The sequence below is a fragment of the Anas platyrhynchos genome, chromosome 8 (assembly GCF_047663525.1).
Source record: "Anas platyrhynchos isolate ZD024472 breed Pekin duck chromosome 8, IASCAAS_PekinDuck_T2T, whole genome shotgun sequence".
NCBI lineage: Eukaryota > Metazoa > Chordata > Aves > Anseriformes > Anatidae > Anas > Anas platyrhynchos.
In genome coordinates this window covers 29,507,208-29,722,494 of record NC_092594.1, presented here as the reverse complement: position 1 = coordinate 29,722,494, position 215,287 = coordinate 29,507,208, and the positions used below count along the sequence as shown (strand labels likewise).

Here is a 215,287-nt window from a genome sequence, read left to right as displayed (position 1 = left end):
GGTGCCGCTGCCTCGGCCCTGTGTGCTGCTCCTGCCTGGGATGGGCAGATCCTCTCGGGAGAAGGGGGGAACAGCCAGTCCTAATGTCAACAGAGGCCTCTTGTGCAGCGATGCCGTGTCAAGAAGAGGAATGGGTCCCTCCTCCTCCGCCCATTCATCTGGCAGCCGGGGCTGGCGCGCCGCCGAGCCGGGCTGCTTTGGAAACATTTCATTGAGGAGGCAGCTGAGCCTAGGAAAACAGAGCAAAAATACACAGAGAGATCGCTGTTGTTAGGGAAAATAAATGCAGGCCGACGCGTTTCTGACCCCCAAAGTCCAGCCCGGCCAGGCCCTGCTTGCCTCTATGTGCTGGGGCTGCTGCTGCTGTGTAGGGATGGCATCTGCGTGCCTCCACCGTGGGTTGGGAGCTGGGGAATGAGGGATGGAGCTTGCCCCGGCTTTGGGCAACTTGCTGACATCCCTGGTGAGTGTGTCCAGGCCTGTCTCATTGTGGTGTTGCCCAAGGATTTGGGACAGAGCAGAGAAACAGCCGCAAAAAGGAGCCAGCCCTGGTGACCCGTGTCCCCTGCATGGCCAGTGGTGCTGGGGAATAAGATGGAGCTGAGGATGGGTCAGATACAGCCCCCTATGTCTGCCCCTAGCAGCATGGCACAGGTCCTAACTGGGCATGAACTACCAGCAGGATGGAGCCCAGTGCTGGGGTTTCACAGCCTGGTAGCTCAGCGTGCCCTGTCCCTTGTCTGCTGGCAGAGGGACAGCAGAGTCACCCCAAAATGTGCAGGCACCGCTCTGGCTTTTGGACAAAGGTGCATCCAGCAGACCTGCTGTTTCCCCCGTAGCCTCTCTCCACCCTCCAAAGGCCTCCAAGCCTCTCCCCCCACCACTTGGTGCCATTTTTCCCTTCTCTGCCCACCCAGAGAGTTATCTGCATTTTAATTACCATTTGCAAAGTGTATTAAAATGCAGAGGTTAAAAGGCTGGAGCAAAGCAAATGGGTTCTCGTGTAACCCGTCTCCTGCTTTCTGCATGGGGAGAGGTGGGGGACCCTGGAAAAATGTCTGTGACCAGGATGGGGTGCTGGCCCCTGCCTGCTGCATCGCTGCATCATGTTCATTTATTAATACTCATGTAGACATCAGATAATTTCTTGGTTATTTTTGCATTTCTAATTAATGGGAGGGAACTTCAGTGATGGAAGGGGGGTCAGTGTGTTGGGGCTGCTTTGTGCTGAGCTCGGCGGGGTTGGGGACGGTGGTTGCATGGGGCTGAGTAACTTTCTGGAGCGCTCAGTGCTTTTAGAACCTGCTGCGGGAGGCGAGCATCTCCCCTGGAAGCAGAGGGTCTTCGCCCAGTGCCTCTCACGCACTTAATTGCTGGCCAACGCAGTAAATGCATTAGTTGGAAAGGTACAGAATCCTCCATGGTAAGGCAGAGGCTCAGCACTTTGCTGATCTTATGGGAACTGTGTAATGTTGGGGCGTGGAGAGGGAACTACAGCTCCCCAAGAGCCAGAGCTCCCTGCTGGGGTGTGGGGGGAGCCCGGGTCTGCAGGAACAGAGCCACCCAGGTGAGCAGAGACATTTCTGTGCCTAAACAAGTGTGAGAGCAGCCATCCCGCATCTGATCTGTCTGGGGAGAGGAGAGGGAACTTGCAGTCCTTGCACTTCTCTTTCCACTACGGGGACAACTGCACTCACATCTGAAGGGGGTCCCTGAGGTTGTCGGTGCTAGAAAGTTTCATAAAATAGCTGGCTGGGTTGTGAAAACCAACTTTATTAGAGTCCCTGCTGAAAGAGGAGCATAGCAATAACCCAGCGCTAATGAGTCTGCGGAGAAGCCACGGGGGATTCAAACAGTTTGATGGCAAAAAGGCTCCAGCTCCAGCTTATACCTCGTTGGAGACCTTGCTAGGCAATGGAGAATCTAAAAATAGGGCTCAACCCCATGGGCAGCCACACCAGGGTATTGCTCCCCTCGCTTGTAAGGCCAATTATTTTGTGAAGCGAAGGTCTCTGCCCCTCCCTGGGCAGCGGATCCGCAGGGATGTAAAGGGATAAATAGCTGGGGTAATAGATCCCCCTGCTCCTGAGTGTACTGCCCTCATTGCCTCTGCTCCAAACACCACGGCATGGGAAGGGCAGAGGCTGCTCCCTTCCAGCGACTGCTGGAGGCTGCAGCAGGGAGCTTGGCTGCCAATAAACCCGGCCTTGTCTGCTTCGGAGCAGCAAATCCTCTGGGTGGCCTGAGCTGGAGCTTGGTAGCCGCCCGCACTCTGCTATCTAGCTCCTTTCCAGTCATTAATTGGCCATAAAGCTTCTGCTGCGCTTGCATATCTTCATCTGTCGGCAGAGGACTTGCCTGGTGCTTGCCGGGCCCTGCGAAGTGCCGCTCTTATCTCTGCAAGGCTCAGCCGGCGTTATCCACGTTATCGAGGGCACCACGTTAACTGCTCAGAGTCAAAGCAATGCCAAAGAGGCTCGGGAGCATCACACGGAGGGAAAAACACCCAGGGAGGGGTTGGGATGTGGTGGGGAGGGAGGAGAGCAGCCACCCCAGGGGGTGCGTGTGCTGATGTGGAACCTCCCGGCGCTCATCCTTGCCTGCCACAAAGCAGGCAGAGGTGTCAAAGGCCTGCAGGGAGCAATGGGCATCTCGGCAGGATGCTGTGGTGAGGTTCAAATTCGTTTTGTGGCAGATTTCTTGCCCTGAAGTGCCGGCAGCTTAACCTGGCCTGAGCTGATACCTAAAGAAATCGCTGTGATACCCAGCAGGGCTCCAGCCCCTGTGGATGCACATTTCTAGCCAGGGACTCGAGCTAAAATGCTCTGTATAGGGCCAGCAGGAGCAATCAGCATGTTGTTAATGACCCCAATGCCCAGCCCAGAGCAGCTGAAGGCAGTCAGTGCATCGTGGCATGGGGCACCCCTCCCAAATAACCCCAAACCTGTGAGGGAAACCAGGGCTGCTGCTGGCAGGGGCTCAGCAAACGGCTGGGCTCAGGAAAGTGTGGGGTAAATCCTTGATGTTGCTGGCTCCAGGCCCTGTGAGCAGCATCAGGGACCGGGCAGGAGGCTGACGTTTAGCCACGAGAAGACATCTGTCTGTGTTCTCCAGGGCAGGAGAAATCCCCTCTTGGACGTTTGAGGCAGTAATGACAGGGATAGGGAGAGATGGGGAGGAGTGGGGAGAGCAACTAACGTTAGGTCAAAGAGGGAAAGGACAAATAGGCTGATTTATCTTCAAAATAACACGGTAGCCCCCCAGAGACTGACTGGCCAGCCGCTGCCCTGCCCTTGCTTTGATTTGAGCCTGGATGATACATGTATGCGGTGAGGAGTCAGCTCATTGGGAATGAATTACATCCATGCTCGGGCTGAAGTCAAAAATCCTCTTGATTGGCACCGTCTGGGACGAGGCGAGTGAGGGCTGAGCTCTGTAAGGACCGGGCAGGCCGGGGACTGCATTCCAGCATCAGGCAGGCTCACCGGGAGGGCTTGCTCTGCCTTGGGGCAGGGTCCTGGGGAAAAGGTAAACGAGGCTGCCTGTTAGCCCTGCTTATCTTGAACGGCAGCAAGGAGCACCTCAGCCTTCAAGGAAAACCTCTTCCTGCCCTTTATTGATTACCATTACTGCTCCCATTACCTGCTGGGGACCTGACCCCGTCCTTCCGAGTCCTGCGAAGAAGACCTTGGGCTCGGAGGTGTCTTGTGGCATAGCAAAGGTGCAGAATTATTTCCTGTTCCCCACTTGCATTGTCCGGTTATTCCAGGAAATGTGCTCTTGCTCTTTCGGTAAGGGTGAATAGGAATAGGAGATGGAATAGGAATAGGAATAGGAATAGGAATAGGAATAGGAATAGGAATAGGAATAGGAATAGGAATACGAATGGGTGGGACAAAGGAGTTTTGGGGGATGTATTTCTGGGGGATGTATTTTTGGGGGATGTATTTCTGGGGGAAGTCCCAGGATAGCATCCACGCCGTACAAGGTATCAAAGCGCCCAGCCCTGGAAGGAAGGGCAGCACCACCGACCCTGCTCTGTGCTGGTCTGGGGGTGCTGCCCCCACGCTCTGCCGAAGCAGGGGCATCTCGCAGCCACCTCGCTGCCTTTATGGGGCCGATGTAGGACGGCAGCAGCGCTGCGGTACCCGAGGCCGAGCTGTGCAGCCCCCAGCCACCCGGGGCACCTTTAGGAGCACCGCACCACCCTCCCGCAGCATCACCCCCTCTGGGGGGGGGGGGCTCCAACCCCTCTCCCCCGACCCCCCCGAGGGCAGGGGCCGCAGGGGGGTCTGCAGCAGGGCCCGCCCCGACCGAGGGCGGCTCGGGGCCGGCGGGACCACCCCCTCCAGTCTCCACCCCCGGTCCCCCGTGCTCCCCCCCCCCACCCCGGTGCCTCCTCCCCGTCTCTCCTCCCCTCGCCCGGCTCAGTCGGTCGCAGCCATGGCGGAGGGAGGAGAGGGAGAGGAGCTGCTCCGGCCGCCTCTGCCCGCCGGTGCCCCGGGCCCTAAGCGCTTGTGCTCCCGGGCGTGCCCGGCGGGGGGCACCGGGGCCGCTCACCCCCGGCCGGGGGCTGCGGGGACCGGAGCGGGGCCGGGGGCGGCGGGGGCCAGCGGGGTCCCGGCGGCTCTGGCCGGCTGCTGCCCGGCTGCGGCGGGGGCTGCGGCGGGGGCAGCGGGCCCGGGGCCGGCTGCGGGAGGCTCGGGGCCGTCGGGGGGAGGCGGCGGGGCGGGCAGCCTGCTGCAACCGGAGTCGCTGCTGGACGCGGCGGCCAAGAGGGTGGCGGGGAGCTGGGCCTTCGAGCGGGTGGAGGGCCGCTTCCAGCGCATCCCGGAGCCCGTCCAGCGCCGCATCGTCTACTGGAGCTTCCCCCGCAGCGAGCGCCAGATCTGCATGTACTCCAGCTTCCAGCCCGGCCGTGCCACCGCCGCCACCGCCGCCGCCACCGCCGGCAGCGCCGCCTCCCCCCCCGCCACCACCACCGCCGCCGCCGCCGGCAGCGCTGCCAGCGCCGGGGGAGGGGGGGGCCCCGCCGCCGCCGCCGCCGCCCCCGCTGCCGGCGTTACGGCCGGCGAGGAGAGCCCAGCCACCGGGCCCCCGGCGCCCCCCCCAGCCGCCCCCAGCGCCCCGCACGGCGAGGGGCTCCCGTTCCGCCGGGGCATCCGCCTGCTGGAGACCGGCGCGGTGGATAACGTGCTGCAAGTCGGTGAGTGCCCCCCCACCACCCCACACCCCCCCGGTGTCCGTCCGTCCTTCTTCTTTTCCCCCCCCCCCCCGATCAGCTTCAGCCTTTTGTCTGCCGCGTTTTGTTCTCTGCCGGCCCCCTCCCGGCGCTGCGCATCCCCCCGGGGGCAGGACCGCATTGTGCCGGGGGTGTCCCCCGGGGGGGTCTTTCCCCGAGGGGGCTGCGGGGACAACGCTGTCGCTTGTATGTGTCCCCCCCCCCTCCTCTTCTTCTTTCCGAGCCTGGCCCCGCCGCGGGGAGTGGCGGAGCGCTGATTTGGGGCGGGCGGGATGCGGGAATAACGCCCGTGTGCTGCTGCCGTGCCTTTTGTGAGCCCCCCCGGGGGGCAACAGCAGGGGAGGAGGAACGGGGGTGCCCCCCCCCGGCCCCATCGGAACCCCTCTTTCTGGGTGTATGCGTCGGGAGGGCAGCGGCTCGGGGCGTTTTGCATAAACCATCCCGCTCCTGGTTGTCCCCGCGAGTGATTGCAGAGCCGTGCGCCCATTAAAATGACATTAGGCTGGGATTTGTTTTGCAAATGTGGAATGTAAATTCCTCCTGCGCCGGCTATGGCGTGAATGGGTGAGGAGAGGGTGGGTTTTGTTGGAGGGAGCCGGGTAGTTGGGCTGTGTTTATTTAAAGAGCCCTCCTTCCATTCGGGGGGAAAAAAAAAAAACTGCTAAAAGAAGAAGAAGAAGAAAAAAATCACATTGGGTACAGTTTGCATTCAAAAGAGCATTATCAAAACATTTTCCAGTTGAGACATGAAAATAGAAAACAGCAGAAGAATTTTCCTTCCACCTCTGAGGAGACGCAGAGAAGATTCATGTAACACAAAAGGTTTTTCTCTGAGGATATGATTATAGCCTTTTTTTGGGTGAATTAATATTTTCTAAGGGCTGCGTTAAGACGATTAATTATTCCAAGTCTGCTTAAAATACTTGAAATGCGAAAAAACGAATTTTTTATTTTTTTTCTTAGGAGAGAAGTAGCTCCACGGGAACTTCCAAATTATAAGGGGGGGGGGTTGAATATCTTACGGTGGGCGATGTTTTATTAAACCACCGACCAAAGTGTCACTGACACAGGCAGCCGCCCTGGGAGCGGGTGATGGAGGTCACCTAAAACCAGGGCTGGTTTCGCACAAAGGGTTTATTTATTTATTTATTTTGCAGCGGGGTTTCTTATTTCTTTTTTTTTGGGGGGTGTTTTTTTGGGGAGAGGCGCTGGGCCGATGGTGTGCGTGACGTGGGTGAGCGCTGGGGTCAGGCGTTTTGGGGGGGGGGACACACACATGCGGGGCCGCCCCGTCCCCAAGCGGCGGCGCTGGCATCCGTCATTCACACCGCCATTTCGGAGCGCCCTGTCCCCCCCGTGCTCCTCTGGGAGAGCCAGAGGACGGGGATGGTCCCAGCCCTGGCGTTTCGCATCCCCAGGCACGTCTGAACCCAGCTCTGAAATGAGAGCTGGCACCCATTGTCCTCCGAGATGCAGGCTTGGGGATGAAGCAGCGCGTCCTGGAGGTGATCGCTGCTGGCCTTGCAGCACCAAGGGGGCACAGGGGGTGTTTGCCCATGGGGTTTCCTTCCAAGCAGTGGGTTTGGGGTGTCAGCAGCAGCACAGCTTGTCTTGGGACAGAAGCGGGCAGGCGATGCGCGCGGGGACGTGCGGTTTCCTTTCAGAGTGGGCAAACCCGGGGGGCTGATCACAGCCCCTGCAGCGTGGAGCCGGAGGGAGGTTTTTATAAAGCAAACCCCTCCGAAGGGCCGCCTGTTTACCTCGGGCGCAGCACAAAGGTCTTCTGCCAACTTTCCACATCCATCCCGAGGATGCTGCTGGAAGGTGAGGTGGAAGAGCTCCAGCCGCCGGAGACGCAAACACTTTGTGGCTGTGCGTGTGTTTGCAATTAAGATAGGAACTCAGCGGTCGGCTTATATGGGAACCATTATGACTTGGAAAAAAAAAAAAACAAACCCTGGCTTACTCGATGCTCACCAGCGCTAAATCAAAACTACTGTTCCCCTCAAACGATCTCTGTCGTGAGCATCGCAACCTGAGGCTGGCGCGGCCGAGAGGTGCTGCTAATAAAGATCAGATGTTTGCGCAGTTGCGTTTCTGACTCAGACCTGCGAAAAAATGAGGATTGTGCGGATGTGAAATTCCTTCGCTCTGTGGTTGGAAAGTCTCTTTGAAAAATGTTCAAGTAAGATCCAAGTGGAATGGCCTTCCTGGGCTCGGAGGTGGCGGGGTGAGGGCTCTGATCCTGTGTCCGCCCCCAGCTCCCCCACTTACAGAGCTGAGAAAAACATGTATGCCACGTTATCAACCAATAATTCCTCCATGCTTAGTAAAACTTAAACGAGGCTTAAACCCTGATCTCACTGGAGTCATTAAATTGATTTTTTTTTTCTCAAAGAAAGATCTTGGATGTTGAACACAGGCATCTTTGTCTTCTTAAAAACTGCTTTATTATTATGTGTACAGATCCCGTCTTTGTGTGTGTGTGGTGTGTGGGTTTTTTTTTTTTTTCCTCTTTTAATTTTTAGACAAATGACAAAAGCATGCAGGAAAGGAATGCAGAAATGCCAGGCTTAATATAAAGCATGCGACTGCGCTGCATGCCGGGAATCCTAAAGGATACAAAACCTTTAACGGTGGCGGTTAATTTTTAACAAGTTCCCTCGCATAAATATTTATGAACAAAAGTTTTACACCATTATCTCTTGGGTTCTTGGAGACAGAAAAGACCTTTGGTGGATTTTGACAGCAGGCTGTTATCCAGCATAACAAATTCACGTTTCTAGCTTGCGCTTCCTAATATAGTATAATGCAGTGTGCCCTTGAGTTGTCATGGCTGCGTATGGGTGGGCAAGTGTCTGTGGGGGCTTTAGGGGGAGTTTTCCTTGTTCATGGCTTTTATGATTACTGTCGGGAAGGACACTTGTTCCTGCAGCAGAAGCGTCGAGCTTGGTGTTGATCTGCGCTGAGTGGGAGCTCTTCGATGAGCCCTTGTGCCCTGGTGTGCCAGCCGGAGCAGAATATACATGTGCTGTTAGAGAAACAATGAGGCAGGGCTTTAAAATGCACTGCCTTTGTAAACACTGGTCTTCAAACCCACAAATAATCCTGAATCCTGTCTTGCTGGGTGCTGCTCCGGCAGCCTGCTGGGCGTGCTGAGAGGTGCGATGCCCGGAGCGTGGGGAGCGCTGGTTTGGGAGCTTGCTATTTTACCCGCTTTTACAACACCTATCAGTCATCATTTGCACAGATACCTGCAGAAATGCAGCCTCAGAGGTAAAAACAATCATGATGTTTTTAGTACTTTTAGTTTTTTTCCCCCAAACAAAAATAAGGCGAGTGTTTGGTTTCCCTCACCTGCGATGTCCTAGAGGGCTGAAGCTAAACCTGCATACAGTTGTTTTTAAAACTGTAGATGGTTTCCCTTTTTATAGAGCTGTTTATTTTGGGGAAAACACTTTTGTGGGGCTCTCTAGGCCTGGTTATGGCTCTTTTTGTTTTATGTAAAGAGCTGGGTCTGCATGTGAGATCGCATCTGGCAGGAGCGGGTTTGGAAGCACGCCGTGCTCCGTGAAACATGGCTTGGGTTCCCCGCTGAAACCCAACGTCCCACGTCACAGCTCCGTTTGTCTCTGTGCCCTCGGTTCTTGGGTGGGGTAGCTGTCATACAGCATGTCTCCAATTTGCTAATTAATTTTTAATTTATTGTTTTTTACAGGTGGATTATCCTCCCATGTATATTAAAATACTCTAGACCACATAAAAGGGGTTGGCAGAGGTTCATTAGTCCTATCATGATGAACGCTTTAAATACATATTATGCCCTTTCCATTTCTAATTATTTTTTCTTAAAATAGATAATTAAAACAAAGGATTGTTAGACATTAATTCTTATGATCTGTTTATTGCTGCTCCCTCATAGGTGAGATATTTCTTGAGTGTGGTCTGGACTATGTTACCAAAACTGGGATCAGGGCTGATGAAAAACACCAGAGGTTCTTGCTGGCCATGCAGGGAGAGCTGGAATTTTAACTTGGGGTGTGGGTTTTTTTTTTTGTTTGTTTGCTTGAGCAGATTTATTTATTGACTTCTGAGGTTTTTTTTGTTTGTTTGTTTTTTTAATATAGGACCCTCTGAAGCAGGGACTCTTTTTTATCTTTATCTCAAGGCAAAATGATGCTAGCTTAAAGGGGCTAAGGAAAACATGGAAAAAGGAAAACAGGAGAAATGAAACGTTTAATTTTGGCTTTAAGAATAAATAGGTTTGACGAGTTTTTTTAGAGGAAACATGTTTGAAGTCCTGGTTTCTGGCTTGAGCAGGCAGCAGCAGGAGCTTGCCTACTATGCTCTTAGAAATGCATGCTTAGCCCAGGTGAGGAACTGGCCTTCTCTGCTTCCAGCATGTGAGTTGTTTACAGCGGATTTTAATTTTGGTCACATATAGAAGGAATCTCTTAGGAAATATTTAACTGTGCTAAAATTGCAGTAACATGAAACACATGTGCCTGCGTGCTTTGTTTCTGAAGCTTTGTGTGAGGGAATGTGCTTCGCTGTTATTTGATGCTTGCTTTGATGTCGGATGCTTTATGGTTATTCCCTCAAACCTAAGATAGAACTTTTGGAAAACTTCAACGAGCTCGTCTAGCATTTCCCTCATCTGATATCACTGCAAAGTCACATCCAGCTGCGAATTGTCTCTTGTGGTGTGGCAGCTTTTAATTTTCTTTGGAAATATGTCTTAAAAAAAAATCCTGTTAGCCTTAGGGTGGAAGAGTTAATTCATGGGCTTACGTGTTTAATTTCAGGGAGTTTGCGTTTAGGGCGTGCAGAGCTTGGTGTTTAGCTGTGATACCGTTTTTTCCCCTCCTGCCCACTGTACTCAAGGCTGGAATTGCTCACGTTGGAAAGATGCCGAGGCGGGATTTCGGGAGGAGCAGCAGCGTTTCCCCTCTCTGCTTGACTCGCCCTCCCACAAGGCAGCCGAGCACAGGGGTGTTCAGCAAGAGGCCAGCCAGGACATCACTTCACCCAGCTCTGAAGAGCTGGAAGTGTGGGATGCCTGTTGAGAGGCTGTTAAATAAACTCCTGGTGTGTCCTACCCCCACCTCGATGCTGTCCTGAAGAGGTTAGGCCATGGGATTGTCGTACCCCGGTCTTGTAGGGGTGAGAGGAGGGGAGGGAGGTGACTTCTCCGCATCCATACAGATCAGACTGTTTCCCAATGAAAACAAAAACTGGAAGACACTGAGCCTTGACTACATTAATACTTGCTGCTAATACTACATTAACAAGCATGAAGGACGTTAATGCGTGACTCCTGACTTCTGCCTTTGCAGCAGGAGCTGCGAATGGGCCTGATAATGTCTCGCAGAGAAGCGCAGATCCTGCAGGAACAGCTTGTAGTGCTTCACTTGGGGATGCAAAGGGGGAAAGCATCTTCATGTTTTTACAATGAAATGTCCCAGGAGCAAAAATTCAATTTTTCAAAGACTCTTTTTTAATCATGATGTTTAAATATTAATAGATTCCATTTGGTTGGTGCTGTGTCTGTGCTTTATTAAATGCTGAGGATTCACCTGTGCATGACACCACCACATTTCTCTCCAAAAGGATTTTCCGGTGCTGCGTTTTAAGAGCATTTGCTTTTTGTCTCAAGCTTACGGCTTAGGATTTTGTGCAGGATTGGGGTTAGCCCTTGTAAAACAGTGCAGTTAAAGTAGTGCACAAATTAATAAAATCCTGTGCTTTTACTTGTGTTCTATGTTTCTCATTTTTATTTTTATTTTTTTAATTTATTTTCGCTGGCTTTCCCCACATCATTCAAAACAAAGCCACAAATGTGCTTAGGAGGCAGACCTGCTGGGATGACAGCTCGGAGAGGCTGTGTATATGGTTGGTTGTGGGTCAGCCTGGCTTTTGAAGCCTGGGGGAAGGTGATCCTGGAAAAATGGGCAGCATCGCCTCACTGGAGGGGAATGTGGTTCCCCCTGCCTCAGGGACCTCAGTGAGTGCAGGATGGACACTGCCTCTGTTCCAGGAGCCCTGGCCACCCTTGTGCAGGGTGTGGGTGACTGCTGGGGACACCAGTAACAGCCTTTATGGGGCACCAGTGCTGTGTGTCTTCTGGGGCAGCGATGGCAGGCGACAACATGCACTGCGCCCTGGCTGCTTGGATCCCTTGATGAAGACAAGTGCCCTGTCAGAGGAGTGGCAGAGCAACAAATGGATCCCTGAGATAAATAAAATTTGCATTAATGAATTACAATGGTTTTGGATGCCAAATTAAAAGGAGCGTATCCGGAGAATGAAAAACAAATGTATTTTCTGTCTTTCACTTGCTGGTTCTCATCTTTTTTGATTTTCTTTATGATGATAAATAATTTTTTAATTCTTCTTTTTTAAGACAGTTGTGTTTATTTTGGTAATGGTTCATTGGCTGTTCTTTGTACAGAAGCTTTCTCTTGAAAATACTGAAACCATATTAAAAGTATTTCTGGCTGTCATCTTTTATTTTGCTTTTCCTTCATTCTTTTCCCAAAGCTGGGCTGTTGCTGTATCAAATACTCTGAAACTCCCTGGTAGTGTTTTCCCTGTGGTGCTCCTTATAAACTGGGAACATAAAAGGAAAGAAATGGCAGGATTTGGGTATCTGTAGCTTTGTGTGTGTGTGTGTGCATGTCCCACTGAAGCTCAAGCAGCTGTCTCGATCGGCACGGCATTGCTTTATATGTCTTAGGAGGGAGCGTCCTGTGCTGTTTGCAGGAAGCTGCCCTGGGCTCCTCCAGGCCCCACCAGCGACCTACAAAGGCCACGGGATTTTATTATAATCTAATGATGCTGAAATATTTCGGTGGCGCTGGGACCGCACGCTGCCAGCGCACTTTGAGAAATACACAGTGAGTGTCGAGCATCTGTCTGCGAAGGGGGAGGAATTCCCCCCCCTTTATTATTTTCTTCCAATTGTCCTTGCTTGGTGTGGCTTTGGCTATTATGGGTTTGTAAAATAGAACTATATATGACCTTTTATCTTACAAGAAATAGGTTAAGCCATTTTTAAAGAAAGTGGTGGAGTCAGCAGTGCTGCTGGAGGAGCTGCTTTCGCATGGTTGATGGGCTGTGAAGCCGTTCAATGGACTTTGGTTTCAGAGACAATATCTGTTTAAATTAATCTTTGTCAGATACATGCCACTGCAGACAATTCAAATTCCATTTGCTTTCTGATCTCATAACAAAAAAGCACCTTACACTGGTTCTTTTATCGTAAAATTAACTTTTGTCTGTGTGTCCTGGAAACAGGGGTGGCATAAAATCTAGTTAAAAGGCTCTGTTATAGGAGGATTCTGTTTCTTTGTACAAGGCAGACTTTTTTTTTTTTTTCCTTTTCCCTGCGTGCATTTAAAAAGAAGAAGAGTGTTTGAGATGGATTAGAGAGAATGCCAGCAGATGGACCGATTCTGTTGTTGCTGCTGGCAACCATCTAAGCAGCCATTTTGAACAATGCTGATACCGGGGTACTGATAACACAAAGATGAGGATGGGATAAATATCCAGCGAGTCCCTCTCTCCCCGCCTGCTCCTCCTCCCTCCCTTTCAGACGGAGGCTGCAGCCCTGTTATTAGGGAGCCTGATTGTTTCCAGAGGAATACTTCATCCTCGCAGCTCGGCTGGTGGATGCCTGGTGTGCCCTAGCGCCTTGGTTTTCCTCCTGCTTGGGGGCAGGTCTGCCTCTCCCAGGAGGGCCCGTTGTGTGGATCCTGATGGATCCTCAGTGGTTGTGATGTTGGGGTACTTGTGTTGCTCCTTCCTGTACCCTAGTAAAACACGGGGTTCTTGGTCCATCCCGTAGAAGTGGATGCAGTTTCCTTCCCTCCTTGTGCACATTTCCAGTGCTTAACCATGAGGTGTGACGGCATTTGGTGGCTGCTCTTGGAGGACCTTGGGGCCTATAGTGATACCTAGTTACATCGCTAGATTTTTTGCACTGGAATCAGCAGCCTTATTTCTTTTGGTTTTGTTTCCCATCTCTGGGTAAATAACCCTCTCATGGATCAAGAAACCCCCAGCGGCCTCCATATTTTTATAGCAAATTGAAAACAGGCTGGTTTCTGTTTTGCAGGAGTCAGGCCGGGATGGGAAGGCCCATAGGAAGGCCTGTCCCCAAGCCCTCTGGAGAGGGCCACGTTGCCTCCAGCAACCCCTCTGCAGTGTTTTTGTCATCCAGGAGCATGGAGTGGCCTAGGTTGGGGCTGAGCCAGGCAGCAGAGCAGGCATGGTTATGGGATACAGCATATACGCTGCTGCCCCTGGCTCCTGGGGATTTACTCTGTGTCAGGGATTTGCAACCCATTTCCAGATCTCAGCTCTTCACCATGTTCCCAGAGCTGAGCAACCATCGGGTGATGTTTTCTTGCTGCCGTCCTTGTGCTGCTCTGTAGAGCACAGGCTGAAGCCTCTTTGCAATGCAGCATCCCTCAGACCTTCATGTGTGTCATTGATATTCCTTTCTTCCACAGTAGCTCTTATTGCAGCTTTTTTCTTTTTTTCCTTTTATTTTTTTCCTTTTTCCAGAGAGCATCGTTAAGAATTTCTTTGGGGTTAAAAACTGTACACATATCTCAAAGAAATCTGTATGTACATACACACATACATCTAATTATACACAGTAGATGAAACTTTACAGTAAAGTAACAGATGTAAGAATTAAAAAAGGAGTTGGGCGAGCATTTTATGGTTTCCTTTTTTAATTTGTCCCATGGGTCTGTTGCATTTTGAGGCAAATCTTATATTTCATTTCGTTTTTCCTGTTGAAAAGTATCTTCTGCCTCTTGAGTCTCTCCTCTTTAAGCTTCTCTTATTTGATCCATAAATTGTGGACTAGCTGTATTTGACATACTTGCTAAAATAAGAGGCATCTGGCCTGAAAGTTGAAAAATCAGACTGTAAATTCTACTTCTGAAATACTATTATATTTTTATGTATTTTTTTTTTTTTGGGGGGGGGGGGGGGTTGCTGAGTTAGGCTGTGTTCTCTGAAGACTTGAACAGCGAAAGAGATGGTTTCTCAGGAGGTCTCAGCAGGTTGGCTGGGTCTGAGGTCAGCCAGCATCGTTAGCAGATGCTTTTAGTAGTCTGAAGACACCGTGGGGTTGCCAAGTGCTGATTGTGAGGAGCTGATTTGGTTGAAGCTGCAGTGCAGCGCTGTGCCTCCTCCCTGCAACTCCGCACTCAAAGGTCTCCAGCGCCTGGCATGGTCCCCAGCCATCACTCACGTGGTGGCTCCTCCTGTGTCCCTCGACCTGTTGGGTTGGGAGATAACTCCTAAAGACTGGAGGATGGCAGAGGAGAGTGCCTTTTATAAGGAGAAACATGCTGTGGAAGGTGGTGAGTGGCATGGCAACGTGTTTTTCTGCCCCTTTGGCTTCGTGATGATGCTGGACCGTAAAGGTTCCTCTTTTTTTTTTTTTTTTTTGAAGGTTATGGAGAAAAGCAGACTGATGTATGACCAAACGTGATGGGGAGCTTGGTGGTTTCTGGTGTGCTGCTCCTCTTTGTTTGCTCCCCACTGTGGAAAATATATTACTTGTCCATGACAGGTGTGAAGCAGATGCTTGTGAGGATGCCCAAGAAGAAGCAGTGGGATTTGGCGTGCTGTTTAAGCTATGCCCTCTGAAATGGTGTGGAGTGTAGCTTAGTCCCATGGCTCTTTTTCAGAACCCACTAGATGGCATGGAAATGTGCATTGCCTCCCCTTCCTCAAGCTCTCCCTATCTTCTAAGTTTCATTTGGTGTGCATGGACTCTGTCCCACTGGATAAAAGTCACGTTCTTCAACTAACCCCCTTCAGGTGTCCTTGCTGGCAGACGATGTTTTGAGATCTAGGAGCAAATTCAGATGCTGGTTTATGAGGTTGCTAATTTCAGAGCACTGTTCTCAGTTTTTTTTTCACTGTTAAAAACCCCAAAGCCCTCTGCGGCACGAGGACAGTGGGTTCCTAAACCATCACAGCAAACGGATGGCAAACAGCAGCCCGTGCCCTTGCTTCTGTTGCTTTAGAGCGATTGGCAAGGCCAGGCTGTTCCCATGCAGGTGAGGTGTATTGGGAACAGAAGTTTGCTTTGCAGTTTGGGAGTTACTGGTTATATGGGAAAAACATGGAAAGCTGGTTTCTGGTCACCACTTGACCATTGTTGCTGGGATGACGTGGAAGGAGTGGGAATAACTTACAAGTAAAGTGAGCTGGATTTGGAGGGCTTTTCCTGAAATGAGCAATGCTTTTGCACTTGAATAATGCACTTTAAAATAAAGCTTAGGAAAGAAGGACCTGGGCAAATGGAGAGGTCAAATGTCGAGTGTTCCCTCTGAAGGCATCACTGTCTTCTCCCATCGCTGCTGGTCCAGCTTGGCAGCAAACCCATGAGGATTTGCAGAAGGGCTTAGCAGGCACGGCTGCTTCTCGCATGGAAATGCTGCCTTTTGGAGAACATCCTGAAAATGAGACCGATGCTTTTGCTGAGTGATCGTTTGCTGTTTGTGCTCACCGTATCTGGAAGAGACACAAAGCAGTAGTGAGGTTTTCCCTCTCGGTGCTGCCCGTCTGCCTGGTTTTTGGCTCGTTTCTGGTGGCTCCTGGCTTAGCACAGAGCCTGTGGTTCAAGTCCTGTGGGAAGCGCCGATGTCTGAGGTTGTTTTTTTTTTCTCCCCACCCGTCCCCACACCCACACACTGGTCAGCCACTCTGAGGCTTCCTGGACTGTGAGGTTTGATGAACCATTAACCTAAAAATGCCCTGAGTAGGAAGAAATGTTTCCAAGGTCTAAAAACCCTGCAGGGCTTCTGAAGTGGGAACGGGAACTGTGGTTTGCCTGGGTGGCTTGCCTTGCTGCTGGCCCTGCTGAGAGCTGGCTGAGCTTTGTGGGTGCAAGGGCATGTTTGGGCTCTTGCAGGGACGGGAATGCAGCCCTCCTGGCCGGAGGCTGCCTTCCAAGCAGATGTCCTCTTGGCATGAGCCTCGGCAGGTTTAAGACAGGATGTCCCTGTACTCCAGAGGGCTGAAAGCATTAGAATAAGTAACAGGCTGGGAATGTCTGAATCCAGCTACGAATTCCTGGGGAAGAGGATTTGGCAGCTGCAGGCTGTGTCAGTGGGCAGGCTCAGCGTTACCGGTGGAGGACAGCACCTTCGGATGGGACACTCGCTGTGGGCCAGCTTTTTTGGGACAGCATGGCTTGCCCGTTACTTCTGGGAAAGGGTTGTCACAGTGGGGGGAAAGCAACCCGATTTAAAGGATGGTGACTCCTCGTTGAGTCAGCCAGAAGCAGCTGTGCAGGGCTGCAGTTGTTAGGCCACGGCTGCAATGCGGTGGTGGAGCAGAGCGGGGCTCTGGTGGCCTCAGGCTTTTGAGGAAACCAGTACTTCTCCACCCATAATCGATGCTGTTCTGGGCGAGGGGGTGGAGAGCTGTGTAATAATAATAATAATAATAAAAAAAAAAGTGTTGCAACATCAGATTTTTTTTTCTTTTCCTTTCCTCATCGTGATGTTCTCAGCAGTTTGACTTTGCTAAATATTTTAACGCTTTTCTAATTGCAGTCAGAGTTAAATTCCTCGTGCTAATATTTGAACAGGGTTAATGTTCTGGAGGAGGAGGCATCTCTTTGGTGCCTTCTGTCTGTCTCTGCAATGACCGAGGCCATCGGTCAAGTAACAACCCCACAAGGGCCAGCGTCCCTATTGTAGGGCCTTGGGATGGTTGCTGGCAAGATGAAGGGCTTGGTCCTCCTGGAGCTCCTCCTGTGACATTTTACTGTAGAATTCTTTTGCTATGGGCTGTGATGGATGAGTTTGCAGCCTGCGGTGAAAGGTGTGTGCTGAGGATGTCCTGTAGACCATGCTGGATAAATGCGTTCTTGCTTTTGGGGCATGCAGTTGTTATCAGGACATTGGGTGAAAGGTTTTCCTCGGAGCTCAGGAAAATGTATTTATCATTTAAAAGGGTAACTTGGGGTGAGAGAAAAAGAAAGAAAAGCAAGCTAATCTTGCAATTTAAATATATTTAAAGATTCCCTCTGTTCGAGTTTTGCTTCCTACCCTTGATCAGAAGGAAATGCTGTTAGCTACAGAGTGGAATAAATCGAGGGCACCCTTATCTGTGCAAGATAAATTACTATTGTTTAGGAAAGACACTCCAGGGATTGAAGAATTTAATTAAATACACAGGGATTATGAATATGCATGTAAATTAGACAATCTAGATATGACATGGCTACAACTGCAGGGAATTGTTCGAACTTAAAAGTGTAATCATTCTTTTTATCAGGATGTGGGGATGGGTAACAAATGAGAAGATTCCCTTTCCCATTTGCTGCCGACTCGGATGGTCTCAGGTCATTAAGCAGTGGGAATTGCCCGCTGAGGATCAGCCCTCAACGAGCCCGCAGAGACGCTGCCTCTCCTACCTGGGCCCTAATGAGCTGCTGTGGCAGCTGATGGAGAAATGGGGGCTGTGGCAGGGGGCTGCCATCACGGGACCTCAAATGAGGGGTTTGGGAGACCGGGGTGCAACCTGCCTTTGGGTGGGGCCCTTGTGACAACCTGGTGTTAGTATTCAGTGAAGGCAAGTTCTTAAAAGGATGCTGACTGCAACATCCCCGGGGTGCCAGTGCATCCCCCCCTCCCATATTAAGGGCTTATGGTGATCAGGAGCCTGGTCCCATCCTGTTCAAGCCACGTGGGAACAATTCCTATTTATCACGTTGAAAAGCAGATGATTTTTTCAACCCCTGGTTCATAGGTTTTGATTTAAAAACATAAAAGACGACAAAGCACCGATATCTGAACATATGAAATATCTAAAACCTCAATACTGCATACAGTTTTTTTCAAAAACTGTGAAAGAATATTGTATTTTGTTAAGGAAAATTAGAATAGTGGGAGTGTATTTGTATGGGTGTGAAAGTGCACGGAGACGGGTTTGAACATTTGTAATAAAGTATTTCTAATAAAAATTTAATGTCCTCAAGACAGTGTTATGGTAGCTCATTACTATTAAAGGTCATTTGAAGAGTATTGATCCTAAATGTTACAGCTGAATGTAAACTTTGAGTGTTACAGTTATTAATGTATATTTATGATCTATGGGATACGTGTAAAACGAAAATGGGAATATAAATGGTATGGTGAGCTCATTTGTTTCAGAATTGCCAAAGGCTGAGTTCATGCAATTCACCTCAGTTTTAAGCGTGTCTTCTTTGTGTTACATACATTGAACTGTTTTTTTTTTTCCTTTTCCTTTTAACTGGCAAATTTTTCTAGTCCTACCCTAGAAAGGGAATGCGTATTTGAATGCCTGGTCAGTGCCTGGGCTCTGTGTCGGTCACTAAATGTGTATGGGGGAGCAGTGCTCTGCTTCGATGCTGACACAGAAGAGCCAAGGCCTGAACTTTGTGGGTGAATACATTGCTACCAGGAGCTCCGAGGAGCACACATCGACTCTGAGTATAATTAGAGGGCCGTGCCAGTGAAAAGCAATTACGTTTTTTTATTAAATTAATTAAAAATGTTAAGGGTGGGTACTGAGAGAGCAAGCGCTACTATATTTGTAGTTCTGCCCTACTGTAAGGCACCTATGTTTGCACATCTGAGGCAGACGGGCTGTGTTCACAGTGAATTTTAAGGCTCTCTTTGTATTTTAAAAAAAACACCACACAACAAGAACAAAAACCTGTGGTGGCAGGAGGAAGATAAACGGTGCTTGTGATATTTCAAAGTCACATTAATCTTTTTTTTTTCCCCTTTCCTTTCCTTTCTTTTTTTTTTTTTTTTTCTTTTTCCTTTTAATGTATGACTTTCTCCAGGGAAATTGTCTCCTCATTGACTGCAGCGGATTAATGTGCACAGATCAGCTCCCGCATTATTTCCCTGTTTTGACAGAGCGCTGATTTTTATACGCGCGTCCCTTTCTGCCAAGATTACGGCTGGTGCTCTCGGGGTTTTGGAAGAGCTCCATGCCGAGAAGTGGCGAGAAACGAGAAGCTGCGTTTCTGATGCACGGTGCTGGGAAGCAGCTCTCCGGGGGTGCCCAGATTTTGGGTTTTGTGGTGGTGGTGGCGATGGGAGCCCAGCAGAGGCTATGAGGAAGAGTGCCTGGGGCAGCCCAGGCCTGGAGCTAGAGCTGGGACTCGTGGCATAGTGGGCATGGTGATGTGACACAGTCGCTTGCTCTCCCGTCGAAGATCTGGTGCTGGTAGCAAGGTGTGGATATCTGGCAGCATGGAGAGCAGGCTCACGACTTCTGGACAAACCCTTCAAAAGATCCTGCTGTTCTCTGGGCTTGTTGATGTCAGCATGTTTTTTTTTTTTTTTTAAATTGCAGTTAAATATATGTTTTTCTGCTGAGCTTCGGTAAAGTCCTCTTGAACAAAAAAGTGGCAGCCGAGCCAGCGCTGGCCAAACAGCGTGAATGGGCCGTGTAATGACGGATTTGGCCTTTTTCTTTTTTCCCCCGTGGAGAATATCTCTGGGCATGAACTTGACGTTGCGTTTCAGATGATTGTTGCATCCTGTTTTTAATGGTTTGTCTAGACAGTGCTGACACAACTATGAAAATACTTTGGTGACCCAGTCTAGAATTAGTGTGCATAAAGAAATCAAACATAGCTTCTGATGTTTGCAATCAGTTTGAATGACTATATTGTAGCAAAACTTAAGAGGGAGGCAGATTTGGAGTTGCTCCAAGGAGCAAGTCGTGAGCAGAACACATCCAAACAAACCCATGCAGTAAATACGCAATGGGGAAAGAAAATGCCTGAAGGCAGGTTGGCTGACGCTCTGTTTGGGAACCGCACGTAAGGCTGGAGTTCCCCCTCGTTTGGCCCAGAGTTTTTCTGGGAAGTTTGTAACCCAGGCTCTAAACTCCGTGTGATGTTGTGCCCTGTGTTTGGAGAAGCCTCGCCAATATGAAAGTGATGTGCTCCTTGCAAACATCGGCTGTGTCAACGACAGCGCCTCAGTAATTTGTAGGATTTGGAAACCGTGGTGTGTCCCGTCAGCGAGCCCAGAAATACCTGGCACGTCGGGGCTGGTGACTCTCAGCAGAGTCATTGTGCTGGGCTTTTACTCAGGTCCTGGATCTTAAACCAGTTCCTACAGCACTCGACTGCCGCCCTAGCGAGCGTGAGACCTGCCTGTTCAGGTGCCTAATCCTGGATATTTTGGGTTAACGTTAAGTCCCTGAGCTATAGGGACTGTGGGGATGCCTCTGTGGTGATGATTTGGGAGCCCTGGGAGCAGCTTGGGACCAGGCACCTGCTTCTGTCATAGCCACGGCACAGCTCTGGGGGCTCCCATTCCTGAGTGTGTGCCCCCATTCCTGTAGTGTATGGGGGGAGAGGGGCAAAAAGCTAGGAGACTTTGAGCTCGTGCGCGAGGAAATAAATGAAGCGTGAAAGGGAGCTGTCTGAAAGACTGTGGTGAAATTGTTTTGTGCTTCATGTGTAGCTAGGTGGGATGTGATGGCACTTCCAGGTGTGTGACAACGGGTCTGTGCCCTGGAGACCTTCCATTCCTACAGGCAAGGGGCATTTCCAGGCACTGTGAGCAGGGGAGGATAAAGGGTGGGACGGGCAGGGTGTGAGAGAAGGTTTTGCTTCCCCTGGGGCAGGAGGGTGTCTCCTCATGGGTGTGCTGTAAGATTTATTAGTGCCAATACCTTAAAATTTTCCTCTTCCTCCTCTTTCTTCTGGAGAGCAAGCAAGATGGAGGAAAGCCAGGCAATGAAACCTGCAGATGCGAGCATTGAGAGGGGCTGGGAAGGTCTCCCAGGCTTGTATCAGCAGGACAGAGCCAATCATTAGACTCATAGAATCGCTTATTTTGGAAAAGACCTTCAAAATCAAGTACAGCCATCAGCCTGATCTACTGCCGGGGCCACTAAGCCAGGCAGGGGCTTTTCTGGGAAGGGCAATTAGGGATTTTAGCAGGTTTCTGAAAGCACCAGGCATCTCTGCTGTGGGTGCTGGAGTGACATGGGGACACTGCTGGTCCTGAGGCATGCCAAGGGGTGGGGAGGCTTGGGCCAGCAGCCCCAGCTTTGGTTGTCTGATGGTGGCAAGGTGACTTTGTTTGCCCTCCAGCCTTTGCAGAAACACCACTGTGATCACCAAAGGGAACCGGTCGTGGCATTTCCAGCCTGGCGGGGAGCCTGGCCTGCCAGCATGCTGCTGGTGGAGGAGGTGTTTCATGACTACCATTAGTTCTGTGCTTGAAGAGGGAGGAAACAAATCTTGACTGAATTGGAAACCTTGTGAAAAGGTCACGCTTCGGAAAAGCTGTGCATTTTAAGACTGCTCAGCTCTGCAAAGCTGCCTTTGAACTGAAAGTGTAGGAGTTTAACACCCTTGCTACAGCTCTGGGCGTATTAAGCCCGGGAACCAGGAGCTGGATCCGGCATCAGTTTAACTCTTGCAGGGTGCCTGGCCTTGGAAGTGGACCTGTGGGGCTGCCTGGTGCCCGTGATGGATGGATTTGGGAAGGGTGCTTCCCTTGCTTGCATCTCTTGTGTCAGATGCTCCTCTGGGTAAGGCAGAGCAGGCTGCCCATGTTAGAGTCACTGCTTTCGTACGATAAATCTTTCCTGGCCTCCTCTTATTTCTTTCACTTGGGTTTTTCAGGAACCTGCTCCTTCACCATCCCTCTAAATCTCCCGTGTCCCAATGTGCCAGTATTGTCTTTGCCTTGTCATCTCTGCCACGACAGGATTAAGGTCTGCTCACCCCAATGAACGTTGATAACGAAATTGCTGTTTATCATCCAGCCTGCTATTAACATAGGTAAAATCCCATCATTACAGGCTATTAGTTTGAGATTGTAGGTGCTAATGGCCTCATTCAGGAGCGTGCTAGGCACTTGCAAAATCTGCTGATGTGCAAGAATTGATTGCTATTGATCAGTCCCTGAGCACAGGCTGGATGTTTTGAAGAGGCTTTAATACTAATTACAGGGCAGCCGGTCCTGTATTATCCTTTAGACCTTATTGAAGCTCACAGGTGAGGAGCCCAGACCCTGCCCATGCGCAAAGGCAGGACCTGAGGGCACAGGTGCCCTCCTGCTCTCAGCTGGAAGTTGTCCCCCACTCAGAGATGTGTTTTTTGGAGGGTTGTGTTAATGTCCTGCATCTTTGAGGCTGCTGCGTTTTGCACCTTTTCACTAGCACTGAACTCCTGAATACATCCAGCAGCTTCACGTGGCATCTGCACTTACATTCCTGCAGGTTAGAAACATTTTATTGCACCTGTCTGGCTGGGAAACTAGTGAGAAGGTCATGAGGTACGAGAGACTGCAGAGAAAGCCTTTTCTTGACTCAAGCCACGTCATCCTTCGAGAAATGCCTGTGAGCGAGCAGTTTGCTGTGTCTTAGGTATTGCTTCTTCTGGCTTAGGACTTGGTACCCTTGAACACGCTCTGGCTCCTGCAAACATGAAGTAATAAGGCTGCCATGAAGCTGCTTTTAAGGTTTTTATCTCTGTTTTGCTGTGATTCCCAGCGTGTGTAAAACATTCTGGTCATGCAGAGAGCAGTGCCGTACCGCTCCCTGTAGGTGCTGTGCCCTCGCTGTTCCTTCTCAGCTGCGACGTGCAAGGAGGTCCTGCAGGAGTGGGGCAGGACCAGAGGGACAGGACGTGCTGCTCCCTATGTATCCCGATGGCTTGGGGTGTTAGCAGGAGCTCAGGGCACTGGGAAGAGCACACGTGAGAGTGTCTGAAGCGAGCACCTGCTTAAACCCAAGAGGAGAGAGAAGCAGGAGTATGGATGGAGTCCAAGCAAGTTTGACCTTTCCCAGTCTCTGCTCACATCTGAGCCACTGGGCACCGCGTCCAGAGGGACCTCCGACTCCTGCATAACGAGCTGACGTCATTTTAATTAAATTGTATCTACCTGGCTGGGTTCCTGCTGGCTAAGGGATTATTCTGAAGAGTCAGCTGGGCTGCCTAAGCGCTCATCTCACTGCTTTTCGTATCTAGGGTAGGTTTTCCCGTTACATGCATTCACTCACCCATCCGTGGCAGTAGCCCTGTCTCTTCCCTGCATCCCCCTGGGGGATCCCAAAGGTGGGAGAAGCAAGGAGCTCTGAACACCATGAGGAACACCAAAGCTATGCATGCAGTGGTCACAACACATTTATTTCTCCACTTGGGACCAGGACCAAGGTGCGAGGGGCCAGCCCATGATGTGCAAAACCACCCAGTAAGTTAATAAACCGATCAGGTGCCTCTCCGGGCCACATGGCAAGAGCTGGGCAAGGCTTCTCTGTGCCAGCGAGTCACCTGTTGGTGGCCCGCTGGCAGCCGGCCGGCCGCGCGGCCTCCCATCTGCAGTCCCCCCGCGCTCAGACACCACGGGCTGGGGAAACTGCTGATGCAGCCCGCCGCGCGTCTCAACCGCGCCGCTGCCATCTGCCTCCCTGACGGAGCCGAGGCAGCTTCTTTTTTTAACCTGAGTTTGCTGAGTCTTGGCTAATTAGCTGCCTTTGGAATTCGTAGCGTAGAAAAAAAAAATAAAAATAAAGCCTGCTAAGTTTGGGATGGAGTGGGGGTGCTAGGACACTGTACAGTCACTGTTTTTTTTTTTTTTATATTCTAATTTGAGCTAAAACACAGATAGGCAGTAGTCCGATTTGCTTGATTTCTAAATTTGAACTCTGATGCCTTTGCTCTTTCCAAATGCGGTGGAAGCAGAAGCTTCTCTTGGTTGCAACCTTACCCCGTGCAACAGCTCAGCGTGTTTTTGTGGGGTGAGGAGCTGCGAGCCGTGCCCTTTTGCTGGTCTCTGGGGTGGTGATGAGGTGGGGGACCCCCAAAATGTCCCGGTCTGGGGAAGCTTGGCAGCGGGGTGGGAATGGGTAGGGGTGTAAGGGGATGATTGTGTCCATGGTGGGTCCCAGGTGTGGAGGCCTGGAGGCCTGTCCCTGTCTGGGTTCCCTGTGCTGAGGAAGGAGGTGGGCACATTGGGGTGCTGTGACTGGAAAGGGAGGGCAGGGAGCAGCTAGGGCACTGCTGTTTCTTGTTTGAGCCTGAGTAGGGTGAGATGAATCCCGGCTGAGGTGGCTCAAGGTGGTTGGTCCTGGAAGGCCTTCCCCACCTGAACAAACCATGAGGGACCTGCTGCAGCTCCATTTTGTTATCTTTCCCTATAGTCTGCAGCTGGAGTCAGGGGCTTGGGGTGTGGTAAGGATGTTTCTAGGCTGGGTAAGAAGTCTCCTTCCTGTAGGAAGAGGGCACTATTCACTGTTGTGTTGGCCCCAGGGTGAGTCAAACAATGTGCTCAAGTAGCTTTTATTCCTTTGGAAGGGGATTGGCATGTGAGGTCTGTCTGGCACTTTAAACAAATGCATTTTTTTCAAAGTGGGCAGGCTTTTGATCTTTGGGGTTTGGACCTGTAACAGCCCTTGCTGCTCTGTCCCATTGCTCTGGACCCACAGCTGCCAGTGGGCAGGAGGGCACTTCAGACAGGGGCGGTGACTTGAATTGGTTTTCTTTTAGGTCTGGGCCGCCTCCTGCTCTGAACTCGCTGCCAAAAATTCATCTGCTGTTATCTTAACACAAATCTTCAGCTCATAAACTGGAGTGACAATTAGACGATGCCTGGGCAGCAAACTATTACAAGGCCAAGCAGAGCTGATGTTTCACCCTTGCTAACTGAGTAACAGACTAGCTAGCTGAGACGCAGCCTTTCTCCAAACAGCTTTGGCGTCCAGACGTTTCACAGCAGCTGAAATAAAGAAGCTCTCCATTTTGTCTGCTCGGAGAGGTCCTCCCTGTGCTCAGGGAGGTAACCTGGAGCTTGCTTCCCTGGGACAGCTCGGGAAGGGGAGAGGAACACTCAGTCTGCAGAGAAGTGTCCTCTGCTTTTCTGGATTGTGTTTCTTAAGGGTTCTTTCTCTCTCTCTTTCCTTCTGTATGTCTTTGAATAGCTCGATCTGTTTGGGAATGCTCTATGAGTGTTTGTCCTTCTGACTCCCTGCCTTTTGGCATTAGTCTTTGGGTTCCCTGCTGTGCCTCTCTCTTGAAGTCATGACCTCGTGTTGCAAGAGGATCTGTTTTGATGCTTTCCCTGCTTGCCTGGCATATCAGGAGATTTAGGGAACAGGAGAACCCAGCCACTTGCTTTCCTTAGTGTTTGTCTGTGAAGGATGAATTGCTGGGCATGGTGGAGCTCTGTCCCCTGCTGCTCTGGGAGGGTGCTGTGCTGAAATTAATGGGGGTTATCAGGGCTTGGAGTGTTGTAGAAACCAGTCTCCTTTCTGATTTAATACTCATTTGAAGTTCAGATGTGTATTATTAATTGCAGCAACCAAAGAGTGTGTATGTGTGTGGGGGTGGACTCTGCCCTCTGGCATTTGGATGTTTGTGCTGTTGGGATTAATTTATTCGCACAGACGGAGCATTGCCTCTGTGTCTGTGTCCGAGCTGCTTTCTTCCCCATCCGGTGAGTAGATGGGATGAGGAGGCAGCCCACTCCCTGCAATCCGTAATTAATGGGTTTCACTGTGGAATTAGGTTCTGTGCCACTGGATAAAGAAAGAGAGCATATACAATTGCTAAATGAAGTATTAGTCTCCTGCTATTTTTGAGATCTCGCCTATAATTGTGCATCCCTGCTGTGGCACGTTAACTTAAACAAAACCTGTACCCAGCAGGAATGTTACAAGGCAAGAAGTTGCAAATGCCTCCAACATCAGCCTTCTGCTGTACCTTTTACTTGGCCTCTCAGCCATTGAGTGGCAGGAGGTATCAGGGGAATCCAAATGCATTTTGCATTCATGTGTCAGAGAACTAGTATGCTTTCTTCATGTGTATTTTTGTAGTTACGTTTTGTCTTCTGCCAAATTAATATTTCTCCTCCCTCCTTCCTTTTCTACCTTCTATATCCTTGTGTCTCTTCTCCTGGGTTTCTGGCTGTGGTCTGAGGGCCTAGAGATGATTAGAGGATTACCCAAAAGCATAGTCAAAAGTAGTCATGCTAAGAGAACTCTTCCCATTGTCAGGAAGATGATGTTCGTGGTGTGGGGTTGCATTTCTACTGAGAAAACATATAGAGATCTGTGAATAGACAAGAGTTGGTGTTGTGCTGTCATCTCTTGAGCTTCCCATGGTGTTGGCTCAAGCTGGTTAGTAGAGGGAATGTCTGTGTTTTGTTGCTTACTGCCTTATAGGATTTGCAGAATAGGAAGGACGTGGGCAGTGTAGCCAGAAGATGCACAGAGGACGAAGGTATTCAGCACATGTGAAGTGCAAGCAAGGCTTTTTGTCTGAAATTGTTGTGCTTTAGCTGAATTCTGGCTCTCTAGGCCACTACACTCTTCAAGATGGATAAGCACACAAGATGTACTTATTATCTTACTGGGTATAAGATCTCAGAGCTACTGGGGAACCTCAACCTCCTTGTAGCAGGACTCTGCACCCGATATCACCCGATGACTAGCAGAAGGGATCTGTCAGTGGCACGTTGCCTCCCCAGGTCTCTAGCAGGGATGAAGGGCTGCATGTTTTGGGGAGCTGAGTTCTCTGGGGTGGATCACAGAGAGCCTCAGTGGGTCCGGCTGGGGCGAGCAGTGGCCACTTGCTGGAGGCAAAGCCTGTAGTGGGGATGAAGTGGGAGATATCAGCTCCTTGTTTCCAAGCATGCCAATACCAGGATGTTCCATTTCTCGTCGAGATGCCAGGAGCTTGGCTTTTTGCTTGTAATGGTAACTTCTGCTGTAGAAATCACGTTCTTGGTTGCTTGGGAATTGTGCTGCAGAAGTGTCTCCAAAATAATAAATGACTTTCAAACTCAGAAAGAACAAGTGTTATAGATTACACTTCTCCCCCACTTTTTTCTTTGTCTAAACCAAATTCATATTGGAGAACTTAAAAAAATATAAAGTCTAATCTCCCTGAAACCTAAAACCATTGATCTTTCCTGTGGGGCTTCGTGAATGTGTTTCATTTTTGCAGTGTAGCTGTCATCTTGAAGATCTGTGATTAAAGTAAGGCTTTTTCCCCTCAAAACCCATTTTCATCTGCTAGTGAAGCTGCGGCGAAGCATTGAATTGGTATAAAATTCACAGCAGCTTTTTTATTAGGAAGCAGAAATTACTAGTGCTTGTTTGCCACTGACTACTTACCTTACAATCAGTGCTCTTCATAACGTTTAGATTATGTGACCATAATGTTCTGAGGGGAAAGAAACACTTTTTTGGGATGAAATGTGCCAGTCTTGGACGCAGATAAATCATCTTTTTTTCCTAAAGCCCATCCATACAAAATCAATTTCTGAGCTATTTCAGGCTATGAGAAAGCATGCTGTTCTGCAGAGATGTAGATCGTGTGTCGTAACACTCAGCTAATGTCTTCTTTCCCAGTGACTTGGTCCCCGTGAGGACAAGTCCTCAAGCCAATTTAGATGCTGGAATGAAACACTAGCGGAGGGAGAGGCTTTTCCTGTGTGTGTGATGCTAAATTTCCTGCAGAATATGTTGGTGTTTACTGGCAAACGGGGAAGAATCCCACTTGACGGCTCCACGCCGTTCCGCGCGTCAGGATGTCGTCAAACGTGCACAAGTCTGCTCTCAAGTCAGAAGCTGGCCTGTTTAATCCCTTTTCTGTCCAGGAAACTAAAGGAAAGCACATATCTTAACGGCAAACGAGGGAAATGTTTTCAGAGTAACCAAGGGAAAGGCTCTTCTTCCACTTGTCTGAATGTGACCTTAAGATGCCTTCTGGTGAGGTGCTGGTCTCAGGCCGCCCCACCACTCCTGATGCAACTTAAACCATGCGGGAGTTTATTTTGGGATAGGACACCTAGATTGCTGTGCCAGCGGGGCTCTGCAGCATGCAGCACAAGAAGGTGCACAGTGCAGCATCCTCATAGCACCAGCAGTAGAAGAAACATCTCCCAAATGAAATGCCTTGAAGTCAATTTCATACCTTGGAGGCCTTTTGCTTCTGCAGAAAGGAGGTGGTACCAGTCTGAGCGTTTCATACATCTGGATGACTTGGTCTTAAATTTACAGGTTTGATGCTTAGCATCTGTCTAGAAACCCATGTATTGTGTAAGGCTTCCTGGTTAACGACTAGTGTGGGAAGTAGTGCTAAACTCATCCTTTCTTCTCTGCTGGGGGAGGAGATGGGATGTTCAATCCCGATGACAGGCATGCTCGTGTTGGGCAGACTTTCTGACCTTCAGAGCTTGTACTTTTCACCTTGAGGTGGAATTTTGTGAAACTACAGATTTACTGAAGAAATATTTTGTGCCCTCTGGTTGATCTTCAACTAGGTAACTGAATTTTATGTGTGCATGAGGATTTACGTTGCAGAACTAGAGAAGTGCTAGGCAGGGCAGATCGGATCACTACGATCAATTTAACCAGTGTCCTGAAACATCACCTTGCCTTCTGGGCATTTACATACGTAGAAATCGGAGTAAATATTTGTATTAGGATAGAGCCTACAATTATGCCAATGATGTACAGACTTGGGAAGAGCTGATGTTGCCTTCCAGTGTCATCTTTGCAGTGTAAGTGGAGCTGAATATTTCTATTTACACGCTAGGTCTTGGGATAGATTCTTATTATTTTTTAATCGTTGACTCAGATGGATGTGTGTTTTTTTTTTCTTTCAACTTTGAGATAGGACTTATTTGCCCTCCAGATTAAAAGTCAGCTTTCAAAACCAGAGTGAATTTATGGAGTGTGATGCATTTTAATTAGAATGTTTAATTAGGAGAGAATTCATGAGAGTGGGTCTTGTTTTAAAACGATCAAAGATGCTAAATGAAAACAAAAGGGAAAGAAATTATGGAGAGGCATATAAGAAAATTTATTTTGGGTATCTTCTGTACCCATCAAAGGAGATCGCTTTCTGTTCTGTGCTTTTTGTTCCAAAAATAGCTAAGGTGCTGCCTGATTTCTGCAGGTCGATATCAGTCTGTCTTTGTAATTAACTATGAAAATAAATTGCACGGTTGGGAGAGGAGGGAAGTGAGTGTCAGCAGGCTGCTGAAGATAGCTCAGGTGTGTAAAATGGCTACTCCATCTCATCGCCGCTTGCCCTGGAATTAATGCTGTGGATTTCTGGGTTGTGTTTAACGCCTGTCATCTCTCTGCCTCTTGCTGATGGGCATTGTGTGTGTATGGCAGGTTTCTCTTCGGAGACTTCTGCCCATCTCCTCCCTGAGCTGCATTAGCATTTCCTTGCTTTCATTATGAAAGCAGCTGATATGGGCATCATATTTTTTCTGAAGAGCATTGAGGGGAGCAAGGAGGTGATTTTCCTGACAAGCTACTTCTGTCTTGCAGTCTCCCACAGCAAATCACACTAGGTTCTGATGTTGGGGTGAAAGACTAAGCTGCAGATCCAGAAAGGGTCTGGTTTTCTGATTCCCAATCAGGTATGTGCCTTCCCAGAGACTGCCACAGGAGCTTAAGACTCAGCATCCCTTTGTGGACTGTAAAATAAACAAAAAAAAATACTTTTGATGTGGAGCAAGATCTGATGTCCTCAGGAAATGAAGTCACTGACTTCACTGCATCACCAGTTTCTGCCATGGAAACAGTTGGTGAATTAATGCAAGTTTTGCACAGGTTTAGCAGCCGTCCTCCTCTTCAGAGCGAGAGGTGGGAGGAACATTTTCTATTAAATTCAGAATTGTTGTCTTAAGTTATTAATTCCTTGCATCATAATGCATTTATCTCTGGCTGCAGTGAGGAGTGGAGAGCTTTGAAATCTAGCTAGCTCAAAGGATGCTTTCTGCACCAGGGAACAAAGGAAAAGCATCACTTCAGTAGGGCACACAGAGTATGTGGATTGGAAGGCTGCTTTACATACAGCATGGCAGAGCCTCACTGCTGGTAGTGTGTGCAGATGCCTGTGTCCTCCAGGAGATGCAGTTTTTTTCTGCATAAATCACATCTGTGCTTGAGTGTGCAGCTCATTGAGCTTCATCCAGATGAGGCCAGCACCAGCACTGACCAGGCCATCCTGGCTGCTTGGGGTTGGCAGGAGATGAAGAGGCACTAGGATGGTGGCAGCAGAGGTTGTAGGCCCTCCACGCTAACCTGCTATTTGTTTTCCCCAGGTGTTAAAACAGGAAGGAGAGCATTTCACCTTAAAAATACGGACCTCAAGATCTGGTCTGACCAGGAGGAGAACTGGATTTAGGATATTTGTGGCACTTAAGTGGTTTTTGTGTGTGTTGGAGCTGCAGTGAAGGGGTACTTGTTTTGCTGCGTGGTCATGTAGCTGAGAGCCTCGCCCTTTTGGGACCTTTTCAGACTGTATTGTGGGGCTGGCCAGGCTTTCTAAAGCTGTTTCCATCTCCAGTTCCTTTGACTTGCTCTTGGCCAAAAAAACATCAAGCTGCTGAAATTATAAACCAGGATTGTACTATTTATGTTGGAGAAAAGGTGCAGTTTACATATACAGGCTCCTTGCAAATCAGCTTACGCTGGCTTTTAGCAGTTCAAGTGAGCAGCTGTAGCAAGTTAGAGATGTTGAAAGAGAGTCCAGCTTCAGAGTTTCAGGCTCTTCCGTCATGACAGCCGGCTCTTGGCGAGCAGCAGATGTCTCCAACTGGGGTTTGAAGGGAGAGCTCACTGCCTTACTAGGGAGAGGTCATCAGGGCGGTTTGGTGCAGGGTGCTACCTGTGATGCTCCTCAGGAGATGGCTTTTGAGGGTCCTGGGGTTGCTTACAACTGTCCCACCTGCAGACCTGGCAGTCTGCAAGGACTGGACAGGAAGGGTCCCACTGCCTCCAGCCCACTCGTGTTGAGCAACACCATGGTGTGTTTGCTGGAGAGCAGGTCCCCTTGGCATGGGTTTCCAAGCTCTGCTTTTCTTCTGTCCTCTGGATGTAATGAGGTGCAATGAGCTGTGGGGCTGTGCTGGCCAGCAGGCTTGTTCACTTAAGGACTCTTTTCTGATGTCTGCTCTTGTTTGAACAGGTTTTGATGCATGCCGGCCAGCCCAGCATCACTTCATCTGCAGGTGGGGTCTGGACAGTGTTTGGAGCATCCCTGTCTAGGCACGTGGCATTGTCTGGGAAGTTGATGGATTCTTTGGACCATGAGGCAGCTGAAAAAGAGACAGCTATTAGGCAGATGTGTCCTGTTTGATGTGGCTCAAAGTGGCTTCAAGTTCCTCATACCTGTTGGCATGTTCTTTATGTAGAAAGTTTCCCTGATGGGCACTGTACCTCTGTTTGTAGGCAGCAGGCTGGCCGCAGTCTGTAAATAAGCATTTTTAAGGCATCAAGGAAGGATGTCGCAAATATGATTAATGGCAGTGAGTGTGCAACTTAAAACTTCTTTTTGTAGTTATTTGATCTTTCTCCTGCAAACTCAGCAGCTGACTTGTGCAGAAGATAAAACACATGGGAGGAGAATGGTGAGGGGCTCTCTGGTCTTCAAAGGCAATTTAATGTTGAGTGTCTGCCTTGCGACATCTTGAAGGGGCCCAGACCTCAGCAGGGGGGCATGCAGCCTTTTCTCAAAAGCAGGCCCCATCTGAGGGCTCTCAGATGGACAGCAGCAGTTGCGAAGCACTTGGGCAAAGTATAATTTCTTATGGAGGGGACTGCATGGGGCTGTGCTGGCCAAAGGCAGTGATAGTTATTGGGAGGTTTGGGTCTTGGTGACCATGAGGAGATGTTCTCGGTGCCAGGAGGTTTCCGAGGAGGTGGAAGTGCTGGGATGAGTCAATGGGTTGTGTTTTTTGGCACATAGAAAGGCAGACGAGTCTGGCCACAAGCATTTCTGTAGCACTCAACTGGCAATTGTTGGCGCCCCGAGGGCAGGCCCAGCTGCCGGCGAGCTGGTGCTTGAGGTGCTCCCAGAGCTGGCCTAGGATGAAATTTGGTGTCCCTTTGAAATGTGAGGTGGCCGCCATGTGCTGAAGTAGCTGGCAGGAGGTAAGGGCAGCAAACAGCAAACAAGACATAGATTTTGTTTGTTTGCTTCTGTGCATGAGGACTGCAGAAGAAATGGGCCTCCCATGGAATGAAAGTTTGAGAGAGCTGAGGGGGGCTTGATTCCTCAGCCCCAGATGCTATGAGACAGAAGGTGCACCCTATTAGCAAGCCAGGCAAATTGCTCTAATTGCAAATGGTTTTATGATCCCTGCATTTAGGGGGCTGCCAAAGCTTTTCCCTCGGTGAACAGAGGCCAGGTGGTGGCAGGCCCACTGCCCTTCTGGGCTGTGTACAGGCATCCGAATGGTCCTGAATTTAATCAGAGCTGAGGAACTGGGCAAAGTTTAGAAAGGGCTCAGTGCAGGCTCTTGTTCCTAGTCCAAGGAGCGTGGTATCTGCTTCTGAAAACAGCCAGGGGCGAATTGTCTGGGATCCAAGGCGGAGGCAGAGCAGCAGGGCTTCTAACTGGTGCCAGTGAACTTTTGATACGCTTACTGGCTGAATCCCACATTCTGAAGGCAAATCCTAGGGGGAAATTGCATCTATTACACAAGCAAATGCTCTTTCAGAGGGATTCCACTTGCCTGCTGTCTGCCATCTAAAAGTTAGGTGTTTTTTTCAGCGTAGCCCTCTGAAGATCTCTGTTAGTCACTGGAGAGCAAGCGGTGCTGCCTGCAGGCGATGTTAACCCAGTCCTCTGGGGTATGTAGTTTGTGTTATTTTCCTGCAGTTGAGGGTAGGGGAGCCTTGTCCACCAGCTTAGACACTCAGCAATTCGGAGGTGAATCCCACCATCAGCTGAGTGAATGGGTTGCTTGAAACTGGCCTGGGTCCATCTAGGCATTGCTTGTATGCTCTGTAACACAAGTGAGCATTAGCCTGAGTGAACCTTGAGAGCGTACAGTTTTACAGAGGCAGGGGAATATGGTGAGAAATCTGGAGGAAGAAATGGATGACTTACTCTCTGAGAACATTTTTCATCTCCTAACATCTGTTACGCTGCCTTCTCTCGCTGTTTCTCCCCCAAATTTGCACTTTGTCATTAAAACCAGGAAAGAAAAATCCCAATATGCATATGACATTTTACAAAAGTGCTCTCTGTGCTCTTAAAAATCCAACAATTTTGCTGCGTGGCATTCATCTGTAATCAATTAGAAGGTTTCTGATCAGCAGAAGCTGGAGGTTCTGCTCCCTGGAGCTTAGCACTCTGCACAAGGAGGTGGGATTGCCTGGCACTTCCCTCACCTGAAGGAGGAAATGGGAGCAACAATGAATGGAAGTCAGTGGGGCAGAATGAGATCAAAAAGCTCCAAACTTGCTTATCAACCCTGTTCCAGCCTGATCTCAGTGTCAGATGGTGGTATTAAACCAGATGGCCCAGATGCAACTTTCAGCTCAGGAAGTCCTGAAGCTGCTGCTTCTTGCCAGGAGCAGGGGGAGAAGCTCTCGCTGCTTCCTCCTAGGGGCTGTAAGCCTCTGCTAAAGACATGATAGGGGGGAGAGTTGGGTCCAGTGCAGCTGGTTTGTCATTTTGGGATCCTTCTAGATGAGTTGTCAGTGGTAGTACTGGGACTGTATGTATCTAAATGGACCTAGCTTGGTTTTCTCCCCCAGACCCATTAGCTGCTCATCTCTCCCTCCCAAAACCAGGCACCTGTGGGCTGGTTATAAACCAGGGGGCTCAGTTTCTGGGAACAAAACTTTGCTTTCATGCTGCCTGCAACCTGCTCCACATTCTCTACAGAGGCCTTCATTTCCAGTTGTCCCTTGGGCTTTGGAGAAGACAGTGCCTTGATGGGGGGAAGAACGAAAAGAAAACCTAAGCTAAATACTAAGAGGAAATTAAATCTCTTTAAGTTACAGGACGATGGTCAGAGTATTTGACGTTAAAAGAGGGAACATAAACGTGCTGTCTGAGACATCAAAAACTATGTAGGACCAAAATTGGGAATAATCCTGCAAGGAGGGGTTGACTGTGATTCTTCTGAGCTACTAAAGCGTGTCCCTTCCCTCCGTGCTCTTAGAAGAGCTGGCTCCGTAGGAAGCCTGCCCAAGGCTGGCCGCTGGGGCAGCTTTGGTTTTGCAGCAATTGAGAAAAGCAGCAGAAGCATTATTCTGTCCAGTGGCCTGAACGTTGCAATGTTTCCCTCCTTGGAGGGAGCAGGGGCATAAAAATTATGAATAAAAGGCAGAAGGGCTTTCGAGAGGGTAATAGAGTGTAAGATTGAGTATTAAGCCCATCTCCAGCCATAATTAAACCTGCAGTTGGAGGGTCTGTCACATTGCTTCAGACCCTTGGAAAAAAAAAATACTCAGTTGCTAGCTTCATTAGTAATTAAATGTCCAATTACTGTATGTAATGTTTCTGCTTTGCTGAACTCCACAACTGCATTCATAAACAGCCCTAAGGAAGGCCTCTAATCTGTGCCATTGTTCTTCAAGTGGTTTGCACATGCAGAAAAAGAAAAGAAAAATCAGGCAGACATTTATAATATGGAAAGGAAAGGGGGAAGGGGTGGGAAGAGGAGGAAATCAAATCAGCATCTTCCACCTCCCTCCCCCCTCCGAGGTAGGATCTTTGCCAAGCCCACAGAGAAGCCCTCAGGCCCCTCGAGCATGCAAATGTAATTTTCTATCCAGACAACACACTTTTTTTTTTTTTTTTTAAATGAAGTCCACCCCCACCCCCAGAAAACCTCCTCAAATCCCTGAATGCACAACAGAAGCAAGAAGAAAATTACAATGAAAAGAGGAGAGATGGGAGGGGGGGAAAAAAGCAGCAACCCACAAACAGAAGGAGAGATGGAGGGAGGATTGAGATGAATATGCAGTGTCCAGAGTTTAAATAGACATAAAAGATAATGAAGGTGGGGGGGAGGAGGGAGGGGAGATTGTAATCAAACAAAATGATTTTGGTCCTCTTCAATCATCCCTGGTTTGCAGGCTGTCATTTTATACAAATTAGAGCCGGGGTAATTTTATGAATATTCACTCGGATTGAAATCACGTTCATTAAAGGGAAGGCACCCTTCTCGGGGCCCACTGTGCCGCTCATCTTTTGTTCACGCAGAACAACAGGAAAGCCACTTGTGCAGCGGATGAGTGCTGGATCCGAGCCCCCTCCCCTCCGTGCCCCCGGGGGGGGCAGGGGCTGGGGTCCTGCCCGCTTGGATGGCCGTGCTCTTATGTGGGATGCTCGAGGCAACCGCATCCCAAGGGACGGGCTGCCCTTTGGGGTGAGAAGCGGAGGCTGTTGTGGGGAGGAAGGGCTGTAAATGCCCTCCTGGGTGAAGGAGCTGTAGCCTGGGAATTGGCTCGTAGCCTGGGCTGTGGGGCAGGAGGGGGGGGACAGACTGCAAGTGCTCTAGCCTTTAATTTCCAGGCAAGCCCTTATTGAACCAGTAATAGCTTGAAACCATTTGGGATGAAATAATTGCCACATTTTTACGTTATTATTATTATTATTATTTTTTCTTCGAGCCTGGCTGCTGAATTGAGTTCTTCTTCCTGCTCAAGAGTCCAACCCAGGCCTGCGCCGCACATGTCTGGCACCACGCTGGGGACAGTTCCTCTAGTACATAACCAATCAAAGATGTATTCAGGCCCGTTGTGAGGAAACCGTAGATGATTATAAGTAGAGAGATCCAAGTCTTTTGCTGACTGCTCACCCTCGCATATTATGAAATTTCTCTTAGAAGGGTAGACAAAGCCTTTTTGAGCCTGTGTGTGGTGATGGCCTCGCATGGATGTCTGGCTTTAAATGCCTCACAATGTCGGCCTCTCATTTCTGAGAAAAGGCAAACGTATCCTATTGTAGCGTGTCAAGTACCGAAACTCCGCCATTCAGCAGCTTCGCTGCTGCTGTAACGCATCCTTGGGTTGTCACGGTAATGCGAGGAGATCACTTTGCCACTCGGTAGCCGCCGGCAGGAGGAGGGCAAAGCTGACCTGGAGGAGAAACGTTCATTTAAATATTTTATTGTATTTCACCCAGGCAGTGGAATGACTGTCCCTTCTTCAGGGCAACTGAGCTGCCCGTGAAATCGGGGTGACTCGGTGTCATGTTTGGTTATCACTGATGACACCATTTGTAATAAATGGTGGTGCTGCACCACCCAGGGAAGGAGATGCATGGGCTGGGGGGCCGGGACTGCCCTGGTTGTTTTTCTGCCACTGGTGCGAGCAGGTTCTCTGTCAGCATGGGTGCTAGCAGTGCTGTGTGTCTGCATGTCAAACCCAGGTGACAGCAAGAAATCACCAGGAGGGGACAAAAGGCATTTTCTTCTTAGAGTTCCTCCTTTTTTTTTTTTTTTCTTCCCCCTTTAGATCTTAAGACAAATTCAGATCAAGAAGCCAGCTTTTATAGTTTCTAAGGTAGTCACAGAGTCTAGCTTGACTCTTAGAGTAAAAATGACTAACTTAATCTAATCAAAGGGAATGCTTTTTTTTTTTTTCTTGAATGTGGGAACAGCACTAGAGCAGAGTGCACAAAAGTGGTTGCACATGTAGTGGCAGAAGTTTCCTTCTGGAATTGGAGTGACTGTAGCATGTGCCTGCACTGTGGAGGGTCCCTCCTTCTCCGGATGATAAACCAAGCACAAAAGGCTGACAGATACTCCCCTGGGTTAGCCAGCATTTTCCATGAGCTCAGCTGAGGCAGAGGTTTGGCCCAGTAGCATTGACTGTGCCAGACCGGCCCCTGGTAGAGCAAAGCGTTGGGTTCTGCTCCCAGCACTGGTTGGTTGTTGGACCCAGGATAAGACTTTGCTTTCCATTCTTCTGCTTATCCTGCCCAAACCACATTGAAGGTGCTGCCCCAACAGTGCAGTGGCCTCCAGCACTAGCAGCAGCCTGGTGTGTTAACATCCAGGCTAGGCAGGCCCATGAGGGGAGGCCATGTATACACTCCTAATGGGAGCCATGACAGTATCTCTGCCCTAATTCAATGCAGCCTCGTGTACAAATAGTCCTTCAAGGCTCGGGGGAGGCTCCTCTCTGATGTGGGAGGCAGCGTGTGCTCATTGGGGTTGTCAGGCCATGTGGTTCCCGGCTTAGCGCCCTTGCTGGGGGGCCCTGTCAGTTGTGTGTTTGGAGGAGTCCTCGGCTTCCTGCAGGCCTGATGGAGACAGTAGAGCTGCTCCTTTGTTTTTTTATCCAAGGTTTTCCTGTTCTGGCAATGCTTTGTCTTTGAAATGCAGCCCAAGCCCCTGTGGAGAGCCCCCCATTGAACTGTTAGGCACTAGGGGTGGTGCTCAGGGAGCTGGTTTGGATCAGAGGCAGCCTGGGGGGCGAAGAGGATGAGTGGGTTGCAGGCTGGTGGCCTTAAGAAAGGTTCCCTGCCCGGTAGCTCTGAAGCCAACGTCAAATTTCAGTGAGATTTGGCAGAGGAGTCCAAGTTTCAAGTGGTCAGGTTCTCTAAAAAAGCAATGGTGAGGCACAAAAATAGGGGTTGGCATGTTAGGGCGGCCTGATGGAAAGACAGGGCGAGGCTTCCTTTGTCCTTGATGTTTGGGTTGGTGCACGTGTGCCAGGCAGACCCTGAAGACCCCAAAGCCTTGGTGAATCCAAGCAAATGCTCTCCCATGTGTGATGGGGTCTCCAGGAACCCACGGGTGGGTCTGATACTGAGGGTCTTGCAAGAGGGAGAAGGTTATAAAGGTCTACCCCATCTGAAGCCAGCTGGCAGCATCATCTCTGCTCTTAGATCTTGTTCTGTGTGGGATGTGTGTTGACTGGCTTCCAGAGAGTCTGGCTCTTCTTGGGCTTTTGCACCAAAAATAGTTGCCAGGATGGACTGTTTTTCTTCTCATTTGGATCCAGAAACTTTAAAACTTCTGAAGTTTGAGCTTCTAGACTCTACGATAAACCTTTTTTGACTGCTGGCAGTGAGGACTTCAGGCTGGGCCTGTAGGATCTATGTTGCTCTAGGGTTGTCTGAGTTGGAGATGGACAGAGACTTCCTGAGCTGGGGTAGAGGAGAAGGGGCCGTCTGTTAGGTATGTGCTGGAAGGTCTTTTTCTGCTCTCCGGGTAGGAGAACAGAAATGTTTTTTTTTCCCTCTCAGAGCTCTGCACTAGTTCGTCATCTTCATGGCTTTCAGGAAAATGAAGGAAATTTCTCAAATGGTTCAATATTTTGTTATGATACCAGAAACTAAGGAGTCTTTCCAGCAGCACAGATAATCCCTTGTCTCATCAAGTTTATGACTTTAAAACAATCCTGCTGTCCGTATTCTGTGGGGACCGTTTTCTGAGGCAGCTTCTTGGGTTTTGAATGGTTTCATCCCTCAGCGCTTCTTTTGAGTGGAAAGTTTGAAGATGCGTCATCCTGCCTGAGCAGGGTGATAAACTGTAACTCAAATCTGAAGAGCCTCAGAAAAGGGCTGTACGAAATGCAGATGTAGGGGATTAGAAAACAGAACTGCACTACATCCAGCGATAAGTAAGGTCGAACTCAGCAATTTCTGAGCCATTGCACCAGGGAGCAGCAGGAAATGATTGCTTTTTGGCTCCCAGCGGCAGGAGCAGAGGCAGAAGAGGTATTTGTAGTGTTGGCTTGCAAGGCCTTGGGTGCTTTGTGTGGCCACATTGGTCTGCAGCTTTATCCTCTAAGAATTTGGGGCAGCTGGGAAGCGAATTACATAGCAGTGTGCTGTTGGGGGCTCATCAGCTTTTAACCAGCTAGTGTGGAGCAATTAAAAATTCCAACTGTTTTACATGTTAATCAGTGCTTTTCGGTGGTGATTCTGTGGATGAAATAAGGCTGCTGATAGCTATCTATTAGTGCTGTTTGGGAGATGCAGAGGGAGAGTTGGGTTTCCCTTACCTGAAAGGATTATTATTGCTCCAACACCCCAGCATGTAGCTATGAGGCATACCCAAACTATTGGTCTGGAGGTCAGAGATGCCAAACCAAACCTCAGAATTAGGGATGGCTCTGGTGGCTGTAAGAAAATCAAGTCCTGCCTTGACACGCAGCCTCCTGGAGCAGGGGTAAAAGCCCTGGTGTGACTCTGTTGTGTTAGTTCTCTGATTTATTCTCTCTCATCTCTCTTGGCCTAATCAAGGCTCAAAGTTTTGCAGGTTCCCCGGGGCTCAAGTTGCTCTCCTGTGGCTGAAGGCACCACACAACTCGACTTTGTTCCTGGAGGGCCTGTGTTGCTTTTGCAATACTGATCATGACCTGTCTGAGCAGCTTTGCAAGGTGGTTTTGTTCAGAAAGTAATCATGCAAAGGTTCCCATTGCATATTCAGCCTCTGCATCAGTAGCTTAGGGGTTCACACACAGCCCTTTTCTGGTGAGGTGACTTCTGTGCCTTTTCCATTGCCTTGCTCATCTTACTGGAGAAGTAAAGCTGCCGTCAGTCCCTCGTGTGCTGGTGTAAGATCTGTTGATGTATCCTGAGGCTAGAGTTGCTTTCTGTTGCCGAGTAGTTCCCAGGGCACAGATTACAAGCGCTATGATAAAAAACATTAAGTTAGATATCTTTATTTTTGCCTTCTGCGATCGGATCTTTCATCATTTGCCTCACAGTAACCGGGGAGCACTGAGAGTTGGGCAGATTTCAGGATTTTCATTTTCATCTACCTGAGAAGCTGCACAAGTTTAGTCCAAGGCAGCATTAGCTGCTGGCCCAGCCTCGTGAGGCTTAAAGCTCTCCAACTCCCTTAGACACGGAGGGTAGATGTGCAGGCTCACTGTCCAGCTGGAGCTTGTTGGTGGACCAGAGCAGCTTCCAGATCTGCTTTTTGCTTGTGATGAGCCCACATTTACACTGATTTCAAGCAAAGTTGCAGCACTCTGGCCCACTTGGTGCTTTTCTCCTCCTAGCACCCACTCATTGCTGCCATAACATGTGATGAGAGCATGCTTTGAGTGTACAAAAGACAGTGTGAACAATCCTCAGGGGCAACTCGGGTCTGTGGAATAGATTCATTGTAGGTGTACAGCTGACAGAAGGGGCGGTTATGCTCTCTCAAGAAGCTGCTGTGTTTTCTTTTATCGACAAAAGTGTCTTCAGTGAGATCTGGGGGAGCAGAGACCAGTCCCCTGAGCGTACACAGGATCTCATTGCTTGGGATGCCTAATGTGGGAGCAGATAAAGCGGCACTTGCTGAGTTCAGTCAGTAGAAGCAGGAGATGGTTGGATCAGAGAAGTGGAGCACTGGCTTGACTGGGGTTTGACAAAGGTTCAAAGGCTCGGGGCTGTGCTTTGTGCTGGCCCTCCTGCATCCTGCTTGGTGACATGTCACTGGCAGACAGCAGCACTTAGGCCTGAGTTGGGGTGTGCCAGAGGACACGTTGGAGCCCTGTCAGAGTGCAAAGATCCCTGCACACCCTGTCCCATTCCTGCCTGGTGCATCACACCAAAATGGGAAGCCATGGATGTAGGTCTCTTTACCATTTGCCATGGCTGGCTCTCTTTTGCTATTTCCTTTTCTTAGCTTCCTTTCAAAAATCTATCCAGAGACATGTTTTTTTTTTTTTTTTTGTGATGGACTGTGAAGGACTTGAGATTGAAAGCTGTGAAACGCACATCAGCCACTCCATAAACGTCAGAGATGCTGAGCAGAAGCACGACTACTTGAGTTTAGCCAGTTCTGTATATCAAGTGATCCCTGCAGATTTATTAGATGTTTCAAAATGGATTTGAAATAACTGGATTTAGTGTTTCTGGCGATTCCTTGAACCGTATTGTTTTTCAGCCAACTTGCATAAATGTGCCAGTCATGGGCTGCAGTGTATCAGCCAACTTAGCAAATGGTTTTATTTATAGCTGAAATAGTGAAGCCAAGGAGTATAAATCCTAAAAAAAAAAAAATAATAAAATATAAACTGTATCGTGGAAATAATAAACTTCAAATTCATGGAATTTCTAATGTTCCACTGATGGCTAAAAAATCTGTTTAATGGCCGCTGAGTGATATTTGGCTGCAAAGCAGAAACCCCAAAGTTGTCTTAACTCAACAGTGATATTTTTTAGTGTTTCTTTATATGCTGGCGCTGAGTCTCTTTGCTGAATGATGGAAAGTTGACCTTCTCCGCTGCGTTTCTGCAGCAACCAGATAAGATTTCAAATCACAGCTTTGCTTTTTTCTGTTGGTGATCTATGGCCGTAGCCCGAGTCTTGCTGTTAGATGTCAGGCTGTTTATCTCGAGGATCAGTTGCGTGCCCGGCTGACACCAGGGGTGTGAAAGATGTTCGATGCTGAAAGCAAGTCCATGGGAAGGAGCTGGTCAGTGGGTTGAAGAGCTTGCTGTCCTTTCATGGCATGCCTGACCGGCTGAAGAAGGTCCAGACACGTCTTCAGAGATACCAGTGCGTGTTGGACCCTGAGAGGTAAGAAAATCTGGACTGTTCAAGAGGCATCCTCATCTCCCCTCTTCATTGATCTTGCTAATAATGCTAGTAAATTTTTCAGCTGGTGACTGTTGCATTCTTCCCAGAGGTGACTCGTTAGGGTCTAGGGACCTGATTGCACATCCTTTCGTCCTAGGTCAGCGTCTGCAAGTGGTGGTCACTTGCAGGATCCCTCCTGGCAGCTCTCGGCTGGGTGCCCCGTGTCCCTGATGAGAGCTCTGACCACCACGTGCTCTCCCAGTGCGCCGGGGTCGTTCCTCTTGGTTGCTCAGCTGTGCTTGTGCTTTGTCAGCCCGGACCAGCTTGGCATTTCGTGCATGCAGCTGCTACTTCCCAGTGGAGAGATGGTCTCTAAAGACCTAGTTCTGTTATTTCTTTTAATTATTTATTTTAGGGCCGAGTTCCACTAAGCAAGTTTGCAGTTTCTCTGGGTTCTGGTGATTGACGTTGTGTTTGAACACCGCATTCAAAGCTAATACTTCTTGCAGATGCTGAGATAAGTATCTGTAAATCTTTGCATTTACCATTATCCCCAATTTTCTTGTGCAGTGCCTGCTGTCACTGTATAAGGGTATTTATCCTGCACGTAATCTGATTGGAAAATAAGGCTTTGAAACAGAAAGGAAAATTCGCGTTTCAGGTGGTGTTAGAAATGTCAGTTGCAGATGCTTAAACAGTGCTGATTGCCTCCAGGCTTTGGGGCATTTGGGTTTTCAGCCCCCTATTGTTAGAGCTAAAGCTGCTTATTGGAGTCCGAACAGGTTAGAAAGACATCTTGTTCTTCAGATCTTCAGAAGTCTGCCTCTCCCCCGCCGCAGGGGATGGCCTTCTTACATCCAAGCGAGTTAAGTTTTAACCCTTGGCTTAGACAGTGCAGGGCTGAACAAAGAACCGCTGCTTTCAGACGGAGCAGCATAAAAAGCTATTATTTCATAATAATACTCTGTTCTTCCCCTCCAAGGATTTCCTAAGGACTTTACAAATATTAAGGCCTGGGCATTCACCCCGGTGGCAGAGCCAGGGAAGTGGCTGCGTGTGGGCATTTGTAGGGCTGAACACGGGGCATGACCTCTGTGCTGGGGTGGTTTCAAGCCTCGAGGCCCCCCTGTGCACTTCGTACCTGCGGGAGGCCAGGGCACAATGGGAGGATGTGGGGACAGGAGATCCTTGTTCCAGCTCCTTCGCCCTTGTAGTCCCAGCCAAGCTTTACCTTGTGCTGGTGGCCGCGGGATGGAGGACATGCTCCGCGTAGTCCAGATGAACATCCCTCAAGCAGGGGAGGGGGAAAGCTTTGAGCATTCATTCAGACACTGCTATGGGGGTGGTGGAAATGCAGCTGTTGTTTCCTGGGCTGCTTATATCCAGCTCGCTGCCTTTGCTACCGTGGAGCAGCTGTCACAGCATCAGGTGGACGATGGGGTAGGTTTGAGGCCTCCTTGTGGGGTTCTCGCAAGCCTGCGGCCCTGCAGTGGGAGCAGAGATGGGGAACGGGAGGTCTGTCCCTACTAACTGAGTAGGTTACACCCCAGATGGGAATTTCTCTTATCAATGAGCCCTTGCTTTCTTATCCATCCTTTCCTGCCTTGGTGTTCCTCAAGGGCACAAATAGGAGCTGGTTTACGTTGTGGGTTTTTTCTTTTCCCCCTTTTCCTTTTACATTGTTCCTTCAAACCAGCACCTCCAGTGATGCTGAGGACTCTGCTCGGCTCCTGGCACATTCTGCCCAGCTCAGGGCCAGCTGAGGCTGGTGGCGAGCATCAGCAGCGGAGTGGTGCTGAGGACCTGCTGTTCCCGTGGACGTGGGTGCCACCACAAACAGGGCACACGGCACTGCCCTGCTTTGACCACGCGCCGCCTCTCTGAATCAGTGGATGGATCAGATGCCGTTTTTCTCCTTCAAACGGTGACAGTGAGTCTCTTTCCCTTGCGGGGACAATTAGTTTCTTTCCTTTGTGAGAAGTTTGGTTGGAATTGGCTGACCTTTCTTGGTAGAAGGATGGCCCGTGTCTCTTGTGTCCCCGGGAGAAGCCGCAGCATGGACCGTTTATGGCTTTTCCTTTTAACAGAGCAATGTCGGCTTTGTTTTCTGCATTTAGTTTGCATTTAAGACCAGGACACGGCTCATGCTGTGTCCCTGATCCAGTGTTTAAAGCTTTGCTGTGACTTAAGTTTGGCCTGGGCCCTGCAGGGTTTAGCTTAATTTTTAAAGCTCTCAATGTGAATAATTCCTCGCTGAATGCAGATCGCAAGAGGGGATATTGATTTAAAGCTTTAAAGCTGGTGGTTATGGATTAAAAAAAAAAAAAAAAAGAAAGGGAAGAAGGAGATTTTCTGTAGTCAGAGCCGGTTGCCTAAATGTTAGTCTCTTACAGACAGGCTTTTCCTGAGCTAGGTGTGGTAGCAGCAAGGGAGCCCAGTGAATTTTGGCTTTAAATAGTTGGCTGCTGAGAATCAGCCCTGAGGCAGGCTCGGTGGCAATTCCCTGTGCCAGGGAGCTTTGCTGTGACTCCTTGGCTCGGGCATTGTGTGGGGAAGTCCATTGCCACGCGGGGTCTGTGGAGGGAAGGGGAGATCTGCTAGGTTGGGGTGCTGCTGCCATACGGGGGCTTTTTGGGGATGGGTAGGGGCAGGCAGCAGGGGAAGCAAGCTTTGGTATGGAAGATGCTACAGGAGACAAAGAGAATTAAAAGCAGGCAGTGCGTCCAGCTAGCAGGCAGGGCTCTGAGGTCACTAATGCTAGTTATTTGGATTTCAAAGAGGATCCTATTAACCACTGTCACAGAGAGCCATTAATCAGTGGGGTGGGAGGCGGGAACAGGCAGTGTCTGGGGAGCTCAGGCTGGCCAGAGAAATCAGTTTCCAATGTCCTTGATGTCCTGCCGGGCTGGCCCGCTGCAAGGCTTCCTGCACAATGATGCATTTGTCTCGTACGAGAAGCTTCCAGCCAGAGGCACCAGGCGGGATGGGGAGCGCTGAGCCCCTCTGCCTGCCCTCACGCAGGAGCACGAGGAGCTCGTGTCCACGCAGAGCCCTCGGCTTGGCTTTGTGGGCCCCTGCCTTGCTGCTGCTGGCCCGGGAGGTGTTCGTCATCTGCCCTTCCTCGGGTGTGCAGAAAAGTACATTGCTTACCTTTGGCAAGCACCTTGCGAAGTGTTTATTGCTGCTGTTAGCCCACAAGCACCAAGTGGGATTTGGAACAGGGTTTGGGGAAAAAAAACAAAAACGTTTCCAGGTATGACTCCGCCTGGTCCTTTGGCAATAATCTCTGGCCAGCCTTTTTGCTCCGATCAGGAGTTTTCACATGTGCCCAGGAGCAATTTCCAAATGACTTTTAAGCACAGGACCTGAAGTCATACTGAAGTTTTGTAGGAGCGGGACTTGTACAGCAGCCTTGTTTTCTAAGCCTGGTACTAGGAACGCATTAAAAACCCTGAAAGAAGCCTCTGACTGTCTGGAAGAGCCAGTTGCTGTAGAAAGATGCCATAAATAATGAGAAAGAGACTTGTGAGTTGTCAGTGTTGGGGTCAGAGAAGGGTTGCTTAGATAAAATTAAGATGTGGACACGATAGTGGAATCTGGAACAAAATTGGTTTGGCAATTTTTCCCCAAGAAAAGTGGCCGAAATCTCCTTGCTTGCAATATTTATTTTTTTATTTTTTTTGCCAAAAGCTGTTTATCTGGGATTTGATCTAGCACTTTTTTTATTTAAATACTGCAAATGCCATCAGGATGAAGAGATTCACCAACAATTGTTGTACCCAAACTCCAGAAACCCCAGTAATTTCTTCTTCTGTGTTGAGGTTTAACCCCCTTGTTTGACCCGTTTGGGTTTCAGAAGGGACTGATAAGCAGAGCCTTATAAAAAGAATGATAAAAATGGTCTTGTGTACAAATACTGGTCATCGCTGTGAGAAACTTGATTAGATCAGCAAGATCAAGTCTCCAGCTGGACTGAGAATGCTTAAAATCCCTAATTGTCTGGCTTTTTGTCTGCAGGATGAATTTATAAGAACAAGGGAAAAAAAGGAGAACCCAAGTCTACTATTTCAACACCCCTGGAATTCATGAATAGTGCTGGGTTTCAGAGACTCCCCTGTCTTGTTTTGGCAGAGCCCTTAAAATGGAAAGCTGGAGATTAGCGTGGTAGGCCCGGGGTCATCGTGCTGCAGGATATATGGTCTCAGACACACAAGACCTTTTTCTTCAGCCGTCCCTTCTGGTTGTGATGTTTGAGCCTTTGCTTTGCTCCCTGGCTAAGAGCAGCGTTAATCATAGGACTGGAATTTGTGACTTAACTGAGCAGGCGTTTTAATGCTTTTCCTGTAATCGATCAGCGGGCTGGAAGCCACTGTCTCGGTAGCGTTGTCACATTGACCTCTGCGATGCTGCTTGACGGATTCCCGTGCTCCTTGGTGCCTTCCAGCCCAGGACCGCCTTCCAGCGTGCCTTTCTGCCTTCCTTTCTGAAGGGATGGTCTGAACTCAGGCCCCGCGAAGACAGAAAGGAGCTTTTTGTGCACCCTGCAAAGGGCTCCTCTGTCCGCAGCCAGGGCTGGGGCTGCGCGGAGGAGACCTTTCTTCCCAATCTGCCCTGACAGAACAAAAAAAGCCCTTGCATCAGAACTTGCTATTTATATTTCTAGCTCTGAGACTCCTCAGCTGCATTATTAATGAAGCGTTTACCAATTAAGATAGATGAGTCTGCTCTTGAGGGTGTTTGTTAAGGTAAGGCACCTCATTAGCATATCTGATAGATATGGTTCCAGGTGCTGATTAAAACCTCGCGCCCTCCCCAGGGACAGAAGTCTGAGGAAGCAAGGTAGGGAAAGTTGTTGTGTTTCCTGGCTTTGGCCATGCTGGGATCAGGAAAAGGAGCTCAGCATCCCTCCCTGGAGGCATGTCCCGGACCTCGTGAGCAGCTGAAACGGGCACAGGGAGGAAATTAATCAGCTCGGATCAGAAATTCCAATAGCTGGAACGATGCAAGTGTGATTAATGCCTCCTGAACGCCAGAGGTGGAGGGACGCTGGTTCTGCTCTTCTTGCAAAGCTAGCAGTCTGTCAGGCGGGGAATTCATTGCTGGTATTGACCCTATGGATTTCGGAGGTCTGGAACTGATGCTTGCTTACATTACAGCGTTTCGGCAGCTCGCTAAATTAGGTTTGCAGGCAAAACGATGCTGCGAGGTGCAGTCAGCCCACATATGAAACCAATTTCCCTGTGAAACAACACTAAGGAGGGCAACCAGAAGTGAACGAGATCATCTCTAGGTCTCTCGTGACCTACAAGAGTTGGGAAGTGATTATTCGTTTTCCATATTTATTATAAAATGGTGAAGGAGCTATATTGTAGGCTTTAATGGTCCACATCTGAAGAGCATCTTAAAATAGACTTAAGATCTCTGCGGTACATACATATGTGTTTATAATTTTATGGATATAGAAATATATATTTACTGAATACATATACTTTGTTTCTCCATCTGCTAAATATAGCCACGTACGAAAGTTATATAGAAAATGTAATTTTCCCCTAAATTATCCTGCTGTCAGTCTGTTTCAATTTCAGCGTCTGCACAGGCGAGGAGCGAGTTGAAATGGGTGCTGTCGTGCTGCCGAGCGGGTGTCTGGAAGCAGTTTGCCTGGGGATGAGATTACTGGAGGCGGGGCTGGTGGCACCATCTATTATTAAGATTTGCCCAGCAGTTCTCAAGATAAGACCCTGTTTTCAGTTTTGCTTGTAATTTTGTCAGGGTTTTAACCATCCGTGCTCTCAATTTCCATGCTGGATGTCTGCCTCAAACTGTTTTTATTTGAGGGGAAAAAAATGAGTCTAAAATGGTCCTGCCATTTTGGAGAGCGAGCCCAGAGAAAAATGTTGGTTTCGCCCTGCTGAAGAAGTCTGAGGAGCTTTTCTTGGAGCTCACTGCGAAGCTTAGTGCGAGAGCAAGGGGAGGAGATGCCCGCTTTGTGAGACGCCTTTGCCATCCCTCTGAAAATGTGGCCAAACCGATGAAGAGTTGGAATTTGCATTCGCTCAGCAGAGACTGGTTTGATTCCAGCAGCTGGTAATTACCAGAGTGCCTTCACAATGGACAAGGCTCCTTCCCACACGGCTCCCCGGGGAGGCAGGACTGGACGTTGGCCATCCCCAGCCTGCAACTCCCTCGTGCTAGCCTGGGGCTAGCAGCACCAGGGCAGCTCCTGTGCTGGCTGGGAGCAGGGCTAGCAGGGAACACGGGCAAAACTGGAGGTGGCAGAAAATGAGAAGGGGTTGGGACAGCCACCAGAAAAGGAAGAGGAGGAGAGAGCTTGCAGGGCAGGGGAAAGGCACGCTATGGCGTTGTGTAATGCCGGCGCACCAGGTCAGTTTGTCTCGCTCTGGTGTTTCCTAACCGTGGGCGACTTGAGTAACGAAAGGCTCTTTGCTGGGTGCTGTTCCTGTCATTGCAGCGTGGGTCTGCAGAGATGCTGGCACCACGCGTCCGAGATCAGCAGAAGGTTTCTCTAAAGAGGGCCCGAAATGTAGCTGTTGCTAAAATCGTTTCTTAAAACAACCGCAAGCACTTAGGAAAAGGATTGTTCTGCTTTCAAACTCCAGCTCAAATAGTTACTTTAAAATAAATATACTTCTGTAGCGTCTGCAGTTGGGCCTGGCTGGAGAGCCAGGAGTCTGCCTTGTGAAAAGTGTCATGACGTTAGTTTGTTTTTCTTCATTTTTGGAGTGTTTTGTTGAGAAGGAAGGAGCCAGACAGGCAGCAGAGCAGTCCCTGGGTAGGATCTGGTATGGGGGAGCCCATGGTTCCTGTTTCCGCTCTGCCTGGCTTGAAGCAGGAATTTGAAGAGCCCTGAGAAAGCAGTCACCAGCGACGTGTCTCCGGACAAGAGGCTGTTTAAGACGCTGCTGTCTCGTAGCTGTTTATTCCTGTCTGCTCAGCTGGGACCTGATCGCTGATGGATGCGGGGGCTCCTCGTTCACTTCTTCAGCAGAGCAAAAAGGGTCAGGCGAGCTCTCCCAAGCCTCGTGCTTATGGTCTTGCTGATGTCCTACGACAGTAGCACGGCAGGATGAGCTGTCTGTCTGCAGCAGATGTGCCAAAGGTCCAGAAACGACCACAGTCACTGCAGTGGGCAAAGGGAGGTCTCACGTTTGCCCCCAGACATATCAAGTAGGAAACCGCTTTTGGGATTTGCGCTGCTGTTGCATTCAGCTGCCAGGGCAGACAGGATTAGCTGACATTTATTGTAGCAGAAGGCTGTGCAACTGTAGCAATGGATCACGTTTAAATGGCGTTAATGGGTTTTCCTTCCAGAGCTATGGTTTCGTATCAAAGGAGCACGACGATAGAAGGCTGCATCTGCGCTGCCTTTGGCTGTCATCTCCTGCCACGTTCACACCACGGTGGGTTTGGATGCTTGTGGGAGTGGAAGCGGGTGGGCCCTGCGTTTGGGACAAGCCTATTTGCTCGAGGATGTGATTTACTGAGAGGCAGCGGGAAAGGAGGATTTGTGGGGTAAAAGCCTGCACGAAATGGGACCGCACAGCGGTCTCCCAGTTCTCCCCGGGGAGCTGGGTGGCTGGCGTGCTCGCCGATGTTTTCAGGAAGGATTCCTTGTAAGCGTTTGAGGAACGTTTGCTCTAAATCCAGAACTGAATTCTTTCTTCTGTTGTGCAAAAAATGCTACCAATGAAAATAGACAAGCTCTCTGGGTCAATTCCAGATGCCCTTAGTGAGGCAGAAGTGTTTATTTTTTATGGGCCAATTTTTGTAGTCTACCAGAACGTCTTGTACTGTCTAATGCTGCATGGAGGAATAGCTCTGCGGAGTGTGTTTAATAAGAGCAGTGTGCTCTGAGGGATATTCAAATCTGAGTTAGTTTCCTTGCATGTACGCGCTCGGTGGCGTTTGTTATAAAACATCTGGGTCCAAAACAGCATTAAGGAAATCAAACAGCCAAGTCAACCTGAAAATCTCCCCTGGTGTTGCACCAGGGCTTTGCCAAGGGGATCGCTGTGTGCAGCCCTCTCCTCCACTGCAGGGACCTGAGCAGATGGCCTGGCTTTTTCTTTCCCTCCTCCTCAGGATCTGCAAGTCAGGAGTAAAATCAGCTCTGAGTTTCTGCAGCACGAGGAAACGCAAGTCAAAAAGGAGCTCCCTGGATGTGGTTCCTTGGCTGTGTGGTTAGTGAAGAGCCCTTGGCTCTCCTGGCTTTGTGTCCACCCTTCTCCTACTGCAGTTCCTGGCTTTCCCCTCAGCCCTGGGGTGCTAGGTGGCTGTATGAGGGCACGGGAGGCAGCCACCCCATCCCTGTGCCCTGAACACAGCTCAAAGCTCAGCCAGACCCGGCGTTGTGCTGCCTACTTGCTCCTGCTCTGGGGCTCTTTGCGCCTGGCCTGTGATCCAAGCGCTGTATCTCCAGAGGTGAGCAATGGTACATGTCTGAGCCACGTCTGTGCAAGGAAGAACCCTATGTGGATCCTTCCCCAGAGCCCTCGCTGTGAGCTCTTGCCATTGGAAATACTCCTGGCAGGGTTTTTCCATCAGCCACATGAGGTGTGGAGCTGTTCCCCTTGGAAGGCCGCTTGTCTTCTCTCTGCCTCACCTGGGTTCTCCACGCCTCTGCCATGGGGAAGGAGAGTGATCCAACAGGCAATAGCTGGAGGACTGCTCCGCTTTGGTACGTTTTGTGGTCCTGGTGACAGGCAGTTTGGGTGAATTCGCTTCTTTTGTTTGTCCTCTGGAAAGGATGGACTGGCCAGAGAAAACATTACCCCCATCCCTCTGCTGATGCATTACAAAGCAAGAGCCTGTCTCTGTGCTTGTACATCCCCGTTGTGTTCTCCCCATTAAGCAGGAGGAGATAAATCAGGGTTCTGCTGGGGGAAGCAGGGAAGCTTGCAGCTGAAACAGGCCCCTGTACCAGCAAGGTACAGCTCCAGACTCCACCGCTGTGCTCTGATGAACCGAATACAGGCGGTGTGACGGGCTCAACAGCAGCAGCTGGATCTGCAGTGCTGGGGATGGGCCTCTTCTTCCCAGCACAGCTGATGGAAAGAGTCCCGTGACTTCCTAGAAGGTGTGGGGCTTTGTGTGAGCGCCCTGCTCGGATGATGAGCCCACTCCCAGCCTGATCCACTCGCAGATGCATCCGCACAGGCTGTCAGCAGGAGCAGAGGGGCTCCAGCAAGCATCCCGGAGGACTTGGTGCCACCTCCAGAAGGGTTTCATGTTCACTGTAGCACAAGACCGGGCCATGCATCCCACACTTGACCTCAGGTCGTGTTTTGTACGGCTCAGATGCTGCGTGCTGAAGCTCAATTCATCAGCATGGACAGAAGTGGTGCGGGCTGTGCTGAGTCTGCGCTTTACCTGGCGGCGCAGGCACAGCCCAGGGCTTTCTCCAGGAGCTGCGCGGTTGAATAACACTTGAAGGAGAAAACACTTGTGCTGAGCCCTGGTGCTGGATCCCCTGTTCCAAACAAGCCTTGCGATTGTATTTTTTGTCTGTCTGTCTGCAGCGTGAGAGTGATAATTAATGCAGAATTGCTCTCCTGGGTTCTGGCAAAGCCAATACTAATTTTCCAAAGTCAGCTCAGAAGTATTGAAAGCACGGTTTTAGGCAGAGCTATGGGTCGAACGTTTCTCCATTTGGCTCCTGCTACTTTGATTGTCAAAAATCACTTTAAGCTTTTCAGTCAGCATTAAAGTGATCGCATCAATCTAAACCAGCAAAGTCCTGGACAGTAGATGATTACATATTCCAAAAAATCGCCTCAGTTTGTTTGACCTTGGAGGAAGGGGACAGCCAGCATCAGATTGATATATTTTTAATGCAGCTTTTAATTTTTAACTTCTATCAAATAGGCTTTTTTTTTCTTTGTAGATCTTTATTTCCATAGTGTTTAGCAAAGGCGCTGGTCATTTCCTAACATGCCCATTTCAGCCTGCTTCTTAAGAGACCCATGTGAAGCCTAGAAGGGGAGTTATGCCAGCTTTGTACTCAGGGGAAACTGAAGCCCAAGGAAGGCAAGAGCTTAATTTCAGAGGTGCCACGCAGCCACGATCCTTGTTAAAAGCAATGGAAACTGCAGCTGGCTTTGGTGGCATGGAGCATCCAGCCCCTGCGAGCTGGATGTGAGACCACAGGCGCTTGGAGAGCCGCGTTCCTGTCTCACCCAAGCACCATTCACCAGGAAAATGCTCATCGTGGAGACTTGGTGGCACTGTGAGTCGAGGACCATGCTCACAGTGGGTGGAAGCTGGGTGAGGTCGCTCCACGTGGCTGGGGTAGATGGGGGCGAGCGGGAGGCTCTGTCCCCGAGCATCCCATGTGGAAACAGGGATGGGGAGGAGGGGTTTCTTTTGGAGGGGGTCCGGGCGGTTTGACAGAGCTCAGACCACACAATGGCTGGTGGTTTCACATGTGTCTTTGGAGCAGGGGGTGTGCGATGAGATATATAAGGTTCGCATGCCTGTGCTCTGGCTTGATGTGGTCTCGCTGAGTGAATCAAAGCTTTTGCTTTGAAGCCCGTGGAGGGGGAAGGGAAAGCCTTTGTTCTGGTGTTTGGAGAGCGCTGGAAATCCTTGAGCCCAGAAGACTACACCCTTCATTACCCTCTGGGTTATTGGCCCCAGATTGGAAGTATGGCTCTGTCATGTGAAGTATTTGATTATTTATACAGTTAATGTTTAACAGAGTCAGAGTATTAGAATTAAACAGGGGATGAGCTTCCAACTTTGCATGGTTAAGGGCTAATAAAACTTCTCTGATCCACTGTTGTCCTTTCACCAGAGGGGATTTTTTTCATTAGCTTTTGAGTGTTAAAAAGAGATCTCCTGTATTTGAGGCAGATGGATCTGTTGGCACCAGACGAAGTGAACGTGCAGAAGTGTTACTGGCTGGCTTCAATAGCCAGGCAGCACAGATGCGGGCTGCTGAAAATTTAAAGGTGAGTTTAATTGATGTCTGAAGTGGAAGTGATGGGTTCAGCAGCCTCTGCCTTCAAGATCATGTAAAGCTTGCAGCTCGCAGTGCTTTTGGCTTGAATTTCTTTTCAGTTTAGTTTGCTCAGACTCATGGTGTCACCTCCAACACGCTTCATACCAATTGCCTAAATCCAGTGAAATCTCTCGGTGGTCCAGAGCCTTCAAAGTTGAACTTCTTACTGGTGATGCGATTGGAAATGGTGAGGGTGCCGCAGTGAGTTCCCATACCTCCATTGAGGAGAAGGCAGGAGGATGAGGGCTTTATTGCATCCTTGAGGTCTCTGCAGCGTAGAAGGATTATGATTGTCCAGAGGTTTTTTCAGTACTGTCACTCATTTAAAAGGCAGGTTGATCTATAGGAAACCACCAGGACCGCAGGTAGCCGTGACTGTGAACTCACCGCTTGTATTTTAGGTGTCCTGATTATCTGCTGCATGTTTTCTTCTCTTATCTCCCAAACACTCCTACCCGCACAAATGCTGAGTATACGGTGAGTGTAATTTGCTTCTGCTTTGGCTCGACGTACTGATAAGACTGATAACTTGCATTGTGCTAGCAGCATCCATTTTTAATCCTTTCTTTACGGTTGGAGTAACACGGGGGATATATGAAAGCAAGGCTGCTGGAGCAGCTGTTACATGACTGTAAGATCCTTTGCAAACCTATCTTGTGAGTGTGGTGGGAACTGCTCGTCCTGCTTCAAACCATCTCTCCTCACCACAGATGATGTAGGAAGCTGTGCTGAAGCTTCATGCCACCAGCTGGGTGGTTCCACCTGCTACAAGGATTGCCTTGTTGGCTGGATGGGGTGAGAGGATCTGCTTGCTGCTCTCCACAAGTGTGGGTCTCTTTGTCCATGATGAGTTCGTCTCTAGGTTTAATGGAGTGGCTTCCTGAAACAAGGAACTGAATTGATTTAAGTAAACAAATACACCTCCTCTGTAAGATGTCAAGATCATGATCTGTGACAGCAACCTGTAGGACTGCATTTTCAGATGTGTTCAGTGACGTGTTCATCGCTGAGATGTACTTAATTTTTATTACTAAATTTCTATTTCTATATACATTTCGCCTGTTAGGTCCCAAATTTGATACGTCCTCCTCTCGAAGATGGATGAGCCCTCGAGCTGCCTCTGGAGCTTGTGACGTTTCCATCTCCTGCAGAGGAAACGCACGATGCGGAAATTGGCTCCTGGGGAGCCAGCAAGTGGAAAGTGTAATCCAGCGTAGAAGTATTTATTTTTTTAAAGACAAGTGGCAACCTCCTGTCCCTCTGCTGCCCCATGCGCTCCTAGTCTATTTCAGATTTTAATAAATTTCTTGTTTATCTGGAGGAAGCAAATTAATAATAGCAATTGCTCTTTAGAGAGAGAGAAAGAGGCTGCTGAGGGCTGGAATCGTTTTAATTTGGCGTCTGCTGGTTGTCTTGGGCATGCTCTGGGATTGAAGCTTTGCTCAGATTGAAGCTTTGCACTGTTTTGCAGCAGCTCTGTGCTATTGATACTGGGTGTAATGTCCCGAGGGAAGTGGGGAGAAACAAACAGCTCAGCAAGGATGGGCAGCTGCGAGCAGATGTGTCCTCTTGGTCCTGTCCTCCCCTGTGCAGGGGGAACTCGAGAGACACCTGAGAACTGGATGAAGGCAGGTGAGGAGGCACTGATCCCTGCAGCCCCTGGTTTCTTTTGCTTGCATTGAGATCCAAAAGGAGGCGAATAACCCCGTGTGCTCCAGAGACTTTGTCGCAGGGACTGTTTGCCGTTTAGGCAGGCGCGTAGATGTCAGCCGGTAAAATGTGACAGTTCCCTGTGCGCACAAGCATGCGGTGTGAAGTCTTGCAAGTAGGTCTCCGAGCAAGGACACTCGCAGCTGTTTGCACGGGGGAAGGATTTAGCTGGTGTGGCTCAGGGCTTTTGGGCTCTTGGCTGGGTGCTGCGCTCCTTTAGCTTGTGGTAAGTCTGAAACCTGGCATGACCGGATAGACACATCCTCCCTGAGCAATGCAAGGTGACCCCAGCTGAGCATCTTCCAGATGAGCAGCATCATCATCAGATGCATGGTGCTGGCATGTCTCAGCCTTCTTTTTATGCCAGAAACCCACTCAGGACTTCCTTCAGGAGCCTGCTGGAGCTGTGCTAGCCCAGGAGGAGGGTAGGGATTCATCCACTGCAGCTGCCTGGAGCCACAGCTTGCCTGCAGCATCCTCACTGCTCCTGGCTGTCGAGGAGCACACATTGGGCCTTTTTCACCCCAAATCCTTCAGTCGTCGTTGCTCCATGGCACGCACTGGGGCTGGCATCCTGAGGGGTGCTGGCATCCTGCCGCAGCTGCCGAGATGGCACCTCGCGGAGGAGAAAATGGCCTCTTTGTTTTATCTCCTGCCTGCTCCTTGCCTGCGAAAACAAAAGTGCGAGGGCATTTAGCACGCCTGGCGCCTCTGTGCAGCGAGCTGGCCTCGTCGCTAAGCAACAGCAGCAAAAATGGCGAGCGCCATCGGGCCGAGACCGGCCCGGCCTACGGGGATCTGCTCTCCGGTGGGATCCCACCGCGTGTGGTGGCTTTCCCAGCGCCGTGTCCTCCTGTCACAGCTGTGGAGCTTGCAGTCAGGCACCGTGTTCGGCCTGGAAAAGTGATCTAGGGACCCAAAAACCTCACCAATGTGCCTGGTTGTCTTTCCTGAACCCCAGCACCTCGCCCTCTCCCTGAGGCTCAGCACCCGTGTGCCTCCCTCCCTGTGGTGCACGGTGGGAGGTGTCCTTTGAGGAGATTGTGGGCAAAACTCCCCTAAACGGCGCTGTCTCAAATTACCGCCTTCCCTTTTCAAAGGGAAGAGAGAAGCCGGGCTCCCGAGCCGCTCATCTGGTTTTGCTTTTTACTTCGTTTCTGTCCTGTGATGCTGAGCTCACTGCCTTTGGTCGCTTCCAATTCCAAATCGAGATAAATCCACTGATAATCATGGGGTGTGCACGGCGGGGCCGGGGCCAAGCGGCCCTCGAAGGGAGCTGGGGCAGGGGCTCAGTGCTGGGGGACTTCGACGCTGGGGTGTTGCAGGATTTCTGCCCCTTTCCCCTTTCTTCTTTCCCCCTTCCCTTCAGAAAGGGCCTTAATTACTAAAACACATCTGTGGTTAGGGGAGTCTGAGGCTCTGCCTCTCACACCAAAAGGACTTCATGCCACATCAGGGCAGAAAACCACCGTGAAATGTCTCGCTTCACAATTTTCCCTTTGGTTCCGTGGATTTAGTGCTAACTGCGCAGCGTAGGTTTCCTTTTGTTTTAATTTTGACAAATTCCAGAGAGGGCAAAGGGATCTTTCCTTCGTTATGCGTCTGCGCCTCCTTTCTCTATATTGTGGCACCAGGCGTCCCGATGACAGATCTTGTCATTATGCGGTGTCATTTTAGATGTTTGCACTGCACCAAAAGCAAACGAAGGAGCCTGCAGTCTAGCCTGTGTATTGAATAACAATGTCTTTCCAGCAAAAAATCTGTTAAGTTTTAAATCAGAACCACGAGTTGTAGAGAGGCAGCCTCTGAACCGCTTCCAACCCGAGGCGGCGATGGCTCGCGTTTCGCTTGTTATCACTTTTTGTGGCCGTTTGGCTTTCCGAAGGCTGCTGAGCCGTGGAGGCATCCTGAACCTGAAAAATAGGCAAGCTGATGCTTTGCCATGGGTCCTTTGGGGAAGCTTTTCCATTTTGAGCTCCTATCTAAAGCGCAGGGCTCCTGGCACGGGGCTGGGAGGTGCTGGGGACAACGTGGGCGACCAGGACGGGTGGTTTGTGGGGATCCGCCAGGAGCAAGCGTGGCGTCGAGGGGCTTAAAATCACCCCACAGGAATCTGCCTCTCGTGAGAGGGCTTGGGGAGAGGATGTGCATCCTAAAGACGCTGCAAACTGCTGATGTAGAGGAGCTGAGCATCTTTGGCAGGCATCTGTCTCCCAACCGCCTTCCTTTCAAGCGAGGGTGACTGCAGGGAAGCCTTAACTCTGCAGCCCTCCCGCTGCCTTCCTGACTTTCCAGAAGGGTCATGCGAAAACAATGCGATCAAAGGGGTTTGTTTTCTTAAAGTGCTGTTTCATTTAAAGCGTGATGACTGCTCGACAGAGGGTGTTCGTTGTGTAGCATTAGGGGATCCGACTGCTCGTCAGGCACGACCCCAGACTCGGCTGCGTGGGCTCACCAGAGAGATGTGGTGACTGGAAATGTGTCACGTCCTCGTGTGTAGTGGTCCTGTCCCTATTAGATGCTCACCTAGTCCCACGAGCAAGAGTGCCTGGACACTCTGCTGTTACCCTTAGAAATGCGTTGAGCCCTATGGAGAGCAGCGGACAGGGACCCATTTTGTTGCATATTCCCTATCCCCAGGGCATTCCTGCTGGATGTCCCCATGCAGCTCACTGCCGGCCCTTCTAGCTGGGCTCTGCCCAGAGATCCCAAGCAGAAAAGCCATTTCCTACATTTCCCTGCACCACGTGGTGAATACTTCACCTCATGATGCAATGTCCCACAGCCTTTTCACTAGCCTGTTGCTCTCACCTTGTAGCTCATGGGTTGAAAGAAAGCTTGAAAAAACCTTTCCCCACCCCCAACCAAAGCGTGTGCTTTTCCCTCAACTCAATTTTTTGCTGCAGGTTGAAATTCAGCATGAACTTTCCCATGCTTTCCACCACCTCCCGCCTCCTTTTCTGAGATTGCTCTGCTCAGGGTTGTGCCCATCTTCCTGCTGGAGAGGCAGCAGAGAAGCTCCCAGCACCAGCTAAGGGGATAGATAGCCAGAAAAACTTCTTCATTTTTATGCTATGGTATAAAGGGAGTAGTGACCAGCACGGCTACTGCAGGGTACCATCAGGCAGTGCTTATTTGAATGACTCCCGGTGCCAGAATTCAAGTCCTATCCTTACGGAATAATTAATACACTTTCAAAGTATTCCAAAATTATTCTGGAATAAAACGTCTGTGGAGGAAGCTGATCTGGAACAGCGGTTGCTGAATAATTTATTCTGCAATGACTAGTTAATTTCCCTATATGGAGCAGCCCTAATAGGCTCAAAAATGTAAGCTTTATTGGTTTAGGGAGGGAAAAAAAAAATGGAAACCACTAACTTTTGGTGAAACTACTGAAGTGAGCTAAGCCATTTAAGAATAATAATATTTCTACAATGTAAAGATGTTTGGCTGTGGTCTCCTTAGAGAAACTCAATAGCAAAAAAAGAAAGAGATGGGTTTACAGTGAATTGGGGCTGTAAGACTTGGCAGGAGAGCGTGCCCTTATCTGCCGCAGGCGTGTGGGGGGAGCAGGATGGCCAAACCCAATCTGGCTGCGAGGGTCCATCCAGGAGCAATCCTGGTGCTGGAGGGAAGGTGAAATTCTTCCTCGTTTGCCTCCAGAAGCTGATGCAGAAGGTCGGCAGATGCAGATGTGGGTTCTGTCCCCTCTGTCCCCTCCTGTGGTTGTCCATAAATTCCTCATTTTCTACAAAGTTTCCCCCTCGGGATGACTCCTTCCCAGGGGGGTGGTGTGTCTGGGTGCCCAGAAGGCAGGCACCTTCCCAAAAGGTTTGTGCAGCCTCGTCCCCCTCCAGCAGGGACAAGTGATGGGGGAAGAGCGGGAGCAGTGGGGACAGAGCCACCAGGCTGGGTGGTGGAGAGCAGGAATGGAGAAGGGGTGAAGTTGTGAAGAGTTTTCCCCTCTGGGGGAGCAGTTTCAGCACAGAGCCCTCCTCTCTGCTTAAAACCCAGGTTTTCTGCAGGAAGTTAATTGACCTTTTCAGCAAATTGATACCGAGGCCGTTAACCCAAAGGCTATTGAAATGCTTCATAAATAAAATGTTCATCTAACAACATTGCCAATAACTTAGAAAGTCAGACTTTATAATCCTTTTTCTCTCTTTTTTTTTAAAAAAGAGCTATTTTTAATGGAAAAAGTATCTTTTTTGGGGGAAGAATTTGGAGCAGGCTTTTGTACTGAATCTAGGCTGCCTCATTCCCTCAGAAGGCTTCTGAGGGCCAGGAAAATTATAACTAATAACTTCCCTAGAAATTGTAGAGCTGCTATTTTAAGGTCTGGTGTCTCAGGGAGGATCAGGGTTGTGTGCCATTTCCCTCCATTGCTCCGCGATGCCCTGGTTTGATGCTGGTGCTTCACGGGGGGTGGCTGTGAGCCTGGCTGCTGGTCCTGTGGAACAAAAATGTGTGAGCAAAGCACGTCACAGGGCTCTCAGGCTTGGGTTTGCTTTGTTTTTTTGATATTGGTGAGTTGAGTTTGGGTTTTGTTTTAGTCACAGCCTGCTCTGGAGGAAGATTTAGTTGCAAAATATGCAGGGAATGGGATTTATCCGTGCATCACGTTGGTGCTGGGTCTGGCAGGTCCCACCACTGGGAGCTGGTGGTCTCCAGCCCCTTGTGCGCGGCACCGGGTGCCAAGTTGGCTCCCCCCCTTCAAGCCCTGGCAGCTGTCATGCCCTGGAGCGTTGGCAGCAGCGAGAGGAGCATCACCTTGTTTGAGAGCGGGTTTTAGTGCTAACGGGTCTCCACTTAGCACATTGCCATCTGTGGGGCTGGGCAGACCTGCCTTTCTCCTCCTCCCTCCTATCTCAGAGCTGCTTTTGGTCGGAGGCAAAAGCCAAGGCTGCTGCTGCCCAGCCCAAGGCAAGGATGGGCTTGAGGGGAGCAAAAAGCCTGGAGAAGTTGCCGATGTGGGAGGGCAGCTGCCTCTCGGAAAAGCAGGTCAGCAACGGGAGCAAATAGAGAGAGAAGAAAGGATGCCCCTGGCTCTGGAGTAACTTCATTCCCTACCAGCGGGTACCCAGGGATGAGTCCTTAAACCAGGAGCCAGAACAATGGGTACAAGGAGACTCTGACCGATTTAACAGGATTAGGTAGACGTAACTCAATTTTTATTCAGGCCGAGTCGCCGACCCCAAGGCTTTTCCCCTGCAGCTCAGGCTCCCTGAGCAGCAGCAGGCTGCCTTTTGGGGCACCTCAAGCAAAACTGCGCCCGAGCTGCTGGGCTTGCTACCGTGGCGCCCCACGCAGCCGGTTCGGATTCAGTTGTTGGATAATGTATGTAATAAAGTGAAAGCGCTGCGCTAATTGGATCTGGATTGGAAATTCCTGCCAGCCCAGGTTCGCAGGGTAGAACAAAGGAGCGGAGCCGCTGCTCGGGGCGGGCGCGTCAATGCAAACAGCAGCAGCCTTTTCAAAAGGGGTTCTGGCGTGGCAGGCGCCTCGCTGAAGTGGCGGGGATTATTTTCGTTTTGTGGGGGTGAGGGGTGGTGGGAATCGCCACATAAAAAAGGCCACGGAAGCAACAGCGCTGCTCCGCTTTCAGCTGCAGCGAAGATCAGCAATTCCAGCGCGGCGACACTTCCATGGGTGGATAAGAGGCATTTCCTCATTAAAACCCCTTTTATGTCCTAGGAGGCAGCTTCTCAGCTGTTGGAAATCTGGGTGGCTCCACTGAAGTTGGAGCCCGGTTGGAGGACCCAGCCTCGCGTGCGAGTTTTGGCATCTCGCTGGGGTTTCCTTGAGGCACGCGGGGTGGTGACAGCTCGGGGCTGGGCTGGCTCCAGGTGGCAGCCTGGATTGATGGGACGCTCGGGCCCGGAAACTCCAGGAAAAAGGGATTTGCTCCCCATGGATCTTCCCTTTCATGCTTTGAAATAACCTTCCTTTTTCCCTTGAGAAAGCAGCTGGGCTGGGACAAGGAACCGCACCACTCCACGTTCAGACGCGGCCCTTGGTGAACGCAGGAAGATGGATGCTTGGGGGATCGTGGCAGAGATGTGGTTTTCTTTCTCTCTTGATGTAGGGATGTTGCAGTCACCAGCTCTGCCCATAAATTTCGTGCGCACGCTTATCTTTCTAATTTTCTCTTGGTTTTAAGCAAGCTCTTTTTATTCAGGCTTGCCACAAAATGCGCTGTAACAGCAGCGAGCAGAGACCTGACAGCATCTCGCCACCAGTTATTAGGCAGGCGGAACGCGTTAGCAAAGATGTGGTGAACTCTTCCTCTCTTCAAGCCTTCTCTATTGTTTATGCTGCTGCACAAATGCCATTCGGCTCGCTTTGCATTAGATCTGAGCTGCTAGCACAAGCGCTCGGCTTTTCAGGGCTGCGAATCAGCAGAGGAAATCGGTCAGAGCTATGAAACGGGAGGTATTTTTTTTTTTTCCTTCTTCCCCAAAACCATGCGCCGTCAGAGTGAGGGTTGTGTGGCTGGGTAGGTTAAAAACCCATTTGCTCGTAGGCAGCGGAAGGATGTGGAAGGTGATGCAGGGAGGGACGTCCTCAGCTTTGGGGCTGGGAGCGGTGTTTTGGGGTTAGAATAAGCAACAAAGAGTGCTCGGGGGCAAGAGAGAAAATGAGAGGAGTCTTGAATTTTTGGGGACAGAGTGTCACGGGGCAGGACCAGGCTGCTGGGGACCCACCTTGGTCACACCACCCCCGGAGCTGGGCAGGGGGGAGAGAAAACTCGGTGTCAGGCTTCTGGATAAACAAACAGCAGAAATCTTGTCAGGGTAATAATGGAAATCACTGGGAAATTGAGTTAATACAAGGGCATCTGTGTAAGTGAATGCTTGGGACAGGGAAACGGCATTGTCCTTTAACTCTACTAATGCTGGAACAGATGGGAAGCGCAGCGCACTTCACGCATTAGCTGGCTCAGATAAAGAGCAGAGCAGGGGCCGGTCCTTGTGGCTGATTAGAGGTTAACAGGAATAGAAACCAGCGGATTGACTCTTCATTTGCAGGAGGTGTTCTGGGATCAGAGCAGATGGCAGAGAGAGCGTCCCTCCAGCTTACTCAGCTGCTCAGAGGAGCTTACGGCTACCTCCGACACAAACAACTGCGCTCGCATCTTCTCGCTTTAAAGCTGCAGCCTGTGCTTCCTCCCCAGCCATAAACATTTCTGGTAAACCTTTGCTGGTGTCCGAGGTCTGTGGGTGCCCGGGGAGGCACAGCGCATCCTCTGACCGTGGATTCCTGTTTGCTCCTGATGGATGCACCGTCCCATCTCGGCCGCATCCCTTTGTTACCACTCTGCTGGGCTCCTTGGGGGGCTTTTGTTAATTGTGGAGGGTTTTGTTAATTCTCCTCGCTAGCTCCACCAAGCCAGAGTTGCTTTTCTTGGGTGGTAGTGCCCAGGAAAGGTGTGGTGGGGCCAGGGAGGAGGGCCCCGACCCATCCAATCTGTGTCCTGCCCCGTTCCCCCACCGCCAGCCCCGCGGAGGTCTGGCTGGATGGCAGCACCTTTGCGTGTGGCATCCATTTGTCACAAAAAGAAATTGCTTTGGGGGGGGGGGGGGCATGCAAATCCATACGAGCCCTTTCCTCATTGAATCGCTTGAAGCATGGATTCCCTCTTTTGCAAGAGAGAAATTGCAATTGATTCAGCCTTTACCTCTTTCTTTTTGTCTGCCAGCGCTCTGAAAAGGCACATTTTATCTGTGTGTGACAACACCTGCCTGGGGTGCCTCTCATTGAGCTCTGCTGAATCAAAAGAGCAACAAGAAAAGTGGGTTTAATTGCACACATCTTCAGCGGAGTCTTTCTTGCACTTACAGCACAAAAGGCCAGCCCTGCGGTGTTTGAATGGAGCCTGGGAGGGCTGGAGTGAGCAGTACTCTCCATTACTATCAGAGGCAGATGATTCACTTTGCCGGAGCATTGTCATGTGCAAATGAGTTCATGAGCCCATCTCCTTTCCAACTGCAAGGTCAGAGACTGAGCAATTGTCGGGATCAGCCGGCTGGAGGAATTGATCTATTAGCTGGAAAGCTTTCGGAGATTTTACTAACCTCCGCTTCCTAGCGCGTAAGCACACAGACACCTTCCTCCCATGGGTGTTGTCTACATTACAAATATTGACTGATTTTAAGTTCACATTTGGAAAGCTGCTGTTTCAAGGCTCGGAAATGTGACCAAGAATGGCTTATAAATAACACTCGGTGCAGCAATTATTATTCATTGCTAGTTATGGCTTTCACACAGTGGAAAAACAAATGGTTTTTCCACTACAAGCTGGAGCTGCTGTCCGTTTAATCACCGAGGAGCTTGGAATCGCTTTAGTTTAAAATACCTTTCCGCTGTGGTTTGGAAATTTTAAAAATATTTGGGTCATGGTAACCTAGTGTGTATGACTCGCGTTGAAGATCTTGGTTTACCTTGTCTGCATCTGCCGAGCCCCATAAATATCTGTGTAGCCTTTCCCATTTGTTTTTTTTTTCAGGGCTCTTTGTGTCTGGCAGTCCTGCAGGCTGGAGAACAGCAGATTCTTGGTGGGGAAGCTGCGGTGCAGAGCTGATTATCCTCCTGTTCCCAGTGCTGTCCCTGCTGGGCATCCCCGGTGGGCAGAGGGGAGGAAGGCAGGGAGAGGTGCTTGGAGCCTCCTGGTTTATTGAGGTGGATGAAACCAGGGCTCGGGTGAGCCCAGCTGATGCCATCCAGGCCACGCTGTAAGATGTGTGCATTTATTACCCTTATGTGAAGGCTTTCTGGGCAGGTTTGGAAGAGAGCAGCAGCCTGCCGTGCTGCTAACACAGCGCTGAGGTGGGTCAGCCTGGGGAGAGGCGGGTTCCTGGGCAAGGAGAGCGGTGAGGAGGGGAGATCACGTTGCTCTTTCTGGTCCTAATGCAGCCCAAAGTGTCTGGCTGGAGCCAGCTTGCTCGGGGGACTGGATGTGGTTGCCTTTTTCACTAGGCACAGCCATTCCTTGACCTGCTCCAAGGTGTCTACAAAGACCTCCAAGACCAAGAAAAGCCTGCAGGAGCCCCCGTGCCATGAAGGAACTCTCCCCGCATTATCCATACATTCATGATCCCACTTCTCTTGTGCAGCAATGCCCATGGAGATGCTCAGGTGGTTTCTGGCTTCTGCTGGTCCTGGGTTGCACCCCAGGGATGGCAGATCTCACGTGAAGGCTGCCTCGCTGGCAGGACCGTGCCAACGCACGTGCCGTGCCTGGGAAGAAGGAGCTCATTTTTTCCAAGAGGCACAACTCTGCGAATGACAACTGTGACTTCTGCCGGAGCCGCGGTGTGAAATCTGGGGGCTGGCTGCGAGCAGCAACTGCTGGGAGGGAGCAGAGCCGAGCTCTCGGGTTCCCGTCTGGTGCTGTAGCTGCTCCTCGTCATCCTCCTCGGGGTGCTGGAGTGCTCTAGAGGATGCGGTTACAGGAACCCAGGTCACACCAGGGTTTTGCTTGTTTCTGGGGTTTCAATTTCCGCCCGTGGTCTGTGACTAGGCTCATAGGTGACTTTGTTTTGGAAAGGCTGAGCAAAATCAGTCGATCTGTGACGGCGGTGACTCCAGCCTGCCCGTCGCTGAACCTCAGGTGTTTTGGTGCAACCAGCTCGCGTGCTGGCTTTGCCAACCCCTGCCCTTTGCTGGAGGACCCAGGTGTGTTTGGAGGAGGTTTTGGCTGCTGCGGTCTTGCCCTCTGAAACCAGAACCATCTTCTCCATCCTACTTCTGGGGATTATTGCTGCTCTAGGAGGGCCAGAAGGTCTGGTGGTCTCCTGACAGGTGGCTCGTGGACACCTGGCTTCCAAATAGCTGAAGGACTCTGGCTGCTCTTGTAGAGCTGGAAGAGTTTGCAAAGCTCCTTTTGCTTGAGTAGATTTAGAGATCAAAGATTTTTCCATCTTGGTTCAAGATACTTTTGTTGAGGCCTTGTCTCAAGAGCAGAGGCTCCTGTGCTGGAGCTCCTGCTAAAGGCTCGGTGCTCCGCAGGGGGTTGGGAGCCCAGGGGTGTTTTGAGGATCCGTGCTCCTCCCAGCCCGCGGGGTTTATAAGCCCTGAAGGGGAAAATGCTGCCCAGCTAATGAGTTTAGAAGTGCCACCGGTGTGGAGCTCGCAAGCTCCCAGCAGCCATCTCCAGGGCCTGTTTTAATTTAAATCAGAGGCACAACATCCTGCAACACTACCGCAACACCAGAGCAGAGGCTCTGGGGGCAGATCCGCCGCAGCAGGAAAAGGTCCCTGCTCCGGCGTTCGGCCCGGGTTTGATGGATAAGGGCAATTAGGAGGGAGACGGGCGAGTGGTGCGGTGTGTGACTGTGTTTAGAGCAGTGCTTGTGCTGATTTATCAGCACCCAGCTCCTCGTGCACCCTGGCTCAAAGGGGCATCCACCGGGAGGCATCCGTGATGGACGTAGGGCAGGCTGTTCTGGGGCAGGGAGGAGCCCAATTATTTTTTTTCTTGGGACAAAGCTGGGCTCAGATGCAGTGTAATGAGGCTGTAGCTACAAAGATGATACTTAATTATTTCTTTTTTCATGGCATTCGAGCCCTGGCACTGTCACTTTGCTGGCAGCAAATCAAACGCCAAGTTAGCTTATGCTGGATGCGTGCTAGGAACAGAAGATGAAGTCCTAGATAAGCACTCGGCTGTAGGAACTTCTTAAATGGAAACGTGCAGGGGGGACGCGGGGAGAGGTGTTTGGGTTTGCTCTCAGCATCTGGGTTTGTGTGGACCACGAGTGCGTGCTTCGATGGGTGGTGGAGTAACCACCCTGAGCCCTACCCTATAACCACCACCTCTGGGATAGCGACACCGTTAAATCCCCTGAAAGGGAAGGAAAGGATTTTGGAGCCCCAAAAAGCCATTTTTCTTTAAAGGAACGGTCCTGCCCCAGTCGTACGGGGGTGAGCAGTCCCCTTCTGCCCATGGAGATGAGATCAGGGCTGAGCGTGGCGGCTGCGAGCCGACCTCGCGCTCATGTAAATATTCCCAAATAACGCTGTTGTTCCCGCGGGCTCCCCTCTCTCCCCCCCTCACCGTGTTTAATTTCTGACTAAGCTTTTGATAAATGTTTTGTGTAGAGTTTCTAGTTTATCTTAAATAGACCTGCTGCCACGACAACTGAAATCTAAACTGACCCCGGGCTCGTGGCTTGGGTGCCAGATAAACTTGGCTGCTGCAGGCTCGCCGAGCAGTCCTGGACGAGGCGAAAACCCACGCTAGGAATGGTGAGGACCAGTTGTTGGGGAGCTCATTTTTTGGGGGAGCTCATTTTTTGGGATATCCCATGCCTCCACAGCTGGGCAAGGCTGTGTCCGAGCCGCAGAGCAGCATGAGTTGATGTTTTTGGGCAAATTCCCTCTTGTGGAAGGCCAGATTCAGACCGCGGTTGAAAGGTTTTCAGGCTGCCACCTGTCTGAAGCAGGTTGTTGGGTGAAATGAGCCGAGCTCCTCCAGCCTTACACTGCCTGGCCTCAAGTGGGGTCTGGCCTGCGATCCTGGCAGAGTAATTCTTTAAGGCAGTGTTTATGGCCAGCAATTTGTCTTAAAGGCCTTCATCCACACGTGATTATGCTCGCATGGGTGTCCGTACACGTACGTACATACATCACTGCTCGGGAACGTCATTTCCAATCCTTTTCAACTTGCTCAGAAAGTAAACTCGGGAGAAGCTGGCAGGGAGTCGGCGCAGCCTGCCAAGCGCCGCGGACCAGAGAAGTGGTAAAACATAAACACTTCGGGGTTTATCCTCGAGATCTACGCGGCGTGGCTGCCGAGGGCTGCACCTCCGCCGTGGCGCTTCCACTGCCGCCGGCTGCGCGAGCGAGAGGGCAGCGCGGGGCTGTCCGTCTGTCCGTGGCTGTCTGTCTGTCTGTCCATCCGTCTGTCCGTCCCTGCCCTCCCGAGGTTAAGCACCGCCGTGTTGGGTGCTCTGCGGCCACGCGACGTGGGGGTTTTTGGTCGGTGGTTGAGGAGCAGGTCTGCTTCCCCCCCCCTCCCGTGCGCTAAAGTGAAAGCAGACCTCCTTGACACTTAATCAGATTTGAATGTGGTTTTTGGCGTGGCTTTAAAGAGACTGGCAGTGAATAGCTGGTTTTGATGCCATTTATTAAAAACCTCTGGTAGAATTTGTCTCGGAAAGCCTTTGTGCGAGCTGGCAAACACACAAGGGTTTGATGCAGTTAATGTATTTTAATCTCCCCCCCGCCCCCTCTCCTCGTCTGTCGTTAATTGTGGGCCTCTCAGCTGTCTGCCGCCTTCTCCAGGGGGATGGCAGGCTCTGCAGAGCCCTCTATTCAAACCTGGGCTTAACGAGGGTCCAGGGGCATGGAGGCAAGTGAGCATCCTCTGCAGGGAGCAGGGCCGGGCCATGCAGGGACAGGCACCACGCTGCGCTCAGCATGGGGGTGCCAAAGGGGCACCCTCATTGACCCTCTTGTCCTTATCCTCTTCCGAGGAAAGGGAAAGGGGAGGAGGAGGCAGATGGGTGCAAAGTGCTGGTCTTTGACCTCCTCGGTAGCTTGCTTGTGTGATGGGCTCCCTGGGAGCATCTGGAATGTCTTCTCCCAGCCGTGGTTCCAACGTGAGGTTGGTGCATGTCCAGCCTCTTCTCTCTTCTTTGGGCAGAAGAGCTCAGAGCTGTGGTCGTGCCCTGGAGTGCTCTGCCCGGTTGAGGGAATGAAGCTGGAGTTGCATTGTGCTCAATTTTATGTTGTCTGCCTCACCAAAGAGAAGAAAACCTGGCCTTTCCCTGCCTCTTGCTCACGTGCATTATGGTGCGAATTCAGCGAGAGGGAGGTGCGGATGAGGATTGCTCCCAGGAGGGAAAGAGGCTGAGAGACTCTTAAACAAATGAGAACCGAGCGGCTTTGCTCTTCCCCTGTGGTTTGGCAGTTAAATAAACTCACCGAAGAGGCTGGCTGCATGCACGTGCTGGTGCCGAGCCACGTTTGCTCGCGGGCTGGGTTCTGGGTGACGCTGGATGGGTGCCAGGATGGTGCGGCGCGGCTCTCGAGTGCATTGCGCACACACACACGTGTTCCTCTGGCAGTGGGTGTTGCTTCTTGAGTGTCTGTCTGGGTCATTTGGGCTGAAGTCAGCAAATTCAAGGTGAACCGACTTGTTGGCTGTACGTGGGAAGGGGGGAGACTGAGAAAATCCCTTCCCCAGTGCAGGGATTTTGTCCTTGGGTGATGCACTACTCAAAACGGAGATGCAGCAGTGGCCTTTGCTCGCCATGTCCACCTTCCAGAGCTTGCATGGGTGGTCGTGGAGAGAACAAAACTGATGTCATCTTTCCCTCTTCTCCTTTCTCCTCTCCAGGGTTCCACCTCAGTGGGACGGTGACCGAGCCAGCAACCGCGACAGAACCAGAGATGACCTACAAGGTGGCCATCAGCTTCGACCGCTGCAAAATCACCTCCGTGACGTGTGGCTGTGGGAACAAGGACATTTTTTACTGCGCCCATGTTGTGGCGCTTTCGCTGTATAGGATCCGCAAACCGGACCAGGTCAAACTCCGTCTTCCCATTTCAGAGACCCTTTTCCAGATGAACAGGGACCAGCTCCAGAAGTTTGTTCAGTATTTGATCACAGCACACCACACTGAGGTGTTGCCCACTGCCCAGAAGCTGGCTGATGAGATTCTGTCCTCCAACTCAGAAATCAACCAAGTGCATGGTAATTTCTTGTTCCTACCTTGCTGGCTCAGCGCTAATCCATTTTTAGGGGGGCTGGGTTTCACAGGGATGGTGCTGGCCTTGGTTTTGCCATATTCATTGCTGCAGTGTCAATATTGGTACCACTTTGGTGTTGGCCATGTGTCCGCATTCTGCCCTCTGTTTTTCCTTGTATGTTTATCCATTAAACACCGACTTCAACAGGCAAGAAAGAACAGAGCAGGCAGGCAAGTGGTACATGAGGAACAGCTGAGATGAGCATGGAAAAGCCAGGCATGGAGGAAGGAAGCAGGTTTGCTCCCCAGCACAGAGGGCTGTTTTGGGGACACGATGCTGGGACACTGGGGACTGGGAGGCGCAGTGGGGATGCGGCTCCTCTAGCCCGCAGTGATGTGGTGCCAGCCCAGCCCTGCATCGTGCTAAGTCAGATGTGACTGAGCCAGCAGGAGATAAAGCTTTAATCTCTGTGGGTGCTAATTTGCCCATAATAAATGAGCGTTGCTGTCCTGACCTACTCCACAAAGGTGGCAGAGGGGATGTGTCATGGGGCTTTGTGTTTAGAAGATGCTTTTGACTTCCTCCCCCAGAAGGCACCAGCTGGGGGTTGGTGCCTGTCCCAGCCCTGCTGACCGGGACGTGGTCAGGCCCCTGGAGCTCCCTTTGCAGCAGCAGCCGGTGCTCCTGCTGCATCCTGCCCAGGAGCTGAGGTTGCCCAGGGCCTCCAGTAATGAACCGCTCCGCACCGCGCCTGGCCCTGCAGCTGGAAAGCTGAGATAATAAACACTTATCTGCCACGGAAGGGCGTTGCGGGGATTAACACATGCCTCTTAGCTGCTCTGAAGATGAAAAGCCCCATATGCAGCCTAAAATAGGATCTGAACTGGTTGCATCCACATGTAGCAGCGGGGCCAGGGGTCCACCTCCATCCTAGTGGTGATGGCAGCTCTGATCTCAGATGTTTTCCCCTCTCCTCCCTCTTGCTTCTACCTTGGGAGAGGCTTTTGTCTCTTCCACATCTGCTGTGTGAGTGGTTGTGCTCGGAAATTCCTGGTTTGGGGGCATTTCCTCAGTTTTGGGTGTTGGAAAGGAATGAAGAGCAAGAATCTGACGAGGTCCTCTCACCACCTGAACTGATTCACTGAAGCAGAGATTGGGCAAGATCTCGTTTGTGCCGTTCTTTGAGGCTGTGTTCTCCCGAGCAGACTGAAGAAAAGCTTTCAAGGCCCTGAGTATTTATTGCTCTAGAGTCAGCAAAAGGCTTGGTGATTGAGACTCTTACAAAGATACAGCTGTTGGCTCCGGTTCGGTATCTGCCTCTTGTTTTTACAAGTGGCTTTAAAAAACAAAGCCAAAATTCGCTGCCCATTCAGAGTCATGCAACTTCGTGCCCTCCGGTGTGAGGTTTTGAGCACGTTGTTGCCCTGTCCCACTGGAGGAGCTGCCCATCCCATCTGACACCCGTCTGGCAGCCCCAGCAGTGAGTGAGCTCCTCTGCGAGCAGTCCTATAGCCCGATCCCATCCCGGGGAAGGATGTGGAAGATGGGCATTGAGATGATGTGAAGCTAAAAGATGCTGCGGGGCTCTGGGTGTCACAGCAATCCGGCAGCTCTGCTGGGGCTCCGGCTGTCATGGATCCAAACTTCCCCCGTGCTTTGCTCTTCCCAGCTGCAGTTCAGGCATTTATGGAAGGTCCCCGATGCTGGGTTTTGAAATCCTTTAAGGTAAGCTTTAAATAGCACTTTGTGTGCTTACGTGCATGTTTCTTGGCCTCTGCAGCCCAAACAGTAACCCAGTGTGTGCCCGGCAGCACACAGAGGTTATTACACCATGAAGCGAGAACAGCCTCTCCAGAAATTATTGTTTTTAATGTTTTTTTTTTTCATTTCTTCCAAGGAGAGGTCTGTTTAGCTTCAGGTTAGCATTGAATCCGGTCACCAAGGGGCTGCTCCTTCTGTGCCGGTGGTGGAGGAGCCAGTGCTGCAGCTTGGGAGCATCTCCGAGAATGTCCCTTGTGCAGTGGGAACATTTGCTTTGGAAATTAGGGCTGCTCTTCCCCCCTCTGCAGAGCCTGAACAGCAGAGATTGCAGGCAGTCCTCAGGAGGGCTCGCGTTAGGGCTTCAGACCTCTGCTCCTCGCTGCGTGCTGCGCTCCCCGCCCGCCTTCCTAGAAAGAAATGCAAACTCTCCAGTAACGCCGCGGCCTCGGAGCGCAGCCAAGGCACTCGCTCGCTCTCTGAGGGCTCAATCAGCGCGGAGAGCCTAGGTGTGCCGGGCTGCCTGCTTCCCACTTGACCTCTGTGTGCTGAAGTAGGTCACGTTTCTGCTCGGGCAGATCGCTGCAAAGGGCAGCGCGCTCGTAGCCAGCGTCTCGTGTGTCTCGCTCCTCGCTGCTCGGCGTCTGAAGTGGCAGCTCGAACGGGGAGACCGCAGAGGCTTTCGGTTTCCCCTCGCTGAGCGCGTTCCTGCTGCTGGTGGAAACATTCAGCCTGACTGTCCGGCACAGAGCGAAGCTGAAGGTGGTTGTTACGCCAGGCAACGTGACTTGCTGCTGCTTGGGGACAGCCAGGACCTGCAGCTGGACAGCTTGGGTCCAGCGGAGCGTCTGGGGGTGGCCACCAGACGCAGGGTCCTTTACCTGCTGTCCAGCCTCGCTTCTTGTACCCAGCACGCTGGCTGGGTAGGAGATACCTGCCCACCCGTCCCGTCACACTGAGCCACAGCTGGTGCCTGACGAGCCCTCGGGTGGTCTTTAACTTCCAGGTCATCCCACAACAGTGCCTGGAGGGCTGAATAAGGCACTGGGAAATCCATTCGAAATTCTGCCTTCCTGCTGGGGAGGAGGAGAAGGTCAGGTCTCCGGAGGATTTGCCTTCCTGGTTGCTGAGCTGATAGAAATTCGAGGGAAAATAATCCACCGGAGTGCTCAAGAGAAGGGCTCTGCCCAGCGACTCTTCCCCCAGGCCTTGCAGAGCCTCTGGGGTTGCCGAATCCCCTCCAGAGCGGTGCCTGGCAAAGGGCTTCCCAGAAATGGGTGGCCCTGATCCCGGTAGGGGGGTCCACATGCCATCGTGTGGCCGTGCCATCTTTGTCCCTGTCACCACAGCCAGCCCTGGTTCTCGAGGTGCCCGTGGCGGGCACGGGACTGCTGCCAGCAACTCCTTTGGTCACGCACAGGAGCCGAAGGGTTTCACTCCCTCGATTGCTGTCAGATGTCTCTGACTCTTCAGGCTGCCTCCAGAGGCTCCCTCCAATCTGCCTCCACTTAAAAATGCGATGGGAGGCTTGGGAGGCTCGGCGGAGGTTGGTGCCTCACTCCCTCGCGTTGCCGCTATTTTTATCCCTTGCTAGAGTTCATTTCCTTTCTGGTGCGTGGTTATTTTCTCTTTGAGGTTTTCTGTTGTTTGTTTATTTGTCCGTATCCTGCCCCCGCTCCCTCTCCGATCTGGGTGGCTCTTCCTTCGCTCCTGGTTTCTTTCCAACCGCTGGAGATGCAGCCCGGAGGCTTTTGGCAGCGCTGCGTGCAGTCATGAGATGGCCTTTGTGAACCGTTCTGTGGTTCAGGAGCTTGCCCAGGGCCACTTACCAGCACGTTTTGCTCTTTTTCTCCAGACCTGCAGCGGGCACTGGGATGCTCCAGTGCCTCGGTGTGAGCCACAAGGGTCCCAGCGCCTCCCCAGCCCCCCAAACCTGCTGCTTTCCGCTCCAGGAGAGGCTTTGCTTCTCCTCACCTTCAGCAGCTACTGGCTGAGCGAGCTGTTAGGTTTTCCGTGCCTGGCTTTGTTCTGTTTTCTCACCCAGGATTTTTTTTTCCAGTCCTTACTTCTCAGCCTTCACATCCTCTCCATCGAGGTCTCTCCTGGGTGCCAAATAGTTAAGCGCCGAGCCCGCGGCGAGGGAGGGGTCCCCGCTGGAGTGATTGATGGCGTTTTTATCTCTGTTTCTACAGCCAGTGTAAATGGGCTTGTGAAACACTCTTTCCACTCGAGACGCACGGTGGTGTTTCCTTAAATCTGGATCCCGCAGGACAAAGATCAAGCGCATCTGAAACAGGCTCTTTGGATCAGGAATGCTGCTATATGAGAGACGTGTTACGCAGGCTTGGGGCTGTTTTACATGCCGTTCCCTGCTAGTTTGGAGCAGAGACATGGAATCACTCGTCAGCTACGTCACGGCATGCCACTGGCGATGCCACCACTGGCGTGAGCGTTGGCAATGGGAAGTGGACGACTCCTGCCATGAATATTTAAACACCGCGCAAATCCTCTTTGTTTGCTCTTAAATGTTTATCCAGCTCCCCGGTGTAATTGGGCAGCCCATTATCCGCCCGTCTGCGTGGCGTGTGTGGGAATCTGATATTACAACCCCCCCCTGTATGAAGCTGTGATACGAGAGCAAAATAAATGTAGGAGTCAACGCAGGTTTTGTTTGGAGCGGCGGGCGCTGCCTCGCTAATTCGGCTGCGGTCAGAGCCCAAACGTGAGAAGTGCTCCGTGTGGTGTGTGGGAGGAGGAGGTTTTATTTAGCTGCACGCCGCTTTCCCCGCTGCCTGCTGGTGCTTACGTGCGAGCAGCCCATGTTGGGGCAGCCCTGGGAACCCCGCAAAAACTCATCCGCTTCCTGCACCTCGCCTCGTCCTCTCCTTTGAGCCATCCCGGGGGCCTTGGTGAGGGACCGAGGATGGGCTGAGCTTTGGGATGGATCACCAGGCATCAGTGCCCTCCCGGTCCCTACAGAGGCAGCCAGATGACCCTACAGAGGCGACCTGGCTGATCTGGAAAGCTGCAGCTGGGAGGAGAGGGCACCGTGCTCGGAGGGGGATGTGAGGAGTGCAAGCGTCTGGGAAGCCTCGGTGATGGGTGCGGGATAAGCGCTCGTGGCAGACAGATTAGTCATCGGTTCCTGATACGGGATAATCGCTGGCTTGTCTGCTCTTTATCTGCGAGGGGGAGCGGAGATAAGGACGGGCTTGGGGGAGGGAAGGAAAAGGCACGGAAAACTGAAACACGCTGCAGGCGGGGTGAGCGGTCCTCAGCGTGCCAGTGTGTGATGGCAGGGAGCACGACGGGGTTGTGTGCGGTGCTGGTTGCCTTCCTCCCAACACGGGGCCCTGGGTGAGAGCCCCTGCGCTCAGCCAGGGGCTGTGTTCTCCTTTCTGCTGCTTCAGATCCTGTCCTAATTACGTTGTTCTGTCAACTATAAATTATTTGCAGAGGGAGCAGCAGCATCCTCTCCCGTCAGCGTGGTGCGGGCAGTGCCCGGGGCTTGCTCCTGGGCAACAATTATTAGCGGAAATTAAAGGAATTTTGTAAAGGATGTTAAATACAAATAGCTGGATCTTATCAGGTCAGGAGGCATCCTCAGCCTTTGCCGGAGGAGCAAAACCCCTCGGGTTGTTGTCCTTCTGTTTATAAGCTAAGGAGAGAGAGTCGCCTTGCTGAGCAGACAGCCCGGAGCTGCCTTTCCATGAATCAGTTCCTGGTCAGTGCTGGGGCGTGCTTGGCACCCCACGTGGGAGCAGGGAGCGGTGGAAGAGGAGATGTCCATTCCCTGGCTGGAGCCCAGTCAAGTAGGGAAGACATTGTTAAGAATTAATTGGAAATACGGCTACAGCTTCCCCTGGCTGTCCATGCAGCCCTCTGCTCTTCCCACGCTGGCTCCCTTCCTCGCTCAGGAAGGAGACGGTGGGAGAAGATGGCTAAAGGTGAGCCGAGCATCTTCTAGCCACCGTGCTCCTACAGAGTCCCCACTGAGAAATCTGAGAAGGTTTTTTTAGGGATAAAATAGCTGTGTTTTTTATTTTATCTTGATTGTTGCAAACTGGCTCTGGTGCTACAAACCCCACTGACTCTTTTTCCTCCCTCTTTGTCCCCCAGGTGCTCCTGACCCCACTGCTGGAGCCAGCATCGATGACGAGAACTGCTGGCACCTGGACGAAGAGCAGGTCCGAGAGCAGGTGAAGCTGTTCCTATCTCAGGGAGGGTACTACGGCTCGGGGAAGCAGCTCAACTCCATGTTTGCCAAGGTGAGGAGGAGCTGGCTGCTCTCTTTTTCGCCGCGCTCCGCTCGACGTGTCACGTAGCCGGCGGCTCGCTGCCCGCCCTGGCACGGCGCCCGTCACAGCTGGGAATCTCTGCTCCAGTGCCTTCTCGCCTGGTCGCTGAGCTGACGGTTGTAATCCAGGCTTTGGGTCAGCCTTGGGTTGTCCCAGCCTCTCTCCAGGCAGGTCTCTGCCTCCCACGCAGTGGATCCTGCGGGAATTGGGGCTTTTCCCCCGTCTCCCCATTGGCTCTGCAGAGGGAAATCCAACCTGGCCACCTGCAGACCCTACCAAGACCATGGAGAGGTGGCACTAGTCTATGGGTTCTACTGTTTCTTTGCGTTAGGACTTTGTTTTTGGGTTCCTTATTGGTCCTCTTTGCTCAGTTGGACTCAAACCAGCCAGGTCGCAGCATCACAACGCGTAGTCTGGACACCCAGACTCTGAGGGAGGCAGGGGTTGGCATCTAGGTCTTAAACACATCTGGGGGACCATGGTTTGTCTCACAAAAACCTCCTCTCTGTCCTTCCCAGGTCCGGGAGATGCTGCGCATGAGGGACTCCAACGGGGCCAGGATGCTGACGCTGATCACGGAGCAGTTCATGGCCGACCCTCGGCTCTCCCTCTGGAGGCAGCAGGGAACGGGCATAACGGAGAAGTGCCGGCAGCTCTGGGACGAGCTTGGTAAGGGTCACCATGAGCAGCAGCGGGGTGGCCTGGGCTGCTGGGACATCAGACCTCGTCCCGTGGGCTTTTGGGGCTCTACCAGAGCTCACCCCGCATCCTCAGCCAGGCTGTGGGCAGAAACTGACAGGTGCCAGAACTTTGCTCTGTGCCCTGCTATGCCTCGGAGGGAGGAAGGGATGAGGCCTTTGTCTGGTCTGTCTGCCTGCTGCTCAGGTTTTTTGGGGACTGTATTTTGGGGGAATGAGGCTTCTGTCTGTCCAGCGCCTGTGTTTGGTGTGCTGCCCCAAAGCCTTGGTGAGGCCATCCTGGGGGCTGGATTAGCCCAGCTGTGGAAGTGCCATTCCTGCAGAAACCACAATCGCAAGGGAGAGAGGCAGCTGCTTAAGTCTTGTCCCATCTAACAAGTTTCTGCCGGCGCTGGTGCAGGTTTCCAGGGTGAGAGGTGAAGGATGGGCACTGCAGAGCCTGGCTTTAATAGAAATACAACTCTGGGTAATTCTAGGTAAGCACCTTAGGCACCAGCTCAGCTGGCTGACACCGTAATATCATTAGAATAAAGCATTTAGATGACGTGAGCCCAGCGGGGCTGGTTGTGTGGTAGAGTTTACCCAGCCCTCCTGGGCTCTCCTGGACATCTGGGATCATGGGTGAGTAGTTTGGCTTGTGCCATGGTTTCACCATGAGTCTGAGCTGTTCTGCAGCCTGGTAGCAGGAGATGCTGTGGAAAGGCAGGGGCTCGTGGCCTGCGGCCAAAGGGACGTTGTAGAGCTAGAAGAAGGATGAGGTTGGATGGTCCAAGATCTGGAGCGCCGTCTGTATGGGGAAGAGCTATGGGTGCACGGGCTTTGGTGTGGAGGAGAGACTTGGGGAAGGTGTAACACACTGGTAAAATCGGGAATGGCTCGTGAAGTTGCCAGGAGGTGAGCAGAGGGCGAACTAAAGGTGTTCCTACCAAACTGCACTGTGAACTCCCTGCCTTGGGACCCTCTGAGGCTGAAAGCGTGGAGGAGGATGAAAATCACTTAGAAAGAGGGGGAGAAATGGGCTGCTGAGCACAGGTGCCACTTCTCTCTCAAGAAGTCCTTGAATCACAGATTGTGGGAGGGTGGACGGCTTTCCCGGTGAAGTATCTCTCCACATTTGCCCTGCTCTTACAGCTTCCCTTAAGTGCCTGTCCCTGCCATGGGAGATGGGATACCAGGTAGCAGGATCTGTGGTCCGAGCCCCTGGAGCAGGTCTCGGGGCAGGAATTTGTGAAGTTGGCCAATTTAATTCCCCAAGCCATCAGCATCTGGAGCGGCAGCGCGGTGAATGGCTGGTTTCTGGACACCTCGAGGACCCCCTCCACGAAATCACACCGCCCTAAGTGGTCTTGTCTGCAAAATGCTCGATAACCAGCAGTCGGCTGCCAGGCTGCTTGCAAAACATCCTCGACACGGTCTGTCTGTGCAGTGGGCTGGGGGCAGAAGCCCCCCAGGGAGCTGTCTCAGGGCAGCATGGCAGGAACTTAGCCAGGAGCGCAGCCCAGGTGCCAAACGAATGCAGCCACAGCCGTGAGCACGGCCAGGTGGGACGGGATGCCTCGCTCCTGCCTGCGGTTCCCTGGATGGAAATAAGCACGCGGGCTCTGCGGAGCCGATCCCTGCTCGCCTGCCAAAAAGATATTTCCAGGATTTGGAAGGGTTTGATGTGCAAGAATCCCGGAGAGGTGGCCAAATCCACCACGCCAGAATTTCCACATGGAAGAAAGCAAACACATCTGCGAAATGTGGCTGGATGGGTGTCTAGGCAGGCCTGGAGAGCAGCAGTTTGCCCAGAGCTACAGATGATATGGTCTGCCTTCAAACCAGACAGCGAAGCCCAGAGCCCTCCCTCTCTTCCCAGCACACCCGAAGGGTAAATGGTCAGGTTTGGGTCCTGGCCTGACCTTGCAAGGACCGGGTCAGTGCACTTCTTTGTTTTGGTCAGCAAAGCAGGAGGAAGCAACAGCACGTCCCCATCAGCAGATGGCACGGTGGCCAGGGAACATCAGGGCCATGATGAGGCAGGGTTGGTGTGACAGCAGGTGAGACGTGGTGCTGGCCAGCACACGTCAGAGGGAGCAGCTCGCCCGGCATCACGCTTGGGGAGAAGTGGGCAGCTCTGTTTTGGGGGTGCCAAAGCTGCCCTGCACCAGCACTGCTGAGCGTTGCCAAATGGAGAGGGGCAGGAGGGGAAAGAGCCCCCCTGCCAGCTGCTGTAGCCAGCCCCGGACGTTATTTTGGGCAAGTGTTTAATAATTAATTGTCGATTTTAACAAAGACTGCATCACCGACTTGCGTGGGATTGGAAGAAGATCAGCCTTAAAGAAGATTGCGGATTTATACTGGGTAAAATGTAAAGGATTTTGCAGGATTTCGGAGTTAAAAAAAAAAAAAAAAAAAAAAAAAAAAAAAGAGGCATCATTTGCATGTGTGTGTCTGCTGCCAACTGAACATCTATTGCCCCGTCTGCTGGGGAGCCAAGGAAAAGACCTGCTGGGCAGGGAGCTGCGTGGCGTGGGAGTATTTGCCCCGGCGCATTAGTACTTACGATTAAAGCCTAATTACAAAAAATAGAGGAAAAAAAAACCAGCTGAAGTGCAGCCTGACCTTAATCTGCCTGGAGACGGGTTTATTTATCTCGGCCACTTGTTTACAGTGGGGAATTTCAGCAGATTAAGCTGGGGAGCGACCCTGTGGGAAACGGGAGAATTTCTTTGATGGTTTGGAAACTTCAGCTCAGGATCTGAGTGCCTGCCCTCCCTGGGGCCGGAGCTGGGGACGCCGGGGTGGGAAGGCTCTTGTGACCCCCCCCCTCCTCCACCCGGCCCTGTAATCAAAAAGCATTTTTGTTCAGAGGCTTAGCTTAATCGTGATCTGCCGTTTTGTTCCCCACTTAACCTTCTGCTGTCGGAAAGTTCAGATGAAGGTTTCTGCAGCGTGTGAGCAGACACAAAGTCTGACCCAGCGCGGCGTATCAGCTCGGGACAGGAGTCAGCCGTGCTGTCAGCTGATGTCACTTGGCCAAAGGGCTCAGAAAACCCAACTTTTCCCTTCCCCAGACAACTCTTCGCATCTAGGCAGACGCGAATCCCCCTCCCCTCCCTGTCCTCACCTCCCCACCCCATCTTCCCTGTTACAGGGGAACCCAGGGGCAAGGTATTTTGGCAGTCAAAGGGCGCCTCTGAGGGTTTCCCAAAAATAGCCCGCGAAGTCATGAGGATCCCTAGGATCACATCTTCGTGGAGCTGCAGGAGCCAACAATCCAGCGGGCTCATCACGTTCTTGGCCACGGCGGAGCGGGGGCACGGAGCCTCGTCACCGCCACGTGTGCCCGTGGCCGCCCCGGGCTGAAAACTGAGCCCGAGGAATCCCCGGCGGCGATTTAAGGCTGCAGCCTGCGGCACGGGCAGGGGGAGGCAGGCGGTGCTGTGCTCTCTGCTCTTGGAGGTGAAAGCCAAAATTGGTGGAGATTTTTGTGGGGTGAAATTCATTCATGAGCTTGGGGTGTTTGGGGGCCCAAGGGTGATGGGGAGGAAGGGGATGGAGTTGTTGTCATCTCTCGTTGTGTTCCCTGCTCTTGCTGCCCAGGGTGCTGGCGTTAGCCAAAAGATAATGTCTTTTATTCCATGTACAACCAACAGCTGCCCTTCAGCCCCCACGTGCAGCTTAATGTACAGCCTTCAGCTGCTGCCGGCTCCTTCCGTGCATCCCAGCTTGTGGCTCTGCTGGCAGGAGGCCTCCGAGATGCTGCTCATTTTCCAACACACCCCCAAAAACACCACCAAAGCTCTGCTTTGAGGAGAGGGAAGGGCAGGGCAGCGTCTGGGAGTCACGGCTGAGCTCAGTGGTGCCGTGGTGGTCCTGGAGCTGAGGGGCACCCCTGCCTGCGGGATGCGCAGGGCGTGCGCCTGGGAGGGCTCTCGCTGCGAGACATCAAGCCGAGCTCCGGGTTCCTCTGCTGCAGTCTGGGGGCTACTGGGGATTAAAAAAAAAGAAGAGGAGGAAAAAAAGAAGAAAGGAAGAAAATACACTAAATCTCCTTTTTAAATAGTTGAATGCAAATGGCCTGAAGAACAATGGCAGATGAAATAGCATTCTGAGCGGGCTTTAAAGCGCTGGGAACGTGGGTAGGATCAAAATCAGGTTAGTCTTTAGAGATACAGACTCTGCAGCTTGCCAGGATGTTTTTAAGCATGCTTTGATGTGTAGTTCAAACACTAGATTTGTCCTGGCAGACAGAAGCACTCACAAATTCATATACAGCCGGTCTCTTCTTCCCTCCTCCCCACTGTCCCCCATCTCATGAGATTATAATTTAGCTTCATTACAGAGGAGTTTTACTTTTATTTAAAAGCTGGCTAAATCCCCCTCCTGGGTCTGTGCATTATGCTGAAATGAGTTTACGGACGCCGATGGAAATGTTGCAGGCTTTCATGACGAGCGTGGCGGCGGAAAGGCAGAGGCCGGGTGGTGCCGGAGAGCTCTGCCGCACGGGTCCGGCTTGGCACATCCTTTATCTCTCGGCTTTGTTTAGGGGCGCTGTGGGTGTGTGTCGTGCTGAACCCACACTGCAAGCTGGAGGAGAAATCCTGCTGGCTCCGGCAGCTGCGGAAGTGGGGCGAGATGGACGTGTGTCCCCTGGAAGATGGCAATTACGGCAACGAGCTTCCCAACATCACCAACGCGCTCACGCAGAGCTCCAGCCACAACCAAGGTGAGGTCAAGGTTGGGGGAAAGGGAATCGCGCCCGTGGCCGCGGGCTGCTGTGAAAATTCACCAAAAAAAAGCACGTTTCCATAAATGACATGTTCTTTGGGTCGAGGGGAAAGGAAGGCAGCTCGTGCTCAGCACCTCGGTCAGGCAGACGAAAATCAGCCCCTCGCTGGGTCCTGGCACGGGGCTGCAGTGGACGCTGAGCCCTGGCTCCGAGCTGCTCCCGCTGACGTCAATGGGAAGCTTACCCGGGGCTGTGTGGGGAGCTGAGCCACACCGTGCCGAGCGCTTTTAAAGATCCCCCTCAAACCAAACCCTGCAGTGAGCCCCGAGCACAGCGTGGAGCTTTGGGGACCCCCAGGGCTGCCAGGTGGGACCCCCATTCTGATGCAGAGCTTGGGGAAACACAGGGGGCCCCCGGCGCTGCTGGCTGTGAGGGTGTCAGCACCCAGTGAGTTGGTTTCCCGTGTTTTTCTGCTCTTATCCCAAGGGTGATGTCTCTGGGAGATGGAGAAAACCAAAAGGGTTCTGTTTACGGACACTGATTTTAGATGCCTGAAAATGTTTGGTTATGGGCTGCAGCTGTGGTGAAGTTAGGTGCCTTTTGAGCACAAAATCACTTCCAAAGGCCCCTTTTAAGCCAGTTGACCGTGGGGAAATTTGGACCTATATGAACAGGCATGCAGAAGTTTTATAGAAAACCGATGCTGCCTGAATTGGTGCGGAGCTGAGCCCTGAAGCCTTTGCTGAGATGTGAAGGTGGGGAGCTGGAGGTGTGGAGCAGAGCCCCTTCCCTGGCTCCTGAGTCTCACCTGCAGGCTTTGGGTGCAGACTGCAGCAGAGAAGCCACAAGCCAGGGCTGTTAAATGCCGTTCAGGTGCAGAGCATATGCAGCACAGCTTAGTTAGGAGGTTATTCTTTAGTGCTAAAATGAAAAAAAAAAGACGAAGCAATTTTTGTTTTGCAAAAGACTTCACGTTTAAGCACTTTCCTGAGATAGCCATTGATTGAAACCCACTGCTCTTGCAGTGCCTCCATCTGCTGCACCCTAACTGGCCCTTGGTGCATTCTGTGGAGCCAGCTGCCCCGGTGCCACCAGCAGCTCGCTGCGCCGCCCCGTCCCATCCCACGTGCACATCGCCCGTCGGGAGCAGCTTGGTTTACACCTGGCCCCGCTCCAGGTCCCTCGTGGCCGGGACTCCCTGGTGCTCCCGGCCCCGCTGCTGGGGACTCGCTCGGTATTTGGGGCAGGTCACGCTGTCAGACACACGCGGGCTGCTCCCAAAGCGCCTCGCTCCGCCTGTGCCGAGGGCATCGCAGCTCGCCGAGCACCCCGAGCAGGCAGAAAGCAGAGCCCGGAGGTGTCCTAGGGCTGCTGGTGGTGGATATGCAAACGCCACTGCCTCCTTTGTTAGGGAGGGATAAGGGCTGGCTCCCCAAATCCTTCCCCTTGAAGTAAACCTGCCGGCGGGCGAGGGCTGGGTTCCGTACGCACCAACACCTGTTTAATTTCTAGCCACCTCGGGGTGCCTGCAGTGCTCGGGCTAATTGCTTGTTGCCATCGTTTCCAGAGCGTGTTTACCCAGCCTGGCGGCTCAGCCCTGAGCACAGCCCTTTGTTTTCCCCTCCCGAAGGCGTTGAGCTCAGCCGGTTTGCAGATCGCAGGACCAGCGCTGCGCCGTGCTGGGGGCTCCCTGTTTTGCAACCTGCTTTTTGCCCTCCTGCTTCCAGCGTGGCCGGGCCGATAGCAGGGGGGCTGCAGGCTGCCCTCCTCCTCCTCCCGACGCTGCCTGCCTGTTGTGGCCGGGCTGAAATTCTCCTCCTTGCCCCGCAGGTCCCAGACGGGAGGCGAGCAGTTACCTGCTGCCCAGCAGCGCTGTCTGCACAAAACAAAAGCCTCTCGGAAATTTCAGCCTGGATGAGCCAGAGCAGGCAGTTCTAGATTCATCGCAGAGCAATAAGCAGCAGTCGGATTTGTTGCAAGCATCGGCCCCGTTTTGTGGGCAAACACCCCGTGTAGGGAGGGAAGGACCACGCGGATGGGCATGAGCCTAGCAAGCAGGCTGCTCTGTTTTTCTCTGCCGTTAATACACCGCGAGCCTCATTAATGCATTAATACATAACGAGCCCTGTTGTTTTGGGTTGCACGCTAGCATTCGATACCTTTGAAAATGTCATTGCAGTTGCAGAGCAGCTGTGAGCAGGAGCACAGGCAGTTGCTGCAGCCAAGCAGTGGGGTTTAAGATGACGCCCCCCCTCTCCCCAGCCCTCCTGCTCATGTTTTTTTTCCTCTTTGCAGACTCGCTGGCCAGGCCCCGCCGAACCGTGTTCACCCGGGCCATCGAGGGCTGTGACCTGCACTGGCAGGACAGCCACCTGCAGCGCATCATTAGCAGCGACTTCTACGTGTCCCCGTCCTACCAGCGGGAGGGCGAGAGCCTCCTCTTCAACTCCCAGGGGCAGCCCCTGTGGCTCGGTAAGCATCCAAAACCGCAGCCCTCGGCTGGCCGGGGCAGGTAGGGCTGCTCACAGAGACCCACCTGAGGCATCGAAGCTTTGCTACCCCGCATCTGTTCAAGCTTCAACATCCTAACGTGAAAAAAACTCCACGTCCTAAACTGCAAACCCTCAACAGCCACGTGTCCCAGGAGGAGAGGGGGTGAGACAGGGCTTGGGGGGTTCCTGGTGGCTCAGACTGACCCCAAAATGGGTTTGTCAGGCTGGCACCGAGCAAGCCCCCTGCTGCTGGGAGCGTGGCTGCCTCATCCCCACAGCAAGGGAGGTGGATATACAGATACTGAAGGTCAGACCCTGACCTGTGCTGTCTTAGGTGAAGCAGGAGAGGGCATTTCTCCTCTGGGAAGGATTTTCCACAGCAGCAGGTCTTCTCCCCAAGCAGCTGTAGCTGGTGGTGTGGGGCTGGTGCCTCCTGGGACTCGGTAAATCTAGCAGGGACACGATGGCCACAGCTCCCCTTCCCCGGGTACAGCCTGGGCTTTGGTGAGCCCTTGGGCCAAGCTGGTTTGTGCGCCTGGTTTTTCTGGTGCAGTTGCCTTGGTTTTGGTTTTTGCGCTTTGGCTTTCTTGGCACCCCTTCAGGGACCCTGTGCTGGGAGAGGAGCGTGATTTGTCAGCAGCTCGCAGCAGCTCGCAGCTGAATATTTCATCCACTTAGCAAATGAATAGAGGGAGCAACAAGAAGCTCTTTTGTAGCCGTGTTTGTTCTTAAACCTTCCTCCTGTTCCTTTCTGGTGACCTCTGGGACACGGAAACCCCATTTGTGGAGGTGGCTGTCTGCGTTTCCAGAGCTCTCTGATCTCTTCCAGGAATAGAACGATCCCTCTGCTAGAACTTCAGATCTTCTGTGTTTGCCTATTTTTTTTTCCCCCTTGGTAGGACATTTTGCAAGAAAATGGGATTTTCGCTGCTTGTTATGCAGCATGGCATGTCATCTGCTCCCGCTAATTTCTCACTCAGTCATAATCCTCTCCACAGTTGCTTGTGATTTCAGGTGAGCAGCGAGCAGCAGGAGCAGATGAATTTCTAAGCAACTGTGAGTCTTGCGGGGGGTTCATGCAACTGTTCCTAATAATAAAACACCAGGCAGGAGAGCTGCAGAAGAGACAGGGTCTCTGCAGAGAGCACTCCATGCACTCATCAAGGAGGCAGTTCAAATGTCAGCCAAAATCTGCCAGTGCCCCCAGCGCAGGGCTGAGTGCTCACTGCCTCCTCCCATGTGTCTCCTGTGTAGTGAGAACAGAGAGAATTGTTTCAGGAGACAGTAAGAAGCGTTTGGGTGAGCAGCAGTGAAAGAAATCACCCTAAACCATGCAGGCTTTAGGAGAAAGGAGAGGCAGGGTTGTGTTTGGAGCCGTCATACTGCAGCAGTGGCGCGTTGGAAATGCTTCCACTAGGTAAGGTTGGTGGAAGTCAGGATTTAGGAACCGAAATGGCTGCTGCCAGCTGGCCGTGGTGACAGTGCCATGAGCATTCCCCGTGGGCAGCCCTGCCAGGAGCAAGGAGAAAGGCAGGACTTCAACGCAGCGAGCAGGTGTTGAGCTGGGGAGTGGGGAAGGTGAGAAGAGGATGCCCTGAAGCCTGCTGCTACCAGATTCTCTCCCCACCTCTGTAACACCCCCGAACGGCTGTGCTCAGCCACCCGACGTGTATGGCCTTGCCTTGCAGAGCACGTCCCGACTGCCTGCGCTCGGGTGGATGCCCTGCGCTCCCACGGCTACCCCCGGGAAGCTCTCCGGCTGACTGTTGCCATCATCAACACCCTGCGACTGCAGCAGCAGAGGCAGCTGGAAATATATAAGCATCAGAAGAAAGGTAAGGAGCTGAGGTGCTGGAGAAGGGTCCCACCGAGTCTGGTTGGGGTGTCCCAGTGGTGGAGGAGACTTTCTCACAGAGCACTGCTGCCCCATCCAGGGCAAATGAGCCTTCCCATTATGGACTCATCCTAAATGAGTCTGTAAGCTGCAGGTCTGGCTTTGTGGCCACTCCTGTGTCCTCCTGGAGCTGAGGGTGAGCTGCTGCACCTCATGCAGCCTTAAGGACACCTTTTTGTTGGGTGCCTGCTCCCCCTGTTGTCTGTGGCAGCCTGTGTGGTGCCTGCTCTGAGCTTTGTGGCCCTTGCAAACTTCCCACAGCCCCTGCTCCCTGGAGGTCCCTGTGTCCCAAGCCCATGGGATAAGAAGAGGCCTCTGGTCTTGGAGTCCTCTCTGGGTGCAGAACTCATCTTTAAATTCCTCACTTTGAATGTGTTTTTTTTTTCCCCTCCTTATTTTGCAGAGCTGCTGCAGCGAGGAGCAACAACCATCACCAACCTGGAGGGCTGGGTCGGCCACCCTCTGAACCCCATCGGCTGCCTCTTTCTCACCCTGACCGAAGCTTGTAGATTAGAAGAGGAAAATTGCCTTGAAATCTCAGGTATCGGGTGCTCCCCTTGCTCTCTGCCAGCCAACTCCAGCTGAGCCAAGCCCAAGCAGCAGCTCCTGGGTGGTTTGAAGCCGAGTCTCAGCACTCCTGGGCTTCAAACCTCCCCTGTCTCCAGCCCTGGGGTTTGCAGCAGAGCAGGAAAGCTGCAAACAGAGCCGGGCCAGGGAGTGCCAGCCCGTGGGAAGGCTCTGGTGGCAGCTGTGGTTCTGTTGCACATGTCTCAGGTCTCCTGTGGCTCCTAGCTGAGAACAAGAAGGGGGGTGAAGCCCCATATCTCCCACAGGGAGCTTTTATCCATCATCCCTGGGTTACCAAAGGGAAGCATTGGGTCTTGCTTCTGAATCGGAGGGTTTTTCTCTCTGCTGCTGTTCTCCCACCTAGGGAGACTCCCCTAACCCTGCTGCATCTCTCCCCCTTCTCCCAGACACCGGGGACTCCAAACCCCCAGTCTACCAACACGTGCCCGTCGCAACCGGCAGCCAGGACAGCGGCGAGTCCTACCTGTCCCTGGCCTTAGAGGTGGCCCTGATGGGCATGGGCCAGCAGAGGGTGATGCCCGAAGGCCTCTACGCCCAGGACAAGGTGTGCCGCAACGAGGAGCAGATCATCGCCCGGCTGCAGGACCTGGAGCTGGACCCGGTGCTGGTGCAGACCCTTCGGAAGCAGTGCATCCTGCTGCTGGAAGGTGGGGGCTTGGCGCACGGCTCAGGTTCAGATTTGCTGACGTCTCCCAAGGGCGCCCCTTCCAAGGTTTATTCCTCTCTGACCCACTCCTGGCTTCTTCCTGGTGTGTGGAGCTGAGTCTGCAGGCTGGCTGCTCCAACACAGAGCCCTGATCAGGCAAAGCAAGGGTTTGCTGAGCTCCCAAGGGCGAGGCCACCTCAAAGGCTTTATAGAGAACCATAGCACCTCCGTTTATGAGGCATTCTGTAATTGAAATGGTTTTTAAGAAAGGTTTGAGCAGCTGTTTGCCCCGACTAATGCACCAGGGAGCTGTTGAGCAGATGCTTAAAGCATTGGGGTGGCACAAACCCCAGCCACAGATAGCACAGCGATGGCTGATGGGTTCTGCTTGCACCTAGGTGGTCCCTTCAGTGGCCTGGGAGAAGTGATCCACCGCGAGAGCGTCCCCATGCACACCTTTGCCAAATACCTGTTCTCCGCCCTGCTGCCCCACGATGCGGACCTGGCGTACAAGCTGGCTTTGCGGGCCATGAGGTTGGTGCACGTTTTGTTCTGTTCCTGCCCCCCCAGTTCCCCTGTCATTTGGGTGATTCCTGGTGTTCAGGTCCTAGCTGCAGGGATTTGTGTGGGCCTGGTGATGTCTGTGGGTCACCATCCAGCCTCGCACTGCTGTTGCCCAGCCCCTGGTAGCAGCTTGCTCCTGCACAGCCTCGGGCACCCTGCAGCACTCCCTGCAGCCCTCCGTGCCCTCAGGGAAAGCTGTTACCCGCTGGCAGGCTCCAGCACAGACAGGGGGATGATTTGCTCCAGGATGTGCCAGGGTAAATTATGAAATCCTGGCAGGAGCTGCTCAGGAGGACAGCCAGACCTCTCCCAGGGGTGCCCCAAGCCCGTGATCAGGGAGAGCAGAGAAGTCTGATGCTCTCCATGTCCAGGGGGACAATTTCCTTCCTGCAAGCCCTGGCTGGGCATTGACTCAGCAACACCAGCACTGATTCACATCAGGAAGTGGAGGTGTGGAAGGGCTGATGCAGTTTTGTCACCGTGTTGGGTGAAGCGAGGCTCCTGCTCCCCTTCCCAGGGTTTGCTGAGCGTTTCAAGTTTTGCAGTATCACCACGCGGGCAGGTAACCAAAACCCGCTGCAGAGGCCCTGGGGAAATGTGCTGCTGCTTCTGATCACAGCCGGGCATTTTAAGAAGAACCAGATGATAAAGCCAGGAGTTCTGCCGGGCGCTTTGACATGAAAGGCGCGGAGAGGAGGGCGGGCTTCCTCTTTATTTATTTAATTTTATTATTTTTTTTTCCCGAGGCTCGTGTTTTTCCTTACAAGTTTATAAATCACTTCACGGATCATTCCCCTTCCTTTCAAGTAGGGCTGAGAGATTGATCCCCGTGCCCATGTGCTGCACACACAGCCCGCGAGCCCCCGCACGTGTGCAGCAGCAGGAGGCTTTCAAAGGCAGCGTGGGGGGGAGGCCGCCTGGATGCAGTCCCCTCCTCGCCCCACCACCGCCTCGGGAGCGGGACGGGAGCCAGGGCGGCTCTGACGTTGCCTCCTCCCGTTTGCCCTTCAGGTTGCCCGTGCTGGAGACCACGGCACCGTCCGGCGACGTGAGCCACCCGCACCACCTGGTGTCGGTGGTCCCCAGCAGGTACCCGCGCTGGTTCACCCTGGGGCACCTGGAGTCGCAGCAGTGCGAGCTGGCCTCCACCATGCTCACGGCGGCCAAAGGTTGGTGCTGGCCACGCTGTGCCTCTGGACACGGGGGAGATGGGGGAGCTTGAGGGGAGCCGGAGAATCCCAAGGGCTGGGGAGCTCAAGGAACAGGGAGTGATGTTGTGGGGGTGATGGGAAGGGGACCTGGGAGAGCTGGGGTGGGGAGCACTCATCAGCCCCTCCAGAAATGCTCAGTCCTCTAGGGTGTGGGTGATGAGATGTAGCTGCACTGAAAGTATTTAACTGGAGAAAATTGGGAGCTTCTGTTTCCCTTCCCTCAAGCATGGGGCGTCTTCAGCCTCAGCTGGACAGGAGGTCCCCAGGAGGTGTGGGCATACCTCTGGGGATATCGACCAGAGCTCTGGGAACCCCAGGACGTCACCCCAACCCCCTGGGTGACACTGGACCATGCCTGCCCTGCAGCAGGGAGCATCCCCTGACCCACAGCAATGAGGCGAGCACAAGATTTTCACCAAACTTCTATTTGTCCAGATGCTAACCCCACCACTTTAGGACAGCAAACCCCTGGCCAGGAAGGTCGTGGTGGCTGTGCCATCAGAGAGCTCCAGCCTCGCTGTCCCTGCAGCCTCCTCTACCTCTCTGCTTGTCCAGGGCTACTGGTGCCATGCTCCCCCCTGGCAGGGACCTGATGGAGATTTGTTTCCTGGATGGAAGTGGCTGAGTTTTGTAGCCCCTCGTGAGGTTGAGGGTTTTATGCTGGGGTTGTAGGGCTGGTGGATTGCATCTGGTGCTCCCCCCGTGCCTTTCCCTGGGTGTTCCCCGGCTGCAGCATGTCCCGATGCGATCCTGTGTCCTCGCAGCATTTCTCACCCACGCCCCCGCTAGCTGTTTTAGGGACGTTTGGATTTTGGTGGCGGTGCAAGCGGCTGCTGTGGGTGGCAGGCGATATATTTAGCTATTAGTCATCTGAGATGTCTGTGTGTGCCCAGGTGCAGCTCCAGGGTTTTCACATTGCTGTGTGTTTTTTTTATTTTCTTTGCTCGAGGCTCATCTGCTCAGCTGGTGACTATGGGAGTAGAAACCCGAGCCTGGAGCAAGGCAGAGGGGCTGATGTGACGTGGCAGCATCTGCTCTGTGCCCACACCAAAGGTCCCTCTCCCCACCCTGTGCCCCACAGGGGCTAGTAGGAGGTGCTGATGTCCCCTCAAAGGGTCTGAGATATGGGGACAGGTTTGGGGGTGAGTGAGTGTGGCTGCCCAGGGAGCAGGAAGGTGGTTTGCAGTGCAGTGTTGCGGTGGGGAAGACACCCCATTTTGCTGTTGTACCTCAGGGCCTGATCAGCATCCCTTCGTGTGCATGTCTAGAGGGGCTGGCCGTGCTGAAGGGGCTGGTTCACCACCCGGTGCAGGCAGGAGATGGGGCTGGGGGAAGCTTGGGGGGAGGCTCAGCTGCCTGACCATCCTTTACCTGCACCTAGGGGACATGCTGCGCCTGCGCACGGTGCTGGAGGCCATTCAGAAGAACATCCACTCCTCCTCCTTGATCTTCAAGCTGGCCCAGGACGCGTTCAAGATTGCCACACCAGCTGACAGCAACTCGGACACGACACTCCTCAACGTGGCGCTGGAGCTGGGGCTCCAGGTACGGGATAACGCGGGGGTGGCGGTGGCAATTCTGTCCCTCTAATGGTGGGACCGGCCCTGGTCTTCTGCCAAGTAGATGGTCCCCCATGGCACATAGGACTCATGTGGAAGGGGTAAATTCATCATCGTGTGGCCTGGAGTGGGTAAGCTCAGCCCCACCAGGCCCCTGCAGTGGTTTAGAGGAGATTTTGGGTGAGGCAGCCCCTGAGAACTTCATTGGGGAGCTGATAAGTGAGCGTGGGTGGGGAATTTGGGGAGCACTGTGGTGTTGGTGGTCTCGGTGGAGCCCCATAAAATAGCTGATTGCCCCACATTTGCCTTGCAGGTGATGCGCATGACCCTGTCCACCCTCAACTGGCGGCGGCGGGAGATGGTGAGGTGGCTGGTGACGTGCGCGACGGAAGTGGGTGAGTGCCCAGAGCGAAACCCTAGGCTTGGGTTTCGAGCTCTCACGGCTCTTCCCTGACCTTCACGTCTCTTGCAGGGGTGCGGGCCCTGGTGAGCATCCTGCAGAGCTGGTACTCGCTGTTCACCCCCACGGAAGCCACCAGCATCGTGGCAGCCACCGTGATGTCCCACAACACCATCCTGCGCCTCAGCCTGGACTACCCGCAGCGGGAGGAGCTGGCCAGCTGCGCCCGCACCCTGGCCCTGCAGTGCGCCATGAAGGACCCGCAGAACTGCGCCCTGTCCGCCCTCACCCTCTGCGAGAAGGACCACATCGCCTTCGAGACTGCCTACCAGATCGTCATCGACGCCGCCTCCACCGGCATGACCTACACCCAGCTCTTCACCATCGCCCGCTACATGGAGCACCGGGGCTACCCGCTGCGGGCCTTCAAGCTGGCCTCGCTGGCCATGACGCATCTCAACCTGGCCTACAACCAGGACACTCACCCGGCCATCAACGACGTGCTCTGGGCCTGCGCCTTGAGCCACTCCCTGGGCAAAAACGAGCTGGCGGCCATCATCCCGCTGGTGGTGAAGAGCGTGCACTGCGCCACGGTGCTGTCGGACATCCTCCGCCGCTGCACCATGACGGCCCCAGGCCTGGCCGGCATCCCCGGCCGCAGGAACTCGGGGAAGCTGATGTCCACCGACAAAGCCCCCCTGCGGCAGCTGCTGGACGCCACGATAAGCGCCTACATCAACACCACCCACTCCCGGCTCACCCACATCAGCCCGCGGCACTACGGGGAGTTCATCGAGTTCCTCAGCAAGGCCAGGGAGACCTTCCTCCTGGCGCAGGACGGGCACATACAGTTCGCCCAGTTCATTGACAATCTCAAACAAATCTACAAAGGCAAGAAAAAACTGATGCTGCTGGTGCGGGAACGGTTTGGGTGAGCCCCGGCTGCCGCCACTCTCACGGCAGGGTCCGGCCGTGGCACGGGGACTCGGGAGAGAAGAAGGAAGGAGAGCGGAGAAGACCTTCCCCCCATCGGCAGAGGCTGCTCTGTTCTGTTCTTCTGATTCTTTTTTTTTTTTAAATTTTCTTTCTTCTTCTTTTTTTTTAATTTTATTTTCTTTCCTGGATTTAACCATTTCACACGCTGAGAGGATCCACAGATTCCTTGGGCACAAACCAAAAGGCGACCACGGGAAAAAGGATGGTTTGCTCAGCCCTTGCCCTCCCTTGCCAATACCAAAAGCTCACCTGGAAATCCAATACCTCTTTCCTGAAGGAAGTGGTCGCTGGAGGGATCCGAAGGTTGCAAAGTGCGAAAATCTTTAAAAATTCTGTTGGGGGAATAAAAAAAAAAAAAAAGAAAAGAAAAAGAGCAAGCAAAGAAACCCGCAACACTAGAACCTCATGCGTCACCAAAAGCGATGGCTTTGCAGAGCGCTTCTCCCGCCCGCCCGAGACATGCAAACTCCTCTATTTGTGAAGATACTTCAATAAAACAAGTTAAAGTAACTGTTCTCAGGGATTGCTTACTAAAAGTAACACAAAAAAAAAAAAAGCATTTATGATACTGTAAATACTATAGTATATGTGTCAATTATTAAATTGTAAAGTTATAATTATTTATAATTCTGTCTTTTATTTGGGGGATACTTGAAATTGTCGTGGGCTGGGGCGATTATTTTTATTATTGCTATTATTATTATTATTATTATAACTATTATTTAAAGACAAAAAAAACAAACACAACCACAGACAAAAAGAGGAGGAGGCACACGAACATTCTCAGGTTTCCACGGCATTGTCGGCAGCGAGGAAAAGGGTACGGGGGGAGGCAAACGTCTGCTCAACTCGGAGCCCCGGGACGGATGGATGGATGGACGGATGGAAGGATGGACAGAGGGAGGAGCAGCAGCCCAGCGCTTGAGGACGGCGAAGGAAGGGACTCGGCAGCGCTTTCTGGGACGCACACGGACGTGGGCAGAGGACGGCGCAGGAGCGGCGCGAGCCCCCTCGGATGGCGCCCGGTTTTTCGCCTTCTCCCCGCGGGTGCCCGTGTGAGTGTGCGAGGTGCGTGGGTGCGTGCGCGCCGAGGGGTGCCTTTCTGCTGGGAGGGAGCGGGGACGGGGGCAGCCACACGCTGCCGAGGGGCGGCTGGATTCCCTCTGCCATCCTACCCCGCGGGGATGCTCAGCCCCGTCCCGGCTGCGCCAAGCCCGCAGCAGAGCCTTCGGCCCCTGGCCAGCGGCTCTTGGGTTTTGCTTCATTTATTTCCGACGGGTCGGGAGGGCTGGGGGGGCCGGGGCCAGTCTGGACGGTGACTTGTAGTTAGAGAATGTGGGCTAGTTATCTGCTGTCTGGTTTGACTTTGATTTTTGGAAAGTGACTTTTGTCCGCACTCCGGCCAGGAAACCAATTGTACTCGGTATCTGTCGCCACCGAAATAGCATTCTTCAACCAGTCTGTTTCTTTTTTCCTTTTTTTCCTTTTTTTTTTTTTTTGTGTGCGTGCGTGTATGTGTGTGTGCGACCTCTTCATCTGATGTTTAATAATAAAAGGGATGAACGTTACTGTGTGTACCCACTTTGTTCTTCTGAAGCTGGAGGGGGCTCTGGGCAGCCTGGCCAATGCAAGGAGGGCACATCCCCGGGGTACGAGGCATCTCAGCTCCCCGTGGCACCTGGCTCCTGCACCCCAATTTGGGGCACACAGCGGTGGTGAGGCACTGAACCAGCTGGAGCAAGCAGCAGCTGGGCCTTGCTTCACCCTGCAGTGCCCTGAGCGTGCTGTGGTGGGGGAGGTGGTGGCGCAGTGCGGTGTCCCCAGCACCCCGGGCTGCTTTCTGCAGGATTTGCTGAGCCCCCGGGGGCAGAATTGGCCCCCAGGGATCAGAGGAGATGGGGAAATGTGGGTCTGGGCAGAATGAAGGGTCGGTGGGACAGTCCCAGAGAGGCTGTAGGAGGGTGGTGGCCGTGCTAGGGCTGTGCTGTGTCTGCTGCTGTCCCAGCCAGTGCAGCAGCGTGCTGGTGGTGCTGGTGCCTGGAGGGTGCTGTTCTCCGGGTGAATCCTGCTGGGTCTCCCACCCACTCTGGGACACCCTGGATCAGTGTCATGCTGCCCATTTTCACCTGAGCAGGGCTTTAGGCTGAGCTTGGGACAGTGGTGGCATGTGTGAGCCCCAAGCTCCTCGTCTGTGATGCTGCCAGCCTCGGGGACCCCTTCCCTGGCAGGCCTGAACGCATCCTTAGTACCAGGAGGTGCCCTCCGTACTCCTGCAGATCCCTGTCCCCACAGCCAGAGCCACGCAGCTGCCACAGAAAGGTGCTGGTTTAATGCTGCATCCCAGCCCGGAGCGAGCCCCGTGACAACACCGTGCTCAGGGTGGCTGTGCCCGCAGTGCAGTCCTGTCCCTAAAGCCCCGGGGCTCAGCTGTGCTTGTTGATGTGGCGGGAATGAGCGTGCACGGCCTCCACAAAGGCACCCACGTGCTCGGGGTTCATGTCGGGGTAGAGGCCGTGGCCCAGGTTGGCAATGTAGCGTTGGGTCCCGAAACCTTCCAGCATCTTCTTCACCAGCTCCCCAATTTTCTCCTGCAGACACGATGGGAAACCACGTGTCAGCCCAGGGCACCCCATCCCCATCAGTCCCACATCCAGCCTGGGATGTGAGACGGGGAAACTGAGGCTGGAGGCCTGCAGCTCACCTTGGGTGCGTACAGAGCACAGGGGTCCAGGTTCCCTTGCAGGGTGATGTTTTTCCCTGTCTGGGCACTGCAGTAAGAAGGAAGCAGGTGAGGTGCTGCGTGTGGTGCAGCGACCAGGGGGCACACAGGACCCCTCAGTGCAGCTCCTGGCTGCTGTGAGCTCCATGGAGCACCAGGTCCTGGCTATCCCCACCTCTGGTTTCTCTGAACCAAAAATTTCCAGTCCTGGGATTCAGCAGGGCACCAGGACAGGCGAAGTGGTGAGGGTAACCGCTCTGGGGTGCAGCGTGGGCACCCGGGTGCTGTGCTGGACTCTTACCGAGCTTCCTGGGGCCGGATGGTCCAGTCGAGACCCACCACCTCGTAGCCAGCTTGAGCCAGGTCGCTCAGGGCGTAGTGTGCGTCCTTCGCAAAGACGATCTGGGGAAGGAGATGGCAGTAAAAGGGTCAGCCCCCAACAGCTGGAGTGCAGGATGCCAGGCACAGATGCACTGCTATATGGCTGACAGGTTCCTAGAGCAGAGTCCCTGCTCTGGGACTGGTGTGGGGGTTGTCACGGGATGGGTGCAGCCCTTTGTGCTGGTTCCTCTCCCTTCCCCGGCTGTGCTCTCACACCAGGGACACCTCAGGCCGTTCTGACTCACCATGGGCACCAGCGGCAGCGCCTCTGCTTTCAGCTTGCTCTTCACCCCCCGGGCGATGTCTCGGATGTACGGCAAGGCGAACTCCTGGAACTGCTCTGGGCCCAGGTGGCCTGCGTGTGACTCGAACAGTTGGAGCGCCTGGCAAATACATTGAGCTGGGAGAGCTGCGGGCACCGTGCAGTGCCTTGGTCCCCAAACCCTTTCTGCAGTCCCTGTCCCGACCTGTCCCTGTGCCCCAGGCCGTACCTGCGCTCCAGCAGCCACCTGCCCCACCAGGTAGTCGGTGACAACGTCAGCCAGCAGCCGCAGCAGTTGGTGGCTGGCTTCGGGGTGACGGTAGAGCCAGCTCTTGGCCTTGGACATCGTAGTGGAGCCGCCCCCTTCGATCATGTAGGACATCAGCGTCCACTGCAGGAAGGAGAGGACGGAGTGAGGAGGTGACTAAGATAGAAAACGTGCGAGGGGCTGGTAAAGCAGCTAAGCAGCAGCAGCAGCGCTGCATTTAATGTCCCCTACACATGTAGGAGGGCTCCCTGCAGCTCTGGGGGTGCCAGGACCAGAGTCACCCCAGAGGGAAGAGCAGGGAACCCCACCCTGCAGAGCCTCCTCACTTACAGGCGCCCCGGAGAAGCCAATGAGGGGCACTTTGCCCTCCAGGCTGTGCCGCGTCAGCGTGATGGCCTGGAAGACGTAACCCAGCTCCGCGGTCACATCCACCTTCTGCCGCAGTTTGAGCAGGTCCTCCACCTCCTTCAGGGGCTCTGGGAACGTGGGTCCTTTGCCAGGGACCATGACAACCTCCATGCCCAGCGCCTGGGAACGGGGGAGAATGGAATAACAGTCCCAAACCCAGCCCTGTTCCCAGCCACCAGCCACGGCTCTCACCTGGGGCACCACCAAGATGTCAGAGAAAATGATAGCAGCATCCAGGGGGAATCGTCTGAGGGGCTGCAGACAGCAGAGGGGAAGAGGCAGCATGAGCGAGGGGCTGGCACAAGATCTGGGACACACACGTAGGGCAGTGGGGTCCCTGTCTGATAACCAAGGACCCCTGAGCTAAGATTTGGGCTGCGAAACCTACTGGGGCCACCTGGAGGTAAGGGCCTGACCTAAGGTTTCTCCCCATCCCCGTTCCAGAGGGGATGGGGGACACACACAGCCTTCCCGGGGGACGCTCACCTGTAGCGTCAGCTCGCAGCACAGCTTGGGGCTCCGGCAAGTGGCAAAGAAATCCTGAGCAGCCCGGGTCTCCCGAAACTCTGCAAGAAACCCGCAGCTGTGACGAGGTGCACGCTGTACCCATCACCGCCCCCAACCCCTCACGCCGCACCCGGCTCTCACCGGGCAGGTAGCGCCCTGCCTGCCGCATGCACCACACCGGGGTGTGCTCCGTCTCCTCGCCGCGCGCCGCACGCAGGAACGTGTCGTTCTTCAGCTTGGGGAAGCCTTTGGGGCTGCAGAAGGAAAATCAGAGGGGTGTTAGCACCAAAACGGGGACCGGATGCCCCGCCAGCCCCCTAGGGCTGCAGGTGCAGGGCTGGCGGCTCGTCCCTGCTCCCCGGCCGGTGACCGCAGGGTAGGGGTTTGCACCCAGCTGGGTCCATGGTGACAAATGCTCCCTCCTTGTCACCTCCCAGGGCCTCTTTGAGGGGGACAGCGGGGCCCTCCCTGGGGACAGGCGATGCCCACCCCCGGGTCCGTGAGATTACGTTATCAGGGGCAGCAGTTGCTCCCGCCTGGGGAGATTTGGGACCAGCAGGGCCCGGGGGACAGGCAGCCCTGCTGCTGGCTGTCCCCAGCCCCTATCAGCACCGTGCAGCACGGGGATGGTGGCGTGGGGCAGGGTCCCTGGGGCTCCAGGTGCCCACAGAGCTGGTCACCACATGTCCCCAGTACCCTCCCAGTGGTGTCACCACTCCGGAGCTGCAACCCGGTGTGCACACACATGGGGTGGGATGGGGACCCCGCAGGACCTCACTGCTGTGAGGGGTGGGGGACACAGGGACAGATCCCCAAAACCTCCATGCAGATCCAGGGCCACTCCAGTGTCCCCAGTGAGCCACCCGAGGGCGGGATCAGCCTCCCCAGTGCCACACGGATGTCCTCAGGGTCACAGCACCCCAGTGCCATACTGATGTCCCCAGTGCCACAGTATTTGTCCCCAGTGCCACAGCACTGTCCCCAGGGTCAACCAACACCTCACCAGTGTCCCCAGTACCACACCAGTGTCCCCAGGGTCGTATCACCCCAGCGCCACAGCACTGTCCAACGTGCCACACCAGTGTCTCCAGTGCCACACCAGTGTCCCCAGTGCCACAGCAGTATCCGCATGGCTACCCAACACCTTATCAGTGTCCCCAGTGTCCCCAGCGCCACCCCAGTGCCACCCCAGTGCGGGATCCCAGCACCACACACCAGTGTCCCCAGTTCCCCACTGGGCTCGCACCAGTGTCCCCCACAAGGGACCCCCGGGCCATACCGGTGACCCCCTCCCGCGCCCCATCGCGGTGTCAGGGTCAGCCCGGCGGGTCCCCACTACTCACACGAGCCTCTCACCGCCCTCCATCCTGCTCCGCTTCCCGGCCCGCCCCGCTCGGCGCTGTCCCACCCCCGCCCCGCCTCAGGGCCGCCGCCATCTTAGCACCACCCCCTCCCCTGTGGCACGAGCGCCGCCATCTTGCCCCGCCCTATCCCCATCCGTACGCCGCCATCTTGCCCCGCTCCCCGCCTCCTCCGTACACCGCACGGGCGCCGCCATCTTGCCTCCGTCCTCCCCTCGGGGGCCGCCATCTTGCCCCGGCGGCGGGCGGGGTTTGCCCCCCTCCCCCCCCCCCACATCCCCGTCCCCCTCCCCGGTTTCTCCGGTGTCCGCAGCGCGATGCGTGCGGGCGGGGAGGCTCCGCACCAGGTGCTGGGCCGGCTGCGGTTCCTGCTGCAGTGCAGCGAGTGCTTCCGCCGCGCCCGGGCGCTGCCCGCCGCGCTGTGCTACGTGCCCCGGGAGGTGCAGTACAAGATCTGCAAGGACCCCGCCGCCGCCACCGCCGCCGCCGCCGCCCGCAGCCTGCTCAGCGTCTGGGACAGCCCGGGGCCGGCGCGGGGCGGCAAGCGGGCGGCGCGGGCCACCATCGAGGTGCGCAAGGGCGGCTGCCTCCGAGCCACCGGCGAGGAGTACTGCAACGGCGCCGGGCTCTGGGTGAAGCTCAGCAAGGTAACGGGGAGCGCAGCGGGGCCCCTCTGTGTCCCCCCCCCCTCCCTGCCTGGCCCATCACAGGCAGCGTTTCGCAGCAGGGCAGGCTCAGGAGTGTTATTTAACCCCCAACGCATTCCCCATCCCTTGGGGTTCGCGGTATCTTGGCGTGCAGATCCCCACAATATGTATTTTTCCATGCAGGAGCAGCTGGAAGAGTACAAGAGTGGCTGTGAGCTGGAGGAAGGCTGGGTGCTGGTGTGCAAGCACGCAGAAGGAGGGGACAGGCTGGTCCCGGTCGAGTCCACGGAGAGGATCCAGAGGCAGCAGCAGCTGTTCGGGGTTGATTACAAACCTGTGATCAGGTACGGAGCTGTGGCTCACATCCTCTCTTCTCTGCATGTCACGATAGCTGACATGGCTCCCCGGGCTGCTTCAGAGGCACACGTGCAGCATCTTGCTTTCCTGGCGTCTTGGAAGGGTGCAGCATGCAGGAAATGTCAAAATCCCCCTGCAGACCCTGACTTAGAAAAGAAATCAAGATTTTGCTGCCCACAGTGAGGAGCTGGAGAGGCGTCAAACCTTAGGTCTCTATATTTTAGCGTCTTTAGCTTGTTAATAATCTGAACCTGCTGTCTTCATTTGATGTCTCCTTTTCCTTGCATGGAAGAGAGCAGTGCGGTTTTCGTCCACCTATGTCCTGCTGCTTGAGATTTTGTTGTTTTGTCCCTCAGCCCTTTCTGCTCTGGATTATAAAGCCCCAGCCCACTTGGCCACTTCTTGCATTAAAATGAGGTAATAGGGAATCCAGTTACGGAGTTACCCAATTTTGCTTGGTCAGAATGCTTGTTACCCACACAGCTGGGTGTGGACTGGAAGAAGGAAAGATGCTCTGAACAGAAATGGCATCTGATGAGACCTGATATGGTGTAGGAAGGGGTGTGGTGGGGCTTTAAATCCATGTCTTCCCCTTCCAGCTACTTCTCAACCACCTGCTCCTTTCCCTTGGGATTCTCTCACTCGTTTTCCATCTCCTTTCAGATGGGAGCAAGTGGTGGATCTGACATACTCCCTGCGCCTGGGAGCGAAACCCAAGCCCATGGAGCAGGATGAGGCTGCAGTAGAGAGACTTCGGTATGAGATGTTTCACTGTGGGTGGGTGCAAGCCACTGTCTGTCCCTGGCTGCTCAGCCCTTGACAGCTGGGGAGTGGGGGGAAAACAGGCAGTGGGAAAACAATGGGGAGCAGGGCTCAGCACAGTTCCTACCACTGAGCCAGAAAGCAGGGTGAGACCACAGCAAGCAGGACGTGGACCTGCGTTCCCTGACCTATTCACCTGGCAGGAGGCAGTGCAGCCCTGCTGTCCCTGTGTCTCCAGACTGCTGACCCCTCTGCCCTGGTAGGTTTGTGCCCCCGACATGGACTTACGAGTGCGATGAAGACCTGGTGCATTTCTTGTACGATCACATTGGGAAAGAGGACGAGAACTTGGGCAGTGTCAAGCAGTACGTGGACAGCATCGATGTCTCATCCTACACGGTGAGTAGTGTGAGGGGTACAGGAGCAAAGCTGCATCAGCCCTGCTGTATTATGGGGGTAGGGAGCGTGCACGGTGTTCTGCAACAGAGTTGGTCTGGTCTGTGTTTGAGGACATGGGAGGGACGGCGGAGTCCCAGAGGGGAGTGTCACGCAGTGTGTTGTGTAATGCGGCCTCTGGAGGAACTGTACAAGCTGTGATCCCAGAAGCAAATGCTAATACTAGCTGCTAAGCTGGTTTTAGGGAGAGTTTCATACTCTGCACTCTGCATGTGATTCCAGAGCACGTTGGCGAGGCAGCCCCAGCTTCCCGTGCTGTACTGCTTGTGTCTGCCCACAGCCCAGCAAATGGGAACGAGCCCTCTGGCTCTACGATTCATGACAAAAGTAGCCACTCAGGGGAAGTTAATCCTACCCCTGTCTGATCCTCCCTTCTGTTCGCTACCTTTTTTCAGGAAGACTTCAACGTGTCGTGTTTGACCGACAGCCATGCCGACACGTACTGGGAGAGTGACGGGTCCCAGGGCCAGCACTGGGTGCGGCTCAACATGAAGAAAGGCACCATCGTCAAGTGAGGCATTTCTCCTCTCTGTGCTGGCTCGGGGCTGGGGCAGGCACTGCAGCCCCTGCTCTGTGCATGAGTCCATCACTTTCTTAGGTGGTTGCCCTGCTCTCCCTGCCCCTCGTCCCCTGCTCTGGCTCTGGGCTTGAAAGGCACTAAGCCAGCATTGTCACCGGTATGCAGGTTCCCAGCCTGTGCGTGGTACCAGCGTGACCAGGCCATGAGGGGGGAGCAGTGGTGGGTGTTGAGATGCGGAGCTGTCTTCTCACTTTGTGCTTCCTTTTGCAGGAAGCTCCTGCTGACCGTTGACACCACGGATGAGAACTTCATGCCCAAGCGGGTCGCTGTGTACGGGGGCGAGGGGGACAATCTGAAGAAACTGAATGATGTCGGCATTGATGAGTGAGTGGATGGAGGTGGGGAACGTAGCGTGGCCCCTCCAGGGGCCTGAGGCACTGGGCACCCAAGCCATAAGCAGTCATGCGAACACCAGCCTTGCTTTAGAGGCCCAGGGCCTTGGGAGAGGCATTCTGCATCTCCGCAGTCCAGCAGGCACCGTGAAACCCCGTTCCCAGCTCCTGCAAGCCTGGCCTTGATGGTTAGCACAGAAGTGCCAATGCAACCCTATAGCTGCTGGGTTAATTCAGGCAGCTGTGCTGTCTTGTGGGGCCAGACAGGAGCGCGTTGCCTAGGCCTGGGGCACCAGGAGGTTCAGACATTTGTGTGGACCATGTTGTGGCAGTGATGGAGCCAGGTGACTGGGTTGGGGTTTCTCCTTCAGCCTCCAATTTCAAGGATGCGAGCCCTCTTTCTGTACAAGCAGCCAAGCGGATTTTGGCAGGATGAACAAGGGAACAGCTCTGCAGCCTCCGTCTGTCCTGTGCTTGCAGGAGTTACATTGGGGATGTGTGCGTCCTTGAGGACATGACAACGCACCTGCCTGTCATCGAGATCCGGATTGTGGAGTGCAGAGGTAGGGCTGGGTGTTATGGCCACACGCATAAAGAGTGTGTTTATCAGCCTGTTTTTCCCTACCTCTGATTCTTGTGGTGGTGGTGGTGGTTTTATTCTTCTAAACAAATAATATTTCTGAACAAAGGTATTTCAGGCTCTCAGTGCTTAGCCCCAGAGCTGATGAAGATGGTCATGTTCCTGGTGCTTTTGTTTACCTCTCTCACACAATGGGCTTGCTGTGGCTGGAGGGCTTTCTCACGGGCTTCGCGTATCATCTGGTGGTCTTCCTTTGGCAGATGATGGGATTGATGTTCGCCTCCGGGGCATCAAAATCAAGTCCTCCCGACAGAGGGACCTGGGGCTCAGTGCCGACATGTTCCAGCTGGCCAATTTAGTGCGCTACCCACGCCTGGAGGGGACAGACCCTGACCTGCTGTACCGGAGGGCTGTGCTCATTCAGAGGTACTGCACGGAGGGGGCACGCTGTGGGGTGCTGTCTGCAGGGATTGGTGCCCTCTCTAGCCCAGGTAGGGCTAGAAGCTGTAAAGTTGTCTGTCTGCCCTTGAAACAGGCATCCTGAACCCTGGAGGAAATAGCAGAGGCTTTTGGGAACAGAGTGGGTTTTCTGGGGTAGCTTCCCTACATTTGAAGAGGAATCCTGCAGCTCAAATTCAGCGTCTTGCATGTTGCAGGTGCAGCATATCCGTGCTGAGGGGGGAAAGGGAGAGGGAGCAGGTGAATGCAGAGTCCCTTGCGAGAAGTGCACGGTCCCTGCGGTGCTGAGGGAGTGGGTATTTGTTACCAAAGGCTCTGTGATTTAAAAGGCCAAGCTGGGCTACGTGTGGATCTGTTGCTGCTTTTCTGCTTGTGCCTGGAGTGCCCGGCCTGGAATAGGCTTACGCAGACGCCTGTCCCTCCGGGGTGTCGCAGTTCTGTCTTTGGGATTTAGGTTCATCAAGCTCCTGGATAGCGTCCTGCATCACTTGGTGCCAGCCTGGGATCACACTATTGGCACGTTCAGCAAACTCAAGGTGAGCGATTCCCTCTGTGCCTTATGGGGCCTCAGCCTGGCAGGGTGACTGAACTTGGGCTGCGGCAAGGGAGACAGTCAGTCCTTGTTGCCTTTAGAGCAGCTCGAGGGAAATACCTGGCTGAGATCCATTCATTAAAGCTCTGAAAGGCGATATTGTTTTAGAGACTCGCTTCCTGCTAGAACATTGGTGTGGAAACGTGTAGCTATGCAGTAACAAGTAGAATGAAAACAGGACTCTGGGGTGAGAGCACTGCATCCACAAAAGGACCCAGACCATAGCAGAACCGGGTGTGTGAGCTGGGCACACATCCCCTCTGCGATTGCAGCCCAGGACACTCTGTACTGCATTTGCTGCCAGCAGTATTGAGCTGGCTGTGTCCAAATGGCAAGGCTTCTTACCAGGGACTATTTTCTGGCCTTTGATTTGTGTCTTTCTCATAAGACTCAGCTTGTCCCTCCAGTTGTCTGTTTTCCTCACATCCTTTCCCAGAGTGCATATGCCTGGCAGTGCTAGGGTAGGCCAATTCTGTGCGTTTCCAGACAGCTCTCTCTAGTGCTAGAGAGCACTGCAGTTCCTGTGCCAGCTTAGCTTAAGGCCCAAAGCATTTGAGGATTCTTGTTTGTCTAGCAAAGCTTGGTTTGATTACAAATAGGAGGAATGGTAAGACTTATGTTCTGGGGAGGGAGAGTCCAAGCAGCGCTGGAGCGAGAGTATCAGATGACTGCTGATGGCAGAGAGGATTGAGCTTGGTATCTCCATTAAGCCAGAAAGCAAATTCTTTCAGAGACAGTAGATCAGATGGAACAAATGCTGTCGAGGAGAACCTGGCTGTGTGTGGAAGGCAGAGCTGCTGGGGAGGGAGAAGACCTGGCAGTGCAGCGGCTTCAGTAGGAAGTAGGTGATGTTTTGGGCACTGGGCACCTCTGACATTTTGAACTTCCCCATTGGCAGCATATCAAGCAGTTCCTGTTGCTGTCCAAGAGGCGCACGGCTCTCATTACCCAGTGTCTGAAGGATTCAGAGACGAGCAAGCCCAACTTCATGCCACGCCTCTACATTAACCGACGCCTGGCTATGGAGCACCGAGACAACCCTGCCCTGGACCCCAGCTGCAAGAACGCTGTCTTCACCCAGGTACTGCTCCTCCTGGAGAAGTCCCTGCTGCTCTGAGCAGAGCACCCTAAAACCAAAATGAACCACGTGGAGGTGGGTGGAGGGGGCAGCTTGGGAGCTGGAGTAGCCTGGTGACTTCAAGGCTTCTTCATGTGACTCCTAGACTCTGCGGTTACGTATTGCTGAGGGTCCAGGAATATCTTCTGGGAGGGATCTGGGAGGTGTGAGCTGAAGTCTTTGCTCTGTACTAGACTTTGTGTTTGATGTACCTCTGAGACTAGAAAGCTCCAAGCAGTGGTTGTGCTCCCAGACCAGTTAGGGATCAGCTTCAGTCAGTATTTAGGGTCTTGACACAAACCAGATTCCTTCCAATTTCCAGCCTTCACTTGACACCGGTTCTCCTGGAAAGGGGATACCAGCCTCGATCTTCTCTCTTGCAGGTATATGAAGGCCTGAAGCCCTCTGACAAGTTTGAAAAGCCTCTAGATTACAGGTGAGCAGCGTCTGGGTCCTCTGTCACAGCAGGGTGTTTGGGAAGCACCTTTGTGTCCTGCGCTCTGGAGAGGGTTTGCTAGGGCGGGAGCCAGCTCAGCCATGGGGTCAGGGCCTGTTCCCCAAGATGTTTCCTCCCTGCTGAGGATGCAGCTGACTCTGGAGATCGAGGTTTTGTCCTGTTAAGCCCAGGCAGGTCTGCCACAGCTCCCTGGTGTCCCTGCTGCCTCTCCAGCCTCTCCTGGGGTCTGGGTGCACTGAGCACCCAGGGGCTGAGCTCAGGCAGTGCCTGGTTCTCCACAGGTGGCCGCTGCGTTACGACCAGTGGTGGGAGTGCAAATTCATCGCAGAGGGCATCATTGACCAAGGTAGGGGCTGCAGGGGGAAGGGGCTCCTCTGGGGCAGCACTGGGGGTTTGTGGGGTGCCTGTTGCTGTGAGGATTCTCATTAACTTCCAGCATTACTGCTGCTGGAGGAGAGAAGGCAGGCAGGCCACCTTGTCCTGCTGTTCCCTGCAATGTGCTGGGTAAGGAGTGCTGTGCTGGCACAGGTATCAGGCCTCTGTTAGTCGTTAGCAGCAACTTTGACAGTGCCAGTGTCGGTAGCCAGACACTCTGGCTATCCTTCTTAGGCCAGACCGGAGATGTTAATTCTATTATCTTATTTCCTCTGGTGCTGCAAGGCTGTGGCAGGAGCCTCCTGCTCAGCTGTGGGCCAGGTTGAACCAGAATTCCTCATCTTTGCTTCATAGATCTGAGAATCAGCACGCGAGGAGTTGCCATCACTAAAAATGCCATTCTTTTGGGATTGCAGGTGGCGGTTTTCGGGACAGCTTGGCGGACATGTCAGAGGAGCTGTGCCCCAGCTCAGCAGACACTCCTGTGCCCCTGCCCTTCTTCGTGCGCACGTCCAACCAGGTGCTGTGGGTTGGGGTACTTGAGGCAGTGCCTAGTGCAGTGCTGGCCCCTCACGTGCCTGGGATGCACCTGTCTTCGCTAGGCAAAAGCCTTTCATCCTGAACCTTGAAGGGCTAGACAGTTGCTTTGTGACGTTTAGTTTTAGGATAAGTTGATAAGTGCCTGGATGCTTCTCTAGCTAGGAATATTGCCGAGGATGTTGGGAGGGGTTTAGCCCTCTTCCACTGTGAGAAATCCCCAGGGTCACTACAAAAACTTTGTGTTGCTTCGTGCTGGGCTGAGATTGTGACTCGGAGTTTTGACTCTTGCTCCTGCAGGGCAACAGCACTGGAGAAGCTAGGGACATGTATGTCCCCAACCCCTCCTGTAAAGACTTCGCGAAGTATGAATGGATTGGGCAGATCATGGGAGCAGCTCTGAGGGGCAAGGAGTTTCTGGTGAGTCTTCAACCCTGTCTGTGCATGGAGGTTTGCCACAAAGGGGATTGTTAGTCATCTTCTGCAGCCTGTTCAACAGGAGCGCAGGCAGGCCCTGTCACACACTGGGGAAAAAGGTGTTTGTCAGGATTTGGGTTTGAAGTATTAGGGGAGCTCACAGTCTGAGGTTTGGGGGATGCTGCTGGGAGCCTGGGGGAGGGTGTCTGGTCTCTGCTAACTTCTGAGTAGGCCGAGGTACCTGATGAGCCTTGCATGAGGACAGAGGGAGTGAGGAACCTCCTTTGTGGTTGAGCCCCATCTCCATCTCTGGGGACACCTCCTTTCTCACAGACTCAGCAAAATTATTGTTCTCCTTCAGGTCCTGGCTCTTCCCGGCTTTGTATGGAAACAATTAACAGGGGAGGAGGTCAGCTGGAGCAAAGACTTCCCTGCTGTCGACTCTGTGCTGGTGAGAGGGGCTGGGGGGCTGTGCCTGTGCTATTCCTTGTAATGCTCAGCAAGGCAGATTTGCTTCCCTGCCCCCATGTTGTACTTGCCTCTTCCAAAGATGTGTTAAAAAAAAAAAAATGTGCAAAAAGAGCACCATTAGCATTTAATACATCCCTCAGCTAATACAAAGATGTAGTTGTGCTGACTATTGCTTCCAGCACGCAGTGCCCCAGGGGCTGCTAAACAGCAAGTGCAGCTGCAGGTCAGCATATCCCGTGCTGTGCTGCTCTCAGTCACTGCAGCCCTTGTCTGGGAAGGGAGGAGATGGGGGCTCAGACACACCCCTGCCCGCTGGGCATCTCTCTAACAAGCACTCACCTGGGCAGGTGAAGCTCCTGGAGGTGATGGAAGTGATGGACAAAGACACCTTTGAGTTCAAATTTGGGAATGAGCTGACCTACACGACGGTGCTGAGTGACCAGCGCATGGTGGAGCTGATCCCCAACGGCAGCAGCACTGTGGTGCGCTACGAGGACCGCAAGGAGTTCATCCGCCTGGTGCAGAAGGCTCGGCTGGAGGAGAGCAAGGAGCAGGTAATGCTGCCCCATAGCTTAAATTGCCATTGATTCCCAGAGACATCCTTTCCAGTCTGCGTCTGATGGAGTGCGTCATGGTTAATGTCTCCGTGTTCATTAGTGTAATAGCAGGAAGTCCTTGGTGGTGACTTGTGGCAGCGTGAGAGACGTGGGATTTTATTCCCAGCTATGATTCAGGCTTCCTGATTGAACTGGAGTGCATCTCCGTGGGATCCTGTTCCCCTTTCTAGGTGCCTTGGAGCATTTGCTGAGCAGTCACATGGCTTCAGTGCAGCGGTCTCGGGGTTCAACCCGGAGGCAGAACAGCAGGCACGACGTGCTGCTCACCTGCCTTGTCTCCTTTCCAGATCATGGCCATGCAGGCTGGGCTGCTGAAGGTGGTGCCCCAAGCTGTTCTTGACCTCCTCACCTGGCAGGAGCTGGAAAAGAAAATCTGTGGAGACCCTGAAGTCACAGTTGATGCCCTGAAGAAGCTCAGTAAGCAAAGGGCTCTGCTGAAAATTCTTTCCCTGAAAACATTTTATCCATGCTGGGACAGGGAGAGGTGCGGGAGGCAGATATTAGCTTTTATTACGGTAAGAATGTGGGCCACTTTTTGCCCCTAGCTGGATGCTGACAGGGGCAGGGATTCCCCAGTCCCCATGCTGGGCTTCAGAGGAGAGGTGGGACATCTATGGGATGCCAGTATCTGAGCTTCTGGGGATCTGAGACGTGGATCTGGATGTGTTTTGTGGGGGAAGCCTGAGTACGTGTGCTCCTTGCACCCTGGATCTTTGTGCTCACACCCTGCAAGTACCTCAGAGTTTTTCCTGTGCTTGTAGAGGACCCGTGGCTGAGCAAGGGAGGCCCTGCTCTTATTTATCCAAGAGGAGCTGGAATCTCTAATAAAATCCTTTTCTGTATCCTTTTTGCCAGCCCGGTTTGAGGACTTTGAGCCACTGGACACCCGTGTTCAGTACTTCTGGGAAGCGCTCAACAACTTCACCAATGGTGAGTGACTTGTTCTGCCCCTGCACATCTACCCCTGCATGCTGGTGGGAACTGGGAGAGTGAAACCACCCTCACTGCTGCCTGGGGAGCAGGTGGGAACCAAATAGAGCAAGCTGTTGGGCCAAGGGAACAGCTCAGTAGCACTGGGGATACCTGGAAGTGGCTGTACTTGATCTCACACCTCCCTGGAACCTGCTGATGCCTTTGCTCTCCCTTCACAGAGGATCGTAGCCGCTTCCTCAGATTTGTCACTGGCAGAAGCCGCCTTCCAGCACGGATCTACATCTATCCAGACAAACTGGGGTAAGTATTTTTTTATTTTTTTTTTGTAGACTGTGAGACTAACAGATCAAAGGGATCTGTGGTCTGCTCTTTCCTGCTTCGTTGGTTTGTTGGTTCTGACCAGTTTGTCACCTTCCCCAAGCTCTGAAACGACAGACGCGTTGCCAGAGTCATCCACCTGCTCCAGTACCCTCTTCTTGCCCAACTATGCCACGTAAGTTTTGTTGCTTCCCTGCTTCTGGGATATTCTGTCTGGGCTCTTAGTCTTGATGCTGACCTACAGCACTCCTATTGCTTTGCCACACGAATGTTCCCCAAACTGCATCTTGTGGCTGCTGTGATTTAATCTGTGAGCAGGTCTTCAAGCATAGCCCCCATCTTTCAGCTCAGCTGGCAGATGTAGCAGTGGCAATTACTTGTCTTTTTTTTTTTTTCCCCTCCTACCATCCCTAGAGCCAAGGTATGCGAAGAGAAGTTACGCTACGCGGCCTATAACTGCGTGGCCATTGACACGGATATGAGTCCGTGGGAAGAGTGATGTTGCAGCCTGACCAAGAAGCACGGACAATCCCTTGACAAAACCATGCGGTGGGAAGAGCCGCCTTGTCCCCGCAGGATGTGTATATAATAAACGTGTAGGTGTGAAGCCCGGCTCCCTGCAGTGGGAACCAGCACTGCTTTGGACACAGAGGTTTGGAACTTCAGCAGGGTGGGAGCTAGCTGGGAGTGTAAGTGTGGCTGTAGTCATGAAACCTTGTTCCCAGCCCTCACACATCAAAAAAGGTCTGGTAGACTTCTGCAATGAGTTTCTTCTCCTAGCGTCCCCGTTGCAGCCCCATAATTTACTCTCACTCTTTCCAGGCTGTGCTCTGCTCCAAAGAGAAGTGGGTAGGGCCCCGAAGCTGCACAGCAGCTTACAGTGCAGGACAAAGAACTGGGAGCTGCTGCTGAGACCACGGGGGGTGTGCAGAGAAGCTCGCTGCCCTAGTCTGAGTGTCCTGACCACATTCCTTTGCCTTGTTCCTGCTTTGTGTGAGGTCATGGAAACGTGATGATTCATCTAAGCTTAGGGAGAAATGGAGCAGGCTGGTGACAGGTGCTGCAGGGGTGCCTCTGACCACCAGGTGTCACGACAGACCTTCACAGCACGACTGGGTGCTGTCGGGAAAGGACTCCCGTGCTGTTACATCCCACAGAATCCCCGTTCCTGTGGCCACCCGTGGTTCCTTGCACAGCAGCAACTGCTGGGGAAGCTGCTCCCCTTCGGGAGGTGGGAATTATCTGCTCCCTCCTGCTCTGTAAGCTTCTGGTTCTGCATTCTGCCCAGGGCATGCTGGTAGCCTAGCAGCTGTTCTCCCAGGCTCTTTGAGCTGCGGTTTTCCCCTAAAAGCCTGTGTTACAATTAATCTGTTACGGTTCTCATGGAGATGTGCAGGCAGGGCCAAGCTCTCCGCCCAGACAGCGAGGGTAGGAGCAGGCAAGGCAGCAGCGGGCTCCTCTCTGCCCCGGGGAGGGAGGTGGAGGTGGGCAGGGAAAGGTTTGCCCCAGGGGAGAGGAGAGGCTGTGGGTGTCAGAGGTTGGAGCTCCTTGATGTGCTAGCACATCAGTGTATGACCCAGGAGCGGGCAACAAAAGCTTTACAGCTTCAAGACTATTGGGAATGTTTCTGGAACTTTCCAGCCCTGAGCAGGATTAGTCACTGCCTGGCACTGTGAGCTCCCAATGTCAGTCTGCTTTTATACCCCAGCTGCATCTCCAGCCCACGTGGTCTGTTGGACCATCGCTGGTAGCAGCCACTGAGTCACTGTCTCCGGCTTCACTGGCTCATGCTGTGAATTAAGGTTTATCTCGTTTTAACACTTCCTGCCTTTCCTTGCTCTCTTGAAGGCTTCCGTCATCCAGAACTTGCCTCCAGTTGTAAATGAAGTCCTTCCCTTCACCGCTTTCCTTGGAAACTGCCGTATTCCCAGACCTGTTGAGGGGCCGTACCGAAAGGAGTGTAGGATCAGCAGAGAGCACAGGCTGAGGTCTCCTGCCCTGCAGTAAGTGGAAGGAGTAGGAAGTGGAGTGAGCAGGGAAGTTGTTGGGTTTTGTTTTTTTTGGCAGCCATTTCCTGCAGCAGGGCCTTCCATATGACATGGTGGGTGTTAAGCCCAGTCTGCTGGAGGAGGTTTTCTGCAAATACTGCTTATCTCAGAATTGAGCCTGTGACGTTGTGGCTGATTTCAGCAAGCGGTGCGTACAGGAGCAGGGCCTGGGTGTGAGACCTCTCTGCTCTTGTGCCTGTAGGGTGTTTGTTTTAAAAGGTCGGGAGTGAGCTGGTGAAAGGGCTCTGACCTGCTGGCTTGGCCTTGGGTCAGGAGTGCCACTTCAGCATCAAGCAGCAGGGTAAGATGGGATTTAAATGGGCATCGTTTCTGGCCACCAACAGGTTGGAATCGATCCTGCTTTCTCCAGCTTTGCTCATTTGACTTTAAGGAAGAAGAGCAGAAGCTCAGGTCACTTATTGAGGCAACTACAGAAATAGGAGGACGAATGGGCTCCTTTCGGGTGCTTTACTGCAGGGCAGGGGACAGACAGACAGGTGGTTGATGGGCAGCACAGAGAAGATGGATAAAATAGCTCTGGTCACCTCCTCCAGAGGCAGAGGGTGAGCTGACATCATCTGTGAGGACGGACAGGCTGTGTGTTATGGCAACGTGTCGGGGAATGACAACAGCAGTTGTTGCCATGTTATGCTGTGCTGTAGAGACCTGTGAAAGTCCTTCCGCTTGTAGGAAGAGCCAATCCCTGCAGTGAGGTCAGAGGACAAACGTGGCTGCTGAGTAAGGATTCCCCAAAAAAAAAAAAAAATGTGCAAAGGTTAGCAAGGAACAGGGAGCTGGTGACTCACCTGGCTGTCCTCCCCAGCCTTGTAGGTGGTGTTTTAAAGCCAATCACAAATAAAATTTCCGCTGTGACAGCCCAGCAAATTGCAGAAAAGGTCAGCCTGGCCCTCTTCTGGCCAATGTCAGGAGGCAAATTTAGGTGTTATTTCAGTCCTGGCTTACCCTCCTCCTTCTTTGATCTCTTAAGCTGTGGGTAATAGCTGTCTGCTACCGTGTTTGACACCAGGGACTCCTGCTGTGTGTGGCCAGGACGAGGGAGCCCTCCTGGGTAGCGCTGGGAGCAGGACTCAGAGGCTGCATGTCCTCACTCCGTTGCCGAGTTTCAAGTAGGTCGAGATGGATTTTCAAGCCAGTGCTGCCCTGAGAAGGGTGCTGACACCTCAGAGCTGGGGTTGAGGCAGAGCTGAGAAGAGGTGACAGCAGCTGGTGCCAGGGCTGCTGGTTTTAGGGGTGTGCAGGGAAGGGCTGGGGGAAGGATTTGTGCTGTGGCGGCTCGGAGTAACCGTTCTTTCTCTCTCTCCCCCCCCTGCTTTCAGCTTGTTGTTGTCATAGACTAGCTTCAGGTGATGAATACGCACGTGTAGACTAGCTCTTCTTGTTATTCCACTAATACCCTGGAGTATGACAAGTTATAAATAGTTTGGCAGGATCTGTCTGCCCCTACCTCACGTAGGCTCTAAAATAAAGCGAACTAACTATTAACTCCTGCTGTTTCTGACAATTTTTCTGCTGGGGCTGGGGCTTCTGCATGTTTCTGCCACGTTAAGCAGCGCTGGAGACGGATGTCAGGGGAGGCAGCTGGAAGTGAAGCAGAAATTGGCCCTGGGGGGAGAAGAGCCTGGCCCTAAGGGAAGCTCCTGTTCGGTATCAGTGCCTGGGTGCCAGCTGGTCTCTGGGGCTGCATTGTGCCTCTGCAGGCAGGGATGGAGCTGGACTATGCCCCGCTGCCAGAGCTCGCAAGCACAGGAGAGGCGTGAGGACCTTTGAGCTGTGCCAGCCTCCCTTTTTGCTGCTCCTGCTCCCGCAATGCCTATCTCTGGGCCCAACCCAGGGCAAGCCAGGTAGCGTGGGGTGGAGCTGAGTTGCTCTCACCGCGTTATGTGACAGATGTGACGCACTGTCATTGCGAGGGGCTGCGTGGGTGCTGCTGCTTGTCCAGGTGCTCCGTGGGCACCTGGCTTAAAGCTGCTCCGGGGCAGGGGGCATCTCCCCATCCCCAGCGGGTGCCGGGTGCTCGGAGCCTCCCCATCTTCTGCGAGCCTCCCGGGGCAGCAGCACATCCCCAGCTCCTGCTTTTCCCTGGCCGTAGCCACCACCGTGTGCTCGCGGGGACCTGAAAAGGGACAGGACCCCGGGGACCCTCCGGGAGCGCAGCGCGGAGCCGGGGCGGAGGCGGCAGCCCCGGGGCGGCCCCGCGGAGCCGGGCGCGGCCGGAGGCGGAGCCGGGGGGGAAGCGGCACCGGGAAGGGGAACCGGGGAACGGGCTTGGAAAGGGAGGGGGCTCCTCGGCACCGGCAGCAGCACCGCGGGGGCATCCCGGTGTCCGCAGCGCGATGCGTGCGGGCGGGGAGGCTCCGCACCAGGTGCTGGGCCGGCTGCGGTTCCTGCTGCAGTGCAGCGAGTGCTTCCGCCGCGCCCGGGCGCTGCCCGCCGCGCTGTGCTACGTGCCCCGGGAGGTGCAGTACAAGATCTGCAAGGACCCCGCCGCCGCCACCGCCGCCGCCGCCGCCCGCAGCCTGCTCAGCGTCTGGGACAGCCCGGGGCCGGCGCGGGGCGGCAAGCGGGCGGCGCGGGCCACCATCGAGGTGCGCAAGGGCGGCTGCCTCCGAGCCACCGGCGAGGAGTACTGCAACGGCGCCGGGCTCTGGGTGAAGCTCAGCAAGGTAACGGGGAGCGCAGCGGGGCCCCTCTGCGGTGTTCTCTTGCCGGTGGTCGCCGGTTTGGGTTCGGGGAAGGGGCGCGCTCCGTGCGCCCCCGGTGAGCGGAGCCGTGCTCGCAGGAGCACCTGGAGGAGTGCCGCTGCAGCCAGGAGCTGGATGAGGGCTGGCTGCTGGCGCGGAGGTTTGGGGAAGGAGGAGATAAGTTGGTGCCGGTGGAGGCCGCCGAGAAGATCCAGTGGCAGCACCAGACGTTCGGCGTGGATTACAAACCCGCAGCCAGGTACCCATCGAAGCGCGACCCGACCGTCCCAAACCCCTTGGGCACGTCCAGCACAGCTCCTCCAGACACATCCCTGCCATCCCGTTACCCTCCCAGGCCACTTGCCTGCGGGACGTTGCCACCTCATAGGCCAGCTATGCGTGCTTGTGGCCACGCTCATGGAGGACAAACATAATGCCAGGGTGTTTCTGAGGCACCCGGGGTTGGGCTGAGCGATGCTGTAGATGCGTTGCTGTGATGAGAGGCTCGTGTTTGACTTGCACCTGGGATTCTCCTGTCCCCCCCAATGCTCCAAGGCAGGAGTCCCTCGGGCACAGCAAGCACTGACCCTTCCTTTCCTTCATGCCACCCCTCCATCAACACCTCTCCAGCTGGGAACAAGTGGTGGACCTGACGTACTCCATGCGGCTTGGCGAGAAGCCCAGACCCCCCGAGCAGGACGAGGCTGCGGTGCGGAAATTTCGGTAGGAGCACGTCTCCTGGAGCAGTACCGCAGCGCCCGGAGGGGTGGGTGATCCACCAGCAGCGGGGAGGATGGCTGCAGCCTGGTGCCTTCTGCATCGCTGCCTCTCGATGCCATTCAGGCAGAGACGGCCTTTGCTCCGGGGACTGTCGGAGCGTGGCACCGTTCCTAACGGGCTGGGGTGGCCATAAATGCCTGGTGGTGGTAGAGATAAAACCTGCGAGCGGCCATCTCACGTGCTGGCAGCGGGATGCTGGGGCTGCCCTGAGCTGCACGTGGTAAATGGGTGGGTTTGGGGTGCAGGCGGGTCCCCCCGTCCCATTAACACGCAGCCCCCCTTAGGTCGGTGCCCCCCTCCTGGAGCTATGAGCACGACATGGAGCTGGGCCGCTTCCTGTACGACCACAGCGAGAGGAGCCTGCAGAGCAGGGACTGCATCAAGGAGCACATCTACAGCGTGGAGGTCTCCTCGCAGGCGGTGCGTAGCTCCTCCCTGCCCCCAAATCTGCGGCACAAGGTGCGCGGGCACCCCACAGCTGCAGGTGGCGGTGGCGGTGGAGGTGGCTGTCACCTCCACAGGGGACAAGGGTAGGGGTCGGCTTTGCTGCTTTAGTGAAGCCTTCAAGAGTCGGATCTACGCAGGCAAACCCCGTTGTGTTTTTGGGGTACCACCAGCCCTCAAGGGGACAGTGGCTGTGTCCAGCTTGCTCTGGGCAGGAGCCGCCTGCAGCCCAGCAAAGCGTGGGGCTGACCCAGTTCTGGCCCCAGGGGATCCATCCTGGGGGGGCCGTGGCATGCCCAAGGATGCTCAGCTTCCCCTCTCTGCCCACCACACTTTTCCAGGAGGGCTACAAAGCTTGCCACCTGACAGACAACCAGGCAGAGACCTTCTGGGAGAGCAACGGCACTGTCGGGGAGCACTGGGTGCGGCTCAACATGAAGAAAGGCGCCATCGTCAAGTGAGACCGCGGGGCGTCCCCTCCCTGGTGGTGGCTGTGTGGGGCAAAGCGCTGTCTTCCTCTTAAATGCAGCGTTCCCTCAGCTGTGGCCTAGAGCTCTGGGTTGAGGTCTGAGCCCCGGGAGGACACAGCCCTGTCCCCAGCCCGGGGACATCTCTGGGGCATTGCCGTGCCCGGGCAGCTGGTGAGGGGAGGGCATCGCTGCCCTGTACTCTTCTCGTCCCCAGGAAGCTGTGGCTGACGCTGGCTGTGCAGATCCACTCCTACATCCCCAGGAAGGTGGCCGTATATGGTGGGACACCAAACAACCTGCAGCATTTGAGAACCGTCTTAATTAACGAGTGAGTAACGAGAGAGGAGCAGCCTGGGTCAGGCTTGGGCCAAACTCCGTGTGCCAGCCAAGCGCCTTCGTCTCTGCTTCTGATCCTCGCCTGGGCTGCAGCAGCTAACCTGTGGCGTGCTTCCTCCCGGCTGGTGACTTTGGGGTCTCTCCTCCTCTTCCTCATCCTCACTTCTGGGGCACGGCACCACCGCTGGCTTCTTTCTGAGCATCTCTGCTGAGCTGTCCTGCGGTGCATCGCCCCTCCGTCTTCCCTGCACCCTTCCTGGCTCTGGAGCACCCTTCTTGAGGCTGCCAGCCTGCATGCAGCACCGGGTGCTGGGGATTTATGCAGAAGCACAAAGATCTACCTCCACCTTCCCCAAACTTGCCTTTTTTGGCTGAATTGTCTTTGAAGAACAACTTGTGAGACCACCGAGGTCCCTCTCCTGATGGCAGGAGACGTCTCCACGCTGTGTCTGTGCAGCCGCAGTTGTTTCCCTGCGCGCCCATCGGTCTTTGAGGCAAAGGCTGTGGAAGCACAAGTGAATCCTGTGCCAAACCACTCATCTCCCCAAATCTCTGCCTCCCTGAAAACACACCGCCCTCGCGCAGGAGAGCTCCCGTTGGTGTGGCCAGCTCTGCCTGAACATTTGTGCCAGGGCAGCTTCTTGCAGGGGCTCCTGCAGGACCCCCGGGAGCAGCGATGTGCTCGCAGCCATCTCACCTTTCTGCTTCGCTTTGTCCTCGCTGACTTTGGGCTCTTTCCTGGCTCTTCTCTGGACGCAGCTTCCACCTCCTTCAGGACGTCTCTGTGCTGTGGGCGGCCGCTCTTCTTCGCTTGATCCCCTCCTGCCTCAGCCCCGGTGAGGCGCGGGGGCTTTGCGCTTGGGTGGGGGCATGTCCTGGGCAGGGACCCAGCCTGGCTCTTGCTGGTGCCGTGCCCCACGGCCCTGCCAACAGCCCCTGCTTGTGCTGCCTGCAGGAACAGCTTCCAGGACGTCTGCATCCTCCGCGACATGAAGACCCACCTGCCGGTGCTGGAGATCCGCATCCTGGAGTGCCGGGGTGAGCCTGTGCTGCGGGATCGGGGCCGCCAGCCCTGCCTGACCCTAATTCTGCAGCCCCTACAGGAGCCACCCCGGCTTTCCCTGCCGCACCGGCTGCTTTCGGGGGCCTGTCGGAGGAGAAGCTGAGCAAGGAGCTCAGTGGGGCTGCTGCAGTTGCTGGGGGCTCCTCGCCGAGCCGCACCGGCAGCGTCTCGGTGTTTTCTTGGCAGACCAAGGGTGCGACGTCCGCCTGCGAGGGATTAAGATCAAGTCCTTCTGGGAGTGGGAGCTGAACCTCAACGCGGACATGTTCCAGCCGGAGCGGCTGGTGCGCTACCCCCTCCTGGAGGGGATGGACGCAGACGTGCTGTACCGGCGGGCTGTGCTCATCCAGAGGTACGGCACGGGGACAGGGACAGGGAAGGACGGTGTCCTGGCCTCCAGCAGGGGTGACACCCCTCTTAACATCCTCCAGCTCCTTTCCCGTGTGTGGCATCAACTGGAGATTGGGGCTCCCTGTCTAAGCACGGCTTCTGTCAGTGCCAGGGGGGCGCAGTGCCAGCAGCAGGCTTTGTTTTGGGAGGGGGAACCCCACGTGGCATCCTCACCCTGCTCCTAACGCTCCCCAGGTTCGTCCAGCTCCTGGACAGCGTCCTGTGGTACCTGATCCCCATCTCCGAGGAGAGCATCGGCACCTTCAATGTGCTCAGGGTGAGCGTTCGCTGGTTGTTGCGGGCTGGGCTGGGTGCCCAGGGGCTGCAGCACGTCCCCGTTGTCCCCGCGTTCCCCCTGGAGCTGGGGTGGACAGCCCTGTGGTGCAAGGGACGGAGGAGCTGAGCATCCCCTGCCACAATGGGGAAAGAGAGGGAGATGAAAAAGGGAAATTGGAGCAGGATCAGGCCTCTAACTGCACATCCCCTGCCAGAGCATGAAGCCGTTCCTGCTGCTGTCCGAGCAGGGCTCTGCCCTCATCGCGCAGTGCCTGCAGAGCTCGGAGAGCAGCCCGCCTGCCTCCATGCCCAAGCTCTACATCAACCGGCAGCTGGCCCGCGCCCACCGTGCCCACCCGCAGCTGGACCCCAGCGGCAAGAACACCGTCTTCACCCAGGTACGGTGGCACCCGGCCGGGCGTTTGCCACGTCGGCACCGCTCGGCCTCGCTGCATCTCAGTCCCCTTCCCTCCTGGTGCTCTCCCGCAGGTGTACGAAAGCCTGGCGCACTCCGAGAAGATCAAGGAGCCCTTGGACTACAGGTGGGTTTTCAGCTTTGCCTTTTGGGGCATCACCTCCCCGAAAGGGAGTGCAAGTGCTGCAAGAGGGGCTTTGCCACGGGGTTGTCGTGTCCCCACAGATGGCCCCGAAACTACATCCAGTGGTGGGAGTGCGACTTCACCATGGAGGGCATCGTCGACAACGGTGAGAGCTCTCCCAGCCCTCTCCAGGGCAGCTTGGGGGTCCCTGCACCCCCCTGAGGTCGGGTGGGGGGATCCTGCAGCCCCGTTGTCCCACACCAAGCAGCCTCTGCCCCCCTTGCATGCAGGCGGTGGTTTTCGGGACAGCCTGTCGGATATCTCGGAGGAGCTGTGTCCCAGCTCGGGTGACGTCCCCGTGCCCCTGCCCTTCTTCGTGCGCACACCCAACCAGGTCTGGCACCCTGGGGACACCCCATACCCAGCGGGCTCTGGGCAGGGGTTGGTGCAGTTGAATTTGGGCTTGGTGGGGTCCTGCAGGCTGAGAGACCCCCTCTGCAGAAGGCTGTGTGGGGGGATAACAGAGACCAGTACTGCCTGAGGGCTCATCCCTTGGCCACAATATTTTAGGGTGTCCTGTTTTAATGCTTGTAGGGCCATTTAATGGGGTCTGTGCTTGGGTCCAGGTGATGGAGCACTCCTGGGAGGGTTGTGCAGGGCAGGAAAGGCTGTGGAGGATGGAGAGGGGAGGCTGGCAGGAGAGGCTGGGCTGAGCCGGTCCCAGCGGCCGCCTCACTTCTCTTTCTCCTTTCTGCAGGGTAACAGCAGCAGTGACGCCAGGGACATGTACGTCCCCAACCCCTCCTGCAAGGACTTCGCCAAGTACGAGTGGATCGGGCAGCTGATGGGAGCAGCCCTGAGGAGCAAGGAGATTCTAGTGAGCATGGTCAAACCCATGCCACCAGTCCCTGTCTGGCAACGGGTGCAGGAGGGCTGTGGGGAGGACACATCTCCTCTGCCTCTGCAGGCCCTGTCTCTGCCCGGCCTGGTGTGGAAGCAGCTGGCAGGGGAGGAGGTCATCTGGAGCAAGGACTTTGCTGCTGTGGATGCAGAGCTGGTGAGCGCTGCCGGGGCCGTGCCGTGGGCTCCCACAGCTGCTCCGGCTCTGCCGTGACCGCGTTGTCCCTTTGGGTGGCAGGTGAAGCTGCTGGAAGTGCTGGAGGGGGTGGACAGGGAGGCCTTCGACTTCATGTTTGGCAGAGAGCTGACCTACACCACGGTGCGGAGCGACCAGCGCCTGGTGGAGCTGATCCCCAACGGCAGCAGCACCGTGGTGCGCTACGAGGACCGCAAGGACTTCATCCGCCTGGTGCAGAGGGCTCGGCTGGAGGAGAGCAAGGAGCAGGTAACGCCGTGTCCCCAGCCCGTGAGGCTGCAAGGAGACCCTGGGCCGGGCCCTCTGGCTGTCCCGTGGCTGGTGTGGGTCTGTGATGGTGGGTGAGGGGCTGCACGGTAACGTGGTGCCCCTCAGGTGGCAGCTCTGCGGGCTGGGCTGCTCCGCGTGGTGCCGCAGGCCGTGCTGGACCTGCTCACCTGGCAGCAGCTGGAGAGGAAGGTTTGTGGGAACCCCGAGCTGACAGTGGACAACGTGAAGGCGTTCAGTAAGTGCCAGGGATGGTGTGAGGCTGCACGCACCCTGCCCCATGCTGAGCAGCGGGGGCGAGCGGCCGCCCTTTGCACGGGGCACCCCGCGTGAATTCCCTTTGCTGGGAGCCCCTAACGAGGCGTTTGCTCCTCGCTGCAGTCACGTTTGAGGACTTGAACTCCGACGACCCCCGCATCCGGATCTTCTTGGAGGCGCTCAGCAACTTCACCAGCGGTGAGCGGCCCCGTGCCTTCCCCGCTCCTCACCGCCAGGCCGGGATGTCCCTTCCCCTCGCAGCATCCCGCCTGGGGGTGACCCCAAACCTGTCCCCTGTCCTTCCCCAGAGGACCTCAGCCGCTTCCTCAAGTTCGTGACGGGCCGCAGCCGCCTCCCGGTGCAGATCCTCGTTTACCCAGACAGGTCGGGGTGAGTCTCGGCATCCTGCCCGGCCGTGTCCCCGTGGCGCAGGGCCTGACCCTTTTCTCCTTTCTTCCTCCAAGAACGGAGCAGCTGGACGTGATGCCCCAAGCCTCCACGTGCTCCTGCACCTTGTACCTGCCCAACTACTCCTCGTGAGTGCAGCCGGGGACTGGGACGCTCGTCCTGCCTTCTGTGGGGACGTTTGGGGGGGGTCTGGTGCCTGTCCCCGATATAACCCCATAACCTGGTGTCTTGCCTGCAGGGCCCAGGCCTGCGAGGAGCTGCTGCGCTACGCCGTGTACAACTGCATGTCCATTGATACCGACACCGACGAGCCCGCGGGCCTGGAGGTGGCCGTCGACTCCCCCGAGCTGTGGAGATATTTTGTGTAATAAAAACACGGGGTTGTGCTCGTGGCTGTGGTGTGGAGAGTATGGGGGGTGTGGGGGCTGCGTGTCCCATCCCCCCCCTTGAATATGGGCGCAGGGGTTGGGGGCCACCAACTGCCACCTCCAGCCTGGGTGTCCCCATGAAGTGATGGGGATGTGGACGTGCTGCATGTCCTTTGTTGGGGGGGTGCGCCCTGCCCCGCTGCCCCCATCCCAAAGGCCGTGCCCTGCCTCTCCTCGGGGCATGGGACGGCAATGGGGAGGGTGGGGTGCTCAGCGCCACCCCCTCTCTGCCCTGCACCCCCATCCCCTTATCCCAGGAGCCTGGTGCCTTCTGTGGTCTCAAAGCACTTGAGTGATGGGCTGAGCTTCCTGGGACGCGCCTGGTGGGGGACGCACCCCAAAAAGTGCCCCCATACAAGACACCCTATAAAATACCCCCATAAATGACCCCATAAAATGCCCCCACACAATGCACCCCATAAAATACCCCCCTGCGAGGCGCCCTGCGAGCTGCTGCCCTCAGTGCACCCCATAACCCCCCCCATTATGCAGCTCACCCTATAACCCCCCCATGTCCCCTACCCCCCCCATGCCCCCCCCCAGGGGGCGCTGTCCCCTCGCCCCCCCCCCCAGCCGATCGATGACTCGGCGCTCCTCTCTCCTCCCTGCCGGTGGGAGGGGGTGCATCGATGCTCTCGGCGCTCCTCGAGCCGCTCGGCAGTCCCCGCGCATGCGCGCTGCGCGCCGGCGCCGCCATTGCGGTGCTGTCAGGGAGGCGCTGGGAGCCGGCGGGGAGCGGCGCGCAGGTAACGGGCCGGTAACGGCATTTAACACAATTTAACGCAATTTAATACAATTTAACGTGATTTAAGGTAACTTAACGTGATGTGGCGTGGCTTAACGCAACGCACCGGTGCTGCCGGTGCCTCACGGCGGGTGCTGGGGGGCCGGGGGCCGGGTTGGGCCCGGTGGGGCCCGGCTGGGCCCGTGCCGGCCGTGACGCGCCCCGCGGGTGCCGTTGCAGGATGGAGTTCCAGGCCGTGCTGATGGCGGCGGGCGGCGGCTCCCGCATGACGGACCTGACGGCCAGCATCCCCAAGCCGCTGCTGCCCGTGGGCAACCGGCCCCTGCTGTGGTACCCGCTCAACCTGCTGGAGCGTGCCGGCTTCGAAGGTGAGGAAGGGCACTGCCCGGTGTCCTGCAGCCACCTCTGCCGCTGTCAGCCTTTCCTCCTTGTCACGCATTGTCTTGTCGCTGCTCGTCTCCACACCTCCACACACAGGCCTCCTCCCCACACCAGACCAGATGCTGACTGCTCCTCACCAACACAGCATCCTTTACTTTTAACTCTACGCCGCATCTGTGCGTGCTGCCTTCCTGCTGCCCCCCTCACCAAGGGTTTTCTCACCAACGTGCTCTGCTTAAGTGTGGGGTCTTTCTCGGCATCGTTAACCTGGAGCCTCTCCCTTGTTTCTTTCCCTGAATTGCTAATGAGAATGGCGTGAGAAGCGTGTTGGCTCTCTTGGGGCGTCTCTCAGTTTGTTGTTCCAGTCTGGCCTGAAGTTCAGGGTTACGTGCTTTGCTTGAGGCGTTTAGTCCTTGTTGCAGCACGGAGCTGAGCGCTGGCCTTTAGACAGAGCGGGGGCAGGGGGAGCTGGCAGCCTGGTAGCAGTTTTCTGGGCCTTGTTTCACGTGAGGGCTCAAGTGATAAACGTTTGGTGAGGTTCTTTAGCATTCTCTGTCATTAAATTTCTGTTTAGCTTTTCAGCGATGCCCCAAGCATTCCCCATAACTCATAAAACTTCCTGGTACCATTTACATCTCTGATTTTCATGCCTATATTTGTCTTTGCCTTTCTGCTTCTTTTTCTGTTTCTTCTGGGTGACTGCGCTGTTCTTCTGCGCTCCCTCTTGAGAAAGTGACTTCTTTTTCTAGCTGCTGCTCTTCTCTTTGAAGTTGTAGGGATCAGCTCATGATTAACACGTGTTGTCCTTCCCATATGTTATACCATTTAGGGATGTGTAGTTTGAGGTCACTTGTTAGTGATGTAAGATGTTTCTCTTTCATCTTGCTGATTCATGCCACTCACATAGTCAGCATTAAGAAACAAAGGGAAAAATAAATGTAAATCTGTGCCGTTGTTTTGTTTCATTAAGAAATTCTTAAGAACTCTTCTACAACCTGTAAAAATTTGGACATGCAAGGTTGGATATGCAGCTATAGGCTGTCAGACACCTTCTTGCTTTTCTCTTGCTTCTGCCTTCCAACCAAGCTGACACTTGTGTGCTAATACTCTGATGGCGTGAATTCTCTCTGAATCACAGTTTTTATTATCGTGTGATGTTTGGGTTCTTCCTGCTTGTTTACATGAATTAGTAGGTGTTCCACAGGCTGATTCGCTGCTTCCCTTTTGTCCCAACTGCAAGTACTTCATCTCGGAATGATGAAGTCTTCATTTGTGTCTTCATTTTGGAAAATATGCTTTCATGCCACCATCGATGTGCTTCAAATACGCTTTTCCCTTTTTTTCTTTTGTAGGTAGAATGAGTTTGTTGTTTACAAACAACTCCACTCCCCTGCCAAGCTGGTGCTCGGCAATAGCTTAACTATTGTGCTGTGATACTGTGCTTGGTGGTGTTGCCCACAGGGTGTTATACAGATACATTCAATTGTTGTAATAAGCATATATATTTTTTGCTTGATTTCATCCCACTTTCCTCTGTCCTAGAGGTCATTGTGATTACAAGGAAGGAAATCCAAAAAATGTTAAACTTGGACACAAAAATGAAGCTGGACTTTGTGTGCATCAGTGACAACGCAGACATGGGTACGGCAGATTCACTGAGGCATATTCACCAGAAAATTAAGGTATTATTATTGTCTTTTATTGAACTTGACTGGAAGATGTTTGTTTAAAATAATCTTTTTTTTTTTTCATTGTGTTTTAATAGTTTAAGAGCTGTACCATGCAATACTATTGCAGGTAACTGGATTTCCTGCTCTGCAGAAGACCTGACTTTTGTATAGGTCATCTTGTGGGGGAACTCAGGCAAGGACTCGGAATGACCACAGATGACAGCTAGGAAGGCTGGAGCAAATCCAGGCTGGGCACTAGCTGCTTTTTAGCCAGAGTTACCTTTCTGGCAGGTAAATTAAAAGGCTGTATTTGTTCAGGCAGCGTTCATACAATATCATAATGTGTGACAGCTGATGTGCAGTTGGTGCTTGGGGAAGCATTTCCGTAGAAATGTTCTTTCTTTGTCATCGTATCTTAGGCAATACACTGATAGATGAGTGAGCTTGCGTTTGCCTCTTGCCATTAGGCATCAGTTTTCTGCTTTTGCTGGCTTAGTCCCATGACAAGCTCTCAGATAAACAGTGCCCAAATACGATAAAGGGCTGCTCATTGCAGTCAGATGCTGCTTTAATAAAAATAATAGTTTCTTGAGTTTTAATTTCTAGCTGGACAAACAAAAGCATTCTAGTGTAAGGTAGAAATGCTTCTTGGAGCTCTTACCAAGATCTAGGATGGAATTTTGTTTTTGTGGTTGCCGTATACTTAATCTTTCTGATTTGTTCCCTGTCTGTTTAGGCCTTCTTAGCCAAATTGGCTGTTTAAATAAAGGTTGCAACAGAACATCAATGGACCATTTAAAGTCCTGAGGTGTCTTTTGTCTTCAGGCTCTTATTGAAGGTAATAAACTGCAGTCTAAGAGGCTGTGTACTTCCAAGATAAAGACGACAATCAAGACATGATGAAAATTTCCAGGCAAATGTGGGTGTCCAGGTGGTACAATGAGAAAGATTTGGCAAGGGATTAATGCACAGGCTAGAATAAATCAGAGAGCAAAGAGAAGATACAAAGTCAAAAAGCAAAATCAACAAAATCATAGCTAAATTAACTGAATATTTTTGTTGTGTGCAAAACTGCCCTCTGTAATACATGTTTGCTAGTATTTTTTAAATGTGTGTGCAGTAAGGAAATCTCTCTGTACTGCAAATTTTGACCCAGGCCTTACAGTTTTATTGTCTGTCCAGAGTGATCAGTCCAGCTGTCTAGTTATCCAACTTTTATGGCAATCCAGGCTAGTTTGCTTAGGGGAGGTCTGAGAGACCACAGCAAAGCGTGTGAGGGTAAGAAAATAGACTGTGTCTTTGGAGGAGGCAGTGTTGTGGTTTTTTGTTTAATTCCCCTCAGAAGAGGACTTAAAGATGATATGAGGCAACGTTCAAAACCACACAACTTTTCTTCAGTAAACTTGTGTGTGTGCCTGAGTGGCAGTAATTGCTTCTCTCTTTTATTCCACGCCTTGCTCCTCTGGCCAGAGAGGGACATAGCAGTCTCTTATTTGAAATAAGCCTATATTAAGTTCTTGAACAGATTGCTGCATTGCGTGTTTTGGAGTCATTTCTCAAGTAAATGCATACCACTCGCATGCCTCTTACGGGATATGCCCTCTCCTGTGCGATAGAGGTGAGAGAACTAAGCAGCACGAGTAGCTGAAAAGCTGCAGAATGAGTTTCCCCGGTGAAAACAACTGCTGCTTGTGGCCATAGTTTGCTGGCAGGCTTTTTGCAGCCCATGCCAAAGGCCTGATGAGGAGTTTTAAACCGGTTGCTGAAACTTTTATTTGTCACAAATTGAGTTAATTGCCCACAGACAGAAGAGCGAGTATGCTCAATAAAAATGAGGTACCACGGCACAACCTGGACAACTCGCCAGTGTGCAGTGCAAGCGACATGGAGTAATGCCAAGGTTATAAATGTGCTGTATGAAGTGTGTGTAAGGCTAGCAGAACTGCTGATCGCAAATCCTGAAACGTGGAGAAACGTGGGACCACTCTGAAGGCTGAAATCTCATGAGTTGCTGCCTTGTCTGGCCTTCGAGTTCTGCCATGGTAGCACTGCTGCTTGCTGGGCCTGCAGTAGCAGATCTTTTTGCAGTGTTGCACCTTCATTAATAAAGTTTGATGCTGTAAAGATAAGATGGTGAGATTAGATTTAGAGACTTGCATTCAGTACCTCTGTAAGAACACATGTGTGCGAAGTCTGTACAGGCTGAGAGAAGGTGGATTTCGTTGTTTTACCCTTTTTGGTGCTGGCATTTTTGGGGGCAGGTAAAACCGTCTTGGTGTGTGGTAACAAGCAGTTGACTCCAGCAGTCTCACTCTTTCCTGTTGCTCAGGAATTGCATGAGAGCACAGGAAACCTGATCAAGTTTTTTGGTTGCAGTTCACCCACTCTACACACAGAGGCTTTTTTGGACATCTTAACTTCCAGAGCTGATACAGTAGATGTGTGCTCTTTGCTCTACTGGAACTCTTCCTGTTATCTTTGGCTGTCTCAGCCTACACCGGATTGATGAGGTACCAGCTTCATTAGGTGTTTGATATTGATTACATTTCTGAATGTACCTTTTTCTTGGATCCTTCCCACAATAAAGATAATGTGCTGAACTTGATTCCTAAAGCCACTTTTTTTTTTGAAAAGTAATAAACAACAGAGAACCTGGTTCAGTAAGTTCCGCTCATTGGGTTATTAGGCCTAAGTGTCAGACTGGCCTGTTCTTTACCAGGAGTTCTTTAACTGACTTGTGTGGTGGTGTTTTTTTGTTGGTGTTATTTTGAATTACTCAATTCTGGTGTCTGAATAATGAACACCACTGATAAGTTTGTCTGCACAACTCTAGGACTGAGAAATGAGGATTAAAGAGATGAAGTAACTTACCTAGGATAAGTAAAGAAATTCATAACAGCGCTGTAAGCTGGACATCTTTCTCAAATCTCTCATGGCTTTGTGTGCAAGGTCATCTTTCCTTCCCGTGTGCATATTGCGTGCTCAGTTTCCCCACCTTGAAGAGGCCAGCAGGACAGGAGGTTAAATACAAATTGAAACTGTGTGGAGGGGAGTTTCTCAAGTATATATAATGCGTTTCCTTTTATGTAAGGATATGACAACAGTTTGTTTACAATTGTATCTTTTCATTGCTTTTCCTGTGGACAATCCTAATGTTTCCTTAGGATGCCCTTGGCTTCAGGATCCTGCTACAGTAACTGTACCTGCTGGCAGCTTCCAGAGCTACTGTTTCAATTTCCTCTCTTTTTTTTTTGATACGTTTGATTTCACTGTCACTTTTATTTCCTTTACCCTTTAAGCTCCTAGTTTACTGCTAATCTTTTTCAGGACTGACAGTGGGTAGCCGTTTGAAATATGAAACTGATGGTAAAACTGTAAAGGCTTAATTATTTTCTTGTTCACATACTGGGTTGGAAATAGTGGTACACAGTCTGTAGACAGACAGTTGATGGTACTATAATAATGCTTTTGTCGAAACTGCAGTTTTACCACCATAGGAGTGTTTACAGGTCTCTGTCACCTCATGATCTATGCCAGTGGGAGAGCTTAAATGGGTTAAACAGAGAAACAAACCAGCTTTCCATGCCTCCGGGTTGGGATGAAAGATGAATGACCTTCCCTGGTCAGGAACAGTGAAGGGAGCTCCCCTGTCCCGGGTGGAGCCTTGGCAAAAGGGTGGTACCCAGGGAGATTTCATCTTCTGGAAGATGAGTCTGTGTAGCTCAGGAACTTCACTACAGGAACATTGATTTCCATGTCTTCTCTAACTTCCATTTTTCTCTCGGTTGTTCACACATGCAGTTACACCAGAGTAATTCTGAGGTCATTTATATAGTGAAAACTTCAGTACCCTGAGTTATTGCCTCATCCCCAACATAGAAGTGAGACAAATCCAGCAAGACTTACAGGACACAGAAAGAGACAATACCATGGATGTCTTCTGCTGTGTGCCCATCAGGTTTTGTAAAGCTGTGTTAAGTAGTGGAAAACACCCTTGATTTGATCATTTTGAGGGTAATGGAGAGCTATGTTGAACCAAGCAACTCTGGTAGATTGATTGTACAAGCAACAAATAAAGCAGTTGTATCCTTAGGTTCCAAATCTGTGCTTTCCTCTGTCTCTGAAAGGCAAATGTTGTAGTCTCCTGCTTTGGTTGGAGCCTTGTCTTAATCTGTTACTTGCATTCAAGAATATTCTTGACCTGTTAGTGAGTGCTTGAAATCAAAACTTGAGTTAACATAGGTGTAAAAGAAGCTATGTTTGTCTGAAATGGAAATCAACCTCCCTCCTTCAGGAAGTAGGGTTTTCCACCTCTCTTACTCTTTTGTCAACACGCTGCTGTAAACTAAGAATGATGTTACAGGTGTGACAGAGCAGGTGCTCAGGTGTAATTTGATAACTTTCATCTTCCTGTTGTTATTTGTTTTTATTTAGCATCCAAAGCTTGCTAACTGTCAGGAGCAGTGTGCTTGTGGGGGGGCAGGGATGTCTCTGTAAAGAAGCGTGGGTTTTGTGTGTGTTTTTTAATCATGTATAATTGCTTTCTCTTCAGTAATTATCTCCAGTCCTCATTTATGATTTTCATTGGTAGGCAACGCTGGCTGGAGCATTCAGATGAGTTCAATCTGAGTAACAGGGAAATTAGTAAAAGTCCTTATGGTTCCAGTGGTGTTACCTGATAGGCTTTCTACCAAGAGAAGAGATGCAAGTGCTGTCTGCTGCACGCAGTAGATGATGATGCAGTTTTATTTTGTAGGCAGCTCATCTTTCAGTTGTGATTTTTTTTGTAATTGGGGGCAGTAGACTGCCTTCTAAAAAGTTAACTTCTTTTGATGTCTCTTGACATTTTATGTAACGTAATCCCCTAGCTCTTTCAGGAAGGCTTCTCCTCTGTAGCTGGTGTTGGTGAATACACTTCTTTTTTTCCAAGTCCTAATGTTAAGGGCTTCTTGTGTGTCCATCAAGGCTTTTTTTTTTTTTTTTGTGGAGCCATTCTCTCTAGAACATTGCTCTGTGAATTCTTCAGTCCAGTTTTAAGTCTCCATCTGTTTGGCTTCTTGAAAGGCTTCTCTCACAGTTCAGTAGACCTCCTTTGGATGATACGCAGGATGAGTATGAAAAATACATGTCTCATGGCCTGCAGCACACTAATAGTGTGAAGACTCTGGTTGGTGACACACAACTCAGGATTTTGGGGATTACTAATGAGAAACTGAACTAGGAGCCCAAAAGTAAGTCATGACATCTCAGAATGAGCTAGTTGAAATAAGATGATGGTGAGCAGCCACTGTGGCGGAGGAGGGAAGAGTAAATGCAAGAATAGAATGTATCAGGTAAGGTATTTTGTGATAACAAATTATTGCTTAAGGCGTGGGGAAGATTTTTGCCTGGAATACTGTGGAAGTGTGGAACTCAAAAGCATCAAACGTGGAACAAACTAGAGAAGGAGATAAGGTATTCAAAGTGGAATATAATTGAGTTTAAAATGGCTGTGTGAGAAGGCTGAACATTGAGGGAAGGTTTTCGTCAATCAGAGCAGAATGGGATTATGGAACAGTCTGCCAGGGCGGGTAATCAAGACAAAAAAATCCCCCTGCTTTTATACTGGAATGAGAAGCTTTTTTTTTCTTTTTGTTAAATAAACAAAGTAATGTGATACCTGGAATGGCAGGAGGCTAAACTCTGACTCAGAAAACCTTTTTGAGAACTGTATTTCTGTGACCTTCTGCTCGTAACATTCTTCAAACTGCTGCAGACCTTTCTGTGGCTTGCAGGTTACTGTTGACCAAAAAAAAAAAAAGCGTGGGTTGTTGCTGTAGTTCACAGGTCAGTTCCTCTAAAACTTCGGCCTCTTTAATATTTGGCCTTTTTACTGGTCTGCCAAATTTTACCAGACCCACGCAGCAGCTGTCTGGTACTGCTGTTCAGGCTGGGGCCTCTTCAGGCAGCAGGTTGGGAAACCTGGTTAAATCCTGAATGTTTCAAACTGTGGATTGGGTGTGCCTGGATCGAGCATTTGTCTGCAGCGAGTCTATATTATTTTCATCTTCTGTTAAGCATTTTTCTCCCTCCTGTCACTCAGCTATGCTCCAGCCAATGATTAAAATGCGGTGTTTCAGCAGAGTAGCAGCAATGGAACAAGTTCACATTTTCCTTCCTTGATGAGTCCTTAGTTGTGTTAATGGAAGCCCTGACTAATATGCTGGGAACTAATCAGCGTGGCTTCTGCTACTGTCGCTGGTGAGTGCTTGCATGTGAAATGTTTCATCTCAGGTGGTCCACCTGGTTTTCCCAGCTTCAAAAAGGAAGATTTGAAAGTAATACAGCTCTTAAAAAGCAAAGCAAAACAAACCCGAAAAAGCTACCAAAAAGAAGACGAAAAACCAACTTTCTTTGAACAAATAAACAAAGGCTGAAACTCCAGATTCTCCTGGTATGCGCATCTTTGGGAGCCATGTTGTGGAAAGTGTGATGTCACGGTGGTGGTCTGTATGCTGCTGAGGGTCACTGATCCGTGTAGTCTTGGACGGCATGGCTAAGCGCTTCACTTCCTCTGTTGAAAAATCTCCTTTCCAAACACATGATGTAAGTAAGCTCGCTGTAACGGCTGGAAGGTGGAATCTGAATCCTTTTGGTACGGCCAAGCAGAGCTTGGTGAGCGTGGAAAGAAAAACCTCAGTCCCCATAATATATAGTTATGCATTTTTTTGTGCTGTCAGTGGAAATTAAAAAAGAAAAAAAAAAGGAATTAATCTCTCTCCCCGTGACTTAACTAACTATTCTGTTCATCTATTTCAAAATAGTAAAAAGAATTTCATCATTTTTTTTCAGCAGGCTGGACAGAAAATGCTGTTTACTTGAGTGTCTCAAACACAAATAAAAGTTGCTCTCTTGATGCTTTTTTGATTCTCCCTTTCACAATGGCCTTAGCGCTGGGTGGGAAAAGCAGCCGAATCAGATGGCAGCTCGCTGGGTATGCAGCATCTTGTTCCCATTTCTACCTCTCTTTCAGTCAATGAGCGTGATTGAAAGCTACCACCACTGAAGTGCTAGGCAAAATTAATTATGGATTGCACGCCCAAGTCCCATTCCCAAAGCACAGCTGATTGTTTTAGCGGGGGAAAAAAAAATACAGCTATACTGGCAGGTGCTCACGCTGGCAGTGTTGCTGGGGGGAATGATATAGCACAGCCTGACTGCGTGCTTGATGAATGGGTTCGGGCCTTTGCTCTGATCTTTATTTTTCCTGGCAGGATGAGAGTTAAAGGGTTCAACAGTTGTTGGGTTTTTGGGTGTTTTTTTTTAAAAGTTACTCAGCTTTAGAAGTATGTAGCTAATTAAATTAATTATTTTGCTGCCAGGGTTTACAATGGATTGGGGTTAAAACACCAGAAGTTTGAATGAGGCAATTAGCTCTGAAGGTTAGCATCAAGAGTGGTTATTAGGGCGTTTTCTGTTCTGCGCATTGTCAGCTAAGGAGGATGCCTGCCATTGTACACGCAGGCAGAAGAAAAAAGGCGAAGACCTTAGATGTTTTGCAAGAAGAGCTGCTGACAGGCCTGAGATGCCTCTCAGCTTTATTTGCTGCATCTCTCACTGCATGTCCTGTCCTCTAGGCCTGTGCTCCTTCTTTCGACCGATGCCTCCTGTTTCCCTGTGGAAGTTTGTCGGAATTTCTCCCGTATTGCAGTGTACGTCTTCAGTTAGACCCTACGTGGTTTCTGATGAATCACACAAACTCAGTGTGTTTTAGTTACAGGCACAGTAAGCTCTTTGCACGTGTGTATAACTGAAATAATTTCTTTAAAAGCATTCTGCTAAATATCTTTCCCTGTTCTGTATGAGCTGCTACCACTAGTTCTTGTTTTGTGGCAGTAAATAGAAGTCAGTGTTCTTTTTTCGTAAATCATCCTTCATTTTCCACTATTTAAAGTATATACAGTCTTGTGTAAATAATTCACTGTGCTATGTGTTGAAGGAAAATTATAGCTAGAGTATACATAGTGCCAAACACCAGCGTGCACTTTTTAATGCTTTTCTTTGTCTTCATGTGCCCATTAGAGATGGACACACGAAGGCAAATGGTTCTTCATTATCAACTCATCAGGCATAGGAAGCCTTTTATATTGGTAAGTCATACTCAGGTTTATAGTTTTCAGGAGTTGTTCTGTGATGAATAATCAAAGAAATGATGAGTCCCTGTGAAATGGATTCGTGCATCTTATGTCCAAAGAGAGAATAAGGTGTTATTATACAGTGGGGAGTCTGTATCCTTCAGCTGCTGTCTTTCCTTGGTGCTGTCAGAGGAAAAGCCAAATCCCCTCCATGTCCGAGCCCTGAAGACACAAACTGTGCCCCGTGCCTGGATGGGGGCATGAAGACATCGCCTTGGACTCCAAAGAGAGAGTGAGATGTGTCGGGCTCTGGTTGGTGTTCCTCGGTGCTGGTCTTGTGTTGAATGTTAGTCACCATCTGGTCTGGTGCTCTTATTAATTTTTGGCTTATTTCCACTCTCCTTGGCCCATCCCCATGAGAAGGCAGCTCCAGCTTCAGGTAGGGTGATACCTCCAAGGAGACATTCACTTACCATTTACACACTTCTCTGGAATGTCATTCCTTCCTTACTGTCTGCAGCCTTTTTCCTTTGTTTTGAGCCTGGATGATTTTGAGTTGTGTGGAATCCTCCTGGAGAGGTTTGGGATCTTACCAGCCCTTCCCTCATAAAAGCATGGAGCCTTTCATGGCAGCTGTGGGCTCTACAGCTGTCGCAGTTACTCTGTTGAAGGTGACATTCATTAGTGAGTACTCATCCCTGGGAAGACAAAATGGAATTGTTTAGATCAAACACAATTTCACGTGTTAACCCAAGTGTGTAGTTCCAGTTATTGGCAAGTGTGGGAGGGAAGAGATGCCAAATGTCAACCCATTGAGTCACAGTCAGAGGGCTTTTTCCTGTGTCTGTTTTTGTAGCCTGGTACAGTAGTGTAATCTTGGTAACATGAGCAGTACCTCCTTCCCCAGAGGCTGTCGCTTTGGCAGAAAAAAAAAATGCTCAGCACTGTTTATGTTGTTGAAAGCCATGGTGAAGATCGGTGGACTTGTAGGATGCCTAGAACTTGATTCTGCATTTTTGTCATGTCATGTTAACTGGGAAACCCATGTAAGTTAAGTAGGTTTTCTTCTTCTTTTTTTTTTTTTTTTTTTCTGAAAAGGGAATAACAATCATGTATTCAGACTTTCTTGAAGCAGGTTTAGGCATTCTTCTGTAATAGAACTTCTGTTAGCTCCTTTGGGAAGGTGGTTAAAATTCTGGATGCTAGAAGTGGAGATTTTCAAGTTTTCATAATGTGTTTCTCACACCAGGTGCTGCAGACCCATAATTGCAGAGGTGCTAGAGGAGAAAATGATATTGGATAGGAGGTTATATAGAAATCTAGGATTCAAAGCATAGCATTTTTACATAACATTCCGTGACTAGTTTTTATGGGAAAAAAAGAAAGCGTTTCAACAAAGCTAAAAAGGTTTCACTGCATGTGGACATTCAGCTCCGTGCAGGCTGGAAAGAGTGACAGTGCCATTGAGCTGGGTTTCAAAGGGGCTGGTTCTGCTGAGCCTGTGTTTTGCGAAGCAGATTAGCATTTGGGTTTTCTCTTAGAGCAGACTGGATGCTGAGTGTTGTGTACTGAGTTGGCTTGGCCATGGAAAGAGCGTTTTGTACCATTTTTAAGCTCATGCTGATACTAGCCATGGGATGGCAGAATGATTCCTGAGGACGTGTGCTGTATGTTTCTTGGTTTTCATTTGTAATCTGGTTTTGAGACTGCAAGGATCTGTTTTGATCCCCTAGTCTATAAAGGACTTTGCACACCATAAGTAGGGCTGTTAGCCCCAAAATCTATGGATGACTTAGTGCGTTTCTGAAAGATAGCAAGCCTTCATTCACAGCTTCTTGTTGCTGAAGAGTCTATTACACTCCTTGGTAACCTATTCCAGATGGCATTTATTGTCACTCTTAAAACACCCTTCCTTTTAGTTCCAAGCTGGACGCAGCTTTCAAGCCCTTAAACCAGTCGTGCCTGCTTCTTGTTGTGCTGCTGGGATCTTCTGCTGCTTAGGTAACTGCGGGCTGTGCGCAAGGGCTGTCTTTCTCCTCAATAAGTTGAGCCAGTTGAGCTCCATTAGGACTACTTTTTATTATTATTGTTTGGATGACTACAGCACCTGACTGCCTAAGGCTCTGCTTGCATTAAGTGTTAAGCCTGGGCTTGAGCTCTGGGCTTTGGCAGCAAGCCTGCTGCGCCGCTGCTGTGGAGCTTGGAGCCCGGCTGCGGCGTTCTCCTTGCTGTTCGTGGGAGGCAGAGTCCAAGAGCAGCCGTGCAGCGGGTCTGACATTGCCGCCGTCCAGGTAGTGCTGGAAACCTTCCTTCCAGGAACAGGAGTGACGAGGAGAGCACCATTAGTTTTGGAAGTTCTGCCTGTGAAGAAGGGATCTGTTGGTGCAGCAGTTTGAGGAGAGAATCCGGCTTGCCAGGCTCACCCTTCATGAACTGGAAGGCCTGAGTTATGGGATGCTTCCCTGAGCTTTAGCACACGTGGTTCTCATGAGTGGCAGAGCACATATTCTGGATGCCTTGCTTTTGGTGGCAGAAAGCAGTTTCTTCTGTGCCATGCTTAGAATTTGGACATAAACACAGGAGGTGATGGTTGGCTTCAGACAAATGAGGGATTATAAAGAGCAGTTTGTGTGCCAGTGTCTGAAGTCTGGTGTCCCAGCACACTGATTGCCTGGCGGCTGTCAATTTTCTGTAGGTGTAGCAGTAGCAGGCTTCTCACAAAAGATCTTAATGCCAAATGCTCTGGTAGCTTGCAGGTGAATGCAGAACATGTCTTGGGTTAGAGGTTAGCCTGGCAGAGCATAAACCTACCTCTCCTGGAAAACACAAGTAGGTGATGGAGCTGGCATCCTCTGTTGTTCTAAGGCAGAAGATTTGGGAAATGAACAGGGATGAAAGAGGCAGGCTGTTAAAAAGCAGGTAAACAAATCCTGCTTTGTGTGACAGAAAAAGGGCGACTGGTGGAAAGGATGGTGTGGTTGCAGGTGGGAGCTGGAAAAATGATTTTGAGAGTTCCGTGTGAGTAGCAAAAAATTGTAACGGTTGGAACCAGAAGGGAAGATGGATTGCAAAGTTTGTGTCTAGAACAGAAGGTTTACTGTTCCCTAAGTGTCCCTGCTTTGAAAACTTTCTTAATTAGAGATGAACACAAGTTCATGAGCTTAACTTGTGCTTTTAGTTGCTGATAACTGTAAATTACCCTCTTCCACCCCACGTGTCAGTTTCAGCAATAGGTAAGGAGACTTCCTCCTGGGAGGAGACAGGATGCCTTCAGGGCTTGAATATCTTTCCTGTTCCTAGCTTATATATATGTAAATTAAAAAAATATTGATTTTGGATGGCAGCTCTTGAGATAGAGAGATAACGTAAAATGGTGTTTTTGTTGTAGGATCCCATCAGATACAGTGCGCTGGATGAGCCGTGTGATAGGACTGGGGTGAAGGCTCCTCCCCAGCTCCTGGCATCTTTCTTCCAGCTTTCCTTGGGAAGATAAACAGTGATGCTGACAGGTTGTGTGTGTGAAGGCATTCACATTGCCTTTAGGTATCCTCACCTGATGAATTTGGGGCCATCCAAGAAATGAGAAGAGACTCCCTTGGCTCCTGCATTAGACTTATCTGTTGGTTTTTTGGTTGGTTGGTTTATGTTGTGTGTTGTTTTTTTTGGTTTTGATTTTTTTGGTGTGTGTGTGTTTTAGGTTTCTTCCACTTTACTACTTTCTTTAAAAAAATAATTAAAAAATCCTTCCTTTTGCTGCTGGGTTTCAGACTGAAGGACACTGTGCTTCCCCTGCCCTAGATCCTTAGGGTTATGAAGGTGCAAGCCTACAGCAAGCTTGCTGGGTAAACACACAGCAGGTAAATGCTTCGTGTGTGCTAACAAAGCACTAAATCATGCTTTTCTTCTGAATCTTGCTATCAAGGACATTACAAAAGCAGAGTGGGAATTCCCAGCCAAAGGCGGTCATTTCAGTTGGTGGTTAACAAGATCCTCCAGACATCAAAAAAAAAAAGAACAACAAAAAAAAAAGAGGTTCCCTGCTCCAGTTACATCAACAGCCATAGAGCTTCAAAGAGGTCACAGGTGTGGAAATTGGAGGACTCTTCATGGAAGCTGAGATAAAAAGGGGTTCTCTAAAGGCTTGGATGTAAGTTTTTTTCTGATCTGAAGAGTGGTGAGTAATGCGATTGCTGGGAGGTACCTCTGGCTTGGCCTGGAGCATGCGAGCAAGCAAGCAGAATGTTTGCCCACAGCCAAACTGTTCTTCCCCTTTCCACTCTTTAGAATAATAAAAGTATTACGCACAAACCCCGCTGTTAATGCAACATATGGGTGAAGTTCCAGGCTATTGTGTTTAAAACTCTCAGTCCTAATTCCAGCAGTAATTATAACTTGTTCCTCTCCCCCTTGTTGTATGGTGAGCGCCACAGGAAGTGATGCAAAGTTCTCTGTTTGTGCATGTGTTAACGTCGGCTGAGCAGAGGGACAAAGTCTATCTGATCTCTTGATTTTTCTCCTTTTCCTGTCCAAGCCTCAGCTGTAATGCTGTGCTGTTGGAAACTTTGAGCATTTCACCTCAATGTTGTGCCTGTCTTGGGGTCTGTTAGAAGCTGGTTCTGCTCGTGGATACGTTGCCTCTCTTCTGTTTATAATGCAATCTGACATTTGTTTTCCTCTAACTCTTGAGGCTGATTTTGTTCAAATTAGAGATTTCCTTGCAACACATGTTTTCTCATTTTTCTAGTCTGCAGTTTTTGAGGCCCTCAGCAGTTTAGGCTACAAGGTCCTGCCCTTGTCTATACTTGACAGAAAAGGCATAGTGAATACCATTAAAAAGTCAGCGTTTGCTGCCAGCTATCTGTGGTAACCTTGATATCTCCTGTTTGAACAGAAGGGATCTAGCAGTCGTTGCTGAATATAAAAGAGTTTTTAGCGTTGTCTTTGTACGCAGGGTGTGAGAAAGTCCAAGGCTTTTTATTTATGCTGGTATATTACACCATATAATTGCCTCCATCTTTTGATCTATGGTATGAATTAGTTCCATTGAAAACATGTTTTCTATTTTTAAATCGGCTGTCTTGAACTGAGCTCTTGAAACATTCTGCTTTTTGGTTTTGTTTTTGTTTTTAGATGTTCCATATTGTGCTGGGCTTAGCGTAATTGTTGACATGTTGGGTTTGAGTTCTTTCTCTCTGCAGCTTTTCTGTTTTATATACGAGTCCCTTGATGTTTTCTGTTAGCGTTGCATGTAGCCAGGCTGAGCATGCAAGTTATCTCACCTCGCAGCTCTGGAGCACGTGTCTGACGGTGCAGCGCTGTTACCCAGGGAGGCAGAGCTGAGACCTGGAGCTTGGAGCGATTCCGTCCTTGGCCGAGCAGTGGGTGTTCAGCAGAGGCTCAGCTGGAAGCCCAGGGCTCCCACGGCGGTCAGCAGGGGCGGTGAAACGCCTCCGCAGAGCTCACAGCGTGGGTGGGATGAACTCACCTCCGCAGTAGCTCCTTTCTCTCCGTCGATGAGAAGCTGAGTCTGAATTCCAAACTGAATGCGTAAATCCCAAATCTGAGGTTCAGTGGGGTTACTGAGGCCAGGGTGACTTCCCAGGACAGTGGCACATTCTCCTCCTATTTCCTGTGGCTGTTCTGATGCCCACAAAAAGCGTGATGCCAGCGTGCTGGAGCTGCTATCCCTAGACCTGAGCAGTATTGCAGCATTTCCTTGCATTCCCCATCCCACAGATTCCTTGCTGTTCCCTCCTATTCCACTTGCCTGGTATTTCCACGTGCTCTGCATGGCAGCTACTGCAGAAGAGCCCTGCTCTGTGACGAGGGCTCCTCTCTGCCATGGAAGCAGCAAACAAAATAGCACACATGGACCTCAACAGAGCTGGAAAATGACAGAAATTTCAAGCATTTGTTTCGTGCCCTATCCGTTAGATGGTCCTCCTTGATTTAGGACCCCCGCCTTGCCCTCCCCGCAGCTGGAAGGAGCGCTGAGCGTGCTGTTTGTAAAGACGTGTGCGTGCGTTTTGCTTCCTTTGCAGTGGTTCTGCTCGGGGTGTGGACTCGCTGGGTTTTTTAATCACTTCATGTTGATTCTTATCGTGTGTTTGTATAATAGTTTGGGGTTGATGTAATCATTGTTACATGTATTTCATTAAGAGGTGTGCGTGTGTGTGTGTGTACTTAGGTGTTTGCATAATTCATGAAGTCAAGTATGTTCACATATCCCTTGTTAGCACAGGAGTGCATGCAGTGAGCGCCTACCTCTTTGTATCGGTGGCTCCTTGGGAAGGTGCCCTGTATTTATATGGTATGTATAGAAGTATATACTTTAAAAAACCCACAAGTCCTACCATTTATTTTCTTTCTTCTACACCCACCCTAAAAAAGTAAAGAAAAACACACACTCCTGCGTGGGTTCTAGGATGGTTTATTTTTTCATTCAGCCATTAGTTTATTCGTTCAGGAGTTGTACACTGGAAAAAAAAGTGCATCCATTAGACAGTGAGGGCTTTATTTATGAGGGTGGTGGTGTTTCAAAGGGGAGGCTGTCAAGTCCCAAAAGAGCCTTTCATGGTGTATTCTCAGCGTGCTTCTGAGGCCACTGCTCTGCTCATCAGGAGGAGAGGCAGAAATGTGGGCTTTACAGAGCAACTGTGTGTTTCACTGGTCCCTGCGCTCACTGACGTTTATTTACATATTGGGAGAGTAAATGGGTAGAACAGATGGCAACCAGACATTTGGTGGTTCTGTTCCCGTATGCTCCTCAGGGGTCTTGCATTCAGTTTTTGCAAAAAGCTTGTCCTATAGCGAGGAGAAAAAAAACAGGAGCCTGTTCACGGCTAGGAAAGGCTGGTTGGGATTTTGCTGTAGTGACAGATTCAAGCATTTAGCAACACGTGAAATAATTACCAGGTTTATTTTACAAGTCCAGCTCCTTAAGATAAGGCCATCGGTATGTCTGTCTCTTTTGTTGTTGTTGCTGTTTTCACCATTAGAGTGAATGCATTTAGATGCCAAGTCAGAGATCTATTCCTTCTACAAACTGGGTTTGCAAAGTACAGGTCTCTTTATGTGGGTCCTGGATACATCTTGGCTTTTTCTGCAAGTACTTTAACTCATTGGTGCTCGTATAAAAATGGAATTCCTGAAAAATTTGCAGGCTTTTTCAGGGCATTTAATATGTATTTCTTCACTCTGCACAGTTTTGAAATGGAAGACTTACTTCCATACCAAGTTGATTTTTTTCTTCCTTTCTTTGTACACGCTGGAATGTCGGTGCAGATCTGTTCCAGAGTGCGAGGCAGCTTGCGTTAGTGGTTTGTTGTTTTTTTTCCCAACGTGCACATGTTGTTTGTTTTAGAGAAGTGTTAATTAAAGCACTTCTCCTGGGCAAAACCGTAATATAAAATACACATTCTGAAAATACGTTAAAAGGGGAGATGCAACGTAGGTTTTGGACGTGTAAAATATCTTAACCTGCACATTGTTCCCTCCAGTAAAGCAACCAGGTGTTTCTCTGTAAAGTGGGGAGAAATCAGATGAGGACTGAAGAGCTTGACCTTTTGTGCAGCGTGCCAGGTCAGCAGTGCTAATAGTTGGTGACATGGTGAATTCCACTGACTTATTGGTAAACACGTGGAAGGGCCTAGCATTTGTAGCAGACCCTGACAAATACAGTAAATACCAGGCCTTGGTTATTTTTACCTGCATTGTGGAATCTCCTGATATTTGATTAAAATCTGTAAAGCGAACCTTTTTTTGTAATGAGAGGTCAATGCTGAGCTATTGCTTTTTGAACCAAGACACTTTCAAAGTAAAAGTAGAATTCTTGATCCTCCATGAGAAAAGCAACTCAGATTTTACCAAGTCTTTTCTAACATCCTTCTTATTAAATAATGTCTTTAAAAAAAAAAAGACAAAACTAGAAGCCATGTTCCTCTTTGCAAGGAGGTTTACCATAGGAAATGGTAGCACAGGATGTGGAAATGTTAAATGTCAAGAAAGAAACAGTCTCCTTGAGACATATCTAGAAGGCTGATTATTAACAAAAATACAGCTGAAACTTGCTAGTTATTTGTAGGCCACACAGCTGAGATATTATGTTAGGATTAATTTCAATGAAGCTAATTACCAAACTAGTAGATTCTTGGCAGTACACTCTACAACCCACAGGAAATGCAGAAAATTGTTTCAAAGTGAGCGTTTTTAGCCAGACTGTATTGGAAGTGTGCACGGTTAATGAAGCTGATGTGTCTCACTCGCTATGTGACCACATTTCTGTGATACGTGCAGCAGTTCCCTTATTTACTTTGTAAGGCACTTTGGAATCCTGCGAGATCAAAATTAAATAAAAGCCTGTTATTAAATAGAACCTAACTTCCTTTTTTTTTTTTTAATATGGGGTATTGCTGGTTTTAGGAAATGTATTTCTAAACTTAGCCCACCATCGTTGCGCAATTACTGAGTAAATCACATCCTAGATACTCTTTGATTTTTTTTTCCTGATAAAATAACATAGTTTAAATATCTTTTCCAGTGATTTGTAGTCAGATGCTAAGTCAGCTAAAAAGACTTCTTCAGAAGGATTTCTTTTCTACTTCATTATATAACTGAAAGTAGCTATCGTAAATACTGCAGAATTTCATGGCAGTCTTGAAAGCCATGGCTTCTGTGTCCCAGTTCCTTCCATTAAGAGCAGCTGATGGCAATTTAGATGATCACATATTCTTTATGACCCAGAGCTAAATAAGCATTAATCAAATAACTAATTCAGTAACAGCAGGACTCAAGCAATGTGAACTGGTAAAAGCCAGTAACTATTTCTGGCAGAGTATGGCAGACCCCAAGTTTTTTTTTTAAAAATAAAAAAGTTATGGGTATATTTATTGCTAAGTCATCAAATGTTAATCCGTATGTGGTCATTTGTATTTCTGAAGGGTTTATTTTTTTTCTTTGACAGACTGATGTTTTAGTATTGAGCTGCGATCTGATCACAGATGTCGATTTATATAAAGTTGTGGATCTCTTCCGGACACACGATGCTACTCTGTCCATGTTGATGAAGAAAACTCATGAGCCTGCAGAAGTGGTACCAGGACAGAAAGGGAAAAAAAAGCCAGGTGTGTAGATGGGAATACTTATTTATTTATAAACATTAGTGAAACCACCATCATATGAAATGTGTGTATATATATCATATATGTATATTTATCAATCAGAAAGTGAAAGAAATAAAAAGGTACAGATGCTCTGTTTTTCCTCACATTCCCTGGTGGGGGTGTGACTTGCTTTTTTCCAGCTCAGAATTAAATATTAGCCTCGTGTAATCGTGCAGGCTCCGATCCAAAGCTCACAAGAGTTAAGGGAAAAGCTCCAGGTGACTGCAGTGAGTTTTGGATCAATCCCTAAATTTTTGTTACATATGAACATTAAAACCGCTACTTTTTTTCAAGGGCACTCAGCATCAGTCAGATTGTAGCTGGGAATTTCACAATTGGCTGTCGGACCTGATTTAGATGGATAACAAATACTTCTAGAAATTCTTCCCTCTTGTGCTATGTACTGAATTAGCCTTCTGAGATCACATCCAGAAGCCTTTCAGTAGGCAAAACTCCCACTGATTTCAAGGATTTGGTTAGATGCTTATCTTGTCCTTCTTACTATAATATCTTAGTGCTTTGTGATCTTTAATGTATCTATTCTCACAACACTGCTGTAAGGCAGGGCAGAGCTATTATCCCCATTTTACTTCTTTGCTAAGTACTAAATGCCATACAGTTGCTCCCATACCATGCCTCTCATTTTATTTTAATGGTATCTGTTAAATTGCTGAAGCTTGATTATTGCCAGCTTAGTGGGTCCTGGTCTCTGATTAAAGCTCAGAGGCATTACAGCAATACGAATAAGAAAGCATAGCTTCAAACTGTTTGAGAGGAGTGAAACTCAAGCCAACGGTTGGACTACGTGTGTGTCTGAAAGTGGAGGAAATGTGTTTTTAAAAGAAAGCTGCTTAGACAAAGATTTTCTGGAGCAAAGAATAAGGATAACAGGACCGAAAGCATTTTATACTTAAACTTTTGTACAGCTCTAAACCTCCCTGTGTTTGAAAAGACAATCCAAGCAGTAATGGCACATAAAGCATTGTCAAGTGCTTTACTATAACCTCGAAGATGAGCATTCAGAAGTTAGAGATGGATGGATCTATGGTTAAACATCATATTGCAGAGTCCTCAATTTTATGCTTTTCTTGAGAGCTGTGCACCCTTGAGAGCTCTTACTCGTAACTATTTAAAAAAAAAAAAAAAAAAAGGTTGCAAAACCACAACAGATCAAGCTCTTCTGGGATCAGTCGTGACAGCATGGCTGTGGAGCATCATGGCTGGTGTGTCTTGCTTGTACCTCTTGATGATATAGAAGACCTTAGATGTCACCTGCTATTTGATCAGTTCTAGGAGCTGAGCCATCAAAACAACCTTTCCTTAAGAATAAAACCTGCCAAACTTTTTGCAGCAAAAATAGAAGTCTTGAACAATTACGTGAAGCTGCAGTTCTTCAAAGATTTGTAGTGGAGCGAGATAGTAAAAAGTACACTCTTGAGACACAACTTAGCAGCCCTTACTGAATGCCTTGTTTCTTCTCCAAAGAACTGGAACACCAGAGCTTTTCAAGGGAAGGGCCACCCAACTGTTTAAGCTCAGGCTAGCCACTTTTTCTTCTTTAGCCTTAGAAGCAGCTGAGCTGTTTTCTCTGAAGTTTTCCCAGTGTTGCTCTTAAAGCAGGCACCTAGCATTAGAAATTTTCTACCAGTTAAAATTTGAGAAAGCTTGCAAGCGACTGAAGACAAGACGTTAACAAGGAGTGTGTCAGGCAGCTTTTCATAGTAGGTGGCTCTGTTGGCTCCTTCTCTAATTCATGGCACGTACATGGTTCTGTACACACTTGCACTGTGCTGTTGGAAGCGTTATTACTAGGACATGGAACCCTAGTCCTGACAAGCCACTAAATATATCTGGGGCTTTATTTATTATCTGTCTTTTCTTACAAATTCATTAATTTTTGAGAAGGAACAGCAAGACTTACCTCCCATGGCTCATAGTGTCTGATGCAAAGTAATTTCTTTTAGAATATCATTAAGCATTCAGGAATTGTGATACAAGGAACAGTTTTTTTAATTAGCAAGAATTGCTGTATTAATCAGCCATTGATTCATACTGATGATTCTCTGAAATGCTTGACATAATTCAGTTGAAAGTCACAGGGTGAAGTCCATAGGCTTCTGTACTTAGAGGATCAACTGTTGGTGATAATCATCTCATTGGATTTTCAAATTGATTAAGAAGAGGCATGGCAATAAAAAAAATAGAGAGCTGGTGAATGGTACTAACCCAGATAAAGAAAGCGTGTCAGGAATTCAGGCACCCAGAGTGGAGCCATGTGCTTAAAGGTGATGTGCAAGGGATTGGGGTGAAAAAGTGTCTGTCTGAACCTTTCTGTGTATAAAGAAAAGCAGAAAAGATGGGGATGGTGACTCTTCTGCTTGTTTTTCTTGTCTTGAAAGCAGCAGGCATGTCATCACTGGTATTCCCTGTGTTTGCCAGAAGACCTCTTGGTGGTCTTGCAGGCTGCATCGTGTGAATTCTCTCCCCTTAATTGAGAGGGTGGGGATACTGAATCTTTAACAAAGGTGTCTTTTTCCCAAGTGTCAATTAATTATGCTTGATTAAAGAGTGTTTTAGAAAATCTGACTGGAAATTATTTCTTCTCCCTACTGAATTGCTCAACTCCCATTCTCTTGCGATGTGGTTTCTTTAGGTCATCAAAGCTCTCGGAACTGATGGGATGTAATTTCTGGGGTAATTAATAAATTACAATAGCTGTGTCAAGTCCTTATTTACATGTATCTATTATGAGGAGGCAAAATGCATCCCGTATTCTATTTTCATATGCTAAACCATTTTTTTAGTTAATATCACTGCAGGTTTAACACTTCTCTCATACTTTCCTCACAGAGGAAATTGATTTTATTCATTGATTTTAATTTATTCATTGATTTTAATCATAACTTTTTTTTTTTAATTATGAAAGTAACGCTGCTTGTTGCCTATGTAGAAATGCAGGGGAAAACTTCCCTTCATCTGGCATCTGCTCTAAACCAACTGGTGCTCTCTAGCAAAGTGAGCTTTATCCTGATGGTACTTGATTTGTCAGCCTTACATGTCCGGGCCTATTTTTGTATTTCTTTGCTGTATGATTAATTTCTGAGAAGAGGGTTTGCCTGATCACTTGGATCAAAGGCTGCCAGTAGGAGAGCTTTGAACAGCTGTGTAGATTTGACTTTATTTTGATAGTGGCTATTACTATGGTAACTCTGAAGGAATAAATATGAAGAAAATAAGGTACAGGGCTGAACTGGGGAAAATGGGGTTAAAAATGCAGTTTGGCTGTGAAAAGATCTTAAAGAATTAACTACTTGTTGAATGTGCTGTTACTTCTATGTGGTTAAAGGTTTAGAATCTAGGAGGTTTAAATCTGAAAATTTGGCCCAAAATAAAAGTATTTAGTGGGAGAAAAGTTTATTGTTTTTTGTTTTTTTTTTTTTTGCTAGAACTGTAGCATGGCATTCTTGTACAGCCTGTGTTCGTGTAAAAAGCCATTTATGGATGCCACCGGAGTTGTGTTACATACTAAGTGAGAGTCAGCTGCCACCACTGTATTCAGAAGGTGTAAAAACCTGTTCACAAATAAGTGATTTATATTTCAGTAGACCAAAGTCACTGTTGATGTGCTGTCACTGATTGCAGCAGATGGGAGTTGCCATAATAATATATGGGACTGTTAAGTATTCACTTGCTTGGCAGTTTTATGAACAGATAGTTGAAAGAAGTTAACCCACCCAGAAGCATCAGTGGCAGAAGTCTCAGAATCTATACCTTTATGTTTGTGTGTGATCTAATATTTCTATTGCTCTCTGTATCTGTCTGAAATGGGAGATCAGCTGCAAAGTAGTTATGTCTTAACTCTCTTAACTCTCCAGACCGCCTGATTCTAATGTGGAGTGATTTATGATGAGGAAGAAGCAGCTGGATTTTGAAGAGCTCTCTGCTTGCAGTTGAGGGGGAGAGAGAGAGAAGGAAAGCACTCTTAGCATGGCTCACGATGGAGTGTTACATGCTGGGACCTGTAGTTGGCACCTTCATAAAAAAGATGTAAAAAGCTGCAGGGACAGTGTTTCAAATACATGTGTATCAGCTACCCTGACTGAAAAGCAGTCCATAAATATTATGTAAAAAAGATATTTAAAAAAATAAGTAAATATTGTGTGTTTTTTTTAGCTTTATTGAAAATTCATTGATTTACAGGGTCAGTGTGAAACCTAGTATTTTATATTTCAGGGCTTGGTGGTGGTCCCATTTGTCTTCCCAGCATACATTAAGACAGGGTTATATAATTTTATTTTTTTTATTTTTAACTTCAGTGGAGCAGCGTGACTTCATTGGAGTGGATGATACAGGAAAAAGATTGCTCTTCATGGCTAATGAAGCTGACCTGGATGAAGAACTTGTCATTAAAAGATCCATCCTTCAGAAGTAAGCTTATGAGTCCCTGTAATAGAAACTGCACTTGGAATGGGGGGGAAAATAATGGTGGAGTAGGAGTGATGGTTAAAGACAGGAAAGAGAATGAATGGGTGGAAAGGTAACTCTCCATGAAATGAAGCCAGTGTCAGTATAGTTCAGATACAGCTTAGATTCAGATATTCGGAAGTGGTAGACCTAGGTCCATGAATGAAACTCCAGTCATACTGTATCTGAGAAAAGCTCTTAGGATTTCATACACTCTGTGCATATAAGGCACAAAACCCTAGCTGTGTTTCCTGGATGAAAGACATTAATAAGAAAAAATTTATTATATCCACTGTTAAATTGCACTGAGGATGTGGATGAATATATTAAATATGCCAGACATAGCTGAGCTTTCCATGCAGCATAATCCATCTGCTTTAGTAGAAGAATGAAGGATGGTTTGTTGTTCTGTATGCTCTTCTGTGAAGTGACTTCAGTTTTCTAAGATGCGTATTGTCTGACATCTTCTGTGGAAGCTCTGCTGGCTCCTTCAGAGAGCAGCCTTTGTAGTCTGTCCCAGGCTGACAGTCAGGCTGTCACCTCTGTGAGGTTAGACACCTGCGGGGCAGCCATCTGAGAGCTGGGAAATTCGTCCATGTGGACCCTGTAAGTCAAGGATGAGGACATCTGGGGTCTGCTCCCAGATAATCCCTCTGTGAAAATGCCTCTGCTGTAGGCCACGTGAAATATCTGAGCTTTAACAATCCTCTGCTAGTTGTAATCTTTCCTCGAACATCCTGCTACCAGATGCGAGGGAGGTGCTGTATGCCTGCGGAAAGATGACTCGTCCTCTGCCAAAGTTGAAGGATTACCCTAAATGATGGTGGCCAAAAGCAAGCCATATTAACTGCTGTGATGGAAAGAGCCTGTCCCAGGGTGTCGCCACTGTCTCTCCTTTCTTTTTTTCTTTTTTTTTTTACTTGGTTATGGCACGGACGGAGCTGCAGGCGTGCGTTCTGTCCATATGCAGCACTTACCAGCATAATATGGGAAATAGAGCACTGGTTGCATTCTGTGGTTTTGAGCGAACAAAGGCTAATATGTCTATTTTGAGCTAAGGAGGAATATTTTATCTACTGTTAGTGATGGGCTTGTCTTTATGGCTTGCGCTAGCGGGGAGCTACGATATAACAACTTCAAAATTGCTGTAACATATGTGAGCTTATTTGACCTCTGATTTTACAGGTTCATCTAACCAGAGGTTTCTCATTCCTGTTACCCTATAGCTAAATTAATCAGGCTTTATCCTCCAGGCCAAACTTTGCCTTCAGGAACACCTGTTCAGTTACATTGTCTTCAGCAGACCTTCCTGAATGTAACTGTTTGGGAACTGGTAAATGTGTTGGTAATACACAGATGGGGCAAAATCTGTGTGTGTCTCTCCCAGCTTTGAGAGCTGTGCATATGTAAATATAAAGTGTTAATTACCTTCCAAGTAAAGCCTACAGCTGACAGTCTAGGAGCAGAAAGAGAGAAGATCTGGTAAGTTTATTTATTAAAAAAAAAAAAAAAAGACATTTTCAAGTGTAGTCATACACTGTAAACATTCTCAGGTGGAGTATACAAGTAGCCAAGACTGATTTTATTTTGAGATTCAAAGGATAACACCTCAAACAGCCTGGCAGTTCAAAGTATCAGGCTGAGGATTTGGGCCAGTATCTGCTTGGGTGAGGCTCTGGTGTTGCTGTTCTCCGAAGCTGCCTGCTGTGGACGCTGGTGCACGCTCTGTTTTACAGCTGCCATCTTGGAGAAGCTGTGAGGGAAGAAACAAACTATATGGAAATTGTCAAATATTTTCATATGAGGCAATTCCAGGGTAGCAACAACTGTGGGAGCTCTAGGAAGACAAAGTGTTGGCAGCTGATGAAGTTCTAACCACTGCGTTGTCTAGACCTGCTCAAGCCCTGACTTTCTCATGTGAGAAACAAAAGCAATGCTTAAAACTATCTTTGAAGTCTTTTTTTATACATCATAGTAAAGCGAGAAAAAAAGGAGCAAGCCCAATCTCGTTTTTCTTCGTGGATCACTTGAAGTGACTGACTTTCAGCTACCATGTTGGCTGTTTCTTGATCTCTGGACTTTGTTTTAATGAAATAGCAGGCGTTGTGGCAAGATGGGAGAATTTCCAGTACACTCATTTGTTCCTCTGCAAAATACAATAGACATCTTGAGGGTGTTGCTTTTGTTTGTTTTGCTTTTAATGGGCCCTTTGAAGGGTTATGGTGGTCTTGTTACATGAACTCTAGAACTCTTTCAGTGCTTGGTTTGCTTTTCAGATCCTTTTCATTTTCTTTTTTTTCCCCCCAACCCCTCCTGCTTTTAAGGAGGGGGTGGAAATGGGGACAGGGAGGGAGTGGTGGAGAGAATGCGAAGAGGGAAGATGAGCTTTTCACTAGAGCTAAGAATCTTGTTACTGCTAAAAATCTAGATCCCCTATAGAAATGGTTCAAAGAACCTTTGGCTTCCCCTTCTCTCAGGAGGGAAGTTCTGTTGACAAAACACGCAAAGCTGTAGAATGCAAATTTAACTCCTTGAAGAAAAACCTTTTTCCTGACCTTTGCCTTTTTCCTATCATTGGATTTCACACTCTTCGCTTTCCTGCCATAAAGGAGCAGCTGGCGGGGAGGGACAGGGGAAAATACACATTCTCCTGAGTACCTATTGAGCATTAAATGTTTGTTTGCTCTTGACTCAAGTATTTTTGTAATAATGAAAAGTGTTACAGAAAGAAACATTTTAATAGGATTTCTACCTTCATGGTGTACGCAGCTCTTTTTCTCAGCTTGGTTGAAATTTCTTTTCAGGACTTGTTGCTTTGATTTGTTTGTGGGTGGCTTTGTTGGTTTTTTATTTGTTTGTTTGTTTGTTTTTGTGAGTTGTGGATAGCTGCATTGTTCCTGAGAAATACCTCTCCTTGATACACCACAACAAGGAGTCTTGATTTTTCTCCTTTGATGACCAGAGCAAATCTCTCAAAAGATTATTTATTTATTTATTTATTTATTTATTTATTTATTTATTTTTCCATTTCTGTGCTGTTAATCATGCTGGTGGCAAGTCACACAGGTAGCACGCTCCCTGGAGTAAAACACTGCAAAACAGGATCGGATATATGCATTCGGTTATATTTTGATGCCCATCAGGATGGGCTGGGAAACAAATTTATTGGTAGTGCCTAGAGAGATTAATGCTGCTGGGGAAAGGCTTTTCAAGGAAATGGTTCCCTGTTTGGGTAATGAGAGCTTATAAAAAGCCATGAACAGCCTGTGCATGTCATTCACTCTGGCAAATAGCTGCAAGATGAGATACTAGAACGAAAGAAATACAGTTTGGGGAAGTTTCAGAGCCAGTTTAGGGCTCTTTGAAGAGGAAAAAAAATAAATCTGTGCTCATCCCTGGAGCCTGGTTTTGCCAGTGACATCTCTCTGACTTAGGGCTTGGCAGCATGAAGGAGTGAGGAAATGATGAGAATTCCATAGCTGCCTTTTTTGTTTTCAGAGAGAGATGGGGCAAAGGTATTTGTTTTCAAAGCACAATTACAATGGACAGGGAACTTTTTGCTCCACCTCAGATATTTATGGTCATGCAAAGTGAGACAGTAAAAGACACCTGTTGGAGCAGGTCTAAATTTGGAGCATTTCCTTTCAAGATATTGTGGGCTGTGTAAGGGTGAGTTCAGCCTTCGTGGGTGTTCCATCTGCACAGACGCAGGTGCAGGGCTTCTCCCAGAGAATATGTTAATAAATCACCATGACAATTCCAGCTACTTATTACCTCATGTGCTTCAGACAGAAAGGAATACCTCATCTATAAATATATGCAGGACTAACGTTAGGAACCTTGCAGAAACAATGCAGATCTGTTTTTGAGATATTTTAATAAAAAGAGGGGGAGAGAGGGTAAGACGGGGGAGTCTTTTCTTCCCTTTCCCCTTGCATCATGAGAATAAAAATGACTGCTGTAGTGTAATTTTCAAAGTCCACATTGCCAAGTGGGGAGGTAATGGGAGTTCAGAAATAGCTTTGATACACTTGATTTCCTTTCTATCGCCTTGGGATATTGCCTTTTTTTCTGCTGATAATTTGTCTTAAATAAGTGGATCGTATATAAACACTGCAGCTTCCTTAGCTTTGCTGTTCTCTGCCACTGCTCTCCCTGGGAAATTGGCATCTCTGAAATACTCCGCTACTCCTGTGGTGGCTCGTTTGTTTTGTCTTTTAAAACAGAGTTCCTGTGAGGAAGGATGGGAGCGACACACATACAGGCAGATGCTCCACTGGGTAAAGCATTCTGAACTAGATCATGGGCAAGATGCCCTCTTTTAGGGTTACCCCCTCCACCTTGCCCCCAGCTGGATGTTTTCTTTGTATTCAAGTGATTTTTTTGAGGAATACTGTGGGAAGATGTTGGATGTTTCTTTCTCTGAAACGTGGCTTTTTGAAAATGATGTATAGAACTTCATGGTTTTGCTGCTAGTCCAGATCTTTTCTTGCAGTTATTTCAGATCTGCTCATTTCATAAATAAAAATAAAATTTTCTGACTAACATCCAGAAAATAAGTCAGGTTCATTTTTGGCTCCTCCAACACAAAACCAGGAATTGTATGTGTAGATTTAGGTAATAATCCTCTTGCAGATGCACAAGCCAGAGAAGAATCTGGTTCGCCTTCCCAGAACTGAATTAGTTTCACAGTACTAGGAGGAATTTAAAAAGTTGTAAAAAGTTATTTTAGCCAGTAAAGCAAGCGGATCTGACTCTGAATCAAAACAGGGAAACTAGGTCTATTGAATAAGAGGGTGTGATTTTTATACACTAACTTCTCAGACTATAACCACACTCTAAAAATCTTGGTGTAGCTTTAATCATATTTCTGTACGGAAGAGGATTTTGCTAAATGCTTCAGAAAAGATATTGGCCTATGAGTTTTTGAGGCATGAGTAGGGAATAGATGCTCATAAGATGCCTTTGGAGGTCTTACTTGCCTGTTTAGAAGTTTCTCAGTTCCCTAGGAGTAACTGCTGTAGCCTAAGAGGCATTCATTTTCTTAGGAAGTTTGCATTTCTGTTATGCATTTAAGCCTTGCTCTGCTTTTTCTGTAAATATGTTGGGGATGAGTGTAGCCTTCAGTTTCAGAGGTTGAGTATTTTTAAATTATTCATTGTTTAGAAGACAGATTTAGCCAAATATAAGGAAGACATTAATTTGGTGCTTTTATATGTTGTGCTTGTACAGCAAACATGAATGCACTATCAAAGCCATTCACGAGACATTGGACGTTATATTTGAAAGAGCTGCTATTACTTATTGTAATACTGTTGCTTCCACTGGATTTTATTGTGTTTTGCTCCTGCCATAATATTTTATTGATTGAGTGAGAGGTTGGAAAGAATGTACAACGTGTGCATGTCCTGTTTATAAAAGAGAGGTCGTGCCATGTCTTGACAGCTTATACAGGTAAGAGGTCATGAATCTTGGAATCGGGAAATATTAGCAAGGACTTCTATTAAATTTAGCTATAGAAAGATTTATTGACAATTGATTTAATTTTACTGCAAGATCCTTGCCAGCATTACAGTAACCATAAGACTAAAAGCAGAAAGTTTGAGGCTCAGCATTTGGTTTCTAATTGCAACACACATTTACTGACATTGATCGTCATTAGTCACTTGTCTGATGCTGCGGTCTCAGATTGGCATTTAGTCCATGACTTGGTTTTACTTTTTGAAGGTTTCAAAGTAGGAAGAGATGACTGTTGTTTGGATGCTGTAGAGTATGTGTGTAAATGTAATGCTCTGAATGAGTCACCAGGTTGGATAATACTGAATCTGAATCTCAATGTTAGTCTAAAAGAAGGCTGCCTCTTGAAAAGATGTCAAATGACCCGTTCATTTTTTAAAAAGATGTCTCAATATTTTAACACAGCTGCCACCGTGCAATTTTTATCGATGCATTGAGTTCATTTCACAAAGTAGGCAGGAAACTTAGCCATCATGGTTGTTTATATGACATTTTTACCCATGTTGATCTAGATGTAACCTGTATGATATGGAAGTTTCTCTGAATGGTCTAGTTAGGGGAGAGGCACAGAATGATCAGTGTTTTGCTCTCAACATATGTTTTCAGCCATCGGGTGTATTTGGAGAGGTATTATTGAAATCTTAGGGGTTCACCTTGTGTCCAGCACCCCCAGAACGACCGGTAAGCAACAGAGGGGCACAGACTCCTTATTGTGTGCTTGGGATGGTACAGAGGGAAAAAGCCAAAGGTCAGAGGAGTTATCCCTACTTGTGTGAGTGCTGTCAGGCTCTCCCCTACCACATGTCAGCCATGTGTTCCTCATCAGCGGGATGTGGAACTCCATGACGCAGAGCAGACTGGAATGCGGAGTTAGTTAACACCCGCCGTTGGGGAATTTATCAGCCAATGTGGAATACAGGGGGGAGGAAACAGCCTAGTTTAAAGCAAAGTAAGGGTGAAATGAGGCATGTGACTGTTCCTCTTCAGTTAAAAAGGTCTGATTCTGCTTGGGGCTGAGGTCCTGATTCCTGAGCTCAACCCAAGCTTAGTCTTGCGGTTTGCCTACCATTCTCCAGTCCTCTTTTCTTGGGTTTTAATCCCTTAAATTGTCATGCTTAGCAGAAGTTTTCTGCAGTGTTCTGGAGGCAAACACCCTTGGGAATTTTGTAAGGAACTATTCATCTAGCTCACGCTAAGAAACCCGGACTTTGAAGAGTATTTTCTTCATCATGGGTGTCGAGATCCCAAACTGCTAACTTGCAAGGATACCTAAAAGCGATGGATACCTAAAAGTGATAGTCTCTCCTTGAACATTAGCTACACTCAGTAGCAACTGAACTGTAGTTGCCTAGTTTTTCTTAATGCTGATCTACTACACTTATCTCATGGCTACTGTGAACTCTAACCAGGATGATTTATTGTAATGTTTAGCACTGCTAAGGATAGTGTTGAAGTCATAATGGAAAGAGTCAGAACATACAACTAGCTGGTTGAAGGTATGTGTGCCCAGGATCCCTTATTGGGTTCGCGTTCGACTTTACTCGCAGCAAATATATATCTTTCAAAATGTTTCCATTCATTCAGAATACAATGCTGAATTCCCTCTTGAATAGCTGTTGTGTGGTTCTCCCCAAACAGCATTGTGCTGGCAGTTTCTGGAATTACACAGGAAATGAAGAGCATAGCAAACTTTCCTTTCTCTTGCTAAGACAAACTCCCCGGGAGTTCTTCCAGTAGATCGAGTAAATAGCAGAGATCTATTCCTAAGGGCACCATGTCCTCTACAGTTCTGCTTTGAGAAATCCTAATTTTCTCTGGCTTTAAATCCTTCCTTTCTCTTCAACAAATTTATTGCGCCATTTCTCCAGCTAAAGAAGATTAGATTGAGATTCCTTTTACAAGCAGCAGAACTACTTAGCCAGTTGCCTTAGAGATTTCTTATAAGACTTTCTCCTTCCCCAGTCACCAAATGTGCGGTACCCTGGTAGGAATAAAGAGAAAATGCCCATTGGACCTTGATAGCCAAATTGTCAACGCAGAACGCTATACCTAGCACAATTACACGTTTCAAGTATAACTTGCATGTACCTGCATACCTCCATATTGGCCAGCAATAGCTGTTGGTATTGCTTTGGTTGATCATTTTGTATTCCTTTAACCTTTAAAAAATAAAAACTGGGGGTAGGGAGCGGGCAGTGCTGAGGAGTATTCATAATTCAGATTAGTGGAAGCTCAAGATTTGGAAAAACCTGACTCAGTCAAAAGGTACAGATTTTAAAATGGAATAATTTAAGGCGCTCAGACAGAAAAATTTTGGCTGATGGACTTTAATTAAACTCCAAAGGTTGGAAGCAAACCAGTAAGAAAGCAAGGGAAATTCAAGTTAGAGCTGAACTTCTAGTTTTTCTGCATATAAATCCTCCAGCAGCTGGTGATATTTGCAAGAGCTCAGGAGACTGTCTTTCAGTATTCCCTTTGATTTTTCTTTGCTTTATTATTCCCAAGCTGTAGCATTAAATATCATTTCAGAGGCCATGCTTGTCCCAAACTTCTCTCTGTTCCACCTCTATGGTACATGTTTTCACACATGTATGCATATATGTGTAATATATAGCTTTGTTCACTACTGCATTGGTACAGCAGTTACAGAACTAGGTGTGTTGTTTCTTTTTTTCCCAAATGAGCTTCAGCGTTGCTGAAAATACCTCTGAAATTCCCACTTCTGCGACTTTGAGCCTTCGCCAGGTAGAATAGTAATAACAGAATCACGGCCAGCAGTGCCATAAATTTCAGCTGAAGTATCGGGTAAGAAGGCTGATTTCTGTTTGTACTGTTGTTAGAGATATTTATGCAGGGCAGGTCTTTCAGCAAGTGTGATTATTTTCAGAGAGGCCCTCTCTCCATTCTTGCATTAGAATGTTCTGGGGATGTGTGCGGGGAATGGCACCTGATGAACAGCAGTCAGACAGAAGGAATAAAATCCCTGGAGAATGAGCCTTCTCTCTGTGGCTATTTTTCACTTCTAAGGCCACTCGAAAAATATTGTTCTTCAGGTAGATCCCTTTCTGAGATCCCTGTGTTAGCATTTGGGTGCCTGCCATTTTCCCAGAGCAAGAAGCTACTGAGGACTTAAGCTTTTCAAGTAGGAAAGTATGCACACATTTTGCAGCACCAGACGCTATTGAAAGAATAATGGACCCTTCCCACATTCAACTCCATTCTTCATGTGCTCACTCCCAGACCTCTGGAGCCACTGTGCTAGCAAATGATTACATTCTGCTTCTCTTCCGTAACTCTTCCTAAACAAAATGTTAATTGAGACGTTGATTTATACAATTTAGATTCCTTTGTTAAGTCAGTGTAGTTAAAGGTAGCCTCTGGTTATTGAGGGAATGGATCGCTGAGCCAAATTAATGCTTGCTGGTATGTTTTTCTGTATCTTACCATTTGGGAAAATAGTATATGTGTAAGGTTTGAGGAATATGCCTCCTTCATCTGTTGGTTTTAGATGTGTGCCATGATAGGGGAGCTCTAGAATGCAGGATTGTTCTGGTTTGTATTGGTAGGTGAAGGAAGCAATCTGAAAAATAAAAAATAAAAAATAATTTAAAAACGACGGCATTTTTTGCTGAAGTCTAAAAAAGTATATATGTTTGTTATATAAAACCATGAAAATAATCAACCGTTATGTTCACAGCGGTAGAGTACTCTTGTTCTTTAGGTGATTTGGTAATGGAAAAGATAAAAAACTAACATGTGAATTGTTACCTGTTTGCATTAAGAATGCCTTGGAAATAATGTACAAAGAGATCTCACTTCTCTACAGGGCTTTACGGCCTTGAGAAGTCCACTTAATGTTTGTCTCATAATTTCTTCACTTTTCCAAATGAACACAGTATTACTTTTCCTGCCTCGTAGGAGCATAACTCATGAATGTTTATGTCAGTACTGTAAATGTGAAATGCTGCTCTGAGTGCAGAGTGTTAGCTGCTGTCTTTCCTGCATTTTGAATCAGAGCAGTGCTTGTTGAAACAATCTGCAGGAAGCAGCTGATGTAACATACATACAGCATGAGCTACGGGTCATGTTTATACCTCGCTTTCCAGTTCCAGCCACTCACATTGCTGCGTCTGTCAGACCCCAGGAATATTGAAATGTATCACTGTGTACAATAGTACTCATTCTCCGGTTTTTCATAGAAAAGCATTGGACATATGGTGAAAAATGAAATGTGTTTTGTCTCAAATCAACAAGCCACTACTCCTGAGTGTACGCTATGGACTTTTTAGATAGCTGGTTCCTTGCGGACACGTGCTCTGGTTTTATGAATACCAGCTCGAGTCTGGCACAGCTCGGAGTGGTGCACCTGAGCTAACACGCGGCTGTAGCACTGCCAGGGCCAGCCAGGGAACTTTCCCAGCCAGCTTTGGAACCAAAGCAATAGTATCGCGTAGGCTTGCTCAGCTCCATGCCTCTCTGGATAGAGGAGAAAAGGTGATGCTTATGTTTTTTAATCCTTGCATTCGTTTTGCTGATGACCACCTGCAGTTTGGCCATGTGATGATGATTATTCTGAGATAAGAATTGCAGTTTTGTTACCCTCATGTGCAGCTTTGGTCATCGCTTTCAAGTTCCACTGAAATGCAAATATCAAATGATTTCATCTTTTATTTCATCAAATTTCATCAAATAGCTTGCTTCCTACAGTAGGAAAGTAATTCTGTGTTGAAGGCTATCACTCCAAAGACTAACTGCTTTCATTTCCTCTGAATGTTTTTAAAGCATGCCAATAATTTCCGATGGGTGATCTGCTTTAAAAGTCTTTCAAGGTGATTTGGACATCCATGCGTGACCTGCTTACCTACTCTTTAATGAAGGTTTTATGCATGACGAGTTAATACTTTCCAAATCATGGATTATGGTGATAAACAGTGATACTGCTCTGCTAAATACCTCAAAGATTGTGTATATAAATGAAGATCTAGGATGCAAGGAAACAATCCCAAGTTGTGCCAGGGGAGGTTTAGATTGAATATTAGGAAGAATTTCTTCATGGAGGGGATAGTGAAGCATTGGAACGGACTGCCCAGGGACGTGGTGGAGGTCCCATTCCTGGAGGTATTTCAGAGGCCTGTGGATGTGGTACTGGGGGACGTGCTTTAGTGGTGGGACTCGGCAGGTCAGGTTGATGGCTGGACTTGATGATCTTGAAGGTCTTTTCCAACATAAACAATTCTGTGTTTCTAATGAACATGTAAGTCAAGAATACGATGAACAGCAGAAGCGCCAAACACCAGGGCTGAAGCACAGCTGAGTACCCTGCTGCAAAGAAGCTTTGTCACTTGCCCTGTTTCTTCATTTTCATTTTTGAAGTCATGGAAGATTGTATCACCATCTTGAAGGCAGTGGGTAGCTCCTGATGCCAGGATATGAAATTGTGCTGATTTCAGCGACAAGAACTGGCTGTTAAGATTTACTTAAAGTCTCAATGCCAGTATCCAGAGTCTTAGGCTACTGCAGTTTCCTCAGGCTTCTAGGGAAGCTGACACGTAGCTGGTGAGTGAGTGTTTGTCTGTGGGCACTGCCTGCAAAGTTACTGGATGGTGAAGAGGTAAAATCTGAATAGAGCTGTTCAGGGTAAAAACAGTCCCAATGAACGGGGATTATGGGAAGGCGTTCTGCACATTAGTGCTTTGAGGCCACAAGTAAACGTGTGCTGTGCATGTCGGGGACTTGAGGACAATTGCAGTGCATGCAGGTGAAAGATATTGGGGCCATATCTTTGGAGAGGCTGAGCTGATTTCTAAGAGCAACTTTACTCGTCAAAATAGTTGTTCCCTGCTTGCTGCAGGCCAGGTACAGTGCGGGTATGGAGGATAAGATGAAGTTATTGAGAGGAGAGAAATTATCGAGCCTCCAAAGCATTCATTTCATATAGCCACTGACTTCAGCATTGTCTCCAAAAGTAGGTATCTTCTTGTTTACACTTACAGTTGATACTTACTCCCCAAATTCTGGAATGTTTTGGCTTTTAAATCCAATGGGAGGAAGGAGTGCCAGAGACAATTTGCACTGACATGGATCAAAATACAGGAAAAAAAAGTGGAGGAGAACCCATTCTTCAGAAGTCTGGTACGTTACCTTAAGCAAAAACATCCCCTTCACTGCCACTGTTTGTCCTGAAGAGAATCCTGCATTCACATCTCTGAGGAACTGATTCTGTCAGCCACTTGGATAGTTGAGAAAGACCCAAAATTGAAGTTAAGAGTTCCAAAAAGTACGAGAGCAAGTGTTCTTCTGTTACTTGACCATTTTGTGCTGACTTGCGAAGCTGAGATTTTCCCAAGAGTACATTTTGTATGCTTTCGGAGTGTTTTTTATTAATGTAGTGATTTCACTGCTGAATGACAGCAGGTTTTTAAGCACTGCTATCGCTTCTAGCAGCACTTTGAAAGGAGAGGTGATTCTCCTCGCCAGAAATAGAACTGCTGTACTGTATGGTTTGTACTTCCAGAAATTCCTTCAGGGCTTCAGTTTGTATTTGATTTTTGGCTGGTTTGCAAGATTATATGATCCAATCGATCCAGTCATATTTTTAATTGAAAGCATACATAGCTTGTATACACTAAGAAGTATCATTTGCGTGTAAGGAAGAGCCCGTGAGAGGGTGTTTGAAAGTTCTTATCTGCACCTGGGCACAGAAAAAGTTTAGCAAGTGGTTTTGTGTGTATCCGTTGTATATTTATTTCTTTAATTTTTTTTATCAATGTACGTCAGAGTTCTAAATACAAATAAAGTGTGCTATGCGGGCTAATTAAATCAATGCCTCTGTGGAAGAATTTTGGTTCTGGAATTGCTCTTGTAAATCTGAGATATAAACAAAAACCTAGTTACTTTTATATCGTTTTCCTCTGCCTCATGTACGTGATTTTGGAAGTTGGAGAGTTAGATGTTTATGCCTGTTTTTATAGCAGAATATTTGCGTGGCTGAATTTTTATTGAAGCATAATTCCTGGTTTCCTTAAAGTTGAGCAAGACTACTGTACAGTGGGTACATACATTAATTTGAGTCACCGTGCAAAGCTGTTCATTTCGAAGCTGTTAAGGCAGCACATTGTTCTCCAGTGTTTCTTCATTAAAAGTTGTTTGCCACTTCTGTAGAAATTACAGCTCCAGCCAGTGAAAGTACATTGGAAGCTTTTCCTGAAAGAAGGATGCACAAAGAGCAGCATGTAGGCCATGGGATCTTCCTGTCCCTCCTTCTCCTGCCCTACCTGTGAGTGATGCAGGTACCAGTTCATTTTCTTCTCTTGCATTCCACCTGCACGCCTGAGCAGTCTCCAGAGGCTGCATTTAAGCTGATTTTAGTTTGTTCTTTTTTAGTGGGCTTGCAGCATCCTTGTAGACTGAACTCATTGTGCTAGTTCCTTTAAAATGCAGAATGCAAAGATAATACCTGTTGTAAGAGTTTAGAATGTAAATGCACCCTACGATTATGGATATCATCATCACCATCATTGGCATTAGATGTGAAATTCTGGCTTTTTGATATCAATCTATTTTCTAATTAATTCCGAGATACTCATAAAACCTCCCATTTGCAAGGAGTTGATCTTGGTGTGAATGATCAGACCCACTACTTCTGCTGAAGTGCAAGAGCTCCCTTTTATTTCTAATAGCAAATTATTTTGAGAGCAGAGCCCAGAAGTTCAGATTTGAAGAAGGAAGCGTAACACTACTCTTTTAAAGCTTCCTCTTTGTTTTGGTTCTGCTTACTGCTTCTTACCTTTCTGATATATATATATTTTAATACTTTTCTCTGCAAAAGCAACCTTTGTAGACTTGGCCCTTTTTTCATATTGCTAATGCAGTCTAGCGGCTCAGCACAGGTCTTTATAGTCAAAGCTTGCTTCTAATACATTTTTTTCCTTACAAAGTAAGGGCAGGACTGTACACGAAATCTCTGTTATTGTATTTGTGCTTTGTACTCATGTACTTGTTGACTGTTTTACAAGCCAGTAACGTAGTAGCCACAGGCTAGGAAGCTTGCCCAGAAATCTGGCATATTTAATTAGTGCTAGTAAACAAGCAGAGTTTCAAATTTAATTTTTCCTTCTTTAATTCCTATAAACCTCAAGCCATTTAAAACTTAATTTTGACACTAGTTTCGTTTATGCAGTTGGATAAGGCTGAAGCAGTCCACAACCACAGATGGAATAGTCCCAGTCTCTTCCAAGCAAGAAGGGAATAGAAGTTGTTTTGTTTTAATAGTATTTGAGGTTGCCATAAAACTGTAAATGATAATCTTCAGGTCATCCACCATACATTTTCTTTTTCTTTTCGTTAGGCTAAGTGTTTCAAGATGAGGCAATTGCCCTATCATGGGTTTAGCCTTGTAAAGGAGAAGGGCTGGATTTGTTGCCACTCTGGTCTTTGTACCGAGCAAATTATGGAGGCATCTGAACTCTCTTACCCGCCGTGGCCAGATTATTGCTTCTAGTCTGTGCGGTTTAGGTCACTACCACAGCTGGCACGCTTGGGAGAGAGTTCAGTTGCTGTCTTCTCCTCTTGCTTTTTCAGTCCTGGCTTGTGATCCGTGGTGAAAATGGCTCTGTGCTACTGCTTTTTGCATTAGGGACTACTTAAGTCTAGAATAATGATATTTCTCCTACTTAATTACTGAAGCCAAGCTGTCTCCTGACGAGAGGGCGTGCCAATGTCTCTGCATCACAGCCATAAAACGATTGCTAATTTTAGCAAAGAGCTGGACTTTGTAATTACAGCTGAAAAAAAAAAAAAAATATATATATATATAATATCAGTATTGTGCAAATACACTGAGCAGTGTCTTAATAGCTGTCAAGACAGCTTTTCCTTCAAGACTTGTTTTAAAAGAGCAGTGACTGTCTCATAATTAAAGGCAGTTCCCACCTGCTGTACTGAGGTAGCACACGCTGAGCTGTGCAGAACAGTGCATGAAGCTTTAAATTCAGCAATAATTATCCAAGGCAGGAAGTTATCCTCAAAATATCATCTCACTACGTTGAATTTGCCAGAATTTATTCTTGCCCACTGCAGTGTTCTAATCGTCACGTTACCATTGCGTAAAAGGAGCAAAATTCCTTTCACTTAACCTCAAGCTGTTGTTATCCAGGTCCTAGTAGCGGGTGAAAGATGAGGCAAAAATTTGGAAATCCAACTCTGTCCTCAGTGCAGTGCATGTTTATGTCCAGCTGGGCTCCAAGCTGTAGTACTCCAAGCTCAGTGTCATCCTGAAAGCATTTGAGGTGTCAGCTCAGAGTAGTGTCATGCGGCGGCTCCTGCTATGGCTATTAACAAATCTGGAAATTTGAAATCATGAGTAATCTGGTCTAACCAGAAGCTAATGCAGTGTGGTTGTAACTGCTGTAATTACTTGCTTAAAAAAATGCAAATTTGGACTTTGGGTGGATGTTAAATTCTTCTTGTGGTAACAAATGTTCCTGTGTCCTTCCACCCCCCCCCTTGATATTTATGTTAATCATCCCCTGGTATTTCTGATGGTGTTTTGTAAAACACCAGTTACCTATTAAAAGAATTACTCAGAGCTATTTTTGTTTGAAAAATGAAGAGATGTCTGCAGTTGGCTTCAGCCTGACTTCACCTTTCCTTTGGTTTTGAATTCTCTTGTCACTGTGCAACAAGAATGATGCACTCTCTAATTTTAAGGCTTTATTTTAGTGACAGTCTTATCTGATACTTTCAAAATATCTGCTAACAAATAGTATAGTTTCTTTTGAACTGGACAAGTATGCAAGTATCTGTATGGCATGTGTGGTGTTTCTGTTGCTTGGTGTGTTTCTTCAGTGCAGAACTGGGCAGTGTTCGAATGCTGATGTCATCCTGAGCCCTGATGGCTTTCTGTGTCCCGAAAGCTCCTGGCTCGAGGTTGATGTTGCCCTGCCTCCAGGCTGCCATGTGTCTGAGGATGCATCTGAACACGTGGGCTGAGTCATGACTTGAGCTTAGCCAAGTCAGGAAACCCCTCTGCCTTAATTCAGGGAAGCAGGATTCATCAAGTCTGACTGCAGACACCTCGTCTAGTTTTTCCTAAAATGTGTTTTTCTTACATGTACCTATTCAGTGTTGTGATGTGTGTGGAACAGCCCGTGTCCTGGTCGTCACAGCCACGTTCCCCCTGCACTGGCGTCAGAGCCAACTTTCATGCCATTATCCTTTAATTTCTGCCTGAGGTGAAGCTATTTTGGTTAACTAATAAATTATATGACATTTTTAATTGAGATCTTATCAGTATGAAAATGCTTACTGTGCTATCAAATGCTAAAATGCTCACATTTTGGTGGAGTTGAGATGTGTGTGGTATGGCTGCAAAAGCTTGTCACGAAGCAAAAGTGAGGCAGCAGTGGTAGGTTGCAGGAGGAGATGAAAAGGAAGCCCAGGTCAAAGCACCAGCCGGGGAAACTTCAGACCCTCAAAGAGCAGGAGCTAAGTATAACTCACTTGCTGTAGATGAAAGAAATGAGCGTTGCCAGATTTACTGCAGAGGGCCTCCTATATAGGCTGGATTTTGGTAGTTTTCAGTAATTTAAATTGTAGCACTTGAATTTTTCCCTTCTGTGGATTCAAAGCTCAAGTCTTCTTCCCTTCTAGACGGTAAGTGCTGGGGGGAGCCAGGCACTGCTTTGTCCAGCACAGAGCAAGTACTGCTCACTTCTCTCCCGCTGTTCTTCCTTCTCACCCTCCTGACCTGCCATCTGACTCTTGTTGGGTTGTTCTCCATCCCATGAAACTTCCATGAAACATGGCTGTTTTTATGCAAGTATCTTCCCAGGAAAGACCCACAGACATGCACCTTCTGCCATTGGAGCCCCTTTGTCCGGTGAAGATCCTGGCAAAGGAAAGGGAGTGATAAAATATGGCCTATGCACAGTAACAGATTTTTTTTAAAGGGTATTTTTCATTTTAAGGAACTAGTGGTGTAGATGGGTTTCACAAGGTTCCTGTGAGGCTTCTCATGAGGGGATATCCAGAGGTACGTGGGACAGCATGTCATGCTCTTTCCATTGATTTTTCTGCTTCTGATTTTACTTGAACTTTGAAGGGGGTAGGGGAATTTCCTTGTTTTATTATTCCAAAGGTATGTAATTACCTCAAATCCCCAAGTTTTGCAGATCGTACCTCTTAAATTCTAGCCACGAGTAAAATCCACCTCACCTGAGGGGCACCGAGTGCTGAGGCTCCGTGAGCAAGGCTGCGATCCGCGGGTTGCGGTGCTGAGCACGGGTTTGTTTGCCTTCGAGTCTAGGGCAGTGACATAAAGAAATCGTGGCAGCCTTCCTGTGTTTAAGCTATATATTGCTGGTGACCTACAGCTTTGACCCAGTATTCAGTTTCACTGTTTCCCATGCATTTACTGTAATTATTTGATTTAAGAAAATATATCATATGTCTTCTGCTTAGCCCGTTGGGAACTGGCGTAGGAGGGATCAGCAGGAGCTGCTGTTCTTCGGTAGCCTCTGTACAAGCCTCCAGCTTCAGTTGTTTGCTTAAAACTTGTTCCTCTTACGTGTTGTCATCCTTTCAGCCCTGGTGATTTCAGCGAACAATTACTTGCTAAGGTGAATTTCCACTAAGCAGGAAGCAGAATGAGCTGAAAATTGGGAATCATTAGGGTTGCCAGGTGCAGACTTTTAGTTCTTTCTCTTCCTTTCGCAAAGAAAGCATTTCCCAAAGCTTGATTAAATCTCTTAAATCACAGTTTAGCCCGGCATAAGAAAAATAAGCTGAAATACCAGATCTGAACCAAGTGACTAAGCCACGTCCCGTTGTGTTGGAATTGAATTGGTTGTAGTGCACGGTAATCTACTTCATTGTCATCCCGGCCTTAACTGTAGCATAAGATGGTTACATTGAATGTGCATAATAATAAGGCTTACACTTTGTATATACTGCTTTAAATATTTTGGCACACCACAGAAAGAACCTTTACGTGCGAGGCTTGATTAATCCTTTTCCTCTGTGTATAGAACAAGTAGCTGCCAGAGCTCAAGGGTAAAACCTATTAATAATGTCTCTCTGGCAGTCCCTGCCCTCCTTCAGAGTGTATTCTCTTCTGCTCATACCAAACTCTCTACGTTATTATCGTTTCGGTCTCTCTTTTGCTTTCCAAGTTTCTGCTTAGCACTTGGGGTGCCCTAGCAGACGTGCATCTAGTATAAAAGATGTGCACAAACCCTGGTTTTCCGTGGAGGACAGAGAAAGAGAAGGGGGTAGGGAGGCTGTGGGGAGCCCCGGCCCTTGTTTTATTATATCTTCCAGCTGTTAGCTCTCGGTGTGGCAGAGGAGCCCCCTTGAACCAAGTTTAGGGAAAGTGCTGACCCCGGCAGCTGTGTCGGCGTGCTCCCGGGGGGATGCACGTGCACGCAGCGATGTGGCCGTGCACCCAGGGAGCGTTCCTCTGCCTTGGGCTGGGTGAGAAATTGCTGTTCCTCTTCGTTTTCCTAAGAGGAAGCCGAAGCAGAGCAAAGAAAAGCTTTTTCTAGAGGGCTACGGGATGAGCTGGTCACGTAGCCATCAGCACCCTGGCTGTTTAATGCAGAAGTCAGAGGCATTAATGTTAAATCACGGCGTTGGTGCCAAGACAACAACTTTCTTTTTCAGGTCACGCTGGCCTATTGTAAACCACTCCTGACCTTGAACAAATATTAATCCTGAGCTCTGACTGCTAACCTATACTCTCTGTGTAAGAGAAAATGATTTAATCTTTGGCTTTCGATGAAAGTAGGTTCCTTTACCAAAAACTTTTCAACATCTTTGTGTCAGAAGTAGGTTCATAATTTGTATTATACTCTCCTGGGTATATTAATAATATAATACAACAAAGAAAAATGGCACGTGGTGAAGGTTTTAAATGAAAAATATTTATTATTCAGCAGGCTTTCGAGCAACTTAGGTCATTAGATCAATAAAACATTTAGATTTTGAAACTACTTGCCATTCCCGATGCTGGGCCTCTCCAGAAACAGCAACTGAGAGGCTGCTGGCGTCTTGTGCTCCCCGGGTAGGTCCCGGGGTGGTGATGGGGTGGCTGATGTGGGAGGTGAGCTGCAAATGTGCCACGTCCTCAGGGGACCAGAGCGCATCTTAGCCTCGTGGTTTTGCAAGTAAGGTTTTAACAAAGCGAAGGAAGAGAAAGTGAGAGGTTGGGGTGACTCGGAGCTGGGAGATGGAGGCCAGGGTCACCGGGGCCCAGGGCACATTTCATCCACCAGGCAGCAGGACCCGATACCACCTTCACATCCAGCTTGGGGAGGGCATTTCCTCGCCGTGCCAGCTGTCTTACATCACCGAGGTATTCTTCCTAGCACGAACTGAACCAGTTTTTCCACCCGAGGAGCAGCAGCATCTAATTAAGCCTCCCTCGCCCCTCCTTTGGAGCCTGGCGAGCGGGCGCCTGGGCCCAATTTTGCAGGAGGGCCCCGGCGAGGCTGAGCCGTGCGCTGCCTACAGCTGCTGCAGTTCAGCCCAGAGGTGGCAGCATTTCACTGGTGGGCAAAGGAGGGCCTGGGATACAGTGGGGACATTCATTTTGCTAAGTGCTTTGGGAGCTTTTCGGCCAAAAGCGGTGTGTAAAATTAAGGTCATAAGGTGTCTGGGATTTTCGAAGAGCCAACGTAACAGTGGCCTTTTATGATTAGGGACTTTACAGCCAAGAGCTGTCCCGTAAATGAGCAATGCGATTTTGGGGTTTTTACTTTTTTTCCTTTTAAAAGCAGGAATGCTCGAGACATGAAAGGTGGCCTGGCAGCTTTTGCTGTAAGACTTTTCGTGGTGTTGATCTGTGCGCTGGCTTCGCATCAACGTGAGAGCAGCACCAGGCAAGGGTCAGCCCTGTGCGTTTGACCAGGCTGGTACCCTTCCTGCAGGAGTAAGGGAGAAGGGGACAGACAGCTACTTGCAATTAATTAGGAAATAAATTTATGAAATCCATTGTTCATACTTCTAATTTTTGTATTTTGGGGGAGGTGGGCTGGCAGGAAGGTGAACTAGTACTCCGTAAGCCCACAGCGGACATAATTCACCCATCAGATCAGACGGCAGGTTAATAGTAGTCATGATTGGCTTTTTATTGTGTCGTTGCTCGGATTAGTGCTGCAGTACAGATAGCCCCAGGTCCCTGAGATTTAAAGACCTTCATATTTTCCATCAACAGCTGTATGGAGTTAAAGGGAAGGAGGCTATGGGATTTCTCTTTCTCAGCTAGTTTATTTGTGAGGTGGTGAGGTTAATGTGGCAATATCCCATGCTTAGTAGAGAGGCTTTTTGGCTTTAAGCATTGTGTGTGCTCCCTTCAGATTTATGATTTTGACCCCAGCCTGGCATTATCACACTGTCAGTGGGAGTGCAGGGCCGGTTTGAACCTCCAGCTCTTGGTGGTAATCTCTCTTAATTAGTTTACAGTTGAAACAATTGTCCGTCTTTCTGCCTTTAACCAAGGGAAGTTTGCTCTATCGGTGGTTGATTTCCCTGAGGGAGGAAATCCTGAGAGAGGTTATCAGGAAGAAAAAAGCTCGGGCTCGGCTTTCAAAGCGATGCCATGTAGGAAGCATGCATCAATCCTGTTAGTACTGCTTATTATTTCACAATGGCGTGTGAGGAATTACGGGCGCGGACCTTTTTAAGGACTCTCGCAGACCTTTATGCGCTCTCGTCCCGAGTCAGGATTTTGGGGAATTATGTGCTAATAAAAGCTAATTTTACACATGAAATTGCATTCTTTGAAATTGCTCTTTTAATTGCCGATCTTTTCCCCGACTCCTCAACAGATCTCGCTGAGCCTCCTCATTGTCGACTTTCTGCCAGGGAGCCCTCCGTGCCTCATCATTAGGGCTAAAATCTGCCATCACTTAACATAACACACACAGCTTACAACCGGGAGCAGCCCCCTCCCTCGCACGGGAGCACCGACAATAATAGCCGCTATAGTGGCAGCGCCAATGGGAGTTTTACCATGTATTTTAATGACTCGTGCTTGATTACATTTGCTAGATTGAACTGAAGTTCATTTAGTAATTGGTATGATTCTTCGAGGGCTCACATTTGCCATTCCTCGCTCATTAAAGAGCTCCAACAATGGCTGGTGCAACTTTCATCTCTACGGTGACCCTCTCCGATACGTATCCAGTCTCTTGCTTTTGATAAACCACCCAACCCAGCGTTCATTAACACTTAGCCATCTGCAGCCGGCCCCTCCTAGCACCTTCTCCCTTGCTTTGATGGTATAATTAAGAGCATTCTTCATTATCTCCTGCGGACCGATAAGGCGAGGTGTGTCAGCTCGCAGCACACGCAGTGTTTGTTGTTCGGTTCCCCCTGTATCAGCTGTTCCTTGCGACCGGCTCATTTTTCATACGCTGTAAAGATTAGCTGATGGAGTGGGAGATGAGAGGCATGAGCAGGGAGTATGGCTTTCGATATTAGTAACCAGATGCTCATTTGAAATGGTGATGGAGCTTTGCTGTTATCTGTTAGATTATTTATTTGGCTCCTGTTCTCCTACCTGGAGATAAACTGGTTTGAGCATTAGTCAATGAAAATGAGCATCATCTTTAGTGGCTTGTTACAGATAGAGTGCGCTTATCAGTCTGGTTTAGTGCGGCTGTTCCCTCCTCGAGTCTGGTTTACAGAAATCACAGCTTTGTTTATGCATGTGCCTAAACTTGCCTGTTTGACCTTTGAAGCTGTGATTATAATATTAATCTATGGGACTATTCTGTTGCAAATCACTTAGGTGGTCTGTATTTCACTGGATTTTCATTGTGGGACCTCCCTCTTGTCCAGCAGGATGTTCCATTATTGTTAGGATATTCTCCATTGAAAGCCAACTCCGAGTGGCGTTTCGGTACAGCTTGTCTGGCTGTTTTATGTTTTGGGTTTTTTTTGGAGGGGGGGAGTGTGATGGAGCTGCAGCAAAGATAGCACTGTGCTACTGTCTGTCCATTTACACAGATTTTATATAACGTTGTTATAAAGTTGCTTAGCTACAGTGAAACTTAGTACAATGCTTGCGGGGAGATACAAACTTCAGCCCACAAATCCTCGGTACCCTGCGGTGTAGCTAAATAGTGTTATTCCAGTTTGCAGGTGGGGAGACTGGATGTGTGAAAGCTGCTCAGACATTGGCAGCAGCACTAGTATTTATTGAGGAGGTGCTGTTTTACGCTCCTCTGCTTGATGTCTAGCCCTTGTAGCCTTCCCCTTCCTTGTGTTTAAGGGGGGTCTTGAATAGGGAGAGAAAAAAGTGGCATTCCGGCACTGAAACTGTGTCCTGTTTGTCATCTTCAAGTTAAGAATTGTTTTTCCTCTCTTCCCTCCTTCCTGCATTGCATCATTTCTATTTTTTTGTTTGTTCCTTGCCTTTTTTTATTGGTTTGTTCATCTTACCTGCTTACTTCCCTGTTTTACTTGTCGTTTGTCTCTCCCTCACTTCAATAAATTAACATGCTCGGTTTATAAGTACAAGGGAGCACTTTTTCTCAGACAAGATATGAACATTCTCCATCCCGTAAATCCACAAAATGTGGAAATCATCATCAGGATGCAGAGCAGTAGCGAGTCTGCAAATTTCCAAATGCAAGACCTCATTAAAGTCAGTGGATTCTTTTTGCATAAGGAACATTGCTATTTGGGCTGACTTCCACAGGAACATCTGGGCCACTGATAACATCAGTACTGGAGCATTGCTAGGTGAGCTCATGTTTTGTTAATGAAGTAATCTGCTGAAAGTGTGTATATCATTCTTTAGTATCACATACTTTACTCCAAAGTGCCATACTACTCTTATAGGAGCTTTTCTTTATGAGTGGGACTTAGAGAAAGTCTTTCTAGTTGTTAATACGCCTGTCTTGAGTTGAGTGACACGCTTGAGAAGTGCCATCTACGTTTATAAAATGTTAAGACTTAAATACTTCAGTAGTTTAATGCACTAATAGAGCATTACACTGGAAAAAAAAAAAGGCTTATCAGGACACCTGATGCTTCTGGTACCTTCGGTGTTAATAAGGATTCAGTGTGTTAGTACTGGTTTACTAAACATATATATCTACTGGCCCAAGTTGTGAGTGATCCCTCTACTGAGCTAACGAAGTAATAACTGATCGTGATCACAAACATCTGACTTCAGTGTGTCCTGGAATAAGAAAACAAAGGTTGGATGGAAGGCACTAGTAAGATGCATTCGTTAGCTTCAGGACTGAGAGTCCGGTTATGAATATTTGGAAGCAGTCCAGTGCAGTTGGACTGTTGGTGGGTTTTGTCCTTTTTTTTTTTTTTTTTTAATCTACAAGCTGATTATTGTTGTGGCTTTTCTGTCCCGAGAAATAGTAGAGAGTGCTCAGGCATCCAAAACACTCTTAAATGGAGCTGCAGGTGTGTGGAAAGGAAGGTAAGATTGGCAGAAAATATTTAGCTGCTTTGAGACAGGTTACATGAAGGGGTTCCACTATCTAAGATCAGAAAATGCATAAAGAGGAGTAATAGATGAGTCTTTCTGCTTTAAGGCTTTGTTCTTAAAATAGTGAAGCTGTTAAAAGACTTCTAAGTTACTGAAATATTAACCTGCCACTGGTCTGAAAGGTAAGACTTCCCTGTTTGCCATTGTTTGGCCAGCGATGAGAGGGAGTTTTACTGATCTTTTCCATCTTATTGGGCTGGAGAGGCAAATGCTTTGTAATTGAGCTGTGGAAGTCATTTGTAATGTGTAGCACAGGGAAGACGAGCAGACCCCATCTCCTGCTCCTATTTGCCTCCAGGAAGAGCTGGAAAAAATACAGTAGTGTTGTGTTTGCTAGCGGAACATGCACAGCCTTGCATATTAAGGCAGGCACTTAGCCAGGAGCTTTGAATTATTGTACCCTGACATTACCCACTGTAACTTTTAGCACTCTGGGCCCATTACTTTGGCTTCCTGCCCAGTAATGTGCAATTTCCACTTACATAAGAAGATGTAGCAGGAGTAATGACTCCTTGGAGGAGGTATTTTCTTTCGCAGCAAATCAGCCCAGGGCCAGCAGGTGTAAGTTTATAGACACAGTCCAGTAATGGCAGTCTGCACAGTTCTCCTGTCTCTTCTCCTGTCTCTCAATCCAGCAGAAGATGGAAAGGAGCAAATCTGCCTTTGCAAACTTCTCACAGTCCACTGACTTGATTGCAAAGTCAAACTCTTGCAAATAGCCATGCAAAACTAAATGATTTTCCTTTTTTTGTCTTCCAGGCACCCTAGAATGCACATCAGAACAGGGCTGATGGATGCCCATCTCTACTGTCTGAAGAAATATGTGGTAGACTTCCTCGTAGAAAACAGGTAAGAAACCAAGCACAACGTGAGGTAGTAGCAGGTGTTGGCATTGACATGTGGTTCATACCAGAGCTTTTAAAGGAAGATTTGTTTCATTAAATTGGCTGACGTACAACAGAAATGTAAAAGAAGCCAGTTAAAAAAAAAAAAAAACAACACAACACTTTACAATAAAAACAATACCAAGAGTTATGTCTGTTATTCTTTTTTAATCTAATAACAGCAAAAGTGAAAGCTAAAAGTTTTGTCTCATTTCTGCATCTCTTGTTTTCCCAATGTAACTGTGCTTCTTGGCTGCTCATTTCACCAGGGCTCCCCCATTGTTAGGGCTGTGAATACATTTCTGACCTCTGATTTCCCCCACCACAGTCTGTTTTGGCCTTTGGAATCACCTTTTCTTCCCCCTTCGCATCCACCACCACTGCAGGTGGGCTATCTCTGTAGCATCCTATGTTTTTAGCTTGTGATGTTCCTCTGTCAAAACTCTGAGACCACCCACTGAGAGTAAGAAAAACATCCATTTATGGAAGTGGAGTAGGATCTTAGCTATAATATTTCATGAAATAGACAAAAAAAAAAAAAAGCCCAACTGTTTATCTTTAAAAAAAACAAACAAATGAACAACCCCCCTCACAGTAAGTAGTTCACTTTTGGAATTGATGTCTTGTTCCTAGAATTTTTACAGTGCTCTCATGTATGTTACATATATTGAATGCTCACTGAGTTCTCAAGAGTTTTTCTCCCTTTTAAGTAAGATGAAAGATAAAGGGGTTGGGTAAGTGTTATGTTCGTAGTGCTTTTCTTAGCAGATAAACTGACATGTGAGAAAACATTGTGGGTGGGTGAGTAGGGGGATTTGTGGTAGTCTTGACCATATAGAAACGTGGTGATGCAGTTGTATGCGTGATTAAAGGAGCTCTTCCAGAATACGGCTCTGTGAGTGAGTTAAAATTAAGTGGAAAATCTGTGTTAACCCCCAGGGCAATTTCTTGCCATGCATAAGAATAAAGCTTATCCGATGCTGTGACTGGCACGTGGGGGCATTGTGCAAGTCATTTTAGATCCGATTTGTGTACGGGAATGTCTGAAAGGTGAGAAGGCTTCAGAAGCAACAGGTATTTTAAATCAGGAATGAGCCCTTTATTACCTGTATTTTAAACAGTTGCTGATGTTTTGGACACTTTGCTTCATGCTACCACAGGATCTACAGTGTTTATGCCTCTGTTTTGTCATAATACGTGTAGAGTTCATTTCTGGAAATCCCAGCCATCTAGTTTTGCTGGGGTTAGACACTTCTTGAATATTAGACATTTCACACGTTCAGTTCTTTTTTCCTTGGTACCTCATTCTGTTTTGAATTTAGATCATTAAGTCTGTGGGACGAGGATGGTCTTTGTCAGACGTGTCACTGTGTGTGACACAATGAAGCCTCTAAACATAAACTGCGGTCATTTCAGATTTCTAGGCTTTATGCCTTGGTAAAATCTTTGGTTTTGTCAGTGGTAGGATTTTACCTTCTTTTAACCCAAGCCAGCAGAGTGAAATTCTGCTCTGCACTCCTCTAGTTGTCCCCAAGTGTGCTTAGACAAGTCCACTGGCTCCTTGCAGGTTTCACCAAGGATTTTTCTTTTTTACAGAAATCATTCTCTGTCTTCGCTCTTTGCATGAACCTGTGCTTATTTTGCATGAGGCTTCAATTACAAATACACGATCATAGCAGCTAGACAGTGTTTCTGAGATCCGATCACATTTGCCTTACCTAACTGCCTCATTCTCTTTGGAGAGAATATGTGCTGCTTATTCCCTGAACTGGGAGAGAGTCGGTTGCTAGTAATGTGCTTAACTGGCAAATCTGGAGAGTGGGCCTTGTGCCATGATGAATAACTTGGGCTTTCAGGCTTCTGGCACTGGTGGGCACTTGCAGCTTGTTTTTCTTCTCTGAGGAAGGGGAGGATGGTGCATACCCTGAGATCTTCCCATGTTTGGCAGCAGTATGCCAGGGCTTTTGAAAGACTCTGTAGAATATTTTTGCCTCAAAAGTCCTGACATTCACATAATTGTTTGGCTTTAGGGATTCTTTTTAATACCTTGTTTTTTAGCCTAGAGAGAACCTACGGTAAGACTTAGCCTCTCTGCAATTTTGCACCAGGACTGGAGAAGCTCAGATGCCTTGTTTAAGTTGTGCGTGTTTAAAACTAACAGCAGGGACTAAAGTGAACAGTGAAGCTCTTGTATGGTGCCAGGAAGTACTGACACAGTGTACTTCCTCAATATTACAATATTTACATTGTGTTAATATTTTAACAGCGGGGCTTGATGGCAGGCAGAACACCTTTTTTTTTTATTGTCTATAGCTCAGTGAAGCATTTACATATTTTTTTTCCAAATTTTATTTTGACATACATGTACAAGAGCAGAAAAGATGTTGCCCAGCAATAAAAACATCAGACCCTACAACAGGCTAGAGCTCACCATTTTGCAGAGGAAAATTATGATTACTTCCAGGTCAAAGAATTGCATGAAAACTGGCTGTGTGTGGGATCTGTTGCTCCTAGTGGGATAAAAGCCCAGTGTAGTCCCAGTTTAGCTGCAGAGATGTGGTTAAAACGGCAACAAGCTCTCCCACGGTGAATGTAGTTTGCATATAGCTGCACCTGTAAGAGTAAATTGATTCCTCCACTTTGATCGGCTTAATACTTGTATTATGTGTATGCGAAGTCTGAAATCGCTAGCAACTACTATGAAAATTGGGAAAAAAAAAAAAGTGAAATGGCTGAAATTTTGTTTTGTCCAAGTATACGAATCTTGGCATTGAATGGATTTGGGACAACTTTGTTACACACCGCCTCTGAAAAGAGGCTCAATTGATTATTCAGCTCCAAAATGGAGCCATGATAGCTTGGCCACTGCCTTGCTTTCTGGTACTAGACAAACTGCTTATTTTTTTTCTGTGCACTTGTTTCCTCTTCTGGTTGTGACTGCTTGGAGAATAACCTGGTTTTGTTTGGCAACGCTGAGTTTCTAGTTTGGGGGGTATTAGAAGAGGTCAAAATACTGTTTAGGAGTTGGATATTCAGTTCATAGTCCTTTAATGTGTTTTTATGAACTTTTTTGAAAGGACTGAATAGTAGATTCTCCTGCCTGAAGTTTTATTGCACTATAGGAAACCAAACAGCTTCCTGAGTTTTAAAAAGCAAAAATCTGTGGTGCCTTTGAATAGAAGAGGAAATGGTCTGTTTATTAGAACCCCCTCAACTATGTATGTACTGACAGAAATCGAAAATATCACGTCCCTAACGTTGTTTAAACCTGGGGAGATTATTTTTCAGGGGATGAAACTGCGTTTTCTCTCCTTGCCTAGGAGGAACAAAATGCATTTGGGCAGTTCAAACCCCCATCTCCGTTTATCTCTCAGCCCCTAGTTTAACAGCGAGTCTCAGTGAAATCTTCACACGTGTGGCAGTCCTACCCTGAGTCTGCCCGAGTCAAATGCACATGGTTCTTGGGGAACAGCAGCACAAATTATTGCCCAAAGCAGTTTGTTCTATCCCGCAGCTGGGATTTACTCCTTCCCTCCTCTCCACGCCCCTGCATCGCCAGGGAGGACTGAGCATCTGGAGGCTCTTTTTCAGCAGCTCAGGGCAGAGCCAGGCTGAGCTGCGTGCACCAGAGGCCAGAGGTGTCCCAGCTCTGCTCTGGGACAGGCAGCTTCATCCCTGTGTCCCTGTGGATCCCTGGCACCGATGGTACCTGCTAGATTCAAGAGGTTGTGGCCATTCCCTGCTACCAAACACATTTCTCCCTTCCGAGCAGGGGCCGGGGCCTCAGCGTGAACAAGCAGCAGCTTGTTCGGGCTGAGTTTTCTGCTGGTTATAGCTGTCCGTGGGGTTTTTCTCTGAAGGGACCTTTGGTTCTTCCCCAGGCTCCCCTCTGCATCCCAGCAGTGAGCCTTACTGAGGTTTTCATGCTTTGGCAGTGGTACCGAGTCCGCCAAATCGTAGCCCAGCTTCGCACAGAGCTCCGTGTGTGTTGGGGGGGGAGGGAGGCGGTTAAAACCCCGATTTCCCTGTATTCAGGCAACAGCTTTTCTTTCTAAACTTGTCAATTTTCCTTTCTAAACGTTTCCCTTTTCAGAATAAAGCAGAGCCGAGGTGCTTTCAGTCAGCCGTAGGTGCTGTGCTGCGTGGAGCCGGAAAGGCGGACAAGTGCTGGCCGCGTGCTGGCTGCCGGAGCTGCGCTGCCAGCACAGGGCAGCGATAGTTGAAGGTGAACACCTGCACCACACGATGAACTGCACAATATTGCTTTTCTTCAGAAGATCATTAGGCGGGCCGAGTCAGCAGGCTAGACAGCAGCCGAGGCTGGAGCTGGCTGGGGGCACGGCTCCACCCCACAGCTGGCGGGCCTCACACCCCTGGGGCCCTGGGGTGGCAGCCAGCACAGTAGCCAGTCCCCTTTTTGGCACTCTCCTGAGTGCTAGGTTGGAATCCTGCCTTGTTGCTGCATTCAGGGCAGATGGAAGAAGAGAGTCCTTATTCCCTTTTTCCTTGTGAACTTCATCTGGAGAGGAGGGCAGGATCTGGGCTTGCGCCTTGAGCCCGGCGCAGACATTTCTTTACTACATGCTCACAGTTTGCTTGCTAACAATCTCTGCAAAGCTGCTAGCAGAAGAGATGTGATCAAAGGGAAATTGTATTGTTGTCTGCGCTTTTTTTTCCAGGTTCTTTCTAAAGCTCAAACCTCATGAAATAAGTTAGCTGATTTGAGGGGAAGAAAGAGTAAATATAAAGCAACCCCTTCTCCCACAAAATTTTAACGTGGTAAATTCAAACTTGTTTTGAAAATTTAAATATTGAAAGTGTGTGTCTCTTCTTATATTTCGTCTTTATGTTGAAAAATATATATGTAATATGCATTTATAATACATATCTACATGAATTATGTTGCACCAACAGTCGGTTGTGCAGGTACAGCTGACATCTGTTAGATGTGTCAGGATTTCATCCTGCTCACAGCTGAAACCTGCAGATATGTGAAGCCTGCCACTTCCACCTCTCATTGAGGAATACCAGAAAATCAGAAAGCCAGACTGATGCTGCTTAAAACAAGGAAGTATGCGGTCATACTTACTAAGTTACTTCCCCAAATCATTGTTATTCAGTGCTGAGTTCAGAAAGTTAAGTACCTGGCAGTTAGGAAGTGCCACAGCTGAGGCTTCCTGTGCAGCTTTTTGTTTTTTTATGTGCCACGTGTTATGGTACAGTCCCCAGTTACATGGCTCTGTTCTTTTTCTCTCTCACTATTGCTTCATTTGGCACCTGATGCTCGGTGAAGGAGATGCTGTTTAAGATGGTATGTAATTTCTGTAGTTCAGATGAAGGCCACCCACCTGCTTACTGTTAAAACCCAGTTCTGAAGACAGCCTAAATACTTTCCTTTCAGATTCTTGATGCTCCTCACTGACACTAGAATGCCCTGCATGCATATCATTAACTATCTTTCAAGCACCCCTATTAGCAAAGTAGGGGTCTGTCTCCATTCTGAAAGGGGGAGGAAACTAAGGCACACAACAGTTGAAATTCGAAGCATTTTTGACTTAAGTATGCCATTTTTCAGTCCTTAGTATTATACACCGCTCTTAAAATGATGGAGGAATCTTTTCCATCGTAATAGTTGCCACAAGTCGATGCTGATCAAATCAAAAGTACTTAATCAGAGGCAACTTGCAGAAATTAGATTTGTGTTTTGCATTCAGCAGCATCTCTAAACTTCCTCTGACAGAAGGGAGTTGGGGAAAAAAAAAATGGTTCTTCTGGCATCATTCATTTACCTTAAATATTAGCAGTTCTCCTCTCGCAGCCCTCTGCCTTGTGTATTTAACACACATGTTCTAACAAATGAGGCAGTCATTCTTCTGCCTCATTACACAGCCTCGATTCATCCCCAGGGTATAGTCCATCTTTACATCGGGCGAAGAAGAGATCGAGACTGGGGAGAGAGGAAAAGTAGGTGAATGTGTTTTTGAAGGATTGTGTCAAAATGTGTACGCACGAGGTCTTATTTTACTTATACAACCTTAATTAGGTCTGGCTTTTCTTAATTTGAGTACCCAAACTGTTACCTGATGTTCACGTAGAATAGTATGTGTGTATGTATGAATGTATATTAATTCTAAGAGTGTCATTCAAAATCAGTCAGGCTACTGTGACTTGTGCTAATGGAGTAGCTGTTATCAGCACAGATTTATCACCTGCTAGGTCAGCCAGCAGAACGAGATGTGATGCTCTGAGCTTCAAAGAATATCCAGCTCAGCCTTTGTAACCTTGGCCTGGAGCGTACTCTGGTACTCCGTGGAGTAGAGCATAAGCAGCCCAATTACCTTGCAGGAAGAGAGAGAATGGAGCATGCCCAACATAGAAGGACTGAAAAAAAATGTAGCTGCAAAACAGATCTTTTCCAAGCATGTGCAAACAGTGGTTTTTCAGACTTAGCTTGATGTAGTATGGGCACTTTTTATGTTTACAAATGTAACGCCCTGACGAAAAAAATGACTGTGTGCCAAATTGCAAGCATGAAAATGCGAGAGCTTTTCAGCAGAGCAGTTGAAATATTTTTAACATGGACAAAACAAAGTATTTTTCCATAATTTTGTTCTTGGAAATAACTGAGACATTTTTTTGATGAAGCTATCCAAAAAAAATCAGCTTGAGGCAAACACCTGGCATGGGTAATTTCAGCCAAAACAGTTAAACTTTGGCAAAGTTTATAAACAGATGAAAACAGAAACTTACAATAGGAAATGCTGGGCAATTTATCTATAGGCACCCCAGTTGTGCCATCTCTGAAAGCTATCCATTTTTTTTCGAAAAGCAGATGCCATTTTGTGTTTGCTCAGATGTTATGGCTGCTCCATTATGCACAAGGGTAGCAGCTGCATTTTCTAAACTAAGGAGACATTTGAACTTCATTTCAAAAGTCTCTATATGTTGTATACATGAAAAAATAGGGGATTTTTAGCACACATCTTCCTCTTAGACATTAGACCTCTTCACATGCTTTTGTGGTGTCCTTTCCCTTTTTTCCTTTCACTCCATACTAAGAGGAGGGTAAAAATTGTGTTCTGTAATATATTAATGTATTTTGCAAATCACCATTTTGTCCTGAACCGAGTACTTTTGAATTGCTGGGCGTAGAAAAAGCCACTGTTTCCAGTGTTGGGTCACCTGGGAATTGGGCAGCTCTGTTTTGTGGCCAGAAGGAATGGTGAAGGAATGGTGTGCGGTGCTGGAAAGGCAAGAATGACAAACAGCAGCCCTGCGGTCACTTTGAAAGGCCTGAGTAAGCATTTGCAGTGCCTCGTCCTGGGAGTGCTGAATGCTAACACTTCACCTGCCGCCTGGGAATCCACTTTTCCCCCTGGGGAGCCTTCCCTGGGGGTGCAGCCGGAGGAGGCAGAGCTGGAGGTAAGGCACCAGGGCGGCTCTTCTGCAGCTCTCCCAGCACAGAGCTGCCTGCCAGCGTTTTTGGTGTAGAGAAGCTCTTCTCTGAACTGAGCAAAGCTGCAGGAGACTTCATAGCCAAAGTCGGTATGATTTGTTTGCAAAGTTACACACTGCTTTTTCTGAACTGCTGAAATAAATAAGAGCAAATCGTGTGAGGTCATAGAGCTCTGCCTTTCCAAGCTGCTTCAGCTGCGCTCCCAGAGCAGCTTCGCTTCTCAGCTCCCCTCGACCCTGTCCAGAAAACCTCCGCTGGGCCAGCCTGGGGAGAGGAAGGTTTGCTGCCTCTGTGCTCCGTCTTCCGAAATCGGCAGCTGGGAGAAGAGCTGCAGTGCAGCCACCCTTCCTTTCCCCGATAAATGCCGGGGCAGTCTGGGGCAGGCAGAGGGTCTTTGCAGACTGGAGGTGCGAGTGCCTTGTGCTGAAGCTCCTGCTTGGCCGGCTGCGTGCTGTGCTGTACACAAAGGCCCCCGCAGGTTTATATTAAGGTGCTGCCCAGACTAAACCAGTGCATTTTTTTTCTTTTTCCCCCTCTAAATGCCTTTTTATCATTCAGGCTGTCACCTGTGTTTCCTGGCAAAGGCTGCTGGCTGGGGGAGGTCTGGCAGAGCTGAACGCCCAGCTTGGTGGTCTTTGTGTGGCTGCCTGAAAGATGGCTTAAAACAGAACCTGCTCTGTGAATACCTGCGAGTTAACATGTGTCAGCCGTGTGGCTGGAAGGTTTCTCCTCTGCTGTAAAGAGAGATTTTATAATGAATACTTTCCTTGTGATTAAAATGGGTAGATAAACAAATAGCTCCTACAGGAAGTATACTGTGTGAAGACAGGGCAAATAGATTGTAGCTCTCCAAACAAGGAAAGGGAGAGGGGAAAAAAAAGAAGGGGGGAAAAAAAAAAACACCAAGCTCCTCCTTAGTGCATTTAATCTATTAGAATGTGAAATAGCAATTTATCTTTCCCATTTCCTTTCCTTGTCAAACATATACAGCTGTTGGAGCTTTCTCTGTTCCTTCCTAGAAATGCCAGGACTTGAATTTGTTGATGCCGTCCTCCTCTGGAGTATTGCTGCTTTTATCATCCTTCCATGATACCAGTTGTGCTCTCTCCTGAAACCTCAGGGGAAGAAAACGTAATGATCCCAACTAGATTTAAACAAATTATGATTCTTCTCCAAATCATTTCTGTAATAAATATAATTACTCTTCCTGTTAGTACACTAGCAGGGAGCAGACAGATCTTTGGATGTGCTGAACTGGAGCTGATTATCTTCATGACTAACTGCAAATCTGTCTTTGAGACCATGGTATGCTTTATTATTCATGTGCCTGAGATGCTGAAGCATACTTGGTCACAGTTTGCACAGTATTCTGTTCGTGCAAGCAGCTCCTAGTGCAAAATCCTGTAAAGTAAATGTTAAAAGTTGTTAGTTTGTCCTCTAACCATGACTTGCAGAATTGGATAATGACCTTTTGGGTTTCCTCTGAAAAGTGAACATATAAAAGATGTGAAAAAGGCTTTTCAACCAGCAATGCAAATATTATAGAAAAATTTAGGTTGGGGAGGGACCTCTTACAGTCTCTAAACTGTCCTCCTGCTCAAAGTAGAGCTAATTTATGTGTTGCTCAGGGTTTTTTTTTTTTGCAGTTGTTTCGAAAATCTCAAAGGATGGAGACTGGGCCTTGTCCCAGGACTGTACCACTCACTGCAAAGTTGTTTTCTTTATGTCCCAACTGGAATTTCCCTTGTTGCAGCTTATGTCCATTGCCTCTTGCCCTTTCACTGTTCAAGTCTGAGAAAAGTCTGGCTGTCCTCTATATCGCTCCGCTTTTGGTAGTGGAAAACTGTAATCAGATCCCCCTGCAGCCTTCCCTTCTGCAGGCTGCGCAAACCCCGCTCCCCCAGCTTCTCCTTGTGCATCATGTGCTCCTGGCCCTCTTGGTGGCCTCAGCTGGGCTTGCTCTATCTGATAATAAACATTAAAAATTAACTATTTTTTTCCACTGTTTCCATGCAGTTGCAGTTTCTGTGGGTAACCTTTAATCAAACTGATGTTTGTCTTCATATGAGACGGGGATTTTGAACCAGTGGTGAATAAGAATTCTTCTATCCATCTGCATGTGCTTTTCTCTTTTTTTTTTTTTTTTTTAATTTTTTGTTAAGTCATTGCCACTTGGAAAGTATCATCCTAAGCATTCTTTCTTCAGTGCAGTACTGTCTCTTCCCCACAGCACTGCTTGCATGTTGGATAATACTTGGGGTGAATGGATTATCTTCTCTTGCTAGACATTTTCCTGTGAGGATGCAGTCCTTACCTGTGCTGTCATGGCTTATTTCACTTGTGGTGGACGACACAATTCACCTGTATTTCTGTTCACGTGACCTGAATTTCTCACCAAGATTTTGCAGCTTTAAAGAATTTTCAGGATAATGTTTTCTGTTCTTCTCCTCCCTGGTTTGTTTCTAAATCTCTTTTCTTCCCTACCACCTTCTGAAACACAGAACATCACCTTTTACTCAGGGGTTGAACGAACTTCTGGAAAAGAGAGTAATTGTTATATAAAATAGTAATTATTTCCCTACTCTTCTACTTTTCATAGTTATTGTATTCTGGATGTCAGTTCAAAACCAAATTTCATTGCGCCTTAGCCCAGTCCAGTGAAATGTGAACAGCAATAAAGGTACCCATAACGCTGTTGCTGACTTCATTATTGCATTGGATTGTCATGGTGGGAAACCCCCTTCCTGCATAGGGAAGGGAGAATAAGCACTCCTCGGACACATGTGCCTGAATAGAGTAAGTCAGGGAATTACAATAAAGAGAAATAATAATTAAAAAACAAAAAAGTAAAACATTTCAAAGAGCTACAGGCCAGTCTATAAGAAATGTTGAGTGCTGTTGTTAAGTTACCAGTTTTGTAGAAGTCAAAGTCCTGGATTTAGACAAGACGTGATATTTCCCTAAATCAAAGATGAAATGTAGGGCATGGAATGTTTTACACCAGTCTTTTCCAGATGCATTCCACCCTGAAAGAACAGTGAGTAAAGAGGAGGAGATAGAATACATTGGCCAAAAAGCTTCGTCTTGGAGTTCCTCAAGAAAGGATGGTGACAAAAACAAAAAAACAAGTTAGTTGTATCACAGTAGAACATGGGAGCTGACCTACCCAAGGGCTGGAGCAAGGACTAGTGATCAACAGTTAGGATGAGATTTAAGGTAAGAATGATTATTGGAGAGAAGGGTATGGAAATGGTACAGGTGAAAGGAGAAATGGAAGAACTAAACATCAGAGCTTCCAGGTTATCTCCCAGGCTGCTGAAAACTGGGATTATTTGATTGCAGAAAAGCAAGAGTGGTATTTGCGTGGAGTGGAGCAAATTGATACAGAAATCTGCAGTGCCTGTAGTGCAGCCTCAGTGGAGCAGGGCGAAAGAACTTAACCCACATAAAGCTGCAGATATATCAATATTTTTTGACACCGAGGTGTTTTATATGGACAAATTCTGAAGTGCTTAAGTCTATCTAAACATGTGCTTCCACACCTAAAGTTTACACAGTTTTATGGATACGTGTCAACCTGACAAATGCATCGCATGCGTGTGTTTGCTTAGGCGTTTTATGAGAATGCCTCTGTTTGATGCACTTTTCAGAAAAGGAGCCTGATTTCAAAGGCATTTAGCAAAGAGTTGGTAACTCAGACACAGATGGTTGCAAAGGCGGAGGTGGGAGAGAATGGGGGAAGATGAGTTCTGGCAAGGAAACGCACTTGGTGCAGGTGCGCTTGTTTTAGAAGAATGGGATGCTGTCTGGGAATGAATGAGATCCATTCCTCAGCAGCTCCTACGACCTGCCAAACACCCTGGGTGGCCTCCGACGGCCTCGGAGATTTTGGTCAGAGAGAAGCTCTAAAAACGTCTAAACCTGCTGGCATTCCCAGGCAAAAGATGCATTAGTCTGGTGTCCCAGGCTGCTTTGTGAGTGGGCAGAGTTAAGGTTGCTCGGATGACCTGGGCTGAGTTGCGCGCACGCTTTCAAAGGCATTGAGTGTGCAGCTAAGGAGTTTTAATTGCTGCGGTCAGTTTTTGGGAAAGCTGCCTCGTTTCCCAAAGGGTTTCTTGGCAGAAGCGGGAGCAGATCCCTGCTCCTTCAAGTGCATCCAGACTCGGGAGAGCTCGAGAACGGCTTTTATGTGGTTTGCAGCCCCACCATCCCTTGCGTGCTTTGATCTGGATCCTCTCTGCGTTGTGATGCCCGCGACTGTCACTCGTGTGCTGCCTCCTGCTTGCCCCCAGCCAGCAGAGCGCAGGATGCTGACGGTGGTCCTGCAATTTTAGGAAGTCGTTCATCACCCTGAGCCTCCAAAGCAAAGCTGTGCAGTCATCCAGGCTTGCTCTGCGATGGCTTTTCAAGTGCTTTCTCCAGCCATTATGGATGTGGGAGAAGGCTGCTGTCAGATTTGAAGGTTTTGGGTCGAAAATAGTATGGAAAGACAAATGAAGCACAAATGCAGTCATGTGGAATTGCCTTTTAGCAGAACGTTTCTCAAAGTTTCCTTCTGTTCTCCGTAGGCTTTTAGCTCCAAAAATAAGGAAAGGCATTGATAAATATGTTAATTAATATCAAATTGGGGCTGTGTGAGAAACTTACTCTTTTTGTAGTAAAAATTGTTGAGAGTAGAACATGACAAATAGGGTGTAGCAAGAAATAACATCTGTTTGGTGCCATGAGTGGTGCTGGGGATTATTGCATTAGGCACAAGTGATTGCCTGGTAGTTTATGGGCTTGCCTGGTTGCTGTAGAGTTTTCCTTTATTATAATTAGGTTTGGATACACCAAAAAAATATATATATATTATTGAAATTATTGAAAGATACAGGGGCAGATTAGCCTTCTGCAGGGCTGTGGAACGCCCTCCAAATTTATCATTTGATATTTTTTCCTTTTGTACAAAGTCCTTGCCTGCTTTCTCCGCATTCTTAGCATGTCTCAGAAATTCCAGCATTTTTAGCAGTGAATCAGGGAGAAGAAGGGGAAAAGGCCCGTAATTGCTTTTTCCATTGTGCTTGTTAAAACCGCATTGTGGGAAATGGACCCAAACACTGTCTTTTAAGTGGTGTTGAGTCTGAGGCAGGTGGTATTAACTCGGGACTGCATTAACTCTTTTCAAATCTCTTTCCTGTTTCCTCGAGGAAACATGCCTGGTGTATATATGTGGCAAGGGCTGTTTGCCTGCCTCTCGCATTGACATTTTAATTTGGTCCATGATATAAATATCATTTCCCTAATCCCCCTTGCCCTGACCCTGTTTTGTCTTTTCTTCAAAGTGAGTTGACTTTTTTTTTTTTTTTTTTTTTTTTTTCCCTGAAGGAGGGGGGAGGAGATGGGAATGGTGGCTGGCTGCTCTAGTTTGGAGCATTAAACGCTGGGGAAAAAATCTCCGAGTAACTGTTGTTTCTTTCTTTGTATTCACATGGAAATTTTTAATCTCCATCAAAGGATCAGGAGAAAATAACGTTGAGATTCAACAAGAGAGCTCCCAGCTTACATGGAATTTTTAAATGTTATTTGGCTTTATCCTTTAAGCGATGAGAACCATGAACTATGTACCTACAGGGTTCAGAATTAACTTTTCTCTTTCTTCCAACACACCCTTTTTTTTTTTTTTTTCTTTCTCTCTCCCCGTTTCTTACATCTTTATTGTTCTGAGTAAACACGCAACTTCTTTTGGCCAAAACTATAAGTGCCTTAGGATTTGTTTAGTTGTATTTATGTATACATTTCTAACGTTAATTATGAGCACCAGTCTGAAATACAGCCTCATGTTCTCCTTTTGATGTGATCTGAAGAATCTCTGTGCAAGGCCACAGAGCAGAGATCAGAACCCAGCCCACTGTATGCACGGAGTCATACAAAAGCTAACATTAAACTATTAAAAAAAAGAAAGACAAAAATGGGTAAGAAAAGGGCTAATAATCTGCTTGCTTTAGGAATTGCAGACGCTATCTGTGCCTGTAGAAATAGCTGCTTGTGCTAATAATGATAGCAAGTGAGACCCCCTGTAACCAGTCCAGGGAGGGCAATAGCAGATTTCACAGGTGGGTGCTGACAGCAATGGTACATTTCACGCTTCATCACAGATTAATAAAAAAAAAAAAAAGGAAGGATATTAAAATGCTAATACTCATTAATACTGTTTTATGGTGTTTAACATTAAACATGGAAAATGAAAATGAATGACAGCTGGTAAATGGAACTGACAGTCCTGTTCAGGCTTGTAAGGAATAGCTGCAGGAAAGAAAAGCTGGGGATGCTCCCATCCTGCAGCGGGTCTTGCCAAGCAGCACCTCCTAGTACCCAGCCGTTTGCAAGATGACTTAAAGTTACACTTAGGTAGGCTGTTCTGTTGCTGGAAAATACTCAATGAGATTTTTTTCTTTACCAGCATTGGTCAGAACCGTTATTCTTTGTGTTGTCTGAAAGAGAGCCTCCAGCAATATGTACATCTAAGGAGCAGAAATCACAACCCACTGAAAGATTGTGAAATATATTTGTTTTTAAGTTTAGCTGGTCATCTTTGTCTTTGGTTGGTTGATTGGTTGTTTTTCCCAAACCCGTCTTGCATTTCAGTTGGCTCCATTGTTCTTCATTTCTCACAAAAGTTTCAATAAGCTTGTTTTCATCCCAGAGACAGCTGTATTTGAGCTGACCCTCTGTGATCCATAATATAATATAATATAATATAATATAATATAATAATAAAGAGACACGGACTTCAAACATCCAAAGAGACTTACCTCTGCAATATCACAGACTAACTTCTGCTTAGCTATGTTTAAATATGAAATTTAAAGATGCGAGATATTTTCACCTAGTGTTCTTAACGAGTTAAGGTTTGGGTGGAAGTCAAAATTTTAACTCTGCCCTTTTTGTCATACAGAAATGCCAGGAATAGTGGGAAGACATCACAGCGAGCAGGGACCAGGGATAAAGGGATTCTAAAAGCATAGTACTTCTTTCTCCCATGGTGACAGTACTCAGTAAAGTTACAGTTGTTTGGCCAAGTATCCATTCTTCTATCTGAGTATTTTAGGTTTGACATAAATTTATTCTTGAATATCCTAGATTTGTAATGCCTAAGTCTGAGAAGAATCACCAGGTCAGGGCAGGATAGCTGACTGTAGATGAGTGATGTGTACTCTGAGCTGACATTAAGTGCATGACTTTTCCCAGGAATTCCTTTGCTGTTGTGTTGTTGGTTTTTGTTGTTGTTTTAATCTCGTCTTGAATTTCCAGCTGTTTCTTGCACATACACCATGAATTTCAGCTGCCCCGTTGTCTTCATTTCCCCTGTGTACGCACTGTCTCTTGATACACTTGCTGATTTCCTCTTCTGATGTGACCTACTGCCTGAACAGAGGATTCCATCCCGGATATATTTATTCATTTATATGCTTGAAATGTTATCAAAATCAACACATTCCAGAACTGCTGCCATCTCTCGTTTTTCTCAAGAGACTGAAGCCACGTTAGGTGCTCCAGGGTACCCCTTCCTTTACAAGAAGCAGTTTATTGGCACTGTCAATCTTGGGTTAATTGAAAACCTGCTACTTGGCAGTTTAATTGAAAATCTGCTACTTGCTGCTGAGGTGAAAACAGACAGATATCACTTCAAAAATAAAATTTGGGGGAATGAAAAACCACGAAAAAGGCTTGTCACTTCGGCTGGAATTTACAAAAGCATGTTTATTTTGGCAAATGCTTCTCAAAAGCAGGTTCATTTTTATCGTCTCTACCGACTGGATTAGCCTGGGAGGTGTCAGACCATGGTTACTCAAATTTGGCTTATTGCTGGGTTTTTGCCAACATTTTCTATGCCCTTCTCTCCTTCTACCTACCCCTCCACTTTCTTTCCCCTGGATGTAGTAGATTTTTCTTTATGTTGATCTCAGCGGGTGTTTCATTCGTACTCCTTGGTGCTGGAGGAAATAACGTGCTTAGAAACCAGGGTGCTGCCAAGTTTTACAATTTGAAGAGAATTAAAAAAAAGCTTTAAAATTAGCATCTTACACTTTCTAATTCTTAATATACGCGTGTCGTTCAGAATGTTACTATAAGAATTTTTATCACATTGGACCAGAAACATCTTCAGTTTTTCCCCTGAAATGGGGTTACAGGCTGGTTGGTACTTCCAAACTCTTGATAATTGATTTTTTTTCTTTCGACGAAGGTTCTTCACTCCTATCCCTCCTTTGATTTGAGTTCCTTTTCTAGTCCCAGCCAGATGTTTGCCTTCCCCAGTTGTTGACAGTCGGATAATATTCTCACGCTATCACTTCATATATCCACGCTTGCAAGATCTGTCGCAAAAAATTCCCCAATTTTTGTCGCTGTGAGCCTTGCTGCAAATGTTTTAATTCTTTCCAAAGGAAAATTCCTTTAATGTTACAAATAAGTTCTGCTTAAACAGCAAGCAAAGGCAAACTTTCCCCTTTTTCCTTTTCCAGTAAGAAGGGTGTGTTCCTGGGCCACATCTTATAGATGACCCAGAGACTTTCTCCACCTTTGCCGAAGGAATGTGGCTGACACTTCAGAGAATTGCAGGAAAACTGCAGGAACTTTGCCAAGAAAGAGTAAAACAGCAAAAAACGGGAAAAATTTTGTCTTTCCATCTTTCCTCTGCTTTCATTTCCTACCGTGTTGTGTTGTCCTCTGCATCGGACTATTTAAGGCTGCCAAATACTTGGCTATTTTATAGGTAATATATCTTATAAATGCCATGGCCAGCCTCTGAGGGAAACACAGGATTGTCGGTTTTGGATGGAGTATAAAACCCGAGCAGGAAATCATTGCTGAATGGCACAGCTGCAGGCAAACATTTTAGGCTAGTAAAGTGCCCATCTGCACAGCCACACGTGGGGCGGCAGCGGCAGGGTGTGCCTGCAGACGGAGAGGGTTTGTGATCAACGGGTGAAGTGGTTTGCTTCGTTAGCTCCTGAAATGCAGCTATCTGAAGATGGTTATGATGTTATTTTAAAGAACGGAGATTTCAGACCAGAGCTTTCCCCTTTTCTTTAAAGAAATAAAAGCAGAATTTCAGCTGTGGGATGGGCGAGATGACCCCGCTGCCAGACGGAGGATGTGGCACAACCTACAGTGAAGGACTGGAGGAAAAGCTCCTCGAGGAAAAGGAAAACACCATGTTTCTTCTTAGGGCTGCACTGGTGATCACATCTGAATCCTCCTGTCAAAATCAGAGATAGGAAGGTTTGTTCAGGCCTTTAGTTCTGTCTGTGGTGTTCACCTGAACAGGGACCTGCAGGGGTTGTGACCTGTGTTTGATAAAGCACGAGCTGTTTAAGATCCCACTTAGCTAGAGGGTTTGCCAACTTAAAATTACTTTCAGGAAACTCATTCCAGCACTTTCCTCTTTTAATTTCACCTATTATTTGTTCCTAGCCTTGCTATTTTCCATTCTGAATAACTCCCCTTCTTTTGCAAGTTATCATCTGATGAGTTCATTTAGTCAAGCTCTCTGTGTTTAGTTTTCCCAGTCCTTCCTCTGAAGTTCAGCACTTCCTGCTACACGTGCCAACTTGCAGTTTATTTTCCGCCTGATTTTCCCAAGCGCTACTTTCAATAATCCACAATTCAGTAACTAAATGCAGATTGTTAAAATAATGAAACAACAACAATAAAGCTCTTTTAAGACTGCAGCTCATGCTCTGCAACTGTAACAATGATTCATTTGTTGCTGTTTTTTTTTTCCCAAATACTTTATTGAAAAATAGAATTACCTTCTAGTAGTCAAAATTAAGTTACAGGGGTTATAATCTCATTGCACAGTAGACTTTCTACACTGATATTTGTCTACTGGGAAGGTTTCTTCTTGATTCATTGTAATGTATAAATCGATGCAAGAGGGGAGATAATCTAGTGATTGTGGTCATAGTTTAAAGCATTTATGGCTTAGGTTCAAGTCCCTGCTTCATCACAAACCTCTCACAACTTCTCTGACTCCTGCTGTTGAGGTGTCAAAACTAATATAGCAAAAATTGAAATCTGTACATGGGGAAAATGCTGAAATCTTTGGAAGCTTTTCTATTGAATTTGATGTATTTTGGACTGGTGTGCCTAAAGAATATGAAACTCTTGGGACCTAAACTTGTTGATTTCTGTTGGTTAAAGGGCTGAGACTTTAAAGTGCTCTTGATGGTTCACGTGTGCAGGAGGACATCATTAATGTCTATATTAGAAATATCTTCATTTAAGAATCAGATATTTCAGATATCCTTGAGCATTTCCATACTTTTGTCATAAAGAGAAGGAACTTCTTTGGGGTTTCCCCTATACACGCTTTATTCTCTCTTTTCCTGTAAACAGATGCCATTTTTAAGCCATGTAAAATGGATTTCAGTTGTTGCCATTGTGGTGTTGGCACTGTTCTGCATTCCATCTGCACACCACCATGAATGGCAGGGTGATGCTTTATTAAATTATAGGCATTTCTGTTACAATATAGGGGAACTGGTTCTGAAGATAAAGCTTTTTCCCTGTTTTGAACCTTCCTTTACAAATTAATGTATTAAGAAAGCACATGACTGCTGGACATAGCCTTAGTGCCACATGTCTTGGGCTATCTGGCATTTGGATTTGTGCTCATGAAAAACTGCAAAATGCTAATGTTATGCAAAAAAAAATGAAGGTACGTGAGTTTTAAAGTTCATGGACTTCAGGTGTGCATCTCCTTCCCCAGGTCAATCACATCTCTCCGGAGTGAACTGATTCCACATCTGGTTAGGAAACAGTTCTCTTCTCCTACATCATTGCAGAAGGGACTCAACAACAAAGAAGAGGACCAAAAGAAAAAGGAACAAGCATCCCTAGGTCAGTATGACTATCAGAAATTCAGCGAAGGTTTTAAATCCCATATACTGCAGCTGAAGTGTTGGAAAGAGTACAGAATTAGCTTGAAAAATTTGGTGTTTTGTTTTGTTTTGTTTTTCTCTTTCACTTTTTGGTAACAAAGATTCTAGTAAATTTCTCTTTAAACAGTATTGTGCATTTTACGAATATCTTTGTCCTCATTTATTTTGGTGTAAATCAAGAACAAATCAGCCAGGTGCTCTATTTTTTTTTCCAGAATCCAGTATAGATAAATGCACCTTTGAGAATGTAATTTTAGGAGGCAGTTCCATTGTGTAGGGCAACAGACAAAGCCTTAACCACCCTGCACTGGGAACTGGACAGGATCTCAGATGGTGGAATTTATTTTTAGCATTTCCACAGTCTCCTTGTCTGACCTTGGGCAAAACATTGCATTTGTCCTGATCCCTTGATTCCCACCTGCAGAATAAAAATAAGCACTTACTCACTAGATGTGATAAAATCTGTTAATGATTGCTAAGTATCTAGCCATTCAGATGATGTGGGGCAAAGATTTCCCTTCACCAACAGTATTTTAATAGTACTCCTCTTCAGAAAGCATTTCATTAAATCCTGTCTAACTTCATGCATGTGTGTGTTCTCCAGACATTTATAGTTTCATAAAGGAAGATAATAGCTTGCTGAAACCTGCTCCAGATAACTCTTGTTGGAATGATCATAGAGGAGATATGAACGAAACGCTCCACGAAGGAAAAGTGCGCTGCTACGTCCATATAATGAAAGAGGGACTGTGCTTCCGAGTGAATACTCTGGGGTTGTATATTGAAGCTAACCGACAGGTGAGAAAAATGAAGAGTGGGCATGTGGCAATACAGCAGTTTAGGAGATATTTTGGTCTCCAGGAATGTCTCCCTGTGATACAACCGAGCAGTGTGTGGGAACTGAACCAGTGCCACGTTATCTGCGCACATCACCCTCCTGGTTGCTGGATAGGGACGTGAGACGAGGAAACAGTTCTGTCACTAATTTCCTCCGTAGCCTTGATTTAGCCAAGAAAATCCCCACCCCAGATACTCTTTCTGGGATTTGTCGGTGACAAGAGAGTCAAGAAGTGTGGAAAATAAGGCTGGAAGTAGCTTTAATAGATCATCCAGTCAGCGTCCTCCATGTCCTAAAGGCAAGATCAGTCCTGACTGGACTCTTGGCAAATGTTTATCTAAGTGATAATGGCACAGATTATTAATGTTTTGCAGGAAGTCTTAAAACTACCCATACATTCAGAACGCCTAATACTTTCCATTATGAAAGAATTATGTTTTAAACAGGTTTCAGTACATTGGCACTCCAGGTAAATACAGAGGTGATATGTTGATCTGTTGCAGCTTTCATTTACTTTCACACTGCTGAGAATTCATAAAATAAAAGGTCGTAGGGGAGGATTATAAAAATCCTAGCTAATGAGATGATGATTAAAAGCTTTTACTCCTAACATGAATTATTTTTTTAACTACGCTGGCTGATGCAACTTACAAGTTCTCACTTTACTCTCCAAGTGATGAACTTAATGCTGTGAGGGTGGACAATTTCCTCTAGTTTTGCAAGCTTGTAAGGGAGTGCAATAGGGGGGGTTCTCAGGGTTTCTGAGGTTTCTTAGGGATTCAGGGTTTCTGGAAGCAGGGCTGGGAGAGCAGTATGTTGTAATGGGAGTCCTGGAAGTGGTCATTTCCTTGCCTTTGCTCTCAGACTGAGTTGATTTCTTTTTTCTAAAATTAATGAATGAATTTATGCAAATTAGAATTGCAGCATGGCAGAGTGATTTCACACACTGGAGCTTTTTCTCTTCGGTGCCTGCAGAGGAGCACAGAAATGAAGTTATTTGTTTTAAAGCTAGGGATGTGAGAAAGTGAGGAGGGAGGCAGCACTGCTGTCAGAAAGGGAAAAATTTCCCCAGGAACATCAGGAACAAGTGTGCCCAAAGGGTTAAGGGAGAATACCGCTTGCTAGGGGAAGTGTGCGTGTACATTTGGCAGCAGCCACTTCAGTAAAAAGTTATTGAGTTGAGCCAGTCAGACTCCATGTGGGTTTTGGTGGTGCTTGTTTTTTTTTTGTTTTTTAACCTAAATATTCTACATTTTGGTCAGTTCAGGAAATGTGTTTGCTCCTGGGTGGTACATAGAATTAGTGTTTTGAAATCACACTGGGGCCTTCAACGTCAGAAAGGATTTTCTTTGAATTTTTAACTTTTCCAGAATGGTAAAATTTCCAAGGAAACTATGCAGAGGTAAAGCATAAAACGGAGCTTAATGATGGGTTGTGAGAAGGGAGTTCTTCGGTGCCCCTGTATTTTGTTTTTCTCGTTAATCCTGATAAAAGATACACATATAGTTTTACGTCCTTTTTTTTTTTTTCTTTCCTTGTTTTGTTGGCCTCTTGTGAAGACTTCTGGTTTCTTGTTTGCTCGTGGTCTTCACAGACCAGATTCTGATTCCGAGCAAAGCCTGCACCTCTAATTTTGCTGTCCTAGAGGACAGACTCGCAGAGCAGTAGCAGTCCAGTCCAGTAGCCGTGGGAAGGAATGGCATCCTAACCCATTGCCCTTCTGGTGAGGAAACACTTTACTCACATCATTTCACTTCCAGCTGGGTTTCTGGATGCCTGCAGCCTGTGTGTGGGCAGGTGGGTTCAGGAGGGAGTTATCTTCAATAGCAGGAAATAGTTTCTTTGTAAGATGAATTAAATCCAAACACATCTTAAACCTTCCCTTGACCCAGGCACTCCCTCTGACTCCTGCCCCCTATCTAACCTTCCTTTTCAGAGTAAAATGCTTGAGCTGGTAGCTTTCTTGGGTCACCCCTCAGGCTGCACTACCACCGACTGATTCTAATAAGGGTTTTGCTCTGGCCGGTAAAATCCTTTATTTATTTTAACACACCACCTTTCTACTGAGGGAGGCCAGGAGCCTTTCCTCGTTTCTTTCCCTTCCCACAGAGCAGCACTGGACAGCAGGAACCCTTCCAGCCTACGCTGTAGGTAATGCCTTGGCGTGTCCTGGAGCTATCTGGTATGGCTGCCCCGTGGCAGGTGAGGACAATGTCCCTTCACCAAGCCTGTGTGTAATCCACCTGGCTTGGCCTAGCTTGTAGTGTTTTGGTAAGCTGGTGGTTTTCTGTAATGCCTGCGGCTTGGACTGAAGGATATAACCTACCTCATTGCTTTTAAAAAATAATAATTAAAAAAAAAAACACAGAGAAAACATAAGTCTAGTAGGAAGACATCTCCAAGAAGTGAAGAGTTACAGGTGTAGAAATGTCTACTGGGGACAGCAGGCACCCTGAAGAGGTAGCTCAGAGATATGAGCTCATCCGAGCTCATCTTATTCATCTGAATGAAGTATCAACTGTGAAAATTCTTATCACATGAAAAACAGCACTATTTGCCCATCCTTGCACGCTGGAAGGGAAACGGGCTGGTCATATTATGAATATCTGAACAATTTCCTGCAAGTATCATCTCATTTGAGATCTTGAGATATTTTTTTCTGATCTGATCCCAACTCCTTCAGATCTGTAGGATCTGCTTGAGGTTCCCTCCCTAGCTACCAGCTCTCATTACCCCAGCTTTCCAAGGAAGCCATTTCACCGTATCGCACTGGATGGCAGCTCCTTCCTGACAAGTGTGGAAATTGCTGCCAACTCTCAGCCAAATTTAACGGCAAGAGAGATCTGGAAGATACAGCTTCCCGAAGAGTTTTGTCAAAATAGATGCCTAGGTAGGGAAGAGAGAGGCTTAATGAGTGGCCTTTCCTCTGCGTTCAGGCAATCCCAGTTAAACCATCACCGTGCTGAGACACAAGCTGCCCTCCCCGATGGGCAGTCAGCACATGCCTGCTGCTGGCCGAGCAGCACAAGCAGAGCTCTGCACATCCACAGCATGCCCTGCCTCTCACCCAGGCACGTGGTCTGCCTTGGCACAGACCTCTTTGCACTCACGCATCGGTTTGTCACCTTCTCTGTTTCCTTGCCTGCCACCTCTGTCACACCAAGGTGCATCTGACATTGCCTCACCGCTGCAGGCGGCTCTGTGCAGCTCCGTGTCTGCGCAGCACCGTGTCTGCAAGGCTCCTGCCTCGCCTGGGATCCTCATCCCTGCTGTCATCGCCTCTCCTGCGGTGTGTGACCTTGGCCCCAGCCTGACGCCAGGAGAAGCAGAGTGCCTCAGGCTGCTCTTTCACCTAGAAAAGGGGGAATGGTAGCGTGATATCCCGTCCTCCTGCTGCACTGGCTCCCCTTTCTTTTTGGGAGCCAGCTCAGAATTGCTCTCGATGGATTTGTTCTTGGCTACCTAATGGACCGTGTCTCTCTCTATTACCGTTGCTACTTTGTCTGCTTATCAAACACCTGTCTTCTCTCTGTCAAGAGCCTTTTCTTCTGCAGCTTTCTGCCATCTGGAATAGCTACTTGATCAACTGTAGTTTCTTTCTTCTTACACATCTGAAATACTTTTTTTTTTTTTTTTTTTTGCCTGCATCTCAGCATGCTGCCTTATTGAGTGGGCTAAACACAGTCATCTTTTTAAGCCAGTTTCTTTTATATTTGATCCTACTTGCATCTCTCTGCTGCATTACCGAATGATAAAACATTCTGAAGTGCGTTTAAAATGGCAGATGATGGGCAAACCTGTAAAGTAGTATATGGGATGCCGCTGTGTCCTGCTGCAACCTGCAGCCTGCTTGCTGCTGGTGGGAAACTGAGTTTAAAGGGAGACATGCAGTACGTTGCAGAGGACACACACCTGCCTCCTTTACAAATGGGAAGACAATAAACCCCACATATCTAGTTAGAGAATTAAAATTCAGGAACCTACTTTTTCCTTTAAGTTAGTAAGTTTATGACATAAGGGCAATGGAAACCAAAGCCATCTTTGAGCTGTTTATGTGCCATCCAGATACAGCCTAGTCGTGTTAAATTCCAGTGCTGGTTTCTTTATTCAGGTTCCCAAACTATTGCTTAATCTGGGTCTGGAAGAGCCACTGGTTCACGGGTCTGCACAGATCACTGATAGAGGCATGGTAAGTGTTCCCTTTGTTCGTCTCTGCTCTTTCTATACAGTCTGCATGCCCTTTGCTTCAAGAACTGCTTCCTAAAATTCAGTCCCACTGTTGGATGAGTTCTGACGTACAGAACTGCAGTGTGAGTGGTGCAGCCCAGTGCCTGCTTGTAGGCTCTCTCTTGAGTTCCTGCCTTTCAGTTTCTGTCTTTGAACACGTTTGGTAAATTCTAATTTAATTTGGTAAATTTTAAAATGGAATTTTACTGAGCTAATAAAGCTTGGGAAGACTGTCCAATCTACGGGATGGGCCCCAAATTTTTGGTCTTTCCTCTGCCAAGAATCCCTGAGGCGAGAGCAGTGTGTGCTCTGTGGATGAGTGCTTGAGACGTGCTGGTTGGAACACATGTATGGAGAACACATACTGGAGAGATCCAGGTGCTTTTGCCAGTTTCCGTTCTTTTCCTCCCTAGGTTGGATCAGACAGCATCATTGGGTCGTCTACGCAAGTGGGGGAGAAGACATCCATTAAACACTCCATCATTGGCAGCATGTGTACCATAAAGGACAAAGTTAAGATAACGAACTGCATCATCATGAATTCTGTTACAATCGAGGAAGGGTATGTTACCTCTTTGTATTTCAGGCCCCTAAATTTTCCGTTCCCTTTTCTAGATAGATTCCGAGACTGTACTTTCTGTCCTGTCAGTAACAGTAGATCACAGTGGAGATGTTTCTAAGGCACAAGTCAGAAATGTCTCTGAAAACAGGCTAAAAATGCAGAAGTGAAATGATTTAATGAGTGCTGCAGGCTTGGAACACAGTTTGCTCTTTTTAGAGGAGATCATACCATCTTCAGAATGTGGAAGTAAGTTAAGAGGATGTATGACTCTATAAATTTGTGTGCCATTTCTCTAAGCTTTATTTTAGTAGCTGGGTCTATGAGTATATCTAGAATATTTGGGTCAGGAGATATATTTTAAAGTGGTACACTTACCAACTGGAAATGATGTTATCACCTTTGAATATTACAACTTTCCCTAACATTTTCTTTGACCCTTTTTTGTCATCCTGCAAGCTTTAGTTTACTATTGTTTATGCTGAGTAATAGAATGAATGAATACATTTTTCAAAGAGAAAATCTGTCAGCCAGTAGAGGTTTCCTATGCATTAAAGACACTAACTACATAGGTAGCCTTGAACCGTTCATTTCTAAATGTGGGAAAAGTGGCATATATGTAATTGTTGATGTCTGCGTGCCCCCATCTTTCCATACAAGCTGGCTTCCTGTGGATGTCAGCGGAAAGGAAACTGCTGATTGAGTCTGTGCAGGCCTGTATAAATTCCCTCCTCCTTCATGGCTTGAGGTTTGCTTAGGGCCTCAGGAAAAAGGCCAAACTCTTAAAAAACGCCAAGTTGGCTCTGGAACCTGCATATCTGAAAAACAAAAAACCCAAAGGATGTGGGGTCTATGGAGGATACTACTGTTACATAACTAAATTACAGGTAAGTATGGTACCTTGCTGCCAAGTGTTTGTCTTTAATAGAAATCCACAGTAATTTCAAACACATCATAAATCAGAATTCCTTTGAGTATAGAAAATAGCTGGTTTCCAGTGCAATTGCAAATGGATCCAGTATGGCTGTATCACAAGTGCTGCTGTCATAAGAAGTACCAGAAGCTCTCTCGTTTGATCATGGGACCCTCTGTCATTTTGATTAATGAATTGATGCCACAGTCGTCATAGTATGGTTCTGCATACGAGGTGAGCAGCTCTACCACAGAGGCAGCTGAGTGTATAAATAGTGGTATTTTTATGAAGAGTCCCAAATTAGCTTGTGTTTGTCTTCACTGTTATGTAGTAATACTGTTTTCTAAATCCCAAATCAAGCTCAAGAGTCATTATCATAAGCATTCAACAAAATTCCACAGGCATTATAAATATGATAAGATACTAAAGCTAACTTTTTGGGTCAAATTTAGTAAATTTTTGGAAAACAGTTTATTCCCTGGTCACTCTAAGTGCAAACAATGTCATCACCAATGAATGAAAAATCTTGCAGTCCCTGGAGTTTTCCCCTTGAGTAGTTCCACTGATACACTGGAGTCAGATTTGTAATCATTCATCTCCAGCCAGAAATAAGATCGTAGACTGTGGAGCTTCATTTAAAAGCATCTTGTAATTCATATTGCGTAGATCTGCACGGGTACAGCACTGATAAAGTATTTTTTATTGCATCATTGTAATCTTTGAGATTAGAGAGGGATGAAGTCATGCATACACAGGTGGTGAGATACAGAAGTATCCTAGCTGCTAACTCTTGTTGAAAGAGGTCTTGCTTGTAACTCAGTGAAAACAGTTTCTGTGGATTTTGATCTTCTTTCATGTATTTGATTAAATCTGATGGATTTTTGTTAAAATGTTAATGATTCTGAAACATGTTGATGGACCCATTTGCAACAGTTGGATAAATTATGTGTGGTTTTGCTTTAAACTGCCCACAGTGGACAGCTTTGCTTTACAAACATCTCTTCTCCCAAGCATTTCTCAGTAACTAGGGCTTTACCTAATCACCGACTAAGAAAATGTCTTCCACTTTAGTTGGGAAGTCAGGATATGTTGGCTGATATGAATCAAAATGAGCAAATGAGCTCATAAAGTGCCTTAGCAGATCTTTTTTTTTTTTTTTTTTTTTTTTGCATAGCAAATGTTCTGATGTAAGCCAGCTTTAGCACCATCTAATGCATTGCATATTAGAAACTTCTGGAATTGCACCGAGAAGTAGATAAAACTGTATCATCTAACAAATATAAGTTCTAATGCTGGCATGAGCAGCTCCAGCAAATTATTGGGCTACTGTGTTGTATGCTAGTCTCACGTGAGCGAAAACTGAAGGCCAGTTCCAGCTCTGTTCATTGCAGGAATACCAACCTGAAGCAGTAGGCTGAGAAGACCGCCGTAGGGCAGATATTATGGAAAAGACAAAGCTGTTTAGATAACACAGAGAAGAAAGAAAGATCAGGTAAATAATTTGTGAAAGTCAGGAGTCTGGGAACAACAAAGTGCAAAAATTGCTCAGCATTCCGTTCTGAGCTCATTTATCAAGGGCTGTCATTATTCATGACGCTGCCTTGATAATTTTTTACCACTTACATCACCTCGAGCTTCTCTGGGTTGAATCTCACCTTTGTTTTTTTGCCACATCTTAGATGGAAAAGTGCTCAGCAGCTTCGGTTAATGGTATCAATACAAAGGAATACGTGGCGATGTTTTTATCTCACGGTGGTTCTCTGTAGTGTTGTGAATTGAGGATGCTGTTGGACATGCCGTAGTTTCTGGAGCTTTGGGACCCACAAATTATGTCTCCAGACCAGAAAGATTTGCTGCATTTGATACCAGCTTCTGGAATGGGTAAATAGATTCTTTCTGGGCAGATGGGAACACCACAAGAGGTTTACTACAAAACTAGGTTCTTATTGTTCGGCTGTGGTTGGCTTGTTATTGTAGGAACAGAGGTTATGACCTAGATGATGCCCTTTGAAACAGTTGCTTCAAAACTGAATGGCTCGAGAAATTTGATTTCACCATTGCATGCTGTTTTCAAGCTATGATCCCTTCTCCAGTGATGGCTGAAGTGTCTGATATTCTGCAGGAGCAGTAGCAGGGGTTTTGGTTTTCCCAGCCCTGGCGTGTAGGGGCTTCTGTTAAGCTATGTATGTCTCCTGTGAAGTGATTTGAGTAGATATGAATCCCCCTTAGAAGAGATTACAGGGGATTAAAGAAGTTAGCAACACGGGCAAAATAATTGCTAGTCCTTTCTTAATGTGTTTCCCGCTGTGAGCTAATTCTTCCATCAATGAGACAATAAAATAGCGAAGATTACATACGTGCTGAATGATGGCCATCCTTGACCAAGCTGGGAGGGACGTAATTTATACAACAGCACAAGTGCTGAGAGATGCTGACTGCCCAGGTGACAGGCTGCAGCGGGGAAAGGCTTCTTGTTTCCCTCTGCACGGCTCCCCAGAGCTCGGTGACAAATGGCTGCACTGAGTTACGTGGCTGGAGAGAATTTACTCATCGAGCTGAAATTACAGGGCACGCGAAAACTCCGTGCGTCTGAATGCTCCTGCGGTAGCTGTGCATGTCCCGAGTCTGGGTTGGATTTGGGGCTGACCCTTTTGTTTGTTGTGTGGGTTAGATGTGGTGCCGTGCAGCAGGGCCCCTCCAGCCCCAGGTCTTTGATGTAGGGGTGCTCTCCTTGCAGCCCGCTCGCCTCCGCTGTAACGCTGGCAGCCTGGGGACTTGGCAGGCAAAGGAGGTGACACGGTGAGCTGTGAGAAGTGCCGGGGGGTGGTGTGAATATTTGCTGTTGGGGAAAGTTAGATGAGTCTCGCCGGGAAATGGGGTAAACCTTAGGGAACTCTGATATCTGGGCAGAAAGGATAGGCTGGATAAAAAACGTGCATGGAGGACTCAAATACCCACATTATTGGAGGAAGGACTGACACCAATTAACGTTATGCTGGCTGAAACTAGTGTCTAACTCGTTCAGTCACTCGAAGACAGTAAGTTATGGGTTGGGTGGCGTTCATCAGGCTCTGGCTACTCGTGTTGAAGTGGGAGGCGCAGACACCGTAACGTTACTCGGTGAGTGGACTGCAGCGAGACCACGTGCGACTAGTTAACCGCTGCTCTCGTGTACCACATGGCTCCAATTTATTGCTACTTTTCTTTGAGAAAATGTACAAAGGAAGAAGACAACAAGCAAGCTGAGCTGGATTGACTACTAACTGCAGATTGATTGTGAAGTTTATTGGTTGTTTCCTCAATAGTGCCAAATCAGCACCTGATGTAGAAGCAGCAAGCGGTTTGAAGAAAGTTGTAATTAAAACCAGGATGGAATCGAGCATTTATAGGGGTTCAGCACATAAGTGGTCTTTTTCCCGTTGGATAATAGCAGTACAAAGGAATGATCCCATTGCCAAAGCAACGTTTTGTTGAAATTGTAAAATATATTTTACAGTGCGTTCCCTCATGAGAAGGAGTGAGGAGATGAAGTCGTTTCCAGCACCATAGCTTGCAAAGCTGGGAATTAAGTTGTGCTTATGCAGGGATTCCCAAACTTGTTGTATCCTGAGCTGTTGTCTTCTGGATGCTTGGTCTCACAATACCAATTGCACCCCTGCACTATGCTAACCTTGGAAAGAACAAGCATAGAATAGATTTTGCAGAAGGCACATGAAAAGTGAGTACTTAATTCAGAAAAAGCATATGCCTAGATTAAATATGGATAAAGCATATATAAATATAAAACATATCATGGATGTAGATAGGTACAAATATATAAATAAAGCTGCATATGGCCCTTGCCTATAAAAAGGGCTCTTATTTCTCTTGGTTATGTAGCAGTTATGTTCTGTCCTTTCTCTCCCACCTTTTGGTTTTATATTGTAAACTCTTTTGGTCAGGAACCGTAATTTTAATCCTCCTATTTAATTCAATGCACATGCTTCATGAGATACTGGATAGAGACAACCTCAGGTCAACAGAGTTTGCTTTCAGGAAAGTCAATTGAAGAAGAGAGGACAAACGAGGCAAGCAGTGAGCAGAAAGCAGGTAAGCTCCTTGCAGGGCCAGTTTTCACTTACTTTCAACAGCAATTGAATTCTGCTGTATTGTATTTAGGATATTTCTCATATAGTACCTGTTATCTTGTGAATCTCTGAACCATTATTACTATCAGCTCCTCAAAAAACATTTTCTTCTGGCTAGCTTCCTGGTACATCAATCTATCTCAAATAAATCACCTGCTCTTTAAACTCAGATACAGATGTTTCCCTGATAGCGCAGGGAGCTCTTCCCCGTTTTACAAACATCTTGTATGCCAAATGTTGAACTTAAAGCACAGGTCAGCTCTGAGAAGTGGCATTTTAAAACAGCTCCTCTCGTTCTGCTGATCTTCTTCTTCAGGTGGCCAGAGTTATGTCTGACTTCAGAGCTATAAATAAGCTTCTGCCTCCTGCTAGCCACATGGCTCTAATTGAAGAGGGGTATGCGCGTTTTCAAAGCATCTGATTGCTCGCGGGTTTTGGTGGGAATCTCTGTGCAAGTGCCATCAGTGCTGTTGAAAATTTTCCCAGCCTGGGTATGGAGAAGGAAGAAATTCTCCCAGTGCCAGATTTTTTCCTCTGAGTTCTTGAGGGGACTGCGGATTTGAACAAGTTGAGCGTAGCTCCAGGAAGCCAGTCTGTTTTTAAGGGCAACGTTTAGCAGGTCCTCTTTTACTTGTAAACCTGGCCTGTACGATATGGAAGTTGATTTAACCAGTAATGTCCGACGGAGGGCTACAGTGCTCAGTCCCGAACTGCTCTTGAAAACCCCAGGGAAAACACGTGTCAGTTATCCCTGTCAGTCTGACTGGGCCAGCTGGGGAGCAAGCAAAGCAAGCTCTGCGATGGGAGTGAAGATACAGCTTTTCTGCTCTGTTACCTTAAAATAGACATGGATAGCTTCTCCTGGGCATCAGCTGTGCGTGTGTAAAGCCATGCAGGATGTGGCCCTTCCACCCTGTAAGAGCGAATCCAGAGGGAGGTCAGTTTTCCTGCCTAGGGTTTCCTGGTGTGAAACTGGTTTCAGCGTGTGCTTTTGCTGAAGTGTGCAAAACCGGGCTTTCAGCTACATAAAAGGCCACCAATTTGTTTGTTCCGAGATCAGCTGCATTTATCTGAAGTTTCAGAGGTGAGGCACAACCTTCCAGGCGACCTCCCCCAGCAGCCGAAGTTTCACTTAATAAAACAAGTTAAGGTAGGTTTGAGGCAACCCTTTAAGGTCAGTTGAACTTTCACTGGAAAATACGAGTGCTGGCAAGTATACGCAATATGTAATGCAAAATGTTTAGGGTGTGGGGAAGAAGTGTAAAGGAGCCATACCACAGTGATGAGCTTGGCTAGAAAAGAGACATAAAACAAGTTCCTTAGCAAAAACACCCTCGGAGACGGGTTAAGAATTTAGGGGGTTGGTAGAATGTTTTTGTTACCCCCAAGGGGAAAAACAGGAGATCAAAGCCCAAATTCACTTAAGAATGCTTTCTTTGAAATGTATCTATAAATTATAGCACGTACTGCTGGCATCTATTGTAGTCTTTGGTATTTACTTGAGTGCATAACGTGAGATCCGCAGTACCCTGAGTTGGCTCCTAAGTGTGCAAAACTAAATGTTGGTGAAGGCAACTTTCGGGTTCTCAAGTTTCCTAATGGTGTTTTTGCCTCTTCCCTGCTTCCCATGGTCTTCGTGCCTCGTCCCTGTGACTGCGTGGCCCAGCCACTGACACACAGGCTGAAGGGGGAGTCCTCGAGGGGCTGCTGGTGGGGTTGAGAGCTCGCTGCCCGCCTCCTTGCCACCTCTCCCCACCGTTAAGGTGCGTGCCGGGGCTGTTATCTCCTTGGTCAGGGCACAATGGGATGTTGCTCCCAGGGGAATCCACAGCTGTTACCCCTCCGTCAGCAAAGTAGCTGCCGAGGCATGTCACCCTTGGCTTTTAACTCCCAAATCAGTCTCTCTGCTTCCTAGCTCATCCGGAGGAGCAGGAGCCCTGACTCCTTGGCACGGCGGCACGTTGCCCACGGGCCGTCCTGAGCGTTACGCTTCGAGCTCTTTCTTCAGCTCGAGCCTCTAGTTTGAAGCGTTGCATTTTAGACACCTCATTTGCTTTGCTTCCCAACGGAGGTCGCGTCGGTTTTTTTGGCACAATTGGATTAAACCAGCAGACCTGGATAGCTTCCACGGGCGGTTCGGGAGCTTTGCTGTAAGGCAAACCTGTGACATTCATACCTTGCTCAGCTTGCACAACGCGGGCGAGAGCTGCAGCTGAGGTCTTGACCTCGGTTACTTAAGCCCCTTTCTCCCAGGAGCGTTCATCACTTTAATCACAGAGTCCTAAATAATCAGTGGGTAGCCTGTAATTAGGGGGTTGTGTCTTGGACTCCTGCAGCCTGCTCCCGGTGTGCTGAGCGCGGCGTATTTGGATTTCCCATTCCCCCCAAGGACGTTTGATCTCAGATTTACACGTTGGAAAATTAGGAAGGGTACAGCACCTCGGTCCCCTGGCAGGCTTCCTGCTTTCGGTGGTAGGTGCCTTTCTGTTCTGAAGTGTCTCGGCGCTGCAGCAATTGACACACTTGATTTAAGGGTTTGATTTATAGACTGATACTCGGGCTGAAAGTCAGCAGTTCCAGGGCTGCATAAATCAGCCTGTCTCGGGGACTAATACTTCCTTATTTATAATTTCGACAGGAGATGGAATTCTTTCTCAATTCTTTACATTTCTTTCAGATGTAATCGACCACCCTGTCCTTTGGTTTAAAGCTATGTGGCTTTGCCACAAATAGAGGGAGGGGAAAGCGAGCCGAGGCCAGGAATCGCCGCGCTATAAAAGCTCCATATTGTGTGCTCTTGGACTTTGCTTTCTCCCGGCTTCCTTCGAGCCCACACAAGAGATGGACTTGAGGTTTTTTTGGCTTTCTTCCCCTCCCCCCCCCCTCCCCTCCCTCCATACATACGCTGACCTTTTGGAAAAATAAATAAAAGATAAAGCCGGACCTGGAATGTTGCAGAATGTGTGTACATTTTGCTCTCTGTTGTTTTCTGCTGGGATTAGTTGTTTACAATGGGGGGGAGAGGGAGGGCAGAGGAAGGGAGGTCTGTGGCCTTAGCTGAAATTAGTGGCATTTCAGAGTGATCTTGTTAGGTGGTCTGCAGTTTAAAGACCTAAATCCTTGTAATCCCCCCATGCCTCCTTGGCCACTACTCCTTTTGCTCTTGTTCTCTCACTTTCAGGAGGAAAAAAAAAAAAGCCAGAGCCAGCCTCGCTGTCTCAGATGGAGGCGTGTAACGTACCCACATGCACCCGTGCACACACTCACTCTCCCGTGCTTTGCTTCGCACATCGTACCTGTGGAAGAAATTAATGCCTTAGCTCGCCGACATCTCCATCTGTTACCACTACAGGACCAGGCTTGTAAAAATGCTCTCTCTCGAACGCAGACGCGCACGGAATATTTTTATTTATTTTCCGCAAAAACGCTCGGCTGCCAGACTCGCAGTTTGTGATTGCACTTAAAACAAATTCAAATTGAAATTTCAGCCATAAATCAAATGCCCCAAATTAGTTCCTCTTGTGGGTTTGAACATGCTCTTTGGATTTTAAGGTCAGGAGATATCCGTTTTCACAGTGCTGAAAAGTTTAAAAATATACTACATTTTCAGGGCAAAAAAAATAAATATGGTTTGCATTATAAAGCTTTACATCAAATATGTGCATATGCACACACACACAACAGCTTCGATGAAGCCGAATGCTGTCGGAGCACCTTTGAGGACTAATGGCACCTAATTGTTAAGCAGGGCAGGAAACCCGGTGGCTATTTATCCGAGGAGAATACAGCACGTTACCCCGAGATGTGATATTTACCCGGTAAGAGAATAAAAGTTTATTCCTCACTCTTCAATTTAAAAAAAAAAAAAAATAGTAAAAATTAAATAAACACACAAAATACTTCTCTTGGCAGGCTTTCGAGCATACTTTTTAGAAAAAAAAGGCATTTACAAGTGGTTTCAAAATGGCTGTGTTACATCTGTCAGCGGGTGAAGGGAACACCCACAAATTGTGTTTTTATCTCCTGAAGTTTTGTTCCACTTGAGCAATAAAAGCCGGATTCGCTGCTGGGTTGTGTGCCTGGGCTAATCTTAGCACTGAGCACGGTTTTAAAACTCCTTCCCTCGGTGGGGTTGGTGAGGTTTGAGAAGCTCCCGGGGTGCCGGGGGGGTTTGGTTTTGTTTCCCCCTGGCACTGGGGAAGGTTTGCAAGCACCTGGCACAGCCGTGCTCGCCCTGGTTCCCTGGGCTGCCCTTCCAACACAGGGCTTGGCAGGACCCCCCCTTATCTTTGATGTTAATGTCATCAGCACTTGCTTGCTTACGGTGCTGTTCATTGCCCAGGAGTTGAAACGCTCTCCCCAGGCAGGCTCTGAACACGAATCCGACACCCTCCGACCACGACAGGAGCTCAGATCCCCCCTCTGCTGATGCCACGGGGGCGAGGGTCTCAGCCTACCCACGGCTCTTCTTGTGCCTGGGAGAAGTGATAGATCCTGGGAACCAAACCCGCTGGGGAGAGTGATGGAGGAGGAGGTGTTTGGGAGCATCCTGGTGGATGGGAGCCGTTTTGGTGGGCAAAGAGCGGTCCCTCCCATCCCTTTTGCTGGTCTTGAAAGCCAGCTGGGGATGGCAGCGGTGGTGGGCAGCCCTTGCTCCACCGATTTCATCTTCCAGCCCAATTTCCAGCACCGTGTTCCCCCAGCACACGCTGCTGCACGAGACGATGGCCTGAGCCCCTGCGCGGGTACCCGGGGCCATTGGGAAGGAAGCAGCTGGTGACAGTGTGAGAGCAAAGGCAGGCAGGGGTCTGCTGTGTATCCTTGCCGCTTTTTATCTTATTACCATGTTAGTAAAAACCTTGCCAAGGCAACCTGAGCTGGTTGCTCGTAGCGTAATTGCTCGCCTTGCCTCCTTGTAGGTCGGAGGAGGGGGAGTTTGAAGCAAGTTAAAAGAATGATTGTTCAGAGGGGACAGTCTGCTCAAGGGGAGCTGTAACTGCTAACCACCGTGGCTGAGGTCCGCTTTTATTGCTTTTACTCCTGCAGAATTAATGCCGTGTTTGTGAGGCAGATGGTTCCTGCTCTGGCTCACATGAGCGACAGGATTGTTGGATGTTTAATGGCAAGCTCTCCATACTAGATAAGGGGGATGTGTAAGCGGGAAAATACTGGGAATTAATTTCGGGATTGGCAGAGTGAGGATGGAAGCTGCTCCTCTCTCCTGAGGACCGTGGCTGGCTGGCTGGCTCTCCATTCATTGCAAAATGGAGGCTGAGGGCTATAACCTGGTACCAAAACCCCTCTGTGCTCTTAGTTCAAGCTCCAAGATGCCTCTTCTGTTCCCGAGCCAGCCTGATGGTGTTTCGCTGGTGCAGTGAGCAGTGGGGAGATGTGGGGTGAGGCAGGGAACGGCTGCGGGTGTCACAGAGAGGTTAAACCGTGGGACCCACCATGCAGAACGCCACTGAAACCAAAAACTTCAGAAAGAGATCAGCTATTGCAATGAGGATGGTGAGAATATCCACGGTTGTAACTGTCATTAACAGAAATGTTGGGGAAGAGAGATAAAATACCATGGTTTAGCACAGCATGAACGTGGGGGCACAGACTCCCTGCATCTCGGTGTGTTGTGTGTTTCTCTTACACCTTCCTCCCAGGCAGCTGGTTTGGGTGTGTGTTAGACTCGGTGTATTTAGGCGTTTCTTAGCTGGATGCCTTCACACTGTGTGTCCTCCAGTGATTTCTACCTCTCTCTGCACACGTAAAAATGAGGAAACAAATCATCTGCAGGCACAGACCAACGTGTAGTAACTCACTCAGCGTCTCAGTAGAGGAGTTATGGAGCTAACACTTGAACTCTGAACTTCTTTCCTAACGAGATGATCAGATCAGCAGATCTGAAAGCTGGTTACCACCAATTCAGAAACATTTTGGAAGAAGGTTCCTTTAACTAAAGCTCCAGCCTATGTAAATTTCAGATTTTGGTGTCAACTGGCGGAGCAGTTCCAGAGCTGCAGTGTGGGTCTCATGGGTTTGGTACTGCTGAGTAATTGTGTTCGCTTGAACATGAGATGAATAAAGCCATCCAGTTAAGGTATTGATCTTCTGCCCTTTCTGACCATCCCTTCTTAGTGCCTGGCGATCTGGAACGTATGAAACTTCTCAGCAGAGTTCACAGGGAAGGACTGGGCTGCTTCTCCTCTTTTTAACTGGGGAACTGAGAGAAAAGTGACCTGTGCAGTCACTCATACTGTCCGTGGAAAGGATGAAATCCACGTCCCAGTTCCCAGGCCAGTGTCCTGTCTGTGAAATCCTCTGGCAGGGCTTCCTCTGCTAAGGAAACGTACAGGAAAACTGTGCTAACAGGAGGTAAAACTAGAAACCCTTTTTTTGCAAACCTGCTCTGGCAGCTGGGTGTGAGGATCAGGATAAGAGTAGTGGTGTTTTCGAGAAAATAGCATAACTGAACCTACTTACAGAATTGTGTCATAGCCTTTTTCAATGTTCTGTTGGATTCCTTTGTTTTGTACCTGTCATTTTTAATCATATTCTTGCCTTACCTTGTGCTTGCATTGTAGGTGCTGTCTTCAGGGCAGTGTTATTTGTCATAATGCCGTGATAGAGAAGGGTGCAGACATCAAAGACTGTTTAATTGGAAGCGATCAGAGACTGGAAACCAAAGGTAAGTAGAGGAGCTGTATTTACAGTGCATTTATAATTACTTTTTAGAATTTCCTCATCCAGATTTTCTTCCTGTTTCTTCATAAAGTGCCAGTGAACAGTGGCAGCTCTGCAGAGTGCTGTCCTATAATATTGTTTTTTCATGGAAAGTACAGTTTCTTGGCACAAGAGCAGTTCAGGGACTTGCTGCTCAGGAGTTGGCAGGAGAACTTTGTTGTTATTCTGCAGAACAAGATTGGGTGCTGAGGCAGTCTTTTCCCAGAGACCACAATTAGATCATCTCCAAGTTGCCCTCAGCAGAAGGAGCTGTTATTTTGACTAATCCTCTGTGTGAGCGTCAGGGGTGGCGCAGTCAAATTATTGATCAGGCAGACACCCTTCTCTTTGTGCTGGCAACCCGGGCTGGCTGTCAGCGTGCTCCCATTCAGCTGCTCCAAGCAACAGCTCAAGGTGCAGCAGCACACTGGGAGCTGCTCTGCTCAGTACTAAAAATAAGGGCGGCTGTGCTCGGCTCTGCCTTTAGTGAAATGAAATGTTACGTTGGGGTTTCAGAGAGGTTACAACTATGTGGCCCTAATTTTGGGCAAACTTAGGCCGTCCAATCAAGCTGTGAGTGGTGAGGGCTTGGTAACCGCCTGAGTGGAACTGTTGATTTCCTGCCCGAAGAGATAATGGGCAGGAAATGGCTGTCTCAGTGACTGCATCCCAAGCAGAGGGCTTTTTAATGAATATTTATGGTTGGGGTTTGGCAGATCCCTGCTCTAGGGTGTGGACTGAGGACAAAAGTGAGTTCCTTTGCAGGCTCCATGTGAAGCTGTTTAGTCAGATCAGGATTTGTTTGCTTGCTTTGTCTTTATAGTATATGGGTGGTTTCCCAATTGTGAGTGTCCTCACACGGAGCAGGGTTTGCTCTTAATGTCGTATGCCATAACCTATTGTCAGCTGTCCATATGGAAATTTGTCCTTTAATTTGAAACTAGAATTAAAAGAGACCCTCAGAAACAAAGCTGCCATCCTGGAATTGGGTCACATACTGCAGGAAATACCCAGCGAGTGTGCTTTACCCTGTGGTCTTGGTCCCTCTGTACCACGATCTCTGCCTGCCCATGGCTTTGCCCAGCACATCACTCTGAATCGGTGGGTTTTGTAGGTTCGTTGCCCGCCTACCCCTGAAGATTTTCACTATTTGTGGTGCTTCATCTGTGCCTTCCCCTGAGCATGAGCCAACAGGAGAGCTGGATCAGGTCACGCTTGGTTGTTACCCTCCAGTTTGAAGTATGAGGAAACAGGGTGCAGATTTAGCGAGTATCTCAGGAAGTCGGACTATGCTCAATTTCTTTAGTAGATCATTTTAGACAGAAGCATCACACTTTGGCCTCACTCACGTCTATTTTGGTAGTCTCTTCCAGGGTGCAGACCCTAGTTTGGTTGATCTTGGTATGGAAATCACCCTTCCTTCATGATCATCCTCATCTGAACAGTTCCCAGGGTCTGTCAGCATATTAGGAGGGAGAGGAACGGGGCTGGAAGCTGTGGTTCATTTGTCTGTTCTTTTAGGGCCATGTGCTCACCTCTCCAAAGCTTAAATCCACTCCTCAGTGAGTCTGTGGCCCCTCCAGTTCAACTGTCCAGGAGCGTATGACTGACGTTAGCAGAGACGTTGGGGTGGATTATGAATACACCACTATGCTGAGCAAGAAAAAATAATGCAGCCTCAGTTCGTTCCCCTGCCTCAGTTTCCTAACCGGTCTGGAATTTCTTTGGGCTGGGGGTCAGGTTCTCCTCGGTGGTCTGGGATTTGTCTGTGAAGTTCATGACTTATTTCCTGAACTGTGGAGTTTTTCCAGCCCGGCATGTCTCTTCTGACCTTGCCTGGTCCCACAGTAAACTGGGCCCTCTTTTTTGCTGTGAAAGCATGCCACGACTTCCTTTCCCCTGCCCAAGACTTCCCGTATCTCGTGCCAAGCTTTTGGTGTGGCCCTGGAAGTCTGTTTCCATATTCCCCCTTTCATCAAGACTTTGGCTGTGTTGTTCTGTTTGGTAACTTTTCCTTCTTCAAGCCCTAGCCTTCACAGCCAGGTTACAAAAAAAAACTACTTCTCTTGGGTCGCAGCCACCTTTTGTTGCGAGCTGATCGCACCTCGGCAGACGTAAGCGGTAGCAGCTGGCTGTTGACCCCAGCCTGGGAGCTACACGCTAGAAACCACCTCAGCAAAGCTGCACACACCTTCCCAGAAACATTAAAGAAGGAAAAAAAAAAATGCAGTTCCTTATTCCAGAGCATCGGCCAGGATTTATCAAAGGTACAGAGCTCCCCGCACCATCCTGCTCAGCCCGGAGCTGGGTTTGCCGCAGGACCGGCTGTTTGCTCCCAGTGAGCCCTGCTCAGGGCACAAGAGCTCTTTGAGCCACTGACCTCCTTTCAGAAAGCGAAACTCCAGTTCCACGGAAGGAGGATGGCAGAAGAACAGCTACCACAAATGGTAGGCAAACGTAACTCAAACCAGCTCTCATCCTTTTTCCTTCTGCGGAAGAGGCAGGGGCATGTTTAGGGTGGTCCAAATGGTGCAGCTGGGAGTAATGGGATTGAATTAAGCACAATTTAGGTTGGATATCTGGAACATGTTCCTAACGATGTGGTCTGGTCGGCTGTGGGATAATCTCCCCGGGGACCTGGTGGGAGACCTCATCACTCAATAACAGGCTTGGCAAAGCTCTGGACACCTAAATAGAAGGAGCGCTCCAGCCCTGGTTTTTGGGGTAGATCAGATGCAGCTTGTTTCAGACCAAAAAGAAAGTTAGAGACAGAGGGGGCCAGGTAGCTGTCAGCAGTGGCTTCAGGCCCCGTCACAGCATTGGCCAGGCACGGTACTTTTTAAGTGCCTCTGCTAAAATCGTGTTAGGGAGTTTTATAAAATTTCTGTGTTTGCAACTGGTGCCTCCTGAGAGTCGTGCTGTTCTCTTCCTACTGCTTTTATTGCCACGCGAAGGAAGCATCCGCTTCACTTCCTCTTTGATACTTCAATTTAAGAAATTTGCTAGCGGAGAATTAACAGGCAGGCTTTGTGAAAGCTCCTTCACCCAGGTAACAGTTAGAAAAACATGTTGGTACCTAGGAAAAGGGAGGTAATTATTAAAGGGATAGGAAATGACAGGCAGCAGTTCTGAAAGAGCTTAATTGCACAAAGCATTCAATCACTGCCCCTGAGACAGTTATTACGATTACGCTCCAGCCTTCCTGATGAAGCCGTTTTTAAAGAGGAGCTCAAAAGCAGCATGCCCTCGTTGGAAAGGGCTCGGGAGAGGGAGTGCTGGTGATGGGCCAGCCGAGGAGTCAGACGAGCCCCAGAGTCAGCGAGTACAATTCCCAAAGGAGTCATTAGGGCAGATCCAGCAGGGAGCACGTTGTACATCTGGTATAGGTTAGTCAGGAAGAGGCGTACCCAATAAATTGGCCTAACCTTTCTTCAAAGGCACACGGAGAACAGAGACGGTAAAGACACACACATAGGATGTAACCAGCAAAACCAACACAGGGCTCCCCGCCTCAGCCCTCACCGTCACCTCTGCTGTCCGTGGGGCTGGGATATTTTATGTGCATTGGATATTAAGGAGCCGGTGTCATCTGGGGACAGCTTGAGTCATTACACACCCAAAAAGGGCATTACAGCAGTGTTGTTGCCACAAAGTGTATTTTGAGAGAAGGAAAAATCACCAGGATTCGGGCTGCTGCTGTAATTTTAGCTTGGCACCCTGGTACATGCTTAGAGGAGCATTACCTCCGTGACCGGGATGTAGGCTAAGGCTGCGCTGTGCCTGTTCCTATACATTTTTAATGCAACCATATATTTTTATTTTCTGTGGTGCCCTGACACAGACAGCACGCAGAACGTACTGCTGAGTGCCTGCTGAGCGTGGGGTTGTTCCATATTTTTCATTTTCCTGTCTTTTTCCAGTGTGAGTCTGAAACCTTAATTACTGTACGCTATGCAAGAAATAAGATCCTTTCTGTGGCCTTTCTGCAACATTTGTCATCTTAGTGCTTCGCAGCTGTTAACAACCTCATTTTCATCTCCTCAGCATGAGCGTGGTTGCGTTTTCCTCCTATTTTGCAGAGACCTGAGAGGCGGGGAGATGCTGATGGTGTGCCTGTTCGTTCTGACTGCCCGACTTAGTGCTCACATTGCAGGTTACGTGTGGCACTCCCCGACTGTTACAGACAGGACATTTTAGCCTTAATGTTTGGAGGGAGGGTTCAGTCCACTGAAAAGAAAAAAAAAATGGTTATATGGGATCATGTTGGCCCTTGCATGGATCGTTCGCAGCGCCAGGAACTTGAACTCCATTATACAGCTTCAGCTGCTCCAGCTGATGGGAACTGACAGTAGTGGGTCACCCTGAGCTGGGTCCGGAGCAGGGCAAGAGGAACTTTGCCAGGAGGTTTCACAAATGCTCAGGGGGTGTCGACAGCCCTGAGATTCACTCCTGGTGCTGGGGGGAGAAGGCTGTAGTTACTGCAGGCTTTACTGCTCCTGCCCCCAGCATCAGCCCTTGGACTACATCACCTCTTTCCTATCCGATCCTGACTCCTGTGCCACAGCTCCCTGCTATGGCTTTGTCTGAGCACCGCTCTCATCCCATTCCCAGTATTCTCTTTGTTTTTTTCCCTCTAGCCTTAATCCCACAGAGATTTTTATTCTCCTCTTTCACTTTTTTATACCCGGACACCCACCTGCCTCCTCCTCTGGTCTGACCGTGGATGCTATTCCCAGTTCCCTTCCCTAGCAGTCCCATGCTCCATTTTCCACCTGGCACTCGCCCCCTGACTGCTTGCATCCTTTTTTGACCTCTCTCATGCCCATGCAGGATCCCTCTGGGTACCAGAGGGAAGCGGTTCGGTGCTGAGCACTGCGCTGGTCCAGGGAGCAGGGCCATGAGCAGGGGAACCCCTGTGTCGTGCCTGCACTTCCACAGGCACTTGGTGCAAACTCTCTGGAGCTTTTAGCTGCTCTCCTGAGAACATGTGCAAATGGAGATTTTTTCCAGAGGCTTATCACGTAGCCAAAAGCGTGTGGTTTCTCACAAGAACAGAAAAAGGCACATATCCAGTAAGGACTGGCTCCCGTTTCCGATCATTTTCCAAATCCCGTTCCAAGCTTGGAGCCCTAGGACTTCTCAATGAAACAGAGTGAGATTGTTATATTTTAATGAGGGCCAAAGAGCACATTTTTCTCTAATGTCATCCTCGGAAGGCAGGTACGGCTTACGAAGCCTCTACACATGAATGGGTGGCTGCTTGCAGGGATGCCTCAGCCCAGCTGAGGCTGAGCGGGACAGGGCCAGGAGGGAAGCAATGGGCTTTCCGATGCTCTTGCTGCGTTCAGGCAGGACCTGAACGAGCAGGATCCGCTATTGCAGGATGCTGAGTACCTCCTGGTGAAGTCTCGGGGAACTGAAAACCCTTCACACGACACGAGGTCGGGAGCAGAATGCACGCTGCGGTGCAGATGGGAGTTACGAAAGCTTGCGAAGAACAGACGCAGACTAAACAGTGCACACGTGTGTCGTGCTCTGGGGTGCAGGACGAGCTGGAAAGGAGGACTGGTGTAAATCCGCAGGGAAACCAGGAGGTCCGAGTGACTTGTTCCCTAAAGCACTTTAACTGCTGAACGTCCCTGACAGAGATATCAGCTGGCAGGTAGTTCCCTGAAGGAGTCTTTTGCATCAGCGACGCATTTCGAGTTGCTGCTTTCCAAGCTGTATAAAAATGGTTTATGAGTTCTGGCCTTCGCGGTGGCAGAAAACTTCCCTGGAACATCCATCCAGCGGTGCTGCGTCCTCCCCTCGGCCGGGGAGGTTGAGGCTTTCCCGAGCCAGCGGGTGAAAGGAACTGCCACCCTCGCACACGCTGCGAGGCCTCCCCAGAAGGCAGCAGTTCGTAACCTCGTGGAAATATTTGTACATGCTCCACGCCGAGAAAATAACCGCTTGCGTTCTGCTAGAGCCCGGCCACGTGAAAGAGCCAGGAAGAGCACCCCAATGGGTGCCCGAGAAAGGAAGGGGACCTCGACTGGTGTCCTGCACGGCGGGCAGCAGTCTCCAGGCAGATAACGAAATTGCTGCTGTCCTGGGGTAAAGTGTGGATGGAGTCTGTCAGAGTGACATTGCTGAGATCCCGGGGGAGCACGTCCATCACCATAACCCAGGCCCCTTCTTAAAGGGCTGCTGGGACCCTGCCATTGGGCACCCCAATCCCTGGCGATCCCCTCAGTTCAGCGTGGCTGGGGAGAGAGCAGGCCTTGACAGGAAAGCCCCAGTGCTCCCTAAACACCAACAGCTCGGCCCCCACCACCTGCTTCCCTTCCTTATCTCTACGTGTAATTTAAAACACCTTCCAGCCTCCCAGAGCCGAGCTTCAGCTGCTTCCCATCCCCTGAAGCCCCTCCAGTTCCTCTCCCCCCGCAACCTGGCCGCTTTTCCCGGGCCGAGCATCACTGCAGAGACAAGTTGCTCTTCTCTCCCACTTCTCTGATCCTTTCTGTCCTGGGTGAGTGTGGTAGGAGCCACCCACGGCGTGTTTTCGTGCATGCGTTTGTGCAGCCACCCCGCCCCCCCCCCCACCCCGTTTTTTAAGTTAAACTATCTCTTGCTTTAAAGAGAGCAAATACACAGCAGTGGCTTTCATCACTGCTGTATAATAGAGCAGTAATTCTGTGCCAGGGACTGTTTTCTATTTTATTTTAAAGGGTTTATAAAACAGTGTATGTAATTGAGTGAGTAAACTGAACGTTTTCTGGAGCCCCTGAGGGCTGGAACTTCGTGGTGGTCCTGGGCCTAGGCCCTAACCTTTTCTTTTTTTTTTTTTTCCTTTTTTTTTTTCCCTCCCTTTCCCCTCCTTCCCCTCCTCCTTTACAACCCGGCGTTGCCACCAGCAGCAGCAGCAGCAGCAGCGATCTGTCTGGGGCTAATTGAGCAAACAACAAGGAGATGCTTTCAGGGGGCTTTTCAAGGAAGGCTCCGGCATCCCCTCGCTGCGAGCGGCCTGGCAGGAACCTGCCAGCCGGGCCGGGGAGGGCCCGCAGCCCCCCCAGGCCTGGTGCTGGGCTTTGCGCTTGGGCTCTGCAGTCATTTCCGCCCCGCTGTTTATTTGCCTTGCAATTTTGGGTTTAGCCGAAAGCACCGAGGGCTCTGCCGCTGCTCCCCGGCTCTCCCCGCGGCCCTGCGCAGGGCTCTGGAGGGGCTCGCGGACGGTTTGTGTAAACACACGGCCTCCCGAGCAGGGACGAGCACACAACCCCTGACAGCTTTTTTGATTTACGCTCAGGAAAAGCTCCGCGGCCGCTCGGTTCAAGCACCCGGGCTGACTTGGGGCCGGGCTGCGTCAGCAAGTTGAATCAAAGTGCTAATCAGGAGGCTGGATGTGTTGATCAGCTCTGGATTCGCTTAGCACCAGATGCTCCCAATCTGAGAAGATCTCGTTGAACATGATTTAAGGTTGCCGGGTCCAACTCGGAGGCTTTCTCAAAGTCCTTTCTCTAATCCCTCTTCTTTCTCCGCGGGCTGAATGCATCTGTAACCCTGCCAGTGTCAGATAAAAGGCAGCCTGGTAAGAAATCCCTAATGGGGAGCTGGGGAAGGAGAAGGGAGCCGAACGGCGAAGCATGTGAGGTGCTTCTCCCTCCTCCCCCCGGAGTTTCAGGCAGAGTTTCTGCATGAACTGAGCTTGCTGCTACCAGCCAGAGCCACCGGCAACTGGCAGCCACGGCCGATAATGAAACGCTCCCCGCAGCCCGGCTCCCTTTGGCACACCCGGCGGAGTCTGAACTCCCTTCCCTCTGCGAGGAGGGCTTCGGGAAGGGAAGAGGGAAGCGGGGTGAATCCTTATCTCCCCATCGCATCCCCCTGGGCTGCGGAATCAGGCTTTGTTTCTAGCAAAAACCATTCCCTTTATCGCTTAAAAAAAAAAAACAAAAAAAACACCTTTCTTGTGGATTCGAGGCAGGCACATTCATGCGTTTCCTTGCGGCCCCTACGAGGAGAAGGGAGTTTGGGGATTTCGTTCTGCCAGGCAGCAGCGACACGCCGGGCGTGCTGCGTGTGCTGGCGGCGAGGATCAAGGCGGGATGGGATGGGATGGGATGGGATGGGATGGGATGGGATGGGATGGGATGGGACATCAGGGAGCACAGGCTCTGCTTTCCCCTGGGGCTTTGGCAGGCTGCGTAAACTCTCGAAGCTCCTTGCTGCCTCAGTTTCCCCGCCTGGAAAACGGGAGTGCTCTTACTCACCCGCTCTTGAAAAGCATTTTTAGCTAATCAGATGGAAAACACCAGATATCGGAAGGAGGCTGCAAGCGTGTCAGTGCAAAATACAAATAGTTCGTACCCGCTCTGCAACAAAGAATGTGGCAGGGCCCGGCCCAGCCCCGCACGGGGCAGGATGCTGATGCGAAGCGAGGAGCTCCTTGTTAAAAGGTATTGCTACAGATCACCTATATATAGAACCGTAAATCCACACGGTGCTTCACAGGCCCAGCTGAAGGCATGTTTCATCTGCGGAGGCATCACGTAATTACTCCCGCTGGATGCTGGCCAGAGGCTTATTCACATCACAGAAATCAACACGATAGGTAGTCTGCTTGGAGGAGGTTCAGGAATGGAGTCACAGGAGTTGCTACAGGGCCTGTTGGAGATATATTGGGAAAGTTGTTGGGGGTGAGGAATGTTACGGCAAGAAGCGCTGCAGGTTGGATTGGAGGTACCTTGGCAAAGCTGTGTGAGGTCCAGGACGGGAGGAGAGAGGAGCTGAAGGCTGGACTTGGGGCTATTGGCAGGGCTGTGCTGGAGATGCTGTGTGGTGCTACCTACATCACGCTTGCACCTGGCACACGCACTCAGTCCCTCGTTCCCCTGCGCCCTGCATCCACCTCTGCTCGTCCTGCTCCAAGGGCTGGAGATGGGGCTCCAAGCTCCAGCCTCGAGCTCCGAGACGTTTACTTGAGGCTGCAGGGCTGTCAGTTGTCGCTAAATACCCCGAGCAGGGAATAAATGACTCCACCTGATGCTGGCAGTGAGGAGCAGCTCCTCGTTCTTACTTTCTGCCTCCACGAAGGGTCTCTGAAGGGCGGTGACGCAGCTCGCCCTGCTCCATCCTCCAGGCTGAGGAGGATCCGCATGGTTGTGGGGCCAGGGCTGGAGCAGGAATTACCTTGCCACAGTCCAAATGCACCTTGAAGCTGACAGAGCAGCGTTTAATCAGACCTCTTCTGGAGTGATGGTTTGCGTGGTGCAAAGGTAATGCCTTAAAACCAGGAGAAGCCTCGCGTTGGCTCGGCCACTTCGGGGATTGCCAGGAATTTCTTTATGCAGCCGAGGGTAGCATGGCTGTTGTTTTGCAGCCGTCTTGCAAAATCTGCTCCCCCGAGGGGAGGAGTTTTTAGGTGGGTAAATAAAACACAACCAGTTCTTTCCATCACCCTTGGCTGCCTCCCCCCCCTGCTGCCGTGGAGGATGCTGGAGACAGCACAGCCTCCTTCGAGCGCCTCGCACGCCCGGTGGGTTATGCCAGGCACCCCGGATATGTGAGCCTGTTGTTATTCCTGGGGAGAAAGAGGAGAAAAAAGGGTGTGAGGAGAGCCTCGGGGCACGGTTCAAACCACCTGAACTCCTCCTGAATCGGTGGCCAACCCAGAGCCATTTGGATTCCCCCCTCAGGGGCGGTGCCCCGAGGACACCCACTTGGAGCACTCAGGCATTGTGTCAGGCGCTGAGGCCACATACTTGGTTTTTTAGGCACTGGGCTTTGAGTTTTGTGTTTTTATTATTTTGGCTTGAGATCCCTTATTCGCAGTCCTTCCCTGACAAGCTGCTTTTGCATTTTAAACGGGAGGCTCTTTCAGTACAGGGCATTAACAGCGCTGGGGCAGGGACTGGCACGTTAATGTGTCCTCCGAGCCTGTGCCGAGCTCCTGGGAACAGGCAGGAGTGACCTTGTCCAAGCTGCCCCGCCACCAAATGTGCTCCATGGGAGCCTGAGGTGACAGCGGTGCTCGGAGACCTTGCTTCATCTCAGCACTTAGGGAGAGGGTCCATCCGGATTTTTGGAATCCAAGAGGGAGAAATCAAGTTAAAATTAAATTTACGTTGGGATTGCTGAGAGAGGGTTTTGTCCCATCCCGGTGGTGGCCCCTCTGATGCTGAGCAGCCCCTCTCCTTCCAGCCCCGGGGCAGTTTGGGGGCACACCGCACTCTTTAGGGCCGGGGAGGATTGCTGGTCTTTAATTCTGTGTCAGGTCTCCGTGCTGGATGGCTCTGTGCTTGGACCTGGAGGTACACCTGTCAGCGGCAGCTGGGACTTCTGTCGGGCCTCTGCTGCTCGGTGGTGACACACACACGCGGAAAGTCTCATCAGAGAAACCTCCTGATGTTTAGTCAGTTGTTTAGGCTTCTGCCATGTGTGTGGGATCGTGTCTGCGAGACGCCGGAGACCAAAAAAGGGCAGCAAATCTGTGTTCGAGTTCCCTAGAATCTGCTTTTCTCATTTGTTTTCAAGATGCAGATTTGAAAAATGCGGAGTCTGAAGCGCTGCTCTAAAACTCAATTCCTCTTCTTTTCCTCCCTCTCTCTTTTCAGCCAAACATGTTAATGAAGTCATTGTGGGCACCGAGCAGCTGATGGAGATATAACCCAAGTAGGTTTTAAAGATGATTTTTATGGAAGCGAGCAGCAGAACCAGATGTTCAGCATCGTAAGATCATCCGTACGGATCCCTGCTGGCACGGCTCGCCCCGGCGCTGCTCCTTCCCCGTTGGGCTTTGTATTTATGTCTTAATAAAGAAGTATTTACAGAGCCGTGTGTGCGCCCGGCCCTCCCCCCTCATTGAGATGCACGCGGGTTTGTGCCGGGTCCGCTCGGGCCCCGCGGACGCCCTGTGCTTTCCCTGCAGAAGGGCGAGCGGGGACCACACAGCCCATGCCCACACCGAGTCCCCACGGCCCCACAACGTCCCCGATGCCACACTGGGGATGCTGCTCCTGCTCCTCTCCGGCACAGGGTATCGCGGCTTCACTGGCCTCCTCCTCCTCCTCCTCTCTCACAGCCCAAAGCTCAGAGATGCTTAAGCCCCGTCGGTGATGCAGCTGAGGAGTTTGGCACTCGTTTCCTCCGGGGCTGAGCTGGAAATCCTGCCCAAAAGCATTGCGAGGGGGTCGGAGGGATGGAGGAGCGGGGAGCAGGGCAGGAGCAGTGGGTGCCATCTGCGTTATCCCGGTGGTTTTGGGACCCCAGGAGGTGTGTTCCCATGTCTGGATGATTTGGGGATGGCTGGGCATGTGTGAGATGAGTCGAGAGCACTAATGCGAAACGCACAGCCCTGTGGTCAGGGGTTGTGCCAGGATTGTAAAGCACCTGGATGGGATTGAAACACAAGCTGTTCTTGAACGTTTAGGAATTGGACACGAGTTCCTACCTAAAAGCTGTTTATTGGAACCTGGTAGGATTCAACGGGACATTTATCTGAGGCTGGCAGCTTGACATCCAGAGGTGCTTACAGCAACTGGCTGGAATGAGATTTCATTAACTGCAGTGATAAATTTTAAACGTGTGCTTCGTGGGCACCGCTGTCCCCGGAGGAAAATTACAGTTTCCTAGCTAATTTGACAGAAGAGAGATTATAATCCAGACGTTCCTGGCGTTTCATAAACAAAAAGCCCTGCTTTAAAGGACCAGATTGGAATGGAAAGCGTGGCTGGGGATGAGCTGCTGGCTTCGAGGCCTTTTACAAGCTGCAGGAAAAAAAAAAAAAGAGCCACGCAGTTCAGCTCAGGCTTTGTGCTAAAGGTTTTACCTCGCGTATGTGTGCAAACATGTTCCTCAGCTACAAACCCTTTTTCATCCAAGGATCGCGGAGGCCTTACAAAGGTTGTCGTGTCTCTGCAAGGGAAGGGAGCACAGCATCCATCCCGGCTGTGTAGGGACAGAGCAGGGTGCAGCTCGGTCACCTCGCTCAGCATTTATCTGGTGGCCAAGCCAGCAGGAGCAGCACACAGGTGCTTTGACTCCTGATCCCTTTGCTTACACACAACCCTTTTTCTTTTTAAAGACCCATCCTAACTTCTGGGAAGTCGGCATCCCATAACAGCTACAGCTTTACCTCCTTGTGCCTTAATTACGAGTTAACATCTCGCCTCGGTCCTTTTGTTCAGCTCATTTAGGAGGAGGGCGGGGGGCTCTTCTCTCTGTCGGTTAGAATTTAGCATTAATTTAGTGTTCCCTGACACTTGAAAACCTGGCCGGGATTTGAGGCGTTTTCTTTTCCTTTTTGCCTTTTACGACCTGCAGGTGTTTGGTGTGAGATAAAAGTAGATCCCAAAGTGAGATTTCACAGCACAAATTATCAAAGTGAAGATTCACTCTTGATGTAGTCTACGTGTGTGGCAGTAATTATGAAAAAATAATTCGGGATAATAGGGCCTTCAGGAATCCCAAGGCGGGCACTGGGTTAACCCTTCCTCACCTCCGCCGGGCTCCGGGCCGCTGCCATCCTCAGGTGAGCAGGGGATGGGCCGGGAAGCCCTACAAACCCACGGGGATTTGGGGTGATCTCGGAAATCCCTGTCTGTTCCCGGGTAGCTGAGGACATGATGTAGTCCGAAATCACACAGGGCTTCCTGAAGCTCTGGCTGTGCTAGCTGTCCACCAGCCTGGAGGATCCTTCATCTCCTCGCCCCGCTGCTCTGCCAAACCCCACCAGGAGAAGGCTGCAGCTCCTGCATCCCAAAAAGATGGTCCTGAAAGCTCCCTGGCAGACGGACGGCTGGGGTACATCACCACCCCTCCGATTTTCCCGGTGGGACCTCCTCATCCCGGGAGGCCACAAATTTCCATATAAAATCCTGCAGGTCCTGCAAACATCAGGATTTTCGGGAGGAGCCCTGCAGCCTCGGAGCCCACACCTGCAGCGAGGGCTGGTGGCTGGCTCCGGTCCCTGCCTGTCCTCTGTGCGGGGAGGTTTCTGTCCCTGGCTGTCGTGGCCGAGGGTTTCATCCCCTCCTTCCCAGCCTGGCTGTGCAGAGCTTTTGCTCCCTCTCAGCGGGGTTTGGTGACCCGCTGCTGGGTACCGAGCACAGCACCAGGGGCTCTGCTGGCTCCTCACCCGAGGGCGAAACCCCCTGGGTACCAAGCGGGGCCGTTCTCAGGGGGGTTAATTCAGGGGTGTGGAAGTTCCCCGAGGCTCCAGCCCACACCAAGCACCCCAGGAGCCGTGCCGTGGCCGAGGCTCACTGGGTCCCGTCCATTTTCACTGCGTCCCCCGGGAGCCAAGGGCCGCAGCCGCAGCCGTGCCGCCCAGACGGGGCCGGCAGACGGGAACTTCCCCTATGGACAGACATTTTATATACCTTAAAATGCGCCTGTATATAAATAGGGAAAGCGAGGGTATGGGAGAGCTCGAGTCTAAATAAACTTGTATGTTTAAGGCTTTTAAAATGCTAATGTTGAATTTCAGGGGAGCTGGGGGGGGGGGGATGGAAAGCAAGGGGGTTGTTGGACCGAGCACCGAGACAGCTGATGGGCTTGGATCGGCGCCTTTACAATTCAAGGAAAATGGGATAGTTTGGGGAGGAAAAAGGGATTTTCTTGTTTTTGTTTTTAGTGGAAAATAAAAAGAAGCTGCCTTCTTATTTGCCTCCCTCCCCCACCGCCGGAGCAGCGAGCGACTGGTGTTGTATGCATAAGCTATTCCTTTGTGCACCATCTAAATGGTTAATTGTGTTTGAGGAAGATGTACGGGCGAATGGGGGGACCACCCAGCAAGAGACAGACAAGAAAGAGCGATCTCTGAAATGTTTAACCAGAGAGAGAGCAAAGTTGTTTAAAAATATTTAATTTACAACATTCCACACTGCTGATTATAAATTGGCCGTCCAAA

At 49.3% G+C, this 215,287-nt stretch overlaps 5 protein-coding genes and 2 long non-coding RNA genes across 11 annotated transcripts; 5 read left to right on the top strand and 2 right to left on the bottom strand.

Annotated features, from left to right (window-relative positions):
* Positions 1-4,427: 4,427 nt before the first annotated feature.
* Positions 4,428-91,336, top strand: ZSWIM5 (zinc finger SWIM-type containing 5). Of its 2 annotated transcripts, none has more exons than XM_027463501.3 (14): positions 4,428-5,206; positions 67,598-67,954; positions 73,828-73,976; positions 74,525-74,675; positions 79,236-79,415; positions 81,714-81,890; positions 83,599-83,745; positions 84,208-84,345; positions 84,779-85,039; positions 85,437-85,572; positions 86,614-86,771; positions 88,195-88,358; positions 88,686-88,767; positions 88,845-91,336. In XM_027463501.3, exons 1-14 carry the CDS (start codon positions 4,444-4,446, stop codon positions 89,705-89,707), a joined length of 3,726 nt encoding a protein of 1,241 aa, XP_027319302.3. In that variant the 5' UTR covers positions 4,428-4,443; the 3' UTR covers positions 89,708-91,336. The 2 variants fall into 2 exon arrangements, with proteins under 2 accessions (XP_027319302.3, XP_071897825.1); XM_072041724.1 differs by lacking the exon at positions 4,428-5,206 and adding an exon at positions 24,453-24,540.
* A 739-nt stretch (positions 91,337-92,075) lies between these two features.
* UROD (uroporphyrinogen decarboxylase) lies at positions 92,076-97,023 on the bottom strand. 3 transcript variants are annotated; one of them, XM_072041731.1, is made up of 10 exons: positions 96,656-97,017; positions 94,455-94,567; positions 94,293-94,372; positions 93,999-94,061; positions 93,729-93,926; positions 93,360-93,521; positions 93,114-93,251; positions 92,789-92,889; positions 92,470-92,536; positions 92,076-92,356 (listed from the first exon to the last, which is right to left on the bottom strand). In XM_072041731.1, the coding sequence occupies exons 1-10, from the start codon at positions 96,700-96,702 to the stop codon at positions 92,192-92,194; spliced, it is 1,134 nt and encodes a 377-aa protein (XP_071897832.1). In that variant the 5' UTR covers positions 96,703-97,017; the 3' UTR covers positions 92,076-92,191. The 3 variants fall into 3 exon arrangements, with proteins under 3 accessions (XP_071897832.1, XP_027319304.2, XP_071897833.1); XM_027463503.3 differs by lacking the exon at positions 96,656-97,017 and adding an exon at positions 95,657-95,774; XM_072041732.1 differs by lacking the exon at positions 93,999-94,061 and having other exon boundaries at positions 96,656-97,023.
* On the top strand, positions 95,935-109,232 carry LOC101794555 (E3 ubiquitin-protein ligase HECTD3). Of its 2 annotated transcripts, XM_072041725.1 has the most exons (21): positions 95,936-96,321; positions 96,505-96,665; positions 97,342-97,434; positions 97,704-97,839; positions 98,292-98,407; positions 98,687-98,800; positions 99,289-99,371; positions 99,649-99,814; positions 100,302-100,383; positions 101,338-101,520; positions 101,940-101,992; positions 102,295-102,359; positions 102,805-102,908; positions 103,226-103,345; positions 103,704-103,793; positions 104,161-104,367; positions 104,718-104,847; positions 105,286-105,360; positions 105,582-105,663; positions 105,785-105,856; positions 106,096-109,232. In XM_072041725.1, exons 1-21 carry the CDS (start codon positions 95,992-95,994, stop codon positions 106,178-106,180), a joined length of 2,547 nt encoding a protein of 848 aa, XP_071897826.1. In that variant the 5' UTR covers positions 95,936-95,991; the 3' UTR covers positions 106,181-109,232. The 2 variants fall into 2 exon arrangements, with proteins under 2 accessions (XP_071897827.1, XP_071897826.1); XM_072041726.1 differs by lacking the exons at positions 105,582-105,663; positions 106,096-109,232 and having other exon boundaries at positions 95,935-96,321; positions 105,693-105,856.
* Positions 109,233-109,631: 399 nt separating this feature from the next.
* On the top strand, positions 109,632-117,150 carry HECTD3 (HECT domain E3 ubiquitin protein ligase 3). The gene is made up of 21 exons (XM_027463502.3): positions 109,632-110,413; positions 110,530-110,690; positions 111,062-111,154; positions 111,496-111,631; positions 111,997-112,112; positions 112,340-112,453; positions 113,417-113,499; positions 113,711-113,876; positions 114,110-114,191; positions 114,406-114,588; positions 114,680-114,732; positions 114,831-114,895; positions 115,020-115,123; positions 115,487-115,606; positions 115,697-115,786; positions 115,868-116,074; positions 116,201-116,330; positions 116,474-116,548; positions 116,659-116,740; positions 116,815-116,886; positions 116,997-117,150. Exons 1-21 carry the CDS (start codon positions 110,084-110,086, stop codon positions 117,124-117,126), a joined length of 2,592 nt encoding a protein of 863 aa, XP_027319303.3. The 5' UTR covers positions 109,632-110,083; the 3' UTR covers positions 117,127-117,150.
* Positions 117,151-117,877: 727 nt separating this feature from the next.
* On the top strand, positions 117,878-212,208 carry EIF2B3 (eukaryotic translation initiation factor 2B subunit gamma). The gene is made up of 12 exons (XM_027462613.3): positions 117,878-117,932; positions 118,151-118,299; positions 119,855-119,994; positions 137,059-137,218; positions 141,574-141,685; positions 165,510-165,599; positions 183,844-183,974; positions 184,620-184,813; positions 188,965-189,042; positions 189,494-189,642; positions 201,258-201,361; positions 211,992-212,208. The coding sequence occupies exons 2-12, from the start codon at positions 118,152-118,154 to the stop codon at positions 212,042-212,044; spliced, it is 1,359 nt and encodes a 452-aa protein (XP_027318414.1). The 5' UTR covers positions 117,878-117,932; position 118,151; the 3' UTR covers positions 212,045-212,208.
* On the top strand, positions 189,649-197,629 carry LOC140003001 (uncharacterized). The gene is made up of 2 exons (XR_011810869.1): positions 189,649-196,442; positions 197,357-197,629. It is a non-coding gene; the product is annotated as an uncharacterized lncRNA (long non-coding RNA).
* A 35-nt stretch (positions 212,209-212,243) lies between the features above and the next one.
* Positions 212,244-213,414, bottom strand: LOC106017725 (uncharacterized). The gene is made up of 2 exons (XR_001191360.5): positions 213,244-213,414; positions 212,244-213,143 (listed from the first exon to the last, which is right to left on the bottom strand). It is a non-coding gene; the product is annotated as an uncharacterized lncRNA (long non-coding RNA).
* Between the last annotated feature and the right edge of the window lie 1,873 nt (positions 213,415-215,287).

Coding starts and splice junctions, on each gene's coding strand:
- ZSWIM5 (XM_027463501.3), top strand. CDS start 4,444: ATGGCGGAGGGAGGAGAGGGAGAGGAGCTGCTCCGGCCGCCTCTGCCC. Junction 5,207..67,597: donor GGATAACGTGCTGCAAGTCG/GTGAGTGCCCCC, acceptor TCTCCTCTCCAG/GGTTCCACCTCAGTGGGACG. Junction 81,891..83,598: donor GGGGCAGCCCCTGTGGCTCG/GTAAGCATCCAA, acceptor CTTGCCTTGCAG/AGCACGTCCCGACTGCCTGC.
- LOC101794555 (XM_072041725.1), top strand. CDS start 95,992: ATGCGTGCGGGCGGGGAGGCTCCGCACCAGGTGCTGGGCCGGCTGCGG. Junction 96,666..97,341: donor GATTACAAACCTGTGATCAG/GTACGGAGCTGT, acceptor ATCTCCTTTCAG/ATGGGAGCAAGTGGTGGATC. Junction 98,408..98,686: donor AAGAAAGGCACCATCGTCAA/GTGAGGCATTTC, acceptor TTCCTTTTGCAG/GAAGCTCCTGCTGACCGTTG.
- UROD (XM_072041731.1), bottom strand. CDS start 96,702: ATGCAGAGAAGAGAGGATGTGAGCCACAGCTCCGTACCTGATCACAG. Junction 92,890..93,113: donor CGCTGCCGCTGGTGCCCATG/GTGAGTCAGAAC, acceptor CTCCTTCCCCAG/ATCGTCTTTGCGAAGGACGC. Junction 92,537..92,788: donor ATCCGGCCCCAGGAAGCTCG/GTAAGAGTCCAG, acceptor TTCTTACTGCAG/TGCCCAGACAGGGAAAAACA.
- HECTD3 (XM_027463502.3), top strand. CDS start 110,084: ATGCGTGCGGGCGGGGAGGCTCCGCACCAGGTGCTGGGCCGGCTGCGG. Junction 114,589..114,679: donor AGAACACCGTCTTCACCCAG/GTACGGTGGCAC, acceptor GCTCTCCCGCAG/GTGTACGAAAGCCTGGCGCA. Junction 116,549..116,658: donor GCTCAGCAACTTCACCAGCG/GTGAGCGGCCCC, acceptor GTCCTTCCCCAG/AGGACCTCAGCCGCTTCCTC.
- EIF2B3 (XM_027462613.3), top strand. CDS start 118,152: ATGGAGTTCCAGGCCGTGCTGATGGCGGCGGGCGGCGGCTCCCGCATG. Junction 189,043..189,493: donor AGATCACTGATAGAGGCATG/GTAAGTGTTCCC, acceptor TTTCCTCCCTAG/GTTGGATCAGACAGCATCAT. Junction 189,643..201,257: donor TCTGTTACAATCGAGGAAGG/GTATGTTACCTC, acceptor CTTGCATTGTAG/GTGCTGTCTTCAGGGCAGTG.